Here is a 260450-nt window from a genome sequence, read left to right as displayed (position 1 = left end):
CCCCCCTATTCGACAAAACCCACACCAGCTGAGCCCAGCCGAGAAGGCACACGAGTCCCTAGGGTGCCTCGATAATGCTTGTGAAAAAGCACAACAGGAGTCTGCGCTTTTGCGTTGACTTCCGTAAACTCAATAAAGTATTGATGGCAAATGCCTATCCCCTGCCCCGTATGGATGACTCGTTGGATGCGTTGGCAGTGGCCAAATTTCTTTTCCACGCTTGATCTCCTTTCGGGTTTCTGGCAGTTGCCTCTTGATGACTCCTCCAGGCCTAAGATGGCTTTTCGAACGCCGCAAGACCTGTTTGAGTTCAACAGACTCCCGATGGGCTTACACTCTGCCCCAGCTACCTTTCAGAGGTTAATGGAATTGATCTTGGCAGGACTCCAGTGGGACTCCTGCCTGATTTATTTGGACGATGCAATTGTGTTCGGACGCATGTTTGAGGAACACCTCGGTCGGCTGCGCGCTGTTTTTGTGAAAATGAGACAAGCTAATCTAAAATTCAAGCCGCAAAAGTGCCATTAATTTTGTTTCAAAGGTCAGTGCGGTACCTCGGCCACATTGTTAGCGAATTGGGTATCGCGACTGATCCCGATTAAACTGAGTGTGTGCGCACATGGCCCACCGTGGGTGAGGTCCGTAGTTTTATCGGCTTTGCTTCATATTATCGTCGCTTTGTGCCCGGATTCACCACCATTGCCAAGCCTCTCCATGCTCTCACGGCAAAAGGACAGAGATTTCACTGGGGCGTGGAGGAGGAGGCTACCTTTGTTGCCCTACGGGATGGGGTGGTGCGCGCCCCTCCCCTGCGGTACCCAGATTTATTCCTACCCTGCATCCTGGACACCGATGCCAGTAATACGGGCATTAGTGCTGTGTTGTCACAGGTGGTTTGCGGCATCGAGAGGGTGGTGGCGTATGGGAGCAGGGTGCTCTCGCCGGCCGAGCAGCATTATTGTGTAACGCGGAGGGAGTTGCTCGCAATTGTATTTTTCGTGCAGCAGTACTGGCCCTATTTATATGGCAGGACTTTTGAGGTGCACTCCGATCATGCCGCCCTCCAACATGCTCTGTCTTGACCAGCCTTCAGGACAGTTGTCGCGGTGGTTGGAAATCCTTCAGGATTATTCCTTCTGGGTGTCGCATCGTAAAGGGACCCGGCACACTAACGCCGATGCGTTGTCGCGGCTTCCCTCTGGCGGCTATTGTGCTTGTTTGTTGGGTTCGCTCCGCTGTAGGTCTCCGGAGGTGCAGTGACTTTCTCTCATTGTTGCGGCAGCGTCGACGCCCTCCCTCTAAACCCCTGTCCCTTGTGATGCTGTCTTGGAGTTGTCCCACTCCGAGTGGGGGTGCCTCCAGAGTGAAGATGCTTCCCTCCTGAAATTGCGCCGCCATGTTGATATGCAGGGGGATGCCGTGGGCCGGCGAAAGGTTGCTCCTGTTGTCCTCAAAGGGGGCTTGCTGATGTGTTGGGATGGCGGGCTGCAGCATTATAAAATCGTGGTGCCTACATGCCTCAGAGGCAGGCTTGTCGTCGCCGTTCATGAACGGCTGATACATTTGGGATAGCACAAGACGCTTGCCGCCCTGAGACTCGATTATTTTTGGCCCAACATGGCAGCGGACGTCACTAATATCATCAAGGGTTGTGTGCAGTGTGCACGCCGGAAGCCGCCGCCTGTTAAATGCTGCTCACGCTCGCAGTCTATTAAATTGTCCCGAATTCATGGGCTTGTGACTTTTGATACATTGGGTCCTTTCCCCACTACGGCCCGGGGGAACACATATATGCTTGTGGGGGTTGAATATTTCTCACGGTGGCCTGTTGCTTGGCCGCTCCCGAATCAAACAGCCGTCAGTATTGCCTAAGCGTTCCTGCATGGGTACGTGCTGGACCAAGGGAGAAATTTTTCTGCCAGCCTGCTGAAGGAGGTGTGCAACCTTCTGGGCACCGAGAAGATTCGCACCTCGCCCTACCATCCCCAAACAGATGGGATGGTGGAAAGGCGTCATAGGACCCTGGTTTCAATGTTGCGTCACCAGGTTGATGAATCACAAAAAGATTGGGATCTATGCGTCCCGGGGGTGCTTGCGGCCTACAGAATGGCCTCCCATGTTTCCACTAGCTACTTGCCCTTCTTCCTGATGTACGGCCAGGAACCTAACTCCCCCCATTGACATTCAGCTTAAAGTGAGCCTTCTAAGGCCAAGGTGGCCATTTCTAATCCGATGCGGTTCCCCCTTCAGCGCGTCTCGGAGGCGCGCGAGGCCTCCAGGGCACATTCAGCCACCAGGCAGCGAGCCAATGAATGCTTGTGGGGTTGTCGGGTGTCGGGCAAGCAGTGGGTCCCTGGAGATGGGACTTGGCTGCACTGCCCGCAGGTGCCTGTCGGCATGTCCCCAAAGTTGTACAAACCCTGGCGGGAACCGGTAGAGGTTGTGGAAACCAACCGCCCTCAGTGTGTCAAAATACGGTTCGGTCGTTGGACTTGGTTTGTTCACCCATCGCGACTTAAACCATTCGTTCCGCCCCGGCGCGTTCGTTCATCCCCAATCCCCGAGGGCCGCATGTCTGGTGCGCTGGGCGAGCTGGGGGATGCACCGGTTGAGGTGCTCCCTCAGGGTAGCTCTGTGGTCCCGCCCTCAGGATCGGAGCTAGTGATCCCCTCCATGCCGTCGGGAGCTGCTCGTCCGGACACCCCGCTCCAAGTGGTGCAGCTGTTACCCGGTGGACCTCCGCCAGCCCCGCCGCCCCCGCCGGAGGGACCGCGGCCGCCCACCTGTGATGGCATTACCCCCTCGCCCTCCGGTGTGCTTCGGCCCGCCTCGCGTGAGGGTCCGGCCATGCGGACTCGCTCCCGCACCGCTCGCTTCAAATAACACTTTCACACGTTCGTGGTGTTCCACAGTTTTTTTTATTGTTGCAAGCACGCGTGATCCTTATTGTGTGTTCACCCACAGGGTTGGCGTTGGGGTTGCTCCCTACCCTTTTCTTGGGGTGTGTTTGTTCATCCTCTTTCGGTAAAGTCACGTAGAATGAGAATAAAATAATAAAATAAGACAATAAAATTCTCATGACGTTTCGGCCACAACACAAGTAGCCTTCTTCAGGTGAAGGAACAGAACTGTCGGGACGACAGAGTTTCAATGAACGCTGCTAAGATTTGTAGCGTCTTTTAAGCTGGGTGAGAGAAGTGAGGCACCTTGACAAAGGAGTTTACATATCAAACAGGAGAATTTAGCATTGAAATAGCTGAGGGATTAGCTTGTGACTGGTCACAGAAATAGCTATGTGAAAGTCAAAGTGTACACATCAACAGAGGCACCTAGTACATGGATGCCAAAGGGGCTGCAACTACCCAACTATCATACAGTAAACCGATGTGAAAAAACTAAGTCTAAATTACATCAATATAATAAATGTACTCAATATATTATTCAATAAGCTGAGCTATTAACAGCAACTGGGTATACACTACACTATATAATGAATACCATATAGTAAACCAATAAAAACTAAAATATAAACTACCTCAATGTTATCAATAAACTCTATATACTCTCCAATCAGCTGAGCTACCAACAATAAGTCGTCATATATCACAATGCTATATGGCGAAAAAATGGGTGGATTCTTCCCCTCAACGCCAGCACCACGGACAGCTACGAGCCCCGTTCAGACGGACGAGTCTATCCATGCTCAGAATGGAGGAGGGGGGAGAGAAACAGCTACGAAGCGCTGTTATACTCCTTGTTGTAAACCATACCATTAACCGTGGTGTGAGAGGTATTAAGAGGCAATGCCAGCGAAAGAGCTGCGGTCTGAAGGTCACCGTAAAATAAATTAATTAAGAACCGAAATGGTTTAAAACATCTTTCCAATGGTTACTAAGCCAGAATACATCTTCTCGGTTGCAATTGTCTCTGTGCTTGTATATGTGGATGGCCTCATGAACGAATCTCTCATGGTAGCCGGTTGGCTTGCAAAGAACCTCCGTCTTGGAGAAGTCAATGTCATGTGAGCCCACTGAATTATAACTGTGACTGCCATGGCAGAGGAGTTCGTCTGCTTAATGTCTGCGGATGCGGTCCGAGATATGTCGTTTGGTTTCTCCAATGTAGCTACTACCACAGAGGCACTTTAGTTTGTAAACGCCCGGGTACTGTATGTCTGGAACAGCATCTTTTACAGATGGAACCAGATCACAGATTTTATGTACTGTGTTGAATCGGACCTGGATCGTGTGTTTATTCAGGATTTTGGAGATATTTTTAGTGACCCCTGCAATGTAGGATAAGGTGATGGTTTTGAGTGGCTCCACAAAAGGATCCTTCTTCATGACTGGAGTAGTGGCTTTGCGGATTGTGTAGTCGGAGTAACCATTAGCCCTGAGAGCCTGGTGTACGTGCTTGAGTTGACTGGTAATGTGTTCCTGGTCGGAAATTCATTGGGCTTTATGGTATAGAGTCTTGATGAGGGAGTTATTCTGGGATGGATGGTGGTGGGAATCCGGTTTCAAGTAAGCATCTGTATGGGTAGCTTTCCGCGTTCATGCTTCGCTCTGTGTTCTGTTATTTTGTACATATGTTCTTACAATATTTATTACCATCGGTTATTTATTGACATTGTTGTTGGGGGCACACGGGTTTTTTTTGTGTATTGTCACAGCCGCATCGGCTGTACTCTTACGTGAGGGGGGGGGGGTGATGTATTGACTTGTAGCGTCACTACTGTGTACACACACACACACACGCACACGTGTGACGTCACTATGCGGGGGAGCGTCACTACCACGTGGGTCTACACACACACATGATGTCATCCCGTCTAGCGGCGGGAATGACGTCAGGGCCGGTTCAGGAAATCTGGATGCCATGTGGACAGCAAAGGAGCTTCTTGTGAGTTCTCGAAGGTGGGTGTAGCCAGGGTGTGGCCCGGACACGCCGAGGCGCATATAAGCGGCTTCCTCACCGGGTTTGAGGCTGCTCATGTCAAGAAAGAAGATGCCTCGTGAAGACGCCTCGTGAAAAAGAGTCAAGCTTCCAGTCAGCGTGACCAGCCAGTAGCCCTCCTGGCTGGGTCATGCTAGTTGTATCCGAGAGTCAGTGCTCGTGAGTGATGGTGTGTGTTAGCGAGAATAGATCGGTGGTCACCACCCTATGTTAAAGTGTTACGTTGAGTTAACAATAAATAGTGTTGCCTCCCAAGAAGTTGTGTGTGCTCCTTATTCGAGCCCATTACACATACATACGTAATGGTCAGTGCAAGTTTGTGAAGGTGCGTAACATAAATGTGAGAGAAAAGCACAGTACAATAATGGCTCTTCCTGCACTGTCCTCTGCTGCCCTCCACATCGCCTTAACCAAGGTTCGAGCACCACCACGCTGAGAATCACAACGCAGAGAGCTTGCACGTGTTTAATCCGTCTAGTGGGGGTGGAGGCCAATCGCTCTTTCGATTCTTAAACTTCCGAGTGAAATGCGACAGATGCAGACAATAGCGATGGAATAAGATGAAGAGAGATGCATTTATGTATTTTGAACTTCTTTCGCACCATACGTAGACAACCGTGCTAATCGGAGGTGTGTGGAAAGGACAACAAACTAAACACAAAAAGCAATTACCCCAAACTTTCGCAGCTCTTATAAATTCCCTTTTCACACCATCAATAGGTAAACTCCCCCCGCCCCCCCCGCGCCAAACGGCAAGTCCACCGGCACGTACACCACCTCTTTTCTAAAATCGGCCAATCAAATGCTAATTTTTATGCTAATTTCTTTGTCAGGACACCTTGTTTGCTCGCACACAGTTTAAAGGTCCGCGGTCTGAGCGTGGTTGTGTTTGGCTAAATTCTCCTATTTGATTTGTACTAGGTGCCTCGGTGAATGTATATGCTCTGACTTTAACATAGCTATTTCTGTGACCAGTTACAAGCTAATCACTCAGCTATTTCAATGCTAAATTCTATGCTAATTCCTTTGTCAAGGGGTGCCTCTGCAGATGTGTATACTTTAACTTAGCTATTTCAATAAGCCATTTCAATGCTAAATTATATGCTAATTCCTTAGTCAAGGTGCTTTGTTTTTTCTCACACAGCTTAAAGGTCGTGATCTGAGCGTGGCTTTTTTTTCACTCCAGCGCTGTCCTCCAGACAGTCTCGTCCCTTCACCTGATGAAGGCTGCTTGTGTTGTGGCCGAAACGTCGTGATTTTTGTTATTTTATTTTTTTACCTACGTGACTTTACCCAATAGAACCAAAGAGTATGTATCCTAGCAGTCACGAAAGCTTTAAATCTAGAACAAAAAGCAATTCTCAAAAAAAATTTCAATGTAGATTATTTTAAAGTGCATAGTTCCAGTGGCTTCCTAATATCGGAATGAAGAGCATTCCAGACGCAGAAGCACATCTGAAAGCGCACGATGCAGTGACCGTCTTTGTTCGATGGTGAGCCAAAAGCCATTGCGAGGATAACCGGAGTTTACGTGATGATGTATGCTCCTTGACAAGATCCACAACGAGATGTAGGCAACAACGATTGAATTTAGACGAAGAGAGATCACAGACATGATATAGGTGAGATAAATTGTCTCTTTTATGGTAACTCGGTTGTCTTGTTTATTCCAAACTAAATTCGAGCTGATATATATACTGTACTAGCGGGAAATACTTGCGGATATATTTTGTGAATGTAGAGTGGCTCACTTACTGTATTCAGAAGGAGGGGGTTAATGTCGTTACAGCAACTGTTAAGATTTTGCTGTGCCATGGGGCCTATAATAAATGTCATATAACGTGCCACAATACGGTACGAAATCAGGGAGCGGGGCTGTGGTGAAATATTAAGCGAGCAGAGCAGACAATGATGTCAGGGGATCCCAGCGCCACAGACCGAATGCACACTGACAGGGTGTGTATTCGCCAGCCAGACGCCCTTCCAGATTAAAGTCAGGAATTAATGAGTACAGGTGCACAGACACTAGGTCGAGAAATAACCGTCACAACGCTCCATGTAAAGGAAGAAAAACGGTTGAAAATCACAGGTAGGCACACGATTGGCTGCGCAGGATAACCTCACCCTGATTTTTTTTTACGTCGAGGGGCTTAAAAAGGGGAGCCCAAAACCGTTCAGATCTCGCTCTGGCCCACCCCCCAACCCCCCACCTCTCTCTTCCCCAACTCTCCAGGTTTATTCAGCAGTGCTTTAGTCAAAGGTAAGTGTTGCCTAGTGGATAGTCCTACCATGAAAAAATTTAACGAGTTATGACATGTCACATGTGTAAAATATTTTTGGGATAGCCCGCACCTCCATATATCCTGCAGGGTCTTGTTTTTTTGTAAAAAGTGGTATACCCTGCGGGTTATATGCATGAAAATAGGTAATCGCTTGCAGGTGCGTGCGCGGTTGCGCCGCCGGGCTAGCGTTAGCTGTGGTGTGTGCGCGTGTTAGATGTGTGTGCGTGTTAGGATATAATCACCTACAGGTGCGCGCGCGTTCGCGCCGCCACGCTAGTGTTAGCTGTGGTGTGTGCGTGTGTTAGGTGTGTGTGCGTGTTAGGATATAATCGCCTGCAGGTGCTCACGCAGTCGCGCCGTCGCGCTAGCGTTAGCTGTGGTGTGTGTGCGTGTTAGGTGTGTGAACGTGTTAGGATATAATTGCCTGCAGGGGCACGCCTGTTCGCACCGTCGCGTTAGCATTATTGGTGGTGTACGCGGGCGTGTTTGGAGTAACCCCGTGCGGCGGTGAACCAGCAATTTAGCTATGTCTTTTAGAGAGGGCACTCGCGTGGGGGGGGCAATCACCCGGTCGGCGGGGGCCCGGCGGGAGCCGATCGACGCGGTGAAGGAGGGAGTGGAGGGGGTGGACGTCGCGCCCCACCTGCTCAACGAGGCTGTAGGGGTGGCCATTGTATTGTGAGAAATTAGCATGTAAATTTAAGAAATTTGCTTGTAAATGTAAGCTCGGAGAGAGCTCGGAAAGCTATCGCCACATGGAGGTGGAAGAGAATGGCAAGCCGCCATTTACAAACGAAGATGTGGGGGTGGCCACAGCTTCGTTTGTCTAGATCTACCCGATCTTACATTTACATGCAAATTTAGTGGGTAATAAACTGGAGGGAACACGTTTATTACAGCTCACAAGTTACAAAACAAAGGTGTAACAGCGCCTTTCACCCGATACTCTCTGTAGACGGCTAGCTTGCCTCTCTGGCTATCTCTACAGCTACCCTACCAGAGCTAGAGTAATCTCTGACGTCTTCACTGGTTATAAGTTTGGAGCTTCACTGGTACAGCTCCAGCCTCACCCTAGCCAGGGGTTCGGCTTTGCCCAGAGGGCTCTTCTCTTCAGGGCTCCAGGTTGGTCTTCAGTCTTCTGTCTTCAGCCGGACGATACTGAGCTGAGCCGTTCAGGACCCTCGCTTATATACAGGGACCTGGCTCACTCCGCCCCTGGCCACGCCTTCCTTCCAGAACCTTGTCGAAGGCCCTGGAGAATGACCTCATCCCCCAGCCCTCTCCCGGGGGCCTGGGGTCCCAACCGTTGGTCCAGATGCTTCCCTCCAAGGATTCCCTGGGCCAATTTCCCATCATCACTCTTGAGCAGGTCTGGCCTCCCTTCTGCTCTCTACTGGCCTGAGCTAGTACTGCCGGCTATGAGTAGTGGCGTTCGTGGCCAACCATGACACTATATTAACCCCCCTCCGTAGCACCCAGCCGTCCCGGCTGGCAACAACACCCAAAAATCGTCAAACCCGGAACAATTACGTGCGCCTCAACAAAACACAACAAGAACGACCCGACTTAAATACCCCAACCTACCTGTACAAAAATTACACTATTTACAAATGTACAATCAGGCATCCGTGCACAAAAAAGCATCTGCACGAATCCGTCGCATCGCCCACCCACGACATGCGCCAAGAATAACAGCATTAACAACAACAAAAACAACGACAATGACCGAACGCAAGTTACAGGCAAGGAGGACCACCAACCGTGGCAGCCCGGCTTAGACAAAGTAAGCACAAAGGTAGGTGCGCGTCATGGTGCTTGTGAGAGCGTGGGAAGGGTTATGAAAATCTTGGGGCCCTTGAACGGGTCCGTTTAGCAGGGCCGTCGTGCAGCAGTTGGGATTTTGCAGGAGGAAGAGAAGAGGCCGGCGCCCCCTGGGCAACATTCGGGTCAGCGGTGGAGCCCGTGTCGATGGAAGCGGCAGTTGACGACGGCCATGGGGGGCTCATTCCTTGGGCATCTGAGGGCACAACAACACGACTGTGTTGGGGGTTATGGTCTGTTGAAACGCGACCCGGCTTGTCGGACACACCAAGCGCTCGGCCCCGGTAATGTGTGCGCGAGACAGAAGATCGCGGCGCGAAGCATGCACACCTGTTCGCCTTTGGCAGGCGCGACAAAGCATCGGCATTACAGTGCTGGGTACCCTTATTATATTAGACATTTAATGCATAGTCTTGCCGGATTTCCACCAAGCGCGAGAGTTAACCAGATGGCTGGTCTACTCGCAGCGCATATTGAAGGGCGGCGTGATCGGAGCAAACAGTGAAATGCCTCCCGTACAAGTAAGGTCGGTATTGTTGGACGAAAAAGACGATCGCTAACAGTTCGTGTCACACAATACAGTTGCTCCACTGGAGACAATACCCGGCTACCATAAGCAACAACTCGCTCAACCCTATCAACAACTTGTGACAAAACGCCCCCGATGCCGGTGTTACTCGCATCTGTGTCAAGAATGAAGGGCAACGTAAAATCTGGGTAGCTCAGCGGAGGGGCATTCACCAATCCATTTCGCAGTGAATTAAATGCATCCTCCTTGCCCAGTGGAACTTGACACCCTTGGCCGTCAGCGCATTGAGGGGTTTGGCGATGGAAGCAAACCCTGCAACAAATCGTTGGTAATAGGATTCAAAACCGATAAAGCTCCTGACCTCCCCCACCGACGTGGGGGTCGGCCATGAGCGGACACAATCGTTTTTTTCGGGGTCGGTGGCAATACCCGACGGACTAATGATGTGGCCAAGGTAGCGCACAGATTCACGCAAGAGGTGGCATTTCTGTGGCTTAAATTTAAGGTCGGCTGCATGCATCTTAACAAAAACTGCCCTCAGCCGATTCAGGTGTTCATCGAAAGTACAACTTAAAACAACGACGTCGGCTAAATAGATCAAGCACGAGTCCCACTGAAGCCAGGCAAGAACCAGCTCCATCAAAAGCTGGAATGTTGCCGGGGCCGAGTGGAGACCCATGGTAACCTCTTAAATTTGAACAAGTCCTGCGGCGTGCAGAAGGCAGTCTTTTGTTTTGACTCTGCGTCAAGCGGCAGCTTCCAGAAGCCCGACAAGAGGTCCAAGGTTGAAAAATGTGCTCCAGCCAAGGCATCAAGGGATTCGTCCATACGGGGGAGGGGGTACACGTCGGCCACTGAAATTTTAATAAGCCTGCGAAAGTCCACGCAAAATCGCAATCTACCATCGTGTTTCTTTACGAGAACGATGTGGGCTTCCCACGGGCTGGTGGACGGAGAGATGATGTCGGCAGATAACATGTCACTGACAGCCAGCCTGACATGTTCTTTTTCAGCAGGACTTAAACGGAATGGGTTCTGGTGGATGGGTGCAGCATCGCCCATATCAATGTGATGTTCCAACAATTGAGTGCATCCAATGTCAAATTTAGATTTACTAAAAATATCAGAAAATTCAAGTAGCAGAGCGCGCAATTTTCCCCTCTGTGAATTTGACAAATTGCCAGCCGATGAACAAAGCAAATCCAACCACTTTTCATTGGGGCTGGAGCGCAGTTGTGTCCGAGGCACGGTCCCGACATGGCCTACCATCGAATCAGTCTGGAGCGCTGGCATCGCATGAGCGAGCACGGTGCCCTGCAGTATAATGGTCGTGCGTAGCCCAGCATTGAAGACTTGGATAAAGTGGTAACGATCCCCAGAAACCAGCGTCTGCGCACCAACCAGTTCCAACCCCCAAACCACGGTGTTTGAAGGACCTATGAGGACACCGCTAGTCATTGAACCTGGATCGAGAGGTTTCCGAAGGCAAAGGGGAACTAACATCTGTGCAACTGGTGGGATGCACACCTTTCGGGATGCTAGTGCCTGAACAGTAGTGTATGCCGTGTACAACCTTGTGGGGGATGGTAGGAATGCCATATGCCTTCCCGAGGACAATTCGATGCATCCCTGGTCAATAAAGATCTTGATGGGCATCTTGCCCAGAAAATCCGTACCCAACAGGCATGGAACAGCGAGGGATGAAGAGACCAAGATTGCTTCGCCAATAAAAATGTGTGCTCTGATTTGGCCAATCAATCCCAGCAATCCCCCATTAGTGGCAAAACATGGAACCTCAATTGGGAGTAAAGAACGACATTTCTCCGGCAAGATATTATAAATGAGGTCCGAAATTATCGTCGCAGATGCCCCCGTGTCGACAAGAATGTGAAATTTGACCCCTTCAATGGAACCCACAATGACTGAAGAACCCACGGTCGCGGCAACGACCCTGTGGGTCAACTCCAACCACTGCCGTGAACGGAGCTCCCAGTCGGCTTTATGGCAGTCCCGTCCCCCGACATCTGATGCACGTGACACGCCGCACTGATGTGTGTGTGGGGGCCGAGCGTGTGGGGTGCTGCGACTCGCCTGGGTCCAACGTGGAGCCGAGGGTGAGCGCAGTGCGCTGCGGAAGGCGAGGGGAGTCTCGGACTCACCCTTCTTCCGCGAGGCGAACTGGTGTCAAACGTCCGATGGCGGCCCGTAGATGTCGGTCAGGTGTTGCAACGCCTGTTGCAACGTGGACAGCTCCTCCCGTGGAACAGTGATGAGGGTGGCGAGGGCGTTGTCGTCCAACGCGGCCGGGAGTGCCCGCAGTGCCTCCTCCTCTGTCCATCCCACTATTTTGCGGTGCGAGAGGAAACGGCACTGGAAGGCCGCTCAGTCGCCACCTGCTGCTGTAAACTCTTTAAGGACAGGCAGCTGCTGGTGGATCGTCGGCGCGCGTCCTGCAGGAAGATGATCGCCATCACTTTTTGCGCGAACAACATCGGCGGTCACACCGCAACTGACGTGGCAGCCGCTGATTGGAGCCGTTCGTAGCCCGATGTGACGTCAGACCCATGATGCCCTCGTCTTCTGGCGGAAGCTCCCCGACTTTCGGCAGGAGTTTCAAAAATTGGCATGGGAGTTGTGGAATTGGTGGCGGCAACATTCGCCACCCGCGCCGCCACTCCATCCTCCCCCGCCGCCGGCTCCTCGTGATGGATCTCGTCCAGGATGGAGGCCGCGGCATGCAGGAGGTCAGCGAGGCGGGAATGCGCCACGCGCAGCGCTCTCCCCAGTGGTGACATCCCGCCGGGTGGCTGGGCAGGCAGCGGCTCGGCCGGCGATGCTCCATCCTCTCCAGCAAGAGTTGTCATGTCTACAGCAACCATGTCGTCTTCCTTTTCGTTCGAAGCCCTGGTACGTATCTTCCTCCGCGTTTTCATTGTAACTAATATAAGGCCACTTCTGACGCCAATTGTAGTGGGTAATAAACTGGAGGGAACTTTAACTTAGAGGTCACATGTTTATTACAGCTCACAAGTTACAATATAAAGGGGTAACGGCCCCTTTCACCCGATACTTTCTGCAGCCGGCTAGCTTGCCTCTCTGGCTATCTCTACAGCTACCCTGCCAGAGCAGGAGTCTTCTCTGACGTCTTCACTGGTTATAAGCTTGGAGCTTCACTGGTACAGCTCCAGCCTCACCCTAGCCAGGGGTTCGGCTTTGCCCACAGGGCTCTTCTCTTCAGGGCTCCAGGTTGGTCTTCAGTCTTCTGTCTTCAGCTGGACGATATTGAGCTGAGCCGTTCAGGACCCTCGCTTATATACAAGGTCCCGGTTTACTCCGCCCCTGGGCACGCCTCCCTTCCAGAACTTTCTCGAAGGCCCTGGAGAATGACCTCATCCCCCAGCCCCCTCCCGGGGGCCTGGGGTCCCAACCGTTGGTCCCGATGCTTCCCCCCAAGGATTGCCTAGGGCCAATTGCCCATCATCACTCTTCAGCAGGTCCAGCCTGATAATTGTTTTTTTACCCTTTTATCTGGCAACAAAACTGACACCTTTTTTACAAGGAGTCATGTTTACATTGACCACAATACCTGCGGTCGGAACGCAAACAAAAAACAACTCTGATAATGTATGCACTGTCCTTGAAATTGATTGGTCCACACCCGAGACAGCTTCCTTTAGAGCCTCGTCTCACATGGTGTTGGACCAGAAGACGCCAAAAGGTGCACAACTCAAAGGCAATGCACTATCAGAGTATGAGAGCTCGGGGTAAGCATTTACACCATTGGAAACCTCGTTTACACCATTGGAAACCTCATTTTGTTACAAGTCCAGCCTCTCTTCTGCTCTCTACTGGCGTGAGCTAGTACTGCTCGCGATCGTGGCCAACCATGCGACTACACAAATTGCATCTCTAGCCCCTCCCATTTTCACTTGGGCTACACCCATCCCAAACCTTGATAACGCCTTACCTTAGCAGTGCTCCCACCATATATTCTCAGCAGCTCTCCTGCGATATTTCTCACCTGATGACTATTGCTTGTTTTGCGATCGAAACGTTATGATATTATTTGTATATATGTTTTATCTATCTACGTGGCTTCACCAAAAGACCCAAAGAATATGAATTCCTGCAGTCACGAAAGCTTTAAGTAAATTAAAAACTTGTTTACTGTGAAACTGTTGTAACTATTTAACTGCAATTTTTTCATAAATATATATTTCTTTGGTTCACCCCTATTTTGTCACACATCTAGGGTACCTTGATCCACATGGGTCGCTAAGGTTTAGTTTGCCGAGTGCCACCAGTGATCAATCTATGCAGTCAACAATGCTCCCAGCTGCTACGCCGAGTGCCTCTTTATCAGCCTCTGCCTGGTGTTATGTTGGAACTCCACCGAACCCACGTGGTATCGACGCCACCGCAAGCAATCCGGCCAGGTGGCTCCACACGAGCAGCTAACGATCGGAAGGTTCAAATCTTTGGTTGGAGGAGTTGACTTAGTCTGTCATTCATTTGGGGGTTGATAAAAAAAAACAGTTTGGGGAAGTCAACAGTTGGTTGTCCCATTGATAGACTTACCATCCCCCACCCCCGCCCCACCATAACAATGTGGAATTGCCTTCTCTGGTTCAGGGGCTGTAAAACAGGAGGTGACCAGCACCATCTCAATGCTTAATCTGAACAGGTTTTAACACAACAAAAACTCAAATCGGCGGCGTGCAGGTTTTGGGCTCAAAGCGAGGCACCTGTGCCTCTCGCCAGCAGCAGCCGACGTCAGACGCCGCCGTGATAACGGCCATGCGCACACGAGCGGAGGGGGGGGGGGTTGTCGGGTGATTGCAATGAGCGCTTGGCTCGCCAAATGCCGCTGCCCCGGCTGGAGCTCGAGGGAGCGTCTTCTAAGAAGCCGGTCGTTTTCTAAGAATGCATAACTTATTGGCTCGCATTACCTGCTCGCTGGCCGTCGAGGGAATACCTTCCGCGGCGGACGCCGGGCAGACACCGCCGTCGATCCATCAGGCCGTGTCCGGCTGAGACGAGGGGAAGGAAATTGTTAATCACATCTCTCTCAGGTCTTTCGGACATGGCGCGCTTAAAATGGCCTTTATGATACGTGACGGCCGGCACAACTATTACTGCCAAGATTTAGTGCTCCTGAAAGCATCGATTTAATGAGGGGCCCTTAGCGGCCCTTTTTGTTGGTGCGCGTGCGTCTGGGCGATGGGGCAATCAATGGTTGGTACCTCCGGGGCAAGGTCGCAAGGCTATCGCCACATTCGCTCATGCTTTCCTGCCAGAAACCGCTGCTAAACAGAGGGGGTCCTCGCATATAAACATCCGGCAGTTCACCAGGATTGGTTCAAGTGAGCCAGACTCTGCTGATGAGAAACTGTCGGTCAAAACTGGTCCAGAGTGGCCTGTAGGCCGCTACCCATGGCCCTTGCAGACCATCAGTGGCCTCTAGATTTTCCTTCACCTTTCTTCTAGACGGCGCTGCTATTTGTGAAGCGTGATTTGATCATTCAAGGCTGAGTTGACCCAAGGGAGGTCCAAGCCAAGTTCAGATACAGGTTACCACTGATGTTGTGCATGATCAGGTACACAGATGCACAGACAGTTGCTCACAAATAAAAATATCCCCCGTATAGCCTTAACAGGCTTTTGGGGAAAGTGCTGTTAGCGAGCACCTATGAAGCCTGGCACGGTACATGAGGGGGTGGGTGGGCAGCACCACTCCTCAGTGGCGATGTTTACACACCGCACAAGGTACTTATTTGAGGCTGAGTCGACAGAGGGGAGGCCCAGAACCCGGTTCAGATAATTGTTATTGGTGTTTAGCTGTAAGCGTAAATCGAACTCAACGGATTCGTGTGCAGCACGCTAATCACAACTCTGCTGTTGTCTACGCTCACACGCATAGATGCACACTCACGCTCTCGGGACACAGACACGCGCTCACACTCACATAGATGCAGGCACGCAGACACGCAGGGGTAAGAATGAAATCGGGAGAGAGCTGAGTGAAACTATAGCAACTTGAGAATGCAAAAAATCTGGTATCATCGCTGCATTGCGCGGCATTGTCTACGTGAGTGTGTATCCATCTTGAAGCATACATGTGCGGCTCAGAGTAAACGTGTCTGACTGTGCCCATTCGCAATTGCGATTGTAGTAAAATTATGCGAGCTTACCATGTGTACAATTAAACGTTTTGACATCCGGTAGATATGTGGGCATATAAGATGAGATTATTTTTGTAGGGCATTGTATCTTCGATTAATTAGTGACATTCAATTTTGACTTAAAACTTTCGTGACTGCAGGAATTCATATTCTTTGGTTCTTTTGGTAAAGTCACGTAGATAGAAAAATAATAACAATAAAAAGAAAGTGACTATTTTTTTTAAATAAGATAAACCTAATAAAAAACGAAGACCATTACTGCAGACTGTAGCCTGGTTATTAAGTTTGGTGAGTTTACCGGCAGTCTATAATGTAGACTGTAGCCTGGTTCTTAACCTTGGTGAGCATACTGGCAGTCTATAATGTAGACTGTAGTCTGGTTCTTAACCTCGGTGAGTGTACTGGCAGTCTACAATGTAGACTTCTTCTTTGGTTCTTTCGGTAAAATAATAAAAATAAAATAAAAATATAAAAATCTAAATAAAAAATAAAACCACGACGTTTCGATCACAACACAAGCGATCGTCTTCAGGAGGAAAGAGGGGAGGTCACCGAAGGCAACCGTTTTTAAAGGTTTAAAAAAAAGTAGGCGTGGCACGAGAGCTCCGGCGGTGAAAGCATGGAACATGCAGTGCCAACAAAACGTTCTGGTGTCAGAACGAAGTGGGCGGGGCAAATGTGCCCTGGGGTAAGGTGACAAGAAAACACAAATCAGGTCAGGACTTGACCTGTGCTCCCTTGACAAGAGAACGCAAATCAAGTCATGACCCAAAGTGGTTGGTGACATCTTTCCAATGATTGCTGAGTTTGTACCCATTGTCTCGGTTGAAATTATGTCTGTGTCTGTATATATGGATGGCTTCATGAACGAATCTTTGTTGATAGCCAGTGGGCTTTCAAAGTACCATCGTCTTAGATAAATCAATTTCGTGTAAGCCAGCTGCATTAAAATAATAATCAGCCACGGCAGAAGTATTGGTCCTACCGTGTTTCAAATCTGCCTTATGCTCACGAACACGCCGCTTAGTTTCCCCAATGTAACTGCTGCTGCAGATACAGCTTAGTTTGTAGATGCCAGGATATTGTATGTCAGGGATCTTCACAGATGGGATCAGATGACGAATTTTATGTACTGTGTTAAATCGGACCTGGATCTTGTGTTTGTTCATGATTTTGGAAATATTTTTGGTTACCCCTGCTATGTATGGCAAGGTGATGGTTTTGATTGGATCCTCAGATGGCACCTTACTCACGGTTGGTGTGATGGCTTTGTGGATTGTGTAGTCAGAGTATCCATTCGCCTTGAGAGCTTGGTGTACGTGTTTGAGTTCACTGGTAATAGTCCAATTTCCGATGGTCTAAAATCGGTTCTGGCTAAAGGGATGAACTTCGCAGTCACCCCCAAACACGTACCAGTGGATTACATAATTGCCCAGGTCGATGTAGCCCTTAAGGGTTTGGGACACATCGCTGCAGACGTGACAAGATCTGAAATCGCTGCAACTCTCAAAAGCACTGAGATACCAGTCAGCAACATCAGTAAGGATGAGCGTTTTGAGTTATCTCAATTGAAAAAGAGGTATGATATCGTCATCCTCTCAGCCGACAAGGGCAATGCCACGGTCATCATGGACAACATCGTGTACAACAACAAAATTCAGGACCTACTTAATGATGGTAGCTACACAAAAATGAAAAGAGATCGCTTGTGTTGTGATCGAAACGTCGTGGTTTTATTTTTTCTATTTTTTTATTTTAATTTACCAAAAGAACCAAAGAATAAGTCTACATGATAGACTGCCAGTACACCCACTCAGGTTAAGAACCAGGCTACAGTCTACATTATAGACTGCCAGTACGCTCACCGAGGTTAAGAACCAGACTACAGTCTACATTATAGATTGCCAGTATACTCAATAAGATTAAGAACCATGCTACAGTCTACATTCGTGTTTTTTATTCACTTTATTATTATTCTATCTACGTGACTTTACCGAAAGAACCAAACAAGTGACATTCACATGATCGTAATAACACCTTTTTGGAGGTGAAATTGTGAATTCCTTCATTTCTGCGAGAGCAAGGGTGATAACATCTTCATCTCGAGAGGACTCCAGAGCTTGGCCAGTTGTTGGCATAGACTCATTGCATGGCTGCTGCTGCCTTCCTGCTTTGCGAGTGAGCGAAAACGGTGCCCGTTTCAAGTTTACATCATTGTAATTGTATGATATGCACAAAGCAACATCCATGAGAGATACGTGAAGGGTGAAACAAAGAGAAAGGCTCTTTCCAGACTGGCTTGCCCAGGTTCTTTTCAGTTTGTTAAATGTATCCACCAATAGTCCTTTTTGTGTATAGTTTTCATTTTATCCCCCTATTCTGCATGGGTTTCCTCCGGATGCTCCAGTTTCCTCCCATCTAAAAAAATCCACACTGCAATGTAATTGGTGTAGACCAAAACATCCCCAGTTCTGAAAGGTAACTTGTAAATTACTCACAATATCAGAATCAGAATATGTATTAACACCGGAGGAATCCGATTAGCTTTAAAGCTCTTTATCACAGATGTCCAGATGTACTCAATTGGGATTACACACATCAGCAACATCTCACCCCCTACTTCGAACACGTAGCAGGAGCCTAACTGCAATACATTCTTGAGACTTTCGTGAGTAAACAAATGTAATGATAATCAAATAATAATGCCAGGTCGTTGCTCCTCACCTACACCAACCCGCATTGTCCAGCGTGGCGAAGTATGGTAAGAAAAAATATGACTGACACGACATGGGGTTGTCTTCATCCAGCAGTGGATTGGCAAAAGGGCCGTCACATTATCACATGATTTGGGCGAGGCCTTCAGCTCCTGGACATCTGTGAAAAAGAGCTTTATAGCTCATTGGATTCCTCCAGTGTAAATACATTTTACGATTATGATTCTTTGCACGCAAAACATTTAACGACTATCCTACGTACTGGTGTGCATGCCCTAATACGCACTCGACACAATAAACTTTTATTTTAGAAATTGTTTTGGAGGCAGAGGCTACCCAGGGTGAGCGGGGTGATCATGACATATGTTCCCAGACCCCGGCTCTTTCAGCAGCCCCACGGGAAGCTGTGGGGCGGGGGGGGGGGCTCCGCTTGCACACAGGGCTAGCGGTGGGGTCACGGGGGCCCAATTTCATACTCCATCCGGCAGCTGTGAGAGGGGCCGGCTGCCGACGAGAGGTGAAAGGGTTCAAAGTCAGAGGTTCTCTTCGCCCCAAAGAAACACGGGGGTTGTGCTCATCTCCATTATTGATGACCTTGAGCCAGGGGTGGAAATTCCACATTCCCACGTCGCTATTTCTCATTGGCTGGCAAGTATAATTGGCCGAGTCGACACCAAACCGACCAGGATTTTAACTCATGCCCTCAGCTGTGAGTCTTAACGCTGTAACAAAAGCGGAGCTGGGACGATCAGTCGATTAAGTTAGTTAATTGACCACAACGTAATTGAACTCATTTTTTTGCGGTCTCCATTAAATATTGTGGCCACCCTGCCTCCCGAAGGTGGATAACTCCTGCAAACCAATCCCAGCGTGACACGGCTGATGATAATGATGCCTATGACTTCAACAAAGCTTCAGCCATCACCTCCCGTCTAGCGGCACATGTCGAACAGAGACGTGAGACCTTTTTATTGCAACAATTTTTGTGTCATCGGTTTAGTCGAAAAATTGAATACAGACAATAATAGGATTGCCAAGCTCCAGACGGAAGTGTCACCTCACTGAAATTTGGTCAATTTTGCAACCCAGGGCACTCTTGCAAATGAGACTTATCCTGATCTATTGAGTTCTCACCCTGGATAAACAAAACTAGTTTGTTGTCCTTCCCCAGATTTTTTATTTGCACGGTTAGCTACGTACGGTGCGAAATAAGTTCAACACACATACAAAATCAACCTAAAATGTCATATTCTAATTAGATCAGTGGTTCTTAACCTGGGTTCGATCGAACCCCAGGGGTTCGGTGAGTCGATCTCAGGGGTTCGGCAGAGCCCCCGCCACGGAGGTCCGGACACACTTGAATTATTGTGTAAATTTGTGATGACACACACGGCCCGCTTGGCCATCACTGGCTGCATATGATCATGCTACACTGCTTGGCCAATCAGCGCTGCGGGGAATTTAGTGTGTACACAGTAGTCAACGTGTGACTGTTGTTGTCGTACGTCGTGTGATTTCTTTAATATTTTATCCATACTAACTATGTCGGGCAAAAGAAGAAAGTGGTCGGACGAATATGTACAACATGGATTCTCATGTATCACGGAACGTGATGGGAGTGAGCGTCCTATCTGCATGATTTGCAACGCCAAGTTGAGCAACTCTAGTCTTGCACCGGCAAAACTAAAGGAACACTTCTTGAAGCTGCATGGAGACGGGGAATACAAGCACACAACACTTGCTGAATTCAGGGTGAAGAGAGCCAGATTCGATGAAAGGGCCACTCTGCCTGCTCTTGGATTTGTACCTGTTAACAAACCGATCCTGACAGCATCGTACGAAGTTGCTTACCTGATCGCAAAGCAGGGCAAGCCACACACCATTGGTGAAACACTTGTGAAACCAGCTGCATTAAAGATGGCGAATCTGATACTCGGAACAGCGGCCGAAGGTAAATTATCCCAAATTCCCCTTTCAAATGACACCGTCAGTGACAGAATAGAAGACATGAGTAAAGACATCTTGGCTCAAGTAGTCGCGGATCTGATTTCAAGCCCGGCAAAATTCAGCCTTCAACTCGACGAAACCACAGACGTTTCTGATCTAAGCCAGCTTGCTGTTTTTGTACGCTATGTGAAAGACGACATGATAAAAGAAGAGTTTTTATTTTGTAAGCCTCTTACAACAACAACGAAGGCAGCCGATGTGAAGAAGCTTGTGGATGACTTCTTCAGAGACAACAATCTTTCATGGGATATGGTTTCTGCAGTTTGTACGGACGGAGCTCCAGTCATGCTGGGAAGAAAGTCTGGTTTTGGTGCGCTAGTAAAGGCCGATGCACCACACATCATTGTGACGCATTGTATTCTGCACAGGCATGCGTTGGCAACAAAAACCTTACCTCCAAAAATGACAGAAGTATTAAAAACTGTGGTGGAATGTGTGAACTATGTGCGAAAAAGTGCTCTGAGGCACCGCATCTTCAGTGAGCTGTGTAAAGAAATGGGCTCTGAATTTGAGGTACTTCTGCTCCATTCTAATATTCGGTGGTTATCCCGGGGACAGGTGCTGAATCGTGTTTTTGCCATGCGTGTGGAATTAGCCCTGTTTTTGCAAGAGCACCAACACTGCCATGCAGATTGCTTCAAAAATCCTGAGTTCATTCTCATTTTAGCATACATGGCTGATATATTCGCAGCTCTCAATCATCTCAATCAGCAGATGCAGGGTGGTGGAGTCAATATCATGGAAGCGGAAGAACACGTGAAGGCTTTTCAAAAAAAGCTACCGTTATGGAAACGACGAACAGAGAACAATAACTTCGCAAACTTCCCGCTTCTGGACGACTGTGCAAGTAAGATCGAAGATGTGTCTGGAATCGGAGATATTTCTGTATCCACGGAACTGAAGCAAACGATTGCCACGCACTTAGATGAGCTTGCAAAGTCTCTCGACGGATATTTCCCTACAAGAGAGTCATATCCAGCATGGGTGAGACAGCCGTTCACGTTTGCTGTTGAAACAGCAGATGTCAATGATGAATTCCTCGACGAAATCATTGAAATTCAGCAGAGCCAGGTTCAACAGCAACTCTTCAGAACAACAACGCTCTCAACGTTTTGGTGTCGACAAATGAACAAGTATCCAGTTATTGCTAAGAAAGCCCTGGATTTTTTTATACCATTTGTTACAACATATCTTTGTGAGCAATCCTTTTCGAGGATGCTGGACATAAAAACGAAGAAAAGGAACAGACTTTGCTGTGAAAATGACATGAGAGTGGCACTTGCCAAGGTGAAGCCACGCATATCTGAACTGATCTCTCAAAGGCAACAGCAGAAGTCACATTGATTTCCAGGTATGTAATTTGTTGTGAGTTTATGCATTGTGTTGGTTTTATTCTTTGAACAAGGTAATGTTCATGCACGGCTCATTTTGTGTACCAGTAAAAAACATATCTATGTCTTGAATTTGAAAAAAATCACATTTTATTTTTCACTAAAGAGGGGTTCGGTAAATGCGCATATGAAACTGGTGGGGTTCGGTACCTCCAACAAGGTTAAGAACCACTGAATTAGATAGAGGCAGAATGCAACTGAGAGCAACATGGACTCGTGGAGTGGAAGAGGCAACAATAGACTCGAATGAGAAAAGATCTACACGGTGCAAATATTACATCTCCAAGTTCTCCAGCGGCCATCTGAACCTTGCACGGTGAGCTCAAACGTAACGCTCGCGCTGAAAATGTCCAAACAAACAAACTCCCCACTCCCCGCCAAACCCTTCAACAATAAAAGTGGTGTTTAAAGGTCTGTGCAGCACCTGATCCTCCCGCGCGCCGCGCACTCACGCGGGCATCTGCAACTGATTTGAGAGTCACGTGGCTGCATGGCGTAACTCTGCTGCTGCCCCCGCTCTCGTCCAGCCCCCCCCCCCCGCCATCGTTTGAAATCTGCGGGGCTATCATCTGGGGGCCCACCCGGTAAGGTGGGTTGTGGGAAACGCGGTGAGACTCGACGGTTTGGGGTGGGGGGGCAGCGGGATGAGGAGAAGGGGGCACATGCTTCGTGCCTTGGTCTCTTATTTCCTATGACTGATGTAGATGCAGAGCAACAACCACAATTTCATAATCAGGTGGTCAAGCCAGGCAACCGCTTCAGGAGCATCGGAGTGTATCGCTTTGATGTCTCCGTATTTTTATATAGACATTGCGTAGATATGTTGTACAGTCCGTTCTGGATGATTAGTCACACACTGGAGAGTTGAATTTTCCATTTGTGCTTCAGGTATCCGCATCTGCCATGGTTTGTGCGAATGCGATTTAAGGTGGACCATGAGCTTCATGGAAGATTAAAACCAGGAATCTGCGTTGGGTATTTCACAGCAATGTGCTTGTAAGTTCATTTGAACTCAATTCAGCTCGGCGGGGTGAACCCTTTTGTGTCACCACGCCGGGTCGTGGTAGAACCGGGAGGTCCGGCAGCTCAGGATGAACCCGCATGACCGCGGTTCTGAACTTCCCACCGATGCCCGCCGAGCACCACAACCGCCGCTGGTAACCACTTTATTGCATTGTTCTCAGGGCACCAGAAGTTCGTTGGCTTTAGGGGGAAGCAGGGCACTGGGGGGGGGGGGGGGGTCCCCTAGGCTTATACCCCGAAAAAACGTGGGCAAGCTTTGGCACAAGGAGGGCAGCCACTCTGTCGAGATCTGCTCCAGCGCTTCTTGGCACGGTCGACTATTTGGATTTAATTTCGTGCGGTTTAGTTTTAATGTTTTTTTTTTACGTCTTAACTTTAACCAGTTAATTACTTTGTGTTGGTCCTGTCGACAGCGCCGCCCTGGAGACGAAAAAAGCGCATGAGAAGAAGGCGATCATCCGTGCGTGACCCCGGGTTGCTGCACATTCACGTGTGCATCCCTCTGATCTGGTGGTCGTGCATGGCAGGGTTTGGTTCGGTGCAACGGCGGCGGTGGTGGAGTGTGGAGGGGGGGGAGACCAGCGGTTGGGAGGGCGGAGGCTGCGGGGTTGTGGGAATTGGTGGTGTGGAGTAAACACGGACGGCCGGGGCGAGGGGACACGGGGGTAACGACTGGGGGAGCGAGCTTGGGAAAAACAGTACGGTCGAGACGTCTGGAAGGGGTTCAGCAGCGGGGCGGTGTTTTGTCTGCATAAATTCACACCAGGGTCTGATCTTGCTACGCAGAGAGCTTAACAACAAGTGATTGAACAAATCTGAGGCATGCCCCTACAGACTCCGGCATTTGATCCCTTAAAGGCTTTTCCTTTCCCGCAGCAATGCATGTGGATAATTAATTCACCTTTATGCGTCCACAAAGCATTTTTTTAATTTTGCATCCTGGGCACGTGCACGAGGCAGGGAGAGCAGGGAGCAGAATTTTAAAAAATCTCAACAAATTTTCTCTGAGCAAAATTTTACGTCGCGCATTTTTTGTTGTTGTTGCGCGAGGCCTCCGGAATGTTGAAGCCAGCTAAGCAAGCGGCATGAGCTCGAGGCCTACGGAGCGGAGTGGACATTCGTGACAGACTCACCGCCACCGTGGTTGCTTAAAAAACCTAACTAACTTTGGTATGCCGGAGAAAATCTAAGTGACACTTTGTGTTTCCTGTGTGGCATAAAGGAACTCTTAAGAATACATTTGGGTAAAATGAACACGACTTGGCTGGGTGGGTCCCCCCTCTGGGTCCCCCCTCCCGCCCCACCCTCTGCCCAGCACCCAGCAGCTCTATTATGTGGAAGTGGAGCCTTGAGAAATATCACGGATGAGAACATTCCCAATTCCGTTCGCAAGACTCATTAGGTCGGCGGTGCCGTCTGCCGCATTATGGCGTTCGCGAAATTTCTGCATAAGAAAAAATTCCTCTGCCGCAACCACAGCCACCACCGCCGCCTCTGCAATCGTTTCGGAGTGGGGAGTGCCGGCCGGCCGGGCGGGCGGGAGGGAGGGCGGGGTGGTTAATTCTTCTCCGCCCGGAGATCACACATTCCAAAAAGTTTCATTTCAAGCGGAACAAAAATCCCATTTGATCTTTTATTCTTTAGCCAGCAATTAAATATTGTTGAATTGCAAGGAGGAAGAATAGAGAAAAAACCCCGACAACTTTGCCGAATTCCGTCCTTAAATTGTCCTATCATTGTTTAAGCCGGGGCTGTCATGGACGTGGCGATAAAGGCCCACGGCTGACGCATCCCAGAATTCTGAAGGGAAAAAAAATCCCCCACAATCGCCGCACACCTGGAATCCCGCGCAAAAGCAAAGTGACGGCTCCAGTAAATACTGACCGAGCGCCGCTTCTCTTTGCGTGTTGTTGCTCAGGCTCCGTGGCTGAGACAATGCTGGAACCGAGCCGCTGGGTTTTTTGGAAGAGATCACACCCCGCTCCGCTCCCAGCCGAGCAAAAGTTGAGCACGAAACATCGCGTCACCTCCACCCATCGTACCATGCCCCCTCCACCATGAAACCCCCTCTCGCCCCGGATCCCAAATCCCGAACGCGCACCCCCCCCACGCCCCCCGCCTAAACCCCATCCCCGTGTGCCAGTACTGCTAAACCTAAATGACCTCCCCTGCGCCATCGTAGTTCATCTGCTTTCGCACCGTACGTAGCTAACATTGCTAATGGGAGGTGTGGGAGAAGAACAACACAGCTACAATGGCTTTCTAATATCGGAAGGAAGAGCATTGCAGACGGCTCCAGAAGCGCATCTAAAAGCGCGAGATGCAGCGACCTTTGTTCAATCGCTGGCCAAAAGCTGCTGCTGCTGCGAGGATGACCGGAGTTGGCGTGCTGATTCATGCTGCTTTGCGAGATCAGCAAGGTATTGTGGTTCATTTGTTTTGTGGCAATAACGTTGTGTGTCACGAATGCGATCTTATGTATTAATTCGATGATACACGCGGGGGAGAGCACGAGCGGATCTAACGATGAATCGGATTGCATTGTGGGCTCTGTGCGCACGCTACCACGTGCAGCGAACAACACACTGACACCACACTTGTTGAGCAACTAGAGCAACTGAACACCTTGAGAAAGTCAGCAACTCAAGACATAGAAGGAGGACAGCAAACTCAGTGACTTAGCGAGTTGAGCAAGTGAACGAGCTGAGCAACTTACGCCACTGAAAAACTTAAACGACGGAGAGCAACTTTTTATGTTATCAAATGAGCAACTTTGAGCAAAACGAATAAGGTAAGCAACTCACCGACTTGGGCCACTGAGCGAGTGAAGGGGACTTTGGCGATTTGAACTGATAGTGGTGAGCGTGTTGTAGCCAGAGCGGGCTATGGTTACGAATTCCAATAACAGGAAATGGAGATCGAGAAGAGTAAACGCGTGTTTGACATTATTGATAATTGACAGCCTCCAGAAGGAGTGTAGTTGAAGCGATGACAAAGAGTAAACTTTAATTATTTTGTTCCGCGCGATGGCTGAGTGGCTCAGGCCACCCAGCCATCGCGGCAGTCAGTGCACTGAGCCGGCTCCGCTGCGTTCCTGGGTTCGAATTTGGATTTCAGCCGCCTTGTAATTAAACTGGCTTCTCAAGTATAGTGAGTTGACGTGGTCTCAGTTACGGCTATAAATGATTGCACAGAAATAACCACGCTATATTTGGTGTTTCCTTCATTTTGTGGCTTCCATCAACTATGAGGATGAACACGTGTATTTTTTCGACACGTGGGATTACGTAGCAACGATTTACATCTACACTGAATTACATCGAGATTGAAAACTAATTTCTTTAGAACTGATTTTTGTGTTCAGTTTGTTGTCCTTCCCCTGCACCCTCGATTAGCATGGTTGGCTATGTAAGGTACGATAGAAAGTCATATATACATCGTATAAAACATGTGCCACGTGTGTGGATAAACAACGTTGAGGGACGCTGTTGAATTTGGACGCTCTACGGTCAATCCAAAGTGAATTGTGTAACGAGCACAGGAGTTTTGTGACATCTGCTGAGGCCGTTCTCTGACACATGGCCATGCATTTCGCGCTCTTAGATATAAAAATGCAAATCTCATCTTCGGCCCCACGACACGACAATATGAGAGCACAATTGTAAATTTAATAACAAAAACCAAAATACATTTTGCTTTCTTCAGTATATCGTCATAACATCCTCTGCATCATCACAACTTCACACCCTTCAAGCCCACCACACGTGTACCCAGCGACCATAACGACAGCGGCAATTCAATAGATGGGCTCTTGTGAGAGCTCAAACGAAGGCCCAACGATCCAATTATTTCGCTAACAAATAGAGACACGTCTTTCGCGGTCGCGGAAAAAGTAAACGTCTCCATTAGCGAAGGAGCCTTTATTTAGCGAGCCAACGTTCATCGACGCCTTCTGGGGCCGTCTGGAATGCTCTTCCTTCCGATATTAAAAACACACACACACACTGTAGATTTAAACCAAAGCCTCGGCACTGACTCAGTATTGTTCGCGGTACTGCTGTCGGCAAAAAAGACCCCTTGATTCCCTCTTGGGAGGCGAGACCGTTCAACCATCCCGCCAGGGGATTTCGTGGCAAAGCGACCTGAGGTCGCGTTGACAAGCAGGGGTGGTGAAAAGGCAAAGAGGCCATTGTGAGAGGCAGGTGCTTGCGTTCAGGAAATTATATTCGAATGCTCGGTCGCGCCGGCAAGACGGGATGCAACGAGACAGGACCATAAATATCCGAGCGCGGGCGCCATTCGTTTGTGTCACCTGCAGTGTTGAAGGCGCAGAGTTAGATACTGTGCGTCACGAGGGTTGCCAACTCTGACCGAAGATATTCCGGGAGATGCTGGTTTTGTTAATTTATTTTCTTAAAATATCCTATTTTCACCAGGTAAGGCCCACTAAGCTATATAGCTCCTTTTAAAAGTTACCTGGCCACAAATAATAGCTCAACGAACTGGCTTATCGTGTGGGAATTTATAGCAGCCAAATACTCTAAACGCACGTTGATTCTAAACGTGGAGGGAAAAAACTTGAGGGCCCGGAGAAAAATCCACACAACCACGGGGAGAGAGAGAGACACATGTACACTCCAAATATACTGCAGGTGTCAGGGTCTAGATCGAACCCATTATCTCTCCTGCATACCGGGCGAGGTAGTTAACATCTCCTAACCACCGAGGCGCCCCAATGCCGAAGTGCGCTCGAGGTGCGCGCTGCCGTCGTGCGCAATCCGCCCTCCTAGTGGGCAACAGGGAGACGACGACGATGCGGCTCTCCCGAGTGACCGAGCGTAGTTGAACCAGCGTGACCGCGCCGCCTGTTTAAGCGCAGCCAGCGTGGGCTTATTAATCAAAGCTGTCACGGAATGTGCAGTTTTATGTAAATCAGCTCGAGGAATTCGCACTGAATTCAGGCAGATTGACCTTCAAGGGCGCCACAATCTCTGTGAAAGACGCGTCAAATTCAGCGCTTGCAGGCGTTGCCCGCGATTGTTTGTTTGCGCATGTTATTAATATTTTATATTTCTACTCGTGGTTTTACGAGAAGTACGTGCCCATTCCCCTCACCCTCGTTGAAGTATGCGATTGTGTAGATAATTTCTCTGCGACGACAGACTGTAACTGGATAACGAACGAAACTTGATCTGTGAATTTCTAACTTTCCTTTGTGGCAATGTTTTATACAGAAACCTGAAAGGTGCGTCACTGCTTTGGCTATGAGTTTCTCTAAAACTCGAGGACATATTTAGTTCGGAAGACGATGTCTCCTTTGGCAGGAGCCTTGTACCACAGCCCTAAGTCACAACACGTGCAATTTTTAGTGGTGGCATTTTATTTTTTTCAGCTTTTAAATCCAGGTTGTAACTTTTAAATCTCTCGAGGCACCAGTCCAGACGCGCAAAACTGTTACCGTTTACGCGACGGAACTGGTAGACGAAGCGCAGGCGCGGGGCCGGCGTCCGCTCTCCCCCCCTCCCCCCCCCGACTGCCTCGTTCATCCTCCGGCACACCTGTGTGCCGGTGCCGGATTAAGCTCGTGCGGGGCCTGTAGCATATGTTATAAAGGGGCCCTAAAGAAACACACGCATGTTTTACTTGCATAGTAAAGTATATGTATTTTTTTCATTTGCTATACAGCCAGATAATACGAAAAATCGCTAACCTTAAACACCCAGTCGTTCATAAAAGTTGAAGGCAGTATAGTACTATAGTAATAGAGTAAGTGCAGAATCACTGAACCGGAATTGATAGCTTGAAAGCATTTAGCGCGGGACCTTGAAAGTGCATCACCCGTAGCATATGCTACTTTTGCTACTAGGATAATCCGGCACTGCTGTTTGCCCGAGACCAATGACGAACATCCCCACTAAAAGCGTCGTCGTCCAGACAACATCTCCTCCGATGCCCACCAGGTACCGACGGCCCCTTAGCTAGGGTCAGGTAGTGCTATCAAAACAAGTGCCACTGTTTTGTCCGAAGTCCAGGCGCGCCAGAGGGCCCTCTCTGTAACGGTTCATTCCACCGTCACTAATTGATTTCACGTGCCATGGGTGAGTGGGTGGAAAGGGAGGGTTGTAATTGCTGGAGCGACTTCAGCAATCGCAGGTGGTCGCCAAATGCGGCTAAATACAAACGGTTTAACGAAAATGATTGATTCATCTTTTAAACCGAGCCCTGTTAAACAAAACAAAATCACATTTTCGGGAGGTTAGAGAGAAACATATTCTACCGCGGAAAATATCGGAGGCAGTAAACTTTTCCGGTGCAATAAAAGCTCCGGAGGCTGAAGGAAGCAATCTTAACGTCCGTGCAGCATTATACAAACATCTCATGATTGCGTGCCAATAAACATGAGTCTCCAAATGTGATGGTCTAGTTATTCTAACGCGTGGATTATGTATTCGGCTGTGGGACTCTTTCACAATAGCCCACTTAATTGAAGCACCATCATTGGGGCTCTTTCAATGCGCACACAAATTTGGCAGCCTATTTGGCCAAATCCTGGCGCTAACAATTGAATGCACTACCCATTGCTTTAATTATCGGCAATGCCACTCAATGTTGTAATGCAGTATTGCAGATGAACGATGCGACGTGTATTCATTTGTCAAAGGATTGCCTTCAAGGGTCTCTTTGGTGAGGCTCGCTTCGTGGAGTGGCTTGGCCAGTTCGCTTATCCACGCGTCTCATTCAAAGTGTGGTTTCACAGCGCCCACTTGTGGCTACGCCTCAGTACTGCTTTTGCAAGCTGAGTACCTCAAGTCCTGAACCACTAATCCCAGCCCACTTAACATACACAGAGCCGTCTGACGTGAATGTATAACATAATACAGGTATACTTGGAATTACAATTTAGAAGGTATGTATCGGTTTTGCTGCCTTGCCCAAGCTTGGGAATTGATGTACTTATGCAAATTCAACTTATATATTCTATAAAAAATGTCAAATTTTCGTGATTTGCTAGCATTTACTTTGTACTATATCGTTTGCGTGTATTGTTTGTTGTTGTAACCTTCTGACCCGCTCCTACTGAGAAAAAATAGCTTCATAGCTTATCGGATTTCTTCAGGAAAAATAATTATTCTGATATAGCCGATGACCAAACCGAGTGAGATAGCAGTGGCTAAGCAGGGCTGAGCCGGGACAGTGCAGTACGCTACCGCGATAGTAGCGCGGACTCACATCTGTTCCCTAATCCACCAACCCTTACTGACCAGAGTGGTGAAGTATGGACATATAACCCTCACACGACCGGCAGTGGATATACAAATGGCCGTATTGTATGCGCGTAACAAAATAAATATTACCTCATTCTTTGAAACTGATTGGTCCACACCAGAGACAGCTTTCTTTTGAGCCTCATCTCAAAACGGTGTTAGACCAGGAGGTCCCATGATGTAGATGCTCACCCCGAGCCCTCATTACTCTGATAATGCTTGTCTTTGTGCTGTACGCCTTTTGGCGTCCTCTGGTCGAACACCGTTTTGAGACTAGGCTTAAAAGAAAGCTGTCTCTGGTGTGGACCAATCAGTTTCAAGGACAATGCATATATTATCAGAGTACGTTTTTTGTTTGCATTCTGACCACAAGTATTGTGGTTAATGCAGACATGATTCCTTGTCAAAAGTTCAGTTAGGTCTTTTAACATCTTAACACATGTTTTGTTGCCAGAAAAAAGGGGAAAACCTATTCTCATATTTTGGTACTGGCAAAGGACGTCCCAAGAAGTTCAAAGTTCATACAATAATTTGTGAGATGGTTAGAAAGGTGGGGAGGAATTCTTGGTCGGTGTTGTGTCAGGCTCACGAGAAGCCTGTAAAGCAGCAGGCCTTGTGGTGCTGCTGCTGTTAACTCAAAGCACGCGGCTCGACCACTCAATACGCCACGTTGGGCCAAAGTTTCACGATTACTGAGAGGCTCGGGAGAGGTCCGACGTCGCTTAGATCAATAATTTAATGAGCCAGACCAAATGCAGTATCATTTTTTCCCACACCTCCGATGAGCACGGTTGGCTACGTAGGGTGTGAAGTTCAACATACTGTACATACAATTTGCTGTCCTGGCCCTCAGAATTATTTACTGTCCTCTTGAACCATTCCTTCAGCAGTAGAGTCGATTACTGTACCCAGTGCCGGATTAAGCTAGTGTGGGGCCTGTAGAATGTTATATGTAAAAAAAATAGTGCAAATAGTGACAGCAAGAGGCGCCATAAAAAAGACTTAGGTTAAAGGTACAAGCACGCTCTCTATTTAGTCTAATTATCATCATTATTACGATCCATGGGCATAGCCCCGCAGGTGTCCACTGGACATTTGGTCATTTCGTCGAATAGGGACGTAAAAACATGTAACACGGTGGGGAGTGGCGGGGAGAGTGCAAACATACTGTGAGAAAAATATTTGACCCTTTCTGGCAATAAAACAGATCTGAAGATGTTCAAACACCAAATACATACCTTTTGCAAGGAATCAAGTCTGCATTAACCACACGTTTTTGTGGTGAACATGCAAACAAACATGCAAAGAAACATGCTATGATAATATATGCAGTAGTTATTAAACGATTAGCACCGTCGTTGCATTTCCTCTACACAGCTCGGCACCGATCCCTTTGCAGGCGCTGCCGCACGGAGCTATGAGTCAGAGGCACACTTAGTGGACTGGCTGGGGCGGCTTGGCCACGTTATTTATGGCTGTGTACGCTCGTGATGCCCGCGCAGCGCCGCCGACCCCCGCCCAAGGCGGGATCCACGCGAACTTTGCCGTCTCTGCTCTCTCGCGACGCAGGCAAGGAAGCGAAGCGGAATCACAACAATCTGGCGCAGGGCTGGGGGGTGCAGGTTTAGAGGAGTGATCTCCGGTCCAGAAGATGACGATAGATCGGGAGATGTTAAGATAAGGCAGGAAAGATGCAAGGAATTGGTAGGTAGCTTTGCGACAACGCTGTGGGCGCCCGTATACGCTGCTGAGACCGCCCAACCAATCACGGCTCCACTGCGTGCGTATGAGGAGGGAGATGTAGTGTCAGATGTTTTTCTCAGCTCTGCTCGGGACTTCTTAGAGCCGAAAGAAAGCCTTATTGTTGTTCTTCTGCTTGCTGATGTCACGGTCGGGATTTTAATGGGATAAGATACTCATGGGCAACGCTTCAGCCCGTGAGTGGGCGGTCAGCAAAACTGATGAGGAGGTGGACGAGGAGATGAGGGGCAGCACGTTCGTGATGATCGACAAGTCGGGTAGTGGTGACGTTAATGGCATTGATGAAGATCGCGTGGCTGCAGGCCGTGATGGCGTTGGCGGTGGAGATGCTGACAGCGATGGTCGTGATGGTGGTGGTGAGGGCAGTGGTGGTGGTGATGATGATGGGGTCTGTGTAAATAATAATGGTGGCATAGATGAACGCGGTGAAGACGGTGAAGACGGTGGTGTCAGTGGAGATGTTGATTACCGTGGGACACCTGGAGACAACACTCGTTGTTTGGTTGCTGATGGTCTCAACAGTGAGGCTGGCGATGGTAATGGGGCTGCTGTTGATGCTGCTACTAATAACGGAGGTGTACATCACGATGGGGGCGGCGTTGCTGAAGGAGGTGACCGTCTCCTGGCTATGAGCACCGCTCAGTTTTCCTCCTTGTTTGACGAGGACGGACGTCTGGTGGACGAGTCCCTCTTCAGAAAACTCATTTTCAAAGGTACGCCGAGTCTCATCGAACAAAGACGGTCACTGCATCGTGCGCTTTCAAATGCGCTTCTGCGGCCATCTGGAACGCTCTTCCTTCCAATATTAGAAAGCCACTGGAGCTATGCACTTTGAAATCTCGATTAAAAACGAATCTGGCAATAAAACAGGTGTTAAGATGTTCAAACACCAATTAGATATATTTTGCAAGGCATGAAGTCTGCATTAACCACACGTACTTGTGGAAAAACATGCAAAGAAACATCCTCTAATAATATTTGCATTGTCTTTGAAACTGATTGGCCTACACCAGAGACGGCCTTCTTTATTTTGGATACTGGCAAAAAGGTCCCATAGATATAATTTCTTTAGAACTGCTTTTTGTGTCTAGTTTGTTGTCCTTCCCCCGCACCTCAGATTAGCGTGGTTGGCCACGTACGGTGCGAAATAAGTTAAACGTGTGCGAATAGGTTTTCCCCTTTTTTCTGGCAACAAAACAGGTGTTAAGATGTTAAAACACCAAACTGAAACATACTCTTTGGTTCTTTCGGTAAAGTCACGTAGGTAGAAAAATGAACCTTTTACTAGGAATCATGTCTGCATTAACCACAACAATACTTGTGGTCAGAATGCAAACACAAAACGTACTCTGATAATATATGCATTAAATTTTGATTTAAAGTTTTCGTGACTGCAGTAATTCATATACTTAGCTCTTTCGGTAAAGTCACGTTGAAGGGAAACAATAAAATAATAAAATATATATAAAACAATAAAAATTCTCACGTTTCGACCATAACACAAACGGTCGTCATCAGGTGTGTCGGTTTGATGACGACCGTTTGTGTTATGGTCGAAACGTCGTGAGAATTTTTATTGTTTTTTACATATTTTATTATTTTATTGTTTCCCTTCAACGTGACTTTACCGAAAGAGCTAAGAATATAATATATGCATTGTCTTTGAAACTGATTGGTCCACACCAGAGACAGCTTTCTTTTGAGCCTCGTCTCAAAACGGTGTTAGATCAGGAGGTCCCATGATGTAGATGCTCACCCCGAGCCCTCATTACTCTGATAATGCTTGTCTTTGTGCTGTACGCCTTTTGGCGTCCTCTGGTCTAACACCGTTTTGAGACTAGGCTCAAAAGAAAGCTGTCTCTGGTATATATTATCAGAGTACTTTTTTTTGCATTCTGACACAAGTATTGTGGTTAATGCAGGCATGATTCCTTGTAAAAAGTTTCAGTTAGGTGTTTTAACATCTTAAGACCTGTTTTGTTGCCAGAAAAAAGGGGAAAACCTTTTCTCATATTTTGGTACTGGCAAAGGACGTACCATGAAGTTCAAAGGGCATACACAATAATTTGTGAGATGGTTAGAAAGGTGGGGAGGAATTCTTGGTCGGTGTTGTGTCAGGCTCACGAGAAGCCTGTAAAGCAGCAGGCCTTGTTGTGCTGCTGTTAACTCAAAGCACGCGGCTCGGCCACTCAACACGCAACGTTGGGCCAAAGTTTCACGTTTCCTGAGAGGCTCGGGAGAGGTCCGACGTCGCTTAGATCAGTAATTTAATGAGCCAGACCAAATGCGGTATTAATTTTCCCCGCAACTCCGATGAGCACGGTTGGCTACGTAGGGTACAATAGAAGTTCAACATACTGTACATACAATTTGCTGTCCTGGCCCTCAGAATTATTTACTGTCCTCTTGGACCATTCCTGCAGCAGTACAGTAGAGTACATTGGGGGGGGGGCCTGTAGCATATGTTATAAAGGGGCCCTAAATATAAAAAAATATATAAAAACACACTTTTTTAACTTGCATAGTAAAGTAATTGTATTTTTTCATTTGATATACAGCCAGATTATACGACAAATCGCTAACCTTAAACACCCAGTCGTTCATATAAGTTTAAGGCAGTATAGTACTATAATAAGTGCAGAATCACTGAACCGGAATTGATGGCTTGAAAGCATTTAGCGTGGGGCCCTTGAAAGTGCGCGACCCGTAGCATATGCTACTTTTGCTACTAGGATAAACCGGCACTCACTGTACGCAAGCGCTCTTCCCTCCACACTCCCATGTCCCCTGCAACACCAGCCATGTCACAGGTTCGAGATATTTGACCCTGAACCGCTCTCTCCCCGAGGACATTTTCTTAATCCGTCGGCACTGCACCGATGCCCGTGCAGCGTCGCCAATTATAATTATAACGGGAGGGAAGAATGGCATATTGTGCATCTGAAGGCCTTGGCTTGCGTCCAAAGTGGCCCAGTCACATTCCTCAAGTGTCAGAAATGTACGCAATGCATTCATTCCGCCAGCAAAGGAATTGAAGACTGTACTTCACGCACACACACCGCCTGTGGATAAACCACCCAGCCGTAATACGCCCAGGCTACTCACATCTCGGCAAGCTTATCCTGCAGGTTGACCCGCCTGGGTGTACTACTTGGATTGGTCAAAAGGTGAACGTGATTTCCCGTGGCTCAAATAGCATTGGTCCATTGATGCTCATCTCCCGTTTACAGCCCATGAAAATCTGTCGGTGGGACAATGCCCCATTGCTTTGACGTAGGCCGGTCTATCTGCAGGACAATCACCGTTGATGTCCTCACTAAGCGGTACTCGTTTTTATCGACCACGGAGGGATGATGGGCCGAGTCAACAACCACCCCGACCAGGAATTGACCGCAACATTCCAATTGCGACCACTCTGACTTACAGTTTGGAGATGTGCATGACAGGTGCTGTGGGCTCCAGTCCATCAGTATCAGACAGTGCAAACAAAAACCCATCATTGCACTGCATTTCTACGTTCCCCAACCTTCACCAAAACACTGAGCAACCAGGGCAGTGAAGGGCGGTCAAGTAACTCCCGCAAGACCTGCATGCGACGTGGTGGAGGCCCTCATCTAGCAGTGGATTGAGAAGGGGGCTGGTAGTGTACATGTACTGTACGCACACCACAACATTGGGATGTATTCTTTCACACCGGACATAGTCAACTGCTAATCGGAGGTGCGGGAAATTAATACCGCATTTAGTCTGGTTCATTAAATTATTGATCTAAGCGATGCTGGACTTCACCTGAGCCTCGCAGTAAACGTGGAACAACTTTTGCCCAACGTTGCATGTTGAGTGGATGAGCCGTGTGCTTTGAGTTAATAGCAGCACTGCCACAAGACCTGCTGCTTATAGGCTTCTCGTCAGCCTGACACAACACCGACCACGAATTCTTCCCCACCTTTCTAACCACCCCACAAATTATTGTACGTTGACCTTCTTTCGCACCGTACATAGCCAACTGTACTAATCGCAGGTGCTAATTTTCCTGCACACCCCCCTCCCCCACCATCCCTTCCCTTGTCCCGCGACGGCACTACCTGGTGGTGCAAGGCGGGCTGGAGGCAGTGGTGCGGCGCGAGGCGTGGAAGTTCCTGTTCGGGATGTACCCCTGTTCGTCCACGGCGCGCGAGCGCAGCGCCCTCCGTGAGGAGCAGCGCGTCAAGTACCGCGTGCTTAAGTACCGCTGGCAGCAGCTGCTGCCCGGCAACGTGCACCTGCGTCCCGACGGCATGGACGGTCAGGGTTGCACCCCCCCCCCCCCACCACGGCCACCGTCGCCCGCCACCCACCCTTTGCGTATGGTGCACATGACACCGATCCAGTATACGTGGAATGCTGGAGAAATGTTGGGCCAGTATTGGGTCAATGTTGACCCAAAGTTGACCCAACGGTGACCCAACGTTGGGCCAATGTTGACCTAACATTGGGCCACTTTGTGTTAATGCTGGTGCAACAGTTCCAGCCGTAGGCTGACGTTTGCCCAATGTGCCACATTTACTGGGGCCATATTAAAAAAAATGGATCTATAACATCCATTGATTGGCCAACTGGTGTCTTCCGAGCGGCTGTTTCATCCACCACATGCAACTCTATTGAAGGGGCATAACGTAGAACATACACTCACAGTAGCAAAGAATAATGAATGTCTCTCATGCTGTGCCAACAACTGCCAATATACAGTGAAAACTTGGATTGCGAGCATAATTCGTTCCAGAAACGTGCTCGTAATCCAAAGCACTCGTATATCAAAGCGAATTTCCCCATAAGAAATAATGTAAACTCAGATTATTCGTTCTTTAACCCAAAAATATTCATATAAAAATATTAATACAAAATACTGTACCTTTTTATATTTTGTATTTAAATGTAATATAAAGTAATCAAATGTATTCATTACATTTCATCGTGGCTGGTGTGAGGAAGACGAGAGAGAGGAGAGGAGGAGGAGGGTTATTGTGTAGGACGACTTTCACTGTCAGTAACGGAATCACTGCCATCTTTTGGCTCACTGGAATATTTTTCTTTTTGTGCGACTTTAACAAGGAACCTATCCAATGACACTTGCTTTTGCCTCCTTTTGAGGATTTCGTGGAAATGTGACATTGCATTGTCGGGCCATCGTTGCAGTACCGTTACTAAAGAACAGTCACTACACTTGGACACAATAAAAAAATGCTTTACGCACACACACGTGGTCACAACACTATACTGTAGTAAACAGTATACGCTCGCACGGATGTTGACTATACTAGTGAGGCACGCCGATTGAGACCGAGCATGGGAGATGATTACCCACAATCCCACAGCGAGAGAGGGAGAAGAACCATTGGCTCAGTTGTGATCACGTGATGCTCGGCAGACAAAGTGTATACTGTACGTACTGCTCGTAGTGCAAGACATTGCTCGTTTATAAAAATTATTATTTAAAATTTTTGCTCGTCTTGCAAAACACTAGCAGACCAAGTTACTCGCAATCCAAGGTTTCACTGTATACACACTTATATACGTATGCAGTGTAGTAAAATACGCGGTGCGCACAGTTGACCGAGGGCAACTGAGGTCAAGCAGGTGCGCGTGTGCAACATTGGGTTGCACGAACAAACCACCACCTAATTAAGGGGCTAAGCGGGTGCAAACCGGGGCGATCGGTTGTTCACGCTGACACCAGAGGTGTTGCCATGGAGATGTGAAATAAGGGTTGATTAATGGGCTGACAGGCGCCAGCCTGACTAGCCTTAAAGAGACTCTCAGATTATTGGCCGTAGGATATAAGGACGTGTGTGAATGGAGCAGAGTGAGTTGTTGCTGGAGACAAAAGTGAAGAAATCTCGCCACTGCCGCTCAAGCCGTCAACGGACCTCAACCCTCACGAGTCGCAGGGCGGGTGATGGTTGATCCCCCCGCCCGGGACAGACGAGTGACTGGGTCTGAGGGAGCGTAGGCGAGGGCAGCGGTGGAGTGTGAGAAGCCTCTGTGTGGAGAAGAAGCTGTGTGCTGCGGCGCTGTGTGCAAGCATCTGTGTGGAGAAGAAGCTATGTGCTGAGGCACTGTGTGTGAAGCCTATGTGTGTGAGGATGCCGAGTGCAACTAACCTGTGTGTGGAGTCGCTGGGAGCAGAGCTTCCGAGGGCAAGATAGGTGAGGTGTAACGTAGAGACGAGTGGAAGAAGTTAGGTCTAAGTGACCGTGTAGATAGTTCTAGGAGTGCCTACAACTGGTGCAATAGGTTAATAAAGTGAAAGCAGGTGACTTGTTACAATGTGTCCGTCTGAGTGATTTTACAAGACACTACACATGCTGTATATATACACTTGGCTATTTGTAAAACTCATGGGTACTTTTTGGCTCTTGGTCTTTTACAGGTTGGCCACCACTGATCTGTAAGGATAAGTCACTTATTTAGTGACGAGAGCCACACTTGAGTCCAAGGCCTCTTTTTGACGAGGATCCTACTGCATTGGGTTTTTCTCTTTAGACGTTTTCAACCAATCAGTGAGTGTTGATGCATGTGGGAGGAAACCACAGCACTCATAAAAACATCCAGGCGCATGGGGGGGCAGCATTCTATCCCCGTACAGTTGGAAATAGATGTAAATTAGTCCACACTCTGCTGTACTGACTTGTGTGGTGATCCACCAACCCTCGCTGCTGCCTCCACGGTGCTGGATTGCAGGCAGCCACGTACGTAGCCACCACCGCCACCCAGCCATATTTTGTCATGTGGGTTGAGCGGAGTGTGCAGCGTTTGTCTGGTGATTGGTGGACATTGAGGACCTTGTGTTGATGGCGAGATCCTTTCCTGTAATTTTTAGTTGAAAAGAAAAGAGTGATGCGAAAGTAACGGCAGTATTTTTGCTATACATCAGATCACGTCCATTTGACAGGCAGATTATTACATCGCGGGATTGTGAGAGGTGATAGCGGCGTCTTGGGGAGACTATCTAGCAGTGGATTGCACATTACTGATAATTGCACATGGCTGATGATGGAGATGAAGTAATATCAGCAGACATTTCCTTTTAAGCCAAGATGTAAATAACACTTAGCATCTTGAACCTCGATGATATCTGAAGAATCTGTTTTGCGACCCTTTAAACTTCTTAACATTTGGTGAAGAGTAATACAGCAGTATCACATGTATTTGAATGGTTTGTTAAAGATGTTTAATATTATGTTGACGACCTTTAAACCTGCGACTTATATTTATATTTTATGATCTCCGAGTCACTTGAACTGCGGCGTAACGTTTATCCCACGTGAAATGCATTCCTTCTCATTGGTCACATTGGGTGTCACCTCCACAGAGAGGCTGGTGGCGGTGGTGGCCGCTCAACAGGCAGCCGAGAGGCAGGCCCAAGCCCACACGCCAAGCCCGGCGTTGCTTGCCTCTGAGCAAACGCAGAAGCAGCAGCTCACTTTCCTTGACATCCAGGCCCAGGTAACGCACCCATCCCGTCGGGCCCCGTTCCCTCCTAGACATGGCCACACACAGAGCATTTACCGTGTCAAGAGCGCTGAGCTGTGGTTATTTAGAATCCTTGGTCAACTCTGTGCTTCAGTCATCAGTGATTAGACTGGGTTCTCAAGTGCAGAGAATTGATTGTCTGAGCCCGCTCACAAATAACTGCAAAAAATAACCCCACCAAGTTTGTCAAAATTCCTATTCATCTGGGTATAGCTTTTCCACAGTGTGAATTAACCATGCTGGCTGGGCGCAGTCTGTTGTTAATTCCATATAAAGACAAATAGAAAGATCCCCTATATGGCCTCAACAGACTGTAGGGACAAGTGCTGTTAGCAAGCACCGACGAAGGCTGGCACGGCACACAAAGGGGTGGGTGGGCAGTACCAAGCCCTGCCACCTTTGGCTCCCCATTGGCGATGTTATCACAGGCACTCATTTAAGGCTGAGTCGATCTCGAGGAGGCCCAGAACCGTTTCAGATAATTGTCACTGGTGTTGGCCATGAGTGGGAATCGATATCAGGTCACTGGGTTCGTAGCGCAGTCTGCTGAATTCTGTGCCACTGCTTCCCACATGCACACACACACACGTACACATTCCTATGTTTCTCCGTCTCTTGACACGTTGCTGGTAGAAAATTTCTAATAAACTTCCGAAAGAAAAAAGACACAAACCCACCTTTGCGTACAAGGAGAGGAGGATGAGCAGGGCAAGCGATGATGGTGAGACCGTGTCAAGCGACAGGACACCGGCACCTCCTGCAGAGGCAATAACGTTCAGCCAATGAGGGTGACCTCTGCGCCCCATGTGCCAGGTGTTTGCCGACCGCCAGCCCTTCCATCTGGAGGAGCTGCAGAAAGCGATCCGCATCATCGATAAAGACGTCCCACGCACAAACCGGGACCTCGCCTACTTCCAGTGAGTCCCACCAGATGGCTAATCCACGCGGTCTCCCTTATTTTTTTGTTTCATAATTTTCAACGGCTTAGGAGTTTGCATTGTCCTTGTACTGTTCAGCCTTTTGGGGTTCATAGGTCTATCGCACTGGTGAGACAAATGCCAATCACTTTTTCTTCCCCGTCTTTTTTTACAAGCAGTTAGATGCCCCGCTATTTTTTACTCCCTCAACTTGTTCTGCCATTCTCCAGGAAGGAGGGTCTTTCCAATCTGCTGGTCCTGCGTGATGTACTCATCACATTCGCTGCCTTTCACCCAGGTGAGTGCAGGTATGCATACGCATTCGTGCATGATTGGATTCCTCCAATCTAAAAGATTCTGATTCTGATTGTCCTAATTTTTTAGATGGAGAAAACTCAACGCATTCGTGAAATGAAACTAAATAAATGAAAGTGTCAAGTTGATTTTGTTTAACAGGGCGAGAACTCAAGAGTCTAGTATGGAGTTATGCAAGTTTTAACGGGGGCATTATTCTTGCCAGTAGGGGGAGATGATTGCTATGCGTCGTCCCAATTGAGTAATTTTGAGCCTCAATTATGAACATATAATAGGCGACACTTTTGAGAAGATCACTGTTATTGACAAATGTGTTGAGTTTTTTTTTATTAGTTGTGTTTCAGGCCATTGGGATGGGAACATTTTATCAACTCTTTGAGTTTGTGGTGTATATTTAATAAATGACCACATTCAGTTATTTTCGAGCTGGTAGTCTGAATAAGGCTGAGACCTTCTGCATACACAATGCTACCTTTGTGCGTGTGGTTAAATCAGTTTTTTTTCCCAGCCCGCACTGTTTCCCTCATGGTGGGTTTTCTGGTAAATATACATATATACATATGTAAATGACCAGAAAACAGATGTAAATGACCGTTGCCTTTATGCAGTGCTCCTGAATTACCGTTGCCTTTAGGCAGTGCTCCTGAATGACCGTTGCCTTTATGCAGTGCTAATGGGTCTCCATCGTGTGAAGGTTACAGCCCTCTCCCATAGGTACGTGGCAGCAGTAAACGCCGATGACTGTACTTTACTGATATGAGTCATTATACGGACGGAAGTAGTCAACAGTTGTATCTTTGCTTCACTCGCTGCCTGTTGGGATGGCCACATTTTCTCGACTCTCTTAAGTTGGTAGTCTAAACACAAAACGGCCACACATTAAATTATTTTGAGCGGAAGTCAATTGTGAGCATAGTTTTAGCGAAGTAGGCAACTAGCCCATTGAGCCTCGCCTACCCGTGCAGGAATGCAGGTAACACCTAATACGTAGCCCTATTGTATTGCGATTTCAATAGACATGTTCACATTTAGTGCGCGTCTTTGTTGAGAGTATGAATAATACAATAACTGAGTACAATACACGTTCCCATATGTGTCTATTCACGTAAAAAAATGTTTTTACACATTGCATCATCAGATACCCTACTCTGCTGATGAGAAACTGAATGTCGAAAACAGTCCAGGTTTTCCTGGATAAGTAATTTGCTGTTCTTTCATTATTTGTATTAGATTCTTCTAAGTACTTAATTTCTAAACAAAAAATATTGTTATATTTAATTAACCTCCTACAATTCCATCAATTCACTGGAGATGCAACTTTACATTTAAAAATGTATTACGTTTTCCTTTCACACACAAAGTTAAACATTTTGGTAAATAAACTAGTTTTTAAATGCACACACTTTTATTTGCACTCAAAAGAAAATAAGTTATTTTGCCCCCAGAATTAATCATATTTGATATGCTGAATAAAAGTGGGTGGCTTGCACAAAGAGAATTAACCATTGAAAGGAAGCCACCCACTTTTATTTAGCACATCAAATGTGATTAATTCTGGGGGGAAAATAATGTATTTTTCATTTTGAGTGCAAGTTTGTGCGTGCAAAGTGCAAGTTTGTGCGTGCATTGAAATGTTTTTTTTTACCCCATTGTTTTACCGTGAAAACTTTTAACTATTTAACTGCTGATTTACAGCTTTCGTGACTGCAGGGATTCATATTCTTGGTTATTTCGGTAAAGTCACGTAGAAGGGAAACAATAAAATAATAAAAATATAAAACAAAATTCTCACGACGTTTCGACTGCAACACAAGCAATCATCATCAGGTGTGAAAACCACAGCAAGAAAATTTGAAAAAAGTGGCGGTTTGTTTAACGTTAGCACCACGGAGAGCGATTTGGCAGTTATTCAGATGGACGAGTCCATCTATGTTCGGAAGAGGAGGGGGGAGATGAAAATAATGGATGCGGTCTGAAAGCCACCGTAAGCGTGAACAATCAATTAAGACCCGAAATGGTTTTCAAATCCTTTCTAGATTTAAAGCTTTCGTGACTGCAAGGATCCATACTCTTTGGTTCGATTCGGTAAAGTCACATAGGTAAAAAATAAAACAAAAATCACGACGTTTCGGCCACAACACAAGTGTCCTTCATCAGGTGAAGGGACCAGACTGTCTAGAGGACAGCGCTGGAGTGAACACAGCCAAGCTCAGACCACGACCTTTAAGCTGTGTGAGAGGAAACAGAGCGCCTTGACAAAGGAATTAGCATAAAAATTAGCATTTAATTGGCGGACTTAGCATGATGAACGGTGTAGAGGGGGTGAACATGTGCAGGTCGGCGAGGCGGGGGAGGGGGGAGTTTACATATTGATGGTGTGAAAAGGGAATTTAAGCAGCTGCTTAAATTACCTTTTCACACCATCAATATGTAAACTCCTGTATTAAGGGAATTTAAGAAGCTGCTTAAATTCCCTTTTCACACCATCAATATGTAAACTCCCCCCTCCCCTCCTCACCAACCTGCACATGTTCACCCCCTCTACACCGTTCATCATGCTAAGTCCGCCAATTAAATGCTAATTTGTATGCTAATTCCTTTGTCAAGGTGCTCTGTTTCCTCTCACACAGCTTAAAGGTCGCGGTCTGAGCTTGGCTGTGTTGACTCCAGCGCTGTCCTCTAGACAGTCTGGTCCCTTCACCTGATGAAGGCCACTTGTGTTGTGGCCGAAACGTCGTGATTTTTGTTTTATTTTTTACCTACGTGACTTTATCAAATCCTTCCAATGATTTCTAAGCCAGAATCCATCTTCTCGGTTGAAATTGTCTCAGTGTTTGTATATGTGGATATCCTCATGAACGAATCTCTCATGATAGCCAGATGGCTTGCAAAGAACCTCTATCTTGGAGAAGTCAATGTCATGTGAGCCTACTGAATTATAACAGTGATCTGCCACGGCCGAGGTGTTGGTCCTACCGTGTTTTAGGTCTGCATTGTGTAGGGTCAGCATCGAACCCACGACCTCCTGTATACCAGGTGAGGTAGTTAACATCAGCATCACTATAACCTGTTGTATATATGGCCCCTTTTCCATCTTAATATTAACAAGTAATTTTTCGATACATTTAGATACATATTTCTATTGTTTTTTTTTTAAATAATGAATAAAAACAGTCTCTAGTCCCTCAGCAACAGCATGTGCAGGTCATGGATGGGCCATGGAATTAAATAAATAAATACTCCCAGGGTCAGAGGTCACCAACCAAGTGCTGGACAGCGAATTCCAAGGGGCTGAGGCAAACACCCGAAGGCCAGGCCATTATCACAGGCTGTGTGCACGGGGGGAGCTGATTTAAACAACCCCGCACGTTTGAACGTGAAAAGGCCTTTGACCTGAAATTAAGAATAATACTCCCAGAGCAGAAGGTTGGATGGCCACGGTGAGACAAGAGTAAGGGTGTTGTATATCTCTCAATGATGCAGACTCAGCTGAACAGCATAAGCTGCGGGGTTGACGTAAGCGGAGCTAAGGTCACCAAGAGTTTGCGTTAGCCTCGACATAGTTAAGTCAAAAAGCTAATTCTACATTGCTATTAAAGTAACGTTAAAGTTTGGGATTCAATGACAAAAGTGGGGTAACATGGTCAATCATCACACCCACTCCCATTGGCAACCAGTCAACCATCACCTGTCTATTAATTCAATATGAAATGTTATTTCCATACTTTAATAATTTCTATACAACTTTACCCGAAGCATATGGCAATCAGAATTTTCCTAAATAAAAAGGAATGCTCTAGCCTCCACCCATAAGCAAATAAGCAGGGTTAAAATAAGGGGAGAGAGGAAAAAATACAAGAGCACAGCAAAACTGCAACGTAAGGCAAAAGCCTGGAAAAACCCAGGGGCGTGGAGAGAGGGAAATGAATGCCAGCTTGTGAAGCTGACATCGGGATGCTAGAGATAAGAATAAGAGTGGCATGAATCAAACAACTCATTATCGCTGCCACCTGCACTCAACAAGGCTGGAAACGGCGATCACTAACATTCCCCCACCACAGCCAGATGAGATTGATGAGGAACCTTGAGATGCACGGTGTGTGTAGACCAGATAAAAGCGCAGCCCTGAAGAAGAGCGGGAGAGACACCACCTGGTGTCTTTGCTGAAGCTGGCAGTTGCACGATAATGGGGCAGAGAGTGGGGGCCAGAGAGTGTGGGGCATAGACTGAGAGAAACAGCAAACAGGAATAAGAGTGGGGGCTTGGAATGCTCCGGCATGTCAGTGAAAACACCAGGCTAAGTAAAAATTCACAATACATTATTTCCTACATAACATTCATGTTGGCGCTATTCACCGTGAACTATACTAAGCTTACACAAAACAAATTGCATAATAAGTTGGGCGATGTTAATCCCAAGGTCGGAGAGAAAGGGAGATCCCAGCCATCTTTGTATCCCCGCAGCGCGGGGTAGGAGTGTGGTATACGCTCGGGAAAACATTTTCCCTTGACATGGGTCAGGCACCACGATGGAGGACGACACAGACCTTGGGTTACATACCAAATCATAACTGTGGAACTGTGATGAAATGAAATGTTAACTTAACACTTATTAACCATTCCCTTGTGTGTCGGGGACATGATACAGGGAGGTAAGCTTGCCCTGTCTCTCGCACCGGCAGACAGAGAGGCAGACAGAGCGACGCCTTCGAGACAATTTGTAACGTCTGGTTGTTTTACTTTTGGTGTTTTATGGAAGGAGGGTGACAGCGGAATATGCCGTGGGTGATGCACACAAGGACACACACTGACACACGTACGGACACACACACGGACACACACACATACGGACAGATCCTGACACAGTAAAATTGGAAGAAGCTCCGCCTTGTGGGCAGGATCCAAGTAAAGGAATTTTTGGCATAAAAAGAGGACCCTGAGCATTGAAACCTGAGTTCGACCAGTTTGGTCAGAACTCGGGGGAGTTCGGCCGGCTCACTGGAGCCAGCCCATCGGAAGACAGTTCGACCGAGGGGGGGGGGGGGGGTCGACTCACCAGTCAGTTCGACCAGTTCGACCAGTTCGGCCGGCTCACTGGAGCCGGCCCATCGGGGCAGTTCGTCTGGAACTCAGCTGAGTTCACTGCGACCGGCGGGTCAGCTCAGCTCTGCTCCGACCTCATCATCAGCAAGGGCTAAGAGCAGCTCGGCTCATCAGCCAGAGGGGCTTCTACCAGCTCGGCATCTGCCAGCAGGGCAGAGTGCGCCGTCAACCACAGAGCGCCGTCAACCACAGAGCGCCGTCCTTCGCCGAGTGCCATCAGCCACCAGAGAGCAGCGCAGCCATCCAGCAGTGAAGAGGATCTGCTGCTGCGGCTCCCCGTGCTGCGCATGTCCGAGCTGCACCAGGAGTGGGTAGCGTGCCAACTCTTCCCCCCAGCCGTGGACAGATGCTGGCTGCCGTGTGGAGGAGTGCGGCGATACGTATGATGCACCCCCACGCACCCTCACCGCTCTAAACGGAGCGAGTATACTTTTCCTACAAGGGATGCCAACGTCGGCGTATGTTAACGCAAGAAGACCAACCACACTCACATTAACCTATAAAGAGAACTCAACGATACGATGATGCGCTATGCCCCCACTACACGACCAATCTGACGTCTGCTTAACGAAAAAAATAAATTCCGAACACTGACTACGACACGCACCTCATGACACACAAACACACTCAAGTCCGTGAACCATGTGGCCGTGGAAGCATCGATCGTGTGATAACAGTCCGTCGTTTATAAGTATATTCATGATTTTCCTCCTTAATATCTTGTGATGGTACTTCTATTCGCATAAATTACCCATAGATTAATCTATCCGAATTAATTCTTGAGACCTTCACCATGGGCTGCGCTCACAGGGAGAAATTATGTTAAACTGTATTGGTACCGTGTTGACGTTCCGAGATTGAGAGTTCACATACTATATTGTAGTTAAGGTTTAATTATAAATACATTTATTAATACAGAAGTGGTCGTGTGATTCTTTCCTAAAATTTTTGCATAAGATCTGTATCCTGCGATGAGATATGAACCTGGGAACCTAAAATATGAACACACTAATTCACTCAGTAATGTCAAAGCGAGAAGGATATGAACTTGGGACCTAAAATATAAATACACTAATCCACCCAATAAACGTTAAAGCGAGAATCATTGTATATTCTTAGTTCTTTCGGTAAAGTCACATTGAAGGGAAACAATAAAATAATAAAATATATTACTTTACTGCAGTCACGAAAGTTTTAAATCGAGAATCATTGTATTATACTGATCGATAATACGAGGGGAGACAACGAAGCCGAGGTGACACTAGCATAACTGCATATGATTGATTGCATTATCCCGATTGATAACACCACCTCGTCAACGAGGCAGGGCCTGATTATCATAAAGGCTATCATTAACATAACCACACCCACTCGTATAAATTAATACGATTACCTCTCGAATTAGCATAATTTATACGGATAATTACACTAATTAACATAATTTCGGATAAATTATGCAAACTACAAATTTCATTTAATTTTCATTATTTTCATCAAATTTCATAACACCCAAATATACAACAAATTGGGGGCTCTTTCCGGGATCTCTCGCAGACAGTTTATGCTTAAATTAAGGAACGAATCACTGTTGTATTGTCCAAGGTATTGTGATCAAACATTGCCCTGTGACTGTAAACGGGTGTAAAACAAACAAAAAACGCACTCTGAGGGAAATACCAGAGTAGCAGTGTATAACAAAGACAGTGGGAGTAAGATGATTTGCTCGAGTCGAACCAACATATTCTGTGATACAATTTTTTTGATATGTGCTCTGAAGGGAATACCAGAGTAACACGAGTTGAACTGAGGCATTCTGTGATACAAATGTTTTATATTCACTCTGAGGTGAAATTCCAGAGTAACTCACGCTGCACATGAGATGTTAGAATTAAGATACACTCTTAAGTCTATCAGCTACACTACATAATGGAGAGTGTATGTTAATCCTGGTTACGCACAGCATAACTTCACGCCACACAATCTCACATGGAAAGTGAGTGATAAAAGAAGTTACCGATACGAACCAGTGAGCCGTGCTCATTTGGCTAAAGCCGTAATGACGATGAACCAGGACGACGATGTGATGATGTTGCATGGAAGTGTCATAGGTAACTCTAAGATACCTGGCCATGAGAGATATGATACACTCTTAACTAAAAGAGTCAGTCAGGTTATCAATGACTTGGTACAGAAGTGGCAGAGAGGTAACATGAGAAAGACAGAGAGACACCGTGGTTCTCGTTAACCTGCACTCCACCATGGTTAACTTAACAATCCAAGAATTGGGTTTCACAATCCGAGATCTGTACGAAGAAGAGAATACTCGACAGCCAATTCAATGGTTGATCCAAAGACTTGTTGCGTAGCACCAGCGGCAGCATCAGTGATCTTATCCAAGGACAAATTCCTTCATATCTGGTATCTCCAACACTAAAAAAAAGGTGCTACAAGCAGCATCCCTGGAAACAATCAGTCCAACGCAAGTACAAATTGCCTTTAACATGGGTACAGCCACACCCATACATGTGGACCCCCAGACCAGACAGCTGGGATTTTTGTTAAATTTACCACTGGTCAAACCCGAAAATGTATTTCGATTGCGGACAGTATTGAATGTGGGTGCATGGAATAACGACATTTACTCTAAAGATGGAAACCCCCTTAGTGGTGGCCTATCAGGAAGAGGGCCCTCTTAAGTACCTAGTGCCTGACCTAAACATGTGCCAAATAATGAAAGAGGTTCATTGGCTCTCCCCAGGGGAACCATTCCTAATCAATACAGCAGAAATGATGCGCGGTCTGTCAACCCTAAGCTCCAGGGAGACTTGCAAGTTCAAGCGAAGTAAACCCAAAGAAAGAACCGAGACAGTGGCCATGATAGCCGATGCTCCGTGGTTAATAAGCACACCTCTAGATACGGCAACCGTTTCCACCGATCAACACTCCGTAACCATTAAAGTTCCGATTCCAAGTCACATCGCCCTGGTCACAGTACCAAGAGGAACATTCGTACACATAGGGGACAAGGTATTATATAATTTAGACAAAAGCCTACATCAAGCAGAGGTAGAAATAGTAAACATTCCGAAGCCACAAGTTTGAAATAAGCAGCACTCTGTCTAACCTGTTGAATAGTAAAGAATTTCACAAGGTGAAATTAGCCATCAGCGAATCAGAGATTAACGTAACAGATATCACTTGGGTGACCGAAGAGGCCGAATATCAGCGGAATCAACAAGTGGGACTGGGAATCACATGGGCAATAGGAATGATCATATTAGCCATGGCTATCCTAACCCTAGCATACCATATTGCCAAAATGAATGCCGAACTTAAAAGACTAATCGCAGGCACAAGCCACATACCATTCGAGCCCAGGAACAGGGGTAGAGTCTAGGCCTGATGATTCCACCCAAGGATAACAATTTTTTTTTATATTTTTAACGACATCTATAATATGTAGTCAGTAGAACAATTTCTCCTTCCCTTATTGTTTTGCCTTCCTTTTAGTATTTATTTTCTTATTTCAAATGTAATCATGCTAAGTTGTGACATGTACACGCGCGTTGTAAGGAAAAATCCGCCAAAACTGGAGGACAATTGATGATTCATGATGGAAAAGTGCATATATTTATTTTAAAAATAATATGTGGCCAATTGACCACCGATCATTTTTAAAAGGGCGGATGTTGTATATATGGCCCCTTTTCCATCTTAATATTAACAAGTAATTTTTCAATACATTTAGATACATATTTCTATTGTTTTTTTTATTTTAATAATGAATAAAAACAGTCCTGAGTCCCTCAGCAACAGCATGTGCAGGTCATGGACAGGCCATGGAATTAAATAAATAATCACTCATCACACCCACTCCCATTGCCAACCAGCCAACCATCACCTGTCTATTAATTCAATATGAAATGTTATTTCCATACTTTAATAATTTCTATACAACTTTACCCGAAGCATATGACAATCAGAATTTTCCTTAATAAAAAGGAATGCTCTAGCCTCCACCCATAAGCAAATAATAAGCAGGGTTAAAATAAGGGGAGAGAGGAAAAAATACAAGAGCACAGCAAAACTGCAACGTAAGCAAAAAGCCTGGAAAAAAACCCAGGGGCGTGGAGAGAGGCAAATGAATGCCAGCTTGTGGCATGAATCAAACAACTCATTATCGCTGCCACCTGCACTCAACAAGGCTGGAAACGGCGATCACTAACATTCCCCCACCACAGCCAGATGAGGTTGATGAGGAACCTTGAGATGTACGGCGTGTGTAGCCCGGATAAAGGCGCAGCCCTGAAGAAGGGCGGGAGAGACACCGCCGGGTGTCTTTGCTGAAGCTGGCAGTTGCACGATAATGGGGCAGAGAGTGGGGGCCAGAGAGTGTGGAGCAGAGACTGAGAGAAACAGCAAGCAGGAATAAGGGCGGGGGCTTGGAATGCTCCGGCATGTCAGCGAAAACACCAGGCTAAGTAAAAATTCACAATACATTATTTCCTACATAACATTCATGTTGGCGCTATTCACCGTGAACTATACCAAGCTTAGACAAAACATAAACTGCATAATGACTTTGGCGATGTTAAACCCAGGGTCGGAGAGAAAGGGAGATCCCAGCCGTCTTTGTATCCCCGCAGCGCGGGGTAGGAGTGTGGTATACGCTCGGGAAAACACTTTCCCTTGACATGGGTCAGGCACCACGATGGAGGACGACACAGACCTTGGGTTACATACCGAATCATAACTGTGGAACTGTGATGAAATGAAATGTTAACTTAACACTTATTAACCATTCCCTTGTGTGTCGGGGACATGATACAGGGAGGTAAGCTTGCCCTGTCTCTCGCGCCGGCAGACAGAGAGGCAGACAGAGCGACGCCTTCGAGACAATTTGTAACGTCTGGTTGTTTTACTTTTGGTGTTTTATGGAAGGAGGGTGACAGCGGAATATGCCGTGGGTGATGCACACAAGGACACACACTGACACACGTACGGACACACACACGGACACACACATACGGACAGATCCTGACACAGCAAAATCGGAAGAAGCTCCGCCTTGTGGGCAGGATCCAAGTAAAGGGATTTTTGGCATCAAAAGAGGACCCTGAGCATTGAAACCTGAGTTCGACCAGTTCGACCAGTTTGGTCAGAACTCGGGGGAGTTCGGCCGGCTCACCGGAGCCGGCCCATCGGGGCAGTTCGTCTGGAATTCAGCTGAGTTCGGTCGGCTCAGGAGCGAGCTGCGACCGGCGGGTCAGCTCAGCTCTGCTCCGACCTCATCATCAGCAAGGGCTAAGAGCAGCTCGGCTCATCAGCCAGAGGGGCTTCTACCAGCTCGGCATCTGCCAGCAGGGCAGAATGCGCCGTCAACCACAGAGCGCCTTCAACCACAGAGCGCCGTCAACCACAGCGCCGTCCGCCGCCGAGTGCCATCAGCCACCAGAGAGCAGCGCAGTCATCCAGCAGTGAAGAGGATCTGCTGCTGCTCCCCGTGCTGCTGTGCGTGTCCGAGCTGCACCAGGAGTGGGCAGCGTGCCAACTCTTCCCCCCAGACGTGGACAGAGGCTGGCTGCCGTGTGGAGGAGTGCGGCGATACGTATGATGCACCCCCACGCACCCTCACCGCTCTAAAGGGAGCGAGTATACTTTTCCTACAAGGGATGCCAACGTCGGCGTATGTTAACGCAAGAAGACCAACCACACTCACATTAACCTATAAAGAGAACTCAACGATACGATGATGCGCTATGCCCCCACTACACGACCAATCTTACGTCTGCTTAACGAAAAAAAATAATTCCGAACACTGACTGCTACACGCACCTCATGACACACAAACACACTCATGTCCATGATACATGTGGCCGTGGAAGCATCGATCGTGTGATAACAGTCCGTCGTTTATAAGTATATTCATGATTTTCCTCCTTAATATCTTGTGATGGTACTTCTAATCGCATAAATTACCCATAGATTCATCTATCCGAATTAATTCTTGAGACCTTCACCACGGGCTGCGCTCACAGGGAGAAATGATGTTAAACCTGCTTCCTTATCCAATCTGGTACACGAATTCATTAATCTCCCGTGAGAAGCACGTCCCGTCGCGCACCTTATTCCAAGCCATCTCTTAATTATACAATATCGTTGATTAATCTATGAATGCTTATTTGTGCCTTTAGAAATAATATTTTGTTATTTTTGTTTGTCTTTCACATGAATACCGTGGCATAATCTTAAGGACTTTATTCATATTTTCTCTTCGTGTTACGCTGCATAATAATTAATTGCCCTGTTACCAACGTGATAAGGGTTGCATATGATCAATAAGGAGTGTGGTACAGCGTGAACAATTCAAGTATAATCATTTGTTATTAAGTTAAGGTTTTTGTTAGAATAGCGTTCGCATGTTTTAATGACTCTCTCTCACTAACAATAATTGCGTTATGCGGGATCCATGTGCCGTTATCAAAGTGAAATCGTACAGTCGTTGATGATACTGTAGTGTACCGTGTTGACGTTCCGAGATTGAGAGTTCACATACTATATTGTAGTTAAGGTTTAATTATAAATAAATGTATTAATACAGAAGTGGTCGTGTGATTCTTTCCTGAAATTTTTGCATAAGATCTGTATCCTGCGATGAGATGAACCTGGGAACCTAAAATATAAATACACTAATCCACCCAATAAACGTTAAAGCGAGAATCATTGTATTATACTGATCGATAATACGAGGGGAGACAATGAAGCCGAGGTGACACTAGCATAACTGCATACGATTGATTGCATTATCCCGATTGATAACACCACCTCGTCAACGAGGCAGGGCCTGATTATCATAAAGGCTATCATTAACATAACCACACCCACTCGTACAAATTAATACGATTACCTCTCGAATTAGCATAATTTATACGGATAATTACACGAATTAACATAATTTCGGATAAATTTTGCAAACTTCAAATTTCATTTAATTTTCATTATTTTCATCAAATTTCATAACACCCACATATACAACAAACCCTCTACACCTATGAACAAAACACCCGGACTTGGAATGCGCCCAATCTGGTAGGACCTCGTAAGCCAAGCAGATCTCAGCTTGGACAGTGGCCAGAATGGGTGGCTGGAATGAGTGGCCACCATGCACAAACAGGTTGTCATAGGGCTGCGAGGCGACGTGTATATATCGAGTTGTACTGTACGTCTATGCTGCTTGCCTTTACCAAACCGCACTGACCAGTCGGGGTGAAGTATGGTCAAACGGCCTCCACAACCAGCACGGTGTGGGGAGGCCCTCATCCAGCAGTGGATTGACAAAAGGTCTCAACATTTATATGCCTCTACAGGCATTGTGCAGCGCTCATCCCCACCAGTGGAAATTCCAGAATCCCGTGGCAGGGACCATCTTTAATAACCACTGACGACTTTGCACAAAGTGGTAGCTATTTTATGACCCTGTAGAGATGATAGTGATGGTTTGCCTATGTCAATCCTTGACCCTACAATAAATGAAAGCATGTACATTCCTCGACAACAGTCAACGTTATGAAAGGTTAATAGCACGCAACACAGCTATTACAAGTAGAATAACGATCACCTCGATTGAAAAGTAGTGAAATGACATATAGAACACGATACGTATAACGCGTTTAATTGCCAAATTTGCGATCATTAAGTACTGTACTGTATGAAAGCCGGTAAGACACATATACAGTGAGGGAAAAAAGTATTTGATCCCCTGCTGATTTTGTACGTTTGCCCACTGACAAAGAAATGATCAGTCTATAATTTTAATGGTAGGTTTATTTGAACAGTGAGAGACAATAACAACAACAAAATCCAGAAAAACGCATGTCAAAAATGTTATAAATTGATTTGCATTTTAATGAGGAAAATAAGTATTTGACCCCCTCTCAATCAGAAAGATTTCTGGCTCCCAGGTGTCCTTTATACAGGTAACGAGCTGAGATTAGGAGCACACTCTTAAATTGTGCTCCGTCACTGTAGACTGCAATGCTATAACAATGCACACATATGCATAGTAGTGCATATCGCGACACCGTATTCAACGTGCACAGATTTTGCACTTTAATTCAAGCATTTATATCAACAACCATAATTAGAACATTTTGGCAATGATATTATGGATAACATTACGGCATTTCATCGTAAAACATGATCACGGTTTTCACCTGCTCACTCAACTTGAGCATAACCATGTTGCCCTCCGCACGTCGGAACGGGCGTGACAAAGCAAACAAAAACATTATTTATGACTTATAACTGTAATTATTTTAACAATAGGAATAGTATTAATTGTTATCATTGTAATTGTTGGTTTTGCACGAAGGAAGAGGGAAGCACAGCGGCCGCTCCGGCGCCATGACGAGCGGCGATGTAAGCGCGCCTCTCATTGGTCAGAGACTAACCAACAAAAGCTGCTCTGATTACCCAAGACGGAGTAGAATGTAGGCATATTAGATATTAAAATGACGTAAAAAACACGAATAGGCCCACGATTGGCGGGACCTGGACTGGTTTTATAATGAAATCTTGAATTCTCACGTGAGACGACTTTGTGTAGAAAATGTCAGCTCGTTCGGCTTCGTTGATCCGAAGATATTAAGTGTCAAATATTTTAAAGAATATAAACAGACAACACGGCAAGTTCAATAAAAGTGTGTAAAAACAACAGCGCAGGGCTATTGTGACGCACGCACCCACTCTATCTTCTACAATTCTTGGCGGCCAAACAACACAAATCATTTCCCACCACCACTCCACCACCTCCATCCACCCTCCATCTCATCCTCCAAAGACAAAACCCCCCATATAGCCTTCACAGACTTGTGGCAAGTGCTGTTAGCGAGCACCTATAAAAACCGGCATGGCACACGAGTGGGTGGGTGGCCAGCACCACACCCGGCCGCCTTTTTCTCCCTCGTGGCGATGTTTACACACCACACCAGGTGCTCATTTGAGGATGAGTCGACCTAAGGGAGGCCCAGAACCAGTTCACATAATTGTAACTGGTGTTGGCCGTGAGCAAGTATCGAACTAAAGTCCTGGGGTTCGTAGCGCAGCGCGCGGAACTGCTAGAATACCGCTACCACATCCTCCACGCTACCTTTCACCCCATCCAGTGCTAAATTAGAACCCTTGTGATGCCGGATTCACCACGCTGGCTGTGGCAGCACGTCGCACTAGCCGGCGGTGGTGCAGCTCCTGTGAATCGTTGAGCCAGGGCGGCGGGGGGGGGGGGGTGCACAGTGGCCGATCGTTGTTTTAGCCCTGGAGTTGAGGCATTGGACAAAACGCGCGAGTGTCTGTAACGCTTTTCTCGAGACTTTGACCGAGTGCGTGGGGCAGGGGTTAAGTGCTTTTACTGCCGCCTTTCCAACGAAACTGCACGACAGCGAAAACAAATTACACGTTGGGTTCGGTAATGGCCTTTTGTGAGTGGAGTGAATGAGGACCAGGGCTTGAAATGCCACTTTACAGCTATCAGGTATTTCCACTGAATAGGTGGTGCATGTTGATGAGGGTAGGTTGGTACGTAATTGTAATCCAGTGCTTTGGAGACAAGGGTTGGTGGATCATAGAGGACTGTGACCTTCACAAACCTGCTGGTGTACTGATAGACGGATCGCACCCATACAAGTTTCAAGTTTATTTTGATTGAGTCAAGAGACGAGGATCGTCTTTTTTGCAATAGTAAACCGGATCGCTAAAATTCAAGAGGAAAAACATACTGGAAAACAAGTACAATGATGAAGCAAATGGAAATCAGACCTAATAATTACAGTCGTAATTTTTATTCATAATTACAGTCGTAATTATTTCAAATAAAATCCCTGCTTTCACACCACCGACAACGCAGTTCCTTCAAATTTCCGTGAAGTTCACGGAGGAGTGCCGGGAGGGTGTAGCAGGGTGGGGGGGACAGGGGAAGTGTGATGTCCCGTGAGAGTTACTCCTCCAGACGTGTCGCCGTGTTTTGTTTTTGCTGCTCAACGTGGACGCCTGACCATGCCGCCCTGACAGACGTGAGCTACGCGCAGGGCATGAACGACTTGCTGAGCCGCTTCCTGGAGGTGTTTGACTCGGAGGTGGATGCCTACTGGTGCTTCTGCGCCTTCATGTCGCACATCTCCTACAGCTTCACTGGTGACGGCATGCTCCACAAAATCAGTGAGGCCCGTTCCGAAAAATCAGTAAGGCTATCTGTTCCGTAAAATCTGTAACGTCGTCTGTTCTACAAAATCAGCAAGACCCTCTGTTCCACAAAATCAGTGAGGCCCTCTGTTCCACAAAATCAGTGAGGCCATCTGTTCCACAAAATCTGTGAGGCCATCTGCTTGACAAAATCAGTGAGGCCCTCTGTTCCACACAATCTGAGGACATCTGCTTGACAAAATCGGTGAGGCCGTCCGTTCCACAAAATTAGTGAGGCTCTCTATTCAAAAAAATTTGTAAGGCCCTGTGTTCACCAAAGTCAGTGAGCCTCTCTGCTCGACAAAATCTGTGAGGCCATTTGCTCCACAAAATCACTGAGGTCCTCTGTTCCACAAAGTCAGTGAGGCAAATCTGTTCCACAACATCAGTGGGGCACTCTGTTGCACAAAATCAGTGAGGCCCTCTGTTCCACCAAATCTATGAGGACATCTGCTTCACAAAATCGGTGAGGCCCTCTGTTCCACAAAATTTGTGAGGCCCTCTGTTCATAAAAGTCAGCGAGCCCCTCTGCTCCACAAATTCAGCGAGGCCCTCTTCCACAACATCTGTGAGACCCTCTGTTCCACAAAATTAGTGAGGCCCTCTGTTCCACAAAATTTGTGAGGCCCTCTGTTCATAAAAGTCAGCGAGCCCCTCTGCTCCACAAAATCTGTGAGGCCCTTTGCTCCACAAAATCACTGAGGTCCTCTATTCCACAAAATCAGTGAGGCCATCTGTTCCACAACATCAGTGGGGCACTCTGTTCCACAAAATCAGTGAAGCCCTCTGTTCCACAAAATCTGTGAGTCCCTCTGCTCCACAAAATCAGTGAGACCCTCTTCCAGAAAATCAGTGAAGCCCTCTATTCCACAAAATTAGTGAGGCACTCTGTTCCACAAAATCTGAGTCCCTCTGCTCCACAAATTCAGCGAGGCCCTCTTCCACAACATCTGTGAGACCCTCTGTTCCATAAAATTAGTGAGGCCCCCTGTTCCACAAAATTTGTGAGGCCCTCTGTTCATAAAAGTCAGCGAGCCCCTCTGCTCCACAAAATCTGAGGCCCTTTGCTCCACAGAATCAGTGAGGTCCTCTGTTCCACAAAATCAGTGAGGCCATCTGTTCCACAACATCAGTGGAGTACTCTGTTCCACAAAATGTGTGAGGCCCTCTGCTCCTCAAAATATGTGAGACCCTCTGCTCCACGTAATCATTGCGGCCCTCTGTTTCCCAAAATCAGTGAGGTCCTCTGTTCCACAAAACCAGCGAGGCCCTCTGTTACACCAAATCAGTGGGGCCATCTGATCCACAAAATCAGTAAGGCCCGTTGCGCAACAAAATCTGTGAAGCCCTCTGCTCCACAAAATCAGTGAGGCCCTCTGTTGCTCAAAATCTGAGGCCGTCTCCTCCACAAAATCAGTGAGACACTCTGTTCCACAAAGTGTGTGAGGCCTTCTGCTCCACAAAATCAGCAAGGCCCTTTGTTCCACAAAATCAATGAGGCCATTTGTTCCACAATCTCAGTAATGCTCTCTGCTCCACAAAATCTGTGAATCCCTCTGTTCCAAAAAATGAGGAAGGGCCTCTGCTCCACAAAATATGTGCAACCCTCTCCTCCACATAAATAGTGGGGCCCTCTGTTCCACAAAATCTGTGAGTCCCTCTGTTCCACAAAATCTAATGAGGCCCTCTGCTCAACAAAATGAGTGGGCCCTCCATTCCACAACATAAGTAAAGCCCTTTGTTCCACAAAATACGTGAGGCCCTCTGTTCCACAATATCAGTGATGTCCTCTGTTCCACAAAATCAATGAAGCCCTCTGCTCCACAAAATATGTGAGGCCATCTGTTCCACAAAATCAGCGAGGCCCTCTTCCACAAATTCTGTGAGGCCCTCTGTTCCACAAAACCAGCGAGGCCCTCTGTTCAACAAAATCAGTGAGGCCCTCTCTTCCACAAAATCAGTGAGGCCCTTTGTTCCACAAAATCAATGAGGCCATTTGTTCCACAATCTCAGTAATGCCCTCTGCTCCATAAAATCAGTGAGTCCCTCTGTTCCAAAAAAGCAGCAAGGCCCTCTGCTCCATAAAATCAGTGAGACCCTCTGTTCCACAAAATCAGTGAGGCCCTCTGTTCCACAAAATCAGTGAGGCCATCTGATCCACAAAATCAGAAAGGCCTTTTGCGTGATAAAATATGTGAAGCCCTCTGCTCCACAAAATCAGTGAGGCCCTCTGCTCAACAAAATCTGTGAGACCATCTGTTCCACAAAATCAGCGAAGCCCTCTTCCACAAATTCTGTGAGGCCCTCTGTTACCAATAACCAGCGAGGCCCTCTGTTCCACAAAATCAGTGAGGCCCTCTGTTCCACAAAATCAGCGAAGCCCTTTGTTCCACAAATTCAATGAGGCCCTTTTTTCCACAATGTCGGTAATGCCCTCTGCTCCATAAAATCAGTGAGACCCAAAATCTGAGGCCCTTTGTTCCACAAAATCAGTGAGTCCCTCTGTTCCAAAAAATCTGGAAGGCCCTCTGCTCCATAAAATCAGTGAGGTCCTCTGCTCCACAAAATCAACGAGACCCTTTATTCCACAAAATCAATGAGCCCATTTGTTCCACAATCACAGTAATATCCTCTGCTCGGCAAATCAGTGAGTCCCTCTTCCAAAAATTCAGGAGGGCCCTCTGCTCCACGAAATATGTGCGACCCTCTCCTCCACATAATTAGTGGGGCCCTTTGTTCCATAAAATCAAGTAGGCCATTTGTTCCACAATCTCAGTAATGCGCTCTGCTCCACAAAATCAGTGAGTCCCTCTGTTCCAAAAAATCTGGAAGGCCCTCTGCTCCATAAAATCAGTGAGGTCCTCTGCTCCACAAAATCAACGAGACCCTTTATTCCACAAAATCAATGAGCCCATTTGTTCCACAATCACAGTAATGTCCTCTGCTCGGCAAATCAGTGAGTCCCTCTTCCAAAAATTCAGGAGGGCCCTCTGCTCCACGAAATATGTGCGACCCTCTCCTCCACATAATTAGTGGGGCCCTTTGTTCCATAAAATCAAGTAGGCCATTTGTTCCACAATCTCAGTAATGCGCTCTGCTCCACAAAATCAGTGAGTCCCTCTGTTCCAAAAAATCAGGAAGGCCCTCTGCTCCACAAAATATGTAGGACCCTCTCCACAAAATTAGTGGGGCCCTCTGTTCCACAAAATCTGCGAGGCCCTCTATTCCACAAAATATATTGAGGCCCTCTGTTCCACAAAATTTGCGCGGCCCACTTCTCTACAAAATCGGCCCTCTGCTCAACGAAATGAGTGAGCCCCTCCATTCCACAACATAATTGAAGCCCTTTGTTAAACAAAATATGTGAGGCCCTCTGTTCCACAAAATCAGTGATGTCCTCTGTTCCACAAAATCAATGAGGCCATTCGTTCCACAATCTCAGTAATGCCCTCTGCTCCACAAAATCTGTGAGACCATCTGTTCCACAAAAACAGCGAGGCCATCTTCCACGAATTCTGTGAGGCCCTCTGTTACAAAAAAACAGCGAGGCCCTCTGTTCCACAAAATCAGTGAGGGCCTTTGTTCCAAAAAATCAGCGAAGCCCTTTGTTCCACAAAATCAATGAGGCCATTTGTTCCACAATCTCAGTAATGCTCTCTGCTCCACAAAATCTGTGAGTCCCTCTGTTCCAAAACATGAGGAAGGGCCTCTGCTCCATAAAATATGTGCAACCCTCTCCTCCACATAAATAGTGGGGCCCTCTGTTCCACAAAATCTGTGAGTCCCTCTGTTCCACAAAATCTAATGAGGCCCTCTGCTCAACAAAATGAGTGGGCCCTCCATTCCACAACATAAGTAAAGCCCTTTGCTCCACAAAATACGTGAGGCCCTCTGTTCCACAATATCAGTGATGTCCTCTGTTCCACAAAATCAATGAAGCCCTCTGCTCCACAAAATATGTGAGGCCATCTGTTCCACAAAATCAGCGAGGCCCTCTTCCACAAATTCTGTGAGGCCCTCTGTTCCACAAAACCAGCGAAGCCCTCTGTTCAACAAAATCAGTGAGGCCCTCTCTTCCACAAAATCAGTGAGGCCCTTTGTTTCACAAAATCAATGAGGCCATTTGTTCCACAATCTCAGTAATGCCCTCTGCTCCATAAAATCAGTGAGTGCCTCTGTTCCAAAAAATCAGGAAGGCCCTCTGCTCCATAAAATCAGTGAGTCCATTTGTTCCAAAAAATCAGGAAGGCCCTCTGCTCCATAAAATCAGTGAGACCCTCTGTTCCACAAAATCAGTGAGGCCCTCTGTTCCACAAAATCCGTGAGGCCATCTGATCCACAAAATCAGAAAGGCCCTTTGCGTGATAAAATATGTGAAGCCCTCTGCTCCACAAAATCAGTGAGGCCCTCTGCTCAACAAAATCTGTGAGACCATCTGTTCCACAAAATCAGCGAAGCCCTCTTCCACAAATTCTGTGAGGCCCTCTGTTACCAATAACCAGCGAGGCCCTCTGTTCCACAAAATCAGTGAGGCCCTCTGTTCCACAAAATCAGCGAAGCCCTTTGTTCCACAAATTCAATGAGGCCATTTTTTCCACAATGTCGGTAATGACCTCTGCTCCATAAAATCAGTGAGACCCAAAATCTGAGGCCCTTTGTTCCACAAAATCAGTGAGTCCCTCTGTTCCAAAAAATCTGGAAGGCCCTCTGCTCCATAAAATCAGTGAGGTCCTCTGCTCCACAAAATCAGCGAGACCCTTTATTCCACAAAATCAATGAGCCCATTTGTTCCACAATCACAGTAATGCCCTCTGCTCGGCAAATCAGTGAGTCCCTCTTCCAAAAATTCAGGAGGGCCCTCTGCTCCACGAAATATGTGCGACCCTCTCCTCCACATAATTAGTGGGGCCCTTTGTTCCATAAAACAAGTAGGCCATTTGTTCCACAATCTCAGTAATGCGCTCTGCTCCACAAAATCAGTGAGTCCCTCTGTTCCAAAAAATCAGGAAGGCCCTCTGCTCCACAAAATATGTGGGACCCTCTCCACAAAATTAGTGGGGCCCTCTGTTCCACAAAATCTGCGAGGCCCTCTATTCCACAAAATATATTGAGGCCCTCTGTTCCACAAAATTTGCACGGCCCACTTCTCTACAAAATCGGCCCTCTGCTCAACGAAATGAGTGAGCCCCTCCATTCCACAACATAATTGAAGCCCTTTGTTAAACAAAATATGTGAGGCCCTCTGTTCCACAAAATCAGTGATGTCCTCTGTTCCATAAAATCAATGAGGCCATTCGTTCCACAATCTCAGTAATGCCCTCTGCTCCACAAAATCTGTGAGACCATCTGTTCCACAAAATCAGCGAGGCCCTCTTCCACAAATTCTGTGAGGCCCTCTGCTACAAAAAAACAGCGAGGCCCTCTGTTCCACAAAATCAGTGAGGCCCTCTGTTCCACAAAATCAGCGAAGCCCTTTGTTCCACAAAATCAATGAGGTCATTTGTTCCACAATCTCAGTAATGCCCTCTGCTCCATAAAATCAATGAGACCCTCTGCTCCACAAAATCTGAGCCCATTTGTTCCACAATCACAGTAATGCCCTCTGCTCCACAAAATCAGTGATTCCCTCTTCCAAAAATTCAGGAAGGCCCAATGCTCCACAAAATATGTGCGACCCTCTCCACATAATTAGTGGGGCCCTTTGTTCCACAAAATCAATAAGGCTCTGTGTTCCACAATCTCAGTAATGCCCTCTGCTCCACAAAATCAGTGATTTCTCCTGTTCCAAAAAATCAGGAAGGCCCTCTGCTCCACAAATTATGTGCGACCCACTTCTCCACATAATTAGTGGGGCCTTCTGTTCCATAAAATCAGTGAGGCCCCCTGTTCCACAAAATCTAATGAGGCCCTCTGTTCCACAAAATTTGTCCGGCCCTCTGCTCCACAAAATCTGAGGCCCTCTGCTCAACAAAATGAGTGAGCCCCTCCATTCCACAACATAAGTGAAGCCAAATAATAAAATAATATTTGCATTATTTTATTATTTCCCTTCTACGTGACTTTACTGACAGAACCAAGAATATGAATCCTTGCAGACACGAAAGCTTTAAATCGAAATAAGTGAAGCCCTTTGTTCCACAAAATAGGTGAGGCCCTCTGTTCCACCAAATCAGTGATGTCCTCTTTTCCACAAAATCAATGAAGCCCTCTGCTCCACAAAATCTGTGAGGCCCTCTGTTCCACAAAACCAGCGAGGCCCTCTGTTTCACAAAATCAGTGAGGTCAGCTGATCCACAAAATCAGTAAGGCCCTTTTTGTGACGAAACCTGTGAAGCCCTCTGCTCCACAAAATAAGTGAAGCCCTTTGTTCCACAAAATAGGTGAGGCCCTCTGTTCCACAAAATCAGTGATGCCCTCTGTTCCACAAAACCAGCGAGGCCCTCTGCTCCACAAAATCAGTGAGGTCAGCTGATCCACAAAATCAGTAAGGCCCTTTTCGTGACAAAACCTGTGAAGCCCTCTGCTCCACAAAATCAGTGAGGCCCTCTGTTCCACAAAATCAGTGATGCCCTCTGTTCCACAAAACCAGCGAGGCCCTCTGCTCCACAAAATCAGTGAGGTCAGCTGATCCACAAAATCAGTAAGGCCCTTTTCGTGACAAAACCTGTGAAGCCCTCTGCTCCACAAAATCAGTGAGGCCCTCTGTTCCACAAAATCTGTGAGGCCCTCTGATCCATAAAATCAGCGAGGCCCTCTGTTTCACAAAATCAGTGAGGTCAGCTGATCCACAAAATCAGTGAGGCCCTTTTCGTGACAAAACCTGTGAAGCCCTCTGCTCCACAAAATAAGTGAAGCCCTTTGTTCCACAAAATAGGTGAGGCCCTCTGTTCCACAAAATCAGTGATGCCCTCTGTTCCACAAAACCAGCGAGGCCCTCTGCTCCACAAAATCAGTGACGTCAGCTGATCCACAAAATCAGTAAGGCCCTTTTCGTGACAAAACCTGTGAAGCCCTCTGCTCCACAAAATCAGTGAGGCCCTCTGTTCCACAAAATCAGTGATTCCCTCTGTTCCACAAAACCAGCGAGGCCCTCTGCTCCACAAAATCAGTGAGGTCAGCTGATCCACAAAATCAGTAAGGCCCTTTTCGTGACAAAACCTGTGAAGCCCTCTGCTCCACAAAATCAGTGAGGTCCTCTGTTCCACAAAATCAGTGAGGCCATCTGTTCCACAATCTCAGTAATGCCCTCTGCTCCACAAAACCAACGAGGCCTTTTTTTACACAAAATTAGTAAGGCCCTCTGGTCCTCAAAACACGTGAGATGCTCTGCTCCACGTAAACAGTGCGGCCCTCTGTTTCACAAAATCAGTGAGGTCCTCTGTTCCACAAGACCAGCGAGGTCCTCTGTTCCACAAAATCAGTGAGGCCATCTGATCCACAAAATCAGTAAGGCCCTTTGCGCAACAAAATCTGTGAAGCCCTCTGCTCCACAAAATCAGTCAAGCCCTCTGTTGCACAAAATCTGAGGCCGGCTGCTCAACAAAATCAGTGAGACACTCTGTTCCAAAAATCAGGTAGGTCCTGTGCTCCAGAAAATCAGTGAGACACTTTGTTCCAAAAAATTAGGAAGGCCCTGTGCTCCAGAAAATCAGTGAGACACTCTGTTCCAAAAAATCAGTGAGGCACTCTGTTCGACAAAATCTGTGAGTCCCTATTCCAAAAAATCAGGAAGGCCCTGTGCTCCACAAAATACGTGCGACCCTCTCATCCACATAAATGGTGGGGCCCTTTGTTCCACGAAATCAATAAGGCTCTTTGTTCCACAATCTCAGTAATGCCCTCTGCTCAACAAAATCAGTGATTCCCCCTGTTCCAAAAAATCAGGAAGGCCCTCTGCTCCACAAAATCTGTGAGAACATCTGTTCCACAAAATCAGCGAGGCCCTCTTCCACAAATTCTGTGATGCCCTCTGTTACAAAAAAACAGCGAGGCCCTCTGTTCCACAAAATCAGTGAGGCCCTCTGTTCCACAAAATCAGCGAAGCCCTTTGTTCCACAAAATCAATGAGGTCATTTGTTCCACAATCTCAGTAATGCCCTCTGCTCCATGAAATCAATGAGACCCTCTGCTCCACAAAATCTGAGGCCCTTTGTTCCACAAAACCAGTAAGGCCCTTTGTTCCACGAAATCAGTGAGTCCCTCTGTTCCAAAAAATCAGGAAGGCCCTCTGCTCCATAAAATCAGTGAGGCCCTCTGCTCCACAAAATCAGCGAGGCCCTTTGTTCCACAAAATCAATGAGCCCATTTGTTCCACAATCACAGTAATGCCCTCTGCTCCACAAAATCAGTGATTCCCTCTTCCAAAAATTCAGGAAGGCCCACTGCTCCACAAAATATGTGCGACCCTCTCCACATAGTTAGTGGGGCCCTTTGTTCCACAAAATCAATAAGGCTCTGTGTTCCACAATCTCAGTAATGCCCTCTGCTCCACAAAATCAGTGATTCCCCCTGTTCCAAAAAATCAGGAAGGCCCTCTGCTCCACAAAATATGTGTGACCCACTTCTCCACGTAATTAGTGGGGCCTTCTGTTCCATAAAATCAGTGAGGCCCCCTGTTCCACAAAATCTAATGAGGCCCTCTGTTCCACAAAATTTGTCCGGCCCTCTGCTCCACAAAATCTGAGGCCCTCTGCTCAACAAAATGAGTGAGCCCCTCCATTCCACAACATAAGTGAAGCCAAATAATAAAATAATATTTGCATTATTTTATTATTTCCCTTCTACGTGACTTTACCGACAGAACCAAGAATATGAATCCTTGCAGACACGAAAGCTTTAAATCGAAATAAGTGAAGCCCTTTGTTCCACAAAATAGGTGAGGCCCTCTGTTCCACAAAATCAGTGATGTCCTCTTTTTCACAAAATCAATGAAGCCCTCTGCTCCACAAAATCTGTGAGGCCCTCTGTTCCACAAAACCAGCGAGGCCCTCTGTTTCACAAAATCAGTGAGGTCAGCTGATCCACAAAATCAGTGAGGCCCTTTTCGTGACAAAACCTGTGAAGCTCTCTGCTCCACAAAATCAGTGAGGCGCTCTGTTCCACAAATCTGTGAGGCCCTCTGATCCACAAAATCAGCGAAGTTCTCTGTTCCACAAAATCAGTGAGGCCATCTGTTCCACAATCTCAGTAATGCCCTCTGCTCCACAAAACCAGCGAGGCCGTTTGTTACACAAAATCAGTAAGACCCTCTTTTCCACAAAATCTGAGGCTGGCTGCTCCACAAAATCAGTGAGACACTCTGTTCCAAAAAATCAGGAAGGCCCTGTGTTCCAGAAAATCAGTGAAACACTCTGTTCCAAAAAATCAGTGAGGCACTCTGTTCGACAAAATCTGTGAGTCCCTATTCCAAAAAATCAGGAAGGCCCTGTGCTCCACAAAATACGTGCGACCCTCTCCTCCACATAAATAGTGGGGCCCTTTGTTCCACAAAATCAATTAGGCTCTTTGTTCCACAATCTCAGTAATGCCCTTTGCTCAACAAAATCAGTGATTCCCCCTGTTCCAAAAAATCAGGAAGGCCCTCTGCTCCACAAAATATGTGCGACCCACTCCTCCACATAATTAGTGGGGCCGTCTGTTCCATAAAATCAGTGAAGCCCTCTGTTCCACAAAATCTAATGAGGCCCTCTGTTCCACAAAATTTGTCCGGCCCTCTGCTCCACAAAATCTGAGGCCCTCTGCTCAACAAAATGAGTGAGCCCCTCCATTCCACAACATAAGTGAAGCCAAATAATAAAATAATATCTGCATTAATTTATTATTTCCCTTCTATGTGACTTTACCGAAAGAACCAACAATATGAATCCTCGCAGTCACGAAAGCTTTAAATCGAAATAAGTGAAGCCCTTTGTTCCACAAAATAGGTGAGGCCCTCTGTTCCACAAAATCAGTGATGTCCTCTTTTCCACAAAATCAATGAAGCCCTCTGCTCCACAAAATCTGTGAGGCCCTCTGTTCCACAAAACCAGCGAGGCCCTCTGTTTCACAAAATCAGTGAGGTCAGCTGATCCACAAAATCAGTGAGGCCCTTTTCGTGACAAAACCTGTGAAGCCCTCTGCTCCACAAAATCAGTGAGGCGCTCTGTTCCACAAATCTGTGAGGCCCTCTGATCCGCAAAATCAGCGAAGTCCTCTGTTCCACAAAATCAGTGAGGCCATCTGTTCCACAATCTCAGTAATGCCCTCTGCTCCACAAAACCAGCGAGGCCGTTTGTTACACAAAATCAGTAAGACCCTCTTTTGCACAAAATCTGAGGCCGGCTGCTCCACAAAATCAGTGAGACACTCTGTTCCAAAAAATCAGGAAGGCCCTGTGCTCCAGAAAATCAGTGAAACACTCTGTTCCAAAAAATCAGTGAGGCACTCTGTTCGACAAAATCTGTGAGTCCCTATTCCAAAAAATCAGGAAGGCCCTGTGCTCCACAAAATACGTGCGACCCTCTCCTCCACATAAATAGTGGGGCCCTTTGTTCCGCAAAATCAATTAGGCTCTTTGTTCCACAATCTCAGTAATGCCCTTTGCTCAACAAAATCAGTGATTCCCCCTGTTCCAAAAAATCAGGAAGGCCCTCTGCTCCACAAAATATGTGCGACCCACTCCTCCACATAATTAGTGGGGCCGTCTGTTCCATAAAATCAGTGAAGCCCTCTGTTCCACAAAATCTAATGAGGCCCTCTGTTCCACAAAATTTGTCCGGCCCTCTGCTCCACAAAATCTGAGGCCCTCTGCTCAACAAAATGAGTGAGCCCCTCCATTCCACAACATAAGTGAAGCCAAATAATAAAATAATATCTACATTAATTTATTATTTCCCTTCTATGTGACTTTACCGAAAGAACCAACAATATGAATCCTCGCAGTCACAAAAGCTTTAAATCGAAATAAGTGAAGCCCTTTGTTCCACAAAATATATGAGGCCCTCTGTTCCACAAAATCAGTGATGTCCTCTGCTCCACAAAATCTGAGGCACTCTGTTCCACAAAACCAGCGAGGCCCTCTGTTCCACAAAATCAGTGAGGCCATCTGATCCACAAAATCAGTAAGGCCCTTTGTGTGACAAAACCTGTGAAGCCCTCTGCTCCACAAAATCAGCGAGGCCGTTTGTTACACAAAATCTGTAAGGCCTTCTGCTCCTCAAAATATGTGAGACCCTCTGTTCCAGGTAATCAGTGCGGCCCTCTGTTTCACAAAATCAGTGAGGCCATCTGATCCACAAAATCAGTAAGGCCCTTTGCGTGACAAAATCTGTGAAGCCCTCTGCTCCACAAAATCAGTCAAGCCCTCTGTTCCACAAAATGTGAGGACGTCTGCTCTAAAAAATCAGCGAGGCCCTCTGTTCTCCAAAATCAGTGAGGCCATCTGTTCCACAATCTCAGTAATGCCTTCTGCTCCACAAAATCAGTGATTCCCCCTGTTCCAAAGAATCAGGAAGGCCCTCTGCTTCACAAAATATGTGCGACTCTCTCCTTCACGTAATTAGTGGGGCCCTCTGTTCCACAGAATCTGTGAGGCCCTCTATTCCATAAAATCTAATGAGGCCCTCTTCCACGAAATTTATCCGGCCCTCTGCTCCACAAATTCTGAGGCCCTCTGCTCAACAAAATGAGTGAGCCCCTCCATTCCACAACATAAGTGAAACCAAATAATAAAATAATATGTGTATTATTTTATTATTTCCCTTCTATGTGACTTTACCGAAAGAACCAATAATATTCATCGTTGCAGTCACAAAAGTTTTAAATCGAAATAAGTGAAGCCCTTTGTTCCACAAAATATGTGAGGCCCTCTGTTCCACAAAATCAGTGATGTCCTCTGTTCCACAAAATCAATGAAGCCCCCTGCTCAACAAAATCTGTGTGGCCCTCTGTGCTACAAAACCAGCGATGCCCTCTGTTCCACAAAATCAGTGAGGTCATCTGATCCGCAAAATCAGTAAGGCCCTTTGCGTGACAAAACCTGTGAAGCCCTCTGCTCCACAAAATCAGTGAGGCCCTCTGTTCCACAAATTCTGAGGCCCTCTGCTCCACAAAATTATTGAGACACTCTGTTCCACAAAGTGTGTGAGGCCTTCTGCTCCACAAAATCAGCGAGGCCCTTTATTCCACAAAATCAATGAGGCCATTTGTTCCACAATCTCAGTAATGCTCTCTGATCCACAAAATCTGTGAGTCCCTCTGTTCCAAAAAATGAGGAAGGGCCTCTTCTCCACAAAATATGTGCGACGCACTCCTCCACATAATTAGTGGGGCCTTCTGTTCCATAAAATCAGTGAGGCCCTCTGTTCCACAAAATCTAATGAGGCCCTCTGTTCCACAAAATTTGCCCGACCCTCTGCTCCACAAAATCTAACGAGGCCCTCTGCTCAACAAAATGAGTGGGCCCTCCATTCCACAACATAAGTAAAGCCGTTTGTTCCACAAAATACGTGAGGCCCTCTGCTCCACAATATCAGTGATGTCCTCTGTTCCACAAAATCAATGAAGCACTCTGCTCCACAATATATGTGAGGCCATCTGTTCCACAAAATCAATGAGGTCATTTGTTCCACAATCTCAGTAATGCCCTCTGCTCCATAAAATCAGTGAGTCCCTCTGTTCCAAAAAATCAGGAAGGCCCTCTGCTCGATAAAATCAGTGAGACCCTCTGTTCCACAAAATCAGTGAGGCTCTCTGTTCCACAAAAATCAGTAAGGCCATCTGATCCACAAAATCAGAAAGGCCCTTTGCGTGATAAAATATGTGAAGCCCTCTGCTCCACAAAATCAGTGAGGCCCTCTGCTCAACAATATCTGTGAGACCATCTGTTCCACGAAATCAGCGAGGCCCTCTTCCACAAATTCTGTGAGACCCTCTGTTACAAATAACCAGCGAGGGCCTCTGTTCCACAAAATCAGCGAGGCCCTTTGTTCCACAAATTCAATGAGGCCATTTTTTCCACAATGTCGGTAATGACCTCTGCTCCATAAAATCAGTGAGACCCTCTGTTCCACAAAATCTGAGGCCCTTTGTTCCACAAAACCAGTGAGTCCCTCTGTTCCAAAAAATCAGGAAGGCCCTCTGCTCCATAAAATCAGTGAGGCCCTCTGCTCCACAAAATCAGCGAGGCCCTTTGTTCCACAAAATCAATGAGCCCATTTGTTCCACAATCACAGTAATGCCCTCTGCTCCGCAAAATCAGTGAGTCCCTCTTCCAAAAATTCAGGAAGGCCCTCTGCTCCACAAAATATGTGCGACCCTCTCCTCTACATAATTAGTGGGGCCCTTTGTTCCACAAAATCAAGTAAGCCATTTGTTCCACAATCTCAGTAATGCGCTCTGCTCCACAAAATCAGTGAGTCCCTCTGTTCCAAAAAATCAGGAAGGCCTTCTGCTCCACAAAATATGTGGGACCCTCTCCTCCACAAAATTAGTGGAGCCCTCTCTTCCACAAAATTTGCACGGTCCACTTCTCCACAAAATCGGCCCTCTGCTCAACAAAATGAGTGAGCCCTTCCATTCCACAACATAAGTGAAGCCTTTTGTTACACAAAATATGTGAGGCCTGTTGTATATGTAGGTGTTATGAAAATTGATTAAAAGAATGAAAATTAAATTAAATTTGCATAATTTATCCGAAATTATGTTAATCTGAGGCCCTCTGTTCCACAAAACCAGCGAGGCCCTCTGTTTCACAAAATCAGTGAGGTCAGCTGATCCACAAAATCAGTAAGGCCCTTTTCGTGACAAAACCTGTGAAGCCCTCTGCTCCACAAAATCATTGAGGCCCTCTGTTCCACAAAATCTGTGGGGCCCTCTGATCCACAAAATCAGCGAAGTCCTCTGTTCCACAAAATCAGTGAGGCCATCTGTTCCACAATCTCAGTAATGCCCTCTGCTCCACATAACCAGCGAGGCCGTTTGTTACACAAAATCAGTAAGGCCCTCTGGTCCTCAAAATATGAGACCCTCTGCTCCACGTAAATAGTGCGGCCCTCTGTTTCACAAGATCAGTGAGGTCCTCTTTTCCACAAGACCAGCGAGGTCCTCTGTTCCACAAAATCAGTGAGGCCATCTGATCCACAAAATCAGTAAGGCCCTTTGCGCGACAAAACCTGTGAAGCCCTCTGCTCCACAAAATCAGTCAAGCCCTCTGTTGCCCAAAATCTGAGGCCGGCTGCTCCAAAAAATCAGTGAGACACTCTGTTCCAAAAAATCAGGAAGGCCCTGTGCTCCAGAAAATTAGTGAGACACTCCGTTCCAAAAAATCAGGAAGGCCCTGTGCTCCAGAAAATCAGTGAGACCCTCTTCTAGAAAATCAGTGAGGCACTCTGTTCGACAAAATCTGCGAGTCCCTATTCCACAAAATCAGGAAGGCCCTCTGCTCCACAAAATATGTACGACCCTCTCCTCCACATAAATAGTGGTGCCCTTTGCTCCACAAAATCAATAAGGCTCTTTGTTCCACAATCTCAGTAATGCCCTCTGCTCCACAAAATCAGTGATTCCCCCTGTTCCAAAAAATCAGGAAGGCCCTCTGCTCCACAAAATATGTGCGACCCACTCCTCCACATAATTAGTGGGGCCATCTGTTCCATAAAATCAGTGAAGCCATCTGTTCCACAAAATCTAATGAGGCCCTCTGTTCCGCAAAATTTGTCCGGCCCTCTGCTCCACAAAATCTGAGGCCCTCTGCTCAACAAAATGAGTGAGCCCCTCCATTCCACAACATAACTGAAGCCAAATAATAAAATAATATCTGCATTAATTTATTATTTCCCTTCTATGTGACTTTACCAAAAGAACCAACAATATGAATCCTTGCAGTCACGAAAGCTTTAAATCAAAATAAGTGAAGCCCTTTGTTCCACAAAATATATGAGGCCCTCTGTTCCACAAAATCAGTGATGTCCTCTGTTCCACAAAATCAATGAAACCCTCTGCTCCACAAAATCTGTGATGCCCTCTGTTCCACAAAACCAGCGACGCCCTCTGTTCCACAAAATCAGTGAGGCCATCTGATCCACAAAATCAGTAAGGCCCTTTGTGTGACAAAACCTGTGAAGCCCTCTACTCCACAAAATCAGCGAAGCCGTTTGTTACACAAAATCTGTAAGGCCTTCTGCTCCTCAAAATATGTGAGACCCTCTGGTCCAGGTAATCCGTGCGGCCCTCTGTTTCACAAAATCAGTGAGGTCCTCTGTTCCACAAAATCAGTGAGGCCATCTGATCCACAAAATCAGTAAGGCCCGTTGCGTGACAAAATCTGTGAAGCCCTCTGCTCCACAAAATCAGTCAAGCCCTCTGTTCCACAAAATGTGAGGACCTCTGCTCTAAAAAATCAGCGAGGCCCTCTGTTCCCCAAAATCAGTGAGGCCATCTGTTCCACAATCTCAGTAATGCCTTCTGCTCCAAAAAAATCAGTGATTCCCCCTGTTCCAAAGAATCAGGAAGGCCCTCTGCTTCACAAAATATGTGCGACTCTCTCCTTCACATAATTAGTGGGGCCCTCTGTTCCACAGAATCTGTGAGGCCCTCTATTCCATAAAATCTAATGAGGCCCTCTTCCACGGAATTTATCCGGCCCTCTGCTCCACAAATTCTGAGGCCCTCTGCTCAACAAAATGAGTGAGCCCCTCCATTCCACAACATAAGTGAAACCAAATAATAAAATAATATGTGTATTATTTTATTATTTCCCTTCTATGTGACTTTACCGAAAGAACCAATAATATTCATCGTTGCAGTCACAAAAGTTTTAAATCGAAATAAGTGAAGCCCTTTGTTCCACAAAATATGTGAGGCCCTCTGTTCCACAAAATCAGTGATGTCCTCTGTTCCACAAAATCAATGAAGCCCTCTGCTCAACAAAATCTGTGAGGCCCTCTGTTCTACAAAACCAGCGATGCCCTCAGTTCCACAAAATCAGTGAGGTCATCTGATCCACAAAATCAGTAAGGCCCTTTGCGTGACAAAACCTGTGAAGCCCTCTGCTCCACAAAATCAGTGAGGTCCTCTGTTCCACAAATTCTGATGCCCTATGCTCCACAAAATCAGTGAGACACTCTGTTCCACAAAGTGTGTGAGGCCTTCTGCTCCACAAAATCAGCGAGGCCCTTTGTTCCACAAAATCAATGAGGCCATTTGTTCCACAATCTCAGTAATGCTCTCCTCTCCACAAAATCTGTGAGTCCCTGTGTTCCAAAAAAATGAGGAAGGGCCTCTTCTCCACAAAATATGTGTGACCCACTCCTCCACATAATTAGTGGGGCCTTCTGTTCCATAAAATCAGTGAGGCCCTCTGTTCCACAAAATCTAATGAGGCCCTCTGTTCCACAAAATTTGCCCGGCCCTCTGCTCCACAAAATCTAATGAGGCCCTCTGCTCAACAAAATGAGTGGGCCCTCCATTCCACAACATAAGTAAAGCCCTTTGTTCCACAAAATACGTGAGGCCCTCTGTTCCACAATATCAGTGATGTACTCTGTTCCACAAAATCAATGAAGCCCTCTGCTCCACAAAATATGTGAGGCCATCTGTTCCACAAAATCAATGAGACCATTTGTTCCACAATCTCAGTAATGCCCTCTGCTCCATAAAATCAGTGAGTCCCTCTATTCCAAAAAATCAGGAAGGCCCTCTGCTCGATAAAATCAGTGAGACCCTCTGTTCCACAAAATCAGTGAGGCTCTCTGTTCCACAAAAATCAGTAAGGCCATCTGATCCACAAAATTAGAAAGGCCCTTTGCGTGGTAAAATATGTGAAGCCCTCTGCTCCACAAAATCAGTGAGGCCCTCTGCTCAACAATATCTGTGAGACCATCTGTTCCACAAAATCAGCGAGGCCATCTTCCACAAATTCTGTGAGGCCCTCTGTTACAAATAACCAGCGAGGCCCTCTGTTCCACAAAATCAGCGAGGCCTTTTGTTCCACAAATTCAATGAGGCCATTTTTTCCACAATGTCGGTAATGACCTCTGCTCCATAAAATCAGTGAGACCCTCTGTTCCACAAAATCTGAGGCCCTTTGTTCCACAAAACCAGTGAGTCCCTCTGTTCCAAAAAATCAGGAAGGCCCTCTGCTCCATAAAATCAGTGAGGCCCTCTGCTCCACAAAATCTGCGAGTCCCTATTCCACAAAATCAGGAAGGCCCTCTGCTCCACAAAATATGTACGACCCTCTCCTCCACATAAATAGTGGTGCCCTTTGCTCCACAAAATCAATGAGCCCATTTGTTCCACAATCACAGTAATGCCCTCTGCTCCGCAAAATCAGTGAGTCCCTCTGTTCCAAAAAATCAGGAAGGCCCTCTGCTCCACAAAATATGTGGGATCCTCTCCTCCACAAAATTAGTGGGGCCCTCTCTTCCACAAAATTTGCACAGCCCACTTCTCCACAAAATCGGCCCTCTGCTCAACAAAATGAGTGAGCCCCTCCATTCCACAACATAAGTGAAGCCTTTTGTTACACAAAATATGTGAGGCCTGTTGTATATGTAGGTGTTATGAAAATTGATGAAAAGAATGAAAATTAAATTAAATTTGCATAATTTATCCGAAATTATGTTAATCAGTGAGGCCCTCCGTTCCACAAAATTAGTGAGGCTCTCTGTTCAACAAAATTTGTAAGGCCCTGTGTTCTTCAAAGTCAGTGAGCCTCTCTGCTCCACAAAATCTGTGAGGCCCTTTGCTCCACAAAATCACTGAGGTCCTCCATTCCACAAAGTCAGTGAGGCCATCTGTTCCACAACATCAGTGGGGCACTCTGTTGCACAAAATCAGTGAGGCCCTCTGTTCCACCAAATCTGTGAGGACATCTGCTTCACAAAATCGGTGAGGCCCTCTGTTCCACAAAATTGGTGAGGCTCTCTGTTCCACAACATTTGTGAGGCCCTCTGTTCATCAAAGTCAGTGAGCCTCTCTGCTCCACAAAATCTGTGAGGCCCTTTGCTCCACAATCACTGAGGTTCTCTATTCCACAAAATCAGTGAGGCCATCTGTTCCACAAAATTAGTGAGGCCCTCTGTTCCACAAAATTTGTGAGGCCCTCTGTTCATAAAAGTCAGCGTGCCCCTCTGCTCCACAAAATCTGAGGCCCTTTGCTCCACAAAATCAGTGAGGTCCTCTGTTCCACAAAATCAGTGAGGCCATCTGTTCCACAACATCAGTGGAGTACTCTGTTCCACAAAATGTGTGAGGCCCTCTGCTCCTCAAAATACGTGAGACCCTCTTCTCCACGTAATCATTGCGGCCCTCTGTTTCCCAAAATCAGTGAGGTCCTCTGTTCCACAAAACCAGCGAGGCACTCTGTTACACGGAATCAGTGAGCCCATCTGATCCACAAAATCAGTAAGGCCCTTTGTGCGACAAAATCTGTGAAGCCCTCTGCTCCACAAAATCAGGGAAGCCCTCTGTTGCACAAAATCTGAGTCCGTCTGCTCCACAAAATCAGTGAGACACTCTGTTCCACAAAATGTGTGAGGCCTTCTGCTCCACAAAATCAGCAAGGCCCTTTGTTCCACAAAATCAATGAGGCCATTTGTTCCACAATCTCAGTAATGCTCTCTGCTCCACAAAATCTGTGAGTCCCTCTGTTCCAAAAAATGAGGAAGGGCCTCTGCTCCAGAAAATACGTGCGACCCTCTCCTCCACATAAATAGTGGGGCCCTCTGTTCCACAAAATCTGTGAGTCCCTCTGTTCCACAAAATCTAATTTAGCCCTCTGCTCAACAAAATGAGTGGGCCCTCCATTCCACAACATAAGTAAAGCCTTTTGTTCCACAAAATACGTGAGGCTCTCTCTTCGACAATATCAGTGATGTCCTCTGTTCCACAAAATCAATGAAGCCCTCTGCTCCACAAAATATGTGAGGCCATCTGGTCCACAAAATCAGCGAGGCCCTCTTCCACAAATTCTGTGAGGCCCTCTGTTCCACAAAACCAGCGAGGCCCTCTGTTCCACAAAATCAGTGAGGCCCTCTGTTCCACAAAATTTGTGAGGCCCTCTGTTCATAAAATTCAGCTAACCCCTCTGCTCCACAAAATCTGAGGCCCTTTGCTCCACAAAATCAGTGAGGTCCTCTGTTCCACAAAATCAGCGAGGCCATCTGTTCCACAACATCAGTGGAGTACTCTGTTCCACAAAATGTGTGAGGCCCTCTGCTCCTCAAAATACGTGAGACCCTCTGCTCCACGTAATCATTGCGGCCCTCTGTTTCCCAAAATCAGTGAGGTCCTCTGTTCCACAAAACCAGCGAGGCACTCTGTTACACGGAATCAGTGAGCCCATCTGATCCACAAAATCAGTAAGGCCCTTTGTGCGACAAAATCTGTGAAGCCCTCTGCTCCACAAAATCAGGGAAGCCCTCTGTTGCACAAAATCTGAGTCCGTCTGCTCCACAAAATCAGTGAGACACTCTGTTCCACAAAATGTGTGAGGCCTTCTGCTCCACAAAATCAGCAAGGCCCTTTGTTCCACAAAATCAATGAGGCCATTTGTTCCACAATCTCAGTAATGCTCTCTGCTCCACAAAATCTGTAAGTCCCTCTGTTCCAAAAAATGAGGAAGGGCCTCTGCTCCAGAAAATACGTGCGACCCTCTCCTCCACATAAATAGTGGGGCCCTCTGTTCCACAAAATCTGTGAGTCCCTCTGTTCCACAAAATCTAATTTGGCCCTCTGCTCAACAAAATGAGTGGGCCCTCCATTCCACAACATAAGTAAAGCCTTTTGTTCCACAAAATACGTGAGGCTCTCTCTTCGACAATATCAGTGATGTCCTCTGTTCCACAAAATCAATGAAGCCCTCTGCTCCACAAAATATGTGAGGCCATCTGGTCCACAAAATCAGGGAGGCCCTCTTCCACAAATTCTGTGAGGCCCTCTGTTCCACAAAACCAGCGAGGCCCTCTGTTCCACAAAATCAGTGAGGCCCTCTCTTCCACAAAATCAGTGATGCCCTTTGTTCCACAAAATCAATGAGGCCATTTGTTCCACAATCTCAGTAATGCCCTCTGTTCCACAAAATCAGTGAGTGCCTCTGTTCCAAAAAATCAGGAAGGCCCTCTGCTCCATAAACTCAGTGAGTCCCTCTGTTCCACAAAATCAGTGAGGCCCTCTGTTCGACAAAATCAGTGAGGCCATCTGATCCACAAAATCAGAAAGGCCCTTTGCGTGCTAAAATATTTGAAGCCCTCTGCTCCACAAAATCAGCGAGGCCCTTTGTTCCACAAAATCAATGAGCCCATTTGTTCAACAATCACAGTAATGCCCTCTGCTCCACAAAATCAGTGAGTCCCTCTGTTCTAAAAAAATCAGGAAGGCCCTCTGCTCCACAAAATATGTGGGACCCTCTCCTCCACAAAATTAGTGGGGCCCTCTGTCCACAAAATCTGCGAGGCCCTCTATTCCACAAAATATATTGAGGCCCTCTGTTCCACAAAATTTGCATGGCCCACTTCTCTACAAAATTGGCCCTCTGCTCAACGAAATGAGTGAGCCCCTCCATTCCACAACATAATTGAAGCCCTTTGTTAAACAAAATATGTGAGGCCTTCTGTTCCACAAAATCAGTGATGTCCTCTGTTCCACAAAATCAATGAGGCCATTTGTTCCACAATCTCAGTAATGCCCTCTGCTCCACAAAATCTGTGAGACCATCTGTTCCACAAAATCAGTGAGGCCCTCTTCCACAAATTCTGTGAGGCCCTCTGTTACAAAAAAACAGCGAGGCCCTCTGTTCCACAAAATCAGTGAGGCGCTCTGTTCCATTAAATCAGTGAGGCCCTCTCTTCCACAAAATCAGTGAGGCCCTTTGTTCCACAAAATCAATGAGCCCATTTGTTCCACAATCACAGTAATGCCCTCTGCTCCGCAAAATCAGTGAGTCCCTCTGTTCCAAAAAATCAGGAAGGCCCTCTGCTCGATAAAATCAGTGAAACCCTCTGTTCCACAAAATCAGTGAGGCTCTCTGTTCCACAAAAATCAGTAAGGCCATCTGATCCACAAAATCAGAAAGGCCCTCTACTCAACAATATCTGTGAGACCATCTGTTCCACAAAATCAGCGAGGCCGTCTTCCACAAATTCTGTGAGGCCCTCTGTTACAAATAACCAGCGAGGCCCTCTGTTCCACAAAATCAGCGAGGCCCTTTGTTCCACAAATTCAATGAGGCCATTTTTTCCACAATGTCGGTAATGACCTCTGCTCAATAAAATCAGTGAGACCCTCTGTTCCACAAAATCTGAGGCCCTTTGTTCCACAAAACCAGTGAGTCCCTCTGTTCTAAAAAATCAGGAAGGCCCTCTGCTCCATAAAATCAGTGAGGCCCTCTGCTCCACAAAATCAGCGAGGCCCTTTGTTCCACAAAATCAATGAGCCCATTTGTTCCACAATCACAGTAATGCCTTCTGCTCCACAAAATCAGTGAGTCCCTCTGTTCCAAAAAATCAGGAAGGCCCTCTGCTCCACAAAATATGTGGGACCCTCTCCTCCACAAAATTAGTGGGGCCCTCTCTTCCACAAAATTTTCACAGCCCATTTCTCCACAAAATCGGCCCTCTGCTCAACAAAACGAGTGAGCCTCTCCATTCCACAACATAAGTGAAGCCTTTTGTTACACAAAATATGTGAGGCCTGTTGTATATGTAGGTGTTATGAAAATTGATGAAAAGAATTAAAATTAAATTAAATTTGCATAATTTATCCGAAATTATGTTAATCAGTGAGGCCCTCCGTTCCACAAAATTAGTGAGGCTCTCTGTTCAACAAAATTTGTAAGGCCCTGTGTTCGTCAAAGTCAGTGAGCCTCTCTGCTCCACAAAATCGGTGAGGCCTTTTGCTCCACAAAATCACTGAGGTCCTCCATTCCACAAAGTCAGTGAGGCCATCTGTTCCACAACATCAGTGGGGCACTCTGTTGCACAAAATCAGTGAGGCCCTCTGTTCCACCAAATCTGTGAGGACATCTGCTTCACAAAATCGGTGAGGCCCTCTGTTCCACAAAATTGGTGAGGCTCTCTGTTCCACAACATTTGTGAGGCCCTCTGTTCGTCAAAGTCAGTGAGCCTCTCTGCTCCACAAAATCTGTGAGGCCCTTTGCTCCACAATCACTGAGGTCCTCTATTCCACAAAATCAGTGAGGCCATCTGTTCCACATAATTAGTCAGGCCCTCTGTTCCACAAAATTTGTGAGGCCCTCTGTTCATAAAAGTCAGCGAGCCCCTCTGCTCCACAAAATCTGAGTCCCTCTGCTCCACAAATTCAGCGAGGCCCTCTTCCACAACATCTGTGAGACCCTCTGTTCCACAAAATTAGTGAGGCCCTCTGTTCCACAAAATTTGTGAGGCCCTCTGTTCATAAAAGTCAGCTAACCCCTCTGCTCCACAAAATCTGAGGCCCTTTGCTCCACAAAATCAGTGAGGTCCTCTGTTCCACAAAATCAGTGAGGCCATCTGTTCCACAACATCAGTGGAGTACTCTGTTCCACAAAATGTGTGAGGCCCTCTGCTCCTCAAAATACGTGAGACCCTCTGCTCCACGTAATCATTGCGGCCCTCTGTTTCCCAAAATCAGTGTGGTCCTCTGTTCCACAAAACCAGCGAGGCACTCTGTTACACAGAATCAGTGAGCCCATCTGATCCACAAAATCAGTAAGGCCCTTTGTGCGACAAAATCTGTGAAGCCCTCTGCTCCACAAAATCAGGGAGGCCCTCTGTTGCACAAAATCTGAAGCCGTCTGCTCCACAAAATCAGTGAGACACTCTGTTCCACAAAATGTGTGAGGCCTTCTGCTCCACAAAATCAGCAAGGCCCTTTGTTCCACAAAATCAATGAGGCCATTTGTTCCACAATCTCAGTAATGCTCTCTGCTCCACAAAATCTGGGAGTCCCTCTGTTCCAAAAAATGAGGAAGGGCCTCTGCTCCAGAAAATACGTGCGACCCTCTCCTCCACATAAATAGTGGGGCCCTCTGTTCCACAAAATCTGTGAGTCCCTCTGTTCCACAAAATCTAATTTGGCCCTCTGCTCAACAAAATGAGTGGGCCCTCCATTCCACAACATAAGTAAAGCCTTTTGTTCCACAAAATACGTGAGGCTCTCTCTTCGACAATATCAGTGATGTCCTCTGTTCCAAAAAATCAATGAAGCCCTCTGCTCCACAAAATATGTGAGGCCATCTGGTCCACAAAATCAGCGAGGCCCTCTTCCACAAATTCTGTGAGGCCCTCTGTTCCACAAAACCAGCGAGGCCCTCTGTTCCACAAAATCAGTGAGGCCCTCTCTTCTACAAAATCAGTGATGCCCTTTGTTCCACAAAATCAATGAGGCCATTTGTTCCACAATCACAGTAATGCCCTCTGCTCCACAAAATCAGTGAGTCCCTCTGTTCTAAAAAAATCAGGAAGGCCCTCTGCTCCACAAAATATGTGGGACCCTCTCCTCCACAAAATTAGTGGGGCCCTCTGTTCCACTAAATCTGCGAGGCCCTCTATTCCACAAAATATATTGAGGCCCTCTGTTCCACAAAATTTGCACGGCCCACTTCTCTACAAAATCGGCCCTCTGCTCAACGAAATGAGTGAGCCCCTCCATTCCACAACATAATTGAAGCCCTTTGTTAAACAAAATATGTGAGGCCCTCTGTTCCACAAAATCAGTGATGTCCTCTGTTCCACAAAATCAATGAGGCCATTTCTTCCACAATCTCAGTAATGCCCTCTGCTCCACAAAATCTGTGAGACCATCTGTTCCACAAAATCAGTGAGGCCCTCTTCCACAAATTCTGTGAGGCACTCTGTTACAAAAAAACAGCGAGGCCCTCTGTTCCACAAAATCAGTGAGGCGCTCTGTTCCACAAAATCAGTGAGGCCCTCTCTTCCACAAAATCAGTGAGGCCCTTTGTTCCACAAAATCAATGAGGCCATTTGTTCCACAATCTCAGTAATGCTCTCTGCTCCACAAAATCTGTGAGTCCCTCTGTTCCAAAAAATGAGGAATGGCCTCTTCTCCACAAAATATGTGCGACCCACTCCTCCACATAATTAGTGGGGCCTTCTGTTCCATAAAATCAGTGAGGCCCTCTGGTCCACAAAATCTAATGAGGCCCTCTGTTCCACAAAATTTGTCCGGCCCTCTGCTCTACAAAATCTAATGAGGTCCTCTGCTCAACAAAATGAGTGGGCCCTCCATTCCACAACATAAGTAAAGCCCTTTGTTCCACAAAATACGTGAGGCCCTCTGTTCCACAATATCAGTGATGTCCTCTGTTCCACAAAATCAATGAAGCCCTCTGCTCCACAAAATATGTGAGGCCATCTGTTCCACAAAATCAATGAGGCCAATTGTTCCACAATCTCAGTAATGCCCTCTGCTCCATAAAATCAGTGAGTCCCTCTGTTCCAAAAAATCAGGAAAGCCCTCTTCTCGATAAAATCAGTGGGACCCTCTGTTCCACAAAATCAGTGAGGCTCTCTGTTCCACAAAAATCAGTAAGGCCATCTGATCCACAAAATCAGAAAGGCTCTTTGCATGATAAAATATGTGAAGCCCTCTGCTCCACAAAATCAGTGAGGCCCTCTCTTCCACAAAATCAGCGAGGCCCTTTGTTCCACAAAATCAATGAGGCCATTTGTTCCACAATCTCAGTAATGCTCTCTGCTCCACAAAATCTGTGAGTCCCTCTGTTCCAAAAAATGACGAAGGGCCTCTTCTCCACAAAATATGTGCGACCCACTCCTCCACATAATTAGTGGGGCCTTCTTTTCCATAAAATCAGTGAGGCCCTCTGTTCCACAAAATCTAATGAGGCCCTCTGTTCCACAAAATTTGTCCGGCCCTCTGCTTCACAAAATCTAATGAGGCCCTCTGCTCAACAAAATGAGTGGGCCCTCCATTCCACAACATAAGTAAAGCCCTTTGTTCCACAAAATACGTGAGGCCCTCTGTTCCACAATATCAGTGATGTCCTCTGTTCCACAAAATCAATGAAGCCCTCTGCTCCACAAAATATGTGAGGCCATCTGTTCCACAAAATCAATGAGGCCATTTGTTCCACAATCTCAGTAATGCCCTCTGCTCCATAAAATCAGTGAGTCCCTCTGTTCCAAAAAATCAGTGAGGCTCTCTGTTCCACAAAATCAGTGAGGCTCTCTGTTCCACAAAAATCAGTAAGGCCATCTGATCCACAAAATCAGAAAGGCCCTTTGCATGATAAAATATGTGAAGCCCTCTGCTCCACAAAATCAGTGAGGCCCTCTGCTCAACAATATCTGTGAGACCATCTGTTCCACAAAATCAGCGAGGCCCTTTTCCACAAATTCTGTGAGGCCCTCTGTTACAAATAACCAGCGAGGGCCTCTGTTCCACAAAATCAGCGAGGCCCTTTGTTCCACAAATTCAATGAGGGCATTTTTTCCACAATGACGGTAATGACCTCTGCTCCATAAAATCAGTGAGACCCTCTGTTCCACAAAATCTGAGGCCCTTTGTTCCACAAAACCAGTGAGTCCCTCTGTTCCAAAAAATCAGGAAGACCCTCTGCTCCATAAAATCAGTGAGGCCCTCTGCTCCACAAAATCAGCGAGGCCCTTTGTTCCACAAAATCAATGAGCCCATTTGTTCCACAATCACAGTAATGCCCTCTGCTCCGGAAAATCAGTGAGTCCCTCTGTTCCAAAAAATCAGGAAGGCCCTCTGCTCCACAAAATATGTGGGACCCTCTCCTCCACAAAAATAGTGGGGTCCTCTCTTCCACAAAATTTGCACGGCCCACTTCTCCACAAAATCGGCCCTCTGCTCAACAAAATGAGTGAGCCCCTCCATTCCACAACATAAGTGAAGCCTTTTGTTACACAAAATATGTGAGGCCTGTTGTATATGTAGGTGTTATGAAAATTGATGAAAAGAATGAAAATTAAATTAAATTTGCATAATTTATCCGAAATTATGTTAATCTGTGAGGCCCTCTGTTCCACAACACCAGCGAGGCCCTCTGTTTCACAAAATCAGTGAGGTCAGCTGATCCACAAAATCAGTAAGGCCCTTTTCGTGACCAAACCTGTGAAGCCCTCTGCTCCACAAAATCAGTGAGGCCCTCTGTTCCACAAAATCTGTGGGGCCCTCTGATCCACAAAATCAGTGAAGTCCTCTGTTCCACAAAATCAGTGAGGCCATCTGTTCCACAATCTCAGTAATACCCTCTGCTCCACATAACCAGCGAGGCCGTTTGTTACACAAAATCAGTAAGGCCCTGTGGTCCTCAAAATATGAGACCCTCTGCTCCACATAAACAGTGCGGCCCTCTGTTTCACAAGATCAGTGAGGTCCTCTGTTCCACAAGACCAGCGAGGTCCTCTGTTCCACAAAATCAGTGAGGCCATCTGATCCACAAAATCAGTAAGGCCCTTTGCGCGACAAAATCTGTGAAGCCCTCTGCTCCACAAAATCAGTCAAGCCCTCTGTTCCACAAAATGTGAGGACCTCTGCTCTAAAAAATCAGCGAGGCCCTCTGTTCCCCCAAAATCAGTGAGGCCATCTGTTCCACAATCTCAGTAATGCCTTCTGCTCCACAAAATCAGTGATTCCCCCTGTTCCAAAGAATCAGGAAGGCCCTCTGCTTCACAAAATATGTGCGACTCTCTCCTTCACATAATTAGTGGGGCCCTCTGTTCCACAGAATCTGTGAGGCCCTCTATTCCATAAAATCTAATGAGGCCCTCTTCCACGAAATTTATCCGGCCCTCTGCTCCACAAATTCTGAGGCCCTCTGCTCAACAAAATGAGTGAGCCCCTCCATTCCACAACATAAGTGAAACCAAATAATAAAATAATATGTGTATTATTTTATTATTTCCCTTCTATGTGACTTTACCGAAAGAACCAATAATATTCATCGTTGTAGTCACAAAAGTTTTAAATCGAAATAAGTGAAGCCCTTTGTTCCACAAAATATGTGAGGCCCTCTGTTCCACAAAATCAGTGATGTCCTCTGTTCCACAAAATCAATGAAGCCCTCTGCTCAACAAAATCTGTGAGGACCTCTGTTCTACAAAACCAGCGATGCCCTCTGTTCCACAAAATCAGTGAGGTCATCTGATCCACAAAATCAGTAAGGCCCTTTGCGTGACAAAACCTGTGAAACCCTCTGCTCCACAAAATCAGTCAAGCCCTCTGTTCCACAAATTCTGAGGCCCTCTGCTCCACAAAATCAGTGAGACACTCTGTTCCACAAAGTGTGTGAGGCCTTCTGCTCCACAAAATCAGCGAGGCCCTTTGTTCCACAAAATCAATGAGGCCATTTGTTCCACAATCTCAGTAATGCCCTCTGCTCCATAAAATCAGTGAGTCCCTCTGTTCCAAAAAATCAGGAAGGCGCTCTGCTCGATAAAATCAGTGAGACCCTCTGTTCCACAAAATCAGTGAGGCTCTCTGTTCCACAAAAATCAGTAAGGCCATCTGATCCACAAAATCAGAAAGGGCCTTTGCGTGATAAAATATGTGAAGCCCTCTGCTCCACAAAATCAGTGAGGCCCTCTGCTCAACAATATCTGTGAGACCATCTGTTCCACAAAATCAGCGAGGCCCTCTTCCACAAATTCTGTGAGGCCCTCTGTTACAAATAACCAGCGAGGCCCTCTGTTCCACAAAATCAGCGAGGCCCTTTGTTCCACAAATTCAATGAGGCCATTTTTTCCACAGTGTCGGTAATGACCTCTGCTCCATAAAATCAGTGAGACCCTCTGTTCCACAAAATCTGAGGCCCTTTGTTCCACAAAACCAGTGAGTCCCTTTGTTCCAAAAAATCAGGAAGGCCCTCTGCTCCATAAAATCAGTAATGCCCTCTGCTCCGCAAAATCAGTGAGTCCCTCTGTTCCAAAAAATCAGGAAGGCCCTCTGCTCCACAAAATATGTGGGACCCTCTCCTCCACAAAATTAGTGGGGCCCTCTCTTCCACAAAATTTGCACGGCCCACTTCTCCACAAAATCGGCCCTCTGCTCAACAAAATGAGTGAGCCCCTCCATTCCACAACATAAGTGAAGCCTTTTGTTACACGAAATATGTGAGGCCTGTTGTATATGTAGGTGTTATGAAAATTGATGAAAAGAATGAAAATTAAATTAAATTTGCATAATTTATCCGAAATTATGTTAATCAGTGAGGCCCTCCGTTCCACAAAATTAGTGAGGCTCTCTGTTCAACAAAATTTGTAAGGCCCTGTGTTCGTCAAAGTCAGTGAGCCTCTCTGCTCCACAAAATCTGTGAGGCCCTTTGCTCCACAAAATCACTGAGGTCCTCCGTTCCACAAAGTCAGTGAGGCCATCTGTTCCACAACATCAGTGGGGCACTCTGTTGCACTAAAATCAGTGAGGCCCTCTGTTCCACCAAATCTGTGAGGACATCTGCTTCACAAAATCGGTGAGGCCCTCTGTTCCACAAAATTAGTGAGGCTCTCTGTTCGACAACATTTGTGAGGCCCTCTGTTCGTCAAAGTCAGTGAGCCTCTCTGCTCCACAAAATCTGTGAGGCCCTTTGCTCCACAATCACTGAGGTCCTCTATTCCACAAAATCACTGAGGCCATCTGTTCCACAACATCAGTGGGGCACTCTGTTCCACAAAATCAGTGAGGCACTCTGTTCCACAAAATTAGTGAGGCCCTCTGTTCCACAAAATTTGTGAGGCCCTCTGTTCATAAAAGTCAGCTAACCCCTCTGCTCCACAAATTCAGCGAGGCCCTCTTCCACAACATCTGTGAGACCCTCTGTTCCACAAAATTAGTGAGGCCCTCTGTTCCACAAAATTTGTGAGGCCCTCTGTTCATAAAAGTCAGCTAACCCCTCTGCTCCACAAAATCTGAGGCCCTTTGCTCCACAAAATCAGTGAGGTCCTCTGTTCCACAAAATCAGTGAGGCCATCTGTTCCACAACATCAGTGGAGTACTCTGTTCCACAAAATGTGTGAGGCCCTCTGCTCCTCAAAATACGTGAGACCCTCTGCTCCACGTAATCATTGCGGCCCTCTGTTTCCCAAAATCAGTGAGGTCCTCTGTTCCACAAAACCAGCGATGCCCTCTGTTCCACAATATCAGTGAGGTCATCTGATCCACAAAATCAGTAAGGCCCTTTGCGTGACAAAACCTGTGAAGCCCTCTGCTCCACAAAATCAGTGAGGCCCTCTGTTCCACAAATTCTGAGGCCCTCTGCTCTACAAAATCAGTGAGACACTCTGTTCCACAAAGTGTGTGAGGCCTTCTGCTCCACAAAATCAGCGAGGCCCTTTGTTCCACAAAATCAATGAGGCCATTTGTTCCACAATCTCAGTAATGCTCTCCTCTCCACAAAATCTGTGAGTCCCTCTGTTCCAAAAAATGAGGAAGCGCCTCTTCTCCACAAAATATGTGCGACCCACTCCTCCACATAATTAGTGGGGCCTTCTGTTCCATAAAATCAGTGAGGCCCTCTGTTCCACAAAATCTAATGAGGCCCTCTGTTCCACAAAATTTGCCCGGCCCTCTGCTCCACAAAATCTAATGAGGCCCTCTGCTCAACAAAATGAGTGGGCCCTCCGTTCCAAAACATAAGTAAAGCCCTTTGTTCCACAAAATACGTGAGGCCCTCTGTTCCACCATATCAGTGATGTACTCTGTTCCACAAAATCAATGAAGCCCTCTGCTCCACAAAATATGTGAGGCCATCTGTTCCACAAAATCAATGAGGCCATTTGTTCCACAATCTCAGTAATGCCCTCTGCTCCATAAAATCAGTGAGTCCCTCTGTTCCAAAAAATCAGGAAGGCCCTCTGCTCGATAAAATCAGTGAGACCCTCTGTTCCACAAAATCAGTGAGGCTCTCTGTTCCACAAAAATCAGTAAGGCCATCTGATCCACAAAATCAGAAAGGCCCTTTGCGTGATAAAATATGTGAAGCCCTCTGCTCCACAAAATCAGTGAGGCCCTCTGCTCAACAATATTTGTGAGACCATCTGTTCCACAATATCAGCGAGGCCCTCTTCCACAAATTCTGTGAGGCCCTCTGTTACAAATAACCAGCGAGGCCCTTTGTTCCACAAAATCAGCGAGGCCCTTTGTTCCACAAATTCAATGAGGCCATTTTTTCCACAATGCCGGTAATGACCTCTGCTCCATAAAATCAGTGAGACCCTCTGTTCCACAAAATCTGAGGCCCTTTGTTCCACAAAACCAGTGAGTCCCTCTGTTCCAAAAAATCAGGAAGGCCCTCTGCTCCATAAAATCAGTGAGGCCCTCGGCTCCACAAAATCACCGAGGCCCTTTGTTCCACAAAATCAATGAGCCCATTTGTTCCACAATCACAGTAATGCCCTCTGCTCTGCACAATCAGTGAGTCCCTCTGTTCCAAAAAATCAGGAAGGCCTTCTGCTCCACAAAATATGTGGGACCCTCTCCTCCACAAAATTAGTGGGGCCCTCTCTTCCACAAAATTTGCACGGCCCACTTCTCCACAAAATCGGCCCTCTGCTCAACAAAATGAGTGAGCCCCTCCATTCCACAACATAAGTGAAGCCTTTTGTTACACAAAATATGTGAGGCCTGTTGTATATATAGGTGTTATGAAAATTGATGAAAAGAATGAAAATTAAATTAAATTTGCATAATTTATCCGAAATTATGTTAATCAGTGAGGCCGTCCGTTCCACAAAATTAGTGAGGCATTCTGTTCAACAAAATTTGTAAGCCCTGTGTTCGTCAAAGTCAGTGAGCCTCTCTGCTCCACAAAATCTGTGAGGCCCTTTGCTCCACAATCACTGAGGTCCTCTATTCCACAAAATCAGTGAGGCCATCTGTTCCACAACATCAGTGGGGCACTCTGTTCCACAAAATCAGTGAGGCCCTCTGTTCCACAAAATTAGTGAGGCCCTCTGTTCCACAAAATTTGTGAGGCCCTCTGTTCATAAAAGTCAGCGAGCCCCTCTGCTCCACAAAATCTGAGTCCCTCTGCTCCACAAATTCAGCGAGGCCCTCTTCCACAACATCTGTGAGACCCTCTGTTCCACAAAATTAATGAGGCCCTCTGTTCCACAAAATTTGTGAGGCCCTCTGTTCATAAAAGTCAGCTAACCCCTCTGCTCCACAAAATCTGAGGCCCTTTGGTCCACAAAATCAGTGAGGTCCTCTGTTCCACAAAATCAGTGAGGCCATCTGTTCCACAACATCAGTGGAGTACTCTGTTCCACAAAATGTGTGAGGCCCTCTGCTCCTCAAAATACGTGAGACCCTCTGCTCCACGTAATCATTGCGGCCCTCTGTTTCCCAAAATCAGTGAGGTCCTCTGTTCCACAAAACTAGCGAGGCCCTTTGTGCGACAAAATCTGTGAAGCCCTCTGCTCCACAAAATCAGGGAGGCCCTCTGTTGCACAAAATCTGAGACCATCTGCTCCACAAAATCAGTGAGACACTCTGTTCCACAAAATGTGTGAGGCCTTCTGCTCCACAAAATCAGCAAGGCCCTTTGTTCCACAAAATCAATGAGGCCATTTGTTCCACAATCTCAGTAATGCTCTCTGCTCCACAAAATCTGTGAGTCCCTCTGTTCCAAAGAATGAGGAACGGCCTCTGCTCCACAAAATACGTGCGACCCTCTCCTCCACATAAATAGTGGGGCCCTCTGTTCCACAAAATCTGTGAGTCCCTCTGTTCCACAAAATCTAATTTGGCCCTCTGCTCAACAAAATGAGTGGGCCCTCCATTCCACAACATAAGTAAAGCCTTTTGTTCCACAAAATACGTGAGGCTCTCTCTTCCACAATATCAGTGATGTCCTCTGTTCCACAAAATCAATGAAGCCCTCTGATCCACAAAATATGTGAGGCCATCTGGTCCACAAAATCAGCGAGGCCCTCTTCCACAAATTCTGTGAGCCCCTCTGTTCCACAAAACCAGCGAGGCCCTCTGTTCCACAAGATCAGTGAGGCCCTCTCTTCCACAAAATCAGTGAGGCCCTTTGTTCCACAAAATCAATGAGGCCATTTGTTCCACAATCTCAGTAATTCCCTCTGTTCCATAAAATCAGTGAGTGCCTCTGTTCCAAAAAATCAGGAAGGCCCTCTGCTCCATAAAATCAGTGAGTCCCTCTGTTCCACAAAATCAGTGAGGCCCTCTGTTCGACAAAATCAATGAGGCCATCTGATCCACAAAATCAGAAAGGCCCTTTGCGTGCTAAAATATGTGAAGCCCTCTGCTCCACAAAATCAGCGAGGCCCTTTGTTCCACAAAACCAATGAGCCCATTTGTTCAACAATCATAGTAATGCCCTCTGCTCCACAAAATCAGTGAGTCCCTCTGTTCCAAAAAAATCAGGAATGCCCTCTGCTCCACAAAATATGTGGGACCCTCTCCTCCACAAAATTAGTTGGGCTTCTCTGTTCCACAAAATCTGCGAGGCCCTCAATTCCACAAAATATATTGAGGCCCTCTGTTCCACAAAATCGGCCCTCTGCTCAACGAAATGAGTGAGCCCCTCCCTTCCACAACATAATTGAAGCCCTTTGTTAAACAAAATATGTGAGGCCCTCTGTTCCACAAAATCAGTGATGTCCTCTGTTCCACAAAATCAATGAGGCCATTTGTTCCATAATCTCAGAATGCCCTTTGCTCCACAAAATCTGTGAGACCATCTGTTCCACAAAATCAGTGAGGCCCTCTTCCACAAATTCTGTGAGGCCCTCTGTTACAAAAAAACAGCGAGGCCCTCTGTTCCACAAAATCAGTGAGGCCCATTTGTTCCACAATCACAGTAATGCCCTCTGCTCCGCAAAATCAGTGAGTCCCTCTTCCAAAAATTCAGGAAGGCCCTCTGCTCCACAAAATATGTGCGACCCTCTCCTCTACATAATTAGTGGGGCCCTTTGTTCCACAAAATCAAGTAGGCCATTTGTTCCACAATCTCAGTAATGCGCTCTGCTCCACAAAATCAGTGAGTCCCTCTGTTCCAAAAAATCAGGAAGGCCCTCTGCTCCACAAAATATGTGGGACCCTCTCCTCCACAAAATTAGTGGGGCCCTCTCTTCCACAAAATTTGCACGGCCCACTTCTCCACAAAATCGGCCCTCTGCTCAACAAAATGAGTGAGCCCCTCCATTCCACAACATAAGTGAAGCCTTTTGTTACACAAAATATGTGAGGCCTGTTGTATATGTAGGTGTTATGAAAATTGATGAAAAGAATGAAAATTAAATTAAATTTGCATAATTTATCCGAAATTATGTTAATCTGTGAGGCCCTCTGTTCCACAAAACCAGCGAGGCCCTCTGTTTCACAAAATCAGTGAGGTCAGCTGATCCACAAAATCAGTAGGGCCCTTTTCATGACAAAACCTGTGAAGCCCTCTGCTCCACAAAATCAGTGAGGCCCTCTGTTCCACAAAATCTGTGGGGCCCTCTGATCCACAAAATCAGCGAAGTCCTCTGTTCCACAAAATCAGTGAGGCCATCTGTTCCACAATCTCAGTAATACCCTCTGCTCCACATAACCAGCGAGGCCGTTTGTTACACAAAATCAGTAAGGCCCTCTGGTCCTCAAAATATGAGACCCTCTGCTCCACTTAAACAGTGCGGCCCTCTGTTTCACAAGATCAGTGAGGTCCTCTGTTCCACAAGACCAGCGAGGTCCTCTGTTCCACAAAATCAGTGAGGCCATCTGATCCACAAAATCAGTAAGGCCCTTTGCGCGACAAAACCTGTGAAGCCCTCTGCTCCACAAAATCAGTCAAGCCCTCTGTTGCCCAAAATCTGAGGCCGGCTGCTCCAAAAAATCAGTGAGACACTCTGTTCCAAAAAATCAGGAAGGCCCTGTGCTCCAGAAAATTAGTGAGACACTCCGTTCCAAAAAATCAGGAAGGCCCTGTGCTCCAGAAAATCAGTGAGACCCTCTTCTAGAAAATCAGGGAGGCACTCTGTTCGACAAAATCTGCGAGTCCCTATTCCAAAAAATCAGGAAGGCCCTCTGCTCCACAAAATATGTACGACCCTCTCCTCCACATAAATAGTGGTGCCCTTTGCTCCACAAAATCAATAAGGCTCTTTGTTCCACAATCTCAGTAATGCCCTCTGCTCCACAAAATCAGTGATTCCCCCTGTTCCAAAAAATCAGGAAGGCCCTCTGCTCCACAAAATATGTGCGACCCACTCCTCCACATAATTAGTGGGGCCGTCTGTTCCATAAAATCAGTGAAGCCATCTGTTCCACAAAATCTAATAAGGCCCTCTGTTCCACAAAATTTGTCCGGCCCTCTGCTCCACAAAATCTGAGGCCCTCTGCTCAACAAAATGAGTGTGCCCCTCCATTCCACAAAATAAGTGAAGCCAAATAATAAAATAATATCTGCATTAATTTATTATTTCCCTTCTATGTGAATTTACCGAAAGAACCAACAATATGAATCCTTGCAGTCACGAAAGCTTTAAATCGAAATAAGTGAAGCCCTTTGTTCCACAAAATATATGAGGCCCTCTGTTCCACAAAATCAGTGATGTCCTCTGTTCCACAAAATCAATGAAGCCCTCTGCTCCATAAAATCTGAGGCCCTCTGTTCCACAAAACCAGCGAGGCCCTCTGTTCCACAAAATCAGTGAGGCCATCTGATCCACAAAATCAGGAAGGCCCTTTGTGTGACAAAACCTGTGAAGCCCTCTGCTCCACAAAATCAGCGTGGCCGTTTGTTACACAAAATCTGTAAGGCCTTCTGCTGCTCAAAATATGTGAGACCCTCTGTTCCAGGTAATCAGTGCGGCCCTCTGTTTGACAAAATCAGTGAGGTCCTCTGTTCCACAAAATCAGTGAGGCCATCTGATCCACAAAATCAGTAAGGCCCTTTGCGTGACATAATCTGTGAAGCCCTCTGCTCCACAAAATCAGTCAAGCCCTCTGTTCCACAAAATGTGAGGACCTCTGCTCTAAATAATCAGCGAGGCCCTCTGTTCCCCAAAATCAGTGAGGCCATCTGTTCCACAATCTCAGTAATGCCTTCTGCTCCACAAAATCAGTGATTCCCCCTGTTCCAAAGAATCAGGAAGGCCCTCTGCTTCACAAAATATGTGCGACTCTCTCCTTCACATAATTAGTGGGGCCCTCTGTTCCACAGAATCTGTGAGGCCCTCTATTCCATAAAATCTAATGAGACCCTCTTCCACGGAATTTATCCGGCCCTCTGCTCCACAAATTCTGAGGCCCTCTGCTCAACAAAATGAGTGAGCCCCTCCATTCCACAACATAAGTGAAACCAAATAATAAAATAATATGTGTATTATTTTATTATTTCCCTTCTATGTGACTTTACCGAAAGAACCAATAATATTCATCGTTGCAGTCACAAAAGTTTTAAATCGAAATAAGCGAAGCCCTTTGTTCCACAAAATATGTGAGGCCCTCTGTTCCACAAAATCAGTGATGTCCTCTGTTCGACAAAATCAGTGAGGCCATCTGATCCACAAAATCAGAAAGGCCCTTTGCGTGCTAAAATATGTGAAGCCCTCTGCTCCACAAAATCAGCGAGGGCCTTTGTTCCACAAAATCAATGAGCCCATTTGTTCAACAATCACAGTAATGCCCTCTGCTCCACAAAATCAGTGAGTCCCTCTGTTCTAAAAAAATCAGAAAGGCCCTCTGCTCCACAAAATATCTGGGACCCTCTCCTCCACAAAATTAGTGGGGCCCTCTGTTCCACAAAATCTGCGAGGCCCTCTATTCCACAAAATATATTGAGGCCCTCTGTTCCACAAAATTTGCACGGCCCACTTCTCTACAAAATCGGCCCTCTGCTCAACGAAATGAGTGAGCCCCTCCATTCCACAACATAATTGAAGCCCTTTGTTAAACAAAATATGTGAGGCCCTCTGTTCCACAAAATCAGTGATGTCCTCTGTTCCACAAAATCAATGAGGCCATTTGTTCCACAATCTCAGTAATGCCCTCTGCTCCACAAAATCTGTGAGACCATCTGTTCCACAAAATCAGTGAGGCCCTCTTCCACAAATTCTGTGAGGCCCTCTGTTACAAAAAAACAGCGAGGCCCTCTGTTCCACAAAATCAGTGAGGCAATCTGTTCCACAAAATCAGTGAGGCCCTCTCTTCCACAAAATCAGTGAGGCCCTTTGTTCCACAAAATCAATGAGGCCATTTGTTCCACAATCTCAGTAATGCCCTCTTTTTCATAAAATCAGTGAGTGCCTCTGTTCCAAAAAAATCAGGAAGGCCCTCTGCACCATAAAATCAGTGAGTCCCTCTGTTCCACAAAATCAGTGAGGCCCTCTGTTCGACAAAATCAATGAGGCCATCTGATCCACAAAATCAGAAAGGCCCTTTGCGTGCTAAAATATGTGAAGCCCTCTGCTCCACAAAATCAGCGAGGCCCTTTGTTCCACAAAACCAATGAGCCCATTTGTTCAACAATCATAGTAATGCCCTCTGCTCCACAAAATCAGTGAGTCCCTCTGTTCCAAAAAAAAATCAGGAATGCCCTCTGCTCCACAAAATATGTGGGACCCTCTCCTCCACAAAATTAGTTGGGCTTCTCTGTTCCACAAAATCTGCGAGGCCCTCAATTCCACAAAATATATTGAGGCCCTCTGTTCCACAAAATTTGCACGGCCCACTTCTCCACAAAATCGGCCCTCTGCTCAACGAAATGAGTGAGCCCCTCCCTTCCACAACATAATTGAAGCCCTTTGTTAAACAAAATATGTGAGGCCCTCTGTTCCACAAAATCAGTGATGTCCTCTGTTCCACAAAATCAATGAGGCCATTTGTTCCATAATCTCAGTAATGCCCTTTGCTCCACAAAATCTGTGAGACCATCTGTTCCACAAAATCAGTGAGGCCCTCTTCCACAAATTCTGTGAGGCCCTCTGTTACAAAAAAACAGCGAGGCCCTCTGTTCCACAAAATCAGTGAGGCCCATTTGTTCCACAATCACAGTAATGCCCTCTGCTCCGCAAAATCAGTGAGTCCCTCTTCCAAAAATTCAGGAAGGCCCTCTGCTCCACAAAATATGTGCGACCCTCTCCTCTACATAATTAGTGGGGCCCTTTGTTCCACAAAATCAAGTAGGCCATTTGTTCCACAATCTCAGTAATGCGCTCTGCTCCACAAAATCAGTGAGTCCCTCTGTTCCAAAAAATCAGGAAGGCCCTCTGCTCCACAAAATATGTGGGACCCTCTCCTCCACAAAATTAGTGGGGCCCTCTCTTCCACAAAATTTGCACGGCCCACTTCTCCACAAAATCGGCCCTCTGCTCAACAAAATGAGTGAGCCCCTCCATTCCACAACATAAGTGAAGCCTTTTGTTACACAAAATATGTGAGGCCTGTTGTATATGTAGGTGTTATGAAAATTGATGAAAAGAATGAAAATTAAATTAAATTTGCATAATTTATCCGAAATTATGTTAATCTGTGAGGCCCTCTGTTCCACAAAACCAGCGAGGCCCTCTGTTTCACAAAATCAGTGAGGTCAGCTGATCCACAAAATCAGTAAGGCCCTTTTCGTGACAAAACCTGTGAAGCCCTCTGCTCCACAAAATCAGTGAGGCCCTCTGTTCCACAAAATCTGTGGGGCCCTCTGATCCACAAAATCAGCGAAGTCCTCTGTTCCACAAAATCAGTGAGGCCATCTGTTCCACAATCTCAGTAATACCCTCTGCTCCACATAACCAGCGAGGCCGTTTGTTACACAAAATCAGTAAGGCCCTCTGGTCCTCAAAATATGAGACCCTCTGCTCCACTTAAACAGTGCGGCCCTCTGTTTCACAAGATCAGTGAGGTCCTCTGTTCCACAAGACCAGCGAGGTCCTCTGTTCCACAAAATCAGTGAGGCCATCTGATCCACAAAATCAGTAAGGCCCTTTGCGCGACAAAACCTGTGAAGCCCTCTGCTCCACAAAATCAGTCAAGCCCTCTGTTGCCCAAAATCTGAGGCCGGCTGCTCCAAAAAATCAGTGAGACACTCTGTTCCAAAAAATCAGGAAGGCCCTGTGCTCCAGAAAATTAGTGAGACACTCCGTTCCAAAAAATCAGGAAGGCCCTGTGCTCCAGAAAATCAGTGAGACCCTCTTCTAGAAAATCAGTGAGGCACTCTGTTCGACAAAATCTGCGAGTCCCTATTCCAAAAAATCAGGAAGGCCCTCTGCTCCACAAAATATGTACGACCCTCTCCTCCACATAAATAGTGGTGCCCTTTGCTCCACAAAATCAATAAGGCTCTTTGTTCCTCAATCTCATTAATGCCCTCTGCTCCACAAAATCAGTGATTCCCCCTGTTCCAAAAAATCAGGAAGGCCCTCTGCTCCACAAAATATGTGCGACCCACTCCTCCACATAATTAGTGGGGCCGTCTGTTCCATAAAATCAGTGAAGCCATCTGTTCCACAAAATCTAATAAGGCCCTCTGTTCCACAAAATTTGTCCGGCCCTCTGCTCCACAAAATCTGAGGCCCTCTGCTCAACAAAATGAGTGTGCCCCTCCATTCCACAAAATAAGTGAAGCCAAATAATAAAATAATATCTGCATTAATTTATTATTTCCCTTCTATGTGAATTTACCGAAAGAACCAACAATATGAATCCTTGCAGTCACGAAAGCTTTAAATCGAAATAAGTGAAGCCCTTTGTTCCACAAAATATATGAGGCCCTCTGTTCCACAAAATCAGTGATGTCCTCTGTTCCACAAAATCAATGAAGCCCTCTGCTCCATAAAATCTGAGGCCCTCTGTTCCACAAAACCAGCGAGGCCCTCTGTTCCACAAAATCAGTGAGGCCATCTGATCCACAAAATCAGGAAGGCCCTTTGTGTGACAAAACCTGTGAAGCCCTCTGCTCCACAAAATCAGCGTGGCCGTTTGTTACACAAAATCTGTAAGGCCTTCTGCTGCTCAAAATATGTGAGACCCTCTGTTCCAGGTAATCAGTGCGGCCCTCTGTTTGACAAAATCAGTGAGGTCCTCTGTTCCACAAAATCAGTGAGGCCATCTGATCCACAAAATCAGTAAGGCCCTTTGCGTGACATAATCTGTGAAGCCCTCTGCTCCACAAAATCAGTCAAGCCCTCTGTTCCACAAAATGTGAGGACCTCTGCTCTAAATAATCAGCGAGGCCCTCTGTTCCCCAAAATCAGTGAGGCCATCTGTTCCACAATCTCAGTAATGCCTTCTGCTCCACAAAATCAGTGATTCCCCCTGTTCCAAAGAATCAGGAAGGCCCTCTGCTTCACAAAATATGTGCGACTCTCTCCTTCACATAATTAGTGGGGCCCTCTGTTCCACAGAATCTGTGAGGCCCTCTATTCAATAAAATCTAATGAGGCCCTCTTCCACGAAATTTATCCGGCCCTCTGCTCCACAAATTCTGAGGCCCTCTGCTCAACAAAATGAGTGAGCCCCTCCATTCCACAACATAAGTGAAACCAAATAATACAATAATATGTGTATTATTTTATTATTTCCCTTCTATGTGACTTTACCAAAAGAACCAATAATATTCATCGTTGCAGTCACAAAAGTTTTAAATCGAAATAAGTGAAGCCCTTTGTTCCACAAAATATGTGAGGCCCTCTGTTCCACAAAATCAGTGATGTCCTCTGTTCCACAAAATCAATGAAGCCCTCTGCTCAACAAAATATTTGAGGCCCTCTGTTCTACAAAACCAGTGATGCCCTCTGTTCCACAAAATCAGTGAGGTCATCTGATCCGCAAAATCAGTAAGGCCCTTTGCGTGACAAAACCTGTGAAGCCCTCTGCTCCACAAAATCAGTGAGGCCCTCTGTTCCACAAATTCTGAGGCCCTCTGCTCCACAAAATCAGTGAGACACTCTGTTCCACAAAGTGTGTGAGGCCTTCTGCTCCACAAAATCAGCGAGGCCCTTTGTTCCACAAAATCAATGAGGCCATTTGTTCCACAATCTCAGTAATGCTCTCTGCTCCACAAAATCTGTGAGTCCCTCTGTTCCACAAATGAGGAAGGGCCTCTTCTCCACAAAATATGTGCGACCCACTCCTCCACATAATTAGTGGGGCCTTCTGTTCCATAAAATCAGTGAGGCCCTCTGTTCCACAAAATCAGTGAGGCCCTCTGTTCCACAAATTCTGAGGCCCTCTGCTCCACAAAATCAGTGAGACACTCTGTTCCACAAAGTGTGTGAGGCCTTCTGCTCCACAAAATCAGCGAGGCCCTTTGTTCCACAAAATCAATGAGGCCATTTGTTCCACAATCTCAGTAATGCTCTCTGCTCCACAAAATCTGTGAGTCCCTCTGTTCCACAAATGAGGAAGGGCCTCTTCTCCACAAAATATGTGCGACCCACTCCTCCACATAATTAGTGGGGCCTTCTGTTCCATAAAATCAGTGAGGCCCTCTGTTCCACAAAATCTAATGAGGCCCTCTGTTCCACAAAATTTGCCCGGCCCTCTGCTCCACAAAATCTAATGAGGCCCTCTGCTCAACAAAATGAGTGGGCCCTCCATTCCACAACATAAGTAAAGCCGTTTGTTCCACAAAATACGTGAGGCCCTCTGTTCCACAATATCAGTGATGTCCTCTCTTCCACAAAATCAATGAAGCACGCTGGTCCACAATATATGTGAGGCCATCTGTTCCACAAAATCAATGAGGCCATTTGTTCCACAATCTCAGTAATGCCCTCTGGTCCATAAAATCAGTGAGTCCCTCTGTTCCAAAAAATCAGGAAGGCCCTCTGCTCGATAAAATCAGTGAGACCCTCTGTTCCACAAAATCAGTGAGGCTCTCTGTTCCACAAAAATCAGTAAGGCCATCTGATCCACAAAATCAGAAAGGCCCTTTGCGTGATAAAATATGTGAAGCCCTCTGCTCCACAAAATCAGTGAGTCCCTCTGCTCAACAATATCTGTGAGACCATCGGTTCCACAAAATCAGCGAGGCCCTCTTCCACAAATTCTGTGAGACCCTCTGTTACAAATAACCAGCGAGGGCCTCTGTTCCACAAAATCAGCGAGGCCCTTTGTTCCACAAATTCAATGAGGCCATTTTTTCCACAATGTCGGTAATGACCTCTGCTCCATAAAATCAGTGAGACCCTCTGTTCCACAAAATCTGAGACCGTTTGTTCCACAAAACCAGTGAGTCCCTCTGTTCCAAAAAATCAGGAAGGCCCTCTGCTCCATAAAATCAGTGAGGCTGTCTGCTCCACAAAATCAGCGAGGCCCTTTGTTCCACAAAATCAATGAGCCCATTTGTTCCACAATCACAGTAATGCCCTCTGCTCCGCAAAATCAGTGAGTCCCTCTTCCAAAAATTCAGGAAGGCCCTCTGCTCCACAAAATATGTGCGACCCTCTCCTCTACATAATTAGTGGGGCCCTTTGTTCCACAAAATCAAGTAGGCCATTTGTTCCACAATCTCAGTAATGCGCTCTGCTCCACAAAATCAGTGAGTCCCTCTGGTCCAAAAAATCAGGAAGGCCTTCTGCTCCACAAAATATGTGGGACCCTCTCCTCCACAAAATTAGTGGAGCCCTCTCTTCCACAAAATTTGCACGGTCCACTTCTCCACAAAATCGGCCCTCTGCTCAACAAAATGAGTGAGCCCCTCCATTCCACAACATAAGTGAAGCCTTTTGTTACACAAAATATGTGAGGCCTGTTGTATATGTAGGTGTTATGAAAATTGATGAAAATAATGAAAATTAAATTAAATTTGCATAATTTATCTCGAAATTATGTTAATCTGAGGCCCTCTGTTCCACAAAACCAGCGAGGCCCTCTGTTTCACAAAATCAGTGAGGTCAGCTGATCCACAAAATCAGTAAGGCCCTTTTCGTGACAAAACCTGTGAAGCCCTCTGATCCACAAAATCAGCGAAGTCCTCTGTTCCACAAAATCAGTGAGGCCATATGTTCCACAATCTCAGTAATGCCCTCTGCTCCACATAACCAGCGAGGCCGTTTGTTACACAAAATCAGTAAGGCCCTCTGGTCCTCAAAATATGAGACCCTCTGCTCCACGTAAACAGTGCGGTCCTCTGTTTCACAAGATCAGTGAGGTCCTCTTTTCCACAAGACCAGCGAGGTCCTCTGTTCCACAAAATCAGTGAGGCCATCTGATCCACAAAATCAGTAAGGCCCTTTGCGTGACAAAACCTGTGAAGTCCTCTGCTCCACAAAATCAGTCAAGCCCTCTGTTGCCCAAAATCTGAGGCCGGCTGCTCCAAAAAATCAGTGAGACACTCTGTTCCAAAAAATCAGGAAGGCCCTGTGCTCCAGAAAATTAGTGAGACACTCCGTTCCAAAAAATCAGGAAGGCCCTGTGCTCCAGAAAATCAGTGAGACCCTCTTCTAGAAAATCAGTGAGGCACTCTGTTCGACAAAATCTGAGAGTCCCTATTCCACAAAATCAGGAAGGCCCTCTGCTCCACAAAATATGTACGACCCTCTCCTCCACATAAATAGTGGTGCCCTTTGCTCCACAAAATCAATAAGGCTCTTTGTTCCTCAATCTCATTAATGCCCTCTGCTCCACAAAATCAGTGATTCCCCCTGTTCCAAAAAATCAGGAAGGCCCTCTGCTCCACAAAATATGTGCGACCCACTCCTCCACGTAATTAGTGGGGCCGTCTGTTCCATAAAATCAGTGAAGCCATCTGTTCCACAAAATCTAATGAGGCCCTCTGTTCCACAAAATTTGTCCGGCCCTCTGCTCCACAAAATCTGAGGCCCTCTGCTCAACAAAATGAGTGAGCCCCTCCATTCCACAACATAAGTGAAGCCAAATAATAAAATAATATCTGCATTAATTTATTATTTCCCTTCTATGTGACTTTACCAAAAGAACCAACAATATGAATCCTTGCAGTCACGAAAGCTTTAAATCGAAATAAGTGAAGCCCTTTGTTCCACAAAATATATGAGGACCTCTGTTCCACAAAATCAGTGATGTCCTCTGTTCCACAAAATCAATGAAGCCCTCTGCTCCACAAAATCTGCGGCCCTCTGTTCCACAAAACCAGCGAGGCCCTCTGTTCCACAAAATCAGTGAGTCCATCTGATCCACAAAATCAGTAAGGCCTTTTGTGTGACAAAACTTGTGAAGCCCTCTACTCCACAAAATCAGCGTGGCCGTTTGTTACACAAAATCTGTAAGGCCTTCTGCTCCTCAAAATATGTGAGACCCTCTGGTCCAGGTAATCCGTGCGGCCCTCTGTTTCACAAAATCAGTGAGGTCCTCTGTTCCACAAAATCAGTGAGGCCATCTGATCCACAAAATCAGTAAGGCCCTTTGCGTGACAAAATCTGTGAAGCCCTCTGCTCCACAAAATCAGTCAAGCCCTCTGTTCCACAAAATGTGAGGACCTCTGCTCTAAAAAATCAGCGAGGCCCTCTGTTCCCCAAAATCAGTGAGGCCATCTGTTCCACAATCTCAGTAATGCCTTCTGCTCCACAAAATCAGTGATTCCCCCTGTTCCAACGAATCAGGAAGGCCCTCTGCTTCACAAAATATGTGCGACTCTCTCCTTCACATAATTAGTGGGGCCCTCTGTTCCACAGAATCTGTGAGGCCCTCTATTCCATAAAATTTAATGAGGCCCTCTTCCACGAAATTTATCCGTCCCTCTGCTCCACAAATTCTGAGGCCCTCTGCTAAACAAAATGAGTGAGCCCCTCCATTCCACAACATAAGTGAAACCAAATAATAAAAGAATATGTGCATTATTTTCATATTTCCCTTCTATGTGACTTTACCGAAAGAACCAATAATATTCATCGTTGCAGTCACAAAAGTTTTAAATCGAAATAAGTGAAGCCCTTTGTTCCACAAAATATGTGAGGCCCTCTGTTCCACAAAATCAGTGATGTCCTCTGTTCCACAAAATCAATGAAGCCCTCTGCTCAACAAAATCTGTGAGGCGCTCTGTTCTACAAAACCAGCAATGCCCTCTGTTCCACAAAATCAGTGAGGTCATCTGATCCACAAAATCAGTAAGGACCTTTGCGTGACAAAACCTGTGAAGCCCTCTGCTCCACAAAATCAGTGAGGCCCTCTGTTCCACAAATTCTGAGGCCCTCTGCTCCACAAAATCAGTGAGACACTCTGTTCCACAAAGTGTGTGAGGCCTTCTGCTCCACAAAATCAGCGAGGCCCTTTGTTCCACAAAATCAATGAGGCCATTTGATCCACAATCTCAGTAATGCTCTCTGCTCCACAAAATCTGTGAGTCCCTCTGTTCCAAAAAATGAGGAAGAGCCTCTTCTCCACAAAATATGTGCGATCCACTCCTCCACATAATTAGTGGGGCCTTCTGTTCCATAAAATAAGTGAGGCCCTATGTTCCACAAAATCTGAGTCCCTCTGCTCCACAAATTCAGCGAGGCCCTCTTCCACAACATCTGTGAGACCCTCTGTTCCACAAAATTAGTGAGGCCCTCTGTTCCACTAAATTTGTGAGGCCCTCTGTTCATAAAAGTCAGCAAACCCCTCTGCTCCACAAAATCTGAGGCCCTTTGCTCCACAAAATCAGTGAGGTCCACTGTTCCACAAAATCAGTGAGGCCATCTGTTCCACAACATCAGTGGAGTACTCTGTTCCACAAAATGTGTGAGGCCCTCTGCTCCTCAAAATACGTGAGACCCTCTGCTCCACGAAATCATTGCGGCCCTCTGTTTCCCAAAATCAGTGAGGTCCTCTGTTCCACAAATCCAGCGAGGCCCTCTGTTACACGGACTCAGTGAGCCCATCTGATCCACAAAATCAGTAAGGCCCTTTGTGCGACAAAATCTGTGAAGCCCTCTGCTCCACAAAATCAGGGAGGCCCTCTGTTGCACAAAATCTGAGGCCGTCTGCTCCACAAAATCAGTGAGACACTCTGTTCCACAAAATGTGTGAGGCCTTCTGCTCCACAAAATCAGCAAGGCCCTTTGTTCCACAAAATCAATGAGTCCATTTGTTCCACAATCTCAGTAATGCTCTCTGCTCCACAAAATCTGTGAGTCCCTCTGTTCCAAAAAATGAGGAAGGGCCTCTGCTCCACAAAATACGTGCGACCCTCTCCTCCACATAAATAGTGGGGCCCTCTGTTCCACAAAATCTGTGAGTCCGTCTGTTCCACAAAATCTAATTTGGCCCTCTGCTCAACAAAATGAGTGGGCCCTCCATTCCACAACATAAGTAAAGCCTTTTGTTCCACAAAATACGTGAGGCTCTCTGTTCCACAATATCAGTGATGTCCTCTGTTCCACAAAATCAATGAAGCCCTCTGCTCCACAAAATATGTGAGGCCATCTGGTCCACAAAATCAGCGAGGCCCTCTTCGACAAATTCTGTGAGGCCCTCTGTTCCACAAAACCAGCGAGGACCTCTATTCCACAAAATCAGTGAGGCCCTCTCTTCCACAAAATCAGTGAGGCCCTTTGTTCCACAAAATCAATGAGGCCATTTGTTCCACAATCTCAGTAATGCCCTCTGTTCCATAAAATCAGTGAGTGCCTCTGTTCCAAAAAATCAGGAAGGCCCTCTGTTCCATAAAATCAGTGAGTCCCTCTGTTCCACAAAATCAGTGAGGCCCTCTGTTCGACAAAATCAGTGAGGCCATCTGATCCACAAAATCAGAAAGGCCCTTTGCGTGCTAAAATATGTGAAGCCCTCTGCTCCACAAAATCAGCGAGGCCCTTTGTTCCACAAAATCAATGAGCCCATTTGTTCAACAATCACAGTAATGCCCTCTGCTCCACAAAATCAGTGAGTCTCTCTGTTCTAAAAAAATCAGGAAGGCCCTCTGCTCCACAAAATCTGTGAGACCATCTATTCCACAAAATCAGCGAGGCCCTCTTCCACAAATTCTGTGAGGCCCTCTGTTACAAAAAAACAGCGAGGCCCTCTGTTCCACAAAATCAGTGAGGCGCTCTGTTCCACAAAATCAGCGAAGCCATTTGTTCCACAAAATCAATGAGGCCATTTGTTCCACAAAATCTGAGGCCCTTTGTTCCACAAAACCAGTAAGGGCCTTTGTTCCACGAAATCAGTGAGTCCCTCTGTTCCAAAAAACCAGCGAGGCCCTCTGTTCCACAAAATCAGTGAGGCCCTCTCTTCCACAAAATCAGTGAGGCCCTTTGTTCCACAAAATCAATGAGGCCATTTGTTGCACAATCTCAGTAATGCCCTCTGCTCCATAAAATCAGTGAGTCCCTCTGTTCCAAAATATCAGGAAGGCCCTCTGCTCCATAAAATCAGTGAGACCCTCTCCTCCACAAAATTAGTGGGGCCCTCTGTTCCACAAAATTTGTGAGGCCATCTGTTCGACAAAATCAGTGAGGCCATCTGATCCACAAAATCAGAAAGGCCCTTTGCGTGCTAAAATATGTGAAGCCCTCTGCTCCACAAAATCAGCGAGGCCATTTGTTCCACAAAATCAATGAGCCCATTTGTTCAACAATCACAGTAATGCCCTCTGCTCCACAAAATCAGTGAGTCCCTCTGTTCTAAAAAAATCAGGAAGGCCCTCTGCTCCACAAAATCTGTGCGACCATCTATTCCACAAAATCAGCGAGGCCCTCTTCCACAAATTCTGTGAGGCCCTCTGTTACAAAAAAACAGCGAGGCCCTCTGTTCCACAAAATCAGTGAGGCGCTCTGTTCCACAAAATCAGCGAAGCCATTTGTTCCACAAAATCAATGAGGCCATTTGTTCCACAATCTCAGTAATGCCCTCTGCTCCATAAAATCAATGAGACCCTCTGCTCCACAAAATCTGAGGCCCTTTGTTCCACAAAACCAGTAAGGGCCTTTGTTCCACGAAATCAGTGAGTCCATCTGTTCCAAAAAAACAGCGAGGCCCTCTGTTCCACAAAATCAGTGAGGCCCTCTCTTCCACAAAATCAGTGAGGCCCTTTGTTCCACAAAATCAATGAGGCCATTTGTTCCACAATCTCAGTAATGCCCTCTGCTCCATAAAATCAGTGAGTCCCTCTGTTCCAAAATATCAGGTAGGCCCTCTGCTCCATAAAATCAGTGAGACCCTCTCCTCCACAAAATTAGTGGGGCCCTCTGTTCCACAAAATTTGTGAGGCCATCTGATCCACAAAATTTGTGAGGCCATCTGATCCACAAAATCAGAAAGGCCCTTTGCGTGCTAAAATATGTGAAGCCCTCTGCTCCACAAAAACAGCGAGGCCCTTTGTTCCACAAAATCAATGAGCCCATTTGTTCAACAATCACAGTAATGCCCTCTGCTCCACAATTTCAGTGAGTCCCTCTGTTCCAAAAAAATCAGGAAGACCCTCTGCTCCACAAAATATGTGGGACCCTCTCCTCCACAAAATTAGTGGGGCCCTCTGTTCCACAAAATCTGCGAGGCCCTCTATTCCACAACATATATTGAGGCCCTCTGTTCCACAAAATTAGCAGGGCCCACTTCTCTACAAAATCGGCCCTCTGCTCAACGAAATGAGTGAGCCCCTCCATTCCACAACGTAATTGAAGCCCTTTGTTAAACAAAATATGTGAGGCCCTCGGTTCCACAAAATCAGTGATGTCCCCTGTTCCACAAAATCAATCAGGCCATTTGTTCCACAATCTCAGTAATGCCCTCTGCTCCACAAAATCTGTGAGACCATCTGTTCCACAAAATCAGTGAGGCGCTCTGTTCCACAAAATCAGTGAGGCCCTCTCTTCCACAAAATCAGTGAGGCCCTTTGTTCCACAAAATCAATGAGGCCATTTGTTCCACAATCTCAGTAATGCTCTCTGCTCCACAAAATACGTGCGACCCTCTCCTCCACATAAATAGTGGGGCCCTCTGTTCCACAAAATCTGTGAGTCCCTCTGTTCCACAAAATCTAATTTGGCCCTCTGGTCAACAAAATGAGTGGGCCCTCCATTCCACAACATAAGTAAAGCCTTTTGTTCCACAAAATACGTGAGGCTCTCTGTTCCACAATATCAGTGATGTCTTCTGTTCCACAAAATCAATGAAGCCCTCTGCTCCACAAAATATGTGAGGCCATCTGGTCCACAAAATCAGCGAGGCCCTCTTCGACAAATTCTGTGAGGCCCTCTGTTCCACAAAACCAGCGAGGACCTCTGTTCCACAAAATCAGTGAGGCCCTCTCTTCCACAAAATCAGTGAGGCCCTTTGTTCCACAAAATCAATGAGGCCATTTGTTCCACAATCTCAGTAATGCCCTCTGCTCCACAAAATCTGTGAGTCCCTCTGTTCCAAAAAATGAGGAAGGGCCTCTGCTCCACAAAATACGTGTGACCCTCTCCTCCACATAAATAGTGGGGCCCTCTGTTCCACAAAATCTGTGAGTCCCTCTGTTCCACAAAATCTAATTTGGCCCTCTGCTCAACAAAATGAGTGGGCCCTCCATTCCACAACATAAGTAAAGCCTTTTGTTCCACAACATACGTGAGGCTCTCTGTTCCACAATATCAGTGATGTCCTCTGTTCCACAAAATCAATGAAGCCCTCTGCTCCACAAAATATGTGAGGCCATCTGGTCCACAAAATCAGCGAGGCCCTCTTCGACAAATTCTGTGAGGCCCTCTGTTCCACAAAACCAGCGAGGACCTCTGTTCCACAAAATCAGTGAGGCCCTCTCTTCCACAAAATCAGTGAGGCCCTTTGTTCCACAAAATCAATGAGGCCATTTGTTCCACAATCTCAGTAATGCCCTCTGTTCCATAAAATCAGTGAGTGCCCCTGTTCCAAAAAATCAGGAAGGCCCTCTGTTCCATAAAATCAGTGAGTCCCTCTGTTCCACAAAATCAGTAAGGCCCTCTGTTCGACAAAATCAGTGAGGCCATCTGATCCACAAAATCAGAAAGGCCCTTTGCGTGCTAAAATATGTGAAGCCCTCTGCTCCACAAAATCAGCGAGGCCCTTTGTTCCACAAAATCAATGAGCCCATTTGTTCAACAATCACAGTAATGCCCTCTGCTCCACAAAATCAGTGAGTCCCTCTGTTCTAAAAAAATCAGGAAGGCCCTCTGCTCCACAAAATCTGTGCGACCATCTGTTCCACAAAATCAGCGAGGCCCTCTTCCACAAATTCTGTGAGGCGCTCTGTTACAAAAAACAGCGAGGCCCTCTGTTCCACAAAATCAGTGAGGCGCTCTGTTCCACAAAATCAACGAAGCCCTTTGTTCCACAAAATCAATGAGGCCATTTGTTCCACAATCTCAGTAATGCCCTCTGCTCCATAAAATCAATGAGACCCTTGCTGCACAAAATCTGAGGCCCTTTGTTCCACAAAACCAGTAAGGGCCTTTGTTCCACGAAATCAGTGAGTCCCTCTGTTCCAAAAAACCAGCGAGGCCCTCTGTTCCACAAAATCAGTGAGGCCCTCTCTTCCACAAAATCAGTGAGGCCCTTTGTTCCACAAAATCAATGAGGCCATTTGTTCCACAATCTCAGTAATGCCCTCTGCTCCATAAAATCAGTGAGTCCCTCTGTTCCAAAAAATCAGGAAGGCCCTCTGCTCCATAAAATCAGTGAGACCCTCTCCTCCACAAAATTAGTGGGGCCCTCTGTTCCACAAAATTTGTGAGGCCATCTGATCCACAAAATTTGTGAGGCCATCTGATCCACAAAATCAGAAAGGCCCTTTGCGTGCTAAAATATGTGAAGCCATCTGCTCCACAAAATCAGCAAGGCCCTTTGTTCTACAAAATCAATGAGCCCATTTGTTCAACAATCACAGTAATGCCCTCTGCTCCACAAAATCAGTGAGTCCCTCTGTTCCAAAAAAATCAGGAAGACCCTCTGCTCCACAAAATATGTGGGACCCTCTCCTCCACAAAATTAGTGGGGCCCTCTGTTCCACAAAATCTGCGAGGCCCTCTATTCCACAACATATATTGAGGCCCTCTGTTCCACAAAATTTGCAGGGCCCACTTCTCTACAAAATCGGCCCTTTGCTCAACGAAATGAGTGAGCCCCTCCATTCCACAACGTAATTGAAGCCCTTTGTTAAACAAAATATGTGAGGCCCTCGGTTCCACAAAATCAGTGATGTCCTCTGTTCCACAAAATCAATCAGGCCATTTGTTCCACAATCTCAGTAATGCCCTCTGCTCCACAAAATCTGTGAGACCATCTGTTCCACAAAATCAGTGAGGCCCTCTTCCACAAATTCTGTGAGGCCCTCTGTTACAAAAAAACAGCGAGGCCCTCTGTTCCACAAAATCAGTGAGGCGCTCTGTTCCACAAAATCAGTGAGGCCCTTTGTTCCACAAAATCAATGAGGCCATTTGTTCCACAATCTCAGTAATGCTCTCTGCTCCACAAAATCTGTGAGTCCCTCTGTTCCAAAAAATGATGAAGGGCCTCTGCTCCACAAAATACGTGCGACCCTCTCCTCCACATAAATAGTGGGGCCCTCTGTTCCACAAAATCTGTGAGTCCTTCTGTTCCACAAAATCTAATTTGGCCCTCTGGTCAACAAAATGAGTGGGCCCTCCATTCCACAACATAAGTAAAGCCTTTTGTTCCACAAAACACGTGAGGCTCTCTGTTCCACAATATCAGTGATGTCCTCTGTTCCACAAAATCAATGAAGCCCTCTCCTCCACAAAATATGTGAGGCCATCTGGTCCACAAAATCAGCGAGGCCGTCTTCGACAAATTCTGTGAGGCCCTCTGTTCCACAAAACCAGCGAGGACCTCTGTTCCACAAAATCAGTGAGGCCCTCTCTTCCACAAAATCAGTGAGGCCCTTTGTTCCACAAAATCAATGAGGCCATTTGTTCCACAATCTCAGTAATGCCCTCTGCTCCACAAAATCTGTGAGTCCCTCTGTTCCAAAAAATGAGGAAGGGCCTCTGCTCCACAAAATACGTGTGACCCTCTCCTCCACATAAATAGTGGGGCCCTCTGTTCCACAAAATCTGTGAGTCCCTCTGTTCCACAAAATCTAATTTGGCCCTCTGCTCAACAAAATGAGTGGGCCCTCCATTCCACAACATAAGTAAAGCCTTTTGTTCCACAAAATACGTGAGGCTCTCTGTTCCACAATATCAGTGATGTCCTCTGTTCCACAAAATCAATGAAGCCCTCTGCTCCACAAAATATGTGAGGCCATCTGGTCCACAAAATCAGCGAGGCCCTCTTCGACAAATTCTGTGAGGCCCTCTGTTCCACAAAACCAGCGAGGATCTCTGTTCCACAAAATCAGTGAGGCCCTCTCTTCCACAAAATCAGTGAGGCCCTTTGTTCCACAAAATCAATGAGGCCATTTGTTCCACAATCTCAGTAATGCCCTCTGTTCCATAAAATCAGTGAGTGCCCCTGTTCCAAAAAATCAGGAAGGCCCTCTGTTCCATAAAATCAGTGAGTCCCTCTGTTCCACAAAATCAGTAAGGCCCTCTGTTCGACAAAATCAGTGAGGCCATCTGATCCACAAAATCAGAAAGGCCCTTTGCGTGCTAAAATATGTGAAGCCCTCTGCTCCACAAAATCAGCGAGGCCCTTTGTTCCACAAAATCAATGAGCCCATTTGTTCAACAATCACAGTAATGCCCTCTGCTCCACAAAATCAGTGAGTCCCTCTGTTCTAAAAAAATCAGGAAGGCCCTCTGCTCCACAAAATCTGTGAGACCATCTGTTCCACAAAATCAGCGAGGCCCTCTTCCACAAATTCTGTGAGGCGCTCTGTTACAAAAAAACAGCGAGGCCCTCTGTTCCACAAAATCAGTGAGGCGCTCTGTTCCACAAAATCAACGAAGCCCTTTGTTCCACAAAATCAATGAGGCCATTTGTTCCACAATCTCAGTAATGCCCTCTGCTCCATAAAATCAATGAGACCCTTGCTCCACAAAATCTGAGGCCCTTTGTTCCACAAAACCAGTAAGGGCCTTTGTTCCACGAAATCAGTGAGTCCCTCTGTTCCAAAAAACCAGCGAGGCCCTCTGTTCCACAAAATCAGTGAGGCCCTCTCTTCCACAAAATCAGTGAGGCCCTTTGTTCCACAAAATCAATGAGGCCATTTGTTCCACAATCTCAGTAATGCCCTCTGCTCCATAAAATCAGTGAGTCCCTCTGTTCCAAAAAATCAGGAAGGCCCTCTGCTCCATAAAATCAGTGAGACCCTCTCCTCCACAAAATTAGTGGGGCCCTCTGTTCCACAAAATTTGTGAGGCCATCTGATCCACAAAATTTGTGAGGCCATCTGATCCACAAAATCAGAAAGGCCCTTTGCATGCTAAAATATGTGAAGCCTTCTGCTCCACAAAATCAGCGAGGCCCTTTGTTCCCCAAAATCAATGAGCCCATTTGTTCAACAATCACAGTAATGCCCTCTGCTCCACAAAATCAGTGAGTCCCTCTGTTCCAAAACAATCAGGAAGACCCTCTGCTCCACAAAATATGTGGGACCCTCTCCTCCACAAAATTAGTGGGGCCCTCTGTTCCACAAAATCTGCGAGGCCCTCTATTCCACAACATATATTGAGGCCCTCTGTTCCACAAAATTTGCAGGGCCCACTTCTCTACAAAATCGGCCCTCTGCTCAACGAAATGAGTGAGCCCCTCCATTCCACAACGTAATTGAAGCCCTTTGTTAAACAAAATATGTGAGGCCCTCGGTTCCACAAAATCAGTGATGTCCTCTGTTCCACAAAATCAATCAGGCCATTTGTTCCACAATCTCAGTAATGCCCTCTGCTCCACAAAATCTGTGAGACCATCTGTTCCACAAAATCAGTGAGGCCCTCTTCCACAAATTCTGTGAGGCCCTCTGTTACAAAAAAACAGCGAGGCCCTCTGTTCCACAAAATCAGTGAGGCGCTCTGTTCCACAAAATCAGTGAGGCCCTTTGTTCCACAAAATCAATGAGGCCATTTGTTCCACAATCTCAGTAATGCTCTCTGCTCCACAAAATCTGTGAGTCCCTCTGTTCCAAAAAATGATGAAGGGCCTCTGCTCCACAAAATACGTGCGACCCTCTCCTCCACATAAATAGTGGGGCCCTCTGTTCCACAAAATCTGTGAGTCCTTCTGTTCCACAAAATCTAATTTGGCCCTCTGGTCAACAAAATGAGTGGGCCCTCCATTCCACAACATAAGTAAAGCCTTTTGTTCCACAAAACACGTGAGGCTCTCTGTTCCACAATATCAGTGATGTCCTCTGTTCCACAAAATCAATGAAGCCCTCTCCTCCACAAAATATGTGAGGCCATCTGGTCCACAAAATCAGCGAGGCCGTCTTCGACAAATTCTGTGAGGCCCTCTGTTCCACAAAACCAGCGAGGACCTCTGTTCCACAAAATCAGTGAGGCCCTCTCTTCCACAAAATCAGTGAGGCCCTTTGTTCCACAAAATCAATGAGGCCATTTGTTCCACAATCTCAGTAATGCCCTCTGCTCCACAAAATCTGTGAGTCCCTCTGTTCCAAAAAATGAGGAAGGGCCTCTGCTCCACAAAATACGTGTGACCCTCTCCTCCACATAAATAGTGGGGCCCTCTGTTCCACAAAATCTGTGAGTCCCTCTGTTCCACAAAATCTAATTTGGCCCTCTGCTCAACAAAATGAGTGGGCCCTCCATTCCACAACATAAGTAAAGCCTTTTGTTCCACAAAATACGTGAGGCTCTCTGTTCCACAATATCAGTGATGTCCTCTGTTCCACAAAATCAATGAAGCCCTCTGCTCCACAAAATATGTGAGGCCATCTGGTCCACAAAATCAGCGAGGCCCTCTTCGACAAATTCTGTGAGGCCCTCTGTTCCACAAAACCAGCGAGGATCTCTGTTCCACAAAATCAGTGAGGCCCTCTCTTCCACAAAATCAGTGAGGCCCTTTGTTCCACAAAATCAATGAGGCCATTTGTTCCACAATCTCAGTAATGCCCTCTGTTCCATAAAATCAGTGAGTGCCCCTGTTCCAAAAAATCAGGAAGGCCCTCTGTTCCATAAAATCAGTGAGTCCCTCTGTTCCACAAAATCAGTAAGGCCCTCTGTTCGACAAAATCAGTGAGGCCATCTGATCCACAAAATCAGAAAGGCCCTTTGCGTGCTAAAATATGTGAAGCCCTCTGCTCCACAAAATCAGCGAGGCCCTTTGTTCCACAAAATCAATGAGCCCATTTGTTCAACAATCACAGTAATGCCCTCTGCTCCACAAAATCAGTGAGTCCCTCTGTTCTAAAAAAATCAGGAAGGCCCTCTGCTCCACAAAATCTGTGAGACCATCTGTTCCACAAAATCAGCGAGGCCCTCTTCCACAAATTCTGTGAGGCGCTCTGTTACAAAAAAACAGCGAGGCCCTCTGTTCCACAAAATCAGTGAGGCGCTCTGTTCCACAAAATCAACGAAGCCCTTTGTTCCACAAAATCAATGAGGCCATTTGTTCCACAATCTCAGTAATGCCCTCTGCTCCATAAAATCAATGAGACCCTTGCTCCACAAAATCTGAGGCCCTTTGTTCCACAAAACCAGTAAGGGCCTTTGTTCCACGAAATCAGTGAGTCCCTCTGTTCCAAAAAACCAGCGAGGCCCTCTGTTCCACAAAATCAGTGAGGCCCTCTCTTCCACAAAATCAGTGAGGCCCTTTGTTCCACAAAATCAATGAGGCCATTTGTTCCACAATCTCAGTAATGCCCTCTGCTCCATAAAATCAGTGAGTCCCTCTGTTCCAAAAAATCAGGAAGGCCCTCTGCTCCATAAAATCAGTGAGACCCTCTCCTCCACAAAATTAGTGGGGCCCTCTGTTCCACAAAATTTGTGAGGCCATCTGATCCACAAAATTTGTGAGGCCATCTGATCCACAAAATCAGAAAGGCCCTTTGCATGCTAAAATATGTGAAGCCTTCTGCTCCACAAAATCAGCGAGGCCCTTTGTTCCCCAAAATCAATGAGCCCATTTGTTCAACAATCACAGTAATGCCCTCTGCTCCACAAAATCAGTGAGTCCCTCTGTTCCAAAACAATCAGGAAGACCCTCTGCTCCACAAAATATGTGGGACCCTCTCCTCCACAAAATTAGTGGGGCCCTCTGTTCCACAAAATCTGCGAGGCCCTCTATTCCACAACATATATTGAGGCCCTCTGTTCCACAAAATTTGCAGGGCCCACTTCTCTACAAAATCGGCCCTCTGCTCAACGAAATGAGTGAGCCCCTCCATTCCACAACGTAATTGAAGCCCTTTGTTAAACAAAATATGTGAGGCCCTCGGTTCCACAAAATCAGTGATGTCCTCTGTTCCACAAAATCAATCAGGCCATTTGTTCCACAATCTCAGTAATGCCCTCTGCTCCACAAAATCTGTGAGACCATCTGTTCCACAAAATCAGTGAGGCCCTCTTCCACAAATTCTGTGAGGCCCTCTGTTACAAAAAAACAGCGAGGCCCTCTGTTCCACAAAATCAGTGAGGCGCTCTGTTCCACAAAATCAGTGAGGCCCTTTGTTCCACAAAATCAATGAGGCCATTTGTTCCACAATCTCAGTAATGCTCTCTGCTCCACAAAATCTGTGAGTCCCTCTGTTCCAAAAAATGATGAAGGGCCTCTGCTCCACAAAATACGTGCGACCCTCTCCTCCACATAAATAGTGGGGCCCTCTGTTCCACAAAATCTGTGAGTCCCTCTGTTCCACAAAATCTAATTTGGCCCTCTGCTCAACAAAATGAGTGGGCCCTCCATTCCACAACATAAGTAAAGCCTTTTGTTCCACAAAATACGTGAGGCTCCCTGTTCCACAATATCAGTGATGTCCTCTGTTCCACAAAATCAATGAAGCCCTCTGCTCCACAAAATATGTGAGGCCATCTGGTCCACAAAATCAGCGAGGCCCTCTTCCACAAATTCTGTGAGGCCCTCTGTTCCACAAAACCAGCGAGGACCTCTGTTCCACAAAATCAGTGAGGCCCTCTCTTCCACAAAATCAGTGAGGCCCTTTGTTCCACAAAATCAATGAGACCATTTGTTCCACATTCTCAGTAATGCCCTCTGTTCCATAAAATCAGTGAGTGCCTCTGTTCCAAAAAATCAGGAAGGCCCTCTGTTCCATAAAATCAGTGAGTCCCTCTGTTCCACAAAATCAGTGAGGCCCTCTGTTCGACAAAATCAGTGAGGCCATCTGATCCACAAAATCAGAACGGCCCTTTGCGTGCTAAAATATGTGAACCCCTCTGCTCCACAAAATCAGCGAGGCCCTTTGTTCCACAAAATCAATGAGCCCATTTGTTCAACAATCACAGTAATGCCCTCTGCTCCACAAAATCAGTGAGTCCCTCTGTTCTAAAAAAATCAGGAAGGCCCTCTGCTCCACAAAATCTGTGAGACCATCTGTTCCACAAAATCAGCGAGGCCCTCTTCCACAAATTCTGTGAGGCCCTCTGTTACAAAAAAACAGTGAGGCCCTCTGTTCCACAAAATCAGTGAGGCCCTCTCTTCCACAAAATCAGTGAGGCCCTTTGTTCCACAAAATCAATGAGGCCATTTGTTCCACAATCACAGTAATGCCCTCTGCTGCACAAAATCAGTGAGTCCCTCTGTTCTAAAAAAATCAGGAAGGCCCTCTGCTCCACAAAATCTGTGAGACCATCTGTTCCACAAAATCAGCGAGGCCCTCTTCCACAAATTCTGTGAGGCCCTCTGTTACAAAAAAACAGTGAGGCCCTCTGTTCCACAAAATCAGTGAGGCCCTCTTTTCCACAAAATCAGTGAGGCCCTTTGTTCCACAAAATCAATGAGGCCATTTGTTCCACAATCTCAGTAATGCCCTCTGCTCCATAAAATCAGTGAGTCCCTCTGTTCCAAAAAATCAGGAAGGCCCTCTGCTCCATAAAATCAGTGAGACCCTCTCCTCCACAAAATTAGTGGGGCCCTCTGTTCCACAAAATTTGTGAGGCCATCTGATCCACAAAATTTGTGAGGCCATCTGATCCACAAAATCAGAAAGGCCCTTTGCGTGCTAAAATATGTGAAGCCCTCTGCTCCACAAAATCAGCGAGGCCCTTTGTTCCACAAAATCAATGAGCCCATTTGTTCAACAATCACAGTAATGCCCTCTGCTCCACAAAATCAGTGAGTCCCTCTGTTCCAAAAAAATCAGGAAGACCCTCTGCTCCACAAAATATGTGGGACCCTCTCCTCCACAAAATTAGTGGGGCCCTCTGTTCCAAAAAATGATGAAGGGCCTCTGCTCCACAAAATACGTGCGACCCTCTCCTCCACATAAATAGTGGGGCCCTCTGTTCCACAAAATCTGTGAGTCCTTCTGTTCCACAAAATCGAATTTGGCCCTCTGCTCAACAAAATGAGTGGGCCCTCCATTCCACAACATAAGTAAAGCCTTTTGTTCCACAAAATACGTGAGGCTCTCTGTTCCATAATATCAGTGATGTCCTCTGTTCCACAAAATCAATGAAGCCCTCTGCTCCACAAAATATGTGAGGCCATCTGGTCCACAAAACCAGCGAGGACCTCTCTTCCACAAAATCAGTGAGGCCCTTTGTTCCACAAAATCAATGAGACCATTTGTTCCACAATCTCAGTAATGCCCTCTGTTCCATAAAATCAGTGAGTGCCCCTGTTCCAAAAAATCAGGAAGGCCCTCTGTTCCATAAAATCAGTGAGTCCCTCTGTTCCACAAAATCAGTAAGGCCCTCTGTTCGACAAAATCAGTGAGGCCATCTGATCCACAAAATCAGAAAGGCCCTTTGCGTGCTAAAATATGTGAAGCCCTCTGCTCCACAAAATCAGCGAGGCCCTTTGTTCCACAAAATCAATGAGCCCATTTGTTCAACAATCACAGTAATGCCCTCTGCTCCACAAAATCAGTGAGTCCCTCTGTTCTAAAAAAATCAGGAAGGCCCTCTGCTCCACAAAATCTGTGAGACCATCTGTTCCACAAAATCAGCGAGGCCCTCTTCCACAAATTCTGTGAGGCGCTCTGTTACAAAAAAACAGCGAGGCCCTCTGTTCCACAAAATCAGTGAGGCGCTCTGTTCCACAAAATCAACGAAGCCCTTTGTTCCACAAAATCAATGAGGCCATTTGTTCCACAATCTCAGTAATGCCCTCTGCTCCATAAAATCAATGAGACCCTTGCTCCACAAAATCTGAGGCCCTTTGTTCCACAAAACCAGTAAGGGCCTTTGTTCCACGAAATCAGTGAGTCCCTCTGTTCCAAAAAACCAGCGAGGCCCTCTGTTCCACAAAATCAGTGAGGCCCTCTCTTCCACAAAATCAGTGAGGCCCTTTGTTCCACAAAATCAATGAGGCCATTTGTTCCACAATCTCAGTAATGCCCTCTGCTCCATAAAATCAGTGAGTCCCTCTGTTCCAAAAAATCAGGAAGGCCCTCTGCTCCATAAAATCAGTGAGACCCTCTCCTCCACAAAATTAGTGGGGCCCTCTGTTCCACAAAATTTGTGAGGCCATCTGATCCACAAAATTTGTGAGGCCATCTGATCCACAAAATCAGAAAGGCCCTTTGCATGCTAAAATATGTGAAGCCTTCTGCTCCACAAAATCAGCGAGGCCCTTTGTTCCCCAAAATCAATGAGCCCATTTGTTCAACAATCACAGTAATGCCCTCTGCTCCACAAAATCAGTGAGTCCCTCTGTTCCAAAAAAATCAGGAAGACCCTCTGCTCCACAAAATATGTGGGACCCTCTCCTCCACAAAATTAGTGGGGCCCTCTGTTCCACAAAATCTGCGAGGCCCTCTATTCCACAACATATATTGAGGCCCTCTGTTCCACAAAATTTGCAGGGCCCACTTCTCTACAAAATCGGCCCTCTGCTCAACGAAATGAGTGAGCCCCTCCATTCCACAACGTAATTGAAGCCCTTTGTTAAACAAAATATGTGAGGCCCTCGGTTCCACAAAATCAGTGATGTCCTCTGTTCCACAAAATCAATCAGGCCATTTGTTCCACAATCTCAGTAATGCCCTCTGCTCCACAAAATCTGTGAGACCATCTGTTCCACAAAATCAGTGAGGCCCTCTTCCACAAATTCTGTGAGGCCCTCTGTTACAAAAAAACAGCGAGGCCCTCTGTTCCACAAAATCAGTGAGGCGCTCTGTTCCACAAAATCAGTGAGGCCCTTTGTTCCACAAAATCAATGAGGCCATTTGTTCCACAATCTCAGTAATGCTCTCTGCTCCACAAAATCTGTGAGTCCCTCTGTTCCAAAAAATGATGAAGGGCCTCTGCTCCACAAAATACGTGCGACCCTCTCCTCCACATAAATAGTGGGGCCCTCTGTTCCACAAAATCTGTGAGTCCCTCTGTTCCACAAAATCTAATTTGGCCCTCTGCTCAACAAAATGAGTGGGCCCTCCATTCCACAACATAAGTAAAGCCTTTTGTTCCACAAAATACGTGAGGCTCCCTGTTCCACAATATCAGTGATGTCCTCTGTTCCACAAAATCAATGAAGCCCTCTGCTCCACAAAATATGTGAGGCCATCTGGTCCACAAAATCAGCGAGGCCCTCTTCCACAAATTCTGTGAGGCCCTCTGTTCCACAAAACCAGCGAGGACCTCTGTTCCACAAAATCAGTGAGGCCCTCTCTTCCACAAAATCAGTGAGGCCCTTTGTTCCACAAAATCAATGAGACCATTTGTTCCACATTCTCAGTAATGCCCTCTGTTCCATAAAATCAGTGAGTGCCTCTGTTCCAAAAAATCAGGAAGGCCCTCTGTTCCATAAAATCAGTGAGTCCCTCTGTTCCACAAAATCAGTGAGGCCCTCTGTTCGACAAAATCAGTGAGGCCATCTGATCCACAAAATCAGAACGGCCCTTTGCGTGCTAAAATATGTGAACCCCTCTGCTCCACAAAATCAGCGAGGCCCTTTGTTCCACAAAATCAATGAGCCCATTTGTTCAACAATCACAGTAATGCCCTCTGCTCCACAAAATCAGTGAGTCCCTCTGTTCTAAAAAAATCAGGAAGGCCCTCTGCTCCACAAAATCTGTGAGACCATCTGTTCCACAAAATCAGCGAGGCCCTCTTCCACAAATTCTGTGAGGCCCTCTGTTACAAAAAAACAGTGAGGCCCTCTGTTCCACAAAATCAGTGAGGCCCTCTCTTCCACAAAATCAGTGAGGCCCTTTGTTCCACAAAATCAATGAGGCCATTTGTTCCACAATCACAGTAATGCCCTCTGCTGCACAAAATCAGTGAGTCCCTCTGTTCTAAAAAAATCAGGAAGGCCCTCTGCTCCACAAAATCTGTGAGACCATCTGTTCCACAAAATCAGCGAGGCCCTCTTCCACAAATTCTGTGAGGCCCTCTGTTACAAAAAAACAGTGAGGCCCTCTGTTCCACAAAATCAGTGAGGCCCTCTTTTCCACAAAATCAGTGAGGCCCTTTGTTCCACAAAATCAATGAGGCCATTTGTTCCACAATCTCAGTAATGCCCTCTGCTCCATAAAATCAGTGAGTCCCTCTGTTCCAAAAAATCAGGAAGGCCCTCTGCTCCATAAAATCAGTGAGACCCTCTCCTCCACAAAATTAGTGGGGCCCTCTGTTCCACAAAATTTGTGAGGCCATCTGATCCACAAAATTTGTGAGGCCATCTGATCCACAAAATCAGAAAGGCCCTTTGCGTGCTAAAATATGTGAAGCCCTCTGCTCCACAAAATCAGCGAGGCCCTTTGTTCCACAAAATCAATGAGCCCATTTGTTCAACAATCACAGTAATGCCCTCTGCTCCACAAAATCAGTGAGTCCCTCTGTTCCAAAAAAATCAGGAAGACCCTCTGCTCCACAAAATATGTGGGACCCTCTCCTCCACAAAATTAGTGGGGCCCTCTGTTCCAAAAAATGATGAAGGGCCTCTGCTCCACAAAATACGTGCGACCCTCTCCTCCACATAAATAGTGGGGCCCTCTGTTCCACAAAATCTGTGAGTCCTTCTGTTCCACAAAATCGAATTTGGCCCTCTGCTCAACAAAATGAGTGGGCCCTCCATTCCACAACATAAGTAAAGCCTTTTGTTCCACAAAATACGTGAGGCTCTCTGTTCCATAATATCAGTGATGTCCTCTGTTCCACAAAATCAATGAAGCCCTCTGCTCCACAAAATATGTGAGGCCATCTGGTCCACAAAACCAGCGAGGACCTCTCTTCCACAAAATCAGTGAGGCCCTTTGTTCCACAAAATCAATGAGACCATTTGTTCCACAATCTCAGTAATGCCCTCTGTTCCATAAAATCAGTGAGTGCCTCTGTTCCAAAAAATCAGCAAGGCCCTCTGTTCCATAAAATCAGTGAGTCCCTCTGTTCCACAAAATCAGTGAGGCCCTCTGTTCGACAAAATCAGTGAGGCCATCTGATCCACAAAATCAGAACGGCCCTTTGCGTGCTAAAATATGTGAACCCCTCTGCTCCACAAAATCAGCGAGGCCCTTTGTTCCACAAAATCAATGAGCCCATTTGTTCAACAATCACAGTAATGCCCTCTGCTCCACAAAATCAGTGAGTCCCTCTGTTCTAAAAAAATCAGGAAGGCCCTCTGCTCCACAAAATCTGTGAGACCATCTGTTCCACAAAATCAGCGAGGCCCTCTTCCACAAATTCTGTGAGGCCCTCTGTTACAAAAAAACAGTGAGGCCCTCTGTTCCACAAAATCAGTGAGGCCCTCTCTTCCACAAAATCAGTGAGGCCCTTTGTTCCACAAAATCAATGAGGCCATTTGTTCCACAATCTCAGTAATGCCCTCTGCTCCATAATATCAGTGAGTCCCTCTGTTCTAAAAAAATCAGGAAGGCCCTCTGCTCCACAAAATCTGTGAGACCATCTGTTCCACAAAATCAGCGAGGCCCTCTTCCACAAATTCTGTGAGGCCCTCTGTTACAAAAAAACAGTGAGGCCCTCTGTTCCACAAAATCAGTGAGGCCCTCTCTTCCACAAAATCAGTGAGGCCCTTTGTTCCACAAAATCAATGAGGCCATTTGTTCCACAATCTCAGTAATGCCCTCTGCTCCATAAAATCAGTGAGTCCCTCTGTTCCAAAAAATCAGGAAGGCCCTCTGCTCCATAAAATCAGTGAGACCCTCTCCTCCACAAAATTAGTGGGGCCCTCTGTTCCACAAAATTTGTGAGGCCATCTGATCCACAAAATTTGTGAGGCCATCTGATCCACAAAATCAGAAAGGCCCTTTGCGTGCTAAAATATGTGAAGCCCTCTGCTCCACAAAATCAGCGAGGCCCTTTGTTCCACAAAATCAATGAGCCCATTTGTTCAACAATCACAGTAATGCCCTCTGCTCCACAAAATCAGTGAGTCCCTCTGTTCCAAAAAAATCAGGAAGACCCTCTGCTCCACAAAATATGTGGGACCCTCTCCTCCACAAAATTAGTGGGGCCCTCTGTTCCACAAAATCTGCGAGGCCCTCTATTCCACAACATATATTGAGGCCCTCTGTTCCACAAAATTTGCACGGCCCACTTCTCTACAAAATCGGCCCTCTGCTCAACGAAATGAGTGAGCCCCTCCATTCCACAACGTAATTGAAGCCCTTTGTTAAACAAAATATGTGAGGCCCTCGGTTCCACAAAATCAGTGATGTCCTCTGTTCCACAAAATCAATCAGGCCATTTGTTCCACAATCTCAGTAATGCCCTCTGCTCCACAAAATCTGTGAGACCATCTGTTCCACAAAATCAGTGAGGCCCTCTTCCACAAATTCTGTGAGGCCCTCTGTTACAAAAAAACAGCGAGGCCCTCTGTTCCACAAAATCAGTGAGGCGCTCTGTTCCACAAAATCAGTGAGGCCCTCTCTTCCACAAAATCAGTGAGGCCCTTTGTTCCACAAAATCAATGAGGCCATTTGTTCCACAATCTCAGTAATGCTCTCTGCTCCACAAAATCTGTGAGTCCCTCTGTTCCAAAAAATGATGAAGGGCCTCTGCTCCACAAAATACGTGCAACCCTCTCCTCCACATAAATAGTGGGGCCCTCTGTTCCACAAAATCTGTGAGTCCCTCTGTTCCACAAAATCTAATTTGGCCCTCTGCTCAACAAAATGAGTGGGCCCTCCATTCCACAACATAAGTAAAGCCTTTTGTTCCACAAAATACGTGAGGCTCTCTGTTCCACAATATCAGTGATGTCCTCTGTTCCACAAAATCAATGAGGCCCTCTGCTCCACAACATATGTGAGGCCATCTGGTCCACAAAACCAGCGAGGACCTCTCTTCCACAAAATCAGTGAGGCCCTTTGTTCCACAAAATCAATGAGACCATTTGTTCCACAATCTCAGTAATGCCCTCTGTTCCATAAAATCAGTGAGTGCCTCTGTTCCAAAAAATCAGGAAGGCCCTCTGTTCCATAAAATCAGTGAGTCCCTCTGTTCCACAAAATCAGTGAGGCCCTCTGTTCGACAAAATCAGTGAGGCCATCTGATCCACAAAATCAGAAAGGCCCTTTGCGTGCTAAAATATGTGAAGCCCTCTGCTGCACAAAATCAGCGAGGCCCTTTGTTCCACAAAATCAATGAGCCCATTTGTTCAACAATCACAGTAATGCCCTCTGCTCCACAAAATCAGTGAGTCCCTCTGTTCTAAAAAAATCAGGAAGGCCCTCTGCTCCACAAAATCTTTGAGACCATCTGTTCCACAAAATCAGCGAGGCCCTCTTCCACAAATTCTGTGAGGCCCTCTGTTACAAAAAAACAGTGAGGCCCTCTGTTCCACAAAATCAGTGAGGCCCTCTCTTCCACAAAATCAGTGAGGCCCTTTGTTCCACAAAATCAATGAGGCCATTTGTTCCACAATCTCAGTAATGCCCTCTGGTCCATAAAATCAGTGAGTCCCTCTGTTCTAAAAAAATCAGGAAGGCCCTCTGCTCCACAAAATCTGTGAGACCATCTGTTCCACAAAATCAGCGAGGCCCTCTTCCACAAATTCTGTGAGGCCCTCTGTTACAAAAAAACAGTGAGGCCCTATGTTCCACAAAATCAGTGAGGCCCTCTCTTCCACAAAATCAGTGAGGCCCTTTGTTCCACAAAATCAATGAGGCCATTTGTTCCACAATCTCAGTAATGCCCTCTGCTCCATAAAATCAGTGAGTCCCTCTGTTACAAAAAATCAGGAAGGCCCTCTGCTCCATAAAATCAGTGAGACCCTCTCCTCCACAAAATTAGTGGGGCCCTCTGTTCCACAAAATTTGTGAGGCCATCTGATCCACAAAATTTGTGAGGCCATCTGATCCACAAAATCAGAAAGGCCCTTTGCGTGCTAAAATATGTGAAGCCCTCTGCTCCACAAAATCAGCGAGGCCCTTTGTTCCACAAAATCAATGAGCCCATTTGCTCAACAATCACAGTAATGCCCTCTGCTCCACAAAATCAGTGAGTCCCTCTGTTCCAAAAAAATCAGGAAGACCCTCTGCTCCACAAAATATGTGGGACCCTCTCCTCCACAAAATTAGTGGGGCCCTCTGTTCCACAAAATCTGCGAGGCCCTCTATTCCACAACATATATTGAGGCCCTCTGTTCCACAAAATTTGCACGGCCCACTTCTCTACAAAATCGGCCCTCTGCTCAACGAAATGAGTGAGCCCCTCCATTCCACAACGTAATTGAAGCCCTTTGTTAAACAAAATATGTGAGGCCCTCGGTTCCACAAAATCAGTGATGTCCTCTGTTCCACAAAATCAATCAGGCCATTTGTTCCACAATCTCAGTAATGCCCTCTGCTCCACAAAATCTGTGAGACCATCTGTTCCACAAAATCAGCGAGGCCCTCTTCCACAAATTCTGTGAGGCCCTTTGTTCCACAAAATCAGCGAAGCCCTTTGTTCCACAAAATCAATGAGGCCATTTGTTCCACAATCTCAGTAATGCCCTCTCCTCCAAAAAATCAATGAGACCCTCTGCTCCACAAAATCTGAGGCCCTTTGTTCCAATCAACCAGTAAGGCCCTTTGTTCCACGAAATCAGTGAGTCCCTCTGTTCCAAAAAAATCAGGAAGACCCTCTGCTCCACAAAATATGTGGGACCCTCTCCTCCACAAAATTAGTGGGGCCCTCTGTTCCACAAAATCTGCGAGGCCCTCTATTCCACAACATATATTGAGGCCCTCTGTTCCACAAAATTTGCACGGCCCACTTCTCTACAAAATCGGCCCTCTGCTCAACGAAATGAGTGAGCCCCTCCATTCCACAACGTAATTGAAGCCCTTTGTTAAACAAAATATGTGAGGCCCTCGGTTCCACAAAATCAGTGATGTCCTCTGTTCCACAAAATCAATCAGGCCATTTGTTCCACAATCTCAGTAATGCCCTCTGCTCCACAAAATCTGTGAGACCATCTGTTCCACAAAATCAGTGAGGCCCTCTTCCACAAATTCTGTGAGGCCCTCTGTTACAAAAAAACAGCGAGGCCCTCTGTTCCACAAAATCAGTGAGGCGCTCTGTTCCACAAAATCAGTGAGGCCCTCTCTTCCACAAAATCAGTGAGGCCCTTTGTTCCACAAAATCAATGAGGCCATTTGTTCCACAATCTCAGTAATGCTCTCTGCTCCACAAAATCTGTGAGTCCCTCTGTTCCAAAAAATGATGAAGGGCCTCTGCTCCACAAAATACGTGCAACCCTCTCCTCCACATAAATAGTGGGGCCCTCTGTTCCACAAAATCTGTGAGTCCCTCTGTTCCACAAAATCTAATTTGGCCCTCTGCTCAACAAAATGAGTGGGCCCTCCATTCCACAACATAAGTAAAGCCTTTTGTTCCACAAAATACGTGAGGCTCTCTGTTCCACAATATCAGTGATGTCCTCTGTTCCACAAAATCAATGAGGCCCTCTGCTCCACAACATATGTGAGGCCATCTGGTCCACAAAACCAGCGAGGACCTCTCTTCCACAAAATCAGTGAGGCCCTTTGTTCCACAAAATCAATGAGACCATTTGTTCCACAATCTCAGTAATGCCCTCTGTTCCATAAAATCAGTGAGTGCCTCTGTTCCAAAAAATCAGGAAGGCCCTCTGTTCCATAAAATCAGTGAGTCCCTCTGTTCCACAAAATCAGTGAGGCCCTCTGTTCGACAAAATCAGTGAGGCCATCTGATCCACAAAATCAGAAAGGCCCTTTGCGTGCTAAAATATGTGAAGCCCTCTGCTGCACAAAATCAGCGAGGCCCTTTGTTCCACAAAATCAATGAGCCCATTTGTTCAACAATCACAGTAATGCCCTCTGCTCCACAAAATCAGTGAGTCCCTCTGTTCTAAAAAAATCAGGAAGGCCCTCTGCTCCACAAAATCTTTGAGACCATCTGTTCCACAAAATCAGCGAGGCCCTCTTCCACAAATTCTGTGAGGCCCTCTGTTACAAAAAAACAGTGAGGCCCTCTGTTCCACAAAATCAGTGAGGCCCTCTCTTCCACAAAATCAGTGAGGCCCTTTGTTCCACAAAATCAATGAGGCCATTTGTTCCACAATCTCAGTAATGCCCTCTGGTCCATAAAATCAGTGAGTCCCTCTGTTCTAAAAAAATCAGGAAGGCCCTCTGCTCCACAAAATCTGTGAGACCATCTGTTCCACAAAATCAGCGAGGCCCTCTTCCACAAATTCTGTGAGGCCCTCTGTTACAAAAAAACAGTGAGGCCCTATGTTCCACAAAATCAGTGAGGCCCTCTCTTCCACAAAATCAGTGAGGCCCTTTGTTCCACAAAATCAATGAGGCCATTTGTTCCACAATCTCAGTAATGCCCTCTGCTCCATAAAATCAGTGAGTCCCTCTGTTACAAAAAATCAGGAAGGCCCTCTGCTCCATAAAATCAGTGAGACCCTCTCCTCCACAAAATTAGTGGGGCCCTCTGTTCCACAAAATTTGTGAGGCCATCTGATCCACAAAATTTGTGAGGCCATCTGATCCACAAAATCAGAAAGGCCCTTTGCGTGCTAAAATATGTGAAGCCCTCTGCTCCACAAAATCAGCGAGGCCCTTTGTTCCACAAAATCAATGAGCCCATTTGCTCAACAATCACAGTAATGCCCTCTGCTCCACAAAATCAGTGAGTCCCTCTGTTCCAAAAAAATCAGGAAGACCCTCTGCTCCACAAAATATGTGGGACCCTCTCCTCCACAAAATTAGTGGGGCCCTCTGTTCCACAAAATCTGCGAGGCCCTCTATTCCACAACATATATTGAGGCCCTCTGTTCCACAAAATTTGCACGGCCCACTTCTCTACAAAATCGGCCCTCTGCTCAACGAAATGAGTGAGCCCCTCCATTCCACAACGTAATTGAAGCCCTTTGTTAAACAAAATATGTGAGGCCCTCGGTTCCACAAAATCAGTGATGTCCTCTGTTCCACAAAATCAATCAGGCCATTTGTTCCACAATCTCAGTAATGCCCTCTGCTCCACAAAATCTGTGAGACCATCTGTTCCACAAAATCAGCGAGGCCCTCTTCCACAAATTCTGTGAGGCCCTCTGTTAAAAAAAAACAGCGAGGCCCTCTGTTCCACAAAATCAGTGAGGCCCTTTGTTCCACAAAATCAGCGAAGCCCTTTGTTCCACAAAATCAATGAGGCCATTTGTTCCACAATCTCAGTAATGCCCTCTCCTCCAAAAAATCAATGAGACCCTCTGCTCCACAAAATCTGAGGCCCTTTGTTCCAATAAACCAGTAAGGCCCTTTGTTCCACGAAATCAGTGAGTCCCTCTGTTCCAAAAAATCAGGAAGGCCCTCTGCTCCACAAAATCAGTGAGGCCCTCTGCTCCACAAAATCAGCGAGGCCCTTTGTTCCATAAAATCAATGAGACCATTTCTTCCACAATCACAGTCATGCCCTCTGCTCCACAAAATCAGTGATTCCCTCTTCCAAAAATTCAGGAAGGCCCTGTGCTCACAAAATACGTGCGACCCTCTCCTCCACATAATTAGTGGGGCCCTTTGTTTCACAAAATCAATAAGGCTCTGTGTTCCACAATCTCAGTAATGCCCTCTGCTCCACAAAATCAGTGATTCCCCCTGTTCCAAAAAATCAGGAAGGCCCTCTGCTCCACAAAATACGTGCGACCCACTCCACATAATTAGTGGGGCCCTCTGTTCCATACAATCAGTGAAGCCCTCTGTTCCATAAAATCTAATGAGGCCCTCTGTTCCACAAAATTTGTCCGGCCCTCTGCTCCACAAAATCTGAGGCCCTCTGCTCAACAAAATGAGTGAGCCCCTCCATTCCACAACATAAGTGAAGCCAAATAATAAAATAATATTCCCATTAATTTATTACTTCCCTTCTATGTGACTTTACCGACAGAACCAAGAATATGAATCCTTGCAGTCACGAAAGCTTTAAATCGAAATAAGTGAAGCCCTTTGTTCCACAAAATATATGAGGCCCTCTGTTCCACAAAATCAGTGATGTCCTCTGTTCCACAAAATCAATGAAGCCCTCTGCTCCACAAAATCTGTGATGCCCTCTGTTCCACAAAACCAGCGAGGCCCTCTGTTTCACAAAATCAGTGAGGTCAGCTGATCCACAAAATCAGTAAGGCCCTTTTCGTGCCAAAACCTGTGAAGCCCTCTGCTCCACAAAATCAGTCAAGCCCTCTCTTCCACAAAATGTGAGGACCTCTGCTCTAAAAAATCAGCGAGGCCCTCTGTTTCCCAAAATCAGTGAGGCCATCTGTTCCACAATCTCAGTAATGCCCTCTGCTCCACTAAATCAGTGATTCCCCCTGTTCCAAAGAATCAGGAAGGCCCTCTGCTTCACAAAATATGTGCGACTCTCTCCTTCACGTAATTAGTGGGGCCCTCTGTTCCACAGAATCTGTGAGGCACTCTATTCCACAAAATGTAATGAGGCCCTCTGTTCCACAAAATTTATCCGGCCCTCTGCTCCACAAATTCCGAGGCCCTCTGCTCAACAAAATGAGTGAGCCCCTCCATTCCACAACATAAGTGAAACCAAATAATAAAATAATATTTTTATTTTCATTATTTCCCTACCGAAAGAACCAAGAATATTAATCCTTGCAGTCCCAAAAGCTTTAAATCGAAATAAGTGAAGCCCTTTGTTCCACAAAATATGTGAGGCCCTCTGTTCCACAAAATCAGTGATGTCCTCTGTTCCACAAAATCAATGAAGCCCTCTGCTCAACAAAATCTATGAGGCCCTCTGTTCCACAAAACCAGCGATGCCCTCTGTTCCACAAAATCAGTGCGGTCATCTGATCCGCAAAATCAGCAAGGCCCTTTGCGTGACAAAACCTGTGAAGCCCTCTGCTCCACAAAATCAGTGAGGCCCTCTGTTCCACAAAATCTGAGGCCTTCTGCTCCACAAAATCAGCGAATTCCTCTTCCACAAAATCAGTGAGGCCATCTGTTCCACAATCTCAGTAATGCCCTCTGCTCCACAAAATCATTGAGTCTCTCTTCCAAAAAATCAGGAAGCCCCTCTGCTCCACGAAATATGTGCGACCCTCTCCTACACATAAATAGTGGGGCCCTTTGTTCCACAAAATCAATAAGGCTCTTTGTTCCACAAACTCAGTAATGCCCTCTGCTCCACAAAATCAGTGATTCCCCCTGTTCCAAAAAATCAGGAAGGCCCTCTGCTCCACAAAATATGTGCGACCCACTCCTCCACATAATTAGTGGGGCCCTCTCTTCCACAAAATTTGCACGGCCCACTTCTCCACAAAATCGGCCCTCTGCTCAACAAAATGAGTGAGCCCCTCCATTCCACAGCATAAGTGAAGCCTTTTGTTACACAAAATATGTGAGGCCTGTTGTATATGTAGGTGTTATGAAAATTGATGAAAAGAATGAAAATTAAATTAAATTTGCATAATTTATCCGAAATTATGTTAATCTGTGAGGCCCTCTGTTCCACAATACCAGCGAGGCTCTCGGTTTCACAAAATCAGTGAGGTCAGCTGATCCACAAAATCAGTAAGGCCCTTTTCGTGACAAAACCTGTGAAGCCCTCTGCTCCACAAAATCAGTGAGGCCCTCTGTTCCACAAAATCTGTGAAGCCCTCTGATCCACAAAACCAGCGAAGTCCTCTGTTCCACAAAATCAGTGAGGCCATCTGTTCCACAATCTCAGTAATGCCCTCTGCTCCACATAACCAGCGAGGCCGTTTGTTACACAAAACCAGTAAGGCCCTCTGGTCCTCAAAATATGAGACCCTTTGCTCCACGTAAACAGTGCGGCCCTCTGTTTCACACGATCAGTGAGGTCCTCTGTTCCACAAGACCAGCGAGGTCCTCTGTTCCACAAAATCAGTGAGGCCATCTGATCCACAAAATCAGTAAGGCCCTTTGCGCGACAAAACCTGTGAGGCCCTCTGTTCCACAAAACCAGCGAGGCCCTCTGTTTCACAAAATCAGTGAGGTCAGCTGATCCACAAAATCAGTAAGGCCCTTTTCGTGACAAAACCTGTGAAGCCCTCTGCTCCACAAAATCAGTGAGGCCCTCTGTTCCACAAAATCTGTGAGGCCCTCTGATCCACAAAATCAGCGAAGTCCTCTGCTCCACAAAACCAGCGAGGCCGTTTGTTACACAAAATCAGTAAGGCCCTCTGGTCCTCAAAATATGAGACCCTCTGCTCCATGTAAACAGTGCGGCCCTCTGTTTCACAAGACCAGCGAGGTCCTATGTTCCACAAAATCATTGAGGCCATCTGATCCACAAAATCAGTAAGGGCCTTTGCGCGACAAAACCTGTGAAGCCCTCTGCTCCACAAAATCAGTCAAGCCCTCTGTTGCCCAAAATCTGAGGCCGGCTGCTCCAAAAAATCAGTGAGACACTCTGTTCCAAAAAATCAGGAAGGCCCTGTGCTCCAGAAAATCAGTGACACACTCTGTTCCAAAAAAATAGTGAGGCACTCTGTTCGACAAAATCTGTGAGTCCCTATTCCAAAAAATCAGGAAGGCCCTCTGCTCGACAAAATATGCGCGACCCTCTCCTCCACATAAATAGTGGGGCCCTTTGTTCCACAAAATCAATAAGGCTCTTTGTTCCACAATCTCAGTAATGCCCTCTGCTCCACAAAATCAGTGATTCCCCCTGTTCCAAAAAATCAGGAAGGCCCTCTACTCCACAAAATATGTGCGACCCACTCCTCCACATAATTAGTGGGGCCCTCTGTTCCATAAAATCAGTGAAGCCCTCTGTTCCACAAAATCTAATGAGGCCCTCTGTTCCACAAAATTTGTCCGGCCCTCTGCTATACAAAATCTGAGGCCCTCTGCTCAATAAAATGAGTGAGCCCCTCCATTCCACAACATAAGTGAAGCCAAATAATAAAATAATAATTGCATTGTTTTATTATTTCCCTTATATGTGACTTTACCGAAAGAACCAACAATATGAATCCTTGCAGTCACGAAAGCTTTAAATCGAAATAAGTGAAGCCCTTTGTTACACAAAATATGAGGCCCTCTGTTCCACAAAATCAATGAAGCCCTCTGCTCCACAAAATATGTGAGGCCCTCTGTTCCACAAAAGCAGTGAGGCCATCTGATCCACAAAATCAGTGAGGCCCTTTGCGTGACAAAACCTGTGAAGCCCTCTGCTCCACAAAATCAGTGAGGCCCTCTGTTCCACGTAATCTGTGAGGCCCTCTGTTCCACAAAATCAGTGAGGTGCTCTGTTCCACAAAATCAGTGAGGCCATCTGATCGACAAAATCAGTAAAGCCCTTTGCGTGACAAAATCTGTGAAGCCCTCTGCTCCACAAAATCAGTCAAGCCCTCTGTTCTACAAAATATGAGGACCTCTGCTCTAAAAAATCAGCGAGGCCCTCTGTTCCACAAAATCAGTAATTCCCTCTGTTCCAAAGAATCAGGAAGGCCCTCTGCTTCACAAAATATGTGCGACCATCTCCTCCACATAATTAGTGCGGCCCTCTGTTCCACAAAATCTGTGAGGCCCTCTATTCTACAAAATGTAATGAGGCCCTCTGTTCCACAAAATTTATCCGGCCCTCTGCTCCACAAATGCTCAGGCCCTCTGCTCAACAAAATGAGTGAGTCCCTCCATTCCACAACATGAGTGAAACCAAATAATAAAATAATATTTTTATTTTCATTATATCCCTTCTATGTGACTTTACCGAAAGAACCAAGAATATTAATCCTTGCAGTCACAAAAGCTTTAAATCGAAATAAGTGAAGCCCTTTGTTCCACAAAATATGTGAGGCCCTCTGTTCCACAAAATCAGTGAGGTCATCTGATCCGCAAAATCAGTAAGGCCCTTTGCGTGACAAAACCTGTGAAGCACTCTGCTCCACAAACTCAGTGAGGCCCTCTGTTCCACAAAATCTGAGGCCCTCTGCTCCACAAAATTAGCGATGTCCTCTGTTCCACAAAATCAGTGAGGCCACCTGTTCCACAATCTCAGTAATGCCCTCTGCTCCACAAAATCAGTAAGGCCCTGTGCTCCTCAAAATATGTGAGACCCTCTGCTCCACGTAATCAGTGCAGCCCTCTGTTTCACAAAATCAGTGAGGTCCTCTGTTCCACAAAACCAGCGAGGTCCTCTGTTCCACAAAATCAGTGAGGCCATCTGATCCACAAAATCAGTGACGGCCTCTATTGCACAAAATCTGACGCCGTCTGCTCCACAAAATCAGTGAGATACTCTGTTCCAAAAAATCAGGAAGGCCCTGTGCTACATGAAATCAGTGAGACCCTCTTCCAGAAAATCAGTGAGGCACTCTGTTCGACAAAATCAGTGCGGGCCGCTGTTGCACAAAATCTGACGCCGTCTGCTCCACAAAATCAGTGAGATACTCTGTTCCAAAAAATCAGGAAGGCCCTCTGCTACATGAAATCAGTGAGTCCCTCTTCCAAAAAGTCAGGAAGGCCCTCTGCCCCACCAAATTTGTTCGACCCTCTCCTCCACATAAATAGTGGGGCCCTTTGTTCCACAAAATCAATAAGGCTCTTTGTTCCACAATCTCAGTAATGCCCTCTGCTCCACAAAATCAGTGATTCCCCCTGTTCCAAAAAATCAGGAAGGCCCTCTGCTCCACAAAATGTGCGACCCACTCCTCCACATAATTAATGGGGCCCTCTGTTCCATAAAATCAGTGAAGCCCTCTGTTCCACAAAATCTAATGAGGCCCTCTATTCCACAAAATCTAATGAGGCCCTCTGTTCCACAAAATTTTCCCGTCCCTTTGCTCCACAAAATCTGAGGCCCTCTGCTCAACAAAATGAGTGAGCTCCTCCATTCCACAACATAAATGAAGCCAAATAATAAAATAATATTTGCATTATTTTATTATTTCCCTTCTATGTGACTTTACCGAAATAATCAAGAATATGAATCATTGCAGTCACGAAAGCTTTAAATCGAAATAAGTGAAGCCCTTTCTTCCACAAAATAGGTGAGGCCCTCTGTTCCACAAAATCAGTGATGTCCTCTGTTCCACAAAATCAGTAAGGCCCTTTGCGCGACATAACTTGTGAAGCCCTCTGCTTCACAAAATCAGTGAGGCCCTCTGTTTCACAAAATCTGAGGCCCTCTGCTCCACAAAATCAGCGAAGTCCTCTGTTTCACAAAATCAGTGAGGCCATCTGTTCCACAATCTCAGTATTGCCCTCTGCTCCACAAAATCAGCGAGGCCGTTTGTTAAACAAAATCAGTAAGGCCCTCTGCTCCTCAAAATATGAGACCCTCTGCTCCACGTAATCAGTGCGGCCCTGTTTCACACAATCAGTGAGTCCCTCTGTTCCAAAAGATCAGGAAGGCCCTCTGCTCCACAAAATCAGTGAGCTCCTTTACTCGATAAAATCTGAGTCCGTCTGCTCCACAAAATCATTTAGGCACTCTGCTCCCCAAAACCTGCGGCCCTCTGCTCTATAAAATCAGTCAGGCCCTATGTTTCACAAAATCAGTGAAGCCCTCTTGACATGACAGCTTTACCATCGGTGCTGTGAACACCAACATTTAAAAGGGAACAAAAATTGGTTAATGTCCTGATGCAAGCGGTGAAGGTCGGGCTATCAGTAGAAGGGTTAGTATTGACTTGGCTGGCTTGTTCGTTCGGGGTAGGGCTAGCATGTTGAATGGTGAACTCTGGCCGCTGTAAATTTCTGGTATTTACAGTGCGCCCCCTCCCCATTCAAAGATAACTCAACAAGGAGTTGTGCTGAAGGGTAAATTCAGCAAGACAGTGTAAGGTGTGGGTGTGACTGCACAGGCACAACTTTGAGCCAAAGGGGTTGTAAAGCATATTCCTTGTCAATGGGGGTTTCCCCTGGATTTATTATTATACCTATGAAGGGTTCAAAGTCCGGAGATGTACGAGCTGCGTGGAATTGAGCGTCATCTCTGTGTTATCTGGGCCTGACGGTTATGTTCTTGTTTTCCATGGGTGCTATTTCATCCCGCAACGCAACACTGAATTGGCTAAACACCCCTTGCAGGATCCGAGTGGATATGAGTCATAGTGTAGTGTAACTGAGGCGCACACACACCGTTCTTGGAGGCAACGCGTTTATTAAACACTTTACTGTACACTGGGTTTTGTTACTAAGTGTGGCTAACTCTGGTTAGGATGCTCACTATGTGCGTGTCTGTTAGCTAGCTGGGTCCCCCAAAACGAACCCCGAATCCCCCTTACGCTCCCGCCATATCCCTTTGCCCCGGCCCCGCCCCTTACTGTATCAAGGCCACGTGTCCTTACCCGTCCAATCGAGACATCGCTTCAGGCCACGTGCCCTTGAGTCGTCCAATCGGACCCACTTCTGGTAACGTGCCCCTAGCTCGCCCAATCGAGCACCGATTCTGGTCACGTGCCCTTAGTTCGTCCAATCGGACCCATTTCCGGTCACGTGCCTTCAGCTCGTCCAATCGAGTACTGCTTCCGGTCACGTGACCTTAGATCGTGCTACCCTCGGAGGCATCTGTGCATCTACATTAGATCCCACACCGGCCCAGGGTCCCCAACAGAGAGAATCGCCTCCCAACACTCCATTAAACGCAGACATTTGGACTGTTTTGTTTGCCTGTTGTTGTTTTTTTACGTTTTACATTTAAACTTGTAATATGAATCATGCTTATCAGGCATTGTAATAGGTAAAGGCACGGCTCACACCGCTTCTTGAAGATGGGCCTCTACTAGAGGTTGGCCAGATGTCTTGAAAAAGGTGCGAGTACTCACGCTTTACCCCACCATTTATACTTCTAGGTGGACAGTGGCATGGGGAGGGATTTAATTAACGTACCCATGGTTTCAACTGCCATGATGGCGATCTCTGGACTGCAAGTCCAGTGCCCTAACTATGCACGAATCCATGCACCGTCAGGCGCCCTTAACGGTTGTGTGCTGGCTCTGCGATGTCTCGGCCTGCAGAAGTGGTGGAGGACCTCCTGAAGACGCTTGACCGGGAGCTCTTCGACCACCTCATGGACGAGGAGCTCGGGGGCCTCAACTTCTGCCACCGGTACGCCCAGTGTGACGGTGCCTTGAAATATCGGCGGCTCTCCGTTTGGGGAAAAAGGAGATGGTCCGGTTAAAAGGAAAGCACGGGTAATATTGAGCGTGAAAACGAGCTTAACACAGGTCTTCGCAGCAGAATCCTCACCACCCTTGCCCCCACCGTGCTGGATTACAGACTACGTGCATAGCCACCACCGCCCAGCTAATATAAGCAGCGCATGCACGTAAATTGAATTCAAGCCCGGTTAATTGGAAAACTGGATAATCCACACACAGACAGTCGTGGTTATCTGTTTAAGGGCCACAGTGAATTATTGACAAAATGGCCGACGCATATCACCTTGGTGATTTGCTCTGTCATTGGTGAGAGAGACCTCACCAATGTTTCTGCCAACAATTACAAAGAAAGGAACATTCACGGCAAGTGGGCCCTATATCTTGTACGCATCATGACCATAAATCTTAAGTTCATTTTGTTTAACCACGTGAGAAACTCTAGACTAGGATGAGTCTTATTTAACAAGGCTGACCTGCGTCACCAAAAGTGACAAAACCAAAACAAATCAAATAAGATGCAGCAATGAAGCAAATAAAAATCGGACCAAAACAATCTTTCCTCATGATAAATACAAAATGTCGAACAAACATAAATCAGTGTAAAATTATTAATTCTCTGTAGTGCAGAGTCACCTCAGGATGATTATTTGTATACTGATGGTAGTAAATTAACACTGTTAAGAAAGAAAGAGCCATTGCCTTAAATGTCTCTTATTACATATTTTTCCTTTAAAGGCCACACGGTGATGTTATTGTATGTACGTTGAATTTTTTTCGCACCAACAGTGCTAATCGGAGGTGCGAGGGAAGGACAACAAAGTAAACTCAAAAATCAAGATGATTTAAAAGTGTGTAGCTCCAGTGGCTTCCTAATATTGGAAGAAAGAGCATTCCAGACGGCCGCAGAAGCGCATCTGAAAGAGAGTAATGCGGTGACCGTCTTTGTTCGATGGCTGGCCAAAAGCCTCTTGTAATTGATGAACGTGCAGTGAGTCCACACAACAACACAAACATAACAAATGCCCATCTAACCATGCTACGGCAGAACTAGACACGGTTCGCTATCCTGGTCTGGACCACAAGCTGGGTCCTGGACCGCATGGCGAGAGGCTTCTTCTCCCCGACGTGATTCTTCGAACACCAACACTTGAAGAACCCCGAGCTCCTCACGGAGCTTGCGTGATATGCTCCCGGTCTGGGGCTGGCTCCGCCCTTAGCCCCGCCCACCTTCCAGGCTCCTCGGGTTCCTTCTCGAATGTTCCCGAGAGCTCTCCGGGACCACGTGACCGCCCCTTGGCCTCTGTGCACCGGTGGCCCCCCTCCAGTATCGTCCGGTCACGTGACAACAGGTCAGCCAGAGTATCATGCCCCAGAGTAACCCTGGCTGGCTGACGCTCGCTCTCGCGCCCTCACTGGGAGCCGGCACCGCACACTGCTCACAGTGCCTTCGCGCTAACCTGTGGTCACCCAACCACCGCTAGTGTTGGTACTGCAGCCCGCAACCCGGGCTGCCTGCAATGACATTACCGGCCGTGACTTCGCAAGTCCCGGCAGCACACAGTGACAAGTACAGTCACTACAAACATGTAATTTGTTTTGGTTTATTTGTGCCTGTGCAGCACTTTCAACAGCAGCAGAACCAAATAACGTGTTTCATAGTAACAAAAAAATAACTCGCACAAACATAAAACAGATATAGAGTGACCATTGTAAAATATGTAAACAATTAATACTATAAACTTTTTTTTTATTTTACCAGGTAAGGCACACTGAGCTATATAGTCTAGCTCTTTTTCAGAAGCAACCCGACACAAATGATAGCTCAACGAAGTGGCTTATCTCCAACACACCAATGTGCTGAGCTAGTAATGAATTGACATGTTTTATATGTATGCAATATAACCCAGAAAAAAACTCTATTATGGCTTATCATGTGGACATTTATTAGCAGCCAAATACTCTAAACGCATATTTCTAAATGTGGAGGGAAAAACCGGAGGACCCGGAGAAAAATCCACATGACCACAGCGAGAACATGCAAACTTCAAATATACAGCAGGCGTCAGGATCAAACCCACGACATCCCGCATACCAGGCGAGGTAGATAGCATCTCACCCCCCTCCTGCCATTTTATACGCATCATCATCCGTACCTCTTGGCTCCTGCAGCCACGTGGGTGGCAATGTTCTAGCCGCTGCACAGATAAGAGGTCTACCGTAGAGACACGAGCCACTCAGGGGAGACGTCCACTCAAGCCGTGAATGTGTGAGCGCCCTGTGTGGCTTGGGCTGAGATGCGAGGTCCCAGCTGATTGCTCTGCTATGCCACCAACACAGCATATAAAACGCAGCGAGGACATCACTAGGGGGAAACAATAGATTATAATCTGTGACACCACACATGTCAGTAACAGAACAGTGTATTACTTACACTCCATGTCAACCACGAGGTCTTCTGGGAGGTTCAATAACAAGAAAAACTCTGGACCGGTGTCAACATAGATTGTCTCACCAGCAGTGAGGTTTGCTTGAACCAGTGAGGTTGGATGGAAAATTATATTAATGCCTCATACAAAATAAGCATTCACATCATTATAGATAATATCAGTTCCAACATAAATAAGCAGATTATATATCTCCTTCATATATCTGTCCCTCCACGTAAAAAAAATATTTTTCACACTTCCAGTCAACCACAAGGACTTTGAGAGTGCAGCATTGGTTCAACACGTGACAGATGGCTGGGCTTGCTGTGATGTGTTTTTTATAAATGCTTGTGAAGGCACGTAAGTAGCATCCCTACGGGGTGTATGCGAGAAGCACCCACGATTGATATGAGTGAGGGCACGTACCTCTGCGGGGAGTTGACGGAGACGTCGCGGGAAGCGGGCCCTGCCTGGATGTGCTGGCTCAGGGGAGTTAAGGGGACCCGGATGGGAGGGCTTGGGGACATGTGACGCTGGCCCCTGTTCCTATCAAGAGACCGAGCAGGAGGCATGGCCGGGGGCGAGGCTTGGGGGAGGGAAGAGGAACGGGGGCGAAGCGGAAGGCTCAGTCCAGCATGGGAAGCGATCGGTGCGGCGGCGCGGCAGGGAGCCCGGGAGATCGGCTAGAAGGGCTGAGAGTTAAGAGACCCCCTTCGAGGGGTCTAGAATAGATTCCCCCTTCCCCAGTGTTGCATTCTAGTGTTAAGCGTTGTGTTATCCCTAGGCTCGATGTTATAATAAAGTGTGGTGCCTCCAGATTTATGCGTGTGCCTCGTCCGACACATTACACTTGCACTTCACCTCAGGTTTGGGGTACATGGTCTGACGAACATTACAAGCGTGTACGCATAAGCGCTGTCCATCTGTAACGGGGAGACACGATAACGGTCGTGCAGACGATCCAATCTGGACACAACTTTCGTACAAAGTAGTGTTGTTACTCGGGACTTACCCTCTGAAAAACAGGCTCTAATTGATCAAAGGGTTATTGTCAAAAACTTGGGAGACACAAGGCAGAGAAAAAATAACTATCGGCAAATATGCAAATGCATTTTGTCCTGATAGCTACACGTCAGGTTCTCTACTGCACATGGGAAAGCGTCACGTAATAATGCGTGTTCATGGTTTCTCCTTCCTTGCGTTTGTTGTCGTTGTCGTTATTGCCGCACAGGTGGCTGCTGCTGGGCTTCCAGAGGGAGTTCCCGCATGACGAGGCCGTGCGCCTCTTTGAGATCCTCAGCAGCCACCACCTGGAGCTCACGTCACTGGAGGCCGACAGGGTGCGGCACCAGACGCGCATCTCAGGCATGCAGAATCAGGGTAAGGGCAGACGTGGACAGCGCCCACGGCATCGCACACGGCCACTGATACCAAGGCACAGACGACTCATGGTGCCACGATGATGAGGTCACTGTGACGGAGGTGGGGGAGTGGAGAAGCATGGGGAGGCAGGGAGAGGAGCGGTGAGAGTGGGAGTTAGGGGGTGGAGGCATGGTCCCAATATTTCAACTTTTTAAAATAGTTGGCAGAACAAAAAAAACATTTTCAATTTATTATCTATGATAAATCTGAATAGCCATAAAAGACCTATCTTGATTTGAAGCGTCCGTGACTGCAGGAATCCACACTCTTTGGTTCTTTCGGTAAAGTCACGTAGGTGGAAAAATAATAGATCACGTTTCGATCGCAACACAAGCAATCCTCTTCAGGTGGGACAACCACAGCAAGAAAAAACTGCTGAAGTAGAAAAACGTCAGCAGTTTTCTCTTGCTGTGGTTGTCCCACCTGAAGACGTTGCTATCGAAACATCGTGATCTATTATTTTTCTACCTACGTGACTTTACCAAAAGAACCAAAGAGCATAAAAGACCTGTTTTCTGAGTTTCAAAGTGGGAGGATGGGGGGGGGGGCTGTGATCACCCCCATCACTCCTGCCTTGGATCCACAACTATGTCTCACTCCTTGCCACCAGGTGTAATCCCCTGTGCTGGTATTTGTCACATTTCCTTTTGGCTTGCAGTATCACAGCAGTCTAGGTTGGGATAAATCCTGCTCCACCGGATGGCACTGAGCCATTTACTCGTGTTTTCTGGTCATGGATTGTTAAGAGCATCGCATGTGTATCGCTTATTTCTGTACAAATGTTATCTCGTGGTGTCATGGTGTCACAGTGGCGCCTGTATATTTGGAGTTTACATGTTCACCCCGTGTTAGTGTGGATTTCTCTCCGGGTCCACACCAGTGTTTTCCTCCATATTTAGAAACATGTTTTTTGAGTATTTGGCTACTATATATTTCCACATGATAAGCCACTTCGTTGAGCTCTCATTTGTAGCCAGGTCGCTTCTAAAAAAGAGATAATTAGCTCAGTGGGCCTTACCCGGCAAAATAAATAATAGTTTAGTTTATAGATTAGTCTCTCGAAACCTATATCAACTTGACTAAAGCAAGCCTGACTGCTGATGAGAAAGTTGTATTGAAACCGGTCCAGAGTCAATGGAGGAATGTTTAACATGCTGGTAGAAACCAGAGCACCTGGAATAAACCCACGCATGTGAGGGGGCAACCCAGAAAGCGTGCAACATATATCCAACGTTAGCGTGTGGTTAGAACCAATGTTCCATATTTACTGGGAATGCTCTATCCCAGGAGTCGGCAACCTGCAGTTTTGGAGCCGCCTATGGTTCTTTAAGGGCCGGCTTCGTGACGTTATTCATGAAGGACCACTGTCTCGTATTTACACACATCGTGGCTCTTCTTGCCATTTTGGTTGCCGACCCCTGCTCTATCCCATACGGAGGGGAACAGATGGGAGCCAACCTTGTATAGCTGGGCCACCTTCCCAGTTTGCGACGAATGCGTGACCCTAACCATGGGGCCTCATCGCCGCTCCTAATCCGCCCATGTGCGTGCGTGCGTCCGTCCGTCACTCCATCCACGTGTCACCACAGAGGGCCTAGTGCGGCCTGAGCTGCCATCGGTGAACGCCGACTACACATACGAGCTCTTCGTGTGCGCCTGCATCCTGCTGGAGAACCGGCCGGCGCTCATGGCCTGCGACGACATGATGTCCATCGTCGAGTTCAGCAACAGGTGACAGGCAGCAGCAGCAGCAATAGCAATGGTAGAAATAGCAACATCAATAGTAGTCGCAGCAACAGAGGTGGCAGAAACAATGGTAGCAACAACAGCAATTGCAAGAGCAGCAGTAGCTGCTCATTGTCATTTTCATCGTAGTGTATTTCACGCATCAACATACTCATATACTACCGTGCTTCTCATCAACTCATCTGGTCACACTTCTGCTGTACAAATAATTAATTATTTGTTCGGCACCTTAATCAAGGCGCTAAGTAACGGAAAAATAAGATGGGATACGTAACAGCAGTCGTAGAACTAGCAGTAGCAACAGCAGAAATAACTGACGATTCTGTTGCTCCGTTACACATCTCGTTTTGATCATCCAATGAATATGAGCGCCACCCTGCTGCTGGTATGTGTGCGTTTGACTACCGACCCACGCCCGGTGAAACCGACTGGCCAAAAATGCGCACACAGCTCCTGTTCAGCAGTTGCCAGCGAATAATATAGTGCTCCACTGGGGAGTGTTAAGGGGAATTAATCAGTTCTACATTGGCGGCATTGTAGCTACCCTTCTGCTAGGATCCAGCTGGTTAGAAGTGTATGGTAAGTCTACGCTTAGTGCGTGTTCACGCTATAAAGCGTTTTCGCAAAAAACGCGGTTCTTCTATTAGGGAACACTTTTTGCACAACGTGGAACATGCACCATTATAACGCGGAACGTGAACCATAACAAAGAACGTGCACCGTTATAACGTGGAACGTGCACCGTCATAACGCATAACATGGACCGTTATAATGTGGAACGTGCACCATTATAGCGCGGAACACGCAACGTTATAACACGAAACACGCATCGTTATAACATGGAACATGCACCGTTATAACGCGGAACGGGCCCCATTGTAACGCGCACCGTTATGACACGAAACGGGCTTCATTGTAACGTGGAACGCGCACCGTTATGACGTGGAACGGGCACCGTTATGATGCGGAACGGGCCCCACTGTAACACGGAACACGCACCATTATGACGCGGAACGTGCACCATCATAACGCAGAACGTGCATCGTTATAATGTGGAATGTGCATCGTTATAACGTGAACGTGCACCATTATAACGCAGAATGCACAGCATTATAATGCAGGATGTGCGCTGTCATAACATGGAATGTGCACCATTATAACGTGGAACATGCACCGTCATAACACGGAACGTGCACCATTATAACGCAAAATGCACACCATTATAACGCAGAACGTGCACCGTTATAACGCAGAACGCGCATCGTTATAACGTGGAATGTGCGTCGTTATAATGTGGAACGTGCACCGTCATAACGCGGAACATGCTCTGTTATAACGCAGAAAGCGCACAGGTTATAACACGGAATTTGCACTGTTATAATGCGGAACATGCACAGCCATGATGCAAAACTTGCACCGTTATAACACAGAAGTGCACCGTTATAACGCGGAACGCGCCTATTATAGTGCAGTTTATGAGCTCTCATAGACAAACTACTTTCTTGAGCTGCGCAGCTGAGCTGTACGGGAATTCTGGGTATGTGCATGTGTAAAAGCCTACGTGTTAAACTGCATGTGTAAAGACGACTTAACACTTCTTTTGAGATGGCACTTTATTGAAGACACGTTCACTTGACACAGGCAGAGAAACCCCACTGCAACAGTCCCGAATTTCCTGCGCATCTCCCTTATATACGGCCTGAGGCCACACCCCCCTTCCCAAACCTTCTCGTTGACTCTGGATGCTTGCTCCACCAGCAAATTTTACCGTCCTCTTCCGTCACCTGACCGTACTCCCTTCTCGATCATTCCCATAGCCACCAGTCTCTTCGCACTCACAGCTGACACCCCTGTCATTACCTCCCGTGGCCACTAGTGCATTCGCACTGTAGGCTGGCTCCCCTGTCATTACCTCCCATGGCTGCTGGTCCACTCACACCGCAGGTAGACTCTACTGTCATTACATTACCCCCCCTCCCCCCCCTTAAAAATGTAACCATCCCGGCTAATAGCAAGATTTAAGAAAAAGACAAAAACTTGACAATTAGGGGAGAATGATAAAACACATCGAAAAGAACCCGCCGCTCAACTGTAGAAACCAACAACAATTCAATAACAACCACACCGGGGTACACACAAAAAATGTTTGGCCTTGGGAATCGAAAGTCTACTTCATGGTTTGGAGAGCCGCTATCGCAGCCGTAAAGTTCTCGACCGGGTCCTTGACGTCGGACCATCGCATGTGGTCGGAGTCTTGTGGGCCTCTGAGAGGGTCGCACCCTATGGGCGGCACAACGCATTTACCGGGTTGCACAATTACTTTGGACGACTGCCCTGGCACATCGGACACACCAGACCCCGGCCGCACAGGATATGGAGATGAGATGTCTGGGCGAGAATGGACGTATGGTTTGAGGTGCGATGGGTGGACAAACCAACGGCGATGCCCTGCCTGTACTCGCATGCACTGAGGCCGCTTCACTTCCACAATCTCGACCAGTCCCCGCCACAGGTTGGTGCAACTTAAGTGATGTCTGCAGCGGCACCTGTGGACAATGCAGCCACGCTCTATCACCGACAGCCCAAGCACGTGCTCGCGCCGCCCTGTGCTCTTCTCATTAGCGGCTTGTGCCTTGGCAGTATTTTCGCTAACTGCAGCACTTGCCTCTGACACCCGCCCGAGCGCAACCTGCAGTGGCACAGGCACGTCCCATATTTGTTTCCCTGAAGCCGTACCCAGTTGAGCCTCTGGGGGGCTCTTGCTCTCGCCCGTACATTAGAAAAAAAAGGAAAAACTCTATAGAGGTGTGTGGAGCTATCCTGTACGCTGCCAGAACCCCTGTTTGTGCCTCATTCACTGCTTGACAGAGCATATATGTTATCGTACTATTCAAGCGTTCTACCATTTCAATTGTTTGAGGTTGGTATTGGGACGTCAGTGAGAAGCTGTTCTGAGGCACCCTTGTCCAACACGTAGCTGTGTAGGAACGCATCAGCAATAGATGCAGCTGTTTGGTCTGGTAACGGCCAAGCCATTGGCCAACTGGTAAAATAGCTAGCGCGACCAATTTATTGATATGGAACACCGTGATGGACTGCGAGGGGTGCTGAGATTTTTGCAATGGGAGCTTCGGCACGCGAACTCCGTGCAACCCGCGACTAGGTGATGGACATCGGTCGACATTCCAGGCCAGTAAAAATCTCGCTGCAAAGCCAACAGCGTCTTACGACATCCAAGGTGCAGTAGCTTAGTGTCATGCACCGCACGCGTCAGCTTACCCCATAGGGAAGTGGGGACCACCAGGCACCGATGTAGGGTGACCCCATCCAACCGCATGAAAAGTCCATCTTGGATAACGAACTGCGAGACTCCAGCCGAAGTAGGGGTATCCCGATTTGTTTACGCGCGACGCCGCAAAGCCATCAATGAACCATCCTCCATCTGCAACTGTCCCTATTCCGCATTCGTCAGCCCCAGTGTGCTGTCTCTATGCACATGCATCGCGGTAGGCTCTGCTTCCCCCAGCGAAGCCACGACTGCTGGCGACACAGATGGTTTACACCACGCCCTGCCCGACACACATGCACACATTTCCTAATGATGCAGCAGAGATAACACGTCCGTATTATTGTGTCTCGCTCCCTTCCTATAGACCACTTGGAAGGAGTACTCTAATAGTATTTCCAGCTAGCGTGAGAGCTGGCTGGAAGGTTGGTCTACCCGCAGAGAGTACTGCAGGGCCGCATGGTCAGTGCGGACCACTAAGTCTCTGTCATAGAGGTAGGGCCTGTATTGTTGTATAAAACAGACCATTGCCAGCAGTTCCCTTTGGGTAACACAATACCGCTGCTCAGCCGGAGACAGAACGCGACTACCATAGGTGATGACCCTTTCGACTCCATTCTTTACTTGAGACAGGACAGCTCCTATACCTAGGTCACTCGCATCCGTGTCTAAGATGAAGGGCAGAGAGAAATCAAAGGGGGTGCGTTGGAGAGGCAGTCGCGTAATGCGACAAATGCAACCTCTTCCTCCTCTCCCCATTTGAACTTCTGGTTCTTCGCAGTCAATGCATGCAAGGGCTTTGCAATGGTCGCGGAATGAAGCATCGATAATAGGACGCGAACCCGCCCATACGCCGTTTTGTCGGGGTCTGTCACTATTCAGGAGGCGCTCACAATGTGTCCCAAGTACCGTACAGTGGATTGCAATAATTGACATTTAGTGTGCAAATGCTCCTCGAATGTACGACCAAACACGATCACATCATCCAAATAAATGAAGCACGAGTCCCATTGCAGTCCTACCAGAACCAACTCTATGAGCCTGTGGAACATCGCAGGTGTCGAATGCAACCCGATTGGGAGATAATTAAACTGATACAGTCTGTCAAGCATACGGAATGCAGTTTTCGGTTTAGATGACTCATCCAGGGGTAATTAATTGCCAAAACCCGGACAGCAAATCTAGCTTAGAAAAAAAACTAGCACCCGACAACACGTCCAACGAATCATCCATACGTGGAAGCGGGTATACATCAGCCACCAATACCTTGTTCAGTTTACGGAAGTCAACACAGAACCTCAGACTGCCATCTGACTTTGTCACCAGCACCAGAAGGGCACCCCAAGGACTGGGCGACGACGAAATGATATCCACCACCAACATCTCGTCCACCACCTGTTTCACATGTTCATTCTCCACCTGACTCATCTGATATTAGTTCTGGCGAATAGGGGCACCGTCTCCCGTATCAATGTGGTGCTGCAAGTATGACCGATGTTGAAATTGCTCTTACTGAAAACGTCTGAAAACTGCAGCAATTGTGCTTTAGACAAATAGGATTCCCATCACAAAGGGTTTTTGCCCACGATTCATCTGACTCGGCTCTCTCCTCCACCGCTCCCGCGATATCTGTCGCCGCTGGGTCTCCCGCCTCGCAACATGTGGGCATCGCATGAGCCAACACAGTACCCGCTTTGACCACAGCCGTTCTTCCACCCACATTCAACACTTGCAGGAATGGCTCTTGGCTCGCTCTTAGGATCGTCTGCGCACCCACCAGCGTAAGCCCACGGGTTGCTCTGTTGGACGGTGTAAGGAGAACTGCTGCATTTGGGTAAAAAAAATGCAACTGCTTGCGGTACCGCAAGGGAACCAACATCTGCATGTCCAGTGGGATCTACCTACTCCCTCACCAAGGCTTGAATCGCGATGTTTTCACACGCCTACTTTAAAACTGAATCCAAAAAAGTCGGTGCCTAACAGGCATGGGACAGCCAGCGTTTTTTTAAATCAAAACAGGCCCCAACATCGAAATCCCCCCAATCCTTACACACACTTGAACCTGGCCCACGATCCCCATGTTTCCTCCGTTAGCCGCCACACACGCACTCACAACCGGTGTCACGCAGCGGCCACTCGACGACAGCATGCCGTATATCAATTCCGAAATAATGGTGGCCGATGCACCAGTGTCAATTAAGATACGCACCTCTATCCCACCAATGGAGTCGGCCACCGCCAATGTGCCTGCGGCAGCCGCCACCACTCCAACAGCCAATTTCCATTGAATGTCCGACTTGGGCCATCCGCCTAGACTCGAAACCCGCCATTCATCCGCGACTGATGCAACTGACACGACCGATACGATTGACGCGACCAACGAAGGATGCAAGGTGATAATGGAGCCCGGGGGATGTGACTGCCTAGATGTGTGAGGTGATGTTTCGGGCCGGGTGTGATGTCGCGACTTGCCTGCCGTAGTTTTGGAGTGGCCGTTGGCGAGAAGATGGATGCTGATGACGTCGTTGGCCAGGTGTCGCTCTGACATCCCTGCGCGATGTGCCACGGTTGACCGCACCTGAAGCAGGCAATGGCGGGCCCTCGTTGCGGAGCAGTCACCTCCCCCCTTGGTCCCTATGCTTGAGGCCGTCGCGAAGTCACTCCTTGGCGATGAGCCCACCCATGTACTACCGCCATCACCTCCTCCCCCAGCTCTGGATCCTCCTCGTTAAAGTCCCTGCACTTTCCGCTGACAGGGCTGTCGAAGCCTCACCCGACATCGGATCACCCGACCATGCCACCACACGAGGCCGCTGGTTCATCCCCTTGCGCACCTGCAGGTATCGGGCCACCCACAGGGAGGTCTACGCCTCCTCCACAATTGGTAGCACGACCCCCATCTTCTGTACCAAACACCAGCATTTTTTGCATCGCCCGAACATCCAGCGCCATCTCCTGCAGCCGCGGGTACGCTACCTGGCCCAACACCATCAACGCGCTGCGATAAGCGAGGGGCGTCTCATCCTCCCCTCATTTCCGCTGCAGGAACTTTGTCCGTTTATTTGATGGAGGATCGATCATGGCCGCCATTTCACCATACGCCTTTTGTAGCATAGCCCTTCACTCCTCCGGCACAGCTCGGAACACCGCGAGGGCGTCGTCGTCAAGGGCGGTAGGCAGGGCTCTCAGCGTTTCCTCTTCCAACTATCCGATGGCTTGATACGCTGCCTCGAACCTTCAGGTGAAGGCGCCCCTATCGCCTCCCGCTGCTACGAATTATTTTACAGGCGTCATCCGCCGTGGGTGGTCAGTTCTTTCCCATGCCGCCGGAGCTGCAGTTGCTTCGGACGCCGTTTTCTTAACTCGCGAAATGGCGGCCATATTTTGAACATTTTCTACTGCGAGGACTTCCACCGTCCTCTCTGCGGCTTCTCCTTTTGCTGCAGATGCGGCAAGTTGCACGGTGAGCTGCGAGACTGCTGCTAACAGCCGGTCCAGCCGTCCTGTTACCTCGTCCCATTCTTCGTTTATTTGTTTCTGTCGGCCGGCCTCCTCCCTCCTTGTTACCGCCGCCGCTCCCTCCTCACCTGCGGGGCTCTTCACCGGGCCCCCGGCGCCCGGGGCTTGTTGCAGGGGGGTCTCCTCCCCATCAGCAGTTGTCGTCGGTGAGTTTTCCTTGCGGCTATGCCGTGGCATGTTGACACCCCACTTCTGACACCAGTTGTAAAGACGACTTGACACACTTCTCTTGAGATGGCATTTTATTGAAGACACGTTCACTTGACACAGGCGGAGACCCCACTGCAACAGCCCCGAGACATCCATGCATCTCCCTTCTATGCTGACCGAGGCCACACCCCCTTTCCGAACCTTCTTGCTAACTGGACACTCCACCAGCAGATTCTACCGTCCTCTTCCGTCACCTGACCGCCACCACTCCCTGTGCACTCACAGCTGACACCCCTGTCATTATCTCCCGTGGCCACTAGTGCATTCGCACTGTAGGCTGACTCCCCTATCATTACCTCTCATGGCCACTAGTCCACTCACACCGCATGTAGACTCTACTGTCATTACACATGGAATAATACGGTATGTGGCGGACCGCTACCTTTCCCTGCGCGTGTACATCGTATCTTGCCAAACTAGCTTCACTTTACCGTTACATTTTTTTTCATGGGAAAACTATTTTCACTTCACGTGTTTTCGCTTAACGCGGCACTTTTCCGGGACGCATCTACCGCGTTAAACGAGGAATTGCTGCGCAGTTGTGCTGCTTGTAACAACAATGAACGTGGTGATGATGATTGTTATTATTATACGATTAGAATTCCATGCCCTTGGGCTGAGCTGTAAAATGACTGCTGCTCTGTGCATTTTCCACTAGACAATGCATTTCACACCATGCAGGCTGTGCTATTATGAATGCCGCAAACCGCGTTGCTGCACTTCCTTACAAACACCACTCCCCACCCCCTACGTGCTCCTCCTGCCCCTCTTCTAAATCTACACTGGCACGCACCCAGTAAAACATGGAACGCTGGGCCAACATTGGGCGGTCCAGCGGTTACAATAACATGCCAACATTAGAGCAACGTTGGCATGTTTACAGGAAACCAGTCGTGTGTGCAATGTTTTTCTTCTAAAAGCAAAGTCTTCTGGGTCAAGTTCTCTTGAGATTGCGCGAGCCGAAGCAGCAGCAGCAGCATCGTGAATTCAGAATGTATGTTGTGTGGGTTGTGTGTGTGTTGTGTGGATTGTGTTGCGTGTGTGTGTGCGCACACAGGCTAGCGGGGAGCGGGAGTGTAGCAACCTGAGGTCGATTTCCGTTCACGGCCAACACCAGCGATGATTATCTCCATCGGACCCGAGCCTCCCCTAAGTCGACTCAGCCTCAAATGAGTATCTGGTGTGTAAACATTGCCACTGGGGAGACAAAGGCGGTCGCGTGTGGTGCTGGCCACCCACCACCTCTTGTACCGTGCAGGCCTTCATAGTTGCTCGCTAACAGCACTTGCCCCAACAATCTGTTAAGGCTATACGCGGGGGGTCTGTCTGAGAGTGTTAGTGGCTGTGTGTATGTCTATGTGCAAAAGCATGTGCGCTCCAGTAAGTGTGCTATTGCCGGGTGGTGGTGGCTATGCACGTGGCCTGTAATCGAGCATATAGTGTAGGCACCATGTATGCTGTGTGTCTGTATGCTGTGTGTGTATGCTGTGTGTCTGTATGTATGCTGTGTGCCTGTATGATGTGTGTATGCTGTATGCCTGTATGATGTGTGTATATGATGTGTCTATGTATGTGTAGTGACTGTACTTGTCACTGTGTGGTGCTGGGACTTGCGAAGTCACGGCCGGTAATGTCATTGCGGGCAGCCCGGGTTGCGGGCTTGCAGTACCAACACTAGCAGTGGTTGGGTGAGCGCTGGTGAGCGCGAAGGCACCGTGAGCAGTGTGCGGTGCCGGCTCGCAGTGAGGGAGCGAGAGCGAGCATCAGCTAGCCAGGGTTACTCTGGGGCATGATACTCCGGCTGACCTGTTATCACGTGACTGGATGATACTGGAGGGGGGCCACCGGTGCACGGGGGCTGAGGGGTGGTCACGTGGTCCCGGAGAGCTCTCGGGAACATTCGAGAAGGAGCCCGAGGAGCCTGGAAGGTGGGCGGGGCTAAGGGCGGAGCCAGCCCCAGCCCGGGAGCATATAACGAGAGCTCCGAGAGGAGCTCGGGGTTCTTCAAGTGTTGGTGTTCGAAGATTCACGTCTGGGAGAAGAAGCCTCTAGTTACACGGTCCGGGACCCAGCTTGTGGTCCGGCCCGGGATAGCGAACCGTGTCTAGTTCTGCCGTAGCGTGGTTAGATGGGCATTCGAGACCCGAGCGTAGGTTGTGTTATGTTCATACTGTTGTGTGAATAAATAGTGTTGCTCCCAAGATGATGTTTGCGACTCAGTTGGACTCACTACATATGTATGCTGTGTGCCTCTATGTATGCTGTGGGTATGCTGTGTGTATGCTGTATGCCTCTATGTATGCTGTGGGTATGCTGTGTGCCTCTATGTATGCTGTGGGTATGCTGTGTGCCTATATGCTGTATGCCTGAATACTGTGTGTATCATGTGTGTATGCTGTGTGTATGTATGTACGCTGTGTATACTGTGTGCCTGTGTAGTGAGCGACTTCCGAGACACGACGAGTAGGAGGCTTCTTATTTATTAAGAGCATACTGGGCGATACATTGTGTAATGCAGCTACACATAGGCGATCCGAACACGTAGCCCTATTTCCGGCTTCGCTACACAAGTTGTTCATCCAGCACAGCGACGGAGAGAGAGTCTTTCAGAAGATCAGCCACGTGGTCGGAGACGAAGAGACGCCGATGAGCAGCGACGCAGCCAGGGCCCAGGACCCGCAACAGCCCTGAACCTCTGGTTCGGTCCCGCTTATATCTGCCTGGTGCAGCAAAGCTCCACCTCTGGCCACGCCCCCTTTCCAGAAACGTCGGGCTGGTTCCCAGAGCTTCTCGACTGACTCCGCCTTTCACCTTTACCCCAGATACGCCCCCCTTATACTAAGGCATTATAAGGCCAGAGCTCCCTGCTAGAATCACAACAGTCCCGCTTCCCATTGCCCATCACCCGGCGAGCACGCGTCGCGGCGCAGTGAGGTGTGCGCGAGGTGAGTGTGGGGGCCGAGCAAGTGAGGTGTCGCGACTCGCCTGGGAATGTCATGCCGTCACGGGTGCCCGAGGATCTGATGGCCGGGGTCCAGAGGTGTGGTGTCGGGGCGCTCGGCAGTCGGCTGACATGTGGCCTCGCAGACCGCAGTTGAAGCAGGTGACGTCTGGCCGCGGAGAAGCCCGTCCCTGCAGGCGGTCGTCCCGACGTCGTGTACGTTCAGGAGCCCTCCATCTCGGAGGGCGAGTCGTCGCGAAGGACTGTTCAGGTGGAGGGTCGTCGGCCGCGCAGCAAGGTTCCGTAGGCGTCGTGCAGGCGGCAATGCCCGAATCCCGGTGGAGCAGCAGATGGTTGTGGATGTTCTTGGCGGCGCGCAGGGGGACCGCACAGACTGCAACAACTACAGGGGCATCTCACTCTTCAGTCTGCTGGGAAAGGTCCTGGCAAGGATTATTCAACATCGCCTTGCTAGGCACACTGAGGAGTGGTTTGCGGAGCCCCAATGTGGTTTCAGGAAAGGGCGGTCCTGCACAGATGCCATATTTTCTGTCTGTCTGCTACAGCAGAGGTGTAGGGAATTCCAACATGACCTACATCTCTGCTTTATTGACCTGGTCAAGGCCTATGATACCATCAGTAGGCCTGGGCTCTGGGTTGTTCTTCATGCTTTCGGAGTCCCTGACCCTCTGCTCACGATCATTAAGGACCTTCATGATGGTAACACTCCGTGGCCAGGAGTCGGAGTCATTACCTGTACACCATGGGGTGCGACAGGGATGTCCTCTGGCTCCCACATTATTTAACATCTATTTCGACCACATAGTTCGTGAAGCCTTCAGTAGCTGTACCAGAGGAATTTCCATCTGGTACAGATACAATGGGAGGCTGATCGATGCCCGGGTGCGGTCAAGGGATGGCTCCCAATTGCTCAACCATGTTATGTATGCCGATGATCTGGTAATTGCTGCTCACTCAGAGGGGGAGTTCGAGGCGTTGCTGCTGAACCTGGAGCTTGCCACTAAGAGGTGGGGCCTTACCATCAACCCCACCAAAACTAAGCACCTACCTGGGTATTTTGTACCATCAGACACTCCACCCCCACAACTCCCAATTTGGTGATGGGGCAGTTGTGGAGAGAGTGGAGCGTTTCCCATACCTGGGCAGTGTGCTCATGACTGGCTCCGGTTTGACAGCAGAGGTCTCACTCCGAATCAGTCGAGCGGCATTATCTTTTCATCGGTTGCGTAACGCTGTGTGGAAGCTGCCTCGTCTGTCACTCCGCACGAAGCTTCAGGTCTTCTCAGCCACAGTCATTCCCTCCCTTCTCTACGCTTGCGAAACGTGGACCCCCTTAATGGAACATCTTCGCCGGCTAGAAAGATTTAGGTTGGCCTGCCTACGATGCATCCTGGGTTTAACCAGGCTGGATTGTGTGAGGAGCTCACAAATCCTTGAAAGATCTGGAGAAAGTCCCATCGGTGAGCTCCTCCGGCAGACAAGGCTGCATTGGCTGGGTCATGTAGCCCGCATGCCTAAACAGCTTTTATTTGTCCGGATCGAGGGGACAAAATGAGCGCGGCATGGGCTAGGGAAGAGATGGAGTGATGTGGTACAAGAGGATGTGGAGCTGAGTAGACTTGCCGATGACTGGTACCAGCGGTGTCAAGATCGGCCTCTGTGGAGGAGGCTCGTGAAGGATGCTACTGGGCAGTTGGTGGCAGTCACCCTCCAACAACAACGGAGGGCAGAGGAGCGACGCTCACAACGAGCAGAACGCCGGGTGGCTAAAGCACAGAAAGTTGGCAAAGTAGGGGGCACAGGTGGAGCATCAGCCAGTCATCTCAGTCAGTCGACCCGGGGCACCTGAGTTTACCCCGTGACCTCGTACTAGCCCGTGACCTCGTACCAGCAGGCGTTCGACACTTCACGTGGCCTCAACGTGCACATAGCCTGGCACAAGCATCGTGGTGATGTCACCACCACTTAGTGGCGAATGGCGGTTGTTGTTGCTTTGTATGTATGTATGCTTTGTGTATGCTGTGTGTTTTTATGCATGCATGCTGTGTGTATACTGTGTGCCTCTATGCTGTGTATGTATGCCATGTGTGTATGCTCTGTGCCTGTATGTTGTGTGTGCCGCGTTGTTATGGACGTACACGTTTCTGTACGGTGATAGAGCTGAGCAGTAGTGCGTTCGCCACTTGATGCAGAGATTTGTGGTTGAAGCCCAGCGGCCGCCCTAGTAAATACTGTGTATTATGATTACGACTACTACATGCCAAATGCTTCAGTTGTCTGTCAGAGATCCCATGATAATATTAGAAAAGATAAGTAGGCCACTTGTGCTGGCGTCATGATCCATATTTGATAGATTACTCACAAATGACTAAAGTGGGAAGACCACGTAGCAATATCGCTCTCTACTGGCAGACTAACAGCCGCTTGCAGGCCAGATGCCGCGTTCAATTTGTGCCGCACAGGGACAGCTGCCACCGGGGGTGGCAGAGCTCAACCGTATGGCAGGCGCAGTATGGATATGAAGTGGTGATGATGATGATGATTAATAAGGTGAAACTTAACCGTAATTATGCGATTTTCAGTCTGGAACAATCCGCTATAGCCGACGTGACGCTGCAGGGAATTTACTATTTTACATCGATTCGCATTTGTGCAATATTTTCGATTTCACACGCCGCTTGTGACGCGTGTGTGTAACTCTGTTGTTTTTTGCCCGGATTGCTATGTCATTTCGGTGAGCCTGGTTAAACCAAGGTGGTGAGATATACAGGAGGTCGTGGGTTTGATCCCGATCCTGACCCCTGTATATTTGAAGTGTGTGTCTCCTCGTGGTCGTGTGGGTTATTCTCCAGGTCCTCCGGTTCCCCCCCCCCCCCACACATTTAGAAACATACGTTTAGAGTATTTGGCTGCTTTAAATTTCCACAAGATAAGCCACATCGTTGAGCTATCATTTGCGATAGCCACGTCACTTCTGAAAAAGAGATACACAGCTCAGCGGGCCTTACGTGGTAATTTTTCATATATATAGTTGTATAGCTTAACCAAGCAAACGTCGATAATGTTGATGATGTACCGTGGCGTGGCGTGTGAGCAGCCTGCTGGGCACGTTGGACCTGGCAGCAGTGCTGCGCAGCGCCGAGGAGCTCTTCTACTCATACTGCCGCCAGTCGGTGCTCGACTGCTTCGCTGACGGCCGCACCAAGTCGCGCCCTCGCGGCTTCCTCGCCTCCAGACTCTCGCAGATGTTCAGCTGAGCCCGCTGGACCCCCTCCGGTCAAGCTGCACGCATGCGCCCGCGAAGAACGCACGCCACGAAGAAGACTGGATTAGGAAGGCGACTCAAGCAGTGGGCGGCGGTGTGTTGGGGGAGCGTTGGGGAGAGCAGAGGGGTATTGGGGAGTTTGCAGAATTCTGGGCTTCCCGAAGGCTCCCTGTCCCTTCGCTCTCTGCAGGACACGGGACTTAAAACTAGGAGCAGGACATGTTTCGGCGAGTTACCCATGTTCCGTGCATGTCTCGATGAAGAGAGCTGTTCTGCAAAGTAAGAGAGGCCGCAACAAAATAGATTACTTTGAATACAATTGTGGTTTTTTTTAAAGAGTGAAGTTGGATAGAGTGGCCAAATATTTTGTTAACTTGCATCCCAATGTGTGATTTTTTAAAATATATTTTTTCTTAATCTCTCGTAAATAACTTTGCCGGTCTTTTCCGCTTTGACCTTATTTCTCGTTTATCCGCAATGTCAATAGGATCTTGAGAGTTGTGTCACCGATGGTGAGTTGAGCGATCTGAACGATGGTGAGTAGAGTTGTGTGAACGATGGTAAATAGAGTTGTGTGACCTATGGTGGGTAGAGTTACGGCCAGTGTTTTGCCAAGTGGCCCATTGCCAATTGTAATGATGCCCGGTCTTGTGTAATAAATTAACTTTTATTTGTGATTTTTTTAAATGAACACAAAAACAATAAGATCCAAAAATAACGTTTTTACCACGGCCAACAAGTTTGTGAAAGAGGCAGACAAGAGTAACGGTACTCAATTCAGCTACACGTTCACATCTAGCTGCGATGTTTACAAGCACAAGAACATCTCGAAGCCAGTGACTCTCCTGACAGTGATGCACAAATAACAACAAAACTCTTGTCAACAACACTTACCTTAAAATGAAAACATTTAACAGGCGACGCTTTTGGCAATGGCCCTTCTTCTTGTGCTATGAACAAGGAGCATTTCTCGAAACGTCGCCTGTGGTCCTTGTTCATACCACGTGAAGAAGGGCTATTGCTCCAAATGTCGCCTATTGTCATTTTCCTTGAGGCCACTGTTTTTGACGAACGTGTAGAGTTTACTGTGAGTGACAGTACAGCGTAGGCTGATTACTACCCTGAGCTCCTGTCTGTCGTGCCGTTGCTTGAGGCTTGTTTACAGGAGTCGCTGCATCACGGCATCACTGCGTTATTTAACGTTTGCGTTTTCCGCAGGCGCTCCTCACCCAAGGGTGTTTTTTGCAGGTCGTGCTGCGCTGGTTGAGAATTGCCTCTGCCGAGAGTTTTGCCGCCCACCTGCCCCCTGACTTTCAAACAAGACACAAATATCGTGTAGAAATGCGCACACAAGCCTTTGTGGGTGTGAAAAAAAACCCATCAGCAGTTCCTGGAGAAATGCACTGTGGTCCTCTTGTCTTAGGTCAAAATCTAAATTTATTTGAACAGACGTGACCCGACTGGCGGAAGCAGCGATAGACGACATTGTTATTGTGGGCATCTTGCGAAGTTGAATTAACACGTTGAATGTAGCCAATCATGCAGAAAACCAGGCTCGGGATTATCGCTGCATGTCTGCCAACGCCTCACGATGTGAGCGGTGGGCTGCCGATGTTGTAATCCTCGTCCCGCATGCGGACTCTTCAAAGATAATCAAACCCGCTTAATGAAATTTATTCGGGGGGGGGCATTCATTTTTTGCTTTGAAAATTGATGTGTGATTAAATGGTGTAAAAATCGGTAGCCCTACTGCTTAAACCGGCAGGGTTGGCATGTATTAGTTTGGCGAGTTTGTGGTGAAGGTTTGGTTATGCACAACCGGAACCAGAGCATAACCTCGACTCGCCCTCTGCTGCTCAGACGACGCCACTGCAAGCCCAGAAAAAACAGCACATCAAAAAAACCCCAGCACATCCACTGAAGCAGTGTTCTTCGCTAATTTTCAGTGGCGGGTCACATTCGCCGATAAGACCTCAGTGTGAGGGCCGCTACACCGCCTGCTAAGGGCGTTTTCACATGTTGTGTATTGTCGGGGGCCCGCACGTCAGAGGCCGCACTAAAGGCCACCAGGGGCCGCCAATGGCTCGCGGGCCTTGCAATGAAGAACACTGCCTTGAAGCAATTTCAGGGCAAATCGTTGCCAGAAACCGTAACCGGCAACACGGCTCGGCTCAGGCCGGAGCTGCTTACTCGCTCGTAGAACCATGGCTTGGTTCAGGTTCGGCTCGTGAGAATATTGGGCATGGCTGGCACCTTGGTGAGAGGCAGCTCAAGTGAAGCGTGGCTTATCTTGGTTCACTTGAGCCAAGCCTGAGCCGGACCGTGACGGGGAAAATATACCTCAGATTTTACAACACACAAAGCAGGAAGGCAAAACTCGAATCCATATGGTTTGTATGCATGCCATGTGACACTATTGCTTGTCTATAATACAGTTTTTTTCGTGTTAGATCACGTAAATATAAATGTGTCATTAAACCCACCACCACCCGACAGCCAATTAGTAAGATTTGTCACGTGAACATAACATACCTATTCGTTACTCGTACAGCGCACCGGTGTGTTGTAGAGCAGAGATATATGGGGAAATCACATCGGTGTGCTGTACTAGTAACGAATTAACATACTCTATACAAACCTTTATAATTAGCTGTGTCAGGTGGTAGTGGGTTTAACGACATTCATATTTATGCGCTCTAACCCAAAAAACCTGTATTATAGATGATATTGGTAGCGAAAGCCTAGTGTTAAACTGAATATTGCTTGTGCAATGCGTCTCAGCTTTGTATAAACCATCAGCTCGATCGAGCTGAATATGTCGCCATGTTATTATTTTGAACCACCAACTAAAACAGAGTTGAAACGTGGATATCCTAACAGGCAGCACTGAAACAAAGACAACAGGTGACCGGTTTCACTCGTATTAGTGCTCATCAGCACTGTACAGACAAGACTGAGAGCACTGTACATGACATGACTACAAGGCATATGGATGGCAGTCGTATCTGCTTTTTGTGAGCAGCACAGCTCTGCGTATTGATGAATTTCTTCAGTTGGTCTAGACAAGGCTGAGCATTGTACATGCGTGTAAGGAATATGGGTGGGAAGTCGTGCCTGCCTGTTGTTTGTTAGCAGCACAGCTCTGCGTGCTGTTCAGTCGAATTGTTTCCAGGCCCCACACATTTTACCCTTGTGAAGGATTTTTTTCATTAGTTGCAACGAGTGTTGGGATTATAAATCCACACCCTCCGCAGTGGAGCACTTAACGTCCCAGTGTGTACGCTCTACATTTAAGTGAGCACGGCCGTCTTATATTTTAATCGAGCAGTTTTTAACGTATGACTGTCGTTTACACGAGACTGCTGCAAAAACACAAAAAAGCCAAATAGGATGGGTGAATGTTTAAAATGAATGAGTAAAGAATACAGCAGTGGAACGCGAATTATGTACACGCACAAAAGTGTATCTTGTCTATGCACTGTGTTGACCGGACAGGAGTCGTGTTCATTGGTTTAACCGGGAGAGTCTCGCTGAGTCTGGAGACAATTTTTTGAATGAGGGTTCTGCCGAGTTTTTTGCTATTCGTTTCCAATTAATTTTTTTACAAATTTGGACCATGGTCCCAGCGACACAATGCCTTACACATATTCGGACGGCAAAACAGGATCTTTAACGTCTGCTGTGAAGCAGACGGCTTGTCGCAGTGGCGAGATATTATCTCTTTCGCCTGGTATGAAAGAGGTCGTGGGTTCGATGCCGACCCTGACGCTTGTATATTTAGAGTTTGCATATCTCTCTCCGTGATAGCGTGGATTTTTATCCGGGACCTCCGAGTTTTCCCTCCACATTTAGAATCAACAAAGCTAATCGAAATGATCTAAACATGCATTTAGATTATTTGGTTGCTTTAAATTACCTGATGATAAGCCACTTCGTTGAGCGACAGTGAGGGAAAAAAGTATTTGATCCCCTGCTGATTTTGTACGTTTGCCCACTGACAAATAAATGATCAGTCTATGTTAATGGTAGGTTTATTTGAACAGTGAGAGACAGAATAACAACAACAAAATCCAGAAAAACGCATGTCAAAAATGTTGATTTGCATTTTAATGAGGGAAATAAGTATTTGACCCCTCTGCAAAAGATGACTTAGTCCTTGGTGGCAAAACCCTTGTTGGCAATCACAGAAGTCAGACGTTTCTTGTAGTTGGCCACCAGGTTTGCACACATCTCAGGAGGGATTTTGTCCCACTCCTCTTTGCAGATCTTCTCCAAGTCATTAAGGTTTCGAGGCTGACGTTTGGCAACTCGAACCTTCAGCTCCCTCCACAGATTTTCTATGGGATTAAGGTCTGGAGACTGGCTAGGCCACTCTAGGACCTTAATGTGCTTCTTCTTGAGCCACTCCTTTGTTGCCTTGGCCGTGTGTTTTGGGTCATTGTCATGCTGGAGTACCCATCCACGACCCATTTTCAATGCCCTGGCTGAGGGAAGGAGGTTCTCACCCAAGATTTGACGGTACATGGCCCCGTCCATCGTCCCTTTGATGCGGTGAACTTGTCCTGTCCCCTTCGCAGAAAAACACCGCCAAAGCATAATGTTTCCACCTCCATGTTTGACGGTGGGGATGGTGTTCTTGGGGTCATAGGCAGCATTCCTCCTCAAAACACGGCGAGTTGAGTTGATGCCAAAGAGCTCCATTTTGGTCTCATCTGACCACAACACTTTCACCCAGTTGTCTGAATCATTCAGATGTTCATTGGCAAACTTCAGACGGGCATGTATATGTGCTTTCTTGAGCAGGGGGACCTTGCGGGTGCTGCAGGATTTCAGTCCTTCACGGCATAGTGTGTTACCAATTGTTTTCTTGGTGACTATGGTCCCAGCTGCCTTGAGATCATTGACAAGATCCTCCCGTGTAGTTCTGGGCTGATTCCTCACCGTTCTCATGATCATTGCAACTCCACGAGGTGAGATTTTGCTTGGAGCCCCAGGCCGAGGGAGATTGACAGTTATTTTGTGTTTATTCCATTTGCGAATAATCGCACCAACTGTTGTCACTTTCTCATCAAGCTGCTTGCCAATGGTCTTGTCGCCCATTCCAGCCTTGTGTAGGTCTACAATCTTGTCCCTGACATCCTTGGAGAGCTCTTTGGTCTTGGCCATTGTGGAGAGTTTGGAATATGATTGATTGTTTCTGTGGACAGGTGTCTTTTATACAGGTAACAAGCTGAGATTATGAGCACTCCCTTTACGAGTGTGCTTATAATCTCAGCTCGTTACCTGTATAAAAGACACCTGGGAGCCAGAAATCTTTCTGATTGAGAGGGGGTCAAATACTTATTTCCCTCATTAAAATGCAAATCAATTTATAACATTTTTGACATGCGTTTCTCTGGATTTTCTTGTTGTTCTGTCCCTCACTGTTCAAATAAACCTACCATTAACATAGACTGATCATTTATTTGTCAGTGGGCAAACGTACAAAATCAGCAGGGGATCAAATACTGTTTTCCCTCTGTATCATTTGTGGCCATGTCACTTCTGAAAAAAGAACTATATAGCTGATCCGGCTTTACCTGGTAAATAAATTAGTAATAAAATAGTATCTCCCATAGCAGATTTGTTAAACAGGACAACACCAATAATCCACGACCCTATTACCCGCAACTCCTATCATCCGTGGGAGCTGTAGCGCTCTGACAATTTCTATTGTCTGCGGCCCTATTTCTTCTATTATCTGCATATTTCCCGATCATTTTGCAGAACAGCTTGAAATTCACAAATATTTCACGGATCGGAGAAATCTCGTCACACACTCACATGTCCCGCTCAAGTCCACTCTATGTCCTGGTGCGTTTTCCCATTTATTCTCTTACGTTAACGAATGTGTCGTGTTTTTGTTAACCCTCTTAGCATGTGAACACAGGGCGGTGACATGGCCTAGCGCAGGGGTCAGAAACCTGCAACTCAGCAGCTGCATGCGGCTCTGACGACTGCTTCGTGGCTCCCGACACTGTAATTATAAGTAAAAAACACCCTCCTAATTATTTTCGATAAACAGTGATCGTCTAAAAAGTCCAACGATGATTTGGAATGCAGCATTACACATCATTGTGCGTGCGCTGTTCTTAAAATCTGGATTACAAAAAATAATGTTTGACGTTATTCATTAAGAACCATGTTGTATTCGCACGTATTGTTTAGTTTTTTACTGAATTCGAAGAAAATGGCTCATTGTTATTTTGGTTGCCGACCCCTGGCCTAACGGCGTCGGCTGCTTGTTTCGTAGGTTCGCGGTTCGAATCCAGCGGTTGCCCTGGTTAATCCCACGGGTATATTGACCATAAAAATACTTGTCTTTGTACTGTTCGCCTTTTTGCGTTCTCTGGTCTAACACCGGTGAGCCACGGCCATAAAGAAGGCTGCTTCTGGTGTAGGCCAATCAGTTTAAAAGACAATGTAAATATTATCAGAGCATGTTTGTTTGCCTGTTTTGCCACAAGTATGTGTGGTTAATGCAGACTTGGTAACTTGCAAAATGTATCTATTTGGTGTTTGAACACCTTAACACCTGTTTTTTTTATTTCAAAAAGGGGTAAAACCTATTATATATCATCATTTTGGATATTGGAAAAAGGTCGCAAAGGCATAAAAATACAATGCTGCACAGTGGACGTTAATGTTCCCATGACGTCGTTCGAATAAGTGCGAACGTCTTGGTCCACATTTGCAACAACTACAAATACTTTTACAAATTATATTTAGACTTAAAACTATCGTGACTGCAGAAATTCATGTTCTATGGTTCTTTCGGTAAAGTCTCGTAGATAGAAAAATAATAAAAATAAAGTGAATAAAAAATTATAAAAATAAAAAACAAAACCACGACGTTTCGATCGCTACACAAGCGGTCGTTGTGTTGCGATCGAAACGTCGTAGTTTTTGTTTTTTATTTGTATTATTCACTTTATTTTTATTACTCTTTGGTTCTTTCGGTAAAGTCACGTAGGTATAAAATAAAATAAATTAAATCACGACGTTTCGATTGCAACATGAGCAATCATCATTTTATACGTACGTGACTTTACCGAAAGAACCAAAGAGTATGGATGCCTGCAGTCAGGAAAACTTAAAATCTAGATTTATTATTATTTCTATCTACGTGACTTTACCGAAAGAACCAAATAATATGTTTTACAAATTACTTAAATGGGAAAGCGAGATCATTGCACTCTACTGCATAAACTTAGCAGGGCCCTTCTGAAAAATTCTTGAAGCGTAATTATAGATTGGAGTGTTTGTAATATGCATTTTAATTGGCTCTCTGATGCATGTGTAAGGGATCTGCGAGCCACCCTCACGCACCACGCAGATATGAAATATCCGCACTCAGTATAACACGCACGGGAATACACTAGACGGGGGTCAAGGGTTAAAGGGCACTGATGTAACCCGGACCAGGCGTGCGAGACGAGGATGTGTATTGGGAACGAGGGCGGAGATGGAGGGGTTAAAACGGGCTGTGAGACACGTATTCGGGGTTGGTTTTGGAACAAGTGTTGCTGTGGGTTGACGAATAAAGAAGTGCTTAACCAGTCTCAGACTCCTCTTCACATGTATTTTTCATACTCTTTGTTTTTTTCGGTAAAGTCACGTAGGTTAAAATAAAAGAAAGAAGAAAAAACAACTAAATAAAATCACGACGTTTCGGAGGCAACACAAGCTTCCTTCTTCAGGTGGAATAGACACAGCGGAATATCTGTGTCAAGTGGACAGCTCAGAGACCGGGTTTATTTACAGGTTAAGGGGGGGGGGGAGGAGCTAGACAGGGATGTGGGTGGGGGGAGGGCTGAGTTAAGCCGCATTTTGTTATGCTGTAGGCTGTTCGGGGGAGCGGTGGTGTACCGCGTGAAAAAACGCGTAAACCCCCTTTTGTTATGCTGCCGGGGGTTGGGAGGAAGCAATGGCTTGCTGCACGGGTGCAAGTACAGCTCAATTTTTTAGAAAGCATTAGAAATAGCTGTATAATTATAAGGGAGCTAAAGTTTGACATACAACCCACTGAGAGATGGAAATGGCTGTACAATTAAAAAGGTAGCTAACGTTTGACTTGATTTATGACATCTTTCCAATGGTTGCTCAATTTGAAACCATCCTCTCGGTTGAAGTTGTGTCCAGAGTTATAGCAAGGGTTGTGCACTGAACGAGATCTACTCTACAGGCAGACTTGAGCGGCGCTTTGTTTTAGTCGTGAACGGGGTCTTCGCGGGGACGCGGTGACTCATCCCGACCCATACAAGTTCTAGCAAGCGCGTCGTATCCCAAGCAAGACGTCGTATCCCAAGACATTTTTTCTCGTCAAAACACGACGTATACCAAATTCGACATATTCCAAAGCGGTCGTATACCGAGGTATGACTGTATAGCGGTACTGTTTCCACTGCGTGTGTGCACATGCACAAGCCGGTGCATGTGCAACAGGAATTCCGGACCACACTGACCTTTTCAATGCACCCCACATCGAAACATCACAGTGCATAATTTACTTTGCATTTTGTGTTTACCGGCACCCTGTAATTTAGTATTTTTAAAATGTTTTGTAATGTGCAGTACATATAGTTTGTTGTGTATTTAAAAATGCTTCTCATACTATTAAAAATATATATACCCGCGAGAATGTATCAGTGTAAGAATTGTTTGGGAACTAAAATGTTTTCAATGTTAAACGGATCCTTGTCAAATGTAAAATTCACCATTGGGCTTTCATACTCTTCAGACCAGGATTCTATTTTCGTGCGTTTGTTCTTCCTCTTTAAATGGAAAATTCATTTCTTTAGAACTGCGTTTTGTTTAGTTTGTTGTCCCTCCACCTCCGTTTAGCACGGTTGGCTACGGACGGTGTGACAAGTTCTACATACATACACATACATTCTGATAACGATAGTTGACAAGTTCTCAGCGAACGAACACAAAACAGGGAAACAACGTGTGCATTATCTTCATCCACACGGACAGAATCGTTGGGACGCATGCAACGTAAAGAAGTGACACCTCACCACTGACCCAACAGCAGATTGCCTGCCTTCCACTTCCCTCGAAGAGAATGGACTGAACTCGACCGATTCCACACAACGGGACACGGGGGAGGGGGGATGACGACGCGGTAGTCACCTGCGTCACGAGTGGGCATCACGGTGGTGAGATGTTATCTGCCTCGCGTGGTATACAGGATGTCGTGGGTTCAGTCCCAACCCTCCCTGACGCCTGTAGATATGGGGTTTGCATGTTCTCCCCGTGGTCGTGTGGATTTTTCTCCGGGTCCTCCAGTTTTTCCCTCCACATTTAGAAACATGCATTTAGAGTATTTAGCTGCTATAAATGTCCACATGATAAGCCACTTCGTTGAGCTGACATTTGTGATAGGTCGCTTCTGAAAAATAATTATATAGCTCAGTGGACCTTACCTGGTTAAATAAAAATAATCTCGTTTTAGTTTAGAGTGGGAGATGAGGGATGAGTCACCCGGACCGCGGGGCGTATCGTATCGACCGGCCCTTCGCCAGGAGCTGTTGGGGGACCTGTTTCCTCTCCCCACTCAGCGTCTCAAGAAGCCAGTTCATTGGCCAAAGCAGATGTCCCACTGTAAGCTTCTACCGTCACTTTTTTATATATATAAAGCGCCTTTCATTACGATATATATCAAAGTCCTGTATGTAAAAAAATAGATTACACTCAAAAGTTGAGATAACATACAATCGAAATACAGAAAAGCTGATAATAACAATACTCAGTTAAACACGTAGAATTGTGTGACCAGTATTATTCATAATAAAGGTTTTTGGGTTAGATCACGTAAGTATAAATGTCACAACCCTCCACCACCCGACACAGCCAAGGATGGCAAGTTACCATTCTTGGATGTTTTAATCGAAAACAGACCTGATGGCTCAATGGGACACTGTCTACAGGAAAGCCACCCATACGGATGCTTACCTAAAACCTGACTCCCACCACCATCCATTCCAGAAGAATTCCCTCATCAAAACTCTATACCACAGAGCTCGTATGTCCGACCATCACCTAGCCAGTGAACTGGAGCACGTACACCAAGATCTCAAGAGGAATGGATATTTAGACTACACAATGCGTAAAGCTATCAACCGAACCGTGGGGAGAGACCCATCTGAGGACCCAATCAAAACCATAACCTTGGCATACATAGCAGGGGTCACCAAAAATATTTCCAAAATCATGAACAAATGTAGTGACTGGAAATGTCACTGTGTGTTGCCGGGCCTGCGAGGCAACGGCGGGATGTATACTGTTGTGGGTACACCCCGGACACGGGGTGGAGTACCAGCCCTAGTGGGGGCTTGGGTGAGCGCTGGTTAAGCGCGGTGGCACCACGCACAGCATGTGGTGTGGGCTCCCGTTGAAAGAGCGAGAGAGTGTCAGCCAGCTAGGGTTACGTTGGGGGCATAATACTCTGGCTGACATGGGGATGATACTGGAGGGGGGCCACCGGTGGAGAGGGCCAATGGGTGGTCACATGGTCCGGGAAGAACTCTCGAGAGCCTTCGGGCAAGGGCGAGAGAGATCGAGAAGGTGGGCGGGGCGAGAGGCGGAGCCAGCCCCAACCCGGCCCGATATAAGGGGGCCCTGTGCGGGGCTCGGGGTTCTTACTGTTGGAGAGGCAGGAGATCTATGTCAAGCTTGAAGAAGCCTCCAGCCACGCGGTCCGGGACCCAGCTTGTGGTCCGGACCGGGATAGTGGAACCGCGTCTAGTTCCGCCGTAGCGTGGTTAGTTGGGTGGACACCACCCAAGGGTATGTTGTGTAAATAGCCCTGGAGTATGTTGTGCAAATAGTTAATAAACGTGTTGCTCCTAAAACAACGTCTGCGACTCAGTTGGACTCACTACACAAATACAAGAACCAGGTACGATTCAACACAGTACATAAAATTTGTGATTTGATCCCTTCTGTGAAAGATGCAATCCCCGACATGCAATACCCTGGTGTCTACAAACTAAGCTGTGTCTGCAGCAGCAGTTACATTGGGGGAAACTAAGCGACATGTCTCGGACCGGGTCCGTGAACAGACCTGAAACATGGTAGGACCAATACCTCAGCCGTGGCTGATCATTATTTGAACGCTGTGGGCACACACGAAATAGATTTTGCCAAGATGAAGGGACTCTGCAAACCCACTGGCTTTCAACAAAGATTCGTTCAAGAAGCCATCCAGACATATATAAACACAGACACAATTTAAACCGAGAAGATGGGTACATACTGAGCAATCATTGTAAGGACGTTATTAACCAGTTTAGGTCATAACTGGCTGTGATGTTCCTATCCTACCTAGCAGTTATTTTCGACTCTCTGAGTTACATTCACTAACACTGTTAGCTGTGTTAGTAAATGGCGGTTTGCCATTCGTTTCCACCTCCATGTGGCCACTGCGCTGTCTTACATAGACATGCTAATCTCTCACAATAAATGGCCACCCCCCACAGCTCCGTAGTACCTCTCCCACATTGGCATTAGCTGCCCTGCCCATCTCTAAACCATTTGCAAACGGCTCTTTGGTGTAGACCTACTGCAGGTTCCGGAGACCTCTCCTACATTAACATTAGTTTCCCCGCCCATCTTTAAACCTTTATAAACAGCCTGCCTCGGCAGATTTCCCCCTCTTTTTTCACCTGAAGAAGATTCCTTGTGTTACGATCGAAACGTCATGATATTGTTCTTAATTTTATTATGTTTTCTAACTACGTGGCTTCACCGAAATACCCAAAGAATATGACAAACGTGAATGATAATAATTACACTCATAGTGGAGGTAACATCCACCCGGACTAGAGGCAAAGCAAATGACACTAATTACATTCACAATACAATATTGGTAACATCCAATCAGGCTGCAGGAGAGGCTAATGAACAACTTTATTTTCAAACTGGATTTACGAGCGCTGCCGACAGTCACGATTCCTGATATAGGCAGGGATAGCAGCGTTCCTCCAGCGTCTCGATATATAGTAGCGGAATGTACTATCACCCATGCAGCGTTCGTCTCTGAGATCAGAATATTTAAACTGAAGGAATCCGATTATTTTTTAAGCTCCTTTTCACAGATGTATAGTAGAGTCGGGTCAGAAACCTACAACAAATAATACAAAAACACTATAGAAGTGCAAAGTATAGGGAGCACAGGGTGGTCCAGATGTCTTTTGACACGGATTTTTTTTATTTATTTGCATATTCGTTTCTGTTTAAATAAACTTTACTTAAACAATATAACGTTTTAGAGAATTAAGTGGGGCATCACAAGACATCTGGACCAGCACTGCACGATTTGGCAACCATCTTGCTGTGCTACCTCTGTGGGTAGTACGGCCAAGCGCCGTCGCCTTGTGTGTAATGCCACGAAATATTCTTAGACACCGCAGTCAACGTTACTCAAAACAAGACGGCTGCCCAGCGGGGGAGTGGCAGCCCAATTAATTCAAAATCCCAACGGTCCTACGGCAATAACAAATACCCACGGTGTAACTCCAAAATCACAATTTACACCGCACCACAAGGCAAGTATTATTACTCGACATGCACGCATGCTGTGAGGGCAAGACACAATGGCCTTCCTTGCCGAAGGGATCAGGGAAATATATTTTCTCTCATGATTAAATTAATAATAATTGAAAACTTGATTTGGAGCTTTCGTGACTGCAGGAATTAACGCTTTGGTTATTTCGGTAAAGTCACGTAGAAATAAAATAATAATTAAATAATAGCATACGACGTTTCGATTGCAACACAAGCAATCATCATCAGGCACAAATGAAAGAGAAAACAAACCTAGTACACTTAGAAATAGAATGCAATACAACACAGAGAGTCGGCTAACATAACAGTCAACACCCTACCTGGTTGATTACGTTCTTCCAAAGATTGCTAAATTTAAGAGAGAGACAAAACACAGACACGGAAACACATATACAGCCACATAAGCAGAGAGAGACAAAACACAGACACGGAAACACATATACAGCCACATAAGCAGAGAGAGATAACACAGAGACACAGAGAGAGACACATGCATAGGCACACAGAGAAACAACGCCTCTGTGTCGAGGCCTTAAATAGAGAGGGGGGGGCAGAGAGAGACGGGGGGTAGAGAATTTAGCATGTCAATGAGATATTTGGAGCGTTCGTGACTGCAGGCAATAATAGTGCAACAACACAAGGACACAGAGAGAGAGAGAAAACACACGTAATCAAACAAACTTAGTAAAATTTGGAAATGTAATGCAACACAGAGAATTGGTCAATACAACGCAAAGCCTGGTTGCTTACGTTCTTCCAAAGATTGCTAAATTAGAAGTTGTGTGAAATTTTGAGAGAGAGACAAGACACAGACACATCTGTGAGGGAGACAAGACACAGACACATCTGTGCGTTAATCTCTGTGTTGCATTGCATTACATTTCTCTCTCTTTGTCTCTCTCTCAAATTTAGCAATCTTTGGAAGAACGTAATCAACCAGGTAGGGTGTTGACTGTTATGTTAGCCGACTCTCTGTGTTGTATTGCATTCTATTTCTAAGTGTACTAGGTTTGTTTTCTCTTTCATTTGTGCCTGATGATGATTGCTTGTGTTGCAATCGAAACGTCGTATGCTATTATTTAATTATTATTTTATTTCTACGTGACTTTACCGAAAGAACCAAAGAGTAATAATAGTAGGGCTGGGATTTGCCATACATATGAATTGGACAATCCCCTCCTATAACAAAATGGGTCCCTTAGCCAGAGACTCCGTGCTAGATCTTTCATGTAAGGGAAAGCATTGTTATTTTAATGAGAACTGACACTGCAGTGTAATAACCTACACTACGGTGCTGTTGTTATATAGCAGGATCGCGAGAGGTATGTACACATGTTGAACTTTTTTTCCGTACCCAACCATTTTTATTAAAAGCATACGTAGATTTATATAATAAAACATCGATTAATTGACGTTTTTATTTGTTTCGACATAATCTGCTAATTGCTTTAGTCTTCTACAGTACACTGCTTGAGTGTAGTCCCCCGTGCCTTTGTTGTCAGGATGTAGAGGGGGTGTTACCCAAACGTCGCACGTTTACTGCATATCCCCATGGCTAACTTCAATATCCCTCCTTAAAAAACAACGGCCCTTATTACTCAAACGCCTGCACCTTCATTACATTCTCCGCTTACTTCTACTCCCTCCCCCCATTTTAATTATGCATAATCATTATGATCATTCACTCTCAATTACACGCTCATCATTCACTCTTATTAACACCCCCATCAGCACAATGATAACACAAACCTGAATGACGTCAACATCAATCACATCAAACATCTGTAACATTGACATCAATTACACTGACATCAATATTCCCAACACTGCGTTCATCACAGTAGCAATAATTCCGATGATGTCATCATCTTTCGATTTAAAGCTTTCGTGACTGCAGGGATTCATTTTCTTGGTTCTTTCAGTAAAGTCACGTAGAAGGGAAATAATACAAATTCAACATAATAAAATGAAATTCTCACGACTTTTCGGCCACAACACAAGTAGCCTTCCTCAGGTGAAGAAACAGAACTGTCAGAAAGACAGCACTCCAATGAACACTGCTAAGCTTGGCAGCGTATTTTAAGCTGGGTGGGAGGAGCAGAGCGCCTTGACAAAGGAGTTTACATATCAACAGAAGAATTTAGCATTGAAGTAGCTGTGCTAATGTGAGATTAGCAGGATGTTAAAGTCAGAAATTAGCATATAACTGGGAGATTAGCATGATGTTAGTGTGAGGGATTAGCATGTAACAGGTCACGGAAGTAGCTATGTTAAAGTCAGAGTTTACATATCAACAGAGGCATTTAGTATATTGACGCTAAATAACTGCAACTACCCAACTATCATACAATAAACCGATGTGAAAGAACTAAATATAAACTACATAAATGTAATAAATGTACTTAATATAGTCTCCAATAAGCTGAGCTATTATCATAAAGCAACTGGGTATAGACTACACTATACAATGAATACCATATAGTAAATTGATAAAAACCTAAAAGATAAACTAGATGTGGTTCTAGACATACAGTACCTGGGCGTCTATAAACTAAGTTGCCTCTGTGGTAGCAGTTACATTAGCTAAAGGGCTAAACTTTGCAGTCACACCTAGACACATACCAGTTAATGATATCATTACCCATGTCGACGTGGCTCTCAAGGGCCTGGGTCACATCGCTGCAGACGTAGCAAGATCTGAAATCGCTGCAACCCTAAAAAACACTAAGATGCAGCTAGCAACATCAGCAAAGATGAGCGTTTTGAATTATCTCAATTAAAAAAGAGGGATGACATTGTCACCCTCTCAGCCGACAAGGACAATGCCACTGTCATCATGGACAAAATAGAATATTACAACAAAATTCAGGAACTACCCAACGATGGTAGCTATACAAAAATAAGAAGAGACCCCACCAACAGCCTCGTCACTAAAACCAACAAAATAATTTCTGATTCAACCGCATTAATTGATCAAACCAAATAGTTCTCGTTGAAACCTTCTGCGGCCAGGCCACCAAGATTATATGGCCTTCCAAAGATACATAAAGAAGATACACTCCTTCGTCCCATTGTTTCTACTATCAACTCCCCCACCTACAAACTGGCTCATTTTTTGTTTGAAATCCTGCGGCCTTTAACTGGAAAAACCACCTCTGCGGTACTAAACTCTACTCACCTGGTATCGACAAGCAAGGGTATTTCCCTGTTCCCAGACGACCTGCTTGTCAGTTTTGATGTGGTTTCCTTATTCACCAAAGTTCCTGTACCTGACACCATCGCAATCATTGAAGACTTGGTTCATCAAGGACTGCATACTGATGTACCCCCCCCTGGTGAGACACTGCTTAACCAACACATACTTAACCTGGAATGGAACTTTCTACAAACAAACTGAGGGCACCCCAATGGGACCCCCTATCTCCGGTTGTAGCCAACGTTTTCATGGAGAAATTTGAGACTGACGCCATCCAGACTGCCACTCTGTGCCCGAACTTATGGAAGAGCTACGTGGATGACACTTTTGTCATCTGGCTACATGGCCGGCCTGCTCTAGACCAATTCCTCGACCACATCAATTCCATACACCCAGCCATCAGATTTACCATGGAAGTCGAAAAAGATGGCAAGCTACCTTTTTTGGATGTCCTAATAAAAAAAGAGACCTGATGGTTCAGTGAGCCACTCTGTCTACAGGAAAGCTACCCATACGGATGCTTACCTGAAACCGGATTCCCACCACCATCCATCCCAGCAAAAATTCCCTCATCAAGACTCTGCACCATAGAGCCCAATGCATATCCGACCAGGAACACATAGCCAGTGAACTCAAGCACGTACACCAAGCTCCTAAGGCTAATGGTTATTCCGACTACACAATCCGCAAAGATATCACTCCAACCATGAAGAAGGACCCTCTTGAGGAGCCTTTCAAAACCATCACTTTACCCTACATTGCGGGGATCACAAAAAAGATCACCAAAATCTTGAATAAACACAAGATCCAGGTCCGATTCAACACATTACATAAAATCCGTGATGTGGTTCTGTCTGTAAAATATGTGATTCTGTACATACAGTACCCTGGCGTCTACAAACTAAGTTGCCTCTGTGGTAGTAGTTACATTGGAGAAACCAAACGACATGTCTCGGGCCGCATTCGTGAACACAAAGCAGACCTGAAACACGGTAGGAGCAACACCTCGGCCGTGGCAGATCACTGTTATAATTCAGTACGTTCACATGATATTGACTTCTCCAAGACAGAGATTCTTTGCAAGCCATCTGGCTACCATGAGAGATTCGTTCATGAGGCTATCCACATATACAAACACAGAGACAATTGGAACTGAGAAGATGGATTCTGGCTTAGCAATCATTGAAAGGATTTGATAAACCATTTCGGGTCTTAATTGATTGATCACGCTTAAGGTGACTTTCAGACTGCATCCATTATTTTTCGTCTCCCCCCTCCTCTTTTCGAACATAGATGGACTCGTCCATCTGAACAAACTGTCAAATCGCTATCCGTGGTGCTAACGTTAAAAAATCGCCACTTTTTTAAATTTTCATGTGGTTTTCACACCTGATGATGATTGCTTGTGTTGCAGTCTAAACGTCGTGATAATTTAATTTTTTATATATATTTATTGTTTCCCTTCTACGTGACTTTACCGAAAGAACCAAGAATATAATATATATGTAGATAAATGAAACATACTTTTATATATTTTACGTATTTCTTTTGAGTGATTTGCTTTAATTTCCTATACTTTGCACTCCGATGTTTTTTTTGTATTGATTGTTTTTGTAACTTTCTCACCCGTTCCTGCTGGATATCTTCGAAAACAAGCTTCATAGCTCATCGGAATTTCCAGGATAATGTTCTGATTGTAATAATCAATATAGGAACGGCCAAGATGACCTTGACCTTCGCCAATATCATAGCGATGACGTACCCTAAGATTTATGTAAATTTGTGACGTCACAGCGTTGTGACCGATTCAGAATATTGATATCGGAGGAATCCTATGAGCTATGAAGCTCTGTTTCACATTTGGCCAGTCAGGGTGCGTCAGCAAGTTATGTCAACAACAACAAAAAAACAATAAAATGGTACAAGAGTCAGATCGAATAAAATAAATATTGTAAATTCAAGTGTTCCGAGCGCGCCAGTCTAGAAACTCCACTCGCATATATTTAAATGTGAACGTGTCCATTCGCACAGCAGAGTTACGGTTAAATTCTCTGCCACTTCCAGAACAATCGCGTCGTGACGTCACGAAGGCTAACGGCGAGTCACGCACGCCGTCGTGACGTCACGACGCAAAGGCGTTCATTGTACGTCGTGACGTGATGACGTCATCCTACAAAAGCAAATCATGGGTGGGCGTAGCGAGAGCGCCCGCGTCACGAGGCGGTGACGTCACCGATGCATGACGTCAGCTCCCGTGCCGCCATCGCTCTCTTTTCAAGTCCCTCCTGGCTGCGGGAGGCGCCGCTCCTGTATCGCGCGGCTTCGTCCGTGAAAATCCGCAACCATGGTGAGCCATCGGGCCTCGCTCGACTCGCGTTTACCACGGCACACATCCCGGCTACCTACTACTTCGATTATTTTTGGGATTGTGCGGATATTTTTAGAGTTTTTTTCGCGATTTGTTACGACGGGCGCCACGGCCCGTGTTGGCAGGCCCCGCTCACACCTTACCCGCTATGCGCGCAATGTGTGTCGCACAGGTGGCGGCGTCACGCTCATGCTACTCGAACCGCTGTTATATTTTTAAACGAATGCGGGTTAAGTGACCGGTTATGGTGTCAGTGATTATAGTAATGCGTTATTTGGCGGTGGTTATTAACGTAGCTGTGCGGACGTGGCATGAATGGCGCCCGGCGTTCGGGCCGCGGCCTCGGGAGACTTTAATTTCAATTAAGCGTTATAATGACACTGTCGGGAGATAATAGAAGTGATCTTCATTTATACGCGAATGTTTGGGTATTTTTACGTCTAAATACGTGTAATACGCGAACGAATAGTTTTTCTTGTCTGGCTTAGTGTGTGCTTTTTGTAATTACGGTGAATCGTTTAGTCCTAGTTGCCGGTAATAAGATGGCGGATTTGGTTCGAGCAGAGTTGTACGCAGTTGCACAATTGACTCCTGCGTATCTGGGCGTGCGCATATTTGGACTGCGTTACACAACGGGTGAAAGCGTCCCATTGAAAGCAACGGCTTGTCCTAACATACACTAGCATTACTTTGATTCCTTCACAGACATGAAAATCATGTTTTAGTCCAGAACTTATGTCCAGCCATATGTTTTAAGCCATTGAGCGGTAGACCAGTTAGACTTTGTAGGTCTCGTCAGCAGTCAGGCTTGTTTATATTCGCATTGCTTAAAGTGGCTTAATTACATGAACGCGTGGACTTAATCGCTGAAATATTTACATATTTAAAGAACACAAATTGAACTCGAGCAGAGAAAACAATGAGCCGGCGTTTGTGATGACGTCCCCGCATCCGGCCGCGCATGCGCACAGCGTGTCTGCAGGAGGTACCCTTCCCCCACCCCCCTCACGTAGCCGCAGTGCGCATGCGCGTGATGTTCTCTTGCTCACCTCTCCACGCCGGATCTGACGTTCTTCCAAAATAAGCCCCTCAGGCCACAATGGTTCTTTGCATCTATGAAATAAAAAGCCCTCGTACCTGTCAGGCCACCACTGCGCCTCCCTTTGACGTTTTTATTACCAGCACTGAGCGTATTTAAGGGGTGTTGAGACATTGAAATGTGTATTCGCGTAGTTTCTGCAGCTGAGAGGCGCTTGATTTTAGAATCGACGTCCTTAAACATGAGAACCCATTGAGATTTGAAGTGACGTTATTATGGATCGGCGTTGAAAAATGTACCAACCCGTCGTAACCAATTTGGTGAAATATAGTCAACCAACATGTACTGTAGTCTTTGTCAATGAATACATGAATCATAGAATACATTGCACGGTCAAGCTTAACCAGTCAAAACGTCAATTTGTAATGGACAATATTAAACCAGTGAGCCTATTGCATTATATTTGTGGTTGAAGTTCCTTTAAACAAGAGCAACCCATTGAGAAGTCATCCGATTCAATTCACTCCTTTTAGCAGGTGACTACTGAGGTTAATATGTAAATGTGCATCCTATATTTAACTAGCTGAGCATGTAGTTAACATGCATCTTAAGATTGACGTCAATATAACCAAGCGTGATTCCCACTGACCTATTGAGCCCAATGACGGTGCACTGACTGCGTCATTGACGTTCGTTTCACCTAGAGCCGATTGGGATTATTTAATTTACAATGGTAACATGAGAACACCACGTTATTCGAGCCTTAGTTTTCTACTATTTGGACTGTTACATGTTGACAGTGTCAAACTCAATGCGACACAAAAAAAGTAACGTATTCCCATGTCTTTTGTTGAATATATTTTTGCTTTTACGTGTTTAATCCTCTCATCTCTTACCTGGATTCATTGAAGTGCTTGAGAAATGTCAGGTGACTGGCAGGTAATAATTTACATATGCTTCTAAACTTGCCGAGGAGGCTATAAGATAATTTATCCACCCAATAAAACCCTCTGAATTCCTTAAGTGCCCCACAGATTTCTATCCAATCATAGACCAGATTTTCATCCCTACACATATCTTCGGTTGCACTTGCCCATTGGCGGTCCTTTCATTCCTGTTTTTGAGCTATAGCTGCTTATCTAAACAGACTGTCCACCACTTGAGTTGTGTAGGGTTATTCATTCGAATTGAAGTTTTGGTTAAGTTTCAGGTTTTGTGTTTCAGAACCCGGTTTATCATGCCTAAGGCTGCATTTTTTACCTCACTTGGCAATGCTGTCGTTGATGGCGACGTTGGGCTGCGTGTGTTGAAAGCAACTGTGGTGATGTGCGTAGGGAGTGGAGGTGACGACATTCTTAATGCTGCAGGCAGTGGTGCTTGCGAAACCACCAATTTGCCTTGTAGTTGGGCAGATAAATGTACTCAGGATGCTGCAGACGTTGCCAACTTAAGAGCTGAGTGCCTCTTCAAATGTGTGTTAAAGAATGTCATATATTACACGTGGAATCTTGGCTTAAAGCTTTCGTGACTGCAGGAATTCATATTCTTGAGTCTTTCGGTAAAGTCACGTAGATAGGTTCAAAGAAAATAACCAAAAAAATAACAAAAAACTACGACGTTTCGCTTGTTGCCATCGAAACGTCGTAGTTTTTTGTTATTTTCTTTGAACCTATCTGTGACTTTACCGAAAGACACCAAGAATACACTTGGAATATTATAATTTTTTAATGTTTAACAGACAAAACTTTAGGTCACTGGCAACTCGAACCAATTTGACGTAAGCCAGCACCACTATCTTGGGTTTAAATGTGACCACATGCCAACCGGGCCTGGCTTAAACTTTTAGCTCCATTGTCATTCCCCTGCAGATATATGGCCTCCTTCCATGCCGTGTCAGTCATGGGGTTCTGATGGCCAAAAATCACCATGCTGGTTCATGTTGGTTGGTGAATGGGGTAGGCAGGACCATACTTTGTTTTTTTCGGTATGAATCCTTGCAGTCACGAAAGCTTCAAATCTAGAATTAATAGCCAGGACCATTTCGGATGTGATTTTCCACCGGATAGTGTTGGCTGAGAATCGGAACAGATGGTGCTGGATTCGTAGCACAGGGGGCGATCCACTGCCGCCATTTCTCTGGAGCCTGGTGGTTCAGTCATATATCTCTTGCCCAACTATGAAGGCTTAATTCTGTAAATGTATTGGATGACTTGTGCAAGGACAAACACTTGAGCAGAGTGGTGTGCAAGAGAAGTCTGAAGTGATTCCATAAGTGGTTTGGTGGTGTCATCTCCCAGGGCCTTGCCCTACTAACTGAAACCATTTCTGAAGGGTTTTTATGTCAACACATGGCATGTGCAATACAGTTGAGATGTGATTGCTGATCCTTTTCTCCCATTTCTGCTTTGTTTTAACCTCTTGTCCCATGCCTTCCTGCAGGTGAACTTCACAGTAGACCAGATCCGTGCGATCATGGACAAAAAGTCCAACATCCGCAACATGTCGGTAATTGCGCATGTGGATCACGGCAAGTCGACGCTGACCGACTCGCTCGTGTGCAAGGCCGGCATCATTGCCGGGTCGCGTGCTGGAGAGACACGCTTCACGGACACCCGCAAGGACGAGCAGGAACGCTGCATCACCATCAAATCTACGTGAGTGCCACACTTGCTGACCGTTCACCACATTGCACGTCACAGCATTTCTCACGTGTCGCCAGGTGGACCATTCGTTCAAAGCCATTTCGCCATTCCAGGGCTAGATTAAGGCCTCCCCCTCCCCCCCCCCCCAGCTGCCTGTTATTGAGGTTATTTTATTATACTTCATGCATATTGTGGATTGATCCATCAAGGGGGAGGCGGGTCCAGGACCGGTTTGGATATCATTCGCTAGTTTGTTAGCCTAGGCCTAGAATCGAGCTTGGGTCTCCAGGTTCATAACACTGTGCAATAACCACTGCTGATGCTTGAGCCCTGGATAACTTAAGCCATAGAAATAAGTAAAATGTCTACTCATAAAATTTTATTTTTCTTCTATTGGCTTATTAAAATTTTGGAGAAATGTTAAACTTGGAGTCTTAAGACCACAAGTCTTAAAGGGGTGTTTCAGGGTTAGGGAGTCATTGGCTGAATATTGCGTTAATGACAGTCTGCGACGAGGTATTTATTACCAAATGTGTAGTGTGGTATACTTCCCGTGTTACCATTGCTGTATATTTATTATTGGAATGTTTGATTCTTATTTTGTTATACAAACATTGCCCGAAACTTTAAGCCATAGTTGTGGTTTTATTGTCTCTTTACTGCTGCTTGTATCTTTTACCACCTTTAATAACATTTTCAAGTGTACACATCCATTAATTTAAATAAGTAGAGCAAATTATCTTTGTATACAAATTAATAATTTTGATTGTAAGGGATGGCAAGCTCTGAATTTGCCGAATTGGATTCTCATATTTGCATTGAGGATGCACCAAAGCTGTCGCCCGATAGACGCTGACCCCTCACACCGTGCGCATCCAACAGGGCCATCTCCCTGTACTACGAGCTGCAGGAGACCGATCTGGCCTTCATCAAGCAGTGCAAGGACGGTAACGGCTTCCTCATCAATCTCATTGACTCTCCCGGCCACGTCGACTTCTCCTCCGAGGTCACAGCTGCCCTGCGTGTCACCGACGGTGCGCTGGTCGTCGTCGACTGTGTCTCCGGTGAGTCCTGTCGGGTTTCTCACCGCCACCGTGCTTTTGAATTGAGGGCGAGCATTTAACTTTTTAAAATAAGTACCTAAAGAGGTTGTATTGAAGTTGACCTTAAGGTCCCTCATTCACCCCAAGCATGTGCTTTGGTAATAGAGATTTTTTTTGTAAAGCATTGTTTGAACATCCTTTACGTTAACCACTTTTACTCCAAATTAGGGCCTTATTCTGAGTCACAGCTTTGCACTGGTTTGGCATCGTAACACGGTTAATCTCAGAATCAAACCGCTTGGTTTCTTGTGAAGATGCCTGAGCAACTCTGCTCAAGTTAAGCATGGCTTTTAAGCCCGGCTCACTTGAGCCAGCGCCTAGCTGTGGTTAAGAATACAGGCTTTGATGTTCCTTCGGACACTTTGAATGACCGGCACGAGCGGTGTAACGTTGATGCGTGTGCTCTGTGCAGGTGTGTGCGTGCAGACTGAGACGGTGCTACGCCAGGCTATCGGCGAGCGCATCAAGCCCGTGCTCATGATGAACAAAATGGACCGCGCGCTCCTCGAGCTGCAGCTTGAGCCCGAGCCACTCTTCCAGACCTTCCAGCGCATCGTTGAGAATGTCAACGTCATCATCTCCACCTATGGCGAGGATGAGAATGGACCCATGGGAAACATCATGGTATGTGCATCTGTAAACTGCGCCTGAAATGCGGTACAGGCATACCCCATTTAGCTTGGGAGATGCATGCCTGGAGAACGGGAGCGCGAGGTGAATCGGTGCTATATGGCAGTGGTCCCCAACCTTTTTGGCACAAGGGACCGGTTTCGTGGAAGACAATTTTTTGACGGACCGGGGGGGTGGTTTCCCCCTTTTCAAAGAAGCTCTCCAGCGACGTTTGTTTTTTACTCGGGCCACGGACCGGTACCGGTCTGCCACCTGGGGGTTGGGGACCCCTGCTATAACGGGGTCCGATCATAGGCCCAATGGAGATGTTCCCAACAGTAATTTATCACCTACGACCAACACATTAGTGGTTCATTGGGTTATTGGAACAATAATACAAATGATAAACATTTAAAAATATTGTTAATGGTACAGCATTTTTTATCAAATAAACATTGTACTAGTGCATGGTGAGACCCCGATATGGCAAACTTGGCATAGCTGGGAGACAATGAGAGTTATAGCTTGCACCTGCTGGTGCAGTCCAATCTGTGACTTGACTCCCCCCCGCTTCTAGAGGAAAGTGCTCATTGCTGAAGAGCGAACTCCGTGCCATCTTGAGTGATAGCGCTTGCTCATAGGCTGAGGGTGGAGAGCATACAATGGTGCTAATACTGCACGGTATTTGGATGAGAGAGTACACCGTGTTAACTCAAGTACGGCTTTTCATCCTTGTATTAATGTTTTAAATGTACAAAATATATATTTTTCAAGTAAAATGTTGCCCAAGAACAAACAGCTCTATGACGGGGTAGCGCTAAACGGGGTATGCCTGTACAGTAAAACCTTGGATTGCGAGTAACTTAGTCTGCGAGTGTTTTGCAAGACGAGCAAATTTTTAAAATAGATATTAATTTTATAAACAAGCGAGGTCTTGCAATACGAGTAGTACGTATACGCTTTGTCTGCTGGGCGTCACGTGATCACAACTGATATACGAATGCTTTGATATACGAGTGCTTTGGATTACAAACACGTTTCCGAAACGAATTATGCTCGCAATCCAAGGTTTCACTGTATTTTAAACTGGAGATGAACCGTGCAGATTTCTTGCGCATCAACTTTCGTTGCACATTAAAATGAATGCACATATAATGCATATCTTTGTGTGGTGTTGAATCTACTTGTTTTTCCAGCCTGCACTAATTTTTCTGTTGTGATGGGTTTCCTCATAATTTTCAGATTTTAATTATTGTTGCCTATAGGCACGTGCTAATGGGGTGCCGATAGTATAAAGGTAAATACTCTCCATACATATATGGAGCTCCCGGAGGTATATTTCAGTAGTGAACAATTGATTACTGTCCTCATTAGTCCTAAGGATGAAACCGTCTACAGTTGTATCTTTGTTCCACTGCTGCTTGTTAGTTGGTCATATTTTCTCTCGATGGTCTAAGACAATGTTCACATTACAGTTCTTAACTGGTGGTTTCCTATATAAGCTTTTTGCGCATAGTACAATACAGACTGTGGGAAGGGCTTGATCTGAATCCACCCACCTGCCTGTTTTGTTTGGACTGTTGAGGCCAAAAGGAGTTTTGTGAACCTGACAGGATCAAGGGATCATAAGACAGACATTTTAGAGCAAAGATTAAAGCTGTACGGCAATATTCAGCCTTTGTTTCCGCAGCATTGCAGTACGTGTTAACTTGCGCAACATGGACAAGAACGTTGTTGTGAGCAGGAGATTGGCACCGTTTACTTTGACATACTCGGCGGCTTAATACGGCCGTCACGGGTAACTAACGCTAATGTCCGCCATGTTTGCAGGTGGACCCAGTGGCAGGCACAGTGGGCTTTGGTTCCGGCCTTCACGGTTGGGCCTTCACCCTCAAGCAGTTCGCTGAGATGTACGTGTCCAAGTTTGCAGCCAAGGGTGACAAGAACATCAGCGCGACAGAGCGCTGCAAGAAGGTGGAGGATATGATGAAGAAGCTGTGGGGCGAAAGGTGAGCGCTGAACAGTTTTTTCACTACTGGTGATGTTAGCTGCCCGCATGAGTTAAGTTTTGCCTTTTAGTGCTCGGTCACATGGCGTGTGCTTGGAGGATATAAAGTATAGGAAACCTCAACTTGAAAAACTGACCCATTGTAGACGTATACCTAGGCTGTTTGACTCGTCCGTTCTAGGTGATTTTGAGCCTATGTAATGACAAATTCTTAAGTGACTTTCAGCCAAGTGACTGTCGTGACAATGTTCTGACATCACTGCAGCAATTGTATTTTCAAATCGGTTTATTGTGAAGTTTTCAAATTGTGTCGACTGCTGAATAAAGACAGCCCGAGATGAGACCTTGTGTTGTGCCTTAAAAGGATCTGTTAGACGTCAGGTGCGAAGAGGTTATTTTTATTGAAAATAATTGTTTGCATAACAGCACTGTACATGGGCAATCTGAGTTTGGTGTAATTGGTTGTTGGGGGGACCATAAACAATAGGCTTGGTGTTTTTCGAGAGTCGGTCATACAGCACTGTGCTTGCATAACGTGTGGGTCTGTGCACAGGTATTTCGATCCCGCAACCATGAAGTTCAGCAAGTCTGCCACCAACGCTGCTGGAGAGAAGCTTCCGCGCACCTTCTGCCAACTTGTGCTGGACCCCATCTTCAAGGTGCTTCTCACCCCAAGCTGGGTTCCCCTTGCGCACATCTTGCTTGACGTTATATACCCCAAACGTCGTTCAGCACCATCTTAAGGAGAAACGTTGTGACGAAGCATGCTTAATCATGAGTGGCTTGGAAATCACCTTCACACGGGCTATCAAAACCCATTGATTCTGTAAAATGTTCTCCCTATGAGCTGTTATGTATAAAAAGGGCATCCCAAACTAGATTAGAAGCTTTCGTGACTGCAGGAATGACTCTTTGGTTCTTTTGGTAAAGTTACGTAGAAATAAATTAAATAATATAATACGACGTTTCGATTGCAACACAAGCAACCATCATCAGGTACAAATGAATGAGAAAACAAACATGGTAAACATGGAAATATAATGCAATAAAACACAGAGTCGGCCAACAAAACAGTCAACACCCCACATGGTTGATTACGTGCTTCCAAAGATTGCTAAATTTGTGAGACCAAACATAGACATGGAGACACAGACACAAGCAGAGAGACTCGCAGACAGAGGCACACAGAAAGACAACGTCTCTGTGTCGATGCCTTAAATAGAGAGGGGGGGGGGTGGGTGGGACAGATGGGGAGTTGTGTGGAATTCTTGCCCATCGGGTACGGACGACCTAGACACGACTTCTAAACAAACAAGCAGGGAGCGTTGTGTGGAATTACTGCCCCACGCGGGCCGGAGGAGAGAATGGACCCATAAACAAGCACGGTGGAAAGCAAAACGTATTTTATTGTTATTTAATTTCTTTTTACGTGACTTTACCGAAAGAACCAAAGAGTGTAAGGCATCCCAATTGTTCATCAAATCTATTTGATTCATTTGCTTATGGGGAATGCATTGAAACCATAGTATTAAGAATACATTTACAATTTGTTTTTGTGTAATTGCTTTGTGTGGCTTCTACAGCCACTATATGAATTTCCTTCACTGGTGTGTAAAAGTATATTCTTGAATATTACATTTAGGCTTATGGAGTGATGCGCCCAAACAAAAAATATATTCTTGAAACAAGACCATGACCCGAAATCGTAATGGTCGCAAACAATTTAGTTTCCTTTGCTGATGCTAATATTTTCACACAATGGACACATTTTATTGGCAGACACACTATGGCAATATTTTGGTTGATGTAAAATGTTTAACTATCCATTGTGTAATGGGTTTTAAACTGCAGTAATTGAGGGACTAATGTGCCCGTTTGCATGGCAGTATTTAGCTGCAGACCAGTAATGTGTCGTGCTGGCAGGTGCGCAGTCTTGATGATGACGAAATACAATTCTTCACTTTGACCTGATCTTCATTGATGAGGACCTTTGTTCTGATTGTACTGCGCTCCTGCTATGATGGGTGGGAGCTACGTCGCCATTGGACAAGACTGGTTTTATGCAACTCGCTTGTTTTCTCTCCTTTGCACAGGTTTTCGACGCCATCATGAACTTCAAGAAGGAAGAGACGGCCAAGCTGGTTGAGAAACTGGACATAAAGCTGGACACAGAGGACAAGGACAAGGAGGGAAAGCCCCTGCTCAAGGTGAGGCTTGAGCTGCTGTCTTGGGTTGTTGGTTTATTGTCCACTTTACATAATTTTTCGGAATGGCTTGTCAATCCCAAAATTCATGGTATTAATAACAAAAGTTATGATATTGCTACGGCGAACGTTAAAGCCCACATTCAAATGTGATGAGTGGCAGGCGTCGTCAATAACTCCGTGGTCTGCTTCATCAGACACATTGTTTGGTTGTTGTGAAACATTTGGATGTTTGCACAAACCGATAATTATTTTTGGTGTGGTTGTGAATGGTCATAAGTTATTTATTAAGCTATTGTGCATTGAGGTAGTCATCAAATCATGTTTTTAGCCCTTAGCCAGTGGTCAAAATTCCACATTCCTTTGTCCATAGCAAGTTTATCCATTGGACAAACACATTTTGCTTCCCCACAATGTAGCACTCAATGCTACTCTTAAATGTAGCACTCGTCAAAAAGCACACTAACAACGCTAATTGTGCATTTTTCGCGTGTGTACGTTCGTCAGGCTGTGATGCGCCGCTGGCTGCCTGCTGGAGACGCCCTGCTGCAGATGATCACTATCCACCTGCCGTCGCCCGTCACGGCCCAGCGCTACCGCTGCGAGCTGCTCTACGAGGGACCTGGTGATGACGAGGCCGCCATGGGTATGCTTGAACGCATGCTGCGCTCTTTTACTTAACCTCCGTTGCGTTCAAGTGACTGCATTAAACGCTCCTGATGAAAATTTAGTGGCCGGATGCATGAAATGTCTTAAGTGGTTTTATTTTCCACCCGAATTTACAAAAGTGGTAATTAGAAAATGGAAGTTTTTACCAATAGTGTGTAACCATCTGTAGACTACACCTGTGCAAAAGTACGTTGCTGTTGGCAATCTAAGTTTGAGAGATGCTTTGTTAACAAAGGACTTGCAGGTCTACAATGTATAATTGATGGATGATGAACTCCATATTATCAACACGTGGGGGGTGGGGTTTTGGGTGTGGAGAGGGGATGTGCTGCACCGTGCCAGTCAAGCTGGAGAGGTGATGGGAGAAGTAGGCTGGCACTTGAATTGCGTTGATTTTATAATTACGATTTTAGCGTATTCGTCACACATTGTGCTATTTAAAATTCGCGGGGTTGTATTTTAAATGTTCCTGGCTGTAGGCGCGCTACTTAGCCAATCAAGAAGTAGTGAGCCATTGGAGCGGTGTAGAAGCCCGCGCGACTCCCGCAGCCTGCCTCTGGCTGCCACAATGTTTACACGCTAGTGCTTTCCTTGACAATTTTTTTAAATTGCCTACTGTATAATATTAAATTATATTTACACTTTTAAATATGTTTATGTTAATCATAAGTACAGGTAAGCTAAACACAATATATACATATGAATATCCATACAGTTTGTTTAAATATTATTGTTTGTCCCCTAACCCTAGTTTCCTCAAGCTTTTAAGTATTCATATTTTCGCGGATTTAATATTTAGATCCAACAGGAACGTATATCCCCCGCGAATGAATGGTTTGCGGTGACGTGTCTAAGCAATGATGGAAAACAGCAAATGAGACGAGCGGCTGTGTTATAATTGGGGTAGATTTATTTTGATAGGTTTTACATCTGGCGTGGGAAACGATATGGTCTGATAATTAACAAAAATGTGGCTTGGGTGGCTAGGCATCATGACGTAAATTTGGGTACCTTGTCTTGACTGGTCCCAGGCATCAAGAACTGTGACCCCAAGGCACCACTGATGATGTACATCTCCAAAATGGTACCCACCACCGACAAGGGCCGCTTCTACGCCTTCGGCCGGGTCTTCTCGGGCGTCGTGTCTACTGGACAAAAGGTCCGCATCATGGGGCCCAACTACACCCCTGGCAAGAAGGAGGACCTGTTCATCAAGCCCATTCAGAGGTGGGTGGGGCGCTCATCACATGACACTTTCACTGAGCTCCTATCGTTAATGCAAGTGAGCTTTGAAGTTCCTCTATAGCATTTGAGCTGCTTCAGCTGGCAACATTTGAACTCCTCGGTTGGTGTTTATTGGTGCTATCTGCGAAATCAACACTTAATAATTAATCCTCACGTAAACCTATATAATTGAGTTTAAGAGACCTCAGATGTTATCGTGATCGGAGAGCTCTTAAACAAGTTTGGATGACAAGAGAATTTGTGTTGCGAGGACTTCATTTCAGACAGGTCTGTCTCTTGAGTCTGACCCAATAAATATTTTCAGACCTGGCACACCACATCGATTTTATATTTCTTATCTCACTAGCTGTAGCTATTTGTCACATGCCTCTTACTCCAGTTGACCAGTGGCTTGGGAAAAATTCGATGAGAAATTAAATTAAGTGCTCTTGCACCCTGTATTAAACTGTCTCAAAGAAACAGTTGAGGATTGTTGGTTCACAGTAAATAATGATTATTCTTTGAACAGTAGTGGTTATTAAATCACATTATGGCACCATGTTTTCAAGTGTAGCTAAAGTCTATTGAATAACTTGAAAAGTAGTTGTGACATTTTGGGTGATTCCTCCACAGTGTAGTACAATCTCTATGGGTTCCACACTGACCAATTTTGTCTCCCAGCACTGCTATTTGCACAATTAGGTGCAATAAAATAAGTGTCAATGAGCTAAAAAAAACGATTTTCACTTTTGTTCATGTTGTGTAACGGAGGTCCCTGCTTGTTGACCATAACGTGGATTGCACCTTGCGCAGGACCATCCTGATGATGGGCCGCTACGTTGAGCCCATCGAGGAGGTGCCCTGCGGCAACATCGTCGGCCTCGTTGGTGTGGACCAGTTCCTTGTTAAAACCGGCACAATCAGCACTTACGAGCACGCCCACAATCTGAGGGTGAGACCCCCCCCACCACCCTTCTGCCTTTGCTTCATTGTCCCCAAGCCACTCCGGCAAAGACCGAGTATAGTGGCCTCTATCACCAATTGCGAAGTCTGGACAAGGTTCATCACGCACTTAACGAGGCCAGATGGGGGCATCCATGGATAGCCCAAGCTGTAAATGCAGATGTGTGAATGCTACGACGAATATCGTGAAGGAGGATTTCCCCTATAGTTTAAAACAATACGTTTTTTGTGCTCAAATGAGTGTTTAGATGCTCGTATACTCTTTACAGTACTGCGCTATTGGTGTAAATTCCACATTGAATAGGGCAAGTTGGTCAAAGGAAAACCACAGTGTACCATGTTAGGATGTCATCGCAACCAGGATTGTTCATGCCACCTCACTGCTCCATTGCTTTTTTATAATTACAATTACCACAGCATTGTTAGCTGAAATTACAATTACGTTATGATTGCTATTCCATATTTATCCACTGGTGTTGGTAAGGGGGGAGTAGGTGAACTTTGGAAAGCTTCACGTAAGCCCAACTGTGTCCCTCTGTTTGCCTGCAGGTGATGAAGTTCAGCGTGAGCCCTGTGGTCCGCGTGGCTGTAGAGGCCAAGAACCCCGCAGACCTGCCCAAGCTGGTGGAAGGCCTGAAGCGTCTGGCCAAGTCTGACCCCATGGTGCAGGTGTGTCACCTCGTGGTAGTGGGGTTCTTGTATGAATCCTGATGCTTGTCTTTCCCTCGGTTGTCCCTTCTGTTGTCATGAACACTCCTCTATGGAGGTGGTTTGGGTGGCTCTAAGGACCGAGCGCAGAGCCGACACTGCTGTCCATGTGCCAGCCCATTAACAATCCTTTACAATGTTTGTTTCATTGTGCCTTTCCAGTGTATCATTGAGGAGTCCGGCGAGCACATCATTGCTGGTGCTGGAGAGCTGCACTTAGAGATCTGCCTGAAGGATTTAGAGGAAGACCATGCCTGTATCCCCATCAAGGTAAGGGGTGCATGATTGCAACTGCCAGAAACCAGCTCGTTCACGCGTCTGTTACGGCTTCCTTGCTGCATCTAAATGCAGCAAGGAGGCTGTAACAGACTGCTGCCGGATGAGGTTCACATGCCATGCAGTCTTGGTGGTTATTTGACCATATTTCACCACGCTGGTCAGTACGAGTTTGTGAATATGGGGAGCTATAGGCAAAATCATTGAAGTAAGACGGTTTCCCCACACTGCCTTCTAAGAGTAGGAACGACAGCGGCTGTTTGAACATGGTGGTCACTCGCCCAAGCACTAGCCATCTCTATTCTGCTCGTCTATCGAGATGTGACGAGACCAAGAGTGTTCTGGGCAATTAGGTCATGTCATTAGGCGTCTTGGTTCATTCAAACGCAATTAACCCGCTTTCACAAAATAAACTGATTTGCGCGTTGCTTTCTTGCACAGAAATCGGACCCAGTGGTCTCTTATCGCGAGACGGTGGAGAATGAGTCGGACCAGGTCTGCCTGTCCAAGTCGCCCAACAAGCACAACCGCCTGTACATGAAGGCACGCCCCTTGTCCGACGGCCTGGCCGAGGACATCGACAAGGGTGAAGTGGCGGCGCGGCAGGAGCTGAAGTTACGCGCCCGCTACCTGGTCGATAAGTACGAGTGGGACGTGACGGAGGCGCGTAAGATCTGGTGCTTCGGCCCCGATGGCACAGGCCCCAACATGCTCGTGGACGTCACAAAGGGAGTGCAATACCTCAATGAGATCAAGGACAGCGTGGTCGCCGGCTTCCAGTGGGCCATGAAGGAGGTGGGTGGGTGTGACGTTGGTTGATGTTAACTACCTAGCCTGGTATACAGGAGGTTGTGAGTTTGATCCCGACACCTATATATTTGGAGTTTTCATGTTCTCCGTTTTTTCCCTCCATATTTAGGAATCTGCATTTAGAGTATTTGGCTGCTATACATTTCTACATTCCACTTCGTTGAGCTATCATTTATGGCCTGGTCGCTTATGAAAAGCTGTCGAGCTTGCTGGGTCTTACCTAATAAAATAAAAATGGCTTGGTTTCAGAGTGGATGGGACCCTCTGCTCCAGTCGTTCCCACGCTTTGGGTGAAATGTTGGCCGTGCAATTGACTACTTGCATACGCAACGTCGATGTTATGCTGCCCCTCAGCTATTTTTATCGGGTGTGTGACGGCTGTCTCGTGATTCACACATACTTGTGTTGAATGGGCACAATTTAGGGCGAGATTCCATTGATTAAGCTCTCACCCTCAATTGTCTGGAATCTTTTAGTTGGTAGTTGTGTAACAAAAATCCATTGCGTGCAGAATTTCAATGACACAAATATATTTTTCTATTGATAAATCAATATTCTGAAAGTGGAATATTTGAAGCGAATGCTTAAGAGCAGCAGTTGCTGTTGTTTTGCCCCATGTATGCACATTTTGCTAAAGAGCAGTTGACACCATTCAAATTGTATTTTTAAGGAAATCTAATAAAATAGTCACACCCTGATTTACGCACTCCTACTTTACGGATTTGTGCTATAACCTAAACTTATTGATATCCAATTCCATTTCATGTACTGTACCTCCCCATAACGTATTAGAGATGTACAGACTTAACCATTAAGCCCCATTTTTGTATGTTCCACGTTGAACATTCAGGCACCAGATAGCGCACAAGCATTTGCGTCTGACTGGCTATAGTTTGCTTCATGTGTACTCTTAATATTTTTTCCCCGCATACTGTATGGTGATTTTCTTTGTACAAGTGTAAACTATGATAAGCTAAGAATACAGTGTAATAGACAAGGTAATATATCAATAATATACATTTACTTTTCACACTGGTGGTTGTGCAGTGTAGATACGCAATGGGTTGCTGATAATCCCCTGTTTAGGTACTGAACTATGTAATGATCCACCAAAAATGCTTAGATTTAAGTAAATTTGATTTACTTTAAAATATCACGTAACCAAAGGTCATGTCCGTGTGGCATTTTAGATTTTATCTTTGAGAACGTTAACGATTCTCCCTCCACGTGGTGCTCCCCTCCCCATCGGCGGCAGGGTGTGCTGTGCGATGAGAACATGCGTGGAGTGCGCTTCGACATCCACGATGTGACGCTGCATGCAGACGCCATCCACCGTGGCGGTGGGCAGATTATCCCCACGGCGCGACGCGTCATGTATGCGAGCATGCTGACGGCTGGGCCGCGCCTCATGGAGCCCATCTACCTGGTCGAGATTCAGGTGCGCGGAGCGCTGCCCGGTTGCGAATGATTGCACAAAAAAGCATCGACTAGCTGCACTTGAGAAATTAGTTTCATCACAAATTACGTTTGTGCTGCCTTGTACTCCTTGACTGCTGAGCCAACAACTGCCTTGCTATCATGGAGGAGTTTTAATTGAAACTGGCAAAAAGGAGTTGTCAATTTTAGTGGATGGGCAGGGTGGTAGGGAGAGGCTCCAGAATTAATATGAAAACCCTCTCGACGCACTCATCTCTGCAGTGGGGGGAGATACACTGTGGGGTCAGACTTGGCCATACACTTAAGGCCTTCCTTCCACCAGCTTGGGACATTAAAATAACTTTTCGCAGGGCTGCAATGCCCACTAGTTTTTTTTGCTAGATAACCTCGTGGCTGTAGGAGGCCTAGAGGGGTTCACCACAGGCCTTTTAGCTACGTCAAATCTACTGTTACTGAAATTTAAGGATAGAGCTCAGTTTGGGAGTTTGACAACAGAGGGTGGTTGCTGCTATGCGCTCATAATTTCCTCCACGGTAGAGCCCTGTAATGACTTGGTGTGCATAATCTCTGTGGTTGATAAGATACTTTGTCTTGTCAGCAACTGAGCCTGGTCCTTCCCATAGGAATGTGGAATTTACACAACTGACTCAGGCCCACCAATAGATTTTCATAGTACCATCACATTGCTCGTTTGAGCAAAAATAATTATGAACCGGAAATCCTTACAAAATCTGCAAGGAACGATGGCAGTGGTAGCACCTTGAAGCAGGGCTGACAACTTTGATAAAACCCAAAGCTCTTGATTTCTGACGTAAATTTTTTTGTGTATAATTATTGCTTTTTCTTCAATACATCCTCTAGGTGTTCTTATGAAATACCTGAATCAAGGGTAGTGCCTAACCGAGTACGGTATTGTGGCTTGCAGTGTCCGGAGGCCGTGGTGGGCGGCATCTACGGCGTGCTCAACAGGAAACGTGGCCACGTCTTTGAGGAGTCGCAGGTGGCCGGCACGCCCATGTTTGTCGTCAAGGCTTACCTTCCCGTCAACGAGTCCTTCGGTAAGCACAAGCTGTGGCAGCCTGGGGTTCTGAGCCCGATCTTGTGCAAGTGACAGTCGGCATTGAGGTTGGTAAGGGGGTGGGCAAGAATTACAGTACATTGCCGTCTTGGCGTGTGAATGGCCGTTGAGCCCCGTGTTCTCCGTCTGCAATCCGTGCGCACACTTTTTAGGATTCACGGCCGACCTGCGCTCCAACACGGGCGGCCAGGCCTTCCCGCAGTGCGTGTTCGACCACTGGCAGATCCTGCCCGGCGACCCCTCCGACCCCACCACCCGTCCTGCCCAGGTGGTGGTGGAGACGCGCAAGCGCAAGGGGCTCAAAGAGGGCATTCCGGCGCTGGACAACTACCTGGACAAGCTGTAGAGCGGTGCCGCTGCCATCACCAACGACCACTTTTCCACGAGCACCACCCACGCCTCCATTTTTCAAAGCAGTTTAACACCCGTATTTGATAATACCTGATTAAGTGACTGCCTGAGGACTTGTGACCATCTGGAGGGGGCTAACAAATGTCGCACTACCATGAAGATCATACATCCTCTCTCAAATTAAGCAACCGGAATGTAACCTTGAAAATGCTTAAAATAAAGTTGTAGTGCAAGTGTGCGTCCTGGGTTGAATTGATCTGTTAGCGCTGTGAACGCCAATTGTGGGGTGAAAGTTTTCCAGTTTCTTTGGAAATGTGAAAGTGGTATTATGCAACATGGTGATATTCGTGTAGTTGGAGAAGGTACATTTTTTGGCTCTTGTGTAACATTTGAAGTTTACAAGGTTTCCATGAAAAAATCTTTCAAATCACAGTACTATATGTTCAGAATTTGAGCTGATTGAAAGTCTTATTTCATACATTTGTTTGGCCTTGGAGGGATAAAGCTGTTAAATTGATGTGTATTGATACATGGACATGTGTCCTAGTTGGTAGCCATGCCCAATTGTGTTTTGAAGGACAATCCTTTTTGGGCAGTGCCATCTGGACAAGTTTAATCTGGTGAATGTGCAAGGCTACTGCTCTGCCAAAAGCACTGGAAAGTTATGCCATAGTACTGCGAAAAATATTCACTAACCACTGCATGACATGGAAGGATAAAGGTACAGTTGGAAAGTGAAATGTGTATACAGGTCTTGACAGGTTAAAAATGCATGTCTGCAATGGACCAAAAGCTTTGTAAATTGCTCCAATTCTGTTGTCACTTGATGCTAACTGGGAGCTGCAGTGTGGCATGTACAACAGTGGAAGAACATGTACAATATATATGGTCCGTTGTCAATTTTAATGAGCAACTGAAGAAAACATGTCTACAAGACGTTCCAATACCAAATGTGCAAGGAGACTGACAAACAGGCATCCTGTGAGGATTACCAATGTGGCTAAAAATGACATTTAATCAACTACAAACTGTACATTATTTTTTTACAATATTAAGCTGACTTGACATCCCAAACCATGGAGAGATCTGCTTTTGGCATTATGCAGCCTGTTAAGGTTTCAGCACCACTTGCAGGATAAGGCCATGTTTGTGCAGGTACTTCAGGTCAAGTCTTGTTCTGTGAAATAAATACCTTCAATGGTGGTATTGCTGTAAATTTTAAACGATTTGACACTTGCAAGTAATCAGAGCTGTGTGGTTAACTTGTGGGGGAAGATATTGTAATTTTTACAACCTGAGTGTTAGTGCACAGTTATGTCTCAGCTTTCCTGACCCAATAGGTTTGTGTTAGATGGCATAAATATAGATCAGCACAGCCAAATAGTAAGGTTTATCATGTAAACAAAACATTACAATTAGTTTCTAGTTCAGCACATTTACAATTTGAGTTTTGCTGGTAATTATAACCAGTCCTCTTGAATTGTAAATGTTGGTTTGCTCTTTAACACTGGTGTGCTTAACTCGTAAGGAATTGGCATGCTTTGCTTGCGTACACCTTACTAATTAGCTGTGGTGGTGGGTTGAGCAACACAGAATCTATCCTATCCCTTCCCTGCCTCCCATGCAGAAAAGGTGGTCCATGCTGTCATATCAGACTTTTAATGTCTTACTCTGTGGTGTGGCTAAAGTGCTGCGACACCAGTTTTGGCTTCCCTGAACCATCTTGCCCCGCCTACATTGACATGCTGCACCCATGTCCCCTCAACGGTCACTAAGATCTGGCGATCTCTGCATTGCCAGGTTTAGGTTTTGGTCTGGGTGACAGCTTTTTCCCATGTAGCCCCCAGGCTATAGAAGGCTCCTCAATTAAATTTCAGGATCAGAGTGGACATTTTCCAATGTTCCTTAAAAACCTATACACTTCTTAAACTTTTCGTTTTAGTAAATTATTCTTAAAATGCATTTAATATGCTGAGTGTGTGCTGCTGTCTTGTATATTGCTTTGAGATCCTTGATGAAAAGTGTGATATAGATCTATTTATGCAATCTAGCCCAAAATACATTTTTTTGGTGGTCTTGACACCCCACATGCCCAGGACTGGTTTGATAACTTGAACCGAAGTGTTGGTGAAGCCAGTGTCCAATTTGAATCTTCTCGAATATCAACCCCAAGGTCCGTGGAGGCTGCTGCATTATAAGCACAGTTGACTGGCACAGCCTCTCCCCTGCTTCATGGATAGTCAGTCGAGTGAGATGACATCTGGATAGGCCCTGGCAGCCACCGTGGCAGCAGTACTGGGAGGGTGTGGCTCTTGCAAGCGGCTGGAGGTGGTGGACGTCATGGTGGATGTGGTGAGCGCAGCTGCGTTTGACGACGGATTGTCCAGGTACACTCCGCTGCCGAACTGGGGACAAGACAGTAATGATGTGCAACAAATCTACAAGGTTCCAAGTCGTGCTGCAAGCATGTGTGAACAAACCAGGTACTGTGACAGTGGCCTCGTGGTTGGCACATTGAATGAAGTGCGGTATCGTGCCTTGACTTCCCCTCTTGCAAAGTCCCTCCAGCCTGAGCTCTGCTGCAATTACACCACTGGTGGTATTAAAGGCTGTGCATTAATCCTGGAGGTGTTACATTTGCCAATATAAAATATCTGCAAATTTTGCTGGGTCCAAAACTTCAAGATGAACATACATTTTATATAAGCTATGAAGCTTTTTCACAGATGCCCAAGCTGGTCAGCAAAAATGGAAAATTAGAGGCAGTTACATAGATTTAAATACATCTGCTTGGCGCCAAATGTCGATTTAAAAAAACTGCATGTTTTTATGCAATCAAAAATATGCAAAGGGAACGATGGAATAGATTTGTCTGCAGCACTTGTGGCACAAAAAAAAGCCTTGAGGTGCTAATATTGGGAGACCGGTATAATTAGGTGCAATGTTCAATACAGTAACATGGCACAGTAAGTAGATTGTGAAGTACACTGGTGAATACAGAAATGTAGGTGAATGCCACTTACCTGACTATCCGTCTGCAAGATGGAGTACAAATCCAGGGCTGTAAAATACAGGAATAAAGTTAGAGCACCCAGCACCCGTCTGTATTGCCATAACAGCATTTACAGCCAACAATGTGATGTAGAAGTGTCACCTAGATAAGTTAACATTTGTGGAAATTTCATTCACTTGACAGTTAACGGTAATGCAAAAACCAGTCTTAATGCAATGTTGCAAAAATCTGGTACTCTGGTATAGAGTTCCATCTTTAATGAAAACCTGATGTGGAAAACGCGCACCAAAACTAACCCGAACCTCTTTGGTTATTTCGGTAAAGTCACGTAGAAAATCAAATAATAAAATGCGACGTTTCGGTTGCAGCACAAGCAACCATCAGGAAAGAATGATAAAACAGACACGGGAACAGCATAGGCAGACAAGCAGAGAGAGACACACCAAGACAGGACAACGAATCTGCCGAGGCTTTAAATAGAGGGGAGAGGGGCCGGGGCAGAGAGAGGACTGGGGAGGTGGGACCAGCTGACAAACGTGGGGACAGAGGGAGCAGTGTGGAATTCTGGACCACAGTGGCCGGAGGAGAGGCAATGGTTTAGAGCAAGAAAATCGAAAGTTTGAGAAAGCAAATTTAGTAAAATTAAGAAGCGTAATGCAATGCAACAGGGTCGGTTAACACATAGTTCAGGCATAGCCTGGTTGATTAGCGCTCTTCTAAAGATTGCTAAATTACAAAGTGTGATAAAACACAGACACGGAAACAGCATAGGCAGATCCACAAGCAGAAAGAGATGCAACACTAAGACGCACCGAGCGAGAAATAGAACGTTTGACAGCAAATTTAGCAAAATTAGAGTGTAATGTAATGCAACGCAGAGTCTGCTAAAACACAGTTAACGCAAAGTGCGTGTTTTATCATTCATTCTTACCTTGCTTGTGTTGCAACCGAAACGTCGTATTCTATTATTTGATTTTATTTTCTACGTGACTTCACCAAAAGAATCAGAGTAATTCCTGCAATAGCGAAAGCTTAAAATCTAGTTTTAACCCAAACCTAGCCATAATCTAACCCTAACCTAACTCTAACCTGACGCTTACCTAAACATAACCTAGCCCTAAGGTAACCCAAACCTAACGCTAACCTAACCGTAACCCAAACATAACCTAGCCCTAACATAACCTTAACCTAAACATAATCTAACCCTTACCCAACCCTAACTCTAACCTAGCCCTTATAGACCTAACCCTAACCTAACGCTAAACTAACCCTATCCGAACCTAACCATAACCTAACCGCTGCTTTGCACATTACCGCTTGCTAGGTGATTAATATTGCAGATTGCGATTCAGCTCGTGTAAGAAAGCCATTCGCTTTTATTCTAGGTTTACTTTAATTTGGATCGAGAGTTGGAACCAGTCACACCGAACCGGCAGGGTGCAATGAGATGATTCAAGGGGCTGTAATAATGGCAAGGAAGCTAGAGGCCCAATAGATAACATCAAAGCGTTGATATTCAAAGAGTAGGGCTCCTCAAACTCCAGTGCTGGTGAACCACTTAGTGCAGTTGTCTACATTTTCCGCATCTCCAGTAAAATTAAGGCGGTAACCAAAGAACGAGATTAATTTGATCAAAACTACGTCACGATTAGCTTAGAAAGCTCTAAACCCTATGACGAGGAAAACGTCAATGACATTGTGTGCGTGAACCCCGCACATGTCGTGAGCAGGTGCCTTTTCCAGTTAAGTTGGCCAAAGGTACTCACTGGGCATGTCTGGGGGCATGGTGGACATGGAGTAGGAGGTGAAGTCCGCCAGTGACGTGGGCAGGTAACTCGACACCATGGGGGACACACTGGAGCGGTGCAGGTTCAGCACCCTTAAACACACAGTGCACCACGATTAGAGCACGCAAGCCAACACCCGCAGCGCGTCGCCACTCAACGGACAAATGGCTAGCCGTTGCAAACTTGGGACGCATCTCGTGAACTCAACTTCTTAAATGCGGAGTTGGGCAATCTCTTATAAGCGTTAGTGAAACAATGTGTTTGTGTTATAAGTGATTAGGATAGAGCAGTCCATGCAACACAAGCCATAATCGATGTAAAATTATCTTTCAGTTGGCATCGCACACTTCAAACGCAGGGAAAGAAAGCGACAGTGAGAGTGGCTGCTTTGTGCATGCGTAGGCGTGAACAAGTCTTGTAAATAATGCATTTGCGTCTCACAAAACTATAAAAATAACTTTATTGTAATGTTATCAAATAACAGCACTCCCCATATGGCAGTGTCATCCCCCTGCATATCTTCAAAGGGGCCATGAGATGACAAAACGTAAACAAAATGCATACAACACGTTAAGGCAGGACTCCTCAATCGAGCAACACTCAACATTACTCGAGTACGTACGAACACAAAACGGTGGCTTTAATAGAAAATAAGTTAAAATTATGAAGGACACGAGCACAAGAGTAAGCCATAATTGCAGACATTAAAATGTTAATGACTAACCCCAATGTACAGTTAAGCAATAAAATGTCGATAACATAGACCCTTTATATATAGGGTAATTCAGACAGAACAACAAGAGGAAACATTCTTGCTTCTTCCCTGACACAATGCGATCAAGTGCAGCGCTTCCCGTGACCTCCCTGGTTCAAATAACGAAAACAAGCCCCGCGCTTGAAAACGTACTGCAATAAAACGTCGTGGCTGCTATAAACAATGCATGTCGAACACTTTGTGAACTTCCCCACGCTAGGCCCAACAATTTAACAGTGCCGCCCTTCGATTGAGAACGAGCGGCTACCAATCCTGCGAGAGTTCGTCGTGGTCCAGGACGGGCACCACTAACCCTTTCCCGGGCAGCTCCATGATGGCGCTCGTGCAGAACTTTTTTGTAGGTGGCGGCGGTGGAGGTGAGGGAGATGAGTCGTCATCGTCGTCGTCATCGTCGTCTCGCTCGCTGGCGTCTGATGAGTCGTCGGAGCTTCCCACTGTGAGGTCGATGACCTCGGCACGCTTGCTGCCCGCGCGGCTTGGTTGCGATGCCGATGCTGCCAATGCAGAGTAACCCGAGCTGCCGTAGCCACTCATACCTGCAGAGGTGAACGTTGCGGTTAAATTACTCGGCCTCATGGCACGGTAACGCTGTTGAAAGACTCGAACGTCCACGTTCGGATTTATTGTTGCTCATCACCGATGTCCAGAACTCGTGTGAGCAACGGACAAGAGGCACGTGAGGGCCTGTACAACCGTGGCGAGGTGTGCGGCCACTCACTATCAGCATTGGAGCGGTGCATGGTCGCCACTGTTCGCTCCTTGCTCTCCTTCTTGGGCTTCATTGGACTCCACAGCCCATCCTGCCGAAATTGGATCTCATCTGCGTCCGTGCAAGAGTTGAGAATCTCCACAAACAGCCTGTGGGCGGGCATGGGGGGTCATTTCTCCGCGCATCAAAGGAAATGAGCAGAAGCTGTAAACAAACAACCTGGCATATCCGCGGGGGGGGGGGGGGGCGTGAGAGCACACGGCAGGAAGCTCACCCGTCGATGATTAGCCCGTCGTAGGGTGCCTTCTTGTCGCATACAGGGCAAACCCACGTGGGTTTCTTCTCATTCATCTGCAGGTACAATGCGGCGTCGAAGCACTGCAGGTGCGTGCAGGTGAGCGCCCGGCATGGCAGGCTCAGCCTCATCTTGCCGAGCTGAGGTTGTACAGCAGGAGCACACACATATACACATTCATAATAAAAGCTGTAATTTGCCACGATTACATGGTGTTGTCACCAGTACTTCTGCCATGGTAGTTGCACTTGGAGGCCACGTGAAATGCCAATCACTTGAAATTCAAAGAACAAACCTAGAATGTTATGTATTAATTGACTAATATGCTATACAATTGTAAAAGTGGACGAAGAGGTGTAACTTAAGCAGGGCTCTGTATTTCAGAGAACCATAGCGCATTGGGTTAACCCCTGTGCCATCATTCCACCCTACACATGCCGTATGTGCAGACATGCACGTACGTGGACCCAGACGCAACATGTACACACTTGCACAGATGCGAATACACGTAGGCATACACATACAGGCAAGTGCACACAAATGCAGGCACATAAACAAATACAGGCACAAATTTGCACGCATGCACACATGCAAACTACGTGGGGTCACACTGAAACCAACATTAAGCAAAACTGCGAACCGCTGCTGCGGCATGTGTGCGCAACATATGGGATGAATTATAATTATAATGGTAGGAGCATTGTTACATGATAAGTATAATTACAATTGCATTGTGATTAAAAATCATTGCAAGTTATGCGTGTTGAACATCTTTAGCACCTTACGTAGCCACCCGTGCTAATCGGAGGTGCGAAAATGTATACAATTACAAGTGTAATTCACCCTAGGTCTGATGCATAGGGACCACTCACCGGACACAGCAGGGACACCCTAAGGCTGGTGGTGGCAATCTCGCTGTCGGGATCAGCAGTCAGCTTCTCCTTGACTGCAAAAGACAAGGAGAACCCACCGTAATCTCAGGCCAGCACTTGGGCACCGTTGCGCATCCACACTGTGTGGCAGTCGATAAAAAGCTATGCGACCCAAACGAGATAAAAAAAAAAATCAATATATGCACACTGCCTAGCACGGCCAGGTGACTCAACAGCAAAAGTGAGCTGCTCACGATCAGTTATCCAGTTAGAATCCTGGTTGGGGGTTGACTCAGCCTTTCATCCCTTATCTATATAGAAAAAGTCAAAAATTGTTTGTGTGTGGGTTTGTGGCGGGGTTTGTGGGTTTGTGGCGGGGTTTGTGGGTTTGTGTGTTCGCGCGCTTGCGAAGGATTTGGCTCTCCAACGGTGGGGTTTACGTAAAATAAAAATAGCCAGGTACCACGCAGTAAGACCCGCCGTGAGCAAAGGCTATTACTTTTTCACATCCATCAACTTTTAATTAGTTTAATTAGGGATTTAGTGCAATTTTTGTGCGCTTCTTTTTTATTTATTCATGACGCATGCACGACCATACCAACTCACGCGCCTTTGGTGGGGGGGACGGCCCATGCCAAGTCGCATGCCAAGTCGCATGCCTTGGGTGGGAGTGAGGGGGACATTTTCTTTTGCGTTAAAAATGCAATAAAAATACACAATGCTCAGGTAAATTCTTCACTGTGTGATGTCCCCCCCACCCAGATGCGTGCAGTTACTACTATACAGTCGGTAGATGCTACCAATATAGGCCGTAGATATTACTGCAGAGCGGCCGGGGAGATCGTGGCTGGGGGGGGGCTCAAGGGTAGCAGCCCAGCCCCAGCCTGCCAAGGTGTCACCTCGGCCGGCTGGACAATCTAGGGGAGGCCGGAGGCTTTGCACAGGACTAGGCCTCACCACGCCACTGTCAGGCAAGTACTCTGTGCTATAGAGTCGATAAATACTGCAATAGAGTCAGCATGTACTACTGTAGTGATAGCAGGTACCACCACAGTCGGTATACACTGCTGTAATCATAGCAGGTACCACCAGTCAGTATGCACTGCTGTAATCATAGGTACCACCACAGTCGGTATGCACTGCTGTAATCATTGCAGGTACCACCACAGTATGCACTGCTGCAGTGAAAGCAGGTACCACCACAGTATGCACTGCTGTAATCATAGCAGGTACCACCACAGTATGCACTGCTGTAATCATAGCAGGTACCACCACAGTCAGTACGCACTGCTGTTATATTTTTAAGAGTAGTTTTGAAATATTTTTTAGGCCTGGGTAATGCCGGGTATATAAGCTAGTGGTCAATAAAATAGATAACAGTGGTTGTTATATGGATAGACTAGCCCTCACCATAGGAATGTGGTTTTCCACCACTGGCTTAGGGCTATAAATGGACAATACGCACCCCATTAATGCTCAATGAGCGAGCAATAACTTTATTTTTGGCAAACACGATTCTCAACCTATGTTAATAAAAAAAAAGAAAATACTTCCAAACGACTTCCAGGAACACTCACTCACTGTTGTATAAACTTGGTTCTGTAAAAAAGTCACTACAGTGACACCATGAGGGAACATCTGAATGCTTTATCAGTCTCGTTTCACAATCAAAGCTTCAAACACATATAGGACAACCCAGTACAACGATGGATATTTTGTGCAATCAATGCTGGTGACAGGGCTACAACATTCGAGAACCCATTTAACCCATTTACTTAACGTGTCTTTTGTTTTACAAACCCCAAGAAAATAACTAATCAAACTGTCGAGTCATCCTTTTGTTTTTTTCTCATAGTGCCGGCAAGGCAAGTGCACGCTTCTGTGTGCGGGACGCTGCACTCACTGAGGGCGCGCGAGTGGTCCGAGTTGCGGATGCCCTTCGCCTTGAGCCTGTTGAGCAACACGGCCGATGACAGCTGCTTCACCAGGTGCACGGCCAGCGAGTAGCTCTGTTGGTAGTGCAAGGACAAGAAGAGGAGGAGGGTGGGCGTAAAGAGAATGCGCGAGGAGAAATTGGTCGTACGTCCGCAGTGCAAATGTTTCCCCAGCTTATTAAATGTCTTATTACTATAAATAGCTCAACGACCACACAGGGTAAGATTTAACTTTTCTTTTATTAACGGTTGTTTACCCAGGAAAGTCTTGCCCACTCTCAAGACTACTTGTTCAGGAGGGTCCCACCAAGTTTTCCAGTCGGGGGTGCTGTTGTCACGTATTCCTAATGATCATTTTCAGATTCTTTTTCAGAATTTGGGCGTGTGGTCAATAGCAGTTACAATCCATAATACAGGATTTTTTGGGTTAGATTGCAGAAATATATAAATGCGCTGTTAAACCCGCCACCACCAATGTTGTGGCTCTGCTCTCCAATACACCGGTGTGCTGTACTAGTTACGAATTGGCATGTTATGTTTACGTGACAAACCTTACTAATTGGCTGTGTCGGGTGGTGACGGGTTTAACGACACATTTATATATTTATGCTATCTAACCCAAAAAACCTGTATTATGGATATTGGTCGCGAAAGCCTACGTGTTAAACTGACCAGCTACAATGTTTTGTTAAGCTTGACTCCAAGCAGCAAATAGGAGAGTTAGGCTGAGGTTGGGTAAATTCATGCGTGCTTATACATTTGTGTTACTGTTCTGGAAAGTCCCCTACAACTTAAGGGTAAATACATGATTTTGTTTTCATGCCAAATCAATGCGCCAGCATGTGTATCAATTGAAAAAGTTCCAAAAAAATGGTAATCACGAAAATTTTAAAAGGTTACATGTAAATCTGCACTCATGAACAACAGTGTACAGCCCTTTTGTCAATCAAATGTTAGATAAAATGCCTCCCCACTTGATCATACTTCATCACGCTCTCGTCAGAGCGGGTTGGTGGGCATGAACCGGCTGTAAAAGGTTATTTGCCAGTGCCGTGACGTGGACTGTGCGGTGTGTGCCAGGCACCGACCCTGCCGAAGTCCGTAGACCAGGACACGGTGATGTGGTTGGGCACGGAGGGTGTGAGCCGCACGAGCGACGTCATGTTGACCGCGCGGCTTGACCTCTTGGGCTCCACGCCGTTCTTCTGGGGTGGCAAGCAGCCCTGAGGTGGCACAGTGACGGATATATTGGCAAGAATAGATCACCACAACGCACACCCACACCCCAAGCCAAACACAAAGCTACTGCGTAAGACGTTACGTCCCTTAGCAAGGGGAACCATCCACTGCTGGTACTCATCACTGGGTTACGAAGGCTTCGGACTAGATTCATATCGTGGAGGAGACTATTTGTTTTGTATACTTTAAGTGCAAGAAATGGACCAATTGGTGGAAAACGACGACTTGGATAATTGCATTTACCCAGAACATACATTTGTAAGTGTGTAACAATTACATTTGTAAATGTGTAACAATTCTTTGATGAACAGTGATTCTTATTAAATCTGCACTTAAAGCTTTCGTGACTGCAGGAATTCATATTCTTTGGGTCTTGCCGTAAAGTCACAAAGATAGGTTTAAAGAAAATAACAAAAAATAAAAAAACTATGACGTTTCAATCGCAACACAAGCGTTCGTCATCAGGAAGAACGCTTGTGTTGAGATCGAAGCGTCGTAGTTTTGTTATTTTTGGTTATTTTCTTTGAACCTATCTGCATGACTTTACCGAAAGACCCAAAGAATATAGTGATTCTTATTCTCAAGATATTGGCATAAAAGTAATATGAATGTAATAAACAATTAGAACATATTACACAAAATGCACCCTGTTTATAAAAAGATATTTGAGTGCAAGTGTAGTGGGTTGAATAACTAGAAGAAGGCTTCTCTGAGGCAACACAGTTTTTATTTAACAATTAGCACTTAACACAGAGAGGTAACGGCCCCTCACACCTGATACACTATGGAGGTTACTCTCCAGACACCTACGCCTCTCACTGGCTAATCTACAAGTCCTCCGTGAGTGAAGCTTGAGTCTTCACTGGTATACAAGCTGGAGCCGACCCTTGCCAGGGGTACTGCTCTGCCCTTGGGGCTCATCAGTCTTCAGGCTTCTTGTCTTCAGCTGGATGACAACTGCCGGGACCGTCCAGAGGTCCGGCTTTTATACAGAGCTGTGGCTCGCTCTGCCCTGGCCACACCTTCCTTCTCGTACCTTCGAGAAGGATCCAGGGATGATGTCATCCCCCAGCCCTCCTCCTGGGGTCTGCCCCTTTTACATACTGTTCCATAGGGTAACTGTTGGACCTTATGAAGCATAGACTCTCAGCACTGGGGCTCGGCCCCTCTGTTGCCCCCTATTGAGGCCAGTATTGCCGGCTACCGCATGGGAACGGCGCATCTTGGCCCAATAACGCCGTTAGACAAGTACCCATTTGGGGAAAGCCAATTACCAGTGTCCATTGGCTCAGGAATAAAAAAGCACCTTTGAACGTTCACCGAGCAAGGAAACCACTTTTTACCTGAAAGGGTTCCTGTTCGGCAATCTGCGGCGCTTACCGGCAGCGGGCAGGGCTTCCCGTTGACCTTGACGCACACGTTGAGGGGGAAGTGGTCCTCCTGTGGGCAGCTCGTCTCCGAGAGGCAGAACCTCAGCTGCAGCTGTACCGAGTAGTCGTAGCGTGAACCTGGCAGCAGCTCCCTGCCCCACAAAGCACACGTGCCCATCGAAGGTAAATCTAAACCAAAGCCATTTGCGTCATTGATGATCCCATCTACCTCTATTTATTGCTCTGTTGCCTTGCTTTGCCTTTTCTATGGATACTTCTATGCTCAATGCTATTCTCTAGTCCCGTGTTATTACATCTGTCTGTCGATCCACTCATGTTACTACTGTCACTCCGTCCTCCCACGTGGAGTGTATGTCCTTGCCGGCCCTGCCAAACAAAACGCTTTACCCTAGACGGAACTCATTACTAACCTGTTTGTATACCTGCCTACAAACTGTAGGTGTATTTAAACCTCCATAATACAGGTTTTGTTGGGTTAGATCATGTAAATATATGTGTTGTTAACCCCACCACCACCCGACACAGCAAATTAGTAATGTTTGTCACGTAAACAGAATATACAAATTCGTTCCTAGTACAGCACACCGGTGTGTTGGAGAACAAAGCCACAACATTTACAATCATTTTTAAACCTGTTAATCGCTCACCACTGTCAGAGATATTGACAATTGGTCTAGAAAAAATATTCAGCAACCTTTGAATTGAAAAAGCAGTTTCCATGGGGTGGCATAGCGCCATCCCTTGCCGACGCCCAATTCCACGTACCTAGACGAGGATATCTGAGAGACTTGTTGTGGCGTGAGAGGGAACACAAAGTACGCCTCTTGCATGCGCTGCGTGCTGGTGGCAACTGTGGGGAAACATGCATCAAACTAAAGCTCTGACAGACATGACATTGTGTTGTGTACAAGCAATTACACCAACAGCAAGATTTGCACCCTTTGCTACCATTTAGAGCAGAGCATTTCACAACATATTTTAACCAAGTAAGACAGCAACTCTCTATGAAGAGTGATATCATGCTGCTATTGAACTACTGCTATACCTCACGTCCAGCAAAAAGTCACAAACCATCACGGTCATCATCAGCCATAGTCAATCCAACCGCTGAAGGCAAACAATCACTAAACGTTTAAAACTGCATATGGCGAAGAGCAACGCACACTCTTAGGCGGCTGTGGAGGCTGCATCCACTAACACTGGAGGGCATTGAAGACAGCTTACCCAGGCCAGTCGGTTTCATGATTTCGTCGAGTACATCGTAAAAGGGCAGCTTAGTGAGCCGCACGTCGGGCGGCGCAGGAAGGCGCGGGGGTGATCGGTGACTCATGTCAGCATCCTGCTTGGCACGCACCGACAGCAGAGGGATGGGCCCTGAGGCTGCTAGTACACACAAGCACACAAACACACGCACGCGCGGGTCAACATACGTACTCACGCGCAAGATTTTTCTGTACAATGCAGAAACGGTCAAGATTCACGCTGCATTTTCACACAATCAAAAATTATGCGAATACTTTCAATCAATCCACATAACCACATATCACAAGATAAATATTCTAACCAAAAACGTAACTTACATGCCATAGTTGGATTTGTGGGATAAAAACATATTTGGAAAATGACTATACAATGTAACAATCATAGCTTCAAGAGCCAATCCTTTATTTATACACCCACATTACAAAAACTTCCGAGTAACACCGCACATGCAGTTGTCATGAGCGGAGGCATACACCACTGTGCGAACACCGCACCGAGTGTTGTCGTGTCCAGCAATCCAAGCTTACCGGGAGGAATTTTAGCAGCGGGCGCCTGTGAGGAGCTTGCCGAATGGTGGTAGAGCAGTGCTGTGGGCGACGATAGCGTCTGCGGTCGTGGCGGCGGTGAGGAGTCTACCACCGTAGCAAACTCCGACGGCGACATCGCTTTGCCGGGGTATCGGCGCTGCTGAGTGCCAAACACGGACATGAGCCCAGACCGTAGCCCTTCCATAGCTTCGGAACAGTACACAGGTGCCCCCCCCTCCCCACCTCGCACCCAAAAAGCAATTACTAACATTGCGACACAAAACAGAAACGTTGGCAGATTACTCTGGCAGGCACCATCTACCAAATAAACACAATACATAAACAAACAACTTACATTTATTTTTTTATTTAAAGCTTTCGTGACAGCAGGGATTCATATTCTTGTTTTTTTCGGTAAAGTCACGTAGAAGGGAAACAATAAAATAATAAAAATACAAAACAATAACTTACATTTATATCATGCCCATAAAATAATAAATGTCTCAAGAGCACACATATACAAAAGACAATATGGGAGGGACTGACACTTGACAAATACTCTGGTTTACATGCTCATATACAGCATCATGTGGTTTAATTTTCATAAGGACTCTCAATCAAAACCTGCTTCAGTGGTCTGCCTTCTATGTATGATGAACTTCTTTCGCACCATGTAGCCAACCAAGCTAATCGGAGGTGCGGGGAAGGACAACATAAGTAAAACTATATCCTTGATCAGATGCTTTGTCCCCTCTTGTACTGCATCTTAAGATATTATTTAGACCCTTTCTAAGTATACAGAGAAAATAACTTTCACTTTATTTATAAATTTGCAACAAATGTGCAGAAAAAGCCTTATTGCTAACACAGGTACCAGGACACTGGCTGCGAATGGGAGAGTGCAAGGCAAGGCAGTGATCGGGCAGGTGCGGCCGTGCCTTGCGAATGATTACTTGGTAGAGCTCCCGAATCTTGATCTGCACAGCGGCGCTGCAGCCAGACTTGAGCACCTGGAGGGCAGTCGTCATGAGCTCGTGCTTGCGCCCTGTGCGGCTCCGCCCTATGTAGCCCAGCAGAACCTGCAGCTCCGACACCCTGAAGCTCATCACCATGTGCTGCCGGCCCCAATACGCCAGCGTGTGGTGTGGGAAGGAGAAGGAGAGGTCGGTGGGTGGGCGTGTGGGGGAGCATGGGGGGGAAGGGGCATGGGGGGGGGGGCATGTGAGGTATGGTGTGACAGACGGGGCAGAGGTGCCCGACGGTCGTGTGTCAGTGTGTGTGTCAGGTGTGGTGTTGAGGTGTGTGCGTGTATGCCATTAGATGCGCATGCAAAATTACGCGCAAATTCAAATGTCTAATGTCTATTTTCCCTAAACCCCAAACATAAAATGATCAAACCTTTGCTTTCCCTTCTATTAACTTATTGCTCCTCCTCTGCACTCTTATTCAATGAATTTGCCACTAGTGTGTACAAAGAATACACTGAGCTTTAAATGTTTCCTAATTCTTAAATACCTTCTTGTCTCGCACCAATTGAATATATGTACATGATATCAGCCTACTGTACAACACTGAAAATGTAGTATTTTTTGTAGGGCAGTACCATAACAAATTGAGCCACTTTGCGAGAAAGTGGGTGTTAAATAGTCTGTGACAATTACTAAAAATAGGCTCCTGTGTGCTATTGTAGCCAAAATCCAATATGTGAAAATGATGCCACATTTAATATTTAAACAAAACAGAAACTGTGTCAACACCACTTAATATATATAGTCCACGCTTGCAAAAGAGATATTCTAAACAGACTGTCATACATTTAGATAAGGGGCTTCGATGTATCACAGCAGTACATATACAGTAACGTAAACATACGCACAGCATGCAAAACTATATGTATACAGCACATATACATATTTGATGTCATGCACAGTACACTCAACAGCTCTTCATAACATGCATACACGATTTGTCCACACACTTATCAGACATTAATTGGATAGCCCTCAGCCACGAGCGCCAAATTCCAACATCTTTTTCACAACATTCTACGAATCCCACATTTGGCCTGTGTATGTGGTACGGATACAATGTACAAATACACCACCGACACAAGTATACGTACTGTACATACACTACACACAAAACACATATGTGGAACCTATTGCATAAACACAACACCTTATATACAGAAAATACAGCGTACAACACATATAACTCAGTACTTACACCATAGTACACTTAAATCACAGATACCATATAAAAGTACATACATAGCACATTATAATATTCTACAATGTTTCAGAATCTGAATATTTATTTATCTTTGAGAAATCCGATGAGCTATTAAGCTCTTTTTCACAGATGTCCAGTAGGGGCAGGTCAGAAAGTTACAACAAAAAAACGATAGGAGTGCAAAGTGTTTGTAGATTTACACAACACATACACATCCAGTCTAAAATAAAGATTCTCATTCTGATAGAGGCCGACCGAAATTAGGTTTCGGCGCCGAAAGTTGGCAAATGGCCTCTTTCGGCATACTTTCGGTTTCGGTGGAAACTGATATTGACTTTCGGTCGTCATTCGTCAACCGAAGATCTATTTTTAGAATATAACGCTAGTGCAACGTCTATCACTCTGCCTATCGGCCGGTCAGTCGGCACTAGGCAATCCTATGCGATAGGCTGTAAACACACACACGTCAGCAGCAGCAGCTTGGGAGCGAGGTTACAGCCGCAACCATGGTCTGCTAATGTATATACGACCGGTCAACAGACGACAGCCTGCATCTCCATCCGTGGGTAGAGTCTCTTTTGAGCGGGACGACAACAAAGTGCCTCTGTTGTCTGTTCCCAGCCGCCTGCCCATCTTGGCTAATGTGTTGCGTTTGCTTAAGTCTACACGCATGTTGATACCGAGATTCGAAGTCTGACAATTAGAGGTCGACCTAAATTAGTTTTTTTTGTTTAGGCGCCGAAAGTTGGCAAATGGCCTTTTTCGGCATAGTTTCTGTTTCGGACGAAGCCAAAAAGTGAACTGTTTCTTTTCGGTTTCGGCCCAAAGTCAATTTTAAACTTTCGTTTTTTGTCGAAAGTACATTTTTAACTTTCGGTTTCGGCCGAAAGTAAATTTGTTACTGGTTTTGTTTTCGATCGAAACCAGAAATTCAGTTTTGGTCAGCCTCTACATTCTGATATAGGTACACCTCAACAAACGCAGGGGTTACAGTCCTGGAAAATGCCGTGTTGGGCATAATCACATTCAACAAAGACGTTTAGGGAAATAGGGTTGCGTACCTTTATCACCCCCTCCCTCTTTGTTTTACTCACGCTCCACGATTTCCCCCCCTTATTGTAATAAAGTATGCCGAGTTGCTCTCCATTTCTTGTGTACACTTTCAATATCACCTCAACACTGAACCCCCGTCGTCTCCTTCCTCTTCCCGCATCGCACAATCAAAGCCCAACGTTTGCCCCCGACAATGAATTGCCAGCCCGACGCTCGCCCCTGACACTGAATCCCGAACCTCACTCCCCATTCGTCCATATCTCGATAAACGAATCAACGCCCGAGTTTGGCGTCTGTCCAGATAGTTCAGCCCGGCTCAATGCGTGCGGCAGTGTTGATAATGTGCGTTGTTGCCCATGTGCGTGTCGAGTATCTTCTTCTGTCGTATGGCTGCTGATCAAGATGCAACTACCATTTAACAAATTTTGATCTAAAGCTTTCGTGACTGCAGGGATTCATATTCTTGGTTCTTTCGGTAAAGTTACGTAGAAGGGAAACAATAAAATAATAAAAATATAAAACAATAAAATTCTCACAATGTTTCGACTGCAACACAAGCAAGCATCATCAGGTGTGAAAAACACAGCAATAAAACTTGAAAAAAGTGGCGGTTTTTTAACGTTAGCACCACAGAGATCGATTTGGCAGTTATTCAGATTGACGAGTCGATCTATATTCTTAGTTTTTTCGGTAAAGTCACGTTGAAGAGAAACAACAAAATAACAAAATATATATAAAACATTAAAAAATTCTCACGACGTTTCGACCATAACTCAAACGGTCATCATCAGGTGTGTTGGTTTGCATAAATGTATTTTTAAACAGCACATTTATTTATTTATAAAAAACGTTGGCGTCACGCGCAGCGATTTGGCAGTTTGCCCAGGACTAGTCCATCTATTTTTTTTTTAAAAGAGGATGGGGGAGACGAAATTTTTTATAATGTATGCTGTCTGAAAGCCACTGTAAGCGTGAACAATCAATTAAGAACTGAAATGGTTTATCAAATCTTTCCAATGATTGCTAAGATAGAATCCATCTTCTCGGTTGAAATTGTCTCTGTGCTTGTATATGTGGATAGCCTCATGAACGAATCTCTCATGGAAGCCAGATGGCTTACAAAGAACCTCCGTCTTGGAAAAGTCAATGGCATGTGAGCCTACTGAATTAGAACAATGATCTGCTACGGCCGAGGTGTTGGTCCTACCGTGTTTAAGGTCTGCTTTATGTTCACGAATGCGGTCCGAGACATGGCGTTTGGTTTCTCCAATGTAACTACTACCAAAGAGGCAACTTAGTTTGCAGACACCAGGGTATTGTATGTCCGGAATCACATCTTTTACAGACGGAACCAGATCATGGATTTTATGTAATGTGTTGAAACGGACCTGGATCTTGTGTTTATTCAAGATTTTGGAGATCTTTTTTGTGATCCCAGGATGTAGGGTAAAGTGATGGTTTTGAAAGGCTCCTCAAGAGGGTTCTTCTTCATGGTTTGAGTGATAGCTTTGCGGATTGTATAGTCGGAGTAACCATTAGCCCTAAGAGCTTGGTGTACGTGCTTGAGTTCACTGCTTATGTGTTCCTGGTCGGATATGCATTGGGCTCTATGATACAGAGTCTTGATGAGAGAATTCTTCTGTGATGGATGGTGGTGGGAATCCGGTTTCAGATAAGCATCCGTATGGGTAACTTTCCTGTAGACAGAGTGGCTCATTGAACCATCAGGTCTCTTTTTAATTAGGACATCCAAAAAAGGTATCTTGCCATCTATTTCGACTTCCATGGTAAATCTGATGGCTGGGTGTATGGAATTGATGTGGTCGAAGAATTGGTCTAGAGCAGGCCGGCCATGTGGCCAGATGACAAAAGTGTCATCCACGTACCTCTTCCATAAGGTTGGGCGCAGAGTGGCAGTCTGGATGGCGTCAGTCTCAAATTTCTCCATGAAAATGTTAGCTATAACTGGAGAGAGGGGGGAGCCCATTGGGGTGCCCTCAGTTTGTTTGTAGAAAGTTCCATTCCAAGTGAAGTATGTATTGGTTAAACAGTGTCTCACCAGGGAGGGTACCTCAGTGTTTAGTCCTTGATGAACCAAGTCTTCAATGATTGCAATGGTGTCAGGTACAGGAACCTTGGTGAATAAGGAAACTACATCAAAACTGACAAGCAGGTCGTCTGGGGACAGGGAAATACCCTTGATTGTCGATACCAGGTGAGTAGAATTTTGTACCGCAGAGGTGGTCTTTCCAGTGAAAGGACGCAGGATTTCAGACAAAAAACGAGCTAGTTTGTAGGTGGGGGAGCTGATAGTAGAGACTATGGGACGAAGAGGTGTATCAACTTTATGTATTTTTGGTAAGCCGTATAATCTTGGTGGCCTGGCAGCAGGCCACCAAGTCGATCTATGTTCGGAAAAGAAGAGGGGGGAGACAAAAATAATGGATGCGGTCTGAAAGCCACCGTAAGCGTGATCAATCAAGACCCGAAATGGTTTATCAAATCCTTCCAATGATTGCTAAGCCAGAATCCATCTTCTCGGTTTAAATTGTCTCTGTGTTTGTATATGTGGATAGCCTCATGAACGAATCTTTCATGGTAGCCAGATGGCTTGCAAAGAACCTCTGTCTTGGAGAAGTCAATGTGATGTGAGCCTACTGAATTATAACAGTGATCTGCCATGGCCGAGGTGTTGGTCCTACCGTGTTCTAGGTCTGCTTTGTGTTCACGAATGCGGTCCGAGACATGTCGTTTGGTTTCTCCAATGTAACTACTACCACAGAGGCAACTTAGTTTGTAGACGCCAGGGTACTGTATGTCCGGAATCACATCTTTTACAGACGGAACCAGATAATCGCGTCAGGTGCAGCAGAGTGTATCATCGCTGTGATGACTCCTTTGTATGCTGTATGCATGGATTCGGCATTGCGTCGTTATATGTTGTATGGTCTGTTCTGGATGACCACAGTCGCACACTGGAGAGTTTTTTTTTATTTTTATTTTCTATGTGTGCATCAGGTAACCACATCTGCCATGATTTGTGCGTATGCGGTTTAGCGTGGACCATGAGCTTCGTGAAAGATCAAAACCAGGGATCTTCTGCGTTGGTTTGTTGAGTATGTTACATTAGCACACAAAAACCATACACGGTAAATAAATCACTCACAATCTATTCATTCACAACTGACGGTGCGCAGATGAGAATCTTAGCAGCGTCAAACGTTGCCGAGCCGAAACACGCATTCGATAAAACCTCGTTGAACCAAGCTATAGTGTACATTAGTGGTTTTCGTTTTCTTATTATTTTTTATCTTATTTTTAAAATATATTTTTCTTTTTATATACATTATTTTATTATATTTTTTCTATCTATGTGACTTTACCGAAAGAACCTAAGAATATTAATTCCTGCAGTCACGAAAGTTAAGTAAAAAAAATAAAACCACGTTGGTTAAGGTTTTCCCGTACAGTACACACCATTTCAAAACTCCACATGCACATCGATAGGCAACTAAATTATTACTGTACACTTACACAGCACACATACCATATAAACAGTACATATACCAGAATACACACAGCATAGAGATACCGTATAAAAGGTACACATACACAGCACATATACATTTCAAGAGTTCTCACCGAGCACGATTCCATATGACCAGTGCAAACACCTTGCACAGAAACAATATACACCTACCATACAACATAAACTGCATTTATAAAGCATCTCAAAGCAATGCCTTATCAACAAAATACATTTTAAGACACGCACTAACAGCTGGAAGACGCGCACTAGATGTCTTAAAAGAGCCAGTATTTAAACCAAAAAAGACCAGTTTGTGACCTAACTGGCTTTTGTCTAGCTAGTTTTTCAGTAATGCCCATTTCATCGTTCCGGACGCCTGTCATTGAGTATGGGTATAAAAGTCACAGTAACTACAACTAAGCTGCCACTCTGCAAAGATTACCATATCAGAAAATGCTCTAAACACATGGAGGATTACAAAAATCATTACTAGACTTTGCCACATCAGGTGGTACCAATAAGTATTTTTTTTGGTTTGGCCCCATGGACTAATTGGACAAGATGACAGCCCACTGACACGGACGGCCGGCTGGGCTATAAGGGCTCGGATTATACAGCACCACCATAAACCGCGTTTGCCATCACCACCATCCGCAGTGTTGCACCTCAGCAAGTAACAAATCGACAAGTTTTAACTCTTCACAGCGACAGGCCGCGCTAACATTTTTTTTTAAAACGGAGGTTCGCGGCCTACTCCGCCCGGCACAGCCTGCTCCTTCCACACACAGCGACAAGAGCGAGGCCTCGGCCAACACCTGCTGCCTCACAGCGACAAAGCCGCCAAACATTGTTTTTTTCCCTTTCTCGCGCGCGTCTCGGAGCAATGAAAACAAGACAAGGAGTCCACGCGAGGATAACGCGACACGCCCGGGGGAGGGCTCCAGGAGGGGTTTCGCGGCCCCGAGGAGACAAGACGCCGACGGTACCTTGAGCTCCGCCGTGTCGGCCATCTTCTTCCCTCCTCCGCCCTCGATCCCGCATCACGTGGCGCGCACCTCCACCAATCGCGTGCCGCCAGCCGGCCTTGTCAGAACAGAGGGAGTTTTTCCCTCCGTCGTCGTTGGAGTGAGGGGCGGGGAATTAGGCCCGACCCTCACCAATCACCAAACTCACCAGACATTGACCGCCCATCAAACTCACCTGACCCCTCACCAGACCTTTCAAGTTTCATTTATTAGGCATAGCCCTTTGAGCCATGCGGCTCTTAACTCGGGTGCAACCGCTACAAACACAATTTTAACACAGAACATCTTAAAGCGACAACGCGTAACAGAAACATCCTGGAATAAACCAGCAAATATTCCACACAAAAAAAAAACATGTTAAAACGCTGTGTGTTAAAATCACAATGTGGTGCAAGCCAACAACAACAACCATAAGACAATTTAGATTAACCATGTTTTCGAATCAATAAAATAACGCTATAAAAACAATGTAACAACAGTAATCATAGGAACTGTGATTTCAAATTTAACAATAAACGATATACATAACACGTACGAAAAAACCTGCAGCCATAGCTGGCAGCACGACACTCCCAGTGTATGATGTGTGAGTGAGTCAGCAGCAGCGTGAGTGAGTGTATGATGTGTGAGTCAGTGTATGATGTGTGAGTCAGCGTATGATGTGTGAGTGAGTGTATGATGTGTGAGTCAGCGCACGATGAGTGAGTCAGCGCACGATGAGTGAGTCAGCACATGATGAGTGAGTCAGCGTATGATGAGTGAGTGAGCCAGCGGCAGTGTGAGTGTATGATGTGCGAGTGAGCCAGCACACGATGAGTGTGAATGGGTCAGTGGTTGTGCGAGTGTTATGATGTGAGTGAGTAAGCGCATGATGAGCGAGTCAGTGCACGATGTGTAAGTGAGTCAGTGTATGATGTGTGAGAAAGTCAGTGTCGGCTCCCTCTGCTCGCGCCGTCGCCCCCCCCAGCTCCGTCGCCCCCCCCCAGCTCCGTCGCCCCCCCCCGGCTCCGTCGCCCCGCCCCCGGCCCCGTCGGCCCCCCCGGCTCCATCGGCTCCCTCCGTCGGCTCCCTCGGCCCCCTCACAAACGGCCCCGCCAGCCGCTGCTGGGAGCCCGGCCCGGGAGCGCCCCGGGAGCGCGCGCGCCTCAGCGATTTTGGACGATTTCTGATTCCTCACCCCCTCGTCACACGGCGTCACAAAAAGTCAGACCCCCCTCAAATATGACGTCACAACGCCCCCCCCCCCCCCAAAATAAAACCTGCTTCAAATCGCTTTAAACTATTGTCATTGTAGTGCGTATTTAATGTGGCGCTGCACTCTCATGTTGTAGGTATGTAGGAGAAAACATTTATTTAAAAAGTCTATTAAATTAAGTACCAGATGACACCATCGGAGGGGGTGACACCAAAATGACTGTCTATAACATTTTTGTGCAGTATTTCAGCATAATTTTTTTTAAAAAAAATATATTCCTCCACGTAGTTATAACAACAAAAACATTTTTCATAAGCCCAATATACCTACAAGGCTAAAACTCTATGCTAATTAACTTGTTGAACCTTCGAACGCGCTCCGGTCAGAGCTGTCATTGTTACCCAATTACAATGACGCTTCGAGCCACGTGGTTTCGTTTGCACGCGCTACAAGCACGCGCGATTTTTTCGTCGCTGCTGACGTTTTTATCGTCGCTGATTTTGTCAAATTTTCTGGTGTTTAAGCTACAATATTGTGGTAATTACTATTTGTGAACCTATATGAATAACTTCTCTAAGAATAAAGTAGTATCTTCTTTGGTTCTTTCGGTAAAGTCACGTAGAATGAGAATAAAATAATAAATTGATGAATCATTGCAGTCACGAAAGCTTTAAATCGAAATAAAGTAGTAATTAAAGGAAAATAATAAAAAAAGGCTTCCGCTCAATTACAAATAATGTTGTAACTAACAATGTTGTAATTCAATGTAGAAAGATTTAACAAAACAATGTTATTAGTATTCATATAATTTAAGAAATATCACGTATTATTCTATTATTCAAATTGATAATAAACTTACATGAAGAACAATTATTGATTATATAACTCTTCGATAACTAAATAGAGAAATTGACTATTTAAAACATTAAGTGGGGGGGGGGGGGGGGAATACTATGTTTCTTGATACGTGTTTAGAAATTTTTATTTAAAAACATCACTGTTTTGCAAATATATATCCGATTTCTCTAGCCCCACCCACTCCAAGCATATATAACCTGTGGCTGCAGTGGCTCTGCCTTTGGCTGCAGTAGCCCTCTCGCTATATTTCTTCCTCAGCAGTCCGCCTGCTGTATTTGTTCACCTGAAGACAAATTGCTTGTGTTGCGATCGAAACGTCGTAGATTTTTTCATCATTTTATTATTTTTCTATCTACGTGACTTTACCGAAAGAACCAAAGAATATGAATTCCTGCAGTCACGAAAGCTTCAAGTCAAGATTTAATGTAGTTCTTAAACGTTTTTACTTTTTTACTTCGAATTCTATTGTTTTCTTCCCGAATTTTCACTTTAACCACATGCAACTATGTAAAAGTACATTTAGGCTGTACGTATGCTATTGTAATTTAAAGGTGTAATTTTAATTTTGCTAGTTGTCTACGTCACTACTATTGCCATTACATTCAGTGATATACGGGAATTACGATTTACGAGTAATATTAGTACAAAAAAAACATTACTAAGGATTCTGTATGGTCTGGTAGGGGAGGATGCCCATAAGGGGTGACACCATGAGTTACCGCACTGGGTGACACCAACCCTAGTGACGCCACTGCCACTCACCTGACCCCCCCACCATCAATCCCACCACTCACCTCATCCTCACAAAACTCACCCGACCGTCACCCCTCACCAAAGTCACCTGACCCTCCCTCATCAACACACCCGACCCTCAAAACTCATCAATTTCACTGAATCCTCACCACAAACCAGACCTTCACCAAACCCACCCGACTCACCACTCATCAAGTCTTAAATTTACCTAAACCCTCATCAGCTCACCTGACACCAGTATACATGTAGGTGTCGTTAAATTAATAAACAAATTACCTGCTAGGTCAGGGGTCGGGAACCTATGGCTCGCGAGCCAGATGTGGCTCTTTTGATGATTGCATATGGCTCGCAGATAAAACAAAATATTCTCACTTGTTTTAATCCATCCATCGATTTTTCACTGCGCATGTCCTGTTCAGGGCTGCAGGAGCAATTGTCCATTATTTTAATTGGATGATACTGGCCTACGTTTGCCGTTGCTGGGTAAAACAGGTAAACGCCCCCTTTTGAATCAGTCTGAGACTGCGTCTGCTCGGTCATTAGCTCAAAGCTAACCCTTCGACGAAGAAGATGGCGAAAAGAAAAAAAGACGACGAGTATCGTACATTTCAGGACGAATGGACCGAAGAATTCGCCTTTGTGGAGAGAGCGGGTTCTGCGGTGTGTCTAATTTGCAATGACAAAATTACATCGTTGAAACGGTCGAATGTAAAGCGGCACTTCGACACGCGCCACGCTACCTTTGCATCAAAATACCCTGCGGGAGACAGCAGAAAGAAAGCGTGCCAAGAGCTTCTGAGCAGGGTGCAAGCTAGCCAGCAGCAACTCCGCGTATGGACCCGGAAAGGTGACTATAATTCGGCTAGCTTTGCTGGTTCTTTAGCAATAGTGAGGAACGGAAAACCATTCACAGATGGCGAGTATGCTAAAACGTTCATGCTGGATGTAGCCAATGAACTTTTTGATGATCTTCCGAACAAAGACAAGATAATCAAACGGATACAAGACATGCCTCTGTCGGCAAGAACTGTTCATGATCGTACCATCGTGATGGCAAACAAAGTGGAGGAAACGCAAGTGAAGGACATAAATGCAGCGCCGTTCTTTTCTCTGGCTTTGGATGAGTCAACAGACGTGAGCCATTTGTCGCAGTTCAGCGTGATTGCAAGATATGCTGTTGGTGACACACTGCGCGAAGAAAGTCTTGCTGTTCTGCCATTAAAAGGGTCCACAAGAGGTGAGGATTTATTCAAGTCTTTCATGGAGTTTGCTCAAGAAAAAAGTCTACCTATGGATAAACTTCTCTCAGTGTGTACTGATGGTGCTCTGTGTATGGTGGGGAAAAACAAAGGATTTGTGGCGCTTCTCCGTGAACATGAAAATAGACCAGGGGTCGGGAACCTATGGCTCGCGAGCCAGATGTGGCTCTTTTGATGATTGCATATGGCTCGCAGATAAAACAAAATATTCTCACTTGTTTTAATCCATCCATCGATTTTTCACTGCGCATGTCCTGTTCAGGGCTGCAGGAGCAATTGTCCATTATTTTAATTGGATGATACTGGCCTACGTTTGCCGTTGCTGGGTAAAACAGGTAAACGCCCCCTTTTGAATCAGTCTGAGACTGCGTCTGCTCGGTCATTAGCTCAAAGCTAACCCTTCGACGAAGAAGATGGCGAAAAGAAAAAAAGACGACGAGTATCGTACATTTCAGGACGAATGGACCGAAGAATTCGCCTTTGTGGAGAGAGCGGGTTCTGCGGTGTGTCTAATTTGCAATGACAAAATTACATCGTTGAAACGGTCGAATGTAAAGCGGCACTTCGACACGCGCCACGCTACCTTTGCATCAAAATACCCTGCGGGAGACAGCAGAAAGAAAGCGTGCCAAGAGCTTCTGAGCAGGGTGCAAGCTAGCCAGCAGCAACTCCGCGTATGGACCCGGAAAGGTGACTATAATTCGGCTAGCTTTGCTGGTTCTTTAGCAATAGTGAGGAACGGAAAACCATTCACAGATGGCGAGTATGCTAAAACGTTCATGCTGGATGTAGCCAATGAACTTTTTGATGATCTTCCGAACAAAGACAAGATAATCAAACGGATACAAGACATGCCTCTGTCGGCAAGAACTGTTCATGATCGTACCATCGTGATGGCAAACAAAGTGGAGGAAACGCAAGTGAAGGACATAAATGCAGCGCCGTTCTTTTCTCTGGCTTTGGATGAGTCAACAGACGTGAGCCATTTGTCGCAGTTCAGCGTGATTGCAAGATATGCTGTTGGTGACACACTGCGCGAAGAAAGTCTTGCTGTTCTGCCATTAAAAGGGTCCACAAGAGGTGAGGATTTATTCAAGTCTTTCATGGAGTTTGCTCAAGAAAAAAGTCTACCTATGGATAAACTTCTCTCAGTGTGTACTGATGGTGCTCTGTGTATGGTGGGGAAAAACAAAGGATTTGTGGCGCTTCTCCGTGAACATGAAAATAGACCAGGGGTCGGGAACCTATGGCTCGCGAGCCAGATGTGGCTCTTTTGATGATTGCATATGGCTCGCAGATAAAACAAAATATTCTCACTTGTTTTAATCCATCCATCGATTTTTCACTGCGCATGTCCTGTTCAGGGCTGCAGGAGCAATTGTCCATTATTTTAATTGGATGATACTGGCCTACGTTTGCCGTTGCTGGGTAAAACAGGTAAACGCCCCCTTTTGAATCAGTCTGAGACTGCGTCTGCTCGGTCATTAGCTCAAAGCTAACCCTTCGACGAAGAAGATGGCGAAAAGAAAAAAAGACGACGAGTATCGTACATTTCAGGACGAATGGACCGAAGAATTCGCCTTTGTGGAGAGAGCGGGTTCTGCGGTGTGTCTAATTTGCAATGACAAAATTACATCGTTGAAACGGTCGAATGTAAAGCGGCACTTCGACACGCGCCACGCTACCTTTGCATCAAAATACCCTGCGGGAGACAGCAGAAAGAAAGCGTGCCAAGAGCTTCTGAGCAGGGTGCAAGCTAGCCAGCAGCAACTCCGCGTATGGACCCGGAAAGGTGACTATAATTCGGCTAGCTTTGCTGGTTCTTTAGCAATAGTGAGGAACGGAAAACCATTCACAGATGGCGAGTATGCTAAAACGTTCATGCTGGATGTAGCCAATGAACTTTTTGATGATCTTCCGAACAAAGACAAGATAATCAAACGGATACAAGACATGCCTCTGTCGGCAAGAACTGTTCATGATCGTACCATCGTGATGGCAAACAAAGTGGAGGAAACGCAAGTGAAGGACATAAATGCAGCGCCGTTCTTTTCTCTGGCTTTGGATGAGTCAACAGACGTGAGCCATTTGTCGCAGTTCAGCGTGATTGCAAGATATGCTGTTGGTGACACACTGCGCGAAGAAAGTCTTGCTGTTCTGCCATTAAAAGGGTCCACAAGAGGTGAGGATTTATTCAAGTCTTTCATGGAGTTTGCTCAAGAAAAAAGTCTACCTATGGATAAACTTCTCTCAGTGTGTACTGATGGTGCTCCGTGTATGGTGGGGAAAAACAAAGGATTTGTGGCGCTTCTCCGTGAACATGAAAATAGACCCATCCTAAGTTTCCATTGCATTATACACCAGGAGGCACTTTGTGCTCAGATGTGTGACAGGCAGTTTGGCGAAGTGATGTCGCTGGTCATTCGTGTGATCAACTTTATTGTTGCCCGAGCCTTAAATGATCGCCAGTTTAAAACACTGCTGGATGAAGTTGTAAATAACTATCCTGGTCTGCTTTTGCACAGCAATGTGCGTTGGTTGTCAAGAGGGAAGGTGCTTAGCCGTTTTGCGGCTTGCCTGAACGAAATCCGGACTTTCCTTGAAATGAAAGGCGTCGGGCATCCTGAGCTAGCCGACACCGAGTGGCTCCTCAAGTTTTACTATCTCGTAGATCTGACTGAACATCTGAACCAGCTCAACGTGAAAATGCAAGGCATTGGAAATACAGTGTTATCCCTTCAACAAGCTGTATTTGCTTTTGAAAACAAGCTGGAGCTTTTCATCACGGATCTTGAAACAGGTCGTTTACTACATTTTGAAAAACTGAGCCAATTTAAAGATGCATGCACAGCAAGTGAGCCCATTCAAAACCTTGATCTCCACCAGCTAGCTGGCTGCACATCCAGTCTCCTACAGTCCTTCAAAGCACGCTTTGGAGAATTTCGTGAGCACACTCGTCTTTTTAAGTTCATCACCCATCCAAACGAGTGTTCACTGAACACAGCCGACCTGAATTACATCCCTGGTGTCTCCGTCAGAGATTTTGAAGCAGAAGTGGCTGACCTGAAGGCCTCAGACATGTGGGTGAATAAGTTCAAGTCACTGAATGAAGATTTGGAAAGAATCACACGACAGAAAGCGGAGTTGGCGAGCAAGCACATGTGGACAGAAAAGAAAAAACTCCAACCCGAAGACCAGCTGATTCTCAAAACTTGGAACGCGCTTCCTGTCACATACCACACACTGCAGCGTGTGAGTATTGCTGTATTGACCATGTTTGGATCTACGTATGCATGTGAGCAGTCATTCTCACATCTTAAAAACATCAAGTCCAACCTACGATCACGTTTAACGGATGAAAGCCTCAACGCTTGCATGAAGCTTAACCTCACCAAGTACCAACCCGACTACAAAGACATCAGCAAATCCATGCAGCACCAGAAGTCGCATTAATGGTGAGTGTTATAACAACATTATTTAAAAGAATAAATTCAGAGGCTTATTATACTGACATTTAGTTGAATTCACTTTTAAAATATATTATATGGCTCTCACTGAAATAAATTTCCAAATTTTTTGCTTTCATGGCTCTCTTAGTCAAAAAGGTTCCCGACCCCTGAAATAGACCCATCCTAAGTTTCCATTGCATTATACACCAGGAGGCACTTTGTGCTCAGATGTGTGACAGGCAGTTTGGCGAAGTGATGTCGCTGGTCATTCGTGTGATCAACTTTATTGTTGCCCGAGCCTTAAATGATCGCCAGTTTAAAACACTGCTGGATGAAGTTGTAAATAACTATCCTGGTCTGCTTTTGCACAGCAATGTGCGTTGGTTGTCAAGAGGGAAGGTGCTTAGCCGTTTTGCGGCTTGCCTGAACGAAATCCGGACTTTCCTTGAAATGAAAGGCGTCGGGCATCCTGAGCTAGCCGACACCGAGTGGCTCCTCAAGTTTTACTATCTCGTAGATCTGACTGAACATCTGAACCAGCTCAACGTGAAAATGCAAGGCATTGGAAATACAGTGTTATCCCTTCAACAAGCTGTATTTGCTTTTGAAAACAAGCTGGAGCTTTTCATCACGGATCTTGAAACAGGTCGTTTACTACATTTTGAAAAACTGAGCCAATTTAAAGATGCATGCACAGCAAGTGAGCCCATTCAAAACCTTGATCTCCACCAGCTAGCTGGCTGCACATCCAGTCTCCTACAGTCCTTCAAAGCACGCTTTGGAGAATTTCGTGAGCACACTCGTCTTTTTAAGTTCATCACCCATCCAAACGAGTGTTCACTGAACACAGCCGACCTGAATTACATCCCTGGTGTCTCCGTCAGAGATTTTGAAGCAGAAGTGGCTGACCTGAAGGCCTCAGACATGTGGGTGAATAAGTTCAAGTCACTGAATGAAGATTTGGAAAGAATCACACGACAGAAAGCGGAGTTGGCGAGCAAGCACATGTGGACAGAAAAGAAAAAACTCCAACCCGAAGACCAGCTGATTCTCAAAACTTGGAACGCGCTTCCTGTCACATACCACACACTGCAGCGTGTGAGTATTGCTGTATTGACCATGTTTGGATCTACGTATGCATGTGAGCAGTCATTCTCACATCTTAAAAACATCAAGTCCAACCTACGATCACGTTTAACGGATGAAAGCCTCAACGCTTGCATGAAGCTTAACCTCACCAAGTACCAACCCGACTACAAAGACATCAGCAAATCCATGCAGCACCAGAAGTCGCATTAATGGTGAGTGTTATAACAACATTATTTAAAAGAATAAATTCAGAGGCTTATTATACTGACATTTAGTTGAATTCACTTTTAAAATATATTATATGGCTCTCACTGAAATAAATTTCCAAATTTTTTGCTTTCATGGCTCTCTTAGTCAAAAAGGTTCCCGACCCCTGTGCTAGGTGGTACCTTGTGTTGTGGGCGCGGTGTGGTGCCGTCACTCCTCACCGTGTGGTTGCCTTAAAGGGAAAATACTGCGTATCCAGTCCCGTATTTTAACACCACTATAATGAGGTGTATCATGGGGATGAAATAATTTTAAATATTAGCCAGCCAGCAAAACTGCTGTCTACTATACTGTAGTATGAATTTGAACAGAGGGAGTTTCTAGCCCGGGTGAGTCTTGAACTTGGACTGTATTGCGTTGTCAGCAAAGCGTATAATGAATACTCAGGGAGTGACTCCGTTCAGGCGCTACCCCGAACCCTTTCCATCTGCTAATGTTATCGTCTTCTCCGTTCTTTATGGAACGTCCCCTCCACAGATCCCATTCGTTTATCCTAACGGTTTCCTAACCGATCCCTTCATTTTCATTGGGGTCCCCCCCGGGATTTTTCAAATGACCCTGATGGCCAATCTGATGTAAATGGTTCTCCACCTTCAAATCGGATTGTGCATCCTAAACAAACTGACAACACTTTATTTTATTATGTAAAATCATTTTATTATATGAATGGAGATTACGTTTAGTGATCCGAGTACAGAATGGGCATGGCAATGACAGCTCTCTCTTATCTCTACTGTACTCGGATACTGTACTTTTTCGTGGAGAGACATGGAGACATTGCTCGGCCAAATTGTCTTGGGCAATTATTGCCTGCCTGCAGGTGGCGCTGTGATCACACAAAACGCAGAGCCCATTTTGGCTGCTGCTCCACACACGTGTTAACAGTGACAGGTACACACTGATGAATCCATAAACGCCGTGTTCCAGAGTGTAAATCAGTATCACCTGAGGCGACGTCACTGCAGCCGCACTGATGTCTTTACCTGAGCCATAAAACAAAATGGTGAGTTATTGGACAAGCTACACATCCGACAAAGGTGTTGCTTTTTTTCTTCACTGTATTAAAATCAAATTGATGACATTGTGGTGCTTTGGCATCTCAAGTCGCTCTGACGAGTGAAAACACAAAATGTGCAGCATAATGGTGCATTGGTTCGTTGGATCTTCAGTTTAACATGTAGGCCTTCGCGACCAATATTACTCTCCAACACATCGGTGTGTTGAAGTAGTAACTATTTGGCCTTTTCTTTACGTGACAAACTTTACTCATTGGCTGTGTCGGTTGGTGGCGGGTTTAACGATGCATTTATATTTATGCGATTTAACCCAAACACCTTTATTATGTTTGCATCTTCAGTTCACGATACGTGCATTAAAGCATACGTGTACGCATCCATAGTTTTTGACGTGTATACATCGTATGTTATGGGTTCATAGAACGTACTGTATATATGTTATTTGACTATAGAGGCCAATCATGACATTTTACAACCACATGCAAACGGTGGCCCAACGTTAGCGTGTTTACTGGGTATACACACTGCACTACTACCATTCACCACATTATATACTATATATAAAACTAATAATCCATTATTGAATAGCACTATGAACCTGAATTGCTACGTTTCATTGAAGCACTTGGCGCAAGTGAATTGTTCCATCCCTAATTAAGTGTTCTACTTCTATACATACCACATTTCGTGAAACTAAAATTGTTTTTTTTCAAGGTCAAAATATTAAAGACTCAACACATTCGTCAGAAATACTGCTTGTGTGGCCTTTAAAGAAAACATAAAAATGAGACGTTTTGGGAAGTGGCCTTTCTTCATAGAACAGTAAAATAGTTTTGTTTTAATCTGCAACAGTTCCACGGACCACTTCCTGCAGGCCTTTCAGACTACCATTAACCCATGGGATCACGTCCTGCAGGCCTTTCGGACCACCAGTGATTCACGGGACCACGTCCCACTATTCTTTCAGACCACCAGTAGCCCACAGGACCTCTTCTCGCGGTTCTTTCAGACCACCAGTGGCCCACGGGACCATTTCCCCCTGGCCATTTATACCACCAGTAGCCCACAGGACTTCTTCCCGCAGGCTTTTCAGACTACCAGTGCCCCACAGGATCACTTCCCCCAGGCCTCTGAGACCACCAGTGGCCCACGGATCGCAATTGGGAACCACTGCTTCTAGAAACTGCAAAACTGTGAAGTGAAACAGTTGGGTAATGCACATTAAAAAGGACTATGGAAAATGTAATCACGTCTGCACGTTTGACACTGTTAAATGCACTGATGGTAGTTTTAAGATAATCATATGCAGTTGAGACGGAGATGGGGCCATAATCTGGATTTAAATTGTGGTTGCCTTTCCTAAGTGTGGTCATCAAATTTGACGTCGTCCCAGACGTTTTCAACACGGGAGTTGGCAGCGAGATCGGTGGATCACGCACATTTCAATGTACGCTACGACACTCCCAACCTGCTGGGCTGCAAGGTGGCCAGGAAATGGCAGTACCGAAAGTGGGTTTGTGTAACTATGTGCTCAGATTTTTTTTACGTTATCCCCTCGTTTACATGGCTGGTTGACTCGGGGTTCTGCAGTTTCTTGGCACGTGCAGAACACTCGTTACAAAAACAAAAATGGAAATTGGCAAAACATCCCAATGCAGGATCCTCCTGAGAAAAAACAATCTTGAGACGCAGTCAGGCTCTACTGGGAAAATGATTGGCACCATTATGTAACAGATTTAGTAGTATGGCGTGACGGTGATTCATGCATCGACGTTTGAACACAACCAGGCGACCCACATAGCATGAGTGTGAAGCAAAATATAACGTTGCCTTAATAAATTATAAATCAAAAAGTGATACAATAATTGCATGTCATGTGGGGGAGCAGGGAGGACACTTGGGGGTGGGGGGGATTGTTGCCTTCCTCAATCCGACCCCCACAGTGACTAGCCTGTAACGGACGTGATAACACTATGTAACACAATTTTGTTCCTGGGTAGTAAGTGTTATTTCGTAATTGCTTATGCCTAAAAAGTATAGAAAATGGCTATTAATTCCCACACACTTTGCTTTTGTGACCAGGGCAGTGATATTTAAAAAATTACCTATTTTCAATGAGAAAACGGGCGAATCTGTGTCTTTGCGTTCACATAAAGTCAGAAAAAAACAACATATGAATCAAAATTAACATGTATTTATACTAAAGTAATGAAAAATGAATACGAAAGATTTAGAAAAGAGTAGTTTTTCGAGATTTACGATTATACTGTAAATCACTTTCACGAATCAGCCCCCAATTGTAGTCTTCCCATCATGTTCTCGTTATACTGTTCTTGGTAGCAGCGTTCAAAGTCCAGTATATCCTGGTGGACGTGCTCGCCTTGCTCCTTCGAGTACGCTCCCATGTTCTCCTTGAATTTATCAAGATGAGCATCAAGGATATGTACTTTGAGGGACATCCTACAGCCCATTGTGCCATAGTTCTTCACCCGAGTCTCAACCAGCTCCACATAGTTTTCGACCTTGTGATTGCCCAGTAAGCCATGAACCACTGCGACAAAGCTGTTCCAAGCCACTTTCTCCCTACTAGTGAGCGTCTTGGGGAATTCATTGCACTCCAGGATCTTCGTTATCTGTGGTCCGACGAAGACACCGGCTTTGACCTTTGCCTCAGACAGCTTAGGGAAGAAGTCTTGAAGGTTGCCGACTCCTTATCTACAGCTCTGACAAATTGTTGCATAATGCCCAATTTGATGTGCAATGGTGGCATCAGCACCTTCTGGGGGTCCACCAGTGGCTCCCACTTGACGTTGTTCGTCCCCACAGAGAACTCGGTCCGCTGTGGCAAGTCCCGCCTGTGGTAGTGCGCCTTGGTGTCTAAATCTTTAGTAGTAATTTTTGTATTACTTTTGTATAAATACATGTACATTTTGATTCATATGTTTTTTCTGACGTTATGTGAACGAAAAGACACAAATTTGCTATTTTCTCATTGAAAATAGGTAATTTTCAAAATATTACTGTCCTGGTCACGAAAGCAAAGTTTGTGGGGAATAATAGCCATTTTGTGTACTTTTGAGGCATAAGCAATGAGGAAATAACACTTACTACCCAGGAACAAAACAACATCGTTACACTGTGTAATTAACAGGGCGACGAAGCTCACGGATCGCCCGCATCATAGCGTGGGCCATTAAAAGCAATGTGACACCTTTTCTTTTGGCTGGCCATCGAACAAAGATGACCACCGCATCGCACGCTTTCAGATGCACTTGTGCGGCCGTCTGGAACGCTCTTCCAATATTAGGAAGCCACTGGAACTATGCACTTTTGAATTTCGATTGAAAACGAATATCTTTAGAACTGCATTTTGTGTTTAGTTTGTTTTCCTTCCCCCGCACCTCCGATTAGCACGGTTGGCTATGTACGGTGCAAAGAAGTTCAACATACATACATACATACAACACACGTGTCGGCTTTTACGTCCAATGTTATGATTTGTAGTTGATGTTTGTTGGGTCGTCAGATCGCGAAGGTAAAATGTGTGTCCTACACCCTCATCCACCCCACAACGCCAGTTATCAACGTTGTCACGTGATGAATAAACGTAGCAAATGTTATTACTGCTTCAGCATCATCACCACCGGTGGTGTGTTGTTGGGGAGCGATCCACAACAAACATACGTACACTATTGCGGCGTTCATGCGCGCTGGCGTGGCGGTGGTGGCGATGGTGGCGGTGGCTATTTTTGAGTCGGCAGCGGTGTTTACACGGCCAGTGAACCCGCGCGTTCGGCCTCGTCAGGATGTTTAAGCCAGAATGTCACACTAGCACAACATATAATACCGGACGCCGTACAGTTCCATTGTTTTCATAATTTTTGCACTTAAAATAGGAAGCGCGCACCACGCCACATCAGCCTCAAGCTCCAGTGGAACGTTAACGACGCTCACAACAACGCAAGAGTTCAGATGGGCGACTGTGTGATGGAAACAGTTTACAGTAAGACCTGGTGAAGACCTCTGGCCAGAATTGTTGACCCAAACTTCGAAGTCAATATTGCACCATTCGTTAAAGCTCGCGAAGTATCGTCACCAGCCATCGTGGTTGCTCCCATTACGTATCTCTGAGTCAGATTCTGCAAATGAATCATCAGAACTTTGACCTTGCCCACCGAGGTCACCTGTTTATTTGGATGACCCAAAATGTCTGTGACGACTCCGTGTTGTGTGTAAGTTTGATATTTCATCCTCGTTCCAAGTTTACATAAAAGTCCATACTATTTAAGATGTATATGTGAGACATTCGTGGAAGGCGCTATACAAATAAATGTAAATTATTATTGTTATCTATATTTCATATCGCGTCACGGGTAAAAAAAGGACAGGTCATGGACACGTATCCAGATGTTCCGTTTCATGTACACACGGAACTCTGCTCTTCCGACCGAGAGGTCGACGCTCGGTTGCATTCTTTGTGGTTTTCCACGTAACAGGGTGGGCCGGGTAAAGGCTGTCATCTTCGACCCCATTTTGTGCTTGTCGGGGCGGCGAGGTGTCTTAATTGCCTCGCCCTCGGCGGCTTTGCTAATTCCATCACGCACGGCTGTGGTAACGGTGGCCTTAAGTTAAAGAACCGCAGGTTTAGAGTCCTCGGGTGGTGGGATGTTGGGGGTCGAGGCGTTCTTTTTGATTTACGGTCAAGTCACTGGGAAAACCCCCAGTGGTTGGCTTACTCGCCTTCGATTCGATATGCATCGGTTCGCAAGTTCAATCTCTCCGCAAGCACGGTACTGCTATGGGCCGTTACCAAAACACCGCATGTAGCGTGGACGGTCAGTAGCCTGTAATATCATGTACGAGCGTAGCGTTTGCCAGCGGTGTGCCTCACGTTTGCCGATTGCTAGAATTCGCCACAGTGGCGAACTTAAAATGTAAAAAAAGAAACACAAGTCAGACTGCATTTTTTTTTAGAATGATCGAGCCAAACAATGCATCTTCTTTTCAACCAAATATCCCATTATTGCACGAAGGATGACTGCTCACATCGTATTTTTCCACGTAGCCGCACGATACAATAAAACAAACAAACGGATTATGGAAAAACGGAAACCAAATAATGAGTCTTCACTGAAGTTGACGTTTTGTTGCTGTTACGTCATGGCGTTGCGAGTTACTCCTCCAACACGGCGATGCCTTCGAGATGTCAGCTTGGCACTTGGCGCTCCAGAGCGGCGGTCAACAAAACGCCCAGCAACTCGCAAATGGTTTGATTTTGGAGGATGAGTGGTGTGGTTAGACTCCACCGATATCTGGGTTGATTTCGCCAAATCCAAGGGAGGAAAAATCGCGCCCCGACTTGAAGCCAAACCCACCTGGATCCACTGCAGTCTTCCAGTCCGAGCGCCCTTCTCACCGGCGGCCACTTCTCCATGACACCGTTGTACGATGAACCCATTGCGTGGCACTATAACGAAATAAATTGGCGATATATTTTTTTGTTCCTTACATTGTGTTTCAAAAACAAAACCCGTTAGCCTGATCTGCGTATACATCTGCACTGCACTGGAAGATCACACGTATCAACCCGTTTACTGAAATAAAGATGCGTTATCTCATGGAGTAGTGCTTTTTCAAAAGTGGCTCATGTGGAACTAGTCGATCTTGTTTCCAAAAAGTGAAATACTGTGGAATATATTAAATAGTGACATCAATAGTACTCAATTGTGCATTTTGTGTTACTATGCCCCTTGGAAATGTGTCAACCTCTTGAAACTGGCACAACGCATGTTTGCGTAAAGATGGGAAGCGAAGCAGTGTCGGTGCCCAGCTGTCCTCTCATCTACTTGTGCATATTTTTTTCATTTGAATCTACCTGCGTGACAGGAGAGGTGGATCGAGAAGCTTGGCACATGTGGGGTAGCGGAGGGGGCGGAGGTTGGGCGCTGGGTGGTCTCAAAATTTCAAGAGAATTAAAGCTTATTAAACAGGGCCCTATGGTAATAAATAAAAAAATCAACAATCTATTTTCTCTGGTAAATATCAATAAAATACACATTTTCCTCCCCTCCTTGGATCCGCCACTGGTTAAACGTAATCTGAGCTTCCCTGCGGAACGTTGTTTATCGGCAATACAGAACAATATTTGGTTATTTCATACTAAGGTTGAGCTTAGGGTAAGAGAGACCCACTCCACTCACTTCGTATAAACAAAGCAGCAGCCAAACACTGACAATAAGCGGTGTTTGGTTATCTCAATTGCAGCAATATTTATATATACGTAATGTGATTATGTATATTTAATTATTGTACAGCATTGTGAGATGCATTTGCATAAAACATAAATTATTATGAATTATTATGACCCAACTGTGCTGCCCCTAAAACTTGCTGAGATCCCAAAATCTGTCATATTCCTAATATTCTGTTTCACCCTCAAAACCTATTCGACCCCTAAAACCAATCATACCCCTAACACCTCCCATGCCCCTAAACCCATTCTTACCTCCAAACACCACGCTTTTAAAACCCTAAAACCTGTCTCGGTACCTACAAAAAATATCTCCGGTCCTTAACCCCCCCCCCCTCCCCTTGGATGTTAAAGCCCGAAAACTGTGATCATAAAACCCCCTTTCTTCCCTAAAACCGACTAAACCCCTAAAACCTTCTGCAATCCAAAAACCCCGTTCGACTCCCAAAGTGTGCCGTGCCTATAGCGTTACTTTGTGAATCCCCGTAGAGCCTGCTGGAAGGGGCTGTTGCGATCCCCCAATCTCGATGGGGGGGCAGCTCGCGTGCGGCGCGGGGGGGCGTGCGGCGCGGGGGTGCGTGCGTCTGTGCGACTGTGGGATTTTCCGTGCAGCCTTGCAACTGGCACCGGCTCGCGTGTAACGGATAGCGTGAAAGAAGGCATTACTGTACGTATAACGATCTTCTCTTCCGGCCGGCTAAACTTAGCGGCACGCATCTCGACATTTAATGTTCCCATGTGTGCCCTTCCGAGCTGTTTACCTGATACAGTTAAACCTGCATTCAGGCACACCTTTATATAGCGACCACCTGGCCACGAGGGCTGATTGATGAGTGGCTGGGCAGGCGTCTTTGCTTTATTTAAAGGCGCGCCTCCGCTCGATGCCGCTGTTTGTCAAATAGCCAGGGATACATTGTGGGGGCAGAGAGAGGGTAATTTAATTGTCTTTGAAGTTGTTCTGAAGTTTGTTGCGAATAATAAGGGAACTCTTATTTTGGTGGCACATTTGTAGAGTGTGTGTGTTGTTCATTGTTGGGAAACAATTATATTACTCTAATTATACTCTTTGGTTCTTTCGGTAGCCACGTACAGATCAAGCCCGCTGTAGAATTTGTAACTCACACATTTCGCACAGTGGCGCGGGTCGCCTGCAAGACAGTGGCTTTGAGAAAAAGGCATCCCTGTCGGGAATTTTGGCGTCTACTTGCTCAATTAAAGGATTCGAGGAATCCTCACCATAAATTCCCCAAAAACGTACAGAGATATCAAACGCCCGAGCAAGGTCGCCCATTCTCCTCTGCTGCCATCCTCGTCTGCAACTTACATCCAGTAATCCGTGCTGTCGACTCCCTGTTCAATTCAAGGTTAAAGACCTTCCTTTTTTTCTTTCCTCAAATGCATACCTCCGTTAAATAAATAAATACGCCCACTGTTTGTGCACCGCGCCTCGGGGCGCGGTCGCATTTGATCGCTACATAAACCCAAATTGTAATGTACTGTATATGTATGCATGTTGCATTTCTTTCGCATCGGACGTGGGTCAACCATGCTAATCGGAGGTGCGGTGCATGACCGCTTGGTTGAAAGAATTTCCTGCCGTTCGCATGTCCCAACTCACCCGGTCCCCTGCGTCTGACTCTGTTGCTACCGGCACAGCCATTCCAAGCGTGGCCGTGCATGAGGCCACGCTTATCCAGAGTGGCAGCAGCAGCGGCAGCAGCAGCAGCAGCATATTTGATCGATATTGGAGAAAGGGGCAACTTTATAAATAATGGCACAAAGGCCTGGAATGCAGCCGAGTGTTCCTCCCTCCCAGGGACGGAGTCGGGGGTGCCGTAAATTTTGACATTTCGTCTTTGTTTATTTACCCCGCAGGTTCTGGGCCTCTGGCCAAGAGAGAGAAAGGGGGGGGGGGGGTGGTGTTTTGGTGAGTACACATTTATAAAGGGGGTCCTTGCCTCTCATTACCACTTCGGAAAGAACGAGTCGGTTCCGTTATTCAGGAGCTGTCCCGCTGACGGTTGCTCCGTTCGCGCGCCGCATGGCTGTAAGTATTTACGGAACGTCGCATTCCCTGTGGTCTTTTTTTCAGAGGCACTGTTTTAAAAACACACGGTAATGGCACCGCAGCGCCAGGCTAGGTGCACCTTGAGGCCGCTGCACCTTGAGGCCGCTGCACATTGACGACGCTGCACATTGACGACGCTGCACTACCGCTTCCGGTTCCGATACCCACGAGACGAAGACACAAGATAAAGACAAAGATCCCCCATGTAGCCATATAATACTTTTGGGGCAAGCGCTGTGAGTGAGCACCTACGAAGGCTGGCATCACGTCTGGCCGCCTTTATCTCTCCAGTGACATTGTTTTTACACACCACACCAGGTACTAATTTGAGGCTGAGTTCACCTAAGAGAGGCCCAGGGAATCGAACTCGGGTGGCTGGGTTCGTATCATAGCGCGCTAATCGCTACACCACTGCACTGCTCTTTCTACCCACACAAAGACCTTAACAGACTGTAGGGACAAGTGCAGTTAGCGAGCACCTATGAAGGCCGGCACGGCACACGAGGGGGTGGGTGATCAACACCACGCCCGGCCGCCTTGTCTCCCTAGTGACGATGTTTACACATCGCACCAGGTACTCATTAGAGGCTGAGTCGACCTAGGGGAGACCCGGGGCCGGTTCAGATAATCGTCACCGGTGTTGGCCGTGAGCAGGAATCGAACCCGGGCAGGCAGATTTATAGCGCAGCGCGCTAACCGCTGCACTACCGCTACCCACACACGCACATTCACACAAAGATCCCCCATATAGCCTGTAACAGACTGTAGGGGCAAGTGCTGTTAGCGAGCACCTATGAAGGCCGGAACGGTACACGAGGGGGTGGGTGGCCAGCACCACGCCCGACCGCCTTTGTCTCCCTAGTGGCGATGTTTACACACCGCACCAGGTACTCATTTGAGGCTGAGTCGACCATTCACACACACAAACACATACGCCCTTTGGCACTGGACTTGCAATGTGCGAATGCACGGAGGGGGTGAGGAGCGTGGCTTCGTGTGGCAGGAAGGAGGACTCGGTATGGGGACTGCTCTTTTCGAGCGGGGCATTTGCTACCAAAGCTCCACAGAGTTACAAAAAACGCTGCCCACCGTTGCCCACTTCGAGCCACAACGCACATTGGCCGCGAAATAAAGGCAGAGCAGAAATACAGAACACAGTAACAAAACACACACACCAAGTTTTCAGCGCCCTCGGCATGGGCGGTGTATCCCTGCTCGTTTCGGTGCGAGGCTTGATTTATTCCGGGAGTGTTGCTGCAGGCCCCTAGCTCGCTCACTTGCTCGCACACTCTCCGTGCATATATTACCCAGCGGAGCAATAGTCCATTTTATATATATGAATCACATTTAACAGTGTGGAGTTTGGGTGAATGCACTAACACAAACCAGCCTGAAGCCCAGGCAACGCAGGTCACGCTCTGCTTCAGCTAAATTGATGGAACCTCACCGTGTGATGTGCCCTTATTTGGCTATCTCATGCGGTTTTGCACACGTTCGACATAGTCACCCGTGAAATGGGCCCTGCTTTGTTGGAATCGTTGTGGCCTTGACATTCATTGCTCGTTGTGTGTTCGCTCTCGCCATGAAATGAGCAGTGCACAACGTTGTGGCAAAAGAGACAGCAGCCAATAAGCAAGTTGATGTCGCAGAACTACTTCTGAGGTCAACTTTGTAGGACTCTCGTGCAAACAGACAATGTTATTCGTATGTCGGTCAAATAAAAAATATAACCTTTTCAGAGCTTTAGTAAATACTATTGATTGAAAAACGACATTTTATGCGGTGGAATTTTATATTTAAATTTAATGTGGTGGAGGTGTTTTGGCGTTCAATAAATGTGAATCAACCCAGCGCTAAGAAGTAAAAATTTGTTTTTAATTGACTGACATTCAACTCACGCTTGTCAATCGTAAGCGGCCACGTGGCTTAATGGTAGAGCGAACAACTCACAAGCAGAGGGTCGCGAATTCAAATCCTGGTTGGAGGTTGACTCCATCATCCCTCCGGGCCCGATAAAATGAGGACAGCGTAATGGTGAAGTCATCAGTAGGTGTCCTATGGGTTGACTCGCTCCGCCATAAGAACGTGGAATTTACACAACTAGCTCAGGGCTGTAAACGGTAGATGAGCACATCATCTCGATGCCCATTGAAGCTAGAAATATTTGACTTATGTGCAGTCAGTGCTTGCGGTGACTGGGCTCAGATCGGCGACTCGCTGTGCTTGAGACCTGGTGCAATTACGATTTGCTAATACCCAAATTCGAATCCACGATCTCAGGGATGCTGGCCCAGCACTTTAACGCCATCTGGACACCTTCGAAAGCCACAGTGGCGAGGAGATGTTATCTCCCTTGCCCAGTAACCAGGAGATTGTGGGATCAATCCCAGACCCTGCCAATACCTGTTGTACATTTTGAGTTTGCGTGTTTTCTCTCTCCCCGTGGTGGTCGCGTGTATATTTCTCTGGGTTCTTTGGTTTTGCCCTCCGCATTTAAAATCAACACGCGTTTAGATTATTTGGGCAGAGTGAAGTGTGCGAATTACGGACCCGAATTTATAAGGGGCGTCACGTTGGTGAGATATTATCTCCTTCGTCTGATATGCAGGAGGCCATGGGTTCAATCCCAACCCTGATGCCTGTATATTTGGAGTTTGTATGTCTCTCTGTCTCCGTGGTCGTGTAGATTTTTCTCCGGGTCCTCCGGTTTTTCCATCCACATTTATACACACGCGTATTTGGCTGCTATAAATTTCCACGTGATACGCCATTTTCGTTGAGCCATCATTTGTGGCCAGGTCGCTTCTGAAAAAGTGCGAAATAGCTCAGTGGGCCTTGCCTGGTAAAACAATTTTAGTTTTTTAGATAAACCATGTGAAGGGGTTCTGTGGTGCCGCCGCAGCGGAGCCGCTCCAGCGGAGCCGTACCCACCCCCGCGACGCCGCCACCGATGCCTCGGATTTCCCGCCACTCTCCCGGGGCCGGTGCCTTCTCAGACGTCCGCGTTTTGCCACTGCACAGTCGTGAGGCCGCCGCAGCAGAGCCGCTCTGCCGAGGCAGTGCCCACCGTCGTGAAGCCGCCACCGGGGGGATGCCGACGCCGACGCTGCGCACCCCCCCCCCCCCCCCCGGATGAACGCACACACGCCCCACGTAGAGTCGGGAGGGGAGGTCACCCGGCCGATAGGTTTTTTTTCCAGAAGTCCCTAATGGGATCGAACTTCATGGATTCCTGCGGCCGGGAAATTGGGCGATCTTCCCTCCGTAGCTGACATGCACTGCGGCGCCGTGACATAATATTAAAGTTGCATGGGCACGGCAGGGGCCGTCGGGCCACCGCGGTTGGAACCACACACACACAAGTACGGGTCAGTGGACTGGTAGCAAGAAACCACTGCGGTGATGTCACCAGCGCTAGGATCCGCACATCAAAGAACATGGGTGTGGAAAATGGGGGCACCACGGAATGCCTTTGTAATAGGTAGGATAAGAGGAGGTGATTGAGGCAGTATTAGGGACTTCTTCTTCAAGATCATCGCGGTCCCGGGAGCAGCAGAGTGAGCCGTCCGAGACGTCCGTGGGACGTACTGCAGCACCGCCAGGCTCGCCCCTCTACAGAGTCAACTCTCGTCCCCCTATAGCGTTCAGCGCAGCAGGGTGGAAGTAAGTGCGAGGGAGAGAGACGTAAGTTTAAGTGTTTTTAATCCAGGGTAGAGAGCGGGACGATCGGTAGGAGAAATTGAATCGAAGACCTCCGAGGGATAGACTAGCGTCCACTGACCCACACCATCACACGTAGATTAAACTGGTTACTCGTGGCAAATAAAATCGCTAGCAGGGGGATAAACTGCGTCGTGCGGTCTTTGAGAGTGTGGAGTGTGCTTGGTATCCACGCATCTGTACGATTGTTTACAGTAGTGTTTAGCGCTCGCGTACCTGCGCAATCACTTACAATAGTGCTTAGCGCTCGCACGCCGGTGTGACTGTGTTGCGATCGCTCGCCTGCACGAGTGTCTATAGCGAGGTAGCGAGCGACACGCCAGGTGTGCACGTATTCGCGCGGCGGTTTAAATGGCCCCCTTTGAATCAGAACACAGGGATCCACTTTAACCAGCGTAGCGCGCTGCAAGCGTAAAGCGTACCGCCCCGCTAATAGAAATATGCCAACGCGGGCAGCAACAAAGTCAGGGGTACAGGGAGGCGAGGGAGTGGAGGCCGGTAGCCCGGACCCCACAGAACAGCCGGGGGGTAGCGGTACGAGCGTCACGGGGGAATCGGGGGACAGCGGCCCCGACAATTCGGCGATGGCGGGGGACGGTAGCCCCCACAGTTCACCGTTGTTTGTAAAGAAGCCACTTCCACAGAACAACTGCCGTGCTCGCCTGGGCACGCGGTGTGGCAATGTGAATTCATGAGCGTCTGATAATAATAATTGAAACAACCTCGTCACATGTAATTTCAAAAGCACAGTATTACATGTTTTAAACGAAATCATCTAAGCGTTGTTCAAGGTGCTGCACTCGCTGTAAACTACAAGTCAGCGTTTTTGTCCTTTTCCATCTCTGAAATAGTACCCAATATTATTTAAACTGTTACAAGGCAATTTATTTCCGACAAGCCACGACAACAACAGCTAGATATGACGTTGGCAAAGAGCGAGGGATAATTATACACGTGGTTTGATTTTTTTCAATAGTTGTATTTTTGTTATTAGACCATCAAATGGAGCTTAAACACCACAGTCTTGTGAAACAACAACTGAAGACTCAATGTCTCCTCTGTATGTACTACTAACTGGCTGGAAAACCATCCTCAATAAGGTAAACCATCCTCAATCAGATATCATTACATTCTGCTGTCAATTCATAAAGATGTCACGTGACAGCATTTACCAATTCAACGTTGTTGTGGATTGCCCTCCAGCAACACACAGCTGGTGGAGATGATGCTGAAGCAGCAGCAATACCATTGGCCACGTTTGTTCATCACGTGACAACGTTGTTAATTGGCTGTCGGGTATATCAGGGTGTGCGACACATATTTTACCTTCGCGATCTGACTCCTCAAACATCAGCTACGAATCATATGTATTGGACACGAATGTCGACACGCGTGTTATATGTGTAGTGGAGTATGAAGGTGTGTTGTGGAAACTGCGCGATTGCATGATCACACGGACAGTGTGGGGTTATTTGGGGTCGGCCTATGGAGAAGGCGTAAACAGTGTGGGTCGTCTTAGAACAGCCAGGTGCAAAGGCTGGGATGATGAGGTAACGGTTGGGCCAATTAAGCCAGAAGATCAGCAACGGCAGTGATTGGTTGGTACTGTTGCTGGGGCTGGAGAGGCGTCGAGAAGTCTGGTGAGAAGCAGGTGCGATGGTCACGCAGAGCGTCGGTTGAGACGCGGGTTAATTAATTGGGGGTGTAATGAGAGCGGGTATAAGAGCGGGAGTCGGAGTCAACTGAGGTTGGTTGGAGTTGGGAGCTGGACGATGAAGACGCAGAGTTAGGAACGGAGTAGAAGCAGAGTCTAGAAACAGAGTTTGGAAACAGAGTAGAAACAGTTCAGAACAGAGTTGGAGACAGAGTGAGAAACAGAGTTGGAATAGCGTTAGCGGAGCTGAAGCAAGACGAAGTAGTTAGCAGTAGAGTGAGCGTAGCATTAGCGGAGCTGAAGCAAGACGAAGTAGTTAGCAGTGGAGTGAGCGTAGCGTTAGCGGAGCTGAAGCAAGACGAAGTAGTTAGCAGTGGAGTGAGCGTAGCGTCAGCGGAGCGAAGACGCTGTGTGCGAGTTGCTGAACGGAGACTCGCTGTGTGCGAAGGCGCTGTGCGAGGAGGAGCTGAGGAGAATAGTTAACAGTGGAGAGAGCGTAGCGGTAGCGGAGCGAAGACGCTGTGTGCGAGTTGCTGAACGGAGACTCGCTGTGTGCAAAGACGCTGTGTGCGGAGAAGTGAAGTGATAGTGGGGAGACAAAGGTGGTGAGCGAGACGGGCGGAGCACGGCGAGCGAGCCGTGGTGACCAGGATACTGTGGAGTGTGGAGGACATGTTGAATGATGTAAATAAAGCGGTGTTTGAAGAAAGACAGAAGTTGTCCGCGTAAAGTCAAACACTACATATGTATGACGTCTTTCGCACCATACGTAGACAATCATGCTAATCGGACGTGCGTGGAAGGACAACAAATGAACACCAAAAGAAGTTATATAGAAATAAGTTTTAAATCGAGATTTAAAAGTGCATATCTCCAGTTGTCTTCCTAGTATCGAAAAGAACGTTCCAAGAAGCGCATCTGAAAGCACGCGATGCAGTGACCATCTTTGTTCGACGGCTCGTCAAAAGCCGCTGCTGCTGCGAGGATGATGATGGTTTATGCTCCGTGTTAAAAATGCGCGCTGCAAATGAAATGTTCCGCAGGACGAAAAGGGCACCGATATAATCCCATGAGGCATCAGCAAGGACCCGACAGCCAAAGTGCACCCCCCCCCCTCTGGGAGTCTCCACCCCCAGTTTCATCCTGTTGAGATGCTTGTGCAGCCATCCGTAAGCCCACAACAATGTACGTACTTGCTATCCACACACACCCTGCCTCTTGACGCGGTCTCTTCTTGCAATGGTTTTAAACGTTCTCCAGCTAAATGTTGCCAAAACAGAAGTACCCCTCATGGCCAAAGAGTCCACTCAAGAGTAAAGAAGGAACACACAACAACAAACTCCCGTTTTCGGGCGCACCTCTTAAACTCTAGCATCACCCTGGTGAAGACACGGAGCGTGGCGAAACTTTGGAGTTGTCGTCGATTCCAAGCTCCTTTCTCGCTCTCTCCTCACGAATATCAAAACTCAGCAGGGTCTCATTCCTATCGGTGCTACATCTCGAGTCTGAGGTTAATGTCGATTCATTAACACGGATGATGATCCCGTTTCACCAGTTTCCTGGCTGTTACACGGCAGATCCATGGTACGTGAGCGCAATAGCACCAACATTAAACAAATACAAAAACGTTCAGATGACGATTACACCATGACCCCTTAAGAAATATTGCACAGCTGATGAACGAGGTATTTAACGGTCCTAAACGAAACGCAGGCAAATCGAAAAAACAACTGCACAAAATGTAAATGTGCTCGCTAACTGCACGTGCCTCATCCGGTCTACAGCACTGGCTATGCGGAGGGTCTTAATATGCTGTTACAAACAGCTCTTGCCTATGTGCGAGTGTGCCTTGTGCAGAATATTTGCCCTTTATTGGTGATTTCAAAGTGAGTTCTGTTAAATGTCACGGCATACTTGTGTCCTCTGGGCCATTTCCTGGCCTGCGCGGGGATGCGGGAAGGAGTTTGGGGTGGGGGCATAGGAGGGGGGAGCATTGGGTGGGCGGGGGGCGTTTACATCAGCACAAGTACTGGGGAATTCGGCCATAAAGAACGATTGTTTATCATGGAAAATCGTGCCACCAGCCAGTAGGTTGGTTGCGGCCAACTAAAGTGGAGCAATTGTAAGACGTCTGTGACGGTGCGCGATGCTTTACCGGGTTTGACGACAGAATGCGGGCATATCTATTCCTACACAAATTGCCCTCCCAGCCACCGCCCCTCCCCCGCCCCCCCATCAAATAAATCCAGGGATGAGAGCTGTTAAATCGAGTTAATTGGGCAGAATGTAAAAGTCGAATGAAACAAAAAGAAGCGTTCGTAAACATATTCTTTGGTTTCGGTAAAGTCACGTAGATAGATTTTTTTTAAAAAATAAAGTGAATAAAAATATCACGAAGTTTCGATCGCAACACAAGCGGTCGTCATCAGGCAAAGGAGTCAGCCTCTAAAGGCAAACTTTTTTTTAATAAAGGTTTGGGGATGGGCGTAGCCCAAGTGTATCAGCAGTACCAGGAGCATGGGCGGTGCACGAATGCCAATGCAGCAGCAATGCCAATGCAGCAGCAATGCCAATGCAGCAGCAATGCCAATGCAGCAGCAATGCCAATGCAGCAGCAATGCCAATGCAGCAGCAATGCCAATGCAGCAGCAATGCCAATGCTGTATTGGCACTGTTGCTGCATTGGCATTCGTGCACCGCCCATGCTTCTGGTGCTGCTGATACACTTAGGCTACGCCCATCCCCAAACTTTTATAAACATTATGAGACCTCCTTTGCCAGTACAAAAATAAAGGTTTTCCCCTTTTTTCTGGCAACAAAACAGGTGTTAAGATGTTAAAACACCAAACTGAAACCTTTTACAAGGAATCATGTCTGCATTAACCACAATACTTGTGGTCAATGCAAAAAAACACATACTCTGATAGTATATCTATTGTCTTTGAAACTGATTGGTCCACACCAGACTATAAACAGTTTGCCTTGAGAGGCTGACTCCTTTGCCTGATGACGACCGCTTGTGTTGCGATCGAAACGTCGTGATATTTGTATTCAATTTATTTGTATTATTTTTTCTATCTACGTGACTTTACCGGAAGAACCAAATAATATGAATTCCTGCAGTCACGAAAATTTTAAGTTAAAATTCATTCGTAAACAGTGCAACTTACTTACCCAAGAAAGCAACTCTGACTTGGTCGGTCTCACAGCTCGGGTTGCCACCGGTCCGGGTTTAAGCGGGACACTCCGGGAATTGCCATTTGTATGTATGTTGAACATCATTCGCACAGTACGTAGCCAACCGTGAAAACCTGATGCGCAGACGGGTGGCAGGAATTGAATTGTACCAAGATCCGGTAGCAGTATTGTCGCTTTGAATTTGGTCACAATAGACTGCACAGTAGTTTTGATTGACCTAGGATGAGTGGTAAATGTCAGGGTTTGGTCTACATGGGAAATAGTGGAAACAGCTACTCAAGACGCTCTTGCAGGAGGCTCTTGCATTGGGACGTTTGGATGGTACCATTGATGAGTGTTTGGCTTCATGTGGGAGAAATCTAGAGAACCCGGAGAAAGCTCAGCATTACCATTTCATGGCCACCTCACAGCCACACGCCTACAACACCCGGCAAGCCCTATCGGTTACCCACCCAAGTACTAACCAGGCGCAACCTGCATAGCATTCGAAATCTGATGCTATCGCCGCATTATGAGGGATTTGGTTGTTTTACCATACTTCACCACACCGATCAGTATGGGTTGGTGAAGGAGTGGTGTCCAGGACACACATAATTATCGCTCGCTATTGAAGGTGGTGGTTGCTCGCACCTCACTGCACTCGCCTCTGCGCCACCGCTTCTACCTGGTCACAAATAATCGTCATCAGCCGTCCAGCGATTTCGCTGGGAATCTGTGACCCGGTAACAGCGTCGCGGATCTAAACAGAGCCTGCTGCCCTCACCCCAGGGCAACGCCTTCCCGTACCGACGCCGCCGTCGCCGCCTCCACCGCCACATTCCAGATGTGGCGGCCCGGCTCCGACTTCCACCGCCCAGAATAGGAGGCTCGGCCGGGGTTGCGTGGAGGGCGGCGCGTGTCGAGCGGCAGGCAAGACAGGCGGCCTCCCGGCGATGGCGGATCAGTAACACCGACGCTGCAAGTTGCCGCTGCTTGTCTGCGTCCTAGGGAGACAAAGGCGGCCAGGTGTGCTGCTGGCCACCCCCTCTCCCTTCTTGTGTGCCGTGCCGGCCTTGCTAGGTGCTACTTTCTAACAGCTCTTGCCCAAACAGGAATACAGAGCGCTGAAAAGCAGGGGCTGCATTCGTGAAGTTTGGCAAGCTGACCCCGAAATCTACGCTGAGGGTGTGTTGTGTGCCTCACACCGGCCGGTCAATCACAAATTAAACTGCTATATATACAGCCTTCGCGATTCGTGCATCTGTGAAATGGCATGCTTAATTGATGTGGAAGCTTAAGAATACAAGCCAGTGCCGGCCCATCATGACAAGTGTTTTTTTCTCTCCAAACTGCAATCTTTAACGACACTGGATTGCGTGAGTGGTGTGAATCCTGGTCAGGGTTAAAATGTCAGAAGCGATCGCTATTCGAAATTATTTTGGAGACTGTTACAGTTTACCCTGAATCAATGGTCATAGTTAATGCACGCCTGTCGCTTTTTGGCTTATTCCAGTCAGAATGAGTCCTCAACTCGACTTTGTTCATTGGAAATTACTCAAGTGCTGTGGCTATTTGACTAACTCGGTCGGACAGGTGACGTTTCTCTATCAGGTCACATGGCCCCCAGCGGCAGGGCAGTCACCACGCGTTGCCGAGGTCTGCGGTTCATGTCCGAGAGTCCGCCCTGGGTAAAGACTTGAGCGCATTGTAACCGTGAAGTATGACGCGCCTTCCGCTTCACGGTGGACATTCAAGGTGCCTGCCCTTGATGCCATTCGAAGACTAGGGGCCCCTTTGTGTGGGAAACACTGAAGCAGTCGTTGCCCTCTCCTGCAATATAAAATAAAAACTTAGCAGGACCCTCCAGAAAAAAAGTCTTCAGACGCAGGGATACTTGCGTGGGTAAACAAGTGTATCACATAAATACATACAACATGAATCAAAAGCAGATAATTGTGTGCACCCACACCAATTATATATTTGGGTAAAAATAAACTGTTCACCCAACTTGCATTTTACTCGTGCTCGTGTGAAGATGTTTAATCGGTGACCCTCCTGGATGTGGCTGCCTGCCTGCACACATGCAGTGCCTATCTGGAACATACCTAAAAAAAACAGTCGACTTATATTCACACGCACAAAACACAGTCATCAGCAAAGCAGCTCCCCAGACACGGTGGCAAAGACGGGAGGTTTTCCCGTTTGTGTTACTGGTTTTGGAGGAGCGGTAGCACAATGGTTTGCACACCGCACGATATCGCTATCAAACTAAGTTCCTTTCATCAGCAATGCACTCTTTCAGTGGCACATGGTGTTCGAATCTTTCCTGGCTGGGTTCCCGCTTGGTTGCCTCAGCCTGAAATGAGAACTCGGTGCGCTGTGTGGAAGCATCAGCAAGCGGGGGAGACCAAGGCGACCAGGATGTTTGTGTGCTGTGCCCATCTTTAATAGGCGCTCCCTCTCTGCCCTCTACACCAGCGGTTCTCAACCTTCTTTGGCTAGTGTACCCCGCTTGGTGAATTTTGTTTCAACCGAGTAACCCCCCTTGCTTGACCCAACATGGTTCTGAGAAATAAATGTATGAATAAGTAACGTCAATATTGTTTAACCATTTGTCCATTTTGTAAGGTTAACTGGCTAGTAACTGCAAGCGAATAAACAAATTCAACGGACGCTCTGCATGCGTGACGTAATTTGTTTGCACTCGCTGGCTACTCTTGGGAACCACATTATTTACGATCAGTGAGTTTAGAAAGGTATTTTATATCGTTCTCGGTCACTATATGAATTACAATTGTATTGTAGTTATTTTATATTGGCAGATTCATACAACATGATTATTCACTAATGACTCTCACGTATGATATTATTTCACGCATGTGTAGTGAGTCACTTCGGAGACATAAATAGTAGGAGGCATGCACGTTTATTCTACACTTTCTACAGTATACGGGATAACTATGTACGGGCAGGACAGCCGGCACACTGCCTGACCCAACACCGACGAGGAGGACGAAGACTTCGTGGACGATGGCTCCATTCCCAAACCACACTGCTCTGACCCAGCGTCGGGGCCTACCTTTTATCCTCTCTCTTCTGGAACCTACCAGAAGGTTCTGGGCTCTGCCCCACGTGTCCCCTCTGTCACCTTTATCCGTGCCTGTTACGTGCCCTACTGGCAGACCGACCACTGTATCCTCAAATGCCCTTCACTGCCAGCAACCGGCGCTACGCACTCCAGTGGCACACTTCACCTGCCCTGCTCGTAGACCATGCTATTACACCCACGATCCCGCTCTCTACCAGTAGCCAGCGCGATGCGCCGCAGTGACCCCTTCTATGTCACTACACATTTATTAATCACCTCACATACCCCCTGGGGCATTGCCACGTTACCCCCAGGGGTCCGCGTACCCCCGGTTGAAAACCACTGCTTTAGAGCTACACAGAGGTGTTTGTGTGAGTGGCGACGCAGGCATGTGACACTCATGGCTCGTTCATCCTCGTTGATTAACTTTAGCGGAAGCTAAAATAAGCGCGTGGACAATGTGCTGATAACTGATTAAAACCCGTCCGAGTTTGACTCAGAAAGTCCAGAGGATTGGCATCTGTGTTAGGGTGGCAGGGATTGATTTGTACCACCACTACTGGATACTGCCGCACGGTGGATTGGAAAGACCTTCGGCTCACTGAGAATTGCGTGCGGGGTTTGATCTTTGGAAAAGGTGGCAACTCTACCACTCACTCTCTAACTCAAGGGCTTCAACGGATGATTGCGCTATGACACATTGGTTCTGAATATAATTGTTATTGGGTCATACCATGGCCGGATTTAGGTTATGAGGGGCATAAAGCTAATAGGAGGGAAGGGCCTAAGTATGTGTTACATATTGCAAAAACAATGTATGAGGTAATCAACTATATTTATTTATTTACCTATGCAAACTTAGCATGTGTATTCGACTCAAGGTAAACTTCCGATGGCCGCGCTCCCGTTGCTCAGCTGTTCCTGCAACATGGAATGGAGGCCCTAAAGGAGGGCCTGCAAAAATATGACCCTTATTAGCCTCTGGATTATTGAGGCCAATGGGTCATACTGAACTTGTTTATTGCAGATAATTTTTTTGCGACAAAGCTGATGGCACCATTTTCTCTGCGGTAGCAGCATCATGAATAATGAATCATTGTATAAACCTATAATTGAGTTGATGACACAGTCTCGTGGCCCTGCAGGCTCGTGCCAATGTTCTGTAGCTTGCAATGTATCTAGAGGGGGGGGGGGGGGGGGTGATCGCTCGCCACTGCAATCGTGGGCCTCGTTGGCAAGGCTCGGATGCCACGTGCAGTTTCCGTTCAGGGCTTTTTCGCAGCCGAGGGTTTGTCCGAGTTCGTTCATTCATCGCTCGTAGTCGGCGAAGGACGGTTGCGCCAAACGTGTCTGAGTGAGCGACCCGTGAACAATTTCCGCACCTAGCACAGCACATCCCGTTGTATGAATTTCGCTATGTGGCTACTGCTCGTCACGTGATAAATTAAGCCCTCGTTGTTTATCGTCTGCTCTCGCGATCTGTTTGGTTTTCCAGAGGAATTTATCATTATCGGTGGGGGGCCCTGTTACTTCAGAGTGTGTTGCAAGTTTCAACTTAATCACGTGCTGTTTGTTTTTTGGTCTATCTGTGTGCAGGAGAGTGAACCCGATTGCTATCGAATTTAGCCTCATTGGTATAAGTCTTGAGTTCAAATCCTGATCAGAGTCCTCTGCCTATTAGATTCTCATGATCTTTTCTGCCAATGACTGAATGTTATCACTATATATATTTTAAATCCCTGTGATGTGCATCTCCTGTGTACAGCATCTTGAAATGTAGTTGCGTTATAAATCCTGATGGTGTTGTGGCCTAAATGCACGTGAAATCGTGGTTGTTAATAGAGGCCCTGTGTCTATCCACTCACTGCCTCATGTTCGAGTAAGTGCTTTCTGGTTAGAGGACGAATGTATTGGGGATGGGCGTGGGGGGGGAACCCCAACAACACATCGCGGCTTGGCGCCGGTGCCTCCTCTGCTATAAGGTCACCAGCCCTCACACGCCCTTGTTAACCTGGGCTGCACAAATATCGGCTACTTTGTGATAAGCACGGCCAGATTAAGGTTATGAGGGGGCTCATTCTTCCGAGGGAACGGTTAAAGTATGTATCACATATTGTATTTTTTACTGAAGTCATCAAACATGTATTAATTTACCTATGCAAACTTTACAAATGTAGAATATTCGACTCAAAGTAAATTCATCAAACATGAATCACTCACTACACTCATGTCATCAAACAAACAAAACATTTTTAAATTTTCGATTTAAAGCTTTCGTGACTGCAAGGATTCATCTTCTTTGGTTCTTTCGGTAAAGTCACGTAGAATGAGAATAAAATAATAAATTAATAAAATAAAATAACACAACAATATTCTCACGACGTTTCGGCCACAACCCAAGCAGCCTTCATCGGTGAAGGGGACGAGACTGTCTGGAGGACAGCGCTGGAGTGAGAAAGCCACGCTTTTCTGTGACCAGTCACAAGCTAATCACTCAGCCATTTCAATGCTAAATTATATGCTAACTCCTTTGTCAAGGCGCTTTGTTTCTTCTCACACAGCTTAAAGGTCGTGATCTCAGCGTGGCTTTCTCACTCCAGCGCTGTCCTCCAGACAGTCTCGTCCCCTTCACCTGATGAAGGCCGCTTGTGTTGTGGCCGAAACGTCGTGAGAATATTATTGTGTTATTTTATTTTATCAATTTATTATTTTATTCTCATTCTACGTGACTTTACCGAAAGAACCAAAGAAGATGAAACGAAACATTGTTCCTAGCCTTAGCTGCTGAGACCTAGAATTATGTCATTGTAATTCAAAGGCAAATCGGAGGGCCGCACAACCATCGGTCAGCTGTTACTTCAACGTGGGATGGAGGGCCTAAACAAGAGCCTCCAAAATATGAGGGCCTTGAGCCCTTATTAGCCTAGGGGTTAACCCTGCCCTGTCGATAAGGAATTTATAAACTTGAAGCCAGGTGGCGTGGGTGTCAGAACACGCAGCAGGCACCACTGAGATCCTGGGTTTGACTCCATGTCTCTGTTGCCTGTGATTAAATTAGTTGTTTAAATGTAGTGAGTTGAGGGTCACAACCCATTTTACTAATAACTATATTTAACAAACATCCATTATATTAAATCGTACGACGTTCCAGCTCTGCAAATGTAAAACTAGTTATTTGACTGCCATGCAATGAACATTTCGTTGTGTAGAGCATATGGAAAGGTGCAGTGCCTCTGGTGTGTGGATAAGAAGTCACTCGAAGGGAGCTCAGAAGCAGTTCTGTGATATCTCCTTTTGCGGGCTATTATCCAACACAGGGAGTACACTGCCCCTGTGAGAGATCCGAATCGACTCTTCATGGCAATAAAACAGGTGTCAAGATTTCGATTTAAAGCTTTCGTAACTGCAAGGATTCATCTTTTTTGGTTTTCTCGGTAAAGTCACGTAGAATGAGAATAAAATAATGAATTAATAAAAAAATAACAATAAAATTCTCACGTTTCGGCCACAACACAGACCTGTCGTCCCGACAACAGACCTGTCGTCCCGACAGGTCTGTTCCTTTCACCTGAAGGCCACTTGTGTTGTGGCCGAAACGTCGTGAGAATTTTATTGTGTTATTTCATTTTATTAATTCATTATTTTATTCTCATTCTACGTGACTTTACCGAAAGAACCAAAGAAGAGGTGTCAAGATGTTAAAACACCAAACAGAATCTTTATTCAAGGAATCATGTCTGCATTAACCACACGTACTTGTGGTGAACTTGCAGTCAAAAAACATGCTTTGATAATATATGCATTGTCTTTGAAACTGATTGGTCCACACCAGAGACAGCTTTCTTTTGAGCCAAGTCTCAAAGTGTTAGACCAGAGAACATCTTGACACCTGTTTTATTGCCAGAAAGGGTAAAACCTATTGTTATATTTTAATACTGGCAAGAAAGGTCCCATATCATTATGTAATGTTTGTGTTTAGTTTGTTGTCCTTCCACAGCACCTCCCAATTAGCCTGGTTGGCTAGATATGGTGAGAAAGAAGTTCAACGTACATACAAACATATGTGCCGCCGATTGTATATTTTCAACAATGGAAAAAATCCAAAAACACGCGTTCTTTGTTACTCCAAAAAGGAATCTCTAAACGTGAACAAACCTCCCACATCCCCCCCCTCTCTCTCTAGCGCTCTCCTCCCATGAGCCAGCCAATTTGACTCCCGTTGGTCACGGAGCCGTTTCACAAACGTGTGGAGATTTATCTCGTGCAGAAAACGCAGCGGTCGCGCACAATCTCTCGAATCTTGTCGGGATGCGAACGACGGCGGCTGTGGCGAGCGGAGGATGGAGGAGGAAGCGGTGGTGGTATTGGTGGCGACGCGGCAATGTCCAGCGCTGGGTTCGCCAGCCTCACCGAGCAGAAGGAAGGGGTCGCGAGGGTGACATTTTACGTGGAAAAGTGCAGTGGGCGGGTGAGTGGGTAGTGTCGACGCCTGGCCTGGCATTTATTTTGGCTGGCACGAGCAACAGGAGCCAGACTGTCTGACTGCACTGGTGGGTGGGCACCGGCCAAGAGATCTGTTAACCCCGGTTGGCGGAGTGGGAAATGGGGGAGGGGCGGGGGGTTGAGTGGGGTGGGTGCAAGGCCCAGAATTTGGTGGGGGGGGGGGTTAGCGGTAGGGGGTGCGGTGCTATGAGTAGAGAGGAAATGGAGAGAGGGCAGGGGTTGTGGATGTGGGAAGCTGGGGTCAGCAAACACCGCCGCTGCTAACGTCCGCCTGTCCGTCACTGAGCCACGCTCACAGAAGCGAACCGCCACGGCGCGGTCAGGCGAGCAGACGCCCAGACGGCGGCTATCAACAAACAGCCCCCCGGCACTACCGTGCCCGGTAGATTGACGCCCCAAAAACTGCAGCGTCAGCATCTTCTTATAGTTATTTAAAACGCGTTGCGTTCGATTTTAACGGCTGGCCAGCGAGAGAAAGTCGTCGCTTGCCTGGTTGGGTGTCCCACTCAATGAGGCGTTTGAGTGCACGCCTTGAGTTTCAAGTTGATGATGTTGTTCGACCAGGCGAGAGCTCAAGAGTCCAGGAAGAGTCTCGTTTTTGTTTGCAAGAGTGACCTGTTACATTGTTTTTTAATGTTGTTAAATTTATTTCACACCGTACGTAGCCAACCGTGATAATCGGAGGTGCCAGTTAGGGGGTGATGATTGGGCGCCACGGCGGCGAGATGGTACATACCTCGCCAGGCATAAAGGAGGTTATGAGTTCGATCCCGACCCTTATGCCTGTGTATTTAGATTTTTCTCCGGGTCCTCTGGTTTTCCCCTCCACATTTAGAATCAACATCACGCGTTTAGAATATTTGGTTGCTGTACATTTGCACCTCATGGCGGGACCCCGGGGTCCCATAAGCCCCCGGCTCTCGCATAAACTGAATTGCGACGTCATTTGATGTCTGTTGAAGGCGAACGATACAGCAATCTATTCTTCTCGAAGAGCTCTACACGATGCGCTAAACAAAGTTTAAAAGTTTTGTTTCTTCTGCGCATTCGTCCTCGCTTCTGCGCTTCGACATGACATGGCAACAGAATGATCCACGCCAGGTGGGTTGCGGTGTTCATGCGCGCGGTGAGACCGAGTCGACAAAAATAAATAAATTAATTACGATTTTGACTTCCGTTTATTCGGGACCCCAGGGGCCGCCATAAGGTTCATTTGCACACGATAAACCACTTCGTTGAGCTATCATTTTTGATAGCCAGGTCGCTTCTGAAAAAAGAGCGATATCGCTCAGTGGGCTTTACCTGGTAAAATGGAAACAGTTTAGTTCTAGATCGCTATGTCGAGTCCTAATTGAGTAATTCATGGTGTCATTTTTTTATTTGGCAGATTTGGACCCTGACGCCAGCACACAATGGCCTCTGCTACTCTCGTGAATGACGCCACTGAGATCTTTAACGTCCATTGGGAAGCGGATGGCGTCCTGTAGTCCGGCTACGGCGATTACACCCAAGGCAGGAAATACACGAATACAGAGTGTGCATGCCTCACCATGCCTCACCATGGCATCATGCAGCCCCAGCTCCTCACCACAGTGAGGTGAGCAGTGTCAAGGTACTCACCTACTCACCACAATGAAATTAGCAGTGTCAAGGTACTCACCTGCTCACCACAGTGAGGTGAGTATCTGGTGGTGGTCGGGAGTGGTATGGCGCACCACACTACGAACCCCGCCGATTAAGTTCAATTCCCTCTCACGACCAACACCAGTGACAATTATCTGAATCGGTCCTGGGCCTCCCCTAGGTCGACTCAGCCTCAAATGAGTACCTGGTGCGATGTGTAAACATGGTGACCGGGCGTGGTGCTGGCCACCTGTCCCCTCCTTGTATCGACCCAGCCTTCATAGGTGCTCGCTAACAGCACTTGCCCCAACAGTCTGTGAAGGCTATACGGGGGATCTCTGTCTTTGGTGGTAAGGTGGTGGTGGTACATGCAGGCAGTTCAACGCACCACATGAGGATCTGCTCAGCCAGAGGTTCACCCCCAACTGTCTGGACATCGTGGGTTCGCTGTCAACCATCAACATTTTTCACAGACCGCCGTGTGGTGGCAAAAAATAAGTCTTGTGCTTTGTGAAAACAGATAGGGATCTGTGGATCCCTTCCCACGGTCTTGCGGGGACCATAGATTTGGAAAGCAACAGCACTTGGCGGAGTGAGTGGGGATGGTCGCTTGTAGGTCGCTTCACCACTTGGCATGGGCCACCCCATGCTGTGCACAGCAAGATTTCCTGGCCGAGCCAGCCACCCTTCGCCACTCAGTGAATCTTCTCCTCCCTCGAAAGAAGACATTTCTCTCCGAGATAGAGGTGTTTCCCTATCGCTTGAGTGAGGTCGCCAGAGTCTGGAAGGCTTAGGAAAGATGCGAGCTGACTTTTGGAGAGATAAAACCTTTGCCTGGCGAGGCAATTTTAAATATACTGAGAAAAATACTGTTTACGCTCAAAGAAGCAAGTTATTCACTTGTTTTTCGTGCGTTTGATGAATGGCTTTTGGTGCCATCACAGTTTTCTCCCGACACTTGCTAGATACTTGGATCGCTTGAAAATATATTTTTGGATGTCCTAATTAAAAAGAGACCTGATGGTTCAATGAGCCACTCTGTCTACAGGAAAGCTACCCATACGGATGCTTACCTGAAACCGGATTCCCACCACCATCCATCACAGAAGAATTCTCTCATCAAGACTCTGTATCATAGAGCCCAATGCATATCCGACCAGGAACACATAGGCAGTGAACTCAAGCACGTACACCAAGCTCTTAAGGCTAATGGTTACTCCGACTATACAATCCGCAAAGCTATCACTCAAACCATGAAGAAGGACCCTCTTGAGGAGCCTTTCAAAACCATCACTTTACCCTACATTGCGGGGATCACAAAAAATATCTCCAAAATCTTGAATAAACACAAGATCCAGGTCCGTTTCAACACATTACATAAAATCCGTGATCTGGTTCCGTCTGTAAAAGATGTGTTTCCGGACATACAGTACCCTGGTGTCTACAAACTAAGTTGCCTCTGTGGTAGTAGTTACATTGGAGAAACCAAACGCCATGTCTCGGACCGCATTAATGAACACAAAGCAGACCTTAAACACGGTAGGACCAACACCTCGGCCGTGGCAGATCATTGTTATAATTCAGTAGGCTCACATCACATTGACTTTTCCAAGACAGAGTTTCTTTGTAAGCCATCTGGCTACCATGAGAGATTCGTTCATGAGGCTATCCACATATACAAGCACAGAGACAATTTCAACCGAGAAGATGGATTCTGGCTTAGCAATCATTGGAAAGATTTGATAAACCATTTCAGGTCTTAATTGATTGTTCACGCTTACAGTGGCTTTCAGACAGCATACATTAATTTTTCGTCTCCCCCCTCCTCTTTTCAGAACATAGATGGACTAGTCCTTCTAAATAAACTGTCAAATCGCTGCGCGTGGCGCTGACGTTTTTTTTTATAAATAAATACACCGTTTAAAAATAAATAAATTAATGCGAACCGACACACCTGATGACGACCGTTTGTGATATGGTCGAAACGTCGTGAGAATTTTTATTGTTTTATATACATTTTATTATTTTATTGTTTTCGTTCAACGTGACTTTACCGAAAGAGCTAAGAATATGAATATATTTTACGTTTGGAGTCTTAAAGTCTCTGGATTCACACATCGGTTTCAGGCAGCGGGCACGTCACCTTTACACCACCCTGCGCACGATTAATTGAAGACGCGACCAATAAAACCAAAGCGCAGCCCTGCAATTGCTCGCTCACCACTTCTGGCAGAAGGGCCTCCATGAATAGGCCGAACTCGCGAGCCACCTCCAGTGGAGGGACACCATGTCGCGTATGGAGGCTTTTCGGGCTACTTGATAGTTCTAAACACTTTTTTTTTAATCAGGTGTTTTGTAAGAGGTGGAACTAACCCACACTTGAGCCTACCAGACGATATATGGTTGTACTAATTTATACTCACGGCTACACTGAGGTGGTAGAGGGTAAGGTGGGGAGATTAAAGAAACGTTCCCATTATTTTAACGGCCGCGCCGGGAGATATAACCGGCAACGTCTGGATTTCAAGTCTGGCATGGGCCCCAGGGGTCGGCAAAACAATTTGAGGCATTTTTTTCGAATTCAGTAAAAAAACCCTCAATATTTCAAGAGCCACAATACACTCTGGTGAATACAAGACGGTGGTCGGTGAATACAAGACGGTGGCCCTTAATGAATAACGCCACAAAGCAGTTTTAAGGAGCCGCAGGTTGCCGACCCCTACCCGCATGGCCAACCTCATCACTGCCCACATGGCCAACCTCATCACTGCCCGCATGGCCAACCTCATCACTGCCCGCATGGCCAACCTCATCACTGCACCGCCCGCTCGCTCGCTTCAGCATCTTCTCACGAGGCGAAATGGCCAGGCAAAATGGCTGCATTTAATGAAAGAACAAGAATCCAGTTCGGGATTCTCCTCCCTCGCAGCTTCTCCTCCTCCTCTCCTCGACCATCCATGGGGGAGAGGGGGAGGTAGGTGGAGGTGTTTTGCCGTAGACGCTGATCAAGAGAGGGCGGCCCCAGTCGCTCCGCAGGCTCCGGCGGGGCCGCGTGTCTGGCGGTGTCCGGTTCCGCGCGGCGGGCCCCGGCGGCCGTCAGGGGTTGATGTTTGTTGATGTAATTACTGTGGCTCCACGGTCTCACGAGGGCCATGCCCCGAGGCGGCGGCCGCTGCGAGACGTCGCCGCCGAGTCGGAGAGCTGCGCGGGGCGGGAGCTGCTCCTGCTGTTGCTGCTACTACTATTGTGTTCGAATGTTGCTGCTGTTGATGTTGCTACTATTGTGTTCTATTGTTGCTGCTCCTGCTGTTGTTGTTGCTACTATTGTGTTCTATTGTTGCTCCTGCTGCTACTATTGTGTTCTAGTGTTACTTCTGCTACTGTTGTTGTTGCGCCTGCTGCTACTATTGTACTCTAATGTTGCTACTGTTGATGTTGCTACTACTATTGTGTTATATTGTTGCTCCTGCGACTGTTGATGTTGCTGCTACTATTGTGTTCTATTGTTACTTCTGCGACTGTTGCTGCTACTATTGTGTTCTATTGTTGCTCCTGCTGCTACTATTGTGCTCTATTGTTACTTCTGCGACTGTTGCTGCTACTATTGTGTTCTATTGTTGCTTCTGCTGCTACTATTGTGTTCTATTGTTACTTCTGCGACTGTTGCTGCTACTATTGTGTTCTATTGTTGCTCCTGCTGCTACTATTGTGCTCTATTGTTACTTCTGCTACTGTTGTTGTTGCTCCTGCTGCTACTATTGTGTTCTATTGTTGCTGCTCCTGCTGCTACTATTGTATTCTATTGTTACTTCTGCTACTGTTGTTGCTGCTGTTGCTGCTACTATTGTGTTCTAATGTTACTTCTGCTACTGTTGTTGTTGCTGCTCCTGCTGCTACTGTTGTGTTCTATTGTTACTTCTACTGTTGTTGTACCTCCTGCTGCTACTTTTGTGTTCTAATGTTGCTCCTGCTACTGTTGTTGCTGCTGTTGCTGCTACTTTTGTGTTCTATTGTTGCTGCTCCTGCTGCTACTATTGTATTCTATTGTTACTTCTGCTACTGTTGTTGTTGCTCCTGCTGCTGCTATTGTGTTCTATTGTTACTTCTGCTACTGTTGTTGCTGCTGTTGCTGCTACTATTGTGTTCTATTGTTACTTCTGCTACTGTTGCTGTTGCTCCTGCTGCTACGTTTGTGTTCTAATGTTGCTCCTGCTACTGTTGTTGCTGCTGTTACTGCTACTGTGTTCTATTGTTACTTCTGCTACTGTTGTTGTTGCTGCTGTTCCTGCTACTATTGTCTTCTATTGTTACTTCTGCTACTGTTGTTGTTGCTCCTGCTGCTACTATTGTATTCTATTGTTACTTCTGCTACTGTTGTTGCTGCTACTATTGTGTTCTATTGTTACTTTTGCTACTGTTGCTGCTGTTGCTGCTGCTACTATTATATTCTATTGTTACTTCTGCTACTGTTGTTGCTGCTCCTGCTGCTACGATTGTGTTCTATTGTTACTTATGCTACTGTTGTTGCTGCTACTATTGTGTTCTATTGTTACTCCTGCTGCTGTTGTTGTTGCTCTTGCTGATACTATTGTGTTCTATTGTTGCTCCTGCTACTGCTACTATTGTGTTTATTTTTACTACTGCTACTGTTGTTTTTAATATTATTGTGTTTTATTGTTACTCCTGCTGCTGCTGTTGTTGCTGCTGCTACTCCTATTGTGTTTTATTGTTACTCTTGCTGCTATTGTTGTTGTTAGTGTTTTTATTCCTGCTGATTTTATTTCTTTTCTTGTTCCGATTATTGCTGCTGATGCTTCTATTGCTCCTGCAGCTGTCTGCAACTGAGGTGGTGAGACGTTAACTACCTCGCCTGGTATACAGGAGGCCGCGTGGATTTTTATTGGGGTCCGCCGGTTTTCCCCTCCACATTACGAATATGAGCCAAGAATGTGTGTGTGTGTCCCGCACATGACGTCACTCCTCATGAAGCTCACCCCTGCGTGACGTCATACCACATGAGGCCCATCCCCTAATTAATATTCATAAGTAGGTGGATTTTTATACAAACGCAGAGAAAGGTCGAGCTGAATTAAAAATGAATCTACGCAGTACAGTGCTACATTCGTACGTGACGTCACTGCAAAAGAGCCCCCCCTCCCCCCTTCATTAATATTCATGCTCGCGCGAAAATTTACACGAACACAAGAAGGTCACACTCCACATGCCGCACCCCCTCCCCTCATTAATCATGACAAGCCACTTCATTGAACTATCATTTGTTGCCAGGTCGATTCGAAAGTGGAGGAAAAAACCGGGGGACCTGAAGAAAAATCCACGCGACCACAGAGAGAGAGACACGACCTCCTGCATACCAGGCGAGGTAGTTAACACCTCACCACCGCAAGCAGCCACCACAACTAGCCACCTCCATTGACTGACATGACCTCGAATCTCGTCGCTTTACCGCGACTTCCAGTTAACTGCACTTTACCATCTCGTCGTCCCGCGTTGGACTCCAGGTTAGGCACATGTCATTGCGACAGAACTGTAATTGGTTCGTGCAGCTGGTACCTTCTTAGGCTGTCCCAACCTAAAATAAAATAAATAAGCAGACCAATACGTCTCCTTCCATATTGTTCCTTGAACCACCCATGTTGATGAACTGGCCAGGTGTTTATGGGCAAGGGCACTCTTTATTAGATATGGGTTCTCGTAAAATGTCTCCCAAAGTCATAATTTTGGGGAGACAAAGGTGGCTGGGCATGGAGCTTGTTACTCTACACCCACTGCTATGCTTTGCCGGTCAATGGGAAGCGGAGTCATCGCCTCCCCCTTCCCCATATAATTCGATGAACTCTCACTTTCGGATTTGCGATTTTATTAAAGAAAGCATTCGCCTATTGTGGGTGACTGAAGCGGCTTCTGGTGGAAGCATGTGAAGCAATGACATATGCAGAATACAAGTTGTGTGTGTGTGTGTTTTGCGTTGAGGGACAGGCATGTGACGAAAAGCCATGGATGCGTGGATTTTTCTCCGGGTCCTCTGGTTTTTACCTTCACATTTAGAAACATGCGTTTAGGGTATTTGGTTTGCCATAAATGTCCACATCATAAGCCACTTCGTTGAGCTATCCGTTTGTGGTGACCAGGTCGCTTCTCAAAAAGAGCTACATAGCTCAGTGTGCCTTACATGTACCTAGTAAAATATAAAATAGTTCACAGTTTGTTTTAGTTTTATAAAGATTATTTAACATCACGTAAGAGGAGGAATACACCATTGCGTGAGTGTAATTACGTGCGATTATATCGGATGTATCGTAACGGCAAGTCGATGTTTTTTTTTAATTAATCTCTGCATTGTTTACAAATCCTATTTAATAGGCACTCGCCAACAGCACACGGCCCAGAGGTCTCAGAGCATTTTACGGAAACTCTTGACAAACGCACACAATCTACATAAAAAGTAAACCAATTCATAATATAAGAATATGTTTTACCCTTTCTGGAAATAAAACAGATGTTAAGTTGTTAAAACACCAAACAGATTCCTTACAAAAGGTTTGTGTTTGGTGTTTTAGCATCTTAACACCTATTTTATTGCCAGAAAAGGTCAAAACTATTCTTATATTTTGGTACTGGCAAAGGAGGTCCCATGATAACCAATTCAGTTGGTGAATGCTGCTGCAGCTGCGTTAGCAGTGGTGCACAAACACCAATAACAATAACAACACACTCGACACATTCGTCAATCACAGCGTGTGGCCTTAAAAACTAAATAAATATAACAGGCGACGATTCGTGCAGTGGACCTTCTTTATGGTACATACGTAAGTGCGCTATGAAGGACCATTAAAGGGTAATTGCTCGAAACGTCACCTGTTATATACACGTATTTTTTTTGTATAATGGCCCAGTGCTATGACGAATGTATGAAGTTTATTTGCTGTTATATATTTATTTAATCCGCGTGTGGGTGTGTTGCCCACTTTGGCGTCACATTGCGTAGGATGCGATTTACTTGAATCATTTGATGACGGGGGTCGATCATTTGTGAGCGTTCATAATCACGCGACTCAAAGGAAACGTCAAACTTTAGTCTGAGCCTTGCCTTATGAGTGAACCCAATCAATCTCTGGGCCATAATAATTTGGAACCCAAAATATTAAAAAAATGTTTGTTTTTAATTGTTACCATAGCAATCAAATTCTAAACCTATTCCTGCGTTCTACCCCTCTCGCCTCCTGTAGAACATCATGAGAATCTACTTCAGCCGGCTCACTCAGTCACGACCCTGTGCACGTGTTAAACGAGCAGGTGGATGCAACTTTGTTGTGATTACCTGCAGCTGTTGTGACAGTTGCTCGTAAACAACAAGAGCCGGCATTGTCTGCAGACGCGTGCGGGTGGGGCGGGCGAGTCGGTGCAATACTCAGCCTCGAGCGATCTACCAACTCCAGTCTCGTCTCACCCCGGCCATAATTAAAGGCCTGCTGTGCTGTGTGTACAGCCTCAACTGGTCACATGTCGTGTAGCTCGTGATGTCTGCCCGGGGACGCTAATTATCCCCGCCAAATATCACTGCCCGCTGCTGTCAGCCCCTCTCATGCTGCCCATGAATGCCCCGGCTCCATCGGAAAATGCGTTCGCGTTTCGTCGGTTGCTGAGTTGGGAGCGTTTTCGGCTGTGGCCGAGGAAGCTGAACCTCAACCATTTCACACGTGCTGGGGGGAGGTGGGCGGCTAGGTGTCTCATAGCACTTAGCCGGCGCCGTTGGGTTGATGGGTTCGAACCTGGGTTCTCGCACGCGTCACGTTGGGTGGTCTTAGCTCGGACACCTGCAACATTATTTTTAACTGAGGTTGTCTCGAGTGCGCAATATTTATACTCGCCCACCCACTCACCTACGCAGCAGTCCATCGGCCTGAGACTCATCTACCCACTCACCTACTCAACCACCCACTCACCGACTGACCCACCCACTCACCTACTCAACGGTCCATCGGTCTGGAACTGACCTACCCATTCACTCACCTACTCACCCTCCCATTGAGTAGGTAAGTGCGTGGGTGAGCAGGTGAGTGAATGGTAGGTCAGTTCCAGGCCGATGGATGGGTGAGTACGTGAGTGGTGGGTGAGTAGGTGAGTGATTGGATAGCTGAGTTTGAGGCCGTTAACCGCTGCTTAGGTAAATGGGAGGGTGAGTGGGTGAGTGAGTGGGTAGATAAGTTCCAGGCCGATGGACGGTTGAGTAGGTGAATGAGTGGGTAGGTGAGTTCTAGGCCGATGGACTGCTGAGTAGGTGAGTGGTTAGGTGAGTTCCAGGCCAATGGACTGCTGAGTAGGTGAGTGGGTGGGTGAGTAGGTAAGTGAATGGGTAGGTGAGTTCCAGGTCGATGGACTGCTGAGTAGGTGAGTGGGTGGGTGAGAAGGTGATTGAGTGGGTAGGTGAGTTCCAGGCCAATGGACTGCTGAGTAGGTGAGTGGGTGGGTGAGTAGGTGAGTGAGTGGGTAGGTGAGTTTGAGGCCGGTGGATCGGTGAGTCGGTGAGTGAGGGCGAGTAGATAAGTGAGTCGGTGGGTGAGTAGGTGAGCGAGTGGGTAGCTGAGTTCCAGGCCAATGGACCGCTAACCACAAAGGTCCAAATCTCTTTATCTGAGTGCGCCGAATGATCAGGGTTGTCATGAGCGGCCCAACGAAGACGGTGACGATTCATGTTAACATTCAATGTTCAGTTTAATGTTGGCACGCACTGAGCGGCTGTGGTGGAAGTACTACACTGCGTACATGTCGAGACACCAGCGCGATCGTGGCAAAGGAGACAGACACCGCCGCGTGAATGAGCCAGAAACTCTGCGCGCCGCGTGCTTCACAGCGCGTGTTAAAGATCCTTTGGAGCGTAAGTCACGTGTACCGGATTTATGGTCCAAATTTTGAAAACAAATCCTCACAAATGATGACGTCGGGATACACCACACATGAGCATTGCTCCCTTGGGGTAGACTCTACTCATGTCTGCATCACAGCCTCTTGGTGATTGTAGCCTTGCGCTTTAAGAGTATAGCGTATACAGTTTTCCTTTTAAAGCTACGGCGTTATTGACGATCGTGTTGAGTTTTTGGGTGAATTTACTGTGTGCTTTTCCATCACTATCAACGCAGCAACAACATCACCATCCCCAAACAATGCTGTTCTCAATAAAGAGCGGCTAAATGAACTCCATGACCCGCACGGCAGTTCACTTGTCGTGACAGGGACTGCAAGATCTGACCACGTCCGTCCAGTGCTCGCCGAGTTGCATTGGCTTTCGGTTGCCGAACGAACACATTATATGATCGCACTCATTACGCACGAAGTGCTTGCCACAATGAGCCACAATGCCTCGCTGATCTCGTCAAGCAGCATAAACCATCACGCAAACCCCGGTCATCCTCGCAGTGGCTTTTGGCTAGCCATTTGTCGAGGCATTAATCGGCACTCCCCATGCTGTTAGCAGGTAGCTCCCCCTTCTCGTCAACAGGGGGCAGAAGCGTGATCACGCCAGTGTAAATGATCATGGCCCAAGGGGCCAACGACAATCCCTGGGAAACGGATCCTGGGACACATTCCCAAAACCCCGGGAGGGGGGACTGGGGGATGATGTCACCTTCCAGAAGGTTCTGGAAGGGAGGCATGGCTAGGGCGGAGCAAGCCATGGACCTGTATATAAGCCGGATCTCTGAAGGGTCTGGCTCAGTCATCTCCAAGCCGAAGACCGAAGACAGAGCTGAAGATAGGGCCCTGGACTCCAAGCTCCGCTGTCCTTCTAAGGGCCAGAGCTCAGTGAGGCCAGCGGTCAAGACCCGGAGACCTTGGCACGGTCGGGTCAGCGTAGCTTCCCCTAGGTCCCCTAGCCAGAGGGCTAAGAATTAGAGTGGTCCCAGTCTAAGGCAGCAGTGTAGCCCAGAGGCCATACCTCCTCAGGTATCGGGTGAAAGGGGCCATTACCCCTTTGTGTTAAGGACCCTGTATTCAGAGCAGTTAAATAAATATCGTGTTGCCTCACAGAAGTTCTCCTCTGGTTATTGACCCACTACAACTGGTGTCAGAAGTGGCCAAGTATGGAAACTAGGAGGAAAAATCGTACCGGGAGCCCGGGCGAAGACTGGAAGATGTGGCTGCAGGGACAGCGAGCCCTGCCAATGATGGCGAGATGCTGCCGGCTGCTCAGCTACCAGCCCAGCCAGCAGAAGGATCGCCAGCGCCGGACGGTGCGCTCATAGTCGCGCACGCCCGCCACGCCGAGCTGCTCTATGCCGCGGCTTCCATTCTGGAATAAATAAATAGCAGGGGGTCATCGGCGGAGGTGGTGGATGGAGCAGGGCTGACGCCAACAGCCGTTTCCGCCAGCGAGTCGGCCGTACCTTTGGAAAATCCCGCTGAGGGCGGAGGAATTTCTACCAGAAGCAGAGGAACTTCCACCAGAGGCGGAAGTTGGTTGCATCCTGGGAGTGCCCTGGACCAATCACAGAGCACCGCATCATCGGCGGTGGACGTACGTGGGTCTGACCAACCAGTAGACACCGCGTCATCACCCGAGTGACCTGCTGCAGAGGACGCCAAGCCGCTCGCCACAGGACACGCGCCGTCTTTCCAACAGCACCTGCCTGTCCTCAAGGAGTTCGTGGTGGCGGGGCGGTGACTGGCTGGCGTTCCAGCGCCATTTCCTTGCCCACCAGGAGATGGCGGCCTGGACCGAGGCAGAAGCGGTGCATGCGCTCCCAGCCATCTTGGATGATGATGCCCTCGCAGCCTTCATCACCATCCCCAAGAAGGACCGATCCACTCTGCACTCAGCGCTCTGGCGCATGGCAGACATCTACGGGCCGCCATCAGGCATTCGACACCAGTTCGGGGTACATCGGCGGGGTGCAACGGAGTCACGTTTCGCCTACCGCAGTGCCTTACTGGCCATGGCAAGGGCTGCGTTCCTGCAAATGGACGACAAAGCTATCAATGCCGTGGTCCTGCAGAAACTGTTGGCGCTTGCTCGGGAGCTTTGCATCATTATCCAGGCTGTGGACGATGACGATGTGTTCTCTGCGCGCCGCCAAAAGCATACATGCACACTTTCTGCTCCAATGCAACTCGAGCATCGCCGTCTGCGCGTCGACTTCGTAGCCTGTCTGCACGACCGACGACGACCAAGCCTTCGCCACGACATGGCCTTCGGGATGGAGGGTGTCCGAACGCCCACAATACCGGAACGACCGCCAGTGGGGACGGACTTCCCCGCGCACGGACATCCCCGCGCACGGACGACACCTGTTTTTACTGCGGTCTGCGGGGCCACATGTCTGCCGACTGCTGAGCACCACGACACCGCACCTCTGGACCACGGTCATCCGACCCTGGGACGCCTACGTCGTCAAGGCAGAACCAGGCAAGTCGCGGCACCTCACGTGTTCAGCCCCCGCTCTCACCTCGCACACCTCAATGCGCCACGCCGTGTGTTCGCCGGTCGACGGGTGTCGGGGCACGCGATTTTTGGGATTCCGAACGGGAGCTGTTCAGTGGTCAGAACTGACCCACAGGGTTTTCGTTGCGGCCGCGAGATCTTCCGTTGTCATCGGTTCGATCGAAGGGGTTGAGTTCCACGTGCTCGTCGATACGAGTACATCAGCTACTATTATTTCCGACCTAATCTACAACATTTTGTCCGTTCGGTGTCAACCCCTGCAACGGGTTTCCGTCCCGTGTTACACACTAACGGGGGCTCACTTGGCAGAATCGGACAAATTCACGCGCAAATTTCAATTGGCGATATCAAATTGGCGGGGCCTATTTTGGTTTCTTCGTCTCTCGCTGTACCTTGTCTGCTAGGGACAGATTTCCTAGCCAAGATGCAGATAAGAATCCTTGTCGGTCAAGGATGTATCGAACTCCCTTCTGGTCGTCGCATGGCAATTTGCCCTCCCCCACGCATCTGCGCACTGCCTGTACCACTGTGCAGGCACTGGTTGCTCGCACGGTGCGTATTCCGCCGGGTGCGCAGATGCTAGTACCCCTTCGCTTACGAAAACTGCTCGACTCGGAAGCCTCTGCGAACGGCGTTTTGTTGGGACCATCGAATGCTGCAGTCAAGGGCCTTGAACTAGTAGCCGCACAGACTCTCATGGCGGGTGACAGGGATCTGTCCTGAATGTTGGGCTGTGCACGACCGTTGTTCCACAGGGGACCATGCTCGCCAAGGCGACGCCGGCGCCCCTGGGGAACACGGTCATTGGCCACATCGATGTCGGTCCTGGGTCGCAGCCACGTTCAGACCTGGATGAGAGTTGGCTGGATTCGCTTTGTGCGGGGGCTAGTGACCTGTCCGGGTTACAGCAGTCTAAATTACGTACGCTTTTAAGGGAATTTACTGACATTTTCAATTTAAAAAAAAATTGACATTGGATGCACCAAATTGCTTCGTCATCATATCGACACTGGTGACGCTGCCCCCATCCGGCAAAACCCATTTCGGCTTAGCTCAGCTCAAAAACAGCATGTGAAATTGGCAGTTGATGACATTCTGGCCGCCGACATAATCTCTCCTTTGACCAGCCCTTGGGGCGCTCCCATACAGTGAGGGAAAAAAGTATTTGATCCCCTGCTGATTTTGTACGTTTGCCCACTGACAAAGAAATGATCGTCTATAATTTTAATAGTAGGTTTATTTGAACAGTGAGAGACAGAATAACAACAACAAAAAACCAAAAACGCATGTCAAAAATGTTATAAATTTATTTGCATTTTGATGAGGGAAATAAGTATTTGATCCCTCCTCAAAACATGACTTAGTACTTGGTGGCAAAACCGTTGTTGGCAATCACAGAGGTCAGACGTTTCTTGTAGTTGGCCACCAGGTTTGCACACATCTCAGGAGGGATTTTGTCCCACTCCTCTTTGCAGATCTTCTCCAAGTCATTAAGGTTTCGAGGCTGACGTTTGGAAACTCGAACCTTCAGCTCCCTCCACAGATTTTCTATGGGATTAGGTTCTGGAGACTGGCTAGGCCACTCCAGGACCTTAATGTTCTTCTTCTTGAGCCACTCCTTTGTTGCCTTGGCCATGTGTTTTGGGTCATTGTCATGCTGGATTACCCATCCACGACCCATTTTCAATGCCCTGGTTGAGGGAAGGAGGTTCTCACCCAAGATTTAACGGTACATGGCCTCGTCCATCGTCCCTTTGATGCGGTGAAGTTGTCCTGTCCCCTTAGCAGAAAAACACCCCCAAAGCATAATGTTTCCACCTTCATGTTTGACGGTGGGGATGGTGTTCTTGGGGTCATAGGCAGCATTCCTCCTCCACCAAACACGGCGAGTTGAGTTGATGCCAAAGAGCTCCATTTTAGTCTCATCTGACCACAACACTTTCACCCAGTTGTCCTCTGAATCATTCAGATGTTCACGAATCACGAATTTTGTGTACTGTATTGAACCGGACCTGGATCTTGTGTTTGTTTAGAATTTTGGAAATCTTTTTAGTAACGCCTGCTATATATGGAAGTGTGATGGTTTTGACCAGAGTATCAAGTGGTTGTTTCTGTATGGAGGGAGAAACAGCTTGGCGGATGGTACGGTTAGAGTAACCATTCCTTTTGAGGGCCAGGTGTACATGTTTTAATTCACTGGTCAGGTGGTGTTGGTCTGAAATGCAATGAGCCCTATGGTATAAAGTTTTGATGAGATAATTATTTTGGGCTGGGTGGTGGTGGGAATCAGGTTTCAAGTAGGAATCTGTGTGGGTTCAATATAGTACACAAAATTCGTGATCTGATCCCATCCGTGAAGGATGTCATTCCTGACTTACAGTACCCCGGGGTTTACAAATTGAGTTGTACCTGCGGTGATTGCTATATCGGGGAGACAAAGCGACATGTCTCTGACCGAATTCACGAGCACAAATCAGATTTGAAACACGGCAAAACGAATTCCTCTGCCGTTGCTGATCACTGTTACAACGCTGTGGGGGATCACGATATAATTTTCTCCGATACCAAGGTTCTTTGCAAACCCACGGGCTTTTATCAGAGATTTGTTCATGAAGCAATTCAGATCTCGATTTAAAGCTTTCGTGACTGCAAGGATTCATCTTCTTTGGTTCTTTCGGTAAAGTCACGTAGAATGAGAATAAAATAATAAATTGATAAAATAAAATAACACAATAATATTCTCACGACGTTTCGGCCACAACACAAGCGGCCTTCATCAGGTGAAGGGGACGAGACTGTCTGGAGGACAGCGCTGGAGTGAGAAAGCCACGCTGAGATCACGACCTTTAAGCTGTGTGAGAAGAAACAAAGCGCCTTGACAAAGGAATTATCATATAATTTAGCATTGAAATAGGTGAGTGATTAGCTTGTGACTGGTCACAGAAAAGGCTATGTTAAAGTTAAAGCATACACATCCGCAAAGGCACCCCTTGACAAATGAATTAGCATAACATTTAGCATTGAAATAGCTGAGTGATTAGCTTGTGACTGGTCACAGAAATGGCTATGTTGAAGTTAAGGCCTACACATCTGAGCTATTCACAGTAACTGGGTATACAATACAATATATAATGAATACTATATAGTGAACCAATAAAAAATACTAAAATATAAATTACCTCAATGTTATCAATAAACTCTATATTCTCCAATCAGCCAAGCTACCAACAATAAGTCGTTATATATCACAATGCTATATGGCGAAAAATGGGTGGATTCTTACCCTCAACTTTAGCAACACGGATAGCTACGGATTCCCACCACCATCCATCCCAGAAGAACTCCCTCATCAAGACTCTATACCATAGAGCCCAATGCATTTCCGACCAGGAACATATTACCAGTGAACTCAAGCACGTACACCAGGCTCTCAGGGCTAATGGTTACTCCGACTACACAATCCGCAAAGCCATCACTCCAGTCATGAAGAAGGATCCTCTTGTGGAGCCACTCAAAACCATCACCTTACCCTACATTGCAGGGGTCACTAAAAAGATCTCCAAAATCCTGAATAAACACAAGATCCAGGTCCGATTCAGCACAGTACATAAAATCCGTGATCTAGTTCCATCTGTAAAAGATGCTGTTCCCGACATACAGTACCCGGGCGTTTACAAACTAAAGTGCCTCTGTGGTAGTAGCTACATTGGAGAAACCAAACGACATATCTCGGACCGCATTCGCGAACATGAAGCAGACTTGAAACACGGTAGAATGAACTCCTCTGCCGTGGCAGATCACTGTTATAATTCAGTGGGCTCACATGACATTGACTTCTCCAAGACGGAGGTTCTTTGCAAACCAACCGGCTACCATGAGAGATTCGTTCATGAGGCCATTCACATATACAAGCACAGAGACAATTTCAACCGAGAAGATGGATCCTGGCTTAGTAACCATTGGAAAGATGTTTTAAACCATTTCCGTTCTTAATTAATTGTATTTTACGATGACCTTCAGACCGCAGCTCTTTCGCTGGCATTGACTCTTAATACCTCTCACACCACGGTTAATGGTATGGTTTACAACATGGAGTATAACAGTGCCTCGCAGCTGTCTCTCTCCCCCTCCTCTGTTCCGACCATGGATGAACTCGTCCGTCTGAACGGGACCCGTAGCTATCCGTGTTGCTAAAGTTGAGGGTAAGAATCCACCCATTTTTCGCCATATAGCATTGTGATATATAACGACTTATTGTTGGTAGCTTAGCTGATTGGAGAATATAGAGTTTATTGATAACATTGAGGTAATTTATATTTTAGTATTTTTTATTGGTTCACTATATAGTATTCATTATATATTGTATTGTATACCCAGTTACTGTGAATAGCTCAGATGTGTAGGCCTTAACTTCAACATAGCCATTTTTGTGACCAGTCACAAGCTAATCACTCAGTTATTTCAATGCTAAATTCGCCTAGTTATTTCAATGCTAAATTCTCCTGTTTGATTTGTACTAGGTGCCTCGGTGAATGTATATGCTCTGACTTTAACATAGCTGTTTCTGTGACCAGTTACAAGCTAATCACTCACCTATTTCAATGCTAAATTCTATGCGAATTCCTTTGTCAAGGAGTGCTTCTGCGGATGTGTATACTTTAACTTAGCTATTTCAATGCTAAATTTTATGCTAATTCCTTTGTCAAGGGGTGCCTTTGCGGATGTGTATGCTTTAACTTTAACATAGCCTTTTCTGTGACCAGTCACAAGCTAATCACTCAGCCATTTCAATGCTAAATTATATGCTAATTCCTTTGTCAAGGCGCTTTGTTTCTTCTCACACAGCTTAAAGGTCGTGATCTCAGCGTGGCTTTCTCACTCCAGCGCTGTCCTCCAGACAGTCTCGTCCCCTTCACCTGATGAAGGCCGCTTGTGTTGTGGCCGAAACGTCGTGAGAATATTATTGTGTTATTTTATTTTATCAATTTATTATTTTATTCTCATTCAACGTGACTTTACCGAAAGAACCAAAGAAGACAATTTATATCTACAAACACAGACACAATTTCAACCGAGAAGATGGTTTCAAATTAAGCAACCATTGGAAAGATGTTCTAAATCGAACTATACATTAAACTAATTTCAATGGTACAGTATAATTTTTCAAGTAGTGGTACCCCAAACTTTCGCAGCTCTTATAAATTCCCTTTTCACACCATCAATAGGTAAACTCCCCCTCCCCCCCACCTGCGCCAAACGGCAAGTCCACCGGCACGTACACCACCTCTTTCCTAAAATCCACCAATCAAATGCTATTTTCTATGCTAATTTCTTTGTCAGAACACCTTGTTTGCTCGCACACAGTTTAAAGGTCCGCTGTCTGAGCGTGGTTGTGTTTCGCTAAATTCTCCTGTTTGATTAGTACTAGGTGCCTCGGTGAATGTATATGCTCTGACTTTAACATAGCTATTTCTGTGACCAGTTACAAGCTAATCACTCAGCTATTTCAATTCTATGCTAATTCCTTTGTCAAAGGGTACCTCTGCGGATGTGTATACTTTAACTTAGCTATTTCAATGAGCCATTTCAATGCTAAATTATATGCTAATTCCTTTGTCAAGGCCCTTTGTTTTCTTCTCACACAGCTTAAAGGTCGTGATCTAAGCGTGGCTTCTCTCACTCCAGCGCTGTCCTCCAGACAGTCTCGTCCCTTTACCTGATAAAGGCCGCTTGTGTTGTGGCCGAAACGTCGTGATTTTTTGTTATTTTATTTTCACCTACGTGACTTTAC

The 260450-nt window shown here is 46.6% G+C and overlaps 3 protein-coding genes, 1 long non-coding RNA gene and 1 other non-coding gene across 15 annotated transcripts; 3 read left to right on the top strand and 2 right to left on the bottom strand.

Annotated features, from left to right (window-relative positions):
* The first annotated feature begins 31600 nt into the window (after positions 1-31600).
* On the top strand, positions 31601-157897 carry LOC116950656 (uncharacterized). Of its 4 annotated transcripts, none has more exons than XM_032968597.2 (10): positions 31606-32644; positions 36030-36215; positions 39283-39416; positions 40257-40360; positions 40591-40658; positions 55844-55990; positions 131318-131408; positions 135119-135267; positions 136899-137040; positions 145907-146271. In XM_032968597.2, the coding sequence occupies exons 1-10, from the start codon at positions 32089-32091 to the stop codon at positions 146010-146012; spliced, it is 1683 nt and encodes a 560-aa protein (XP_032824488.2). In that variant the 5' UTR covers positions 31606-32088; the 3' UTR covers positions 146013-146271. The 4 variants fall into 4 exon arrangements, with proteins under 4 accessions (XP_032824489.2, XP_032824488.2, XP_032824490.2 ...); XM_032968599.2 differs by having other exon boundaries at positions 145128-146271; XM_032968596.2 differs by lacking the exon at positions 145907-146271 and adding an exon at positions 150130-157897 and having other exon boundaries at positions 31612-32644.
* Positions 39312-130846, bottom strand: LOC116950658 (uncharacterized). Its single transcript, XR_004404059.2, has 3 exons — positions 130649-130846; positions 40121-40200; positions 39312-39450 (listed from the first exon to the last, which is right to left on the bottom strand). It is a non-coding gene; the product is annotated as an uncharacterized LOC116950658 (long non-coding RNA).
* A 10403-nt stretch (positions 157898-168300) lies between the features above and the next one.
* Positions 168301-185829, top strand: EEF2 (eukaryotic translation elongation factor 2). The gene is made up of 16 exons (XM_032968600.2): positions 168301-168449; positions 171949-172163; positions 173034-173215; positions 173667-173878; positions 175694-175872; positions 176425-176530; positions 177965-178078; positions 178583-178721; positions 179776-179971; positions 180782-180920; positions 181481-181600; positions 181802-181909; positions 182357-182710; positions 183981-184163; positions 185088-185220; positions 185393-185829. Exons 1-16 carry the CDS (start codon positions 168447-168449, stop codon positions 185584-185586), a joined length of 2577 nt encoding a protein of 858 aa, XP_032824491.1. The 5' UTR covers positions 168301-168446; the 3' UTR covers positions 185587-185829.
* On the top strand, positions 177807-177872 carry LOC116950864 (small nucleolar RNA SNORD37). Its single transcript, XR_004404083.1, has one exon. It is a non-coding gene; the product is annotated as a small nucleolar RNA SNORD37 (small nucleolar RNA).
* Positions 185830-186475: 646 nt separating the features above from the next.
* LOC116950660 (E3 SUMO-protein ligase PIAS2-like) lies at positions 186476-208176 on the bottom strand. 8 transcript variants are annotated; one of them, XM_032968604.2, is made up of 15 exons: positions 207197-208176; positions 200335-200511; positions 199397-199556; positions 198831-198986; positions 198372-198456; positions 197596-197737; positions 196065-196199; positions 194946-195051; positions 193043-193116; positions 192150-192310; positions 191885-192024; positions 191459-191702; positions 190371-190483; positions 188615-188652; positions 186476-187996 (listed from the first exon to the last, which is right to left on the bottom strand). In XM_032968604.2, the coding sequence occupies exons 1-15, from the start codon at positions 207218-207220 to the stop codon at positions 187832-187834; spliced, it is 1920 nt and encodes a 639-aa protein (XP_032824495.1). In that variant the 5' UTR covers positions 207221-208176; the 3' UTR covers positions 186476-187831. The 8 variants fall into 8 exon arrangements, with proteins under 8 accessions (XP_032824495.1, XP_032824498.1, XP_032824492.1 ...); XM_032968607.2 differs by having other exon boundaries at positions 199397-199553; positions 200350-200511; XM_032968601.2 differs by having other exon boundaries at positions 198831-198989; positions 207197-208175.
* Positions 208177-260450: the final 52274 nt, after the last annotated feature.

This window comes from Petromyzon marinus, chromosome 40 (assembly GCF_048934315.1).
Source record: "Petromyzon marinus isolate PM22_M1 ecotype Great Lakes invasive population chromosome 40, UKy_Petmar_22M1.pri1.0, whole genome shotgun sequence".
NCBI classification, from domain to species: domain Eukaryota; kingdom Metazoa; phylum Chordata; class Hyperoartia; order Petromyzontiformes; family Petromyzontidae; genus Petromyzon; species Petromyzon marinus.
Note: the sequence above shows the minus strand (reverse complement) of the source record. Positions and strands in the feature narration are given on the sequence as shown.

Coding starts and splice junctions, on each gene's coding strand:
- LOC116950656 (XM_032968596.2), top strand. CDS start 32,089: ATGGGCAACGCTTCAGCCCGTGAGTGGGCGGTCAGCAAAACTGATGAG. Junction 36,216..39,282: donor GCGTCCCGACGGCATGGACG/GTCAGGGTTGCA, acceptor TCACCTCCACAG/AGAGGCTGGTGGCGGTGGTG. Junction 137,041..150,129: donor ATCGTCGAGTTCAGCAACAG/GTGACAGGCAGC, acceptor GCGTGTGAGCAG/CCTGCTGGGCACGTTGGACC.
- EEF2 (XM_032968600.2), top strand. Junction 173,216..173,666: donor CGTCGTCGACTGTGTCTCCG/GTGAGTCCTGTC, acceptor TGCTCTGTGCAG/GTGTGTGCGTGCAGACTGAG. Junction 173,879..175,693: donor GACCCATGGGAAACATCATG/GTATGTGCATCT, acceptor CCATGTTTGCAG/GTGGACCCAGTGGCAGGCAC.
- LOC116950660 (XM_032968601.2), bottom strand. CDS start 207,220: ATGGCCGACACGGCGGAGCTCAAG. Junction 192,025..192,149: donor GACGGGCTAATCATCGACGG/GTGAGCTTCCTG, acceptor GCCCGCCCACAG/GCTGTTTGTGGAGATTCTCA. Junction 190,484..191,458: donor ATGGAGCTGCCCGGGAAAGG/GTTAGTGGTGCC, acceptor TGTGTGTTTAAG/GGTGCTGAACCTGCACCGCT.